At 49.6% G+C, this 279,347-nt stretch overlaps 4 protein-coding genes across 9 annotated transcripts; all 4 read left to right on the top strand.

Moving 5' to 3' along the window:
- The first annotated feature begins 5,626 nt into the window (after window positions 1–5,626).
- On the top strand, window positions 5,627–15,608 carry APOD (apolipoprotein D). The gene is made up of 5 exons (XM_067542833.1): window positions 5,627–5,708; window positions 7,812–7,965; window positions 8,585–8,706; window positions 12,618–12,706; window positions 15,145–15,608. The coding sequence occupies exons 2-5, from the start codon at window positions 7,843–7,845 to the stop codon at window positions 15,378–15,380; spliced, it is 570 nt and encodes a 189-aa protein (XP_067398934.1). The 5' UTR covers window positions 5,627–5,708; window positions 7,812–7,842; the 3' UTR covers window positions 15,381–15,608.
- Window positions 15,609–28,732: 13,124 nt separating this feature from the next.
- Window positions 28,733–55,750, top strand: PPP1R2 (protein phosphatase 1 regulatory inhibitor subunit 2). 3 transcript variants are annotated; one of them, XR_010918751.1, is made up of 7 exons: window positions 28,733–29,060; window positions 38,922–39,029; window positions 39,580–39,660; window positions 40,011–40,114; window positions 42,233–42,418; window positions 43,804–44,019; window positions 54,218–55,750. XR_010918751.1 is itself a non-coding variant. In XM_067542832.1 (6 exons), the coding sequence occupies exons 1-6, from the start codon at window positions 28,771–28,773 to the stop codon at window positions 54,283–54,285; spliced, it is 837 nt and encodes a 278-aa protein (XP_067398933.1). In that variant the 5' UTR covers window positions 28,733–28,770; the 3' UTR covers window positions 54,286–55,750. The 3 variants fall into 3 exon arrangements, 1 of the variants encoding a protein (XP_067398933.1); XR_010918752.1 differs by lacking the exon at window positions 54,218–55,750 and adding an exon at window positions 45,011–46,394; XM_067542832.1 differs by lacking the exon at window positions 43,804–44,019.
- Window positions 55,751–69,535: 13,785 nt separating this feature from the next.
- ACAP2 (ArfGAP with coiled-coil, ankyrin repeat and PH domains 2) lies at window positions 69,536–171,396 on the top strand. Its single transcript, XM_067542830.1, has 23 exons — window positions 69,536–69,623; window positions 82,268–82,325; window positions 85,825–85,944; window positions 87,542–87,595; window positions 94,562–94,620; window positions 96,371–96,554; window positions 98,853–98,897; window positions 104,048–104,143; window positions 111,072–111,146; window positions 123,191–123,303; window positions 137,044–137,095; window positions 145,644–145,744; window positions 146,960–147,065; window positions 150,838–151,046; window positions 151,269–151,338; window positions 152,565–152,659; window positions 154,278–154,462; window positions 155,282–155,374; window positions 157,802–157,986; window positions 158,285–158,394; window positions 160,837–160,947; window positions 161,212–161,273; window positions 166,557–171,396. Exons 1-23 carry the CDS (start codon window positions 69,571–69,573, stop codon window positions 166,658–166,660), a joined length of 2,340 nt encoding a protein of 779 aa, XP_067398931.1. The 5' UTR covers window positions 69,536–69,570; the 3' UTR covers window positions 166,661–171,396.
- Window positions 171,397–171,701: 305 nt separating this feature from the next.
- XXYLT1 (xyloside xylosyltransferase 1) lies at window positions 171,702–240,058 on the top strand. 4 transcript variants are annotated; one of them, XM_067542828.1, is made up of 4 exons: window positions 171,702–171,781; window positions 191,638–191,785; window positions 209,624–209,756; window positions 238,593–240,058. In XM_067542828.1, exons 2-4 carry the CDS (start codon window positions 191,695–191,697, stop codon window positions 238,987–238,989), a joined length of 621 nt encoding a protein of 206 aa, XP_067398929.1. In that variant the 5' UTR covers window positions 171,702–171,781; window positions 191,638–191,694; the 3' UTR covers window positions 238,990–240,058. The 4 variants fall into 4 exon arrangements, with proteins under 4 accessions (XP_067398929.1, XP_067398928.1, XP_067398927.1 ...); XM_067542827.1 differs by lacking the exons at window positions 171,702–171,781; window positions 238,593–240,058 and adding exons at window positions 172,050–172,623; window positions 224,453–224,798; XM_067542826.1 differs by lacking the exon at window positions 171,702–171,781 and adding an exon at window positions 172,068–172,623.
- The last annotated feature ends 39,289 nt before the right edge of the window (window positions 240,059–279,347 follow it).

The following is a 279,347-nucleotide window of genomic DNA, read 5'->3' as shown; positions in this document are numbered from 1 at the left end:
AGCTGCGCTCCCACACTCGGGGTGGCTCCCCTACTCCCTGTTTTAGCTCCTGTGTGTTTCCGTGGCATATGGGGGGAGGTGGATCCGCTTGCCGTGGGGTTAGCGTGCCACAGAAAGGCATAATGTAAGCAGTGTCCCATACTACGGGACACAGCACAGGAGACGTGGGACTAAATCAGTCCCATCATCCTGCCCATGGGCCAGCGTTTAGAAGGGGGGCGCACCCTGAACGACAGATGGAGCAATGTGTGCAACGCGGGCTCAGCAGCTCTGGAAGCAGGGACCCAGCACGTGCCTGGGGAGGGAGGGCAGCGAAGGAAAGATCCGTGCAGGGGCAGGTGGGAGCGGGCAGGCCAGACAAGGGCGAGGCTGGGGGCTGAGCCTAGCACTGTGTGTCTTCCCCCCCCACCCCCACCCCACACACACACACACACACACAGGGAGCAGCCCAGGAAAGACCTGGGGGTTGGCATTGCTGGGAGGGCAGGCAGCGGGCAGCTCAGACGCTGAAATCTTGGCCCCGTGGCGCTAGTGAACAGCAGCGAGCTGGGTCAGCGACGTCGCTGTTGCTCGGGTGCCCAGCTGGGAGGTGCTGAGCCCGGCTGGTGACCCTTTGCGGTAGGTGCGGCACAGCCCCAGGGGCAGGGAATAGGGAGTGCGACAGCCCCAGGGGAGCCCATGGCAAGAAGTCTGACTGACAGGATCCCACCAGGGCCGCACCTGCTGTCTGGATGCCAGGCTGCCGCCACGGGCAGGGCAGAGCAGGGCAGGGCAGTCCTGGAGGGCAGGTAAGACGCAGTTTGTGGTGCACGTCTCCGGGACGGCACAGAGAGAAGGCCAAGAAGCAGCCTGTCAGGGAGAGCAGGGGTGAGACCGGAGACACCTCACACTGCGTGTACCACGCAGCATGCGTCAGCTGCCAGCGGGGCAGCTCCCCTCGGTCAGAGGCAGGCGCTCGAGTGCACACGTCTGGCCGGTCCCAGGAACGCCCGACCCTGGCTGTGCTGGGCCCCTCGGCCGATGCTCCAGGCACTGTGCCAGGCATGCCTGTGGTAGCGTCATGGGCACAAAGCCGGCTCGGCGCTGCCCAGCGTGTGGCAAAGGCAGCTCCAGCAGCACAGGGCAGCAGGCGGGACCCAGGGCTGCAGCAGAGCGACTGGCTGGGCTGCCTAACGAGCGCAGCTGGCCCGGAGCACGGCCTGATTGGGTGGAGGCAGCAGCAGACTGGCTCTTGAGCCCAGCAGCCACAGCTGCAGTTCATAGGCTGCTCAGTGTCTGCCTGCGGCTGGAATGGCGGCTGTGCCTGCTCATGGCCAGCCCAGCCCAGCCCAGCCGAGCCTCGGGCCAGGTAACCAACTCCTACCTCTTTGCGCTGACCCTTGGTGCTGGCTCTGCTCCAGTGAGCGCTGAAGCCGGCTGCTCTGAGCACGGGTCGGGAGGGCCATGGCCTGGTCGCTGACGAGGCTGCTCCACATTCCACGGCGCAGGCACGCCCCAGAGCCCTGGGGGGCAGGTTTGTATAGAGACAAGACTCACAGTCAAAGGAAACAAACCTACAAACCAGCCCAGGGCACACGAGGCTCTCCCCAGTGCCGGGCCTCAGTTACCAGCAGCTGAGCACACGTGCAGGCCAAGGGGTCACAGGTGATGCCCACGGTCAGGCTCCCGCCTCTCCACTGAGGCACCTGCATAGATGCAGCTTGACTGCCAGAGATGCTGTGCAGCCGTGAGCCCGGGGGAGCCAGCGGGGGCTGCAGGGCCTCTGCAGCGCTGGCACGGGCTGTGCCTGGAGCTGGACATGGGAACGTGCTTTCCAGTGGCTGGGGTGCCTGCTCAGGTGGCGGAGAGCCATCACCGCAGGGCAGGCGCCCCAACCCCCGGCATGCGAGCACGGGCGGAAGCAGCATGGGGCATGCTGGGTGCCATAGACGGCATCTCGCTGCCCGTAGCCAGGCACTGCCATAGCCCAGGCCCAGCCGGGGGCCATGGGGGAGAAGGATGGCCGTGACTAGGGTGGACGGTCCTGATATTTGGGGCTCTTCCTTATACAGCTGCTTATAAAGGTGCTTCTTACTGCCCACCCCTCCGGTCCCGATTTTTCACACCTGCTCTCTGGTCACCCTGGGTGTGCCCGCCCCGGCTGTTTTCTCTGCAGCGCACAGGCGGCAGGCTGAGGGGTGAGCTGCTGCCCTGCGTGCTGGTTTTGCAGCGCAGCCCTGCAACATGCAGGTGGCTGCAGTGGCAGAACTTGGGTTTGCCACCTGTGTGCGGGAAGGGAACCGGGCGTGAGCGCAGGCAGGACTAAGGGACGAGGTGTACAGGAGTAGCGTGAGTGGGTGGCTGAGTAAGTGGGGTGTGGTGGGTGGCTAGGGCGCACTGGGCACGTTTTAGGTGCTGTCCACGGGCATCCTCTGCAGATGGGCGGCCTGATGTCTGTCTGCTAGTCTGGCCAGTGTTGGGCAGGTAGTGTCAGCGTCTGCCGCCAGGAGCTGTGGAGCAAGGCATGGCTAGCAGGGGCTGGGTATGCGTGCGGTCAGTGCTTGCAGACCAGAGCCTGGCTGTGGGTCTCACTGGTTTTCCTAGGCTGGGGATGGGTGGCTGTCTGCCAGCGGGCTGTGCTGTGCTCCCTAGTCACCTGTGCCTCACAGGCAGGCTGCGGCTAGGGTCCCCCTGACCTGACCTGGTGCCCCTTTGCATGTCAGTGTGAGGCCTGCCACCACACATGGCCTGCGGGGCTAGCGCGGAAGGCCCGTCTCTGCCATTGCACGCTTCGACACATGGTGGGCCTCCCAGAGCAGTGCGACCAGCCCTCCTGGGCGTGCTGGGGTCTGTGGGTGTTCAACGTTTTCAGACAGGTCATTGGTGTGCCCCGTGTATCTGGCCCCAGGTGGCTGGGTCAGGGGAAGGGGATTCCCCGCGTCCCCCCCTGCACATGCAGCAGGTGGGGGTATTCCCCCGTTCCTTTCTCCACGTGCGGCAGGGCCCGGGGGGATTCCCTTGTCATAGTCGCTGTAGTGTCGGTCAGTGATGCCTGCATAGTGAACGGCTGCGGTGCTCATGGTAACTTGGGGCCCGTGGGGACGTGGTGGATGGAGGGCAGCTGTGTGAGGGACGGGCTGGCCTCAGTGGGGCTGCTCAGCTGGGACCCGCTCTCGCGCTCGGGGCCCAGGCTGCGTGTGCTGTCACTCGGGGGGGGTGGGAAGCGCCCCCAGACCTGGAAAGCTGCGGTTCCTCTGTGTGCGTGCTGGGCCAGGCGGTTATCCTGCCAGGGCGCTTGCTTCCCTCTTGGGCGGTGGGTCGTGTTGTCCCCGAGCTCGCTGCCCCCTCCGGCTTCTCGTGCTGATTAGGAGTTAAGGGACACAGACCCCTGGCCCTAGGTTGTTCTCCGCGAATAAGGTGAGCGCGGCGGGAGCGCACACGTCTCTGCTAGACACAAGCTGCCCGTGCCCACGTGCGGGGCTGCGGAACGGTGCGTTGGTGGGTGAGGGAATCGCTTTTCTTGGAGGCACGTCTCTGCAGGCCCGTCCCTCTTCCCTTTGTCTGCTGCACTGTGCACCTGGCCAGGTGGGCAGAGGAGCCTTCGCAGGCTGGGCAGCGGCTGCTTGGTACAGCTCTTCTGAGTCCCCGTCACCCTCCCCACACCCAATCTCTCTCTCTCTCTCTCTCTCACACACACACACACACACACACACACACACACACACACACACACACACACACACACACACACACACACACACACACACACACACACACACACACACCCTCCCCTCTCCTCCCCCCCGTGGGACAGACGGTTCCCAGCACCCTGACGGCGGGAGGGCGTGTTCTAGAACAAGCTGCATTAGCCCAGCCAGCGTCTGGCTCCTGGCTGAGGCGGGAGCTGTGCGGAGCTAGAGGTCGATGTCACTCTGGGGCGGGGAGGGAAGGACCAGGCACTGCTGCAGCTGGACGACTCGTCACGCGAGGCTGGCTCTCTTCTGGGGCATGTGCCCAGATGCAGGGAAACTGGAGCGTGTTGACCCCCTCGCTGTCCTGAAGGCAACACGTGGCTCCCCAGAGCCTAGCCTGCCAGCTGCGGGTCCAGGGTGGCTTTGGCCTGGTAACAGTTTGGTTGCACCTCGACTCCAGGCCCCCTTTGGTAGGTGAGGAGGCTTTTCCGGCTGAGGCCGTTCTGGTGTGTTGCCGGGGCAGGCTTTGTCTGGCCCTGGGGATTCCAAGGCAGTTTTGTTTCTGCTGCCCTCATTCACTTTCTCTAGCTGGTCACCGGGCGAGGGATCGATGCTGGGCTACTTCTCACCTTGGCGTGGGAATCTGGCAGGAAGGCGCAGGCGGACACAGGAGCACGCTGTCCCCGATGGAGAACGCCATGCGGAGACGTATCCGCTCCTGCGCTGTGCCCTGTAGAACGCGGGATGCAGACCACTAGCCCTACAGACACGTGCACAGAGAGCAGGGCCTGGGCGGGGCTGGGTAATGGGACGTGGGCACACGCTTTCCAGGCCTGTGGTGAGCGTTAAACAGCCTGTAGCTACTTTCCCTGCCGCCCTGGCATGTGGCCTGCTGCTGGGCGACCGCACACTGCTCTGGCTGATGCCCCCACTCAGTCAATAGCCATGCCCCTGTTCCACGTGCTCCTCGGCCGCGCACGGGGACCGTGCTGTTTGTGCACAGAGGGGCAAGTCACCCCCATGCCGACGCCCAGCAGGAGGCCTAGACACCACTTATTTCTTGGGCTGAAGCAGGACTTAAGGGATGTCCAGGGCTTGTGGGGCGTAGGTCTTGCTTAAGCCACCTGTTGTCTCTCTGCAGACGGGAGAAATTCACCCCCTGGGAACCTGGCTTCAGTGGTGAGAGCCGCGATCTAAATGCCGCAGACAGATAGAGGGGAGCACAGTGGGGGCCTTTTGGGAGAACGGTGCCATGTTCATCCCTTTCCCTGCCGCTTTGTACGAGGCAACGGAGGCGACGATAGGGTCCTGGTTCCCTTTGACTCTCCGACACGCTCTCCCCTCAGCAGCGCGTAGTGCAGTCTGGAGCAGCTGTCCATGACCTGGTTTCATTTATAATGATCCTGGATCAGGAGCCCATGGTGCTAGGCGCTGTACAAACAGGACAAGACAGTCCCTGCCCCAAAGAGCTGACAGACGAAGTATAAGACATGAGACAATAGATGGAGAGAGACAGACAAGAGGAGCACAAGGACAGCATGAGACAATGATTGGACAGGCAGAGGTCTCAGCACATCAGCAGCCAGTTACTCCAGCACTAACCCAGAGCAACTCCGCTGGCTTCCCTGGAGTAACTGAGCTCCCGAGCAGGCCCCAGATCGCAAGTCCCCAGCTGGACAGGGGCAGCTCCACCACCGAGACGGACATTTCAACAGACCCTTTTAACTGGCTGTTTCAATGGCACTGACAGGCCCTTCCTGTGCAGGCAGGAGCAAGTGCTCTGCACAGAGACACATGGCCCCATTGTTTGCCTCAGGGAGCAGTGAAAAGACAAAGTCTCTCTGGTTTTGCAGTGGGTGCAGATTTAAGCCATCTGATCTGCGTGTCAGGGATCAGGCGTGGCTTGCGCGAGCGTTAAATAACGATGACCCCAGCATGATTATAAAATAAGGGAAGGCAGCTCCCTAAATAGTTGTTCCTCATAAGCCAGAGCCTCTATCAACACGGCGAGCGCTTTGCTTCTCCCTGTCAGCAAAGGTACGTCGCCAGTTAACTATTGAAGGTGTATTGAAATATCAAACAGGAGCTGCTTTCTTGTTCCCTGTGCTTCTCGTCTTCCTTGTTGGAGGGGCGAGATCAGGCTTTCCTCACCAACGTGGGGAAACGCCAGTGCTGGGCTTGGGCTGCTTCTAAGTGAAGGGAGGCTGAAAAGCCCCATGAAGGTGGGGATCTGTCTTCGTGCTCCTTTCTGTGCTTCAAAAACGCTTTGGTTAGATTCCCTTTTTAATGTACCTTTTGGAACAGGGATGGGCCAGCCAGGAGAGGTTAAGGGGCTGCCAGCCTGTCAGCAGTGGTTACGGATCTAGAGTTAAAGATTTCCCTCTGTAATGGTGCCAGTGAGATGCACACCCTCTAATGCCTGGTAGAGGATGCTCATCTGTTAAAGGGATGAAAGAGAGACAGCAGAGCTCCTTGGGTGCCTGTCCCGCAGGGGAAGAGCTTGAGCCGATGGGATGTGAACCGCCAGGAAATGTGGCGTGTTCGAGGACTAGTGCTGTCCAGCGAGATCCCTTTCCGTGAGCCCAGTCAGCACGTCTCTGCAGAGAGTATTGAACCAAATACCTCATGGGGACTGGGGAGACCTTTCTTCTTCCTCTGAACTTCCTGGGTGTCTCAGCCAGAACCTGTGTGACTTTTCGACCAACTTCTCCACCCCTGCCCCTTCAGCACACTGCCAGCACTACAGAAGGGCTGCTTTCACCATGGAGCCCACCCACTGCTCTGTCTCTTTCACCGGCTCCCGTCTGCTTGCGTCTGTCCCTGCCCCAGCGAGCAAAGCCCCCTCGCTCTTTACAGACCTATTCTCAGCACAAGGCCATTCCTTACAGCCTCTTGAAGTCATTCGCTGACACTCTCTGTGGTCAGGCTGCATTGGGGTCAGTATTTTACACAAAATGTTGATGCAGTTTCCTCTTGGATCAGTGCACTAGCTATAAAGCCCAGGCCTCTGAGGTGCTGTGTGTCCTCAGCTGTCCTGAATCTCACTGCATCTCAGAACATAAGAACGGCCATACTGGGTCAGACCAATGGTCCCTCTAGCCCAGTGTCCTGCCTTCTGACAGGGGCCAATGCCAGGTGTTTCAGAGGGAATGAACAGAACAGGTAATCATGCAGTGACCCATCCCGTCACCCATTCCCAGCCTCTGGCAAACAGCAATCCCTGCCTATCCTGCTAATAGCCATTGATGGACCTGTCCTCCGAGCACTTATCTAGCTCTTTTTTGAACCCCATTATAGTCTTGGCCTTCACAGCATCATCTGGCAAGGAGTTCCACAGGGTGACTGTGCCTTGTGTGAAGAAATACTTCCTTTTGTTCGTTTTAAACCTGCTGTCTATTAATTTCATTTGGTGACCCCTAGTTCTTGTGTTGTGAGAAATAAATAACACTTCCTGATTTACTTTCTCCACGAGTCATGATTTTATAGACCACTATCATGTCCCCTCTGTCATCTCTTTTCCAAGTTGAAAAGTCCCAGTCTTAGTAATCTCTCCTCATATGGAAGCTGTTCCATAACCCTAGTAATTTTAGTTGCCCTTTTCTGTACCTTTTCCAGTTCCAATATAGCTTTTTTGAGATGGGGCAACCAGACGGGTAGGCAGTATTCAAAATGTGGACATACCGTGGCTTTATACAGAGGCAATATGATATTTTCTGTCTTATGATCTATCCCTTTCCTAATGATTCTCAACATTCGGTTAGCTTTTGTGACTGCTGCTGACCATTGAGTGTATGTTGCAGAGAACTGTCCGCAGTGACTCCATGATCTCAGGTTTGTGTAATGCCTTGTTTCCAGGTGCTGTTGCACTCCTCACCATATGCAAACAGAGGCGTGGCAGTTTGCTTCACCAGGAAGCATTGGGTATAGTCTAGGCCATACCACAGGTAGACATTGGGCTATTGGCTGTTTTAGGACAGCCTTTTCTGTGTAGCGATGGTGGTTTCCATCCTTCCACTCCTTTTCTTCTTACTGTGTTTCCAAACTCCCCCGATCGCTGAAGCTCTGTTTCTAGTCATGTTACCTCATGCACAGATTTGCCCCTCGGAGGACCCAGGTGTTCTATATTTTATTTCTTTTCAGGTCCGGTTCCCATTTGTATCCACACACGACCATGCCAGGGACTTTGGCACTGCTTTCGCTTCTGTTCAGTCTCCTCCGCATCACTGAGGGGCAAACCTTTCACTGGGGGCAATGCCCGGACATACCAGTCCAGGAGAACTTCGATGTTACCAAGGTGTGACAAAATCTTCTCAAATCAGGCTGTTTTGAAGCAACTGAGGCAAAGCTGGTGTGTAAAGAAGAGCAAGCCGGACAGGCTGCTGCTCAGTGGAGCAGATTTTGTGGGGCTGTAACTCCTGCTCCATGTCTTATGCAGGGGAGTCTAATAGCGATTTACCTCGCTCTGTAACAGCACTTGTTGTCAGTAAACTCAACGTGCTTTACAAAGGAGGTAAGTGCCATTCTCCCCATTGGATAGCTGGGGAAACAGAGGCACAAAGATGCCCTGACTTGCCCAGGGTCCCACAGCAGGCCAGCGGTAGAGTTGGAAACGGAACCCAAGTGTCCTGAACCCCAGTCCAGTGCCCGTCCACTAGGCCACACTGCTCCAGCCTCGTCTAGCTGTGTAGCCTGGCGTTCTGGAGGGACACGTGCCTTTAATTCAGAGGGCGCCAGGTCAGTCTCGTCTGTGGAACACGCTGGCTTTTATCACAGAAAGGTTGAAAAGTGTTTTCTGAACTGAGCAGAATAAGGACAATGTCAATGAGTGAACTACGCTGTCCTGCAGCACTTGGATCACAGCCAGTGAATCCTTGGGATACTAACAAGCCTTGTTCTGGGTTTTCTTTTTTCAGTATGTTGGAAAATGGTACGAGATCGAAAAGCTGCCCGCGAGATTTGAGAAAGGAAACTGCAATCAGGCCAATTACTCACTGAAGGAAACCGGGAAGATCAAAGTGCTGAACCAAGAGCTCCTGTAAGCCCCTTTTTCTGGCCTGTGTCTTTGCTGTCGCAGGATCCCAGTCAGGCTTGAATTTTCTTGCCGCAGAGCAGAGCAGAGCAGAGAGAATCTCTCAACTTGTACTAACTGGCTGGTGCTGTCTTTCTCCATAGCCGCCACCGCCTCTCATGTCCAGAGGGCATCATGCAAGGCAGTGGGAAACTCGCTCCGTGGTTTCAGTGACCCAGTTGGCAGGGGACGTTAGAGATCTATTGTCCGAGTTCATGCTAGCCCAGCTGCACTTTATCCCTCTCCTCGTGCCTTAGCCTGGGTCTCTGGATTCTGCGCTGTGTTTCCTTTGAGCACCAGCGTGTCTTGGCACATGGCAGGCCTGACCAACTAGCAAGACAATAGCCTAGTGCACACAGTGACACGTGAACTATAACGTGCTGACGATTGCTCCCTGACAGACCTTCAGTCTTGTTGACTTAAACCTGATGGGACCTGGCTGGGTTTGGAAAACCAGATCCATTCCATGTAATGTGGGGGTCCTACAGGCAGGGTGAGCTGGTCACAGGGTGACATTCATCCCTGGGCAGAGGCAGCCTTACACCACTTAGTGCTTAACAGGTACCTGAGCCTTGCGCTGGCCCTTGCTCAGGGGTGACCATCACCAAAAAATCAATTCAGGGGCTGCAAACTCCATCAAAGTGTATTCGCCATTTGTAATGAAGCAAGGATCTGCAAGTCTGTTTTGCAGTATTCCCTTAGCTGGTAGTAGTTGCTCTGCAATGTGTGCCAGAAATTGCTCCCCACTTCAGTCAGTGAGCATTGTAAGTGCACTGATTGTTTGCTGGGTTCGATTTGTGATTGGCAAGCCCGCAGAGCTCTTCTCAATTTTGCAGAGATTGGTCTGGGTATTTTTTCTCTAGTGCTGCTGTCACATAGTCTCAGCTTTCATAGGATGCTGCTGTGAGTGAATGACTGAAACACTGTTCTTTGCACACCCTGGCATGATGTGCTGGCTTTGTTCTACTGCAGGATAACAGAATTGCAGTCCATTCTTTGTGCTTGGCAGATGAGCGGTGCTTGTTTTCCTCTGTAACTGCTTAGCACTGTCTCCACTCCTCCTTTGCCAGAGACAAACAACAGGGTAATTCACTGGCTCCATACTGAACCCCAAAAGACGGGGAGAGGTTGAGATGTGACTGACGGTCTGGGTAATGACTTCACCCTGTGTAGGAAGCTGGGAGCTCCAGAATAACTAACTCTAACTGGGCTAGGTAAAGACCTCCAGCCCTCCTGTGCAGAGAGCCCTAAATGCAAGGCAGACTGCAGGGGCTGCCATGCGAAGGAGCCCGGGAGGTGTTTCGCTGTTTGCACAGACCCGCACATTCTCAGTGCTCATGCACACTTCAGCCCCTTCCAATCCACCTGCTATCTGGTGGGCAAGGCAGCAACAATTACAGGTCATAGTCCGTGTCATGCTTCTAGCATGTTGTATGTTCAAAGCCCTGCACTGACACGAACAAACCCATCCTCGCTATGGCCCAAGGGAGCAGGTGGGCAAATATTCTAATTCTCTCCTTTTTACAGATGGGGGAAACTGAGGCAAAGACAGAGGTAAAATGACTTGCCCAAGGCCATAGGGAGTCAATGGCAGAACTGGGATTAGAGTTTAGGCTTTCTGGTCTCCTAATTGCATGCTCACTTCTCCAGACCCCATGACCGCCCCCTCCCCACCCCCAAAAGGGGCCATTCTTGTTATTGGGTTTTTGCTGTTGTGAGTGGAGGTGTTGGGGCAATTGTTCAGTCTTTCATTAAACAAATCTCACTTCATCAAACTGACACATGTAATTGGCTTGGGGAATAACACACTTTAATCTCAGTAGGAGATGGGCAATTGGATGGGCATGGACATGTTATACCATTTCTGGAAGTTGAGCATGTTCTGTGGGTGTCTGAGGAGGGATGTCAGGATTTCTCAAGGTCTCAATATGCAGTAGGGGAGGTCTAGGTTGGATATTAGGAAAACGTTTTTCACTAGGAGGGTGGTGAAGCACTGGAATGGGTTACCTGGGGAGGTGATGGAATCTCTGTCCATAGAAGTTTTTAAGATGCGGCTTGACAAAGCCCTGGCTGGGATGATTTAGCTGAGGTTAGTCCTGCTTTGAGCAGGGGTTGGACTAGATACCTCCTGAGGTCCCTCCCAACCCTCATTTTCTATGAGTCTATGATTTCCTACCCTTACATAGCAGAGGCCTGATCCCCACTGCCTGGCACTGTGTGGGTGTGGCAGCTTCCATCGACCTAACTCTGTAACTGTCTACACAACAGCCTTGCTTCCACCAGCGTAACTCATCCACAACACTGACCTAGTAACTCCACCTCCGCGGGAGGCGTAGTTAGGGCGAGGCAGTGTCTGTGCTTCCATCAGACTGGTCCAGCTGTCAGCCCGTGACAGCTGGAGCCCTGCCACCACCCAAGGCTGATAGTGCCCCACAATGCCCCACACAGACAGTTAAATTGGTGCACGCGCTCCTGGTGAGAACATGTACCACCAACAGACAGGGCTAGTGCGGATGTGCAAAACCGATTTAATTACTGAGGTGGTTGTATGTCAGCGTAACTTAATGCTGTAGTGTAGACTCCCCTTTCAATTACAACTGATCTTATGCCCTGCCTGTCCATTCCTTGGTGTTACTCCATATTCAGATCGGTGTGACTGAGAGGAGAGTCAGTGCCAGTGCCCTCGCGTTGCTCTTTCACCCATGTAATGTGAGTGTAAGTGTTATTAGATCTGAACGCTCCAGTCACGTAGCTTTTTAAACCCCTTTTACACAGGTGTAAGTTCTACCCAACGTGTAAGAAAGTAGAGAATTGGTCCACTGGTGGTGGAGAATCAGGCACCTGGGGGCTATTTTATGATGAGTTAACTTTGTAAGGAAACCAGGACAGGGAAAGCTGAAGCAACGTGGAAAGAACAATGACAATTTCTGACATCTCCTTCCTCTTGTTGTTATTATTATTATGACTTGATTCTAGTAGACCAGAGCCCTGCTGTGCTAGGCACCATCGAATCATAGAGAAAAAGGCAGTCCCTGCCCCGAGGAGTTCACACAGCCTTTATCCTCATCACTGTAGTATCTGACAGCTTTCCAGCCTTATATTAAGCGACATGACTAACAGCCATCACCTTTGTTTGTTTTTCTTCTTCCGCTCCCAAATGAAAGTTTGGGGATTGTTTTTCTTTCTTTTCTTTATAGATTAATGTGTTGGAGACACACTATGCTGGGTGTGTGTGTGAGGGCGAATGTGTTGGAGGCGCACTGAGCCGGGAGGGGGGGGAAGGGGTTGTGTTGGAGGCACACCGTGCCTTGGGTTATATTTGCAAACCACACATTCACATCCTGCTGGCACAAGCTGGTTCAGTGCAGCAACGTACAAAGCTGCAAATCATCCGAGAGGCAGTTGGTTGTTCTGGGCTAAGTGGACCCTTGCTCTCTTAGCGTATGAGCAGCGTGCCTCAGCTGGCATGTGACCAGCATCCACCACTGAATTTGGTCTGCCGGCTGGATCATTAGCTTCCCCGGCCCAGGCCGGTGCTGACGGGGAGTGCGACGTGAACCCAATCCAGGCCTCCCACCTCTGCTCTGGTCCATCGTGGCCAGCCCTATGTTCCTGTAGCACCATCTAGAATGCTCCGCGTGGCATAGCATCTAGAGCGAGCTGTTACTGGAAGTGGACACATGCTGTCTGAAAGGCGTCTGGGGAACCTGCTGTTAACTGGAAGGCACATTAGGTGGGGTTTTACTGTGGATTTCTGTAGATTACTATGGCACTCTATGTAGATTACCACCTCAGGAGAGAGAGTAACTGGAAAGAACTGTTTCAATGTGATTACAAACGTGTGTACTTAATTTCCAAACATCTTGTTCTCCCCTTAGCGCTGACGGCACAATTCATCAAATCCAGGGGGAGGCTGTCCAGGCAGACAAGGACAAGCCAGCCAAGCTGGGGATCAACTTTTGCTGGTGTAAGTGTGTTATTTAAAGGCTCATCCTGGAAGATGTTTAAAGATATTCCCTGCACTGGGCCAAATCCTGCTCCTAGGTTCTTGCTATTGACTTCAGTAGCACCATGAATTCTGCACAAAACTGGGGGCTGATTCTGCTGCACACTGATATAAATCAGTGGAGTCACACAGGTCCAAAACTGGTTTTTAAGTGAGACGCGAGCCAGGCCCAGTGATAAGGCCCCCAGATGAGACAAGGGTCCAGATAAACGTTTCTATGGCCACTGGCGAGCTGGTCAATGAGTATTTATTTTAATTTAATTATGTGGCTTTTTTCTTTTTTTCACTTGCTATCATGCAATCAGGGACCTTACCGTTGCTGTTACATGCCCATTTCTCCTTATTCACAGCAATGTTTTGGAAAGTATTTCCTTTGTCCACCTTTATTCTCCTTCCTCACACTTTCCGCTGGCTTGTTAGAGGGTTGATGGCTGTTCTGATATCGTCTGTGTGCGGGGAGGGGGGAGGGAGACGATTCTTATTCACAAAAAGTATTCCAGGGAAGGCCTACTTCTGCGCTGCCTTGCACCATGTCATGCACAAACTGTGGAAGTGAGAAATGCTGCCATTCTGCTTGGTACAAGGCACTGGGTCAAGGGATGAGCCCGGAAACTCATACTCACATGGGTACGTCCCGCTGGACCAAGTTCCACTCTGTCAGACTGATGTCAACTTGGATTAACTCTAACTCCATTTGAGTCAACTATCTACATTTACACCAGTCTCACAGAGAGCAGAATTGGGCCTGTGGGCCAGATCCTCAGTGAATAAATGGTGCTTCTGTAGTCTCCTAGAGGGGAGGTAAATCAGTTTACTGACCAGTTCTGTGCTACAGAATTCCTCGATCTGACTTAAAATAGTTGCACAGGCCATGAATCCCTATCCTTGCAGGAAACTATAGCTGAACTTGCTGTAGGAACCCTCTAAATACTAAAAGTGGGGATTATAATAGGATTCACTTTCTTTCTCTTCTAAGGAATCCAGGACCAGTCTTTACGCACACACACCCTGTTAACAATGTCAAATTCCTTTTTATGAATAACCCTTCAAAGATAAGCCATTCCAGCACAGCAGTTACAAGGCATCCGAGCTAGACTAACATTACTAACTAAAGACCAGTTATTTTCTTTTTAAATGAGGAATATATAACATGGGGCCTAACTCCCAAAACATATATACTTAGTAATAACTTACCAAATACATACGGGGATTGGGACTCTTGACACTTGGAAATCTCCTTTCCCCTGGACTCACCCTGGCATTATACAGTACTCACAACTGGATCAGACATTCAGCTGTGCACGATAGCCAGCTGTTGTTGGGCACATACGCGACATACGAAAACCTGACCACGACTGTAGCTGTTAGGCTCAGACAGTGTCTGTCACACACCTCATGAGGGCATTTGGCATCCAGTCTGCGATTGCTCGGTGACGGTGTTGTCCCAGGCTCAAACCCACTGACCTCTGTAAGTTGCAGGGAACTGTCATTTTGAGATCCACCCCAGAGATCAGTTTGGGTTACCCCTGGAAGCTCTGTCTTCTCCCTGCAGGGCAGGTCTGGATCTTACTGGTGCTCATGGCTGCCAGTTTTGTACCCTGACACAACTCACTGGTCAGGTGCTTCCCGCCCCATCTAAGGGGTATGTGTGTGCAAGCAGGCGTGCCCGCCCATAATGAACGTTTCCACAGCAGCTACAGAACAGCTACTGAGCATGTAGCTGCACTCCCTCTAGCATGCTGACATGCAATATTCCTTGGCAGTCACTCAAGGCTCTGTACTGCCACCTGGTCTGGGAATGTTTCCATATCCACTGGGAGCAAGGAGAGACAGCAGCTGGAACTACAGCAATAAGTGTCCCTAGCTGAACACCAGGAAAAAGAAAAAGAAAAGGGAGTTACGCTACCTGGATTTTATACTTGCTGCGGGTCTGACCCAATGCAAGGTCAGGCACCAGGTGTGAGGCTGATGTCTAGGCTTACCACCTTGAACAGTACCCTGGCCCTGGTGTCTGTTCTCAGGCACTGATGCACACCTCTCCCATGTGCACCAAGCTCCACTTCGTCACAACAAGCACCTGCCAGGTTGTGTGTTGGTTTTTCTTTTTAACTGTGGATTAACTGCTGATACTATGCTGTGTTACACATCCAGCATAACTACTAATGAGGTCTTTAGTTCAAAACTCTATTGGCATTCTTGAATCTACCTGGTGTAACAGGGAAGTTCTACATCATAACGTCCTGCACTTTCATAGGTCACACAGCAAGTTAGCAGCAAAACTGGGGAAGGAAACCAGGAGTCCTGACATCCAGTCCCTGCTCTAACTGCCTACCATACACTTAGGACAGTCAAATGTTGGTTAATCGTATTTTCTAATGATGCCCCTCCTGTTTTTCTAGTCATGCCCACCAGCCCTTATTGGGTACTTTCCACTGACTATGTGAACTACTCCTTGGTGTATTCCTGCACTACTTTTATCCGGCTCTTCCATGTTGAGTTTGCCTGGATTCTCTCAAGAACTCCCCAGCTGAACCCAGAAATTGTGGAACAGCTGAAGAACCTTCTCTGGTCCTACAAGATTAACACTGAGAAAATGATGCCTACTGATCAAATTAATTGTCCTCCCAAGATGTAGATCCCACTGTTTCGGAGAACAAGTCCAGGCTAGTTATGAACTCTGTCGCTTTCTTAGCGCTGATTAAAACATTTTAATTTAGAATAACAAACCTTTTGCTAATGATAGTTTGTAAATCCTGACAGTAATTTCTACATCTGATAGCAGCTAAGTATTATTGTTAATCTGTAAGTGTAATGTCTTGCATGTATTTTGAAAAGTCTGAGTAAACTATACCATAGCTCTTTCCATCTTTAGTGTTATTTCAGAGTAAAATACACGTTGGCTTAAAGTTAACAACTGGATGAAGAAGAGAAATCTTTTAAGTGCAGCTTCTGAAGTTCTGCTGTTGCTGCTATGAGTTTTCAAGAATGGATGCAGGAGGATGTATACTGTAGTGTACAAATATCCCCTGAGGAAAACTTTTCTCATGGCATCTGGTAGGCTTGTTTCTTCATATTTGTCTTGATGTCTGGTAGGCCTGTTATCAGCACACCTTCACTATTGTCTCTCTAACAGTATCCTATTGACATAAGAGGGAGTTCTATAGGAAAGCAAGAATTTGGGAGCCAAGATTCTCTACAGAGAGAATTTTGTCCATCGTTTACAGGGGCAGGTCTATGGTGAGAGGTTCTTTTATATATAACTATGTGAGAAGCAGTTTCTTAAGGGGAGAAAGGAGCAGCATCTATCCTGTTCTAACTTAAACTGCTCTCGGCTTCTGAGATGATCTGTAAACAAGCAGGCAGAGAAAGAACATCTTCCTTCAGCTAAAGACTAAGCAAGTGAGAGGCACATGCAGCTCTAACCCTCCATTCTAAGTGTATTGCACTTCAAGGCATTTCATCAGAGCCCTGTCAACAGAAGACTTAGGTTCACATCCTGCATGTTGCTTCTGTAATCATTTGGCTCTAGCTGGGACATCTCATATTCAGTGATAGATGCTCAGGAGTCATAGTTATGACTTTGTATACCTAGTGATGATACAGCTCATTAACAATGAAATCAAAATCCCTGCATCTGAGTTTTTGTCCATTACAGCTGCACAGACTTTTCCTTCAGACATGGGGAATTACGAGGACCTTGTGGGTGCATATTCCCATGTCTGCCTCATCCCATACTGTCACAGCGCTGACCAGTGTGAGCCTATTCCAGCACTTCCTCTGTGCTCGGCCATTGTTAGCTCTACATCCTCGTCTCTTCTTTGGATGCAAAAGGTGTTCCAGTGATTTCCAAGAGAGCTGGCAGATTTACCAGTGTGGAGACTCCTTTCTGTTTGCCCATAAAAAAGAAACAAAGCCACTATTGATGTTCAGTCCACAATGCCATATCCTAGAAGGCCTTTTGTTATCATGAGGCATCTTCTGTCTGATGATGTATGGGGAGTGGTGCTTGGAAAAGGCTGGGACTCTTCCAACGTGTTTGGCTCAGATTCACTCTCCAAGTGCTGCCTCCACAGCACCTGCGTCCGTTAATAACTGCAATGATATATATAGTGTTTCCTCTATAGATACACTTTATGAAAGTTGGATAACCCTAATTATCCCCACTGATGTTATTTTATTCAGATGAGGTAATTGAGGCTAAATGACTTGACCAAGGTCATTCTATGACTTAACGGTGATAGCAGGAATAGGTCCCACATTTCCTTGCTGCCAGTTCTGTCCTCAATCCGCTAGAAAACAGCTAGCTTGTATGCCAAGAGTCTTATTCTGATCCCGTGTTAAAATTTGTGTGATCAGTCACCATCCCCTTTGGTCCCCACACACAGTTAGATAATGGCCAGAACCTTCGCTAGCTGTCCCAGGATGCTGCCTTCCGGAAGGAGCTACCTTTCTGCAAGATGTATGTGATACGAGCTCTGCCACTATGGCCTGTCCTGTCTGATGAACCGCTGCCGTGAATGGGATTTCTCAGGAAACAGTCACAATAAACATTTGTTCAACCAACAATAGGTGCAGTGATAAGATGGTGCGGCTCATGCTGAGAGCAGCCTGCAGGTTATGAATGGGAGACATTGTCTGAGGGCAGGACCCTGTAATGGTCCAAGCTGTGTGCTGGGTCAGTGCTGCTCAGACCAAGTAAAGCTGCCTTTGAACATACCTGCAACTGGTTTAATTACCTGGGCCCCAGATACAGCACTCCCATTGGGGAACACAGAGCCAGAATGCGGCTCCCTGGTGAACAGGGGGGAAGCATAGGCAACCTGCTTCCCCAGGCAATGCAGCTTCCCACCCCTGTACATCCATGGAAAGGCCAAGGACAATCAGGCTGTGAGCGGAAAGTACCATCCTGTGCCACTGTGTCTATTTCTGGTCTGTCCCCTCCCTTCACTCCTACCTACTCCTTTGTCTGTGCCTATAAAGAGCTTCCTGCCAAACCCTCTGCCTAGAACAGCCTCCCAGCTGCTGTTTACCAAGGTACCTCCTTAAGCAAAAACTCTGCCAACTCACCCACCCTGTAAAGTGCACCGACCACAATTAATGCACCCAGCTCTGTACTGGACTCATTCAGAGCTTCGAGCTATAAGCTCTGTGTGGTAGGGATACTGTTTACACCAGACAAGTCTTGCGTACACACTCACAGCACATGCATGCTTACAACCCAGCATGTGTACGTGCAAAGAATTGCCTCTGTGACAAGAGGGAGAAAAGCCCATCGGCTTATCTGAATTGTGGGGAGGCTGAAGTGTTGAGGAAAATTTTATACAGGCCAAATTAGGCTCCAGAAATCTTGTCTATTAAATTTAAGCACCAGCTAGTGCCCTGGAAGAAGCCCTGTGACAGCCTTCATCTTTGTTAAAGGCAGCAGCAGCAGCAGACATTTGCCATCTAGGCCCTGCTGCACACAGAGGCTAATATACAGCTGCTTATGTGATATTGATGGACTATCTTGGTTGCCAGGTCGAGAAACAAATGAGCGTGCCCAAGCATGCAAGGTGCTCTGTATCATCCACTCAGGGTATTCAGCACTTTGCATCACTATGTCTACAGCAAGTTCTGAGTGGACGGCAGCCAGGCAGGCCCCTTGGTGAGGATTCCATGTAGCAGGCAGGGGCACTGAGGGAGCAGTAGGAGCAGCAGCTTCAGGAACCTGACACAGGGAAAAGGCCAAGAAAACATTATTGTCAAAAGCAAAACTAAATTTAAGCAACAATTTCTCAAGACAGTTGTGTGCTTGAACTGACATAGGCTGGCAGCCGACATAATCTTTGTAGCGATCCCATTTCCTGGCAGTGCTAGCTTAACTCATTATCTCAAGAATTCCAACAAACCCAGGTATTTGTTTTGGTAGGGCTGGCAGCTGGCCCTCTCTTTGTTCTTGTTATCTTGGCAATGAGCTACAACTGGGTAAGATGGTACACACTAATTACGCACGGCTCCCTGACTAGAGTACGTGGCAAAGCGTACCCTGGCACTGAGGTGTCCTAGTAACACTGCAGGAATCAGCAGGGCATAAATACTTTGCTCTCCAGAGGGAGGGATCTTGTAGTGATCAGAGATCCCTGCCATGTTTAATCTGTTATCACAGGAAAGCTTTAAATCCTAGTGCCACAGCTGGCCTTAATACAAAGTCTAGAGGCATATTCAACTGTATTTACAAACTGTAAATACAGGGCGACTATTCAGGAAAAGGATGCCCAGTCTGTGGTGTCAGAAGAGCTGGTTCTGTTCCATACCATGGGCACGTCATTTAACCTTTCAGTGCCTCACTTCCCCGTCAGCACAAGAGAGATGATAGTATCCACCCACTGCACAGGAGAGTTGTGAGACCACAGCCATGGCTGTTCACTGATGTTTGCAGTCTCAGATGGAAGATGCTCTAGAACTGTCACTCAGTAACATACATTAAATAAGGAAACACGTTCTTTGAGAAGGCAAGAGGGAGAACATGGGCTGGGGGCAGGCGCGGTGGTGGCAAGCACTATATAAGCTTCCTCTAGCAAGGCGCTGTGGCCTTCCTCGGAGCCTGGGCGGGAGGAAGGGTTGTGATGCCCCTGCTGGACGGATCTGGGCACTGCAGCCCATCTAGGCCCGGGAGCAGAGGGGCGGGGCCAGCACAGGCAGGGGAAGTACAAAAGGCCGGCCCAGCAGCTCAAATGGGGGGAAGGTGTTTGCTGCTGCTGCTTTCCTGAGGTGCTGGTTGGAGCCTGACCTAGGCCCTCTGGCTGGGCAGAGCAAACTCTGCAGTGACTGGCGCTTCCAGGGCCTGCCAGGCCATAGTGATTGGGAAGAGCTACCTGAGACTACTGACTGGGAGGGACCCCCTGAGGCCAGCTCTGACCTAGAGGAGCTGCCTGTTGCCGGGGCCCTGCCAGAGGACCCACCAGGACCGTGTGACCTGGAGGAGCTGCTATCTGCCTATAGCCCTGAGGAGTTCCCGGACCTGCTGATGATGAGGGACTAGTGGGCCCCTCCCCTAGCTATCTACCCCAGTGACTTGGAGGAAGACCCCTGGCTCCAGGTGCCTGGGTTCAGGGTGGGAGGAAGTAGCCCAGGGGCAGCTGACTCGTTTGGCTGAGTCTGTGGTTGCACCAGTGTCAGCGTGTTGTGGCTAGAGCCCCGCTGACCCAATGGTAGAGCCCCTTGCCACTGACAGGGCCCTGGGCTGGGATGCAGTGGAGTTGGGTGGGCCTGCGTCCCCCTCCCGCCTTCCCTAACCACTCTGGGAGTGCTTGTCTCCTCTGGGCCTGCAGCCACAGAGGCTACTGAGCCTCGGGACTACAGACTGCTTACCTGGCTCTGCCCTGCCTGGGGGCCAGGGGCTACAGACTCACAACTCGCTAGCTTCTTGCTTTGTCTTCGAACAAAGCCCTGTGGCCTTCCTTGGAGCCTGGGCCTGAGGAAGGGTTGCGATGCCCCTGCTGGGCCAAGTTGCCATCCTTCATGGCCCAATACAGCTCTGACCAAAGCCCCTTAGCCTTCTCAGCCACCATCCTGGCTGTGCCTGGGCCATTCCAGAGGGAGCAGACAACCCTACCTACTGGGCTGTCTCGTATGGGACTGGCTAGCAGCGAGTAGAGCGAGGGCACCCAGCTCATTTTACATTAAGCAAGTTTGAGAACAGATTAGGAGGAACAAAAGGCTGTATCCCAAGCACTCACCCAGCAGCATGATTTATAAACACAGAACTGAAGGTAAGGAGGAGAGGGACTTACACACAACTTCACTCATTGCAAGTCTGTATAAGACTGGCCAATCTGGGACAGATTAATGATGCATCTAGCCCAGCAATCTGTCTTCCAACAACGACCAGTGCCTGATGCTTCAGAGGGAATGAAAATAGGGCAGTTTATCAAGTGATCCAGCCCGTCATCCGGTCCCAGCTTCTGGCATTCACAGCTTTAGGGACCCCCAGAGCATGGGACTGCACCCCTGACCTTCTTGGCTAATATCCATTGATGAATCTATCATGCATTAACTTATCTAATTCTTGTTTGAACCCAGTTATACTTTGTCTTTCACAACATCTCTTGGCAATGAGTTCCACAGGTTGAATGTGTGAAGAAGTACTTCCTTATGTATGTTTGCTGCCTATTAATTTCATTGGATGACTCCTGGTTCTTACTTTACATGCAGGGGTAAATAAGACTTCCTTATTCACTTTCTCTGTACCATTCATGATTTTATAGACCTCTATCATATTCCCCCCTTAGTTCTCTCTTTTCTAAGATGAACAGTCCCAGTCTTCTTAATCTCTGCTCATATGGAAGCTGTTCTATCCCACTAATCATTTTTGTTGCCCTGCTCTGTATTTTTTCCAATTCCAATATATCCTTTGGAGACGGGGTGATCAGATCTGTATGCAGTATTCAAGGTGTGGGTGAACTATGAACTTAGACAGTGGCATTATATTTTCTGTTTTTATTAGCTATTCCTTTCCTAATAGTTACTAGCCTGCTGGCCACTTTTGTGACTGCCATGGCACATTGAGCAGATGTTTTCACAGAACTATCCACAATGATTCCAAGACCTCTTTCTTGCGTGGTAACAGCTAATTAGACCTCATTGTTTTGGCTGTATAGGTAGGATTGTTTTCCCATGTGCATTTCTTTGCATTTATCAACATTAAATGTCATCTGCCATTTTGTTACCCACTCACCCAATTTGATGAAATCCCTTTGTAACTAGTTGCAGTTAGCTTTGGATTTAACTATCCTAAATAATTTAGTATCATCTGAAAACTTTGCCACCTCGCTGATTACCACTTTTCCCCGATCACTTATGAGTATGTTGAACAATACTGGTCCCAGTACAGATCCTTGAGGATCCCCACTTCTCTCTATTGTGAAAAATGACAGTTTATTCCCACCCTTTGTTTCCTATCTTTTAACCAGTTACTGATCCAGGAGAAGACCTTCCCTCTTATCTCATGACTGCTTACTAGCCTTTGGTGAGGAACCTTGTCAAAGGCTTTCAGGCAGTCCAACATTATATTGACTGAATCACCCTTGTCTGCGTTTGTTGACCCTCTGAAAAAATCCTAAGAGATTGGTGAGGCATGATTTCCCTTTACAAAAACTTTGACTCCTCCCCAACAAATCATTTTCACCTGTCTGATAATTCTGTGCGTTATCATTTTAGCCAATTTACCTGGTATGAAGTTAGGCTTACTGATCTGTAATTGCCTGAGTCACCTCCGGAGCCTCTTTTTAAAAAAAAAAAAAAAAAAAAAAAAAAAAAAAAAAGGCATTACATTAACTGGCCACTAGTCCTCCGGTACAGAGGCTGGTTTAAGTTATAGATTATGTAATAGTTAGCTGTTCTGCAGTTTCATATTTGAGTTCCTTCAGAACTCTTGGGTGAACACCAGCTGATCCTGGTGACTTTTTACTGTTTAATTTATCAACTGTTCCAAAACTGCCTCAGTCTGGGACAGTTCCTCAGATTTCTCATCTAAAAAGAATGGCTCAGGTATGTGATTCGCTCTCATATCCTTTGTAGTGACACCCAATGCAAAGAATTCATTTAGCATGTCTCTGCAATAGCCTTGTCTTCCTTGAGTGCTCCTTTAGCACCTTAATTGTTCAATGTAAGTGCAGGCAGTACAAAGAAGCCTTCACAGTAACTTCCTGACTGAGGCAGCTGCCTCTAAATCCTTTGTGTCAAATATCCAGAGCAAGGAAATAATAATAATAACTAGTGAAGCAGTAGACAAGGGTAGTGGATCGGTTGCTCAGCACTACTCTGTGCAATGTCAGTAGTAGTCATGTCGATTTGTATGAAGAGCTGTCCCTGATCCTCTAGCAAGGACTCAGGAAAACCAAAAAGGGGGCTGTTTCTGGGTTGGTGTTAGAGAGACAAATTCTAGTATGGAATCTGAGGTCCATATAAGAGACAGAGCCAAGGGAGCACCTATAGGAGACTGAACTGCTTCTGATCTAGAGGAGAAGATGGTTGAACAAGAGCTACACAGACTGAAGTCTGCTCCCACTGGAATTGTGGGAAGAATAGAAAAAATACTGCAGGTGCAATCGGAACCAGAGACCAGGTGAACTTTATAATCTACATCCCAATGGCTAATAGAGACAGATTTATTATTAAAGTAAGTAGCTGGTTTTGGAGCTAGAGCACTGAATCCTCATGCAGGGATGTTAATGTCAGCATTCTTGTCTAATCAGAGTGGCCTGATAAGCAGAGTGAAAGCTGTGATGAAGCCATGAGGGTGATGGGATGAAAAGTCTCTGCACAGTAGCTTGCAACCCTCTCTGGTCACAGGAAAATGTACACTGAAAAATGAATGTAAGAAATGACTGGTATGGTCCATGTGCAGTCACAGCTCATTGGCTCTCATTTCTCCACGGACTGTGAGAGATGGAGAATGTTCTGGGAAGCGGGTCATGAAAGGTTCCTAAAACAGACTTACAAAATACAACTTGCCGGCTCCCCTGAATTAGTGCTTTTTTTTTTTTTTTTTTTATTCTTTTAACCAGTGCATAAATAGCAGCAGCAGCAGCGTTTTCTTCCCCTAGTTCTCATGACAATTTTGCAAGGTTGTCCTGGGAAGTACAGAGGCCGTGGTCACAAGTAGCATGTGCCATTGTGCTCAAAACAGTCTGTGTGGTGGTGTTACCTCCCCACCTTCCCCTAACACTTTGTTTATTTTATCTTGTTGTGTCACATCTCTAAATTGTGAGCTCTTGCAACAGGGCTTGCCTTTTTGATCCCTGTTTACACAGTGGCTAACACAATGGGGTCCTGATTGTTTACATCACCGTATGAGCCTAAGGCTTCAATGTGTAATAAGTAATAACTAGTGAAGCAGTAGACAAGGGTAGTGGATTGGTTGCTCAGCACTACTCTGTGCAATGTCAGTAGTAGTCATGTCGATTTGGTGCAACATATGCAGAAAAGCTTGAATCAGGGAATCTGTGTTGTCAAGCTGTTTGGAGTGGTTCATGACTGCATGCCAACCTCGGGACAGAGAACTGGTTGTATGTTCTATAATTAGATTTCACCAACTCAGTAGCAAATGTGAACTCCTGAGGCACTATAACAGTCTGTCTATGGAATCAAAGACAGACTTGGGCACTCCAGTCTGTCTTGGCACCCAGGCAAGCTAGACTCAGTGATAGCTGGTTGCTGTACATCAAAGATCTCAAAAGATTCACATTGCTTCTAGTTCTAAGAGACTAGTCACTTACCCCAGGTAATTTATACCTCAGAGCTCACACCAAAAAAACCACTTATGGCCAGTCCTATAGTAAAGGAAGAATTTATTAACTAGGAAAAAAAGAAATGAGTTATTGGTTCAAGCAGGCAACGTATATTCAAAATTGAGTGAGAGTCAATGGTTCCAAAAGGTGACAAAGTTGTAGTAACATGTCAGCATGAATGTCTTTTAGGGCTAACCCAGGTTGACCTTGGAGATCTCTACTTTTGTTTCCTACCTCCAGCCCTGTGAGAGTCCAAACAGCAAAAGAGATGGAAATTTTTCATTTCGTTATCTTTATTTCTTCCAGAATTCAAGTTGATGGGACAAGCTTTCTTGCATGTAGGACCTTCCTGGGTGAGAGAAGGCCAGTAATTAAGTCTTTGTATCATGATGTTCTATAATGGCCCATTTTGTGTTTGATAGACCTTCTTGAGGGGTAGGGGAACCAAGTTCAGAGCAGGCATTTTTACAATTATAAAGCAACACTTACATATTACCTTACAAGTAAGATAAATATGTGCAGCAACTTACGAACATTTTAGAGAGACTACTAAATACATCCTTAAAAGTCTAATATCCCTATCTTGAACAATGCTAACATACAGGTGAGAGTCTGCTTTCCAGCTATGAATTTGTCAGTGCTCAGCTGAAACCTGCAGCCTTGGCAAGAGCTGGCATCTGGTCTACCAGCATCACAAGTGTATTTTGTTCAACTTCATGTAGCTCACCAATTGCCATGGACTCTCACCACCTTCCAGTGGTGTATTAAGTGTTGTATCTGTCACATGTGGTTCTCTCTCCCCCTCTGCCTGGGGGGTTATTGCATGTGGATTTTGATGTATTTATTTGACAAATGTTTGTTGTTTCTCTGAGGTGCTACACGCTGCTGGTCTTAGTGATGGCAGGTTGGAGAAGTGTGCCTTGCATGTCGAATAGAAAGTGATGAGATTTGAGGAAGTGCTTAGATCCTTGGAGTTTGTCCTACAGGCTGGGTAGTGCCTCAGAAAGCTGTTTTCTGCACAACCAAATAGTACCCTTGTCATAGACTACTCTACAGGATCTAAGCATTTCCTCAAATCTCATCACTTTGTTTGACGGGCGAGGCACCCTTCTCTGTCTATTTATAAACCACTTTAGAACTAAAGTATAGTGCTGAGTACTTCCAGATCATTAAAATCAGTGATGAAACTGCTACTTCTTTTTAACACTGGAGAGAAGAAACCGGAACTATGAGAATGCAGGCATGCCTAGAAGGCACCAGTCCCTGCCCTGATGCCAGGAAAACTATTGACCAGCCTACCGACAGGAGAAAAGTAGAAAAATCCATCCAAACAATGGTCCATATATTTGTCACCTCTTACCTAGATTGCTGTAGCTCACTGTATTTGAAGTTGAATGTGAAGATAATGTGCAGGCTCCAAGTAGTACAGAATGTGTCTGCCTGCCTTCTGGACTACTCAGGCTGCTGTGAGCACAGCAGGTCTGTGCTCTCTCTGACTCCCAGTCAGCATCCACTGCCAGTTTAAGGCCTTGTTTCTCATTTGTGAAGCAATTAATGGATTTAGGCCCCAGATTCTCAGAGACCAAATTTTGATCTATCAACCACCGTCACAGCTGGGATTTAGGAATCTTTTGCCATTACATTGACTTCTTTAGGAAATGTTCCAAAGACATCCTCCTTTGAAAATCTTTTCACTATACATGTCATTCACAGTTTTAACACCCTTTTTAGTCCCAAAACCCAATCAACTCCCACCCCGCACTGCCCAAAAAGGAAAATAGAACAAAATCTTACCCCATCAGAGTTTTGACCCCATAAAGGGAGACAGGCCAGACTCCATGAGGGTCTTCACTGTTCTACTGATATTATGTGACAGGCACTCAGATCTTAGTGATGGATGGCAGTATAAATCTCTAAAATAGATATATGGGGAAATAGAGGTAGAGCTCCACTGGCTTTACTGTATGTCTGAGCAAAGGCCATGGAGCCTCTTCTAGCAACAGTGCTGAATTTGAACTTCACTGGATACAATGAGCCACAACATCCTTATTAAGTTTCTGACTTTACTGAGCTTCCAACAATTCTCTTTGGGTTTTCCCTCCTACATAGAATCATAGAAATGTAGGGCTAGAAGAGACTTCAAAAAGTCATCAAGGCCAGCCTCCTAAACTAAACCTAGACCATGTCTGACAGTTGTTTCTCCAGCCTGTTCTTAGAAACCTCCAATGACGGGGATTCCACAATTTCCTTTGGAAGTCTCTGCCAGAACTTAGCTAGCCTTATAGTTGGAAAGTTTTTCCTAATATTTAACTTCAGTCTCCCTTGCTACAGGTTAATCCCATTACTACTTCTACCTTCAGAAGATATGGAGAACAATCGATAACCGTCCTCTTTATAACTACCCTTAACATATTTGAAGACAGCTACCAGGTACTGCCTCAGTGTGCTTTTCTCTAAGCTAAACATGCCCTGTTCTTTTTTACCTTTCCTCATAGGTCACGTGTTCTAGCCTTTCTATCACTTTTGTTGCTCTCCCCTACCCTCTTTCCAGTTTCTCCACATATTTCTTAAAGGGTTGTGCCCAGAACTGGGCACAGGCCTCACCTGTCCTGAGTACAGCAGGACAACTACCTCCCATGTCTTACATACAATGCTCCTGTTACACTTCATTTCTGTGACAAACAAGCTCAACTGCCAAGCAATATCGCCCTCTACGGTGTCACAGTAACACAGCAAGCCAGCCTGAGCCCAGCCACTCCTTGTAATCATTCAAGCCTTCTTCAGATGGGGTGAGATTCTGCCCTGTGCAGGCCAGAACACGGCCGTGGCCGTGAGGCCACCTCACTCCCACACAGTGCTGCGTTGAGACGTCCCTTCGCTGTAAGAAGTCCCACTGCTTACAGTGTCTAGATAATGACCGTGGCCGTGCTCCCTGCGGGCAGTACTGCTCAGGGTGAGTGAGGGTAGCAGGATCTAGGAAAGCCTGGTAAGCTACAGCAATACCAAGTGATAGCCTGCCGCTTCCCTGCAGCCCTGCACTAGACAGACGCTGAAGGTGCTGGCCGGGCACAGCAGCCTGCTTGCTGGGAGGCCGGCGTAGGACAGACAGCTGCTGACGTGGCTCAGGGTCTTGGCAGCGTTAACCCTGCCTGTTTTCTCCTTTCAGGGGGTTTATTTTATTTTTTCCCATGCCAACATTAGTCGGGAGGGGGTGGCACTGCTCCATGTAGGGGCTCCGTGCTGAAGGCTGCCTGCGCCTGGGGATGCCCCACTCCTACCACCCACTCACACGTGCTTCTCACACGTTTGTTAACATAGGGCCCGGGCACCATGTCTGAATCCCTGCCTCGTACTGCCCATGCCCCTCACCCTTCCACACCCTTCACTTCCCCACCCTCGCCTCCCGCCCTGACACCAAATGGCGGGAGCTGCTGCCACCCGTGGAGGGCAGGGACCCCCGGTGGGCCAGCCTGTATTCCACCTTGACCCCACGGCCCACCGGGGACATCAATTGGCAGCTCCTGCACGGACCCGTGAGCACGGGCGTGTACTTGGCGCGGTTCACCCCCCGCCCCGACACCTGCCTCTTCTGTGGCACGAGGGAGACCCTGGTGCATGCATACCTGGAGTGCGCCAGGCTGTAGCCCCTCTTCCGGCTCCTCCAGAACCTCCTGCTGAGGTTCTGGCTGCACTTCTCCCCGCACCTGTTTGTTTATGCACACCCCGTCCGTGGCCCCACAATGTCGCGGGACCTTCTCGTCAACCTCCTCTTGGCCCTGGCCAATGTCACCATCTATAATACCAGAGAGGGGAGGTTGGCTGGGGAGCCTATTTCCGTTCCCTTCTTTGTTCACGTCTCCGGGCAGAGTTCTCCTGGGCAGCGTCCACCAGCTCCGTCGACACCTTCCGGGAGCGGTGGGCGCTGTCCGGGGCTCTCTGCTCGGTGTCCCCTTCCGGTTCCCTTCATTTACACCTCTGACCCTCACGCCCCGTCCTGTTTTTACATTTGTTGTCCCAAGCAATTAGTTACATTCTAGGTCTAGTGGCTCCTCCCCTTAGGCTGGGGGAGGGGCCTTGAGCGGTGGGTGGGCTGCCACCCACCCACCTCCTGGTTTGTAAATAGGACTGCCCGTGCCCCCCTGCCCAGCACCTGTTCCCTTCCCCCGCTCCCCGTGTCCTGCCTTCGTGGCGCGGGCACGGCTGGCAGCGGGGCGGGGACGCACCCGCAGACAAGGGCCAGGCCGCCAGCCCCGCGCTCCGCAGCAGCCCGCGAGCGTCCGCTGTTGTCTTGACAACGCCCGTTGCAGGCGGTGCGGGCGGTTACACCACGTGCCTGGGGGGGCGGGGCACCCTGGGGGAAAGCGCGAAGGGGCCGCTACGGGAGGGCCGCGGCCTAGCGAACCGCCGGCCGGCCCCGCATCGACCTTCCTTCATCTGCCCCTTCGAATCCCCATGGAAACAAGCCCCGCCCACTCCCTGACGCACTCACTCACCCATGCGGGGGCAGTGGCTTGTCCCGGCTGCGGGGCCGCGCCCCGCCCTCCGAGGCGCGCCCCCGGTGGATGCGATGGGGGTGGCAGCTCACGGCAGCGACCCGGCCCGTCCGGTGTCGCAGGGACGCCGCCCAAGGCCTGTGGTGGTGACGCGCGCGCAGGCTGGGGGCGGAGCCGGAACGCACATAGCTCCGCCCCCCGCCTTTTGTGCGGCGCGGATCACGTGGTCGTTACTGCGTAGCGGGTCCCAGCCCCCTGGCGCATGCGCAGTGGTAGCTGCGCGGGTACTGCTACTGTGGCCTTCCCGCGCGCGGGCCGTGCCCGTGACGAAGCGAAGCGGCGCGAGGCCCCTGGAGCTGCCCCCCCTCCGCGCGTGAGCGGCCCGGCCATGGCGGCCCCGGCCCCTTCCACGTCGAGCGCAGCGGGGCGCGGGCCTGTCAAAGGCATCCTGAAGAAGCGGAGCTCCGCCGGCAGCGGCCCCCAGGGCAGCGCGCCGCCCCCGCCGCCGCCCCCGCGCTGCCCCAGCCCCGGGCCCGCCGAGGACGAGCAGGGGTGAGCCGCGGGCGGGGGGCAGGTTTCCGTTTCCCGTCAGAGCCGCAGGGCAGGGATCCGAGCGCTGGCGGCCCTTCGCTCCCCGCAGGGAGCAGCCGTGGGGCGCGCCGGAGCCTGCCACCCTCCTCAGGCAGGGAGCGCGCCCATAGCGCAGAACTCCCCCTCAGGGAGCAGCCGATGGTGAGCGCTAGACCCTCCCCCCCTTTACAGCAGGGAGCAGCCGTGGGGCGCGCCGGAGCCTCCCCTCAGCCTCCCTAGGCCGGGAGTGTCCCTCCCCCCCGCCGCAGCGACCAGCCGGTGGCGTCTCCTCTCCCGCCCTCAGTAGACAGGGAGCACGCGCCCTCCGCCCATAGCAGGGAACCCCCCTCGGGGAGCAGTGCTCCCTCCCTCCCTCCCTCCCTCACTCTCTATAGCAGGGAGTAGCTATGGGCCGTGCTGGAGCTTTCCTCCCACCCGCCACAGACAGAGACCGTGCCCCCCCACAGCAGAGAGCAGCCGTGGGGAGTGCTAGAGCCTTCCCACTACCCCCGCACCCCTCAGCAGGAAGCCCTCCCCTCGGCGGTCAGCTGATGGGGAGTGTTGGATCCCCCCTCCTTCTGAGACAGGGAGCAGCTCTTGAGCCCCCCCATAGCAGGGAGCAGCCCGTGGGGGGCGCTGGAGACTCTCCATCCTCCCGGGAGCTGCAGATTTGGGGCAACCCCCTGTTGGGGTGGTCGGAGCATGACTGGCGCTGCAGGCCGAGCAGCCCGTTCTCTGAGTGGGCTTGGGGAGGGGTGTCTATGCCTGACACTTAGCCTGTGTTGTTTGGGCACTGATGAGTGGGTGTTTTGGCTGGCGCTGTCCAGTGTGAGCTCACCTCCAGTCAGCCCCCTTTCCTCCCCCATCCAGGTGACATTAAAGGATTGGTTGGGTTTTATGCCCCCTGTTGATGAAAAGGCAAAATCAAACCACATAAATAGTTAAACTTAAGGAGTCTTGCTTCAGGTCGTGTTAGTAGCACAGGCAAGAAATTCACTTTAAATGCATGGTGTTTATTCTGAAAGTGTGCCTTTAAAACAAACCTTATACTTCATTTCACAATGTTTCCAAAAAGTAAAGGTGGTATATATACTGAAGACTTGCCAGGAGCCTCTAGAGCCCTGTGAACACTTTACAGATCAAGGTGGCTTATAGTTCATTGAGTGCCAGGGGCATGCATGGTACTGTACATACATAAACAGGCTCTGTGATCCAAGCAAGTCACAGTCTTAATCATATATACACAGTACTGTACAGCATGATAGATTGGTGGGTACAAACCTAAAGCAATGTATAGGTGTTTTGTGACTATGTAGCAGATGACATTCTATGGCTTAACACTGATACATCTGCAGTTATTCTAGATGTCATCACCACTAGAGTACTTTATGTCCACTGTGTGTTCTGTTCTACGTAGGTTTTTGTACAGTGCTCATCACCTTAGTATCTGAGTATCTTCTAGTAGTGCAGTAAGATACATGTCTATATATATATATATATGTTATGTGGTGTTTGTTCTCTCATCCTCTTTCCAGTGGGAGAAGCGTGTGGAGTGTCTTGTTTTCATAATATTTTAAAAAATATACCTGTTCCTGTATATTTATATTAGAGAAGGCAAGGTCAAAGAAATGTCCCTTGCAGTTGGGGTGGAAAGTGATGAGGTTTGTGTTAGTCCTTAGTTCCTGGAGTAGTTTATTCCACAGTATTGGATCACCTGTGGGGAAGAGAGTTACACTGTGCCAGAGGAGAGAAGTTGTTGGCCATGGCCTTTGTCCCAAACCTTTAAATGGTCTTTTAAGTATGCTGGGCCCAAGCCATGGAATGCTTTGATGGTAAGGAGTGAGATCTTGAACTTGATTCAAAATTCAGTGAGAAACCAGTGAAGAGAGCAGGTGGCAGGTATGATGTGCTCATGGTAGTCTGTGTTGCTGAGGAGATGCGCTGCAACTTTTTGTAGTAGTTGGAATTTCCTAAGTGCAGAAGGTTTTGTGTCAAGATATATCCATTCCATTGCTGTAGTCTAGCCAAGAAGTGATAAAGACATGAATAACTTAGGCTAGGTCTTCGTCTGCCAGGATGGGATGGAAAGCATTGGTCCCAGATGTTAGAAAGCCTTACTTAAGGACATTGCAATGTGAGAGCTAAGTGTCAGTGAGGAATCCAAGAGCAGTCCTAGACTATGGGCTGAATTGACCACATGGGAGTGGGACCGTCAGTTAGCCGTGTCTGCACTATGGCTGCAAACTCCTCAAAATACTTTCTTCTGCCCACCAGCATTACTTCTGTTTTGCTCAGGTTCTGCTTCAGCCAGCTGATCTCATCCAAGCATTATGCCATCTTGGTAGTTGTGTATTTAGTGAAGAAAAGGTAGAGCTGTGTGTCATCTGCATATTGCTGGCACTTGAGTCCATGTTGTCTGCCCAGTTTATTTAGTGGTTTCATATAGATGCTGAAAAGGACTGGAGAGAGAATTGATCCTTGTGGAACCCCATGAGTGAAGGGTCTACTTGTTGGCCGCATTCCTCTAGGAAAAACTTGGCACATCACCTTGAGCTCCTGTCACCTGTGTCAGGTGAGACTGTTCCCCACAGTGAACCCACATGATGGCAGCTCTGTCTGTAAGGCATTATACGTGGACTTGTAAGTGTCCCTTAGGTGCCACTAGCAGTAAAAGTCTGGGGTTTCCCAGCCCTTCTCATTGTTTTGCAGCAGTAGTTTGGGGGGAAAACAAAACTATTTTCCAGACCGTATGGGTTGTATTGCTTTCCAGTACTCCGAATGGTAACACTCTTAAGTCCACTCAGACCCTTCACACATGTAACTTCATGGCTTTGGACACCTGTTAAATTTTTTTTTATCCAATTAGTGTCGTCTCCCTTGTACCAAATTAACTTCTTTGTGATGATAAAAGGGCAACTTTTCTTGCTTTATACCATTTATGGCTACTTTTACTTTGTATAGCATGTGTCCTCCATATACTGCATGCCATTGCTTTTATTTTTTACTTTGCATGATAAGAACATTTGAACAGCCGTAGTGGGTCAGACCAATGGTCTGTCTAGCCCAGGGTCCTGTCTTCTGGCAGTGGCCAATGCAAGACACTTCAAAGGGAATGAGCAGAACAGGTAATCATCCAGTAATCCATCCCATTGACCATTCCCAACTTCTGGCTAACAGCAATCCATTCCCATCTGGCTCATAGCCATTGATGGATGTATCCTCCATTAACTTAGCGAGTTCTTTTTTGAACCTCGTTATAGTCTTGGCCTTCACACATCCTCTGGCAAGGAGTTTCACGGGTTCACTATGTGATGCCTGAAGAAATACTTCCTTTTGTTCATTTTAAACCTGCTGCCTAAGTCCAATTCTTATTAAGCGCTCCTCATATGGAAGCTTTTCCATACCCCTTAACATTTTAGTTACTCTTTTCTGTATCTTTTCTCATTCCAATACAGTAGAACCTCAGAGTTACAAACACCAGAGTTACGAGCTGACCACACAGCTCATTTGGAATTGGCAATATGTAATCAAGCAGCAGCTGAGACAAAAACAAAAAAAAAGCAAATACAATATAGTACTGTGTTAAATATAAATGACTAAAAAATAAAGGGAAAATAGTATTTTTCTTCTGCACAGTAAAGTTTCAAAGCTGTATTAAATCAATGTTTGGTCATAAGCATTTGAAAGAACAACCATAACGTTTTGTTCAGAGTTACAAATATTTCAGAATTACAAATAACCTCCATTCCTGAGGTGATTGTAACTCTGAGGTTCTACTGTATATCTGTTTTGAGATGAGGTGACCAGATCTGCACACAGCATTCAAGATGTGGGCATACTATGGATTTATATCTTATTATCTATCCCTTTCCTAATGATTCCCAACATTTGGTTAGCTTTTTTGACTGCTGCTGGACATTGAGTGGATGTTTTCAGAGAACTATTCACAATGACTCCACGATCTCTTTCTTGAGTGGTAACAGCTAATATGCCCCATCATTTTACATGTATGCTTACAAATTATGTTTTCCAATGTGCATTACTTTGCATTTATCGACATTGGATTTCATCTGCCATTTTGTCACTCAGTCACCCAGTTTTGTGAGATCACTTTGTCACTCTTCGCAGTCTGCTTTGGACTTAAGATATATTGGAATTGGAAAACGAACAGAAAATGGTAACTAAAACGAGTAGGGGTATGGAAAAGCTTCCATATGAGGAGAGATAAATAAGACTGGGACTTTGCAGCTTGGAAATGAGACGACTAATGGGGGATATGATAGAGGTCTTGAAAATCATGACTGGTGTGGAGAAAGTAAATAAGGAAGTGTTGTTTACTCCTCAACACACAAACTAGGGGGTCATCAAATGAAATTAATAAGCAGCAGGTTTAAAATGAACAAAAGAAAGTATTTCTTCACACAATGCACAGTCAATTGATGGAGCTCCTTGCCAGGGGATGTTGTGAAGGCCAAGACTATAACAGGGTTCAAAAAAGAACTAGATAAGTTCATGGAGGATAGGTCCATCAATGACTATGAGCCAGATGGGCAGGGATTACTGTTTGCCAGTGGGCCTGTTTTTTTCATTCCCTCTGAAGCACCTGGCTTTGGCCACTGTCAGAAGACAGGATACTGGGCTAGATGGACCATTGGTCTGACCCAGTATGCCTGTTTTTATGAAACGTTATTAGTGTTGTCACATACATGATTGGTCATGAAACCACTCTTATGATTCTAGTCCCTGAAGCTAGGGATAGTAATGGATGCTGCGGTAAAGGATAATCATTCAAAGAGAATCTTTTTCCTAGTGCTGTCACAACTTTGGTTGCTGTAACAATTTAACTAGATTTTACGTACCTAGAAAAGATTGAATTGAAAATCTATTGCTGCGAGGTTTTGGATATCTTAGGCTTCCCATCGCTGAACAAAGGTGTTTTTAGTGGGGTTCCAGAGGGATTTGTTCTTGGCACAGTGCTATTCAATATCTATCAATCTGGAAAAAATACAAAACATTGGTGGTAAAGTTTACAGATGAGTAAGGTTAAGATTTTGTCATGGTTGTTTTTAGTAAATGTCACGGACAGGTCATGGGCAAGACACAAAAATTCATGGAAGCCATGTCCTGTCCGTGATTTTTACTAAAAATAACAAGATGGCAGTTGGGAGCTGCCCAGGGGGAGGAAGAGGCGCAGTGGCTGGGAGCTGGTGGGGTCCAGGCTGGAGTCCCCCACGGCAGCTGGGAGATGCAGGGACCCCTGCCATCAGCTGCTGCGCCTCATGGAGACTCCGGATCTCAGAGTCGCCATGGGCAGCGGAGGGACCCCGGGGCTCTGACGTCTCCCCACTGCCCGTGGCTTGGAACTGCAGGACTCCTGGGATCTGGGATCCCCACACGGTGGCTTGGGCTGGGAGTTCCCCCACTGCTCCTCACGGCTGGGGCCATAGGTGTTCCCTTGCTAACTGCAGCTCCAGGGACCCCAGCCATCAGCTGCTGTGCGTGGTAGGGACCCTGGAGCTCAGAGCTGCTTTGAGCAGCGGAAGGACCCCGGAGCTCTGAGGTCCCCCCACTGCCCATAGCTTGGAACTGTGGGGCTGCCACGTGCACCAGCTTGGGGCTTTAGGCTCTGGGGTTCCCTCGCCAGTAGCAGTGGCTCCGAGCAGTGGGATTTCCCTGCCGTAGCTGGCGGCAGCTTCAAGCCACAGTGCAGGGTCACTGCCGCTGCCTGGGGGCTCTCTGCTGGGGATCCCTGCAACTGGTGAGAGCTGCCACCCCCTCAGACCTCTGTAGACCCCAGAATCTGACAGCTTGCAGCCTATGGTCATGGGGTGGAAGCTGAAAAGACTACGTTCAGTATGTCCCAGAGAGTGCAGAGATTTTGTCCTGCTCATTATGATCTTTCCTCTACGCCCAGAACGTTCTCAAGAGTTCACTCAGTGATGGTTGCTCATCTTTGCAGAAAAGGCATTCTGATGTCACCGTACTTAGATGATTGGCAGATCAAGAGAAGCTCCTACAATGACACCTTGGTGGTCACACAGAGGGCCATAGAACTATTTCTCAGACTAGATCTACAATTAAACATCCAGCAGTCCACCTTAACCTCAGTGCAAAATTTGGAATTCATGGGGGCTTACTTCAATGTGGTAGCAGCCAAAGCATACCTCCTATCACACAGGTTCATAATCTTAGCCAATTTAGTCACTATAGTCCAGACCAGCCCTCAGACATTGGCCAGAAATTGTCTTTAGCTGTTGGGACCTATGGCAGGTGGTACTTCTTCAAGTGCCATCACTCTGAGTGCTCCACTTCAGGTGTCAGTGTGTCCCAATGTCCTTCAGAGATTTTTTAGCAGTAGATTCCATCCATGTTGCATATGCACAGTGGTTGTCTTGTGGTGCTGTTGATGCCAAAACTGCCACATGCATGACCTAACCGTCTCAATTCCTTTGCAACCATCCCCAGCCTGAGACGGAGCTCCACAGCACTCTCACAGACCTAGAAAACCAAAATAGTTTTAGATAGTGTTAGAGTAGTAATAATTTAGTCAAAATAAGTTAGTTTTAGTGTAACTCAGTTAGTTAAAAATAATTATTTTCATTTCCTTTCTCAAGTAGTTTTTCATACTCAAGTGAGAAAGTACCCAAAAATTCCTGGTTCCCCAGGCTTTGAGATGTGCCTCCTGTAGAGATACAATACCCGTCTCCGACGGTCACTCTGTCTGTGTTAGGTGCCTCGGAGAAGGGCACATACCACAGAAGTGCACTCAACTGCACAAACTTAAAGGCCAGAGCTAGGCTAGATAGAGACCTCCACCTTCCATAGAGGATACTGCTCGGTAGTCACCTGGAGTGGAGTACCCATAGGGACACTACTTGAAGAAGAAAAGGTAAAGTAAAAATTATAACTAATAAACAAAGAGTGCTTATTTTTCTAACAAGAGAATAGTCATCTGAATAAATTCCAGAGAGGTAGCCGTGTTAATCTGTTTTTAGCAAAACAGCGAGAGTTCTGTGGCACCTTAAAGACTAACAAATTTATTTGGGCATAAGCTTTCGTGGGCAGAAACCCACTTCATCCAATGAAATTTGTTAGTCTTTAAGGTGCCGCAGAATTCTCACTGTTCTTCATCTGAATAAATGTATGTTAAGTGATATACATTTGCTTATGTAAATAATTATAGATATAGCATAGCCTACTGGTTAGCAAAAAGTACCAAATTTAGTAAATTTTGTTTGCAAATCAACATGATTTAATGGCAGTATCAACCAATAAAAATGAACTTTTCTTTAGGAAAATAACTGAAGGACAAAATGCAAGGTTTTTTGCTAGCTGCTTTGACTTAATATGATTAAAATCAGTCCACCATCTGTTTGTGTATGAAGCACATAATCCTACTGTCTTTTTAGAGTAGCCACAGATGTTAAGCAGATATTTACAGATGTTTCGCTTGAGTTGTAGAATCCCTTGGTACTCTTGAGTACCAATGTTCCTGCCCCACAATGTTTGCTTTATTATTCTGTCATGCCAAACAAATGTTTCTGGATGATATTTGTGTGTAGTGTTTTGATAATCTGAATCTGCTTGCAAGGGGTCAAGATTGCTGCACAGTATGTTGGACAGTATGGTTCAAATGGCTTGACTTTTATTTAAAGTTGAGTGTTTGTTTTATTGGTCTGTGTCTGAATATGCTTGAGTGAGCGGTTCTTTGGATCTGTAAGCATTTCTAGACTATAGCCTTGTGGTATGTGACACTGTCTGAGTATAAGGCCTTGTCTACACTAAAAAAATAAGTCGACATATGTTATGTTGACTTACAGCCACTGCTATAATTACAGCAATGACTGATGTCCACACTGTTCTCCTTGGGTCGGTGGAGTGCATCCTCCCTAGAAGCACTTCTGACCTAAGGGGCAGTGTGGGGAAGGGGGCTGCCTGCCAGGAGCCCACAGGCTCCCGGGCTCCCTGTGGGCTTGCCCCCCCAGTCCAGTCGGGAGCCCTGGGCAGTCGCATGGGATTTCTCCCCTCCCTGGTCCCAGAGGGGAGCTTGGGAAAGAGGCAGCCATGCAATTTCATGGCTCAGCCACTGCCAGAGCAGGGGGTAGATGGAGAAACTCCCCAACTTCTGGCCCTGGCTCCCAGCAGGACTGGGACCTGGCAGCCCTGGCTTATCAGCTGGGTGTGGGGTGAGAAGCCCAGGCTGCTGCAAGCTGGGGCGACTAGTTCCTGGTCCTGGTTGGGAGCAGGGCCAGAAGTCAGGGAGCTTCTCCACTTGCTCACCAAGGGGGCAATGTCAGTTACATGGCTGAGCTGTGAAATTGACATAGCTGCCTGTTCCAGCATGGACTGGGAACCAGTCCCTGGGGCTTTTGCAGCAGACCACGGCTTGCTGGGTTCCAGCTGGGAGCTGGGCTCCCGCTTCCTGAGTCCTGCTCGCATCCCGGCTCGCAGCCAGGAACCAGGCTCCAGCTGCCCACGGCTTGCCTGGTCCTGGCTTGTAGCCAGGAGCTGGGAACCAGCTGCCCCAGGCTTGCAGCAGCCAGAGCTTCTTGCCCTGCTCCCTCCCAGCTGGGAGCAGGAATGGGAACTAGCCGCCCCTGCTTTCTTGTCGATTTGGTGAAATGGACAAGAATGACAGCCCCCTCCACTGCCATAAGGGGACGCAGTGTCTACATTGACACTGCGGCGTCCTACCTATGCAGACTAAAGTCCTACACCTCTTGTCAAGGTGGTTTTATTTTGTCGAAAAAATGGCTGTTTTATCGGTGGGGTGGGGTGGGATGTGTGTGATTGCAATGTGTACACCAGCACTGTTTTGTTGACAAAAGCTGACTTAGTGTAGACCAGGCCTGTCATGCATGGAAGTTTACAGACAGAACTATACTAGTGTAACTCCACATGTGGACACTCATTTCAGAATAAAAGTGTTCACTCAGGGAATTATACTAGTTTAACTATAGTGGTAAAATTATACTGGTTCTGCCAGTAACTTTCCATATGTAGATAAGCCCAAAGAGAGTGACCTGTACCTGAGGTTTCTCATTGGGGTTAGGCAAGATGAGCCTTGCGGTCCATTTTAGCCCTATGGTTCTAAGATTTTATTTAGTGTAATAGTCCTTACTGTGAACAGAGATGATAGGGAAAACATTCATGTGTACCCCATGACAGTGTAAAAATAGCACATGATAATGAAGACTTAAGTTGCCTAAATACTCCTGGAAGGCAGAAGACTCAGTAATTTAGACTCTTGTGTCTCCATGTTTCATAACTTGCTCAGTCAAAGTCTCTCCATTTAGCAAATACTTAATAGCAGAGTGCTATAGAGAGGGCTTGTATTACGAGGACATCTGTTTAGCAAAGATATTGAAAACCGCTCACTTACTAGAACAATATGAAATTCTCATTTATAACCTGTGCTTGTCTCAGTGCACAAGTATTATTTGTTTTTTCCTTGCTCGTTAATTCAAGGAATCTCCCAGACACAGTGTGAATTAGCAAGGTTGGTATACTTCAAGTTGGAGAAAATGAAAATGTGCTTCTGTAGAATGAAACTAATTTCCCATGCCATTTAAACCAAGCTGGTCAAATTACTGAAACACTCATTCAAAAGTCAGCTAAATCTTTGGGCCATTCTAAAGTAAAGCATGTGCATCCTTGCCTGGATCCTGTGTTTGTCCTTTCCTTTTTATGCTGACTGTGACTGTAGCACTGTCCTTCCCACTTGAGCCTCAGGTACTGGTCACTCTCTTTGGGCTTGTCTACAGATGGAAATTTACTGGCAGAACCAATATAATTATACCCCATAGTTAAACTGGTTAAACTTTCTTTGTTTACTCATTTCAGTAAAAAGTCCCAGAAGTGGGATGAAATGAACATCCTAGCTACATACCATCCAGCAGGCAAGGACTACGGTTTAATGAAAATCGATGAACCAAGCACTCCCTACCATAGGTAAATTCACTTAAACTTCCATTCCTTAATAACTTGAGTGTGACTAAGTACTTGGCTACACGTAAGTGGTTTAGTAGCATACTTAAGTTTGTAAATGATTCTGTACCTGCTAGAACTATAGCTGACTGCATAACAGGCTTCATGGAGTCCATCTGAATTTTAAGTAATGGGTTAATGATATATTGGATGCGATAACAGTAACTTAGGGTACATTTGGATGTTACATGTTAAACAAAGGCTTATATTGTATATTTTGTAGCATTTTTCAACATAAACTGATTTTGAAAAGCTTTGAATGTTTTAAGCTTTACAAATTTGTGGAATTCTGTCTGTAGATGCAGGGTCTTGCAATTAATAGACTTAGTATTTGTGTAACAGAAAACAAACTGTTTGCATCAAAATATTTAAACCAGAAAAAGAAAAACCTGGAATTGAGTATTAATGGAATAGTTGAACGAAATAAGTAAAGTTGGCTAATGTCTGCACTGCTGATCAAAATGTTTAGCAGAGATCATTTAGAATTAATTCTCTTGCATGTTTGTCTTTCTAGTATGGTAGGAGAGGATGATGAAGATGCAGTGAGTGATTCAGAATCAAATGAACCTCTAACAGCAGAAGTGTTAGCTAAAAAGTAAGTGGTACTGGTTGTAGAATGTTGACAAAGGTTGAAGATGGTCTGTCTTTAGAGTAATTTATTGGTTTCGGGTAGATGTTACTGTTTTTAGTAAGAGCCAGATATTGCCATGACTACTCATACTGAGTAGTAGCTTCCTATGCAAGTAGCACCATTGAAAACAAAACTTCTTGCAGAGTAAGAAAGAACTCAACATGAGATACTAGCCCTAAATGATGGACAAAAGTATTTTTAATTGTATATACACCAGGAGGGTTTTTTTGTGTGTACCTACAGGCTGAGTACTTAATTGTTGTGAGATGTTGATACTCTGCTTGAGTGCTTCTTCATGGGCATTTTTTTGTTAGGTTAGCAGTGGCAGCTGAAGGTACAGGACCCAAGATTCTAGCTCCAGAAGAAGAGTGCAGTGAGGAGGAGGAGGAAGATGAAGAGTTAACGCCCGAAGAACGAGGTAGATCTTATTTTTCTGTTTAATTCTATGTTAAATAGTTTTAGTTTCTTTCAGTAAGAAATGTTTGAGGAGGATGAAATGTACCATCCAGCAGAAAGATGATGTGATCTGAAAATGAAGAAACAGCCTCTCCAGAGGTGACTCAGATTCCTTATTCACTTGGATACTTCCGAGTTTGGTGAGATTAAATTACAGCTACTATACTAGTCTGGAAGCAAGTTCATAAAGATCAGGCTCACTTGTCTCTGAAGAGCCTCTGTTGTAGGACGAGGATATGGGAGTAGTTTCCACAAATGCTAGCATATTGAGCCAGAGATGGTTCTATTTTGGAAGGTTCCCCCTTAATCTGAATACCTTTCAGTTGGATTTAATTACTGATAACTGTCTATTGGTGTCAGTATAGCACTTTTACCTCTTAATGGGCAGGAAAAGCAACTACACTTTCCAGCCAGTGTAATTCCATGAATCAGCTGGAAGAGGGAGCTAGCAAGCTATCCCTAGAGCAGCGGTTCTCAACCGGTGGTACGCGTACCACTGGTGGTACGCGGAAGACGGCTCGGTGGTATGCGAGGCGTTCCCTGCCGCCGATTACGCCACTAAATCCCCCCCTCGCCGCTGCCGTGGAAGCTCGGTGCCGCCGAATCCTTCCCCCGCCACTGCCGAATCCTTCCCCCTGCCACCGCCGAGAAACCCTGACGCCGCCGAATCCCCCCACCTGCCGCCGCCGAGAAAGCTCACTGCCGCCGAAAGTCCCACCCACCCTGCCGCCGAAAACGGTCAAACGGCGGCAGGGTTTCGGCGGAGGGCATTGATCCCTCCACGCATCCTGCCGCCGCCGAAAGTGTTCTTCCCGCTTATTTACCGAGTTCCACTCGGGCCAGGTACAGTCAGGTTAAGCGGTACTTGACCTGACTGTACCTGACCTGAGTAGTACTTGGGGGGGAAAAAAAGGTTGAGAACCGCTGCCCTAGAGATTCCTGAACAGGTTGTCTCACTATAGCTTCAGAGCACACACTACTCTGAATTACTTGGATTGTAACATTTTAACAGAGTAGTCAAGCAGTGAAACAGCTTGGGTTTCAGATCCAGGTGTTTGGTCTTGACTGCAGAGAGAGATTGCTGCTTCTCATTTTTTTTGGTCCCACTTTTCCACTTCCAGATTGTGAACTTTCAGTTTCACTTCTGACAAGGATGTTGAAGCTGTTTCTGGGGCTGCCAAGAAGCAAAGATTAATATGATTGTGATGAATTGCCATACCGTAACAAGACCCTTCTTTTGTAGGGAAAAACTCTGCCACATGTTCAGGGGCTGGGTATTAGGGAAGGGTGGAAGGAGATTTTCTTCTGCTTTTGGTAAATATGCCTCTTGGAAATTAACTGGCAAGCAAGTCAAGCCAGCTCTAGGGCTTGATCTGCTGGCCCTTGCGGCAATTTGTTCAAGTTGTTCATAGGACTAAGGAGAGAGCGAGTCATGCATCACTTACTAGGGGCAGGTATGCCTTTGCGTTCCCTGAATGAAGAGTGCCCATAAATTGTTGTTTGGTCCAGATTTAGTCACTCACATTTGGTAAGTAGCAGTCAGTCTTTTAAGACCCCTCAAATCCATTCAGATTTCTTTCTTTTGGGAAGAGGCTGATTGAGACATTTCAGGGTTTTTTTTCTTAGTATCACCTCCACCAAACATAAGTGCTTACAGATCTAATTCTTAAATTGTTATTCTTCCCATATTTCCTGGGGCTGTATCTCTTAATCTTCCACTGAAGAGAGATGATCCCCTAGTAAAGGCACGTAAGGAGTACATTGTGCCCCACTTCACCGAGGTGACCTATTTTCACTTGGCAAAATTTTTATGGCCACCTTGTTAATTCTTAGTCTGACTAGTAATGAAGAGCACTAACCTGTATTTTGCTAGCATAGAGTTCTTCTATAGAGTATTTTAAATTAATTACTTAAAACATTCTAAATTCAAAACATATAATAACTTAAATTACATAAAGATTACATACACTCAGGGAGGGGTATCTCCTACCTGGCGAGCAGTGATACGTTGGAATGTTTCCAGAGAACTAGTGTAAGAATATATCTGTGTTGAACTTGATTTTTCCCACTTTTTCTACAGAAAAAAGGAAGCAGTTTGAAATGAAGAGAAAAATGCACTACAATGAAGGCCGAAATATCAAATTGGCTAGGCAGCTAATTGCAAAAGAACTACATGGTGAGGAGGATGATGAGGATGATGATGAAGACCAGGAGATGCACGATGCTGTAGATGTAGAAAACATGAGCACAGAAACACCTGAACCTGGTGAGCAGCTAATTGTCAAAAGGCATGTTTAAGCCTGGTGGTTCTTTTGAACTGCCAGAGGTGCTGAAATGTCTTCCACTCCTTTCATAGCCACAAAGTCTGAGCGTATCCCCTTGACATCTAGGTTCTTAGCTTAGAAATACTCAAAATTGGTATTGTTGCTGTCCCATACCCAGGAGTTCTCCTTCATGGTGACACAATGGACAAATAAGCCCTTGTGTTTCAAACACTTCAGAAGTTCTCTACAGCCAGTCCTACTTCCACTGAGCAAGCTGACCCTTGTTGCAGCAGCTGCCAGAGCTTTACTGAGGTGGGAACAGGATCTGTACTAACAACTACAGTAAACTCTGGGCATGTAGGAGTGTCTCCTTTCTGCCTGCTTGCCCTTCTGCTGCCATACCACCTTGTGGCCTGGAACCATACTTCATAAGTGCTAATCCAGTGTTAGAGTAGAGCAGAGCATGTCTCTACCATTCTAGTTAAAAACTTCCGCCTAAGTTACTACAACTTTGCAACTAAGCAGTTACGACTTTGGTTTGTGGTTTCCTGTTTTATAAAACGACTTTTCTTTATCTGCACTGAGAAGCCCAGCCTCCCTGCCATCTCACCTGCTGGAAGAGTGCTGGGATTTCTAGCCCAGTGCTGTTTATGGAATCTGTTTCAGGGGTTCATTCTTTGTATCAGCCTGTGGCTAGCAATTTTTTATAAATATGAAGTTTTATCCCACCTCTATCAGTTAGGAGAGAGAGAGAGCACGCTTTCTCTTTCCATTTCTAAGCTTCTTGTCTGCACTAATATACACCTCTGCTCCTTCCCCCCAGACTTTTTGGGGCATCCTCCCCATTAAGAACTGTAGTGCCTACTTCTGCTGCAGCTCAGCTCTTTGAAACAGCTGTGGGCATCATGAAATTGATATGTTTTTTTATTTTTTATTTTATTGGTGCTCACAAGACTGTAGTAGCCATGACTTTCAAGTCTTAACCTTGCTAAGCTGCTGCTTGGCAAAACTGTGAGTAGCAGAGGCACTAGAGCTGTCTGCAGACTCAGGAAGATGCTGCATTGGTTTACATCTAGTTCATATTTGGAAGGTTTTCTTCACAACAGTATAAACTACAGTCTCTTGTAAAATGAGAAATTCCACAGATATGGTCTAGGCCCCTCCCCTCCCCAGGAAAGGTGACTGGGCAACTGCTACTTTCAATTCTTGGCTATAAATCTCAAATTTGGGTGCCAATATGTAGTACTGGGGGGACTGTAAAGCTCACAGTAACTGCTCCTGGGGAGTGTTCTTACAACGTTCTCAGACCCACTGATTGTTTAGTTTTCTGTGGTAATGCATAAGCCTAAGCCATATAATGGCTATTTACTAGAGCTTCACTCTCCAGGGGAAAGGAGGACTCCAATAGGCATCTTTGTGACCTTTCTCCGTGGCATGAAGCTGCCATCTTCTTTCTGCTCCCTGTTATAAAGGAGGGAGGCAGCTCCGCTCCCCAGCTGCGCACTCCAGGGGAAAGAAGGGCACACCTTTGCAGCATCTTTCCATCTCTGCTGTTTGACGTCACTCCACCCTGCTTCATAGTACGACTTCTGAGCTGCACCTGGTAATTATCAGTTCTTGACTGACTGCTCATGCCCAATTGACTGTATACATTTCTAACACTTTATTTACCAGTTTTCTATTCCAGTATCTCTCCTAACTCGTTCAGCTTGAGTTTTCCTTACATAATGGATTCTTTTTCATGAACTTGTTGTTAACTTTCTGCAATTCTTAGTTTATTCTTTCATTTATATCACTTTGCCTAATCAGTGAAATAGTTCTTCACCTTTTAATCTCTGCGTAATAGGCTGAATATCTGATTCACTTTTACTCGGTTTGTCTAATTATTTTTCTCTTGAAAATCCAATAACTTCATTTTTATCTTCGCTGGTGGATTGAAAGCTCTCCCTTGGGTAACTGATTATATGTATAGGTTTTTGGAGCAGGAATGATAAAAGGGGAATGAACTTTAAGCAAACCTGTGTCAATAAACGTCTTGTCCCTGTCTTAAATTCCTACCAACTTTCTGAAAATTGTCTGCAATAAGGCAAATATTAGAACTGATAGCCCTCAATTAGGCTTTCAGATTCAATTGGTCCACAGGCTGGCAACAACTCTTGGTTCTTCTTCAAGTGATTGTGCATGTATACATTGTACTGCAGGTAAACACTCAATGCACTTGAGTTTGAGATTTTGCCAGCAGTACCACAAAGTGGCGCACGTACCCGGACTCTCCTCCTGTGTTGAGATGAGGACATAAAAGGGGCATTGTTACCACTTCTCTCTGTTCCTTCTTACCGCCTGTGGTGAGAGTTGGAGCTCTCTGTAGCTATTTAGCTTTGGTTCACCAGCCTCTATACAGAGTTCTTCTCGCTGTACATCATTCCAGTTAATTTTAGCATAGCATAGTATAGTTTAAGATAGTTAGATAGTATGTTGTTTCAAGAACTGATGGATTTAACATGGAAAAAAATCCCCAGGGTTTAAACAATGTGCCACTTGCAGGGCTATGATCCCTCTTACTGGTTGGCACAAAATCTGCTTACTTTGTCTAGGTGGGGGCATGTGAGGGACACATTCAATTTTTATCTCCTTCTGTACAACAAAGAAACAGTGGTCCTCTTTGGGACTGGACCCTGACCACAAGAGGACAGCCTCTTCATCCACAAAAAGTGCCCCTTTGGATGTCCCCGGTTTGAGACCAAAATTCAGAGAGAAACTCCACTCCTCATCATCCCCAGTGGCTTCCTTGAAGTGCTCTAAGCTTCCATTATCTGAGTCTCACAAACGGTCGAAGTCCCACTCTTTGTCTCACAGTAAATCCTCTGAGTCGAGGTCCAGTTGCAGGAACCATTGCTTGCCAGGACCATTAAGATCGGTGCCTTCAGTAGTGTTGATGACTCTGGCACTGTCAGATCAGGTAGCTGAAAAGTTACTCTTTGGTTCAGTCAACTCCACTGGCCTTCCTTGCAGTGATGGCCCTCTTGTGTTTGCAGGCACCAGACTTCTCCCTTGTTACAAAGCATCTGTCACCAATGGTATCAATGTCCGTACAGTCATGTTTACCAGCATGGTTCCATCTCTTTCACTGGCTTCTTCATTTTGGATATTGATGGCTCCCCCAGCACTGCTGGCACCAACCTACCTGTCTACGTTTCAGATGCCTCGCCCACATCTGTGAGCTCCCTCTGATACCTCCTCTGTGTCAATGCCATTGGGGCAGCACCAGATTTCTTCAGCACCAAGACCTCCACAAACACCACCTGGGACTGCTCTTCTGTTTACTGAGGAGAGTTACGTCTCCTCTTTGGACTCAGGCCACAAGAAACCAATGCCCCCTCTGAGGTCTTCAAGGTCACATTGCAGATCTTGCTTCAGGGATACCAAATCTAAAAGTTATGGTTGGCTGTCTTACAAGGAGGCCCTGTTGTGGCACCCACCACATTGGGCAGTATGAAGGGTGGAATACCCCCAAGGGAATAGCCTGACTGGGCATCTTGAACTACTCCAGTAGGGTCTAAATCTTCAATGGAGTCTAGAAGGAGGTTGCCTTCATGCATACCAGGGACCTCTAAGGAAGCCCCTTCTACTATCCCTTGGCCTCCTCCCTTGCTGGAGCCTACAAAAGACAGGGCAATACTGGAGGAACCTCCTAGATGTTTTCTCCCTCCTCCCCCACCAAATATTTCATCTTCTCCAGATGAGGCTGTCACCCAGGAGTGAACATCTCCTTCTCTTCTGGAGGGTTTTAAAGTGTTCCAGGCCAAATCTCTGGCAGTGCAGACGGAGCTTGCACAAGTGCCTAAATATCTTACAGAACTCTGCCCCAATAAGGGTCACCCTTTCCACTAATGAAGACTTGCTGGAACTGGGCAATACCTTTCGGCAAATATCAGCCTGTCTCCCACCTACTACCAAACAGGTGGGCAGATGCTATAACATTCCTCAGCAAAACTTCAGTTATTTCTTTACCCATCTGATTCCTGACTCTCTTATGGTTATGGCTGCTAATGAGCAATCAAGGCTGCCTCACCCCTGGGCCACTCTGAAGACAAGGATTTTAAAAGGCTGGACTTATGTGACAGGAAGACCTGCACTACAGCCAGTCTTCAGAAGAGTGTCAAATTACCAGGCTCTGTTGTCTAAATACACCTTTGCTAATTGGTGATCAATCTCCACATTTGCAGACAAATTGTCTGAGGAAAACAGAAGACAGTTCTTGGCCATAGTTCTGAAGGACACATGGCGACGTGACATGGCCATCGACACTGCTGACAATGCCCCGTGCTCCATGGCTACAGCCGACTTAATTGAGGCTCCTATTGGCCCAGCCTCTTGCATCCTGAGGGATCTGCAAAATGCGATTGAAGATTTACCCTTCAAGGGATCCAAATTGTTTTCCCAGGAAACAGGAGACTCCATGTGCACCTTAAAAGATTCCTATGCCACCATCTGTTTACTGGGGGTTTACGCCACAGTAACAAAGAGAAAACAATTTAAACCTCAGTCATACTACAGAGCCTTGTATCAGCAAAGGTCTCAGGACACCTTCAAAAGAAAGGCCTAAACCTCCTAGATGTTGCTAGATAGCATCATCCACAATGAACCCTTCTTATCAGACTACTTCAGCTTTGAAGCACCTGTTTTAACTATTCAGTCAAGGACAACACACTGACCATATCTCATCTCCCTCCCTATAGAAAGTGCCCAGCACTGTAAAGGAGGGACATGTCATCCAATTCAGCTCCTTCCCTGTCTCTTACCATGGACTGATCTCATAAGACTGTATTGCTTCAAGAAGTACAATCTCTTTTAGAATTGGGAGTATTAGGAGTACCCTACTAACACAGAGGGAAAGGTTTCTATTCCCAGTACTTCCTGATTTCCTGGTCTTCATCCAATTCTAGATCTACAAAAAAGGAACCAGTTCATTAAGGTAATCAAGTTCAGGATGATCTCTCTTGCTTCCATTATCCCTTCTTTAGAGGTTAGAAGTAGGTATGCTGCGCTTGATTTGTAGGAAGCTTACTTTTATGTGACAATACAACCTGACCACAAGAGGTATCTTTGCTTCATAGTAAGCAACAGCCATGACCAGCACAAAGGGCTTCTCTTCAGGTTATCATTGGCCCCAAGGATGTTCACAAGTATATGATGGTAGTAGTGGCGCATCTGTGCTGTCTAGGTATCCAGATGATTGGCTGGTTTGCGGAAGATCAAGCACTCATGTCCAAAACAGCATCCTTGTCATGAGACAATTCTTTTCTCGTGTAGGCTGGAAACTGAATGTAGACAAATCAACATTACAATCAACACAATGACTATAAGATCAGTCCTTGACACTCCAGTCTCCATGTATAGACAAGTTTCAGTACATAGTGTCTGTCTGGAAGCCTTAAACCCAACCCCTGGATAACAGCTCATGTTTGCCTACAACTGCTGGGGCACATGGCCTTGTGCACATATGTGACTCTGCATGCAGGATTTCACTTCCTGTGTCTGTAAGGCAGGTCAACTCGGCATGCTGATTTGTGTGATTCATGAGTGCGTAGCCCTGGACTGATGGTTGGACCCTCAATGTCTGCAAAATGGTTCTTTTTATGACACTGAAAGAGACTATGACCTTCGTAATAGATGCATCCACGGTAGGATCCACAGTAGGATGAGGGGTCCACCTCAGTCATTTCCAGGCATAAACTCTTTGATCACCTCAGGTGACTTGCTCCATGTAAATGTGTTGGAGCTCCGAGCTGTTGGTTGAGCCTGTGACATTTATGTCCACCATCTCATGGACAACACCACTACCATGTTTTATCTGAAGAAACAGGGAGGTGCAAGGTTGTCTCAGCTGTGCCAAGAAGCAATCCACCTGTGGAATTTCTGCACAAGAAACAGTCTCATTAAAAGCCAGTCAGCTTCAAGGGTTGAGGAACGCTAATGAAGATTCCTCAGCAGGGGCAACATGAGTGGTCAGTAAGGGATATTCTCTTCCAGATCTTCCAGCAGTGGGCGTACCCAGTAATAGACTTATTTGTGACCAATCTCACCAACAAATGCAGCATATTTTGCTCCAGGGTGGCTGCAGTCCCGGTTCCATGACAGATGCCTTTCTTCTCTTCTGGTCCAGTCTTTGTTCTGTGCATTCCCTCCACCTCTTCTCATTCCGAGAGGACTCAGGAAACAGAAAAGAGATAAGACAACATTAATCCTTGTGGCACCAGCTTGGGCAAGACTGTATTGTTTCATGGATCTACGTCAACTCTCCATCTGGCCCCAGTAACTTTACCCCTGTTTCAAAACTAGGTTAGGTCTCTGCATCCCAGTGTCTGATCTCTCCACCTTACCACACTCATGATCACTACTTGAATACTCATGAAAGATTATGCTCCTAAGAGGTCCAAGCCCTCTTGGTGAGCAGCAGGAAGGACTCTCTTAGAACCACATATGTTGCATAATGGAAGAGGTTTTTGGTCTGGGCAGAATCTCACCAGTTATTGCCTCATTTTACTAAGATTATACATACTAGATTACCTCTTGTTTCAGAAATCATCTGGCCTTTCAGTTAGTTAGACGCCAAGTGGATGCTTCCTTATCTCGGCAGTACACCGTCCAGTGGATGGCTTTTCTGTCTTTTCCCACCCTTTGGATTCCAGATTTCTAAAGGACCTAGCCAACATCTACCCTTCTGTGTTTGATCTGCTACCTTCATGGAATCGCACTCTAGTCCTATCCAGATTAATGGGTTCCCCTTTCCACATCTTCCATTTGGCAACAACTTCTTAATCACTATCATATTTCAACACAGCATTTTTGTTTGCAGTCAAATCTGCAAGGAGAATTTCAAGCTCTCCTAGGTGACCTTCCTTTTATGCGAGAAATTTTCTCTTAGGCCACACCCTAAATTTATTCCAATACTGACTTTCCTCCTTAATCAAAGCATCCATTTTCCAGTATTTTACTTCAAACCCCACTCATCCAAAGCTGAAAACAGACTACGCCTTGGATGTTTGCAGAGCTGTAGCGTTGCACAAATTAGTTCAGCTTCTTCCCCAGACTTCATGCCCTGTGCTGAGAGAGTTAAAGGTCACTAGTTACACTGTAACACATTTCCCATTGGATTTTGGACTGCATTAAACTTTATTGTGAGCTTGCTAAACTCTCTTCTTCATCAGGGATAACAACCCACTCTGCAAGGGCTCAGTCCATTTCGTCAGCCTTCCTGAGCAACATTCCTGTAGCGGACATCTGCAAGGCAGCAATGTGGTCATCTGTATGTACCTTCTCGAGACACTATGCTATTACTCCATGAGTTGATGCCCACTTCAGCAAGTCAGAGTTACTGTCTCTTTTCATATACTCCACAGTTGTGCTCCCTGTGAAGTAACTGCTGGTGAGTCACCTGCAGTGGAATATTATAATCCTCACTTGGGGGTTGGTTGGGAAGCGAGGCCTAGTGGTCACAGCCATATCCTGTCACCAGCAAAGGAGCGTTAGTTGGGGAACCCGGGCCCTCCCACACCACTGGGCTCCAGTCCAGGGCCCTTTGGAACTACCATTGGTCTGGCAACCAAGGCTGCTTAAGGCTGCCCTCCCTCGGCCACGTCCTGTCTCCCCCCTGTTCAGTCCAAGGCTTTCCCCTACTGGGGGAGTCCAAACCGAGACAATAAAAGGAATTACCAGTGCCCAGGGTTCACATGCGAGGGAGAGGTGGAGGCTTCCCTCTAATTGTTTCTGGAGTGGGTCCTCCCTTCCCTCAAGGAGGGCCCTTTGGGGCAGTATGTTAGAGACTTCAGCCTTCCCTCTGCTCTGCGGTGATGAAGTTGTGGCCTTCAGGTCTCCTGTCTCCCAGCTCTGCTCCCAAATGAGCTGTTTCCCTGTCTTTTCATTCCTTTTCCAGATAGAGCATTTGCTGCAGGTGTGGCAGAGTGGGCCTGATTTGGGCCCAAAATAATCCCTTACCTGCTCATTGCCCAGTGTGGGATTTGTACACCGCATCCCAAATATATACGTGCCTACTGGAGATGGTATCCCTAGAGATCATCCTGTATGGCCTTAAACGTTGTGTTTGCTTGCGTCATAGTACAAAATCTGGGACAAATTTCAAACCCCAGGGCTCAAATAGCTGCTGTCCTTGCATTTTTACCACCTTCTTTGTTAATCTCCTTGCTTTAGACAACTGGTCATTATTTATTAGACTGCATCTTTCTGGATCTTGATCACATTGCTATTGATCTTATTCCTGAGGCTGCCTCTTTGGAGATATAAGTGTTTCAAAACTCTTCTGGATCAGGTTGAAGCTGTTTGGAAAGCATGCCTACATTGATGTCTTTTCTAAAAGATCTTCTCTAGTTGTTCGGCTCCATAGCATACAAGTATTAGGCTTACGTAGCAAGAAAGGCTAACTTCTTCCTTTGTTGGATTTATGGGTGAAATTCTGTGGCCTGTTATGTAAAAGGTAAGACTAAGTTTCATAGTGATTCCTTGTGAGTCTGTGTAATAACTCTACACCCAAAGGTTCTGATAAGGCACCTTCTGTTTTCGCTAGTAAGGAAACTGATCTATCCTGGACTTTTTCCTGTGTTGGCTTTTAATCAAATTTCTGCTGAGCCCTTGACTTTGACTTAATTCACATGATACCAGTGAGAGTCTGATGAAGTTTCTCATTCATGTCATATCTCTGAGATGGCATGCAGATCTAGCAGAGTCTCCTAATTTTCCTCGTCTCCCATGGTCTGTAAGTCTGGGGCATGTCTTACTCTAGTGGGGGAATGATTTGACTGCCTCAAGTCTCTATCTTAGGAAGTTGATACAGTTCTCTTTGGATGCAAAGGTCTAGCCTTTTCACCTGAGCTTTTGTGAAAAGACTGAGTAAAAAGGGCATCTTCAGCATTTCCTCTTAGCTTTAGGACTCCAGGTGGTGGCAGAGTCTATTGGCAAAGTAGTACTTCTTACCTTGTGCCATTATGTTCATGTCTGTCCTTTCATCTTTTGTAATCACTCCCATCGTGTGCACTCTTCCTTCCCTTGTGGATACTCCTGCCCTTGTTTTATCCTGGGAATAATCACTACCAGTCTAGGGTCCTTTTTCTGCATTGTCAAAGCCAAGGAAGGCTTGTTGCCAGGACTGGTTAGTAAAGAGATCTTGGTCTTACTCAACCTCCAGGTTGCTGCTAACTGAAGAGTGACCCTTGTTAATTACAGGTTGAGTGAGATCTCATGCACTGTTTGAGAGAGATGATGGTAGTCAGTCCATGTCAGTAACAACCAGACCACCTAATGTACATTTGTGCCTTCCCCTTTCATCTTTGAATGTTGTGCATTTGTGGGGCAAACTGTTGATGACAAGTTATTCCTTTCTGGCATCGTGACCATGCCTTACTCCAGGTATTCTGGTTATCCTTATGCTTTTTTTTTTAATGCAAAGCAAGGTATTAGTAGTTGTGTGGACTTGCCTCAGTATTATATAGTTTATTATTTCAGTTCCTTCTGAATTGCCGTGTTTACTCTCTATTTATGATGTCTGTTTGCTGGTTAGAGTCCTTAGACAAAGTAAGTTCCCTGGCTGTCAGTAAACTTGTACCTGTTTCCTGAGGAATGCCCTTTTCATAAGAACTCCCTTTAGAATCCTTTATAAGAGAGAATTTCTACCTCATGGACTGTTTGCCCAACAGATGGATGTAGAGATGGCAACTTTAATGCTTATTGGGTTCTGATCAGGACACTGCTTCTGGAGATGTCTTTTATCCCTTGGTGGAGCTCTAATAGCTCCTTCTGAGAGAAATGTTAAGTAAGTATAGGAACCAGTTGGGGCATCTTCTTTTGTAATTCTTATCCAAAATGGGTCTTATCCTTCCCCATGAACTATCAGTAAAGGATGTTTCAGGGAGACCAGTTTTCCAACTAGAATGGGGAATATTGATTAATCCTAACTACTGAATTAATTTTTTTTCATGGTAACTTTCTCCTTGTTAGTATCATCAGAGAGGATATAAAACATACAGTATCGCCTTTGTCTATTTCACTTTATTTTGTTAAGATTTTTTTACTGCATCCATCTTCTACTGTATCTGTGTCCTTAAAAAATGGAGATCGTCTGAACCTGGCCTACTGTGGTCTAATCAGCCTGGTAAATTTAGCTGCTAAGCTTTTATGTGCCTAACTTTTGTTGGTTAAATTGGCTCTCCTCATAGGAGGCATTGTCACTTCTTTGCGAAGTGCGAAAAACAGTGTGGGTTTTTTTATTTTATTTTACTCTGATGTGTCTGCAGTAGACCACTGTAGTGTTAAGCACAGGAAACTTTATTTTATAGATCTAAAATCTGCACAGGACTGAGTCATGAGCTATTGTACGGAATGCATGAGGCTGTGGAAAATTTAATCTAGTGATGGTAGTCAGAGATTTGCCCTGTAGCAGTGTTTTTCAGATTAGATTTGGCTGCATTGGCAGCTTGACTAATCCATTTTCCTGTAGCAAGGGGGTCAGGAATCGGAACCTATCAGCTCCGCAAAAGAATATCACTCCCCCATTTGATGGCTCTAAAGTCTTTATCCTTGTATCGCAGACTCCTTTTGACATTTGGAGGCTGTTAACACTTTCCCAGTACCTTTTAAATTGGGATCTTCAAATCATTTATCAAAGATAAAAGTCCTTAATCTTGGTTCTAAGATTTCTTGTTTATTCTAGCCCCTAGACACTGTTAATCTTGAAGCAATTAATAGTTACTTAGGACTCCGTTCTGCCAAGATGGTAAGTGGGAAGCATTGTTTTTCGGGGCTTTTTAAAGCCCTCGGGACTTTGCAAGATGATGTTAAAGTTACTTATAGGATTGGAATAAGATCATTCTTCGCTGTATTATGTGTGTTTAATGCAAAAGTTTCTTCTATAATATTGTGTAGAACTGAAATTTGTGTCTGATTCAGAATTCCTTTAAAGAACGTTTTTGAAGTCATGGGTGATGTGCTAGCTTCTTTAATTCATATAGCATGGTGAGGCTGAAATAGCAATTGGGGGCATGTGTTAATAGTAACTATACTTATGCAATCTTTTATTATAGTACAGTGTTGCTTTATTGCAAAACGCTGTGTAGTAGGTCTGCCAGGATTAACGATGGAGCTGAAAAGTGATGAGTCTGCCCTTGTTTCAGGGATTTTGTCTCTTGGCCGCTGCGAATGAGCAGCTTCTCCGAAATTGCGTAGGGCACATCAGGTTCCCATGTGGTGCAGCAAGGATCCTGCTTGCTCACGTGCTGCCGTATATGTGCTGTCAGGTGCTGGTTTTTCAGCATTTTAGCATGAAAATAAAGTGAACTACTTGGGGGGGTTTGGTAGAGGCTGAGTTCTCAGAATAAAAATGCAGGTCGCGGAGGATCTGTCTACACTGCAATGTAAGGCCAGGGTTAGTGGGACTTGAGTTACCAGACCCTGGGTTTGTTAACCTGGCACTTGAGCCTCTCTACTCATTTGCTGCATCTATACTGCAAAGCAGTAGGGCTTGAACCCTGGTCCTGGCATGGCTCGGGCTCAAACCCTCCACCCATCTACAATTTGTGTATAGACAGAAGGGGGGTTAGGCTTGCGCCTCAGTTCAAACCTTGGGTTTAGTCTGCAGGATAGACATACCCTGAGTCAAGTGTGCTTTCAGGGTTGCCGAATGTTACCTCTGCTCTTTGGGGCAACAAAGCAAGGCCTCTGGAGTGCCTGTGGTTCAGACCGTGACTATTTAAATCTCTTTCAAAATCTCTCTCCTTTTTTCTCTTACACAGCACATGCTACTAGTGACCAGCTGGAGAATAGAGTGCACAGCATAGAAGAGATCTGTCCAGAACTGTAACTGCTTGTCAAAGATGCAAATGTATACAGTGCTTCATGGTTTTGTGACTGACTCTTTAAGTATTGAAAGGCATATCAGTTATAGTGTTGTATTGCCAAGAACGTTAATAATTGTAGAGACTCATATATTAGGCAGAAAAGCTGCCTAACTGGTTATTCTTGTGCCTACTATTTCATGGAGAGTACTGCTTCATAATCCATCAAACCAGAAAGGCATTACCTGTATATATGAGACACTAATTAACTTGCATAACACATTGTCACTCTACATGCTTTAAAACATACAAAAAATCAGTATCTTTGGTTTTGCTGATTATTTATTTGACACTGTTCTAGAGGTGGTCTCTCTAGTAATAGAAGGGTTTTGGAATTCAAGAGCCAATCAGTACAGTAAGTAACAGGTTGATACGTACTATCAGGTGAATTTAGCAGCTGAAAAAGGGATTATTTTAGTAGTGTACATTTTTTGTAGAATTTTTCTGATCTGTTGATCTAGATTTCAGTATGTCATGGCTCCTATTTTCCCAATCTTTATAAGAGAAGAACGGCATTATTTTTGTGGTTTAAAAAGAAATCTGTTTGGAATTGGTTACTAATTCCTGATTAAGACAGCATTAAAACAACTGGTGAGATATTTGTACACTAGAGATGTGCAGACCTTCACTTTGCATCTAATTGTGATAATCTCTTCCTTGGGGATGGATTGGTTTTGGAACTTTCCTTATTTATCTATTCAGATCTCAAAAGTTCTCTCTGGTATTTTTCCACTCGAGGCCCCCCACACATCACTCTCCACTGATTCTGTTAAGATCTGCCTTACACTCCTTTGCACCTTCTTAATTGCAGTGATATGTATTCATGCTGCTAGCAGCTAAGGATAAGTAGTTGCCTGAGCAAATCTACTTCAGTATTGTGGAGACGGAATGGCATAGCTTCATATTGTGTCAGCCTTCCACTCCACCGCGGTAACTGCTGATGACCTAATTCCCTCTCGGGACTTGTAATCCATATATTGAAAACCACTGGTTTAGAAGTTTCCTGATCCAATGTAACTTGAAGCAGCTGCTTTTGTAAAATGAAGGCTATTTGGAAGAGTAACGGGAGAGTGCCAGACAGTGTATAATTTACGTTTTGTTAACTGTGTGGTTCTATTGCGCTGATGGAGAGAGTACTGAACCTCCAGCTTACTGTAAACAATAACATTCTACTCAAAAGATCTTGACTATGGTGTGAAAGTACTAGTATTCAGAGTAGTACTCGGTTTTATTACACAAACAAAGTACACTTAAAGCTGTGGGTTAGTTATGGAATATTTTGTATTCAATTATGTCTGTATTTCTCTTAAATTTGAACTAAATTTGATACGTTGCACAAGTCCATAATTATACGGACCTATTTTAAAATGACTTCCTGTCCCTGTATTTGTGAAGTCTGAATAAAAGAATGAAAAAGTTATTTTACAATTATTTTGAACTCTCGTGTGTGAGCTTCTCTGAAACGCCAGAATGATGCCATACTTGCCACTGGAAAAATATAATCACGTTGAACGTTTCAGTAGATGGAATTTTTGCCAAAAGTGTGTATGAGCTACACCAAATGTGCATGTGGATTCCTAAGTCTCCTGGTTAATGTCCTATTTTGTAGATTGCTTGTGGTATTTAATGCTTCTGAGTCCCAGCTCCTGGATTTGTGTAATTAGGTGAGAATCTCAGCTTTCATTATTTAAAAAAAAAAAAAAAAAAAAAGTCTAGCCCTCATGGTTGTGGAGAGAGAATTTGAAAATGTGAGCCCTAAAGGCTCAAACATCAAAAGGCAAACAAAAACCTCAAGATTTTGGTGGAGGCCTGATTTGATTTCTGGCTAACATTGTCTTTTCCGTTAATTGAAACTAAGGAGAGATTGTGTGATGCATCTGTTTTTGCTTGATTATATGAAAAATAGTTTTTATTTGCTGCTGTTTTTCCAGTCAGTCACTCTTTAAAAAAAGATCATAACTGCAAGAATATTGATTGAAACTGGATTCTGGTCACTTTTGGCCAAATCCTGAGAGATGCAGGGGCTCCCATGAGAGGTGAGTTGATTAGTGGGAGCTGACATCCATTGACTTGATTAATTACCAGTGTTGAAGGGCACATATCGCTCTGGAGGATTAGACACTCTCCAGTTCTCCTGACAGGTGAGAATTGTTAGCATCTGTTTGTGTAAGAAAGCAGTAGCTGCTTGACACCTGTGTCCGTGCAGGATGACATTCTATTCCTTCTCCTCTCATCTCCTACTCCCACTACCAAAACAAGAGCTGGCATGTGTCAGTTGGAGTTCTTTGCTTTGCTTGTCTTCCTAAATGTTCTTGTTCATATCCAATTTAAATTGTTAGATTTAGAGGGACACGCTCCGGATGGGTTGACATGACTTATGAACGAGCTGTCCAATTACAAGAAAGGAGTTAAACATCTGTTGAACTGTGTTGATCAAGTCCATCACAGTGAAGCTACAGTTTCAAAGTTGCATGTGCTGTCTATCACTCAGTGTCAAACACGGAAGTTTCCACAGAATAGATTGGGCCAAAGAGTGTGTAGTTTTACCCACGTTTGCCACTTTCTCTTTTGCCCTCTCCAGCCCTTCCCTTCTTGCTTTTCCAGAATCTTATTTACAGCCAATGTCCCAAGAAGTTGGTTAGCTGCTGTTAGCATCTTCAATACTACCTGGGAAGGATTTTATTTAAATAAACATATTGTTTGCTTTTCAGTAAATAAAGGTAAACCTTAAAAAGAATCTGTGTTACCTGACAAGGCATACAACACCAGGGTAGGGTGGAGGGGCTATCCTGAATTCCTTGTGCACCCCTAGTTTCCATTAACTTTGAGCACTCTTGTTTTGAGTACACAGGCCCTGTGATGACTAGGGACTCTTTAAAAACGATCTATGCATGATCTCCCTGATACCTCAGTTGAAGAGAAATTAAGTACAACTGAAATGCAGATGTATCTTTCTTTTAAGTGGGTTTTTATTGGTAAGGAAAATATTATATGGAGGATTATCTTTAACACTTGCCATCACTATAAAAATATGATGGTGTGTATATTTTCTGTTTTACTGCTGGTGGTTGGTTCATTTCATTTGCTTTGGGCACAATTTAAGAACATAAGAATGGCCAGACTGGGTCAGATCAATGGTCCATCTAGCCCAGTATCCTGTCTTCCAACAGTGGCCAATGCCAGGTGCTTCAGAGGGAATGAAAAAAACAGGTAATCATCAAGTGATCCATCCCGTCGGCCATTCCCAGCCTCTGGCAAATGGCAATCCTTGTCTATCCTGCTAATAGCCATTGATGGACCTATCCTCCATGAACTTATCTAGTTCTTTTTTGAACCTCGATATAGTCTTGGCCTTCACAACATCCTCTGGCAAGGAGTTCCACCGGTGTTCTGTGAAGAAATACTACCTTTTGTTTGTTTTAAACCTGCCGTTTATTAATTTCATTTGGTGAATCCCCTAGTTTTTGTTATGAGAAGGAGTAAATAACACTTCCCTATTTACTTTCTCCACACCAGTCATGATTTTATAGATCTCTATCATATCCCCCCTTAGTCGTCTCTTTTCCAAGCCGAAAAGATCCAGTCTTACTAATCTTTCCTCATATGGAAGCTTTTCCATAACCCTAATCATTTTAGTTACATTGGGATTGGAAAAGGTACAGAAAATGGTATCTGTTTTGAAATGGTGCAACCAGATTTGCACACAGATGCACCTTAAAGTTGTTTCGATCTGGAAACTGGAATTTCTTGGCTTTATCTACACCACCGTCTCAAGACATTTTAAAGGCTAAAATTAGGTAAATTTGTTTAAAAACTTGTTTTTACAGTTGTGATATATCAAGGGCAGAGGGTGGCAGGAGAGTACACGAAGGGAGGTATATCAGTGCCAGAATGATCAGGGCTTTATTCCCTGCAGCCTAACCAGGGGCAACTGGGGCCAATTAAGGATCTGCCAGGTGCTCCATAAAAGGGCTGCGCCCCAAACACACAGGGCACAAGCTGGAGGGAGCAGAGGAGTTGTGCTGTGTGGAGCGTAGCAAAGCGAAGTAGCGGACCAGAGCAGCAAAGTGTGGAGGAACCCCAAAGGAGGTACTGAGCCCAGCAAGGGGCAACACGGACACAGGGCCTGAGAGGCCAGCAGGACTGAGAGGGGAAAGTAGCCCAGGGGAAGAGGCTGTGGCTCCCAAAATACAGAGCCAGTAGTCTGCAGCTGCTGTTTATAGGGCCCCTGGCTGGGACCGGGAGGAGTGGGTGGGCCCGGGTCCCTTCCCCAGGGAAGACGGGGTGACGGGCACCTTCCTGGCCCCCAACGGGAGCGAAGCACGAGATCCACTAGAGGGAAGCCGGCCATCAGCCACACAGTGCAGTATATATAGTTTTGAAAAAGACTGTACAAGGTACCTGCCCTTTGCTGTAAATGTGGTCTACTGTGGTCTTCTGAACAATAATGACCTTTTGAGGGGTGGGGAAAAGGAAGAGAGGGGAAGGTGTCCTTGGCTTGTCTAGGAGGAAGAAAATAGTGAGATTGCTTGTGGGTTTTAATATCCTGGTCGCTGTCAGATGCTGAGTACGGCAATGCGCTATATAAAAGCGTAGACAGAATGTTACCACTGCTTGCTTAGAAATTTGGGAATTGAGCTCCTAAGAACCTGTCCTGCAAAACTTGGCATGTTAAGTTCTTTCTACATTTATTTCTCAAACCTTTTGTTTGTACAATGAAGACAAGATGTCAGTTGCTGGGAAAATAATAGTTTGTGTAAATAAACTTTATACTAGATTGTCATTTGCAAATAACATCACTTAAATTGTTCATGAAGAACATTCTTTTGGCTTTAATCGGCAGATGGAATTGTTTATTGGAAACGGAATTTCTTTTCATAGCCCGGTTATCTTGTGTTAAACTCTTGAGTTGTACACACCCTCTTCCTCAAAATGTTTTTGTTCCTTTAACCTGTTTTTATAGTTTCGTAGTAATTTCTCAAATTTAGTGTCTTTTCCCACTTTGCAACCAGTCTTAAATATGAGATGCAAAATAAATTAAAGCCATCACTGCTCCTTTATATCTCTTCCAACATTAGGAATATCAGATTCTGACTTCTGGGTTTTTTTAAAAAAGGAAATGGATAGTTTTTATCAGATCTGGATATCACAATTGGATCCTGAAACTGATGCTGGAGCTCCCCCAGCTCCACAAATGAGTGGGGGGGATATTGAGTCCTATCTGCTGCTTGTGTCATTTTAAAAAAATAACCCCTCTAGTAACATGGTATCTCCCTGAGTTACACCAAACCAGTGGAGATACGGTCTGCATGCTAGCTTCTCTGCCATCCCAACAATATGATAGCTTATATGTGTACATCTCCACCTACCTGACTGCTTAACTATGGCCATACTGATGCAGGCTGGGGGTCAGCCTGGTTATCCTGTAGCATTACAGCTTTTGCTGCCAGCATGGAGGATTGTGGGCATCCAACTACCACGCTGGATTGTTTCCTTAGGCTAATCCCTCATCCTTGGTGCTTGTGGGGTAAACTGTGGTGTGGTACTCTGCCCCATGGGAGCGGGGGTTCGTACAGGTCAGCCCACCCTGTCACAAGGCCTGGCCCTTTAAGATTTTGAAAAGTCTGATTCGTGTCTGTATGTGCGCACGTTTGCACACACGCGTGACCTAGGAGATACTGTGAGGAAGCCGTCCTGGGAATAAGTGGTGCTTGGGAGGAAATCTTGTCACTATCCTTAAAGAATTGGAGCCATGGGCCTGGCAGAGTGGGTGGGGCAAGGCTCCCCTCTCACCCGATCAGTGGGGGATGAGCTGCCTCCTCTTTCACAGCGGGGCAGATGCCAGCAGAAGGCTTGCCTGCCGCCCGGGGACTCCTGCTTACGACTGACCAGGCTGAAGTAGAACCCCAGTTCCAGGACCAGGGCTGGGGGTCTCCCAAGCATGGTGAGAGCTGACCAGGACTCTTGTATGGACTGAGGATCTGGTGAACTGGGGCAGCTAATAAAGCGAGTTACACTTCATAAGTCAGACCCCACTAAGGGTGTGTGTGTTTAGAACCAATTTAGTCTGGGTCACTGCCTGGAAAACCTTTGGGGGTGGAAAGCACAGTGCACCTGAGGCGCCACAAGGGGGCGTCACAGAACTTAAGGACCAAAGGAACCTTCAGATGCTCTCAGCTGACCCCCTGTGCATCCCAGGCCATTACACTTCACCCAGATGCGGTTATGTTGAACCCAATCATTGGGTTAGCTAAAGCATATCTTCCAGAAAGGCATCTAGTCCTGATCGGAAGACTGCTAAAGATGGAGAATCCACCACTTCTCATGGGAATTTGTTCCAATGCTGAGTCACCCTCTCTGTTAAAAATGTGTGCCTTATTTCTAATTTGAATTTGTCTGGTTTTGGCTGGAGCTTCCAGCCACTGGTTCTTGTTACGACTTTCTGTGCTAGATTAAAGAACTTCTAATGCTCAGTATTTTCCCCATGAACAGATGGAAGTATTTCATTGGAAGGCATTTTCTCCAGCCCTTGAATAATTTTTGGGGCTCTTTTCTAATTTTTCAACATCCTTTCTAAAATATAGACACCAGAGCTACATGCAGCAAAGATCACCGCCCTACTTCTACTCACTACCCTCCTGTTTGTCCATGTCCAAGAATTGCATGAATCCTTTTTGCCACAGCATCGTGCTGGGAGCTCCTGTTCAGTTGCTTCTTCCTGACTTCTTTCCAGACTCTCTGCTTTCCAGGGAACAGGCCTTTATTCTCCCTGGATGAGTTGCATTTCTTCTGAGATGTGTAACTTTTCATTTTTTGCTATACTGAATATCATTTTGTTTGAATGGGCTCCGCTTACCGATTGATCCAGATCTTCCTCATTATTTACCACTTTGCCAATCTTTGTCATCTGCAAATTTTATCAGCAGTGATAATGTCAGGCCTCTTACCAATCCCAGTAAAACTTCCCTAGAAATACCCCATTAGATGTATCCCTATTGGCAAATACTTTTTGACACCCATCAGCCAGTTCTTAATCCTTCTAACGTGTCCTTTATGTACATTGTATAGTGGCAAATTTTTAATCAGAAGTTGTACAGTACGTTGTACAGTTGTACAGTGTCAGTCATCTTTTATTCTGGGTATCCACCTGCTTTCAGTTGGGGACTGGGAATGCTGCACTAATGCTTTCAACAGCCAGACTATCTCAAGAACAGCTAGTGGAGGGAGAACACCCCCTTTGAGCTGGGTTGCTCCTGGTTGGCTGGCCCCATAGCCAAGAGGCAAAATGGAGTTCTCTTTCTACAGGAAGCAACTGAGGAGCTGCTGTTTCTGCAATGGAAGTCAGTGCCTTGCAGCCAAATCCCTTCCCAGAACATTTTGCCCAGTGTTTGTCATGTCTGAGGGGTCCCAGTCACACGCAGGTCACGCAGAGCCTGCAGTTGATTGCTGTAGCATGTCAGTCTGGTTTTGGCCCCATAATGCCTCTTACTGTCCCAGCACCTGCTGCTGGTCTGGTCTGGTCTCAAGCATAATTAGGCAGGCTGTTTGTTTGCCAATCTCTGCCTCTGTTCTTCTGTCTGAGGGGGCCTGCATAGCTTCTGAATTGCACAGGCCCACAGAAATTGCAATATTGGATCAGATCCATGGTCCATCTAGTCCAGTAAAAGAACAACAGTATATGTGTGGGGTAATCTCCCCATGAAGATCTCATCCTTATCCCTAATAGAGATTTGTTTAAAACCTGAAACGTGAGGCCTTACAGTCTTTCCAAAACTTTTTAGCATTTTCTATATAACTGGACAATCAGATATTCTTGTCCATATAAATGTCCAATCACTTTCTGGATCTTACTAAATTCTTGGCTTCAGTGACATGCAGCAATCAATTCCACAATTTAATTATGTGTTGTGTGAAAAAGCATTTCCTTTTAGCATATTTTGAATTTGCCACCTTACAGTGGATGTAAGCTTACTACTATGATAAGAAGCAGGGAAAACCATTCACTTGGCTTTTAACTTTTTCAGGTAATCAATCTCAGCCTCTTCAAATGAGTTATTCCTATGCCCCTACTCTATCTTCTTGTCCTTCTCTGACCCCCCTCTAACTCTGCAATATTCTTTTTGAGCTGTGGTAACTGCACACCGTATCCAAATGAGGCTACACCGTGGATTTATATATTGGTATTCCTGTATCATCCTCCATCCCATTCCTTACTTACCTTGACATCATCTTTGCTTGTCTGGGTGTAGCTGCATGCTGTAATTCCAAACTCTGAGTTGTTCAGTAACTACTCTTGAAGGGACAGTTTGTCCTTGCGACTCCCACTCTTCTCCCTGTGTCCTGCTCTGCTGTCTCTTTGCTTGGCATTCCCTCCCTGTCCCCTGGGCAAGTATGTACCCTGCCTGTGTCAGCTTCTTTCAATGTACCCTCATTTCATCAAGTCTCCAACATTCCTTAGCCAAAGAAGTGCTACTACTTAATTAGTCAAATATGCTGTTGCAGAGCCTTATTGATTGCATCTCCTGGCCACCTACTGTGTTTGCTGCTAGTATGTATCTCGTTTAACTATAGTCATAGTTCATATAAAACTGTGAGACAAATGCTGAACCATCGCAAGGCTGCTGGTTAGTGATGGAAGGCAGACTATAATATCACTTTTCTCTGCAGGCTTAGGTCCCTGACTTCATACATGGTTCTGCATTCATCAAGTTAACCTGAAGAAGGTAATAATGTTTGTACCCCTTCTGCCCCATTTTCAGTAGGATATGTCAAGGCTTGTCTTCCTGTATAATTTCTTGCTAACGGTGTCCCTTGGAGGAGCAGAGAACTGGAGCCAGACTCTTCACAGCCCTTCACGGAAGGGGAAGGAGGCTGAAGCTTCATCCAAGGAATTTTTCCAAGTATTTCTCAGACATTTGAGTTGAATACTGCAGGTGTTAAAAACGATATTTAAAATGTTAAATACAATCCCACACCAGTAAATACTTCCTCTTTTATGTTTCACTTCCATTGTATCGGTGAAGCTATGAATGTTACGAGTTCTCTAGTCATCTGTAAAGTCTTCCTGGAAAAAGTGGCAAAAGATCATTTCTAATATAAAAACCTACTTCTGTGTAGAAAAAACCAAAACACCCGCATGCACATTTCAAATTACTTTCATAAATCATTAAGAAACAACCTTCCCTTTCTTCCAGCTTTTCCTTTACAGGTTCCCTTTTAACTTCTCATAATAAAAGCTGCCTCCACTACTCATTACTGAAGTCGAGCAGCATATACCAAAGTAGCACACACACATCCTGCTGCATTAAACATTGCCTGCAGCCATAACTCTGTGTGGATCCCACTGTAGGCGCCGCATATGCATGAGCTTGGAAGTTTTTGAATAGCAGCGTCTGGGGCTGGGCAGGCACCTTGGGCTGCCTTCCCCTCCTGTGCCAAGCATAAAGGGTGGAGTGGTCATGGCCTCCCTCAGTGCATGGTATTGCCCAGGGCAGCGAGATGAACCCTGCAGAATGGCCAGCTTGCTAATGTGTAATGAATGTCAAACTCAGCCTTTTCGTGAGGAAATCCCTCTTCATTCTCGTAATTAACTTTTCACTGTACATTGCAAGAAAGAAAAGTAAAGGAGGAGGAAGACACCACTGTATACCTCCTGTACGGGAGGTGGGAAGCACTTTAAGGCAGCTAGCGGCATAGCAGACTCTAAAGCCACATGGTTTAAACCCTGCCCATCATGCAATGGTCTGGTGCCCTTAATCGATGGGCATAGAGGTGTTTCTTCTGCTTCAGGGAAGGACACATCCCTACAAGTGTTTGGATCTGTCGTTCCTTCTCTTCCTGCAACTCAAAATCAATGCCCTTAATCGATGGGCATAGCACGTGTCTTTCAAAATCAAGAGACATCAGGCTCAAGTGACATGTCAGAGGAATCAATGAAAGTTATGTCTGAGCCTGGAGAAAAGACATCCTGCAAGCCAGAGCTGCGGCAGCTATCAATGCCAATAACCAGCCACCATAATCCTGGTTTCAGTTAGGTAGAAAACGAAAATGGTTCCAGTACTCCCCCCAGCACCACTGGCAGATGGCTTCATTGGCACCAACTGCAGGTCAAAGAGATCTGGCATCCATGCCATCCACTTCAAATGCCAAGCAACATGCCAGCACTGAGTGCGAGTGCAAGGGCAGCTCAGCACACCGCGGGCTTGTCCCATGAAGGACTCAGAGCAACCCTGCAAAGGCAAGTGTTGACATTGGGGGATGGGAGTAAGGCCCTGGTGAAGAAGGTTTGAGAGACCGCAATACTGGCACCAACGTCCATGCAGACACCTGCCCTGGTACTGACCAACAAGCCCTTCCCCATCAAGATACGCCTTCAAAGAACTGTCTTTGCCCCTTGTTTTGGCAATGGAATTGAGGGTGGTGCACGTGTACTGGACCTTCACCCAATGGCAGCACTGTTACCAGAAATGTACTACTGGCTGTCTCTGAGCAGGAATCCCTCTGCTATTAGACTGGAATGGTACCCTAGGGGGAGCTCTGGAAGTGTCCTGTACTTCCAGGCCAACCAGCGTCTCTGCTGGTATTGACCCATCCGCTGCCTGACTTGCTTTGGCCAACAGGCCCAGGAGCAGGGCCCTGTTGCACGTTTCAGAAAAGAAAAAGAGGACTTCGCTGCTGTCAGCATCAATAGCTAGGGCCCCCGCTCCCCAACTGGAACAAGAGGGACCCTCTTGTGATAGAGCAGAGGCAGCTCAGGAAACACTCCAATTACCCTCCTCACCTCTTCTATGGATGAGGCAGGCACGTTGGTTCAGACAGTGGATATTGATGACTTTAGAGCCTGCCAAGACCTGCTACTGAGGACAGCTGAAACCTTGGACGCTGAGACACTGGTGATCCAAGAGAATACACACACAAGCTGTTTGATATCCTCAGGAGTGACCAGAATTGCCCTAGCAATCGATGAGGGAATACCGGCAAAGGGCCTGTGGTACACACCAGCCTCAGTTCTCTCTTTGAAGGAAGTAGAAAAGTGCAATCAATTCCCACCAAAGGGCTTTGAACATGATGTGCATCTGACACAGGTGGGATCTGTGGTCCTGAAAGACCAGGTCCACGAAGGGGATTTGAGTATCCGAGTCCCAAGAAATGGGACCTTTTTAGACAAAAGACATACTCATCAGCTTGCCTTCAGTTCCGCATCATGACCCACCAGACCTTGTTCACAAAATACAGGTTTCTGAGGTGAGAGGTGAACCTCTTCATACTTAGTCACCTGCAAGGAGGACACTGAGATGCCACCAAAGAGGATAGCAAAAAAAGCACTACAGGCAGTGGTGGATGAGTCTGATACAGTCCTCTGAGCCACGACCATAGCAGTCACCATGCGCTGGGCCTCCTGGCTAGAGGGGTCTGGGATTCTGAAAATACAGGCAACAGTTGAGGACCTACCCTTGAGGGCATAAATGGCTTCAATGGCCAGATGGACAAGGCCTTCCTTTGCCTCAGGGATTTGAGGGCAACACTGAGATCTTTAGGGCAGTGTCTCTCAACCTGTCTAGGCTACTGTGCCCCTTTCAGGATTTGTCTCCCCAGCACCATGTTACAAGTCATGGTTGCCATTACTGTGACATCAGCCCAGAAAGTGGGCCTGTTAGAAGAGGGGGCACTCCTCCTCCTCTTCATCATGTACCAGGCTCCTCCTAGAGGCAGCGGGTGTCAGGCCCCGGCCATGGGTGGCCTGTGTGCACAGGTCAGCTACTAAGTGGCAATCAAAAGAGGAGTAGCACGGTTGGGGGCGAGCTGGGTCAGGATAGCAGGGAGTCAGGATCAAGCACCGACGTATAGACGACAGCAAGCCCATAGCAGAACTGGGGACAGACCAGAGTCAGAAGCCGGAGTCTGGAATAGATGCGAGCATGCAGTCTGCATTGCTGCTCAGGCAGCTCCTTATGATGGCTTCCTAGTTTATATACCCGTGTAAGCCAATCAGTGGGCGGTGGGGGGCTGCCACTCAGGCCCTGGTGTGGGGACTTCCTGCAGAGCCTCGCTTCACAGGGTCCTCCAGTGGAAAGCCAGCCGAAGCCTCCACTGGCGATGGAGTTCTAAGCTACCACAGGCTTTGAGTTGCAGGGGAACTGAGGGTGGGTTCTGGCCTTGCATGGGGTGTTCGGAGGCACATGCACAGCCCACAGAACCACGGCTAGGAGGCGTGTGGCTACCTACAGTGGGATCCATCTTGACACCATCATCTCAAAGAACCACAGGTATTATAGAGTAAGTAACTGCTGCTTTCTCATAAATGAAGATGGTTTTAAAATGCCTGCTTGTTAGATATAGCTATCCCTAGCAATGGGGGGAGGAGAGGGCCTTCGAAATCTCTAAATAGAACGCTTGCCCTCACTAATATAAACAGTGTGAACCAAAGTAATGGCAGGCAGCTGGGTGTTCAGCTCATCAGACTGCAGCATTTCTTTTTTCTGTATTTTTAGTAGTCAGCTGGTATTTTTTGATGAAACATGTAAATCTCTTCTGATTATGCCTTGGAGTTACTGTAGCTAATTAAGGCATCTCTGGATAGGGGTTATATTTTTTTTAAAAAGCCTGTTAGTTTCTGCTGTTGACAAAATTAGTTTGCTGTTCTAATTGAAAAGGATATTTTAAAGAAAGTCATAAGGCTTTTACAACTGCTTGATTAGCAGAATAATGGAAACCCTAGGGCCTACTACCCACTCTGCCCTCCAGAATGCATTATCAACAGATGTCTAACTGCCCTCCGTTGTCAGACCGAGATCTCATCCAGAATGAAAGCTTCCCTGCTTTCTCTGTCCTGTCAAATAGCTCTGATTTGGATTACTTTCCTTTGCATGTATTAGCTTGTTTTTTCTCCAGACTGAATCTCCTCCTTCTGAATAAGGTTAGAGGGAAAATAAAAATAGCTACTAAAAAAAAGAAATTGATAGCTGTAACTATCAGAAGGAAGAATTGTGCATAATGAAACAAGAGGGAGGCCCAGCAGAGTTAAAGACAATGATGAATTTTCAGAGTAATAGAAACAAGAGGACTCCTAACACTGGTATGGACTAGATGGAAATGGTAGAATTTCCAGGAATGGGGGAAGGCAGAAGTGTTAATTTCTGTTCTGTATTTGGGGAACACAGTCACTGGATTAAAAGCTGTCTAATGGATAAGTCTCAAAGTGTAATTGTAAATGGTGAATCAGCAGCCAGCGAGCGTTAGTGGGATCCTACAGGGATGGGATCTGGGCCCTCTGCTGTTCAATATTTTCATGAATGACCTGGAAGAAAACACAATCGTCACTGATAAAGTTCGCAGCTCCACCAGGCGTGGGGCAGTGATAAACAATGCAGCGGAGAGCTGACAGCTGCAGAGCGATCTGGATGCTGTGGTCAGCGCGGTGGAAGAAGGAACGTGTGTTAATGTACCTGGATGTCAATGTCTGTACCTAGGAACAAACACCCCGGCACACTGCCGTGAGAGGGGACCCCGTGCTGGGAGGTGGGGACCGGGGAAAGGACGGGGGATGGCGGCGGGTAACCCGCTGAGCCTGCGCGGCGTGTGTGACACTGTCACCGAGCGGGCTCACGCGATCCCAGCGTGCGTGTGAACAAAGGCGCAGGGAGCTCGTGCTGTCTGTCTGTCTGTGGGACTGTCTGTCGGTCTGTCTGACTGACTGTGAGGGGGACTACTTGTGTGTGGACTACCTGTCTGTCTGTGGGACTGTGTGTGACTGTCTGTGGGACTACCGGTCTGTCTGTCTGTGGGACTATCTGTCTGTCTGTCTGACTGGGTGGGGGACTACCTGTCTGTCTGTCTGACTGTGTGGGGGACTGTGTGTGACTGTCTGTGGGACTACCTGTTTGTCTGTCTGTCGGACTGTGTGTGGGACTACCTGTCTGTCTGTCTGAGGGACTACCTTTCTGTCTGTGGGACTGTGTGTGGGACTATCTGTCTGTCTGTCTGTCGGACCGGCCGAACGGCTCCGGCTCCGCTCCCCGCAACGCCGGCAGCGTGTGGATAACCGGGATAACCGGGAGAGGCGCAGCGAGGAGCCCCCGGGGCTGACGAAGGGTTGGGAAACCTGCCCGGCCGTGCGGCGCTCACCGTGTGTGATGTGACACGGGACCGGCACCGGCACCGGGACGGGCAGAGCGGACCGCAGTCCGTCAGCGCCGGCACCGGCACCGGCAGCTGGGGAGGGATCAGCGGATCGTCCACCCAGCAGCGGCCCGGCTTCCCCGCAGGGCTGGGGTGTAAAGCGAACCCGGCCCGGCCCCCACGCCAGGGGCAGCGCTCAGACGGCCCGGCCCCGCCCCGCCCGCAGCTGCCCTGAGGCCCGCAGCCCGGCCGGGCGGGTGCCCGCGTGACAAGGGCCCTGGCCTCACGCGAGGCGTGTCCGGCCCGGCCGCTCGCCCCTCAGGCCAGGCCGAGACGTTGACGCGCGCGGCCTTTGGCCCCGCCCATGAATCGGCCAGGGCGGGGCCCGGGGCGGGGCTGGCTGGTTGGCAGGGAGTCGCCCCGCCCCCACCCGGTGCCCGGAGCGGACCGACGGGAAGATCAGCCGCGCCCCGCCCCCCGTGACTCACCGCGCCCCTGACGAGCAGTCCCGCCCACTCCTGCCTCTCGTCCGTCCCTTCTCGGTGGTTACAGAGCCCCACCTGCGGCTTCCCCTCGGTGATTGGTCTGACTGGCTGTCAGTCAACAGTGCCCGCGGGGAGGAAGCGGGAGAAGCCGTCACGTTTTAGCTTTCCCTGTCTCCATTGGCTTGCTTGACTGAAATTCACATAGAAAGGGCGGCGTGAGGAAGTAGCTCCCTGTCGCGTTCTGTGATTGGCTATCTCTTCATGCGTGTCACTGCTGTAGGGCGGGCCTAGAAGGATCTCCGCATGCTGCGTTTAGTGATTGGCCAGGCCTGCTTACATCCTGATGTGATTGGATAATGTATCTGTCACTGACGCTGGCAGGCCGCGCAGCAAGAAGCCCCGCCTATGCCACCCCAGAGTTGGCCACGCCTCCTGCGCAGCCCGCTTTCCGATTGGGTGGCTAGGCTGCCAGTCCCTGCAAGCGGACCGACGGCGGGGCGTCGAGCGATCGGTGCCGTCCCACAGCCGCGGGCGCGTAGCAGCAACGGCGGCCGCCACAGGCTCAGCGCCGCCGCCAGCAGCCCCGCCCCCGTCCTGCACCTCTAGCCCCGCCCGCCCGCCCGGGGAGCTGCCCGCCGCGGCCCCGCCATGAAGATGGCCGTGGACTTCGAGGAGTGCCTGAAGGACTCGCCCCGCTTCAGGTGGGGGCCGGGCCGGGCCGGGCCGGGGGGAGCCGCGGGCGGGGCCTGGCTGCGCGGAGCCCCGGGGCCAGCGGTGCTGTGCGGCCTCTCCCGAGTGCGTGGGGGGGGGGGCCCGCTGCCCGAGCTCGCCGGGCGCCGTTGGGGGCTGGCCCCGAGCCCCGTGCGGCGCTGCCCGTGCTGGGCTCCCGGCGCCCGGCCCCGCGGGGATGGGCTTGGCGCGCGGTCCGGAGCCAGCCTGGCTCGGTGGCGGGGCCGCGCGCGCGTCATCAGCTGGGCGGTGCGGTGCGGTGCGGTGCGCGGGCCCCGCCGGGTCAGCTGCCCCCGGGCCTTGCTGCGGGCTGGCGGCGGAGCGCTGCGCTGCCGGTGCCCCTGCCCCACGCCGCCCCTCCGCTCCCCCTTGCCCGCTCGGCGGGCCGGGCAGCGCACGGCACCGCGGGGAGACGAGGCGAGGCGGCCCGGCCTGTGGTCCGCGCTCCTGCGGGAGAGGCCGGGCGGTCAGTGGCTGTTAGCCACGCGGGGGTGCCAGACCCCGCTGGGACGTGCCCCTAGCCCCTGGGCGGCAGGGAGGGTCACGCCGTGGTTGCCTGCTCCGCTCCGCTCCTGCCCTCTGGCGCCCCTGGCATCGGCCGCTGCGGGCAGCCGGGGTCCCGGGCTGGACGGAGAGTTGGTCTGGCTGTCCTTGTGAGCTGTGCACATCTTGTAAAGCAGGAACTCTTGTACCCAGCTTTCAAAAGCATCCTTGCTTATCTTCGCCTCTCTACATACAGTTCGTGCGGTGGAGGGAGCGGCTGTGTCTGTGTCTGTGAGAACAGACTGCCTTCTCCTCCTGGGTTTGGGATTGTTAATGAAACTGTTATGCTCGAGGGAATTGCAAAGTGCAGTGAGGGATCCTTGAGGTTTGCAAAGTGCTTTGAGAGCCTAAATATGAGTGAGGCGGTGCTGTGGAATTGGAAAGTGTCGTCATGTGGAGAGAAATTGCCTTTGTAAACTTGTTTTACCCTATCATTTCTGCAGAAGTCAAGTGCTGCGAGGAGATAAGTGTAGGGTTTTAGTTTCTTTCTACTCCCTTCTTAAAACACAAGTCTAAAGCCAAACAAGGAAATGGATACCCAGCTCTTTCCGTATGTGTAAATAACTTACACCAAATGAAGAAGTTGCAGTAGGGAGGGGCCGTGGAAAGGGCTTGTCTTGTGGAAATTGGGACAAGAAGCTTTATAGATAGCAAAGACTTCTTGGAGAAAAGTATTGGTTTATTTTTTAAGGTCAAGTATTATTAAGATTGTGGCTGTGTACTCTGCAAAATAAATAACCCCTTCAGGTCAAGGGTTGATTTAACAGATTTTTATGTTGATGTGACTCGTTTTCTTCTTTTTATAACTGGGGGATATCTTCCTGTCTAATATGTGAAACCAATACAGTGCAACAGAACCAAAGACCTCTCTTAGTTTGAATTTTAAAAAGAAGCAGCAAATTAAAAATATGAGGAAATTATATCTGCTGTGAGTGTCTGTTGCAGATCTTAGTAAACAATCCGATGACAAATGTGTCTGGTTATGTGGTTTTATGTAACTGTAGCAGCCCTTCAGAAAATTTGAATAAAATGAACTTGTTGCAATATCTAAAATGCAATGGCAAGAAGTGTCCAGTTCCATCACTGCTGTTGTGGACTCTAGTTTTTGGCCGTTTTGAATCTAATACTATGGGGACTGTCTAGTTCCTGAACTCCGAACTGCAATACAGATGTTGGGGGTAAGCAAGAGAAATTGGACAATTAAAATTGTAGCTAGCTAATATTCTTAACTAAAGATAACTTAACTTCAGTGTTCTTATAGATTGAATTCACCTAGAATATTACTTAAGCACTGTTCAAGAGCTTTTGTAAATGTTTCTCATATTACAAATTTTACAAATTCAGACTCCAGAAAGGAAAGTAGGACTGGAAAAATCTACAAATACTGGAGGAGAGGAGTCGTGAAACTGGCAAAAATTGTGAAGTTTCATGGTGCTGCTTAAAGAACCAATAAATAGCTGCAGAAGAATGTAGTGTTAACAGCAGAGGAAAACCTAAAATTGGGATTGGGGGGCTAGATTAACAGAAACTCCCTGCAGCCTCCTGAAAGCAGATAGTAGATGGGTCTGGGAAGTAGGGCAGACAAGGAAAGCTTTCTCTTCTCTTTTGAAGTTTGAGTAGATTTTAAATTAATTGGGTACTCACTAGCCAGTCTGATGAAAAAGGTGGAGCTACTTGTTAGGGTGGAAGGACAGCAGGCTGATAAGAATCCCAGCTGTCGGTGGCTGGGTACTTGAGTGTCTTAGAAAGGCATTGCTCAGGGATCTTACCACTGCTTGTAACTTTATCTGAAGTGGTGTTAGTAACACAGGTAAGTTAAGATTTATCTTAAGTGTTCCCTTTAAACACAGAGGTGAGCAGATGCTTGATTTAGTAATGGTCACATGCAGAATGTCTGCTCTAGGTAGGCACCAGTTAGAATGTACAGTTGATTAATTCTTTTAAAAATATCCACCAGCAACAAAAATCAGTTCTGCTAAAAACTACTGCATTTATTTGCTAGCCAGTTATCTCTCTCATTTTTTAAAAACTTGTTTTGGCTTATTGTTGCTATCTAGTAATCCACAGTTTTCCTAATTATTTTCGTGAGCATTTATAAAGGTACATTAAATATTTGTAAAATATTATTTTAATGGAAACAGAGAAACCAATTTGTCTGAAAAGGAAGATTAGAAAAAAAGAAAAACCAAATCTGTAATACTAGTTTTTCCTCCCCAATATTGATTTTTAGTTCTGGATTTATCAAATGTGCCTGTCACACAGTGTGCTCTTAAAGAAAATTGTGAATTTTTTGTACTACTGTCAAAGTAAAAAGATGTCAACCCGAAAATATATCCCTATCTATTTCCTGAAAACACCTGTCTAAATGATGATGGTGATTTGCAGTTCTGAGAATGAAAAGTGTGTGATTTCCAAAGCACTTAGCAAAGGTGAGTAAATATTATTATACAGGTGAGATGATTGGGGTGCAGAGAGATGATATAACTTGACCAGAATCACATGATGGTCACTGGTAGTTAGGAACAGAACCCAGACCTTTTCCTTCCCAGCCTGCGCTAACTGCACTAGACCTTGCAAGTCCATAGGCTCTGTCTACCCTCATGATGGAATGAGGCAATTCCAGAGTTGAAGGCCCTCCACTGATGATGCCCTGTGTCCGGTTCCCCTGTGTTCAGGTTCTGGGACTGTGAGCTAATGTGACACACAGGTTGTGAGGCAGTGTTTCCAGTGGTTAAGAACAAACTGCACTGTGGTTTATAAATCAAAATCAACTGCTTGAATGACCCCAAGAAGCAAATAGGAGCCAGTGCATTCCTGAAGAACTGGTCTTATGTGCTGTCTGTGGTTCTCCATTAAATATTGGCCCAAGTTCAAAATCCTGATTCTAATCTTCAGACCTCTCCAGGGGCTGGGATCAAGCTGTCTGAGGTACCATCAACTTGCTATCACCAAACCTTCCATGACAACTGCATTTCTCAGGAACAACATAGCTGTCTACAACAAGAATAAGACTGATGAGAGCTGGAGATAAAGCTTGTTTAGTGGTTGGTCCCCCCTCAGTTGTAGAACTCCCTTGAACATATCCGGATGTTTATATATCTCCATTTATACCATCCTTGCTCTCCCTGAGCAATTAAATAAACCCCAATAACTCCAATTATCCCTCAGTGTCATCCACTATTCCCCCATTTTAATGTGCGTGCTTCGTTGAGTAAGTGTTGCCTTTTCTCACATGTTCTTTGTCTCTTAATGATCCTTACTTGATGTGTCATGTTAAATAATGACTGTACGCATTTTGGGGTAAAGATGTACCTTTACTTTTCTCTGTGAGGACCTGAACAACAATACCATATTTAAAGACTAGAAAAGATATCAAGCATGAACATAATTCAGAAGCTTCCTTCAGTAGCATTTGCAGTAACTTTCTGCGTCAATGATTTTGGTGCTCATGCCATTCTCGTTCTGCTTGGTTCATAGGCAGCATGTAATTGAATCAGTTGCAGAAGGCTGCTTGAACTTTGCATTTAATGAGTGCAAGCGACTTATTGGCTTTTCAGGTTCCAGGCTCCTTGGGATAGGAACTGCATCTTTGTGTGTGTCACTACAATGGCCAGCACAGTGGGGACCTGATTCTGGTTGAGGCCTCTGGTGCTACTGTACCATACCACAAATGATAATACATTGTAATAATAATGTTCTCACTTGCTTTATCTCTGTTTTCAGTGTTTTACATTTGTTTTAAAACCTAGATTTACCTTTAAATCTGTCCTTTTCTATGTGGGGTGCTAAAGTGCTAGGTCATAGAGTCTGTTGTCACTGTGCCTCAGTGGGTCACAGCCAGATTCAGGACACACTGCCGAGAAATAGGGCAGACTCCCCCCAAACTGGGGATTATTCTAGGTTAGGTTAGATTATGCCAAGCCTATAGCAAAAGTAGACTTCTCTCTCACCACACTGGTTAACAAGAAGTTAAAAATGTAGTCTCCTTAGGAATTCCAGCCTTTATTTCACCAACCAGACATTGGACTTAATGATGAGTGGTTACTGAAAACCAATTTAATCAAACAAAGGGTTTTTCTGATCCCCCGAGATCAGCCAGGTCAATATATAACTCTGATCTTATCCAGTAATCATGCTGTTGCCAATCCTTCAGTAATGAAAATCTAAAGGTTTATTAATAAAAGAAAAGAAGAAGAGAGTTAATACATCATGTACATACAAATGATTTTCCAATGTTCATAGACCAGTATCAAAGCAATGATGGAATAAAGTGCTGTCTTATAAAGTCTCTCTCGTAACTTCCAAAAGATTGGAAGATCCTCTGTCCATAGTTCAAATGCTCCTTTTAGTTATAAATCCACAGTCCAGAGACTGACTCAGGGAAGGAAAGAGGCAACATGGAGATGTTTAAAGGGTTTTATACCCTTTGCCATGTGCCTAGAAATTTTCTGTTTCAAACAAAGCTCCCAGCGGCCCAGCCTCTGTTTGTGGAAAGTTATTGGCACAAGATGGAGTCCAGGGTCACATGAGCATGTCACATGTGGTTTGCTGACTCACAGAGGCAACCATTGGCCATATCTGTGGTAAGGCATCCATAGGAAGACTTACTGGGAGGGAAGAATTTCTTCTATGGCCCATTGTGAGCGTTAAATGTCCTTAATGGGTAATCAAGCTTGAAAAGTCCCTTCACAATGTGCTGGCTAGCCTAGATGTAAACTAGCTTGTGGGTGTTACCCCAGGAACAAACACAATGTATAAGATACAAGTCAGTGGCCAGCATTCATAACTTCAGATACAAATATGACACATACATGTAAACATGATAGTCATACTTGGCAAATCATAACTTTTCCATTGATACCTTACATGACATACTTCGTACAAGATTTGTTGCAATTGTAGAACAGTGGTAGCAACAATGACACAAATGGTTTCTTTCAATCCTACAGCATCATACCTGTGTTTTAGTACACAGAGACATGAAGGGGAGAGGAACGTCTGTCTGACCTCATGGTTTTGAGGGACTTAGTCTCTTTGTTGCTGGGTAGCTGCGTCTGTTTTGTCCCGCTTCGCTAGCAGTGGCTGTCAGCGTATGCTGTGCTGTCTGTATAAGTAGTGAAGGATGCGTGTCCTCTGGTTTTTCAGATTTGGGGAGCAGCCAGAGTTTAGTTGGTTGGGAACACATTGTTCAGTTAAGCTTGTAAAGAATCAAAATCAGGATGTCAAAAAATGCAATTATATCCATCAGATATTTGGATGAGTAGAGGAACAATGTTGCTGTTTTAGTTTTGGAGCACCACTGCAGTCTACAAGATGTCAATTATTACATTTCAAATATGAATCTTTTTTTTTTAAGACACATTCTCCCAGCTGTATTTTAATGGTTGTTTCTTGGAAGAGTGATTGCATTTTTTAAAATTGAGATTTAGAAAAGCAATGGACACCCGAAAGTCAGTTGTAGCAATTATTTAAATATCATATAAAAGAATGGAGGGGAAGCATAGTGTTAATCTCCTAAACGATTCAGTATCCTCTGCAATTTGAGTGTATCTGAGCATCTATGTGCACGGTTCTCTTTGCATCTAGATGAGAATATTCACCTCTCTCTGAAGTTTGACTATCCCATTCTTTTCTCCAAAAATATGGAAGTTCTCTTTCTGTCGTTTGTCAGAGTTTGATGTGGTGTACTTGCTTTCAGGGAAATTAACTCATTTTGCTTGTATGCAGCAGAAGATAATTACATTCATCTTCATCACTGTGTTTACTTTAATCTTCTGTGATGTGCTAAAATGTAGCAGTGTACTCTATTCCAATAGAGACATGGGGACTAATTAGCCCTATTTTATGGGGTTGAGATAAGACGTGGTACAATGTAAGGATACTAAGATTTTTTTTTTCCTGTCCTCTAAATTTAGTTTGCATTTATTTCTGTCTTAATTGGAGCATGAAATGGTCATCTCTCCTTTTCTCATTGCAGGACTAGGTTACTGCCTTTCTCTTTTAATAGGCTGGCTTGAAAAGACACTGTCCCATTTATGCAGTCTTGCTTCTTATTCTATATATTTTTGGGCAAATTTTCTGGGGACTTCAAAAAATTTTCTCTCAGTGCTGTGAAACCAAAGTGTAGTTGATAAGCTCCTCTGACCAAAATAACAGGAAGCACATCTGTCAATTTGAAATCCAGTTAATATACGAGAGTGAGCTATTTAACTTTTTATTTTAAATATATCCTGTGTCAAGATTATGTGCTGCAGTGAGTTTTTTTTTGTGTTGTAGTTCATTGTGATTCATTACGTGAATTGTACAGGTGCCATTAAAGTGTACAGTTAAATCCCTTGTATGCGTTCTTAGTGTGTAATATAAAATTCTTATGTAGAGTTGTTGTCCTATAATCATTGTTTTCAGTGTTTAATGACGAAAAAGCACTATTATTACAGCAGCAATCACTTTGTTTCTAAGTGTTGCTATCACTAAAACAGAGGTTTTTTTAAATACTAACTCTTGAGTATTTATGGTGATTAAATTTACTTTACAGTATTTGTGCTATTCCACATAGTCCCTAGTTAACAATTTTAATTTTAAGGCTTTGTCTATGCCATACAGTTTTGTTGATAAAACATTGCAGGTGTACACACTACAATGCTCCTTCCGCTGACAAAACTCACCTGCTTTGTCAACAAAATAAAACCACCTCGGCAACAGGCATAGGGCTTTTTGTGGCACAGGTGGATCAACAAAGTAATCAAGTGCACTGTTTACACTGACATGTTGCTGTAAATGGCCTCCAGGAGGTCCCACGATGCCTATCGTGACTGCTCTGGTCAGCAGTTTGAACTCCTCTGCCCTACACCCAGGTACCCAGCCATCCACCCTTCCCCATTTAAAGGCTGAGGAATTTTTTTAATTCCACTTCATGTTCGCTCAGTGTGGAGAGCTCACATCGCATCTTCCCAGCTGACCATGTAGTAGTGATACCTTTTGAAAACGTTGAAATTCATTACAAATTGGGTAATGTTACAGAATTTGAGGAATCCCCTGCATTTCAAGTTTGTATTTGCAATTTCAGTATACCCGTAAAGAATATTTGATTCTGCGACCTGTCTTGTTTTGAGGTAAATGTTTCAGATTTGTGTGACCCACCGTATTTATTGCAGAGGAGTGGAAAGTAGGATGGGGAACGCTTTGGGGTCATGCCATCTTGCAGTGTAAATTTAGCCCTGGACTTCTTGGTTTGGATACAAAGTGGAGAACAGCATTTTGTCAAGTGACCTTTTAAAAAAAAAGGACCATTTTGTCCACAGTAGCATGTACACTGATTTGAAGCTACTAACTAAAATGATCAATTGCTCTTACCAGGGCCACTTAAAACCCAAATCTACTTGGGACTGTCCTGGTAGTAAGAGAACTATGTTAGCCTGTATTGTTCAGATTTCCTAATTCCTGTAAATGTTACAGTGAGGGGGGAAAGTAGTGGGGGGAGAATGGGCAAAAGGGAGTTCACCACAGTACATTTACTTGTTGGCTGTCCCTCATTAAATGTCTTTTCTTTCAAGGCTGAATTGCTATTTCTTGGCAGTAGAGCACGGCATTGGAGCTTTATTTACTTTGTTGCTCTACAGCCAGGGTTTGAGGTTGAATGCTGCATCTACACTGTAGTGAATGAAAAAGTGATTTCACTGTAAAATTAAAGAATTATTTGAAGAAATCTGGAATTCACAACTGGTAATCTGTAACTAATTCTGCATCTCCATTTCGTGCTATTGAACTGTGTGGATTCAGTCTGACGGACACACAGCTGCTAGTCTGAGTCATGCGTCAGGGGCACCTGCAGGAGACTTGACTCTTTCCAGATTTTGAAGATGTCACTTTCCTAACACTGTGTTACAGTGCAGCTTGGCTTGATAAAATGTCGAACAATGAAACCCTATTGTCCCCATCTCACACATAGAAAATGTACAGGCTGGCGGCTAGGGGCATATCTACAGATGGCACTTAATTTTGTACTCTGGGTTACTGGCCTCCTGCCAGTGAAACTATAGTTTTCTGAGTCTTTCAGTTAATTAAAATAAAATTGAAGAAATGATGGTAGTATTTGGCTAGCTCCTCTCTCCTTGTGTATTGTGGTTCTCTCTCTTCTTTTTAAGGCAATTATTACTTTTGAAATTTGAGGTTCATTGTTCCTGTAAAAGTATTACTCAGTGTAGACCTTGAGTATCACCTCGAGGCCTCAACCAGGTGGCATCTGTTGTGCTAGACACTGTACAAACATGCAGTGGCTGACAGCTCCAGCCCCCCAAACCTTATAATCTAAAAGATTATAACATAACATTACATTTGGATGAGAAAAGGAGGGTGGAGTAACAAAATAATATTGCTTTATTGTAGACTAGCTGCGTAGGCAATTGACAGCAAGTCTATAGTAGTAGTCACAACTCGCCACCTGCATAGAAAATGTAAGTTGTCACACAGAAAATGGAAAAAAAGTGTGTGTGTGTGTGTGTGTGTGTGTGTGTGTGTGTGTGTGTGTGTGTGTACATTTAATACATTTGTTTGTTGGAATACCAGTGTTTGTACTCAAATGAGAATCTTCTATTTACTATGTCTGGCTTGGGTTAGGTTAGAAGGGAGGTCTATGCAGCACTATATTTAACTTCATGCCTAATTCTTTTAGTTTAATGTATCTACTTCTTAAATGAAACCATAGCGATCATGGTGGGTTTTCTTTGGCTTAGACCTGAAGCGGGGAAACACCCCGTTTTCTGTTGGAATGGCCAGTTAGACATCACCTGGAGCATCGTCGGCTTAGAAGTAGTGATCATCGCTCTCCTTCTTATTGTAGAAGTAAAACAGCAAATGGTTAAGTATATGTCTACTTGGTCTCTGACCTAGTGTGTGTAGAATTATGGGCAGCCTATAGCAGCCTTCTCCAGACTAAATTTATTCCCTAGTACAGGTATCCTGTGCTCCATGGCCTTAGAATGATTTCTTTCTTTTCTGAAATAGGAATTCTGTTGTCAACTTCCAGGTAGGGTTCTTGTACTCGTTGACTCCCCTGGTACCCTAATATGTAGGCAGGTCCTTCCTGTGTCAGCCAGGCAGAAGAACCAAGGTCCACACAAACTGAAGAAACATGTTAGAGGGAGGCTAGCCTTCCTGCATCAACTACTGGGTGAGGTAACTAGGGTCACTTTCATTTCGTTCTAAGAAAAAAGATGATTAAGCCAGACCTTGAGTTTTTTCCCATCATCTCTACTGCTTCTGTCCCAGGCTGTTCAGGGAGATTGACTCTAGCACATGCTACAGCGCTCAATGGGTGGCAGCAGAGGAGAGAAATACGTTCTTGAGTCTGCATTAGGGAGTGGAGGAGAAGGGGGTCACTAACTTGCACAAGCCATCCTGCTCCCTTCAGCGGTGGTTCTGGTTTTATGTTTTGCCAGCTTGGGTTTGAACAGCTCAGGAGGTCACAAATGATTCATGTAGCATGAGTGAGAAGCAAGTGAGTAGAGTGGTTCCCTTAGTTTTATGGTTTGTCTACACTGTGGGCTCTGTAGTGATGGATGCAGCGGGTTGTGTAGACCTGCTCAGTTGATGGGAGATACGTTGACTAGAGAGCCTCATTAGTCCACCTCCCTGAAAGGAGTAAGCGCCATGAGGATGCCGCAGTACGACAACGTAAGTACATCGATACGTAATGTAGCTTGCATATCTCCTGTCGACCGCCGCTGCCGGTGTAGACCAGTCCTTAGTGGCAGAGCAATCTGTCAGAGATTACAGTGTCTCAAAGCCCTAGCCCCACTTCCTGCTTCTTTTTGGAAACTCACTCACTAACAGATACACATTCCTGGTACTTGTCACATTTGGCACCCAGCTTTTGGTCTTGTTTTATGATGACTTCCCATATTATAATTACAGATTTGCTTTTGGCTAAGTATGGGGATTTGGGCTGAATTACCACAAGTTTTTTAACGAGGTTCAAATGATCCCTGACCCTTAGGTCTTAGAGTGGAGAAAGTGTGCCTCCTTTTTATTGCATTGCCTCCCTTTGGACAACTAAAACAAGAGAAAACAGGTTTGAGTTAGTGTAACAGTCTGCGATGAGTGGTTCTTAGTGTGTTCTCTAATATGGCAATAATTCATTCTTTTCAAATAGCTTGAAAATTCATTGATATGCTACTGCTGCTACACTCCTTGTGCAGGAAGACAGACTTTTTTATTATCTTTCCTAGTGTTAACGCATTACAGGCCTGATCTTGCAGGCATATATGCATGAAAGTAATTTTACTCAGTTGAGTAACGTTAGGAGTGCGTTTTCAGGATGGCACCCTTGCCTGGCAAATGTACTGAAGAATTAATTCATTCTTGTTTTTAAATTGGCTCTCTAAATATCCAAATACCCCTTCCTTCCTTCCTTCCTTGACCCCCTAATCCCACCTCTCTTTTGAAAAACAATTACCTACTGTAGAGACCAGATTGAAGTGAGTCACGTATGAGCAGGTGGTGAAAGGGAGGGATTGATGACTTGTCAGACCTGAAATCCTGCACATTTTGATGCTGCAGGACACTTAGATTTAGAGAGATTATTGCCGTAGGTGAACCACATCTTGTGATGTGTTGAGAGCCTCCCATTGAAGCCACTGAAAACTGAGGGCAATCAGCAGCACCTTGCAGGACTTGGCTCCTAAAAGCCTGATCCAAAACTCTTAGCTCTATATTTCTTGGACTGTGTGAACTGGAGCAAGAGATACCAAAATTTGTAAGGGAAATGGAAAATTCCAGTGTATTAAAACAGAGCAAAAGGCTGGATCTTTAGGTGTTACATGAAATCATAGGCTATTGTGTAAATTACAATGAAGAGGTGGTGAAGCCGGGATGATGGATTGTTGTGTAACTTGAGAGCCATACTGCCATAACACAAGCCCTGGGGTGTGACTTTGTCTTCGATGAATAACTGAATCAAAGCATTTTACTTTATTGCCTAGTATCACAGCAGAAAATGGTGCAATGTAGATTTAGCATTCCGAGAAGAGCAAGGTTGAGAGAACCACATGGTGCAACAAACGTAAGCCGAAATCCAAGCCCCAAGATAGCAGAAATGCAACAAAACAAGCCCAATTTGGCGACCTGAACAAAGATGGCCTATTTACATTTCCAATTCCAGTTGGAGCCAGTCCACAAGCCGAAAGTAGTTGGAAGCGACAAATCCAAAAACAAGTGGACGCAGAAAGCGACAAGTCTAAAACAAGTGGCCGTGGGATGCTAAGAGAAGCCCAGAACCCGCAACCCACAACTTGGGTGGGCAGAAAGAGGTCCACTTGTAAAAGAAGTCCAATTTCACTTATGATAAGCGGACTTGGCTGCTGGCTTTATGTCAGAGACAGTAAATGAGCAGATTTTTATGATGCAACATTTATTGCTAGGAATGGAAGGATTCAAAATGCCAAGCATTAGGCTGAGCTAATGTAATATGGTCATAACCTTTTTGCAGACCTCGCTTAATCTATGAAACAGTTCTCAGTGCTGTATATTTCAAGTACCAGTGTGCTTCTTTTCTTTGTGAGGTTTAAAATTTAATTTAGAAAGCACACTGGTACCTGAGGTGCACAATACAGACAGCCCCTGCCCTCAAAGAATTTAAGCTCCAATGTGTCGCACAGTTCCTCTCTTCCTTTGGTGCTATCACCCTCAAATGTTTATAGGCAACTGTCATGTGTTCCCTTAGTCTGTGCTTAGCCACACTTACACACGTAATATTTCCTCCTAAATCGGTTCCGCTGGCCCTTCTTTCCCAACCATCCAATTGGTCACCGTTTTTGTGGCAATATGGTGCCCAGAACTGAATGTGATATTTTGTTTCAACAGGCAATGGATTGATCATGTCGCCTCCTCTGTGCTCCATTATAACCCCTGCTACTCTAAACTGTACTCTTAAGCACTAACATCTGTATGAAACTGGACTGTGAAAGTTCTTAATGTTAGCAATTTGTGCTAAATCAAGAGAACTTCTAAAACAAAGGATGAAATATATTTTCTGTGTAAAGTTTTACTTTCCAATATATTGTTTTTAACCTTGCAGGGCTGCTTTAGAAGAAGTGGAAGGAGATGTGGCAGAATTAGAACTGAAACTTGATAAGGTAAGCTGCTTAAGTTGATTAAGTACACTTTGAAAACCTAAAAGAAGAAAATTTATATTAATAGGATCAAATAAACCTGTTATTCCGCTTCTGCTTCTCTGTGCAACTGTTGTACTGCTGATGTTTTGTTGCAATTCATGATATGTTAGGATGTACCTGATGCATAAAGTAGGTCATGGAAAATGAACAATTCTGCTTCTGAATGTATTAGGCAGCAGTCAAGGGGTTAAGTACTAAACCAAACTTGGGATAGTAGTCTCAGCTAGAGATAAGCAAAAATGTAAATTTTACATGTAATAAATGGTTGCAGAAGCAATAGAACTAAAGTTAAAAGTATCTGTGAGATTGCTGCTTTCTCTATTTAATAGACAAAAGGTGGGGTGTTGCTAAAAAGAAAAGGAACTTTCCACATGGTCACGTAGCACTATTGTATCTTTTCTGTTGTCTTGAAGTGCAAGTTACCCCTTTGAATTCCAGTGCTTGTCTCCTTCACTAAGCATTTTGCAATTACAAATATTTTTAAAATAAATTGACTCCTCCTTGCCATCACATCACCTTTAAGTGATTCTGCTTTGACTTAGCTCTGGTCCACAGTCACCTGGCGATTCGGTGGCAGTTGATGGGAGTTACACAAACTATGCAGAGTAGCTTACGTAACTCACGTCGACTGCTGTGCTTCCCTTATGCGTGCTGTCTACACTGTGCTGCGCTACTTGATGGGGTGGTTTTACTCAGTCGACTTTCTGATCAATTGAGCAAGTCTACAATGACCGCTCAATTGATCCGGAAAATCGATCTGGCGGCGGCAGTATAGTCATGGCCTTAGTTTTCATGTTATTTTAACGTGAACCTTGCAAACAATTACATTTTTCTTTGTATTATTTTAGTCTGTAACTTTTTAAATCAGGCTCCCAGTACTTCCCCTTTTCACCTGTCCAGGATGTCACCATTCACTGCTTCTCTTGACCTTCCAGTCCTTTCATACAATTTATAAAAGTATAAGAAGAAATTCTTTCCTCTTGCATGCATGCTGGATAATATGCTCCTCTGTAAATCCATTTCATATTGCTTCCTTCAGGTTTGTTACAAATCTGCGGTTCACACGTAGCTGTACATTAGAACCAACTGGCTCTAATAGTATTGCAAAAGTATAGTTTTCTTTAGTTAACCTTACCTGGAACTGTACACATTCCAGCTGCCATCAGGTCAAAGACAGAGCAAAAACCAAGGTGATGGGGAAACAACAGCTAGGCATGAGCTGCAAAGTTTTTGAGTTACTGGGGTGGGAGAAAACTTGTCTTTGAGGAAGAAAAAATAACATGTCAATTGTTTTACAACTGTGTCTTATGGCTAGTACAGCCCCATCTCTTCCTCAAGTCTCCCAGCATCCAAGTGTTTGAGAGAATGTTGATTTGTCTGAAAATCATGAGCATCTAAAGACAAACTTTCAGAACTGCATTGTTCCCATTGAAGTCAATGGAAGTCTTACACCTAAGTCACAACTTCAGCTGGTCAGAAACGTTTATTTTTTTCCTGTGGAAAGAAAATTTTCCATTTAAAAGCGTGATTATTTTTAAGCAAAAAAATAAAAAAACAAGAAATTTTGTCCAAAAAGCAAAAATTTCTGGTCAAACTTATGGTTTAAATCAGAAAATTTCAATTAAGAAATGTTGCCATGGTGTCTCATGGGAGCTGTAATTTGGGTGTCTCGTACCTTTGTTGTCCTTTATGGGTCACTCTTCCTGGTCGGACTTTGTCTCCCTTCTTACTGAGCTACTGCATGCATTGTGGGAATCCCAGGCCATGGAACAGCTGGGAGAAACGTTCTGGCTGGGGAACCTGGCCCGTAGAGGAGAATGTGGCATGAGACGTCTAAACTCTAACACTCTGGAAGCACCATGGCAGCATTTTCAAATAAAAAATTTTCAGCTTTCATCTGAAAGTTTTTGGGTGTTCAGTTTTATGATTGAATAATCAACATTCTCAGCAGAAAGCAGACACTTCCCATGAAAAATATTTTCTGATTGGAAAGCGAATTTCCTGTTGAACATCAGTTGCAGTGACGTTATTTCAACAAGTCTTACTTTATCACACTTTGAAAACTGTCCCCTTAAGTTCACATTAAAGCTATTCATGAAAGAGCAAGTCAGCTGAGATAAAATACTGAATAAACCTATCTGGATAAAGAAAACTGTTAAGGATGAAATAGTGTAATAGGAATGAAATGCTTTTGCCAACCCATAATTGATGAGAACATAATACCAAACTGCCATTTTAAAAATATAGTAGTCTCAATATTGTATATTGATAACAAATTGAAATAAAGTACACCATCACCTATTAAATAAGGTACAAACACCTCAGTTTTAAAACTGCCAACATGAAAGCATTGAAATAAATGGCTTAAATAAAAAATGTTAGTTATTTTTTGTCAGGAGATGTTAAGTCAATTTCCTTTTAAACCCATGGTATAGGGATGCATTAAGAGCTCATGTGCAAGAGCGAATGCATTTTTGTATGAGCAAATCTGGAAATATTCCTGGAATAATGAGCTCACATTTTTTACTATCTCTGCTTTCTACAATTAGAAATTGTAGAAGATAATAATGGTTGGATATGGATTAATAATATGGTAGACTTTTGGTTGCACAGAGTTCTTTTTATGGTTAAGGTACAACATGTCAAGGTACATTACAGAGTAATGAGTAAGATACCGATATTTCATTGACTGTAAGCAAACGGAGCAGCCATTTTTCACAAAGCACTAGCTTACATTCCACCTTGAAAATCAGAATGTTTCATTTAGAGAGGGTACATGAATCAAGACCCTGGGGTTGTCATCATTATCTTTCAGAAGTTAGGATGTTTTTTTTTAATTTAGAGAACCAGAAACAGCAGGGCAGTTCAGGACTTTATCGCTAGGACAATATTGGTAATGACCCAGCAATAAAAATAGAATATGACTTAATCCAAACTCCTTTGTGAGGAAGTGAAAGTGTTACCACCAAACCATACTGATGGTGATGACTTGGAGTTGTCTTCTGTTTTTGAAGTGTGCGTCAGGCCTCGGTTACCTGTGAAGGGATTTGTGCTCACTTATGGAAAGGAACACAACTCTCTCAATGTCACAAGCATGCTGAACAGTCTCTTGGAAACTGATGAGATCAGTCTATGACAGCTGGCAGTGAAGTGTTTTGTACAGGTTAGAGCAAAATTAAGCAGGAATTTCTGAGGACCGTAAGTCAAATCGCAGGTTTCTCAAGTATTAGTTTTAGTTCAGGCACTTTTCTATGCCTGGACTAAATCTGCTATAACAACTTCGCTTGTCTAATGGATCAAAATAACAATTACCGCACCTGTGAGCGATGATCGCTTGCTGTGTACCTACAAAGGTTATCTAAGCGTTCTTTTTCACAGTAAATTAACTTCGAAATTCTGAGGAACAAAGTAATTTACACTTTTTTTTATTTACCATGATATATATTTTTTTCCCTTTTAGCTGGTAAAGCTTTGCATTGCAATGATTGATACTGGCAAAGCTTTCTGTGCTGCCAACAAGCAGTTCCTGAACGGAATTCGAGACCTTGCCCAGTATTCCAGTAAGGATATACTAGTTGAGGTAAGTGTTTGAGGGGAAGCATATAATGATTAAGTGGGAGCAAGTATTGGAGAAATCTTTCATTTACAGTATTATTCATTCTTGCTATTTCTATACAAGTTTACTTACTATTCATGGGTACACCCATCTAGATGAAGAGACTTCACTCTGGGCCCTGGCACACTGCTACTGTTAATCTCCCATTCAGGTTTGGGTTGTGACCTGCACTGGAGGCTGGGTTGTGCCACACCTCTACCAAATATTCCAGGACAGGGTTCTCAACTTGGGGGGCTCTGAACAGGTGTGATGGGGTCACAATCACTATGCCCCTTCCTGTGTAGCATAATAGGTGGGTTACTGGTATGGAAAAGCTTGAGAACCATTGGTCTAGGTTTGACTACAATAAACCACAAAATAGGCAGCATGAATTTAGATCATAGGTCAGAGGTAAAGAACTTTTTGTAAATAAAATACTTTTCTGGCCTACTTTTTCACTGCATTGGGCCCATTTCAGTAGAGACATAACCTCAAATTCAAATGTTATCTGGTACAGATAAGTGCTTTAGTCTGGTAAACTGGTACCATAGTCATAGAAAATGTACAAATTTTATTCTGTGGCATTTTGCATAACAGCCTTTCCTTTTTGTGTGATTTTTGTTTTCTTCCTCCACCCCTTAATTTTTGACTTGCTATTTCAACTAACGGCTTGACTGCACATACAGCACTGCAGTAGTGCAGCTGTGCCACTGTAGCACTTTTGTGAAGATGCTACTGTGCCATGGGAGAGCTTCTCCCGTTGGCGCCGTTAATTCACTGCTGTGAGAGGCAGGAGCTGTGTCGATGGGAGCAGCTCTCCCACTGACACAAAGCTGTCTACACGGGGGTTAGGTCAATACAACTGTCGTGCAGAGGGTGTGGATTTTTCACACTCCTGAGCAACATAGTTATACTGATGTAAGTTGGTAGTGTAAACCTGACCTCAGTATTTTTCACTGAAAACTTGTGAAGTTGTGACTCTCTTTGGATGTTTTCAATATGAAGTTCACATCTCACTGAAAAATAGTCTAATTTTTTGTTTGAAAATGATTTTGCTGAAAAATGCACATAGAATAGCAAAGTTTCCTGTGGAAAATCTAATCCATTTTTAGTTAATAATGAAATTTGGAAAGGTTTAAAATCCAAGAAGCTTTTTGTTGTTGGCTGACCTCTTGATACAATTAATTGCCTGAAAAGGTCGAGGACCACTGCTTTGTAATGCTTTTCATGGAGACGTTGTAAAGGGTACGGACATTGACCTGAGATGTTGCTCTGTGAGCTATGCTGATTTGCAGCAGCTGGGGAATCATTCTTTTTTGTTTGACAACAGTAATAATTTTTTTTGTCTATTTTAGTAGTAGATTATTATAAGAAGAAATGTATATTATTGCCAACAGAAGATCATAATTAAACTAAACTAATTAAAATAAGTCTATAGGAAGATGTTTCTAGGCTGTCTCATAAGAATATACTCCTGCTGTTCTCAGTATAATAGAAAATCTATAGCCTTTTGAAGGTTAACTGTTTTGTGCTCCATAGCTGATGGGATTTAGCTTTATCTACTTGTTTTCTTTCCTTACAGACCAGCTTGACAAAGTTTTCTGGCAGCCTACAGGAAATGATCAATTATCACACAGTAAGTGTTGGTAATTGGAACATGATTGTGACCAGTTCACCTAAACAAACAGATGATGCTGGATGTTGTTATATTATAACATTTATGGCCCTTGATTCTGAATGCATTTGAAATGTGTATGTCTTCATTGTACAGATATTAGTGGAACTCAACTCTGCACCCTTTGATGCAGATCTGGAAACTGTGGGTTACTCCTCCTTTCTTAGCAGGCTGTGGGCAGCAGAACCAATTCGTAGCCAGAGTTCTTTGACAGAGTGAGTCGTGCTTCCCCTCTCCACTGTTCACTCAATTTTTCTGCCACACCGGAGCTGAGATACAGCAGATGCAGATACAGCTGATGCAGCATGTCTGTTCTTTGTGTAACTTCCTTTTTTGCAGCTGTGATAGGCCTCAATATTGCTGAAGTCTCATGGACCCCCTGTAATCCCCCCCCTCCCCTCCCCAGGTTGGGAAACTGTTGATTTAGTCAAACAAGGGACATATTTGTTCTACAAGAAACCATTTTCTGTAACTTCAAACCATATCCATATGTGAGATACTTTTCTTTTTTCTTCCTTAAAGTGCATGAGTCTGTCCCTCTGCCCTTTACACATCTGGTTGTCAGATTGCTCAACTCTGTGTGATGATATTGCTCTCTACAGTCTGTAGCCTACAGAGACTGTAGGCCCTAATACTTCCATACAAGAGCGAGTGTTTCACAGATAGGGATGTGACTGAAAAATGGAACCGTCTTACTTAACACAGTCCTCTCTGTCTTTTATAGAATCATAGAAGATTAGGGTTGGCAGGGACCACAGGAGGTCATCTAGTCCAACCCCCTGCTCAAAGCAGGACCAACCCCCAATCATCCCAGCCAGGGCTTTGTCAAGCCAGGTCTTAAAAACCTCTAAAGAAGGATGGAGATTCCACCACCTCCCTAGGTAACCCATTCCAGTGCTTCAACACCCTCCTAGTGAAAAAGTTTTCCTAATATCCAACTTAGACCTCCCCTATTGACAATTTGTCAATGTCTTTTATGTAAAGTAAGTTCTAAATACAGAATCTTTTACTAGTGGTAGATTAAGAGGTGCAAAACACAGCTTGGGTTTGTGCTGTGAATAGTGAGAAAAGTCTTTGACTTAACTACTGATTAGATTTGCTCTGACAGGTGAATTTGAGGTATGCTAAAATACTGCATCTGGACAGCTGGTGCATATGGATACTTCATACAAAAGCTTCCAGTTCCATATGCGGGGCCTGTTCAGGAAGGATGGGCTCCACCTCAACCTAAATGAAACCAGATTGCTGGTACGTAAAATTTAAAAAGAATGTAGAGGAATTTTTAAACTTAAGGGAGGAAGGCAGCCGCCAGGTGTAGAGGAGCACTTGCGTCTGCTGTATCTGCATTGGCTGTATCTCAGATCTGGTGTGGCAGAAAAATTGAGTGAACTGTGGAGAGGGGAAGCAGGACTCAGTCTTGCAAAGAACTCTGGCTACGAATTGGTTCTGCTGCCCACAGCCTGCTAAGAAAGGAGGAGTAAGCCACAGTTTCCAGATCTGCATCAAAGGGTGCAGAGTTGAGTTTGGATAGACACATGCCTTAGGGGAGGATTTATTAAAGGGGATCCTCTATATGCTAGTAGAGAGGAGAGGATAGAAGTCGATAAAGTACAGGTAGGAACTGAAGAGAAACAGTCAAACAAAACAAGAGTCTCAGACCATGTTTACGTTAGTGAGCTTACACTGGCACATGTGTGCCGATGCAGCCACGCCTCTGTAAGATCACTTCTGTAACCTCTCCATGCCTACAGCTGAGAACTGTCCCATCGACATAATAGTCACTTCAGTGAGTGGTGGTAGCGATGTCACAGGAGAAGGTCTCCTACCAACATAGCGCTGTGCACACTGTCACTTATTCTGGCAGAGTTTATGTCGCTCAGGGGAGTGGTTTATTTCACACCACTGAGCGACATAAGTTTTGCTGGCAAAAGTAGTGTAGACATGGCCCCATTCGATTACATCATGTGAAGACAGACAACTAGTGTGGCTCTTCCAAGTCTGATCAGTAGCTATTGAATGCCCCCCAGAGTTCCACTTAAGCTGTGGATCCTCTGAATTGTTTAATCCCTTCAGTGACACGTGGTAGTTAAAGCAAGGAAATGCACAAGGTTTGCACAGTGGTCTAAAATCATATCTGAGAGTATGCAAGGGTTATAAAACATTAGATAAAACAAACAAAAACCTTGCGCATTCTCCCCTCTGAGTCTGTTAACCCCTTCTGAGAGTCCTTAGGCAGTCTGTGCTTGAGGTTGGTAGCCTCTTCTCCCTTCTTTCTCACTGGGGAATCTTACTTTGTTGGTTCCTCACTTTGAATTGAATCAGAACGTGTAGAGTGACTTACAGAAGTTTAGCCAAAGTGCTTGGATTCCCTTTCCTGGGTAGGTGAAAGCATAATGCATATGTAGCAAAGGTAGAGAAGCTGTGTTCTGATTTTTTGCCACTTTGGTGGAATGAGGAGTACAGACCTATTGGCTCTTGTTAAGAATTCTTTTTGTCTTGATCCTATAACATGCTGTTTCTTCAAGTAGTATTGCTTCAGTTCAGAGGGGCATACGTCCCACGTGCCTTCAATTGGAGGATTTGCTAGCAGTGTCTGTTTGGCTTGCGTGTGCGCTGTGCACTCCTTGTGCCCCACACTGAGGCTATGTAGAGCTGCACAGTCAAACTGCCTTCAGTTCCTTCTCAGCCACCTTGGCCATAGCGCTAGCGTGGCTGCCTGGATTGTGTACAATTTTATTGTTAGTTTACTGTAGGATAATTGTTAGTTTACTTCTGATTTTTTTCCTTTTTCCTACCTTTCGGGAGGCTTGCTTTCCTCAGGAGGGCATGCCTGGCTCTCTGGGCTTCAAATGCTGCTTCACTTTCTTGGTGGCCATCCTGGTTAGCAGTGGCCACTCCAAATGCATTCCCTGCCTGGGAGCATCTTGCATCTCAACAAAGTAGAGCTTCTGTTTAGCCCTTAAATCCAGGGCAAGGAAGAACTGAAAGATCAAGCTGAGGCTTCTTATGATGGAGAACTCCCTTCTTCCTGCTTCAGAGTCAGGTCAGGAGAACCCCCTGGTCCATCAGTCTTCAAGCAGATCTAGCGCCTCACTGACCTTGGCTCAGCACTCCCACAGAAAATGGGAAGGCTTCCAAAGGTCCTGGGAAGAAGAGCTCTATAGGCTCCTAAAAGGCCTCGATTCCCCATTGGGTTGATGGTCTCAAATTGTCAACTTCTCTGCCTGGTATCATTCAGGCTACAGGTTCCTCTATTACTGGCGGAGCTGGGAAACCCCGTAGCTAAGACCAAACACAGCTCTGAGCAAGCTTTGTTACTGTCTGAGCCTATCAGAGACATTTCTCCAGAAGGGCTCCATTTGACACAATCCTCCCTCTGTTACTCTTGATGGGTCCCTCAGTATCATGTAAATAGAAGTGTCTGCCTTCATTGGTGCCCTTGATGGAGTGATCCAAACCTTCAGTTCTGTCCACATTGAGAGGGACCATCACTTTGGTACCAATGGTCCATTTGGTACCTCAAGAATTTAGGTACTCGAAGGACTTGATTGTATTAGAAGAACCAGTCACTGATGGTGAAATTGGTTGCATATTTGAACCAGATGGATTTGTGGTTCTCTTCCTCTGGAAGTGGTGTTTCTTTCTAGGGGGTTTGGTGGGTCTCTGGAACCCAGAAGATTGTACCAACAGGATCTCTGGGCAGATGGTTTTGTGATAGGACAGGATCACTTCCAATATAGGGTGCTTTGCTTTGGACTCTTTCAGCTTTGGGCGTTCTTAAAAGTTATAGTGGTGGTGGCCTCTTACCTTCGTTAAGAGGCAATTGTAGTATTCTCTTACCTCAACAATTAGCTGCTCAAGGGTCAGTCTTACGAAAAAGTGCTGTCAACCACCCAGAAGGCCTTATCTTTGTTTCTACAGTTAGGCCTCCAGCTCAGTGTTAAGAAATCCACTCCATACAGAAAATACATGTGATGGGGGCATCCTTGGATTGGCTGACTGCTAGGGCCTATCTACCCAGAGAAAGATTTGTTATCCTATCATACCTCATCAGAATCATTCAAGTGAGCCCTCAAACCTCAGTGAGGAACTATCTTCAGTGACTGGGTCATGTGGAGGCTTGCACTTTCATCACAGGTCGTGGAATGTTATGGCTTTGCTGTCCTCACGTGTGGTTCAGAACAGTTATCTCACCAAACACACAATTTAGACAAACAAGTTTCTGTTTCCTGCCAAGTGAAAGATTCCCTAGACTGGTGAAAAGATCACCATAATGTCAGCACAAGTATTCTATTTCTTCCGCTGTCGCTGAAAGTTATTGTAATGATGGATGCATCACTTCTGGGATGGGGATGGCGGGAGGCACATCTCGATGCTCATACGATCCAGGACAGGTGTTTGCCTGAAGAGGCCAGTCTGCACATCATCCTATTGGAACTCTAGGGGTAGTTAGAAATGTCTGTCTCCATTTTTTGCCTCTTATCAGAGGTAAGTCTATCAAGATCACAACAAAGTAGCCTGCATATTTTATCTCAACCAGGAAGATGGAGCAAAATACCCCTCTGTGAGTCGAAGCAATAAGATTACGCAATTGGTGTGGTCCATCACATTCACATTTTGGTAATGTATCTTCCGGAAGTGCATAACACCATGGCCGATGCCCTCAGCAGACATTTCTCCCAAGACTATAAATGGGAATTGGTTCACAAATCCTAGATATATTTCAAACGTGGGGATGCACCACATGTGTATGATATACAAATATATATAAACATAATATATTTCAAATGTGGAGATAGACCTCTTCACCACTGTCACAAACAGGAAGTGTCCTCTGTTCTGATCGAGAGGGTCTAGACCTCCATTCCCTGTGGGTTGCCTTTTTCCCATCTTGGACAAAGGGCCTGTATTACACATTTCCCCCGAACACCTCTAATTCCAAGGGTGATGAACAAGATCAGACAGGACAAAGCCAGTGTTATCCTAGTAGTCCCAACCTGCCCGAGACAAGCAGGGTACCTTTACCCTTACCTGTTTCAATAGTGTTGGGGTCCAATGATCAAACTTCCATGTGCTGTCTCATCTCACAAGATGTCAGCTGGGTGCTTCATCTCAACCTGCAAGTGTTCCACCTCAAGATGTGGCTTGTGGGAGTAGAATCTACCTGTCCTGTGAAAGTACAGCAGGAAAGAATCTACGTGTAATACCTGCCTCAGAAGTGGAAAAAATGTAGCTATTGGTGAGAACATCAGTGACTCCAATCTGAATCTTCTTCAGTTTTGTTTCTCTTGGATCATTTGCTGCAGCTGAAGAAAACAGGTTTATCAAATAGCTTGATCAAAGCTCATTTGGCTGCAGTAACAGCCTTCCCTTCTCCAGTGGAAGGGTTCTCTGTTTTCTCACCCTGCAGTGATTAGGTTCATTAAAGGATGGGAAACCTCTTCTTTCAAGTAAAGATTCCCACTCCAGTTTTGGGTCTTAATCTATTTCTCAGAGGTCTCACAAGACCCCCATTTGAACGTATGGCGACTTGCTTTTTACTGAATTTGTCTGTGAAGATGGCCTTTTAAATAGTCATTATAGCAGCTCAAAAGAGTTGATGAAATCAGAGCCTTGATGATGGATCCTCTCTTTATGCTATTCTTCAGGGACAAAGTTTTCCTACATCCACATCTTAAATTTCTACCCAAAAAAGTCATTCAAATTTCATCTGAACCAGGCTATTGATTTACCATTTCTTTCCCCTCTCCCCCACATAGTTCAGGACAGAAGGGTTCTTTCCATAGCTTAAATGTCAGAAGAGCGTTGGCCTTCTGTCTAGACAGGACCCCAAACCATGTTGGAAGTCTCCTAGACCATTTGTCACCATTGCGGACAGATCTTAGGGATCCACTATTTCTACCCAGAGACTATGGATTGAATTTCAGGGTGTATTATCGCTTGCTATGACACTGTCAATGGCCAGCTTCCTGCTAGGGTATTGGCCCATTCCACAAAGTCACTCACCATCTATGGCCCTACTTAAAGATGTTTCAGTACCTGAGATCTGCAGACCCATGGTCTTCAGTACATACTTTCTTCAAATGCTATGCCTTGGTCCATGCTGCTAGATCTGATGCAGCAGTTGGTAGTGCAGTTCTGTCCTCAGTATGGGACTGTATTCCAAAGCTCCCTCCTCCTGGGGTTACTGCTCAGAAGTCACCTGAAGTAGAGGATAGGGACACTATTTGAAGAAGAGGAGATTATTTATCCTGTGCAGCAACTGTGGTTCTTCGAGATGCGTCCCCCTATGGGTTCTCCACCACTTGCCCTCTTTCCCCCTGCTTCTAAGTTTCCTTGGTGGACTTTGTGATAGAGGAGGAACGGAGGGAGGTTCGCCTGCTGAGGGCGTGAGGGATGTGTAAGAAGCATGCGTGAGTTGAACCGACACTGCTAGTGAAAATCTCTGATCAAAGATGCATGGGGAACATGAGCACCGGAAGTGGAGCACCCAGAGAGGGACACATCCCAAAGAACTATAGGAACTGCACAGGGTGTAATGTCTTTCCCCAGCTTTATGCTTTAAACTTTCTCATACACACATCATTGTGAAGAAGTACAAGAACAGCAGCTAGTGTTGGATACTGGAGTAGCTGCAGATTTCATTTTATCTTGCTGCATAGTGGTATTCTGCTAAGACTTTTTAGGTGAATGTTTTTTAATTTTGAAATTATTCTAATTGTTTTAAAAGAAATTGAAGTATGAGAAATGCAGTTTAAATGCAAAATCTACTGTTACGCCTGTAGACTTCAAAGAGATGGCACAAGGGAGAGCCATGGCTTAGGCAGAATTAAAGGGTTTAGAGGGTTTTTTGGTCTAAAATAAAAGGACTCCAACACTTCCAAATCCTTTATTGAACTATGTTTTCATGTTCTTTTTCTCTTTCAGACCCTATTTGACCAAACTCAAAGATCAATTAAAGCACAACTTCAGATATTTGTTAAAGAGTAAGTTAATTTTCACTTCAGAGAAATTCACCTTAAATTGCAAGGAAAAATATCTCCACTAAGACCAATTAGGAGGTGAAATCAGCTTCTGAGAGAGGTAGAGGTTCTATTATCTTTGGAAATCGTTAAGCCACAGGTTGACATTAGTCTTGCCAAAAATAACCCAACAGCCCAACAGGAGTTGGATTAGGGTGGAGATACTTTCAATCATTTGATTATTTTTTTTTTTAAGTCATTGATTTAAATCACGTTGAGTGTTTGTCAAACTAATCTGAAAATTTGTTCTGTTGCAACTTTAGCATACCATTTATAATGAACTTAATTATAGATGCTTTTGTCTAATGTCACTACTGTGACGGTATCTTATTTTAATTTTACAAAACTACGGTAGGCAAAAAACAGAATACTGAAAATAAAGGCCCTTATCCTGCAAACACTTAACCAGATTTGTAACTTTACTCACGTGAGTACACCCAGTGACTTCAGTGGAACTATCAATATGTTTAAAGTTTAAGCATGAGCATAAGTGTTTGCTGCATCAGGAGCTTTTGTATTGGAAAAACTTCTCTTAGGCCCTGATCCTGCAAACTGTTAAGCAGCTATTTAACTCTGTGCACTGGGAGTAGCTTCAGAGACATCAGTGAGACTCTGCTCACAGGGCATAAAATTAAGCGTGTGCATACGTCTTTGAAGGGTTGGGGCCTTAGTGTCATGAAGGTTTTTTCACTTTAAAACGATAATGCTTCAGAATTAACAACAAAGACGTTCAACACATTAAATGTTCAACTCATTAAAAAAAAGTTACGGTGAACATTTTGTACACACAGTGCAACGTTTACAAAAACAGGAGCCTAACGTTAGGATCTTCAGCTCTTATTTAGGCACCTCATGTTGGGATGTTGAAATGTCTGAGCCGCTTAGGAGCACAAATCCCATTGACTTCAGACTGCAAACCATAATGGGAAAGTATAGCCTGGTTGAAGCATTTCAGCTTTCTTGACTTGTGTAAGTTCAGTATATCAGAAGATAATGCTGGTTGCAAACATAGTATGGATATTTCCTTACCAATTTTGTGTTTGAGTTTGTGGTGGTATCACAATAGAGATGTTAAGAGATCATGGATTTTACTGTGAAACTCAACAGAGAAAAACTATGTAATATTTGAAATTCTACTAACAATTAGGAAACAATTTAAATAAAACACAAAGCAACCACTTTACTTCCTTCTTAAAGAAATAAGCAGCATGTAAAAAAATCAAACAAAACCCCCATCTTTTAATTTTAAATTAGATATTTTTAAATCATGATTTTTATCCACCCTGAGTTGGATTAAATGATTTGGACCTCTTCCAAGCCTAACTGTTGTATGATTCTCAAGATACTAAGAATTATAGTGAAGACTCTCATCAAGATATTTAATAGTCATTCATATTTGGACATTTAGAATTCTCTGAAGCTTTAAATAATTTAAAATTATTCCAGATTAAAATGTTACTAAGCCTTTTCCCAGTGCTCACAAGGTGTATACTTCTAAATTTCACTGCCTTGCCTGTTCAGAAGAACAGAGCAGCTAGGAAAGTCACACTTCCATCATATTAAGTGTGTAAAAGTGAAACTGAAAAGATCAAATATGATACGTGTAAATGGAACCGTGTTAGAAAAGATTTAAAATTTATTGTATTTTTAAATATTTCATGAGCAACAAAATGAGCATTCAAGGATATTGCAACCCATCTCCCCTTTTGTTTAGAGATATTAGAAAATTTAAAGAAGCAAAGAAACAATATGAAAAAGTCAGTGAAGAAAAAGAAAATGCACTAGCGAAAAACGCACAGGTTCAAAGAAACAAACAGCATGAAGTAGAGGAGGCCACCAACCTTCTCACGGCCACACGAAAGTGCTTCCGGCACATAGCTCTGGATTATGTTCTTCAGGTAAGTGTCACCATCCGGGTATTTTTTTTCAAGAACGGTATGTACTGGGGTTTGGTTATGGAGCCATGTTGTTATTTTAGAAATCCTTGTTGCATGTTGTTAGTTACGTGGGTCTATGGGCATCACAAGCATATAAATAATGTATTTGTGTCCTGGAATTATTTTGTTTGTTGTGATTGTTCAGATTACATTTTGAATAGGTAGGTCTGTGTGCTTTTGCTGGTTAGTTCTTTGCAATGTTATGCTATTGTTATAGTGGCATTTAATGATTACTTTCATTCTAAGTATTCATTTAAAAACAAACTAGGGTTAACTGGATTAATAACCTGTTGAATGGGAAGTAATATTGTATATGTTGACTTTGCTATATTCATTGCACACATTAGAAATCTAAAGTTTAGCATCAATCTGGCAATTGCAAACTATCTGAATAATTCCAGTGTGGAATTCTGGTTTCTGTTACAGCTCTTTCTCCACGCTTGAGTCAAAGAAAGCGTAATAGTCTCATAGCATTAAATGCAAACAAATGCAGAGCAGCTCTTTTAAAATGCTGTTGTTTTAATGTCATAAATCCTAATCTGTGGATATGGTATTAAACGAATGGCCTGGCTGTTTGAAGCCTAGTTTGCTAAGCAATTATTTCAGTCACATACACTGTATTATATATAAAGTCATACTAGTTCTGTAATGATCCATGGATGGGTACAGACTCTGTGGTTATCAGCAGGGATTGAATCCGAAGCCTTCAGTATTGAGGATTAGATTCATTCCTGTTCAGAGGTTCTGCACAAGATCTGTGATCTGTGAATCACTTTATATTACTATTGAGACTGCACCTATGGGCTAGACACTGTATAGATGTAATAAAAACATTTCCTGTCCTGAAGAATTTACAGTCTAAGACTGGAAAAATGACAGGTTGATTCAATAAATAAGAAGCGTAACATAACAAAGAACAGCACGAGCAGTAGCCACAGCATTCCAGCTGCCTAATTATTGTCAGGTTTTTTGTTGGCATTATGGCAGAGGAGAGTTTTCAGAAGATACTTAAGTGAACGTAAGTGATTCGTGGTGGTCAAGGCCGGGTGTGTTTTGTTCCTACCACGTAAGCTAAAGGAGTAACAGCTAGCGGTCAGTAGCAAACTCTTCCTGCTCTGTGGCTGGCTTAGGAGACATGATCACGTGTACTGAGCTGGTTTTGCACATTCTGTACTGGAATTCATGTGCCTTTTGGAGTTCATCTGTTCTCGGGTACATGATAGTCCGCTTAATAAAACTGCATTTGTAGTGAAGATGAAAACTCCCAAAATAACGATGCAAATAATTCCAGTTATAGATGGACCTTCTACTTACAATGAAGCTTTTCTTCTGGGAAAAAAATGACTTCACTATGAAAGGACCTATTGGAGTTTCTTTGTGGTTATATTTACTTGGATTTAATTTGTATTTCAATATTTCTCTGAGTTCCTTTATATTTTTTTATCCAGAAAAGTCTTTTAAAAGTCTATTTGTTGCAGAAGGCTTTCCAAAGCATAGCTTTAAAGTACCATCTGTTTTTGCTTACAGTTTCTGTAAAGTTATTTTAGTTGTTAGCATTAAACAGACATGCCAAGAAAGTGAATTCCACAGTAATGTGTGTCTCAGTTAAGTGAGGGATTTTTGAGAAAAATCTTTGTTTTGGAAGGCAATTAAATCCATTGAGCAGAAGGCAAAAAGAGAGGAATAGGTACATGTGAAAAATCAGATATTGCACATAAACTAAGAAAAGGGTCATGAATGGTACTTCCTTGGTTAACCAATGAACACAAGTGGTTAGTGATTTCAGCTAACTGAAGAGCATACTAGAGGTGGAGAAGATCAAGTGGAATGAGCCCCAGAGAATTCTTGCAGAGGCATTTAGACTGAGCTGTAAGAGGTGGGGACCAGTCTGCTTTCTTGACTGTAAAGTGTCTGACACGTTTTGGCACTACATGAATAGATTTTACGAACATAACCAATGAGGTTTTAAAAATACTTTTTCAACTAACATTAAAACTGTGTGAGCATCTTTTGGGAATTCTAGCATTGTAAGTTTTTTCTCTAACTTATGGTTGCGGTAAATACAATTAGTTGCAGTTTTCTCTGTAACATTTTAAAAAATTGTTATGAAGAGTCAGATGTTTAATTCTGTTTCCCCCCATATGTTAAGGTTACTTTATTTATAAACAGTTGGACATAACCTGGATTACTGCAGTTTGTTTCTGAGAGACACATTTGCATGGGATTGGTGAATGAAGCAAGATGTTTGTTTTTTCGTAGATTAATGTTCTTCAATCTAAGAGGAGATCAGAGATCTTAAAATCGGTAAGACCTTTAAATGTTGTGTGTCAAAGTGTCTGGTTAAATCTGAAATATAAAAAGCAAACATTTGAGACTGCGAGTTGTTACCCTTTGATCAGTGCCTGTGTAAGGCGTCAGGCCATCCCTCCCTGTCTGTTTGGGAGGGAGGCCCCGGCCCCTAGCTCCTGCAGACTACAAATGGGGAATTCTGCAGGTTACAGGGTCGGTGCCGTCTCTGGCACTAGGCCGGGTGGTCAAGCAGTATGTAGCCCAAGCCCTCAGATAGGGCGGGGCCAGTAAGCAGTCTTTAGCCCTAGGCCGGGCAGACAAGCAGTGCATAGCCCTGGCCCTTCAGGCAGGGTGGGACAGGCCAATAGTCTAGGCCTCTGAGGCTTTACAGGCTGAGATGAGGCAGCCACCCTGGGGGTGGTGTGGAAAGGAGAGAGGGGGATGCAGGCCCCCCTGACTCCACTGTGTCCCAGCCCAGGTCCCTGTCGGTGGCAGAGTGCTTTGTCACTGGGTCAGCGGGGCTCCAGCCGTAACTCGCTGACGCAGCTGCAGGACACAACGCAACCGGACAGTCGTCCAGCTCCCCTGTGCTCCTTCCTTCCCCTGGACTACCTGTGCCTCAGCGGTGCTTTGAGTTTCCTTGGGGTACATAGCCAGGGATAGCGCCTGCAGGCCCTCAGTGTCGGAGGCAACAGGCAGCTCCTCCCAGTCGCAGGCGAGTGGCTTCGGTAGCTCCTCTGGGGTCCAGGCAGTGGGCAGTTCCCCCCAGGGCAGTAGTCCGGCTGGGGAGGTAGCACCAGAGGAGAGACTTCCTTCCCTTCCGGCAGCTCCCCGCTAACTGGCTCAGCTTTTATACATCTTGTCCCGCCCCTCATCTTCTGGTGGGGCGGGCAGGGTTATTTCGGTTCTGCCCGTTAGAGGTCAGGCTGTCCCTCCCGGTCTGTCTCCAAGGGAGGCCACGCCCCCTCGCTGCAGCTGTGTGCAAAATGAATTTGTCTCTGTGCATTTCCATGTCACCAAACTGCCCCCACAACTGGTTTGCTTGCTGGTTCAACAAGTGAGGCCAAGCCTGACTGGATATGCAGTCTGCACTCTTGGAGTCTGCCTATGCAGCACTCAGAGGTGTGATTGCAGCTCATGTAGGCAGACGCGTGCTTACTGTAACGTGGCTAGTGCAGCTAAAAATAGCAGTGCTGATGCGGTGGCATGAGCTTCAGTGCCGATTGTACAAATCTGCCCAGAACCCTGGGCATGCCCTTGGTGTGCTAGCCTGCACCAATATCCACGCCAGCACACCTTCCCTGCTGGTCTTAGCCCTGCTGACTAGGTTAGAGCTTGTCCAGGCATGCCTTCCTGAGCTGGAATCGTAGTGTTCATTGCAGGGTAGACGTATCCTGAATCATAGAATATTAGAGTTGGAAGGGACCTCAGGAGGTATCTAGTCCAACCCCCTGCTCAAAGCAGAACTAACCTCAGCTAAATCATCCCAGGCAGGGTTTTGTCAAGCCGCAGCTTAAAAACCTCTAAAGATGGAGATTCCACCACCTCCCTAGGTAACCCATTCCAGTGCTTCACCACCCTCCTAGTGAAAAACTTTTTCCTAATGTCCAACCTAGACCTCCCCAACTGCAACTTGAGACCATTGCTCCTTGTTCTGTCATCTACCGCCACCAAGAACAACCTAGTTCCATCCTCCCTGGAACCCCCCCTGTCAGGTAGTTAAAGGCTACTATCAAATCTCCCCTCATTCTTCTCTTTTGCAGATTAAACAAGCCTAGTTCCCTCAGCCTCTCGTCATAAGTCTTGTGCTCCTGCCCCCTCATCATTTTTGTTGCCCTCCGCTGGACTCTCTCCAACTTGTCTACATCCTTTTTGTAGTGGGGGGCCCAAAAGGACACAATACTCCAAATGCGGCCTCACCAATGACGAATAGAGGGGAATAATCACTTCCCGTGACCTGCTGGCAATGCCCCTCCTAATGCAGCCCAATATGCCATTAGCCTTCTTGGCAACCAAGGCACACTGCTGACTCATATCCAGCTTCTTATCCACTGTAACTCCCAGGTCCTTTTCTGCTGAACTGCTGCCCAGTTCGTCGGTCCCCAGTCTGTAACTGTGCATGGGATTCTTCCTTCCTAAGTGCAGGACTCTGCACTTGTCCTTGTTGGACCTCATTAGATTTCTTTTGGCCCAATCCTCCAGTTTGTTTAGGTCACTCTGTATCCTATCCCTACCTTCCAGGGTATCTACCACTCCCCCCAGCTTAGTGTCGTCCGCGAACATGCTGAGGGTGCAATCCACCCCATCCTCCAGATCATTAATGACGATGTTGAACAAAACCAGCCACAGGACTGACCCCTGGGACACTCTGCTTGTGACCGGCTGCCAGCTAGATATGGAGCCATTGATCACTACTCGTTGAGCCCAATGATCTAGCCAGTTCTCTATCCATTTTATAGTCCATTCATCCAACCCATACTTCTTTAACTTGCTGATAAGAATACTGTGAGAGACAGTATCAAAAGCTTTGCTAAAGTCAAGGTATATCACATCCACCGCCTTCCCTACATCCACAGAGCCAATCACCTCATCATAGAAAGCAATCAGGTTGGTCAGGCATGACTTTCCTTTGGTGAATCCGTGTTGACTGTTCCTGATCACTTTCCTCTCTTCCAAGTGCCTTAAAATGGATTCCTTAAGGACCTGCTCCATGATTTTTCCAGGGATTGAGGTGAGGCTGACCGGTCTGTAGTTCCCTGGATCCTCTTTCCTCCCTTTTTTGAAGATGGGCACTAGATTTGCTTTTTTCCAGTCCTCAGGGACCTCCCCCTGTTGCCACGAGCTTTCAAAGATAATAGCCAATGGCTCTGAAATCACCTCAGCCAACTCCCTCAGCACCCTCGGGTGCATTGCATCTGGCCCCATGGACTTGTGAATGTCCAATCCTTCTAAATAGTCTTGGACCTGTTCCTTCAGCACTGTGGGATGTTCGCCTCCTTCCCATTCTGTGCCACCCAGTGCAGCAGTCTGGGAGCTGATCTTGTCTGTGAAGACAGAGGCAAAAAAGGCATTGAGTACCTCAGCTTTCTCCACATCCTCTGTCACTGGGTTGCCTCCCCCATTCCGTAAGGGGCCCCCATTTTCCCTAATCTTCCTTTTTTGGTAACATACCTGTAGAAACTCTTCTTGTTCCCTTTCATGTCCCTTGCTAGCGGCAACTCCAATTGTGCTTTGGCCTTCCTGATTTCATTCCTGCATGTTCGAACAGTGTTTATATAATCCGCCCTAGTCATCTGACCAAGCTTCCACTTATTGTAAGTTTCTTTTTTGTGTTTAAGTTCACCAAAGACTTCTTTGTTAAGCCAAGCTGGACGCCTACTATATTTGCTATTCTTCCTGCACATCGGGATGGTTTGTTCCTGTGCCCTCAATAAGGTTCCTTTAAAATACAGCCAGTTCTCTTGGACTCCTTTCCCCCTCATATTAGCCTCCCAGGGGATTCTGCACATCAGTTCCCTGAGGGAGTCAAAGTCCGCTTTTCTGAAGTCCATGGTCCGTATCCTGCTGTTCTCCTTTCCTCCTTTTGTCAGGATCCTGAACTCGACCATCTCATGGTAGATATGTAACTGCAGACAGTATCCTTGGCTTTGTCCCTTTCACGTTCCCTTTTCCATGAGACTGTAGAATTCACTAACTGTGAGGGGTCTGGTCAGTATTGCAAACCATTCTCTTCACTCGGTGCTGTTGGGAATGCTGGCTGTCTTCCCCACTTCTTTCTTACGATGTATGAAAACTGCTCCATGGTTCCTTCCCTTGCCTGTTTTTAATTAATCTTCTTGGAGGTCCCAGGGAAGCAGATTGTGAGGCTGTTTCAGCTGTAATTGTACCTTCCAGCTGGTTTCTTAGGTTTTTGTGCTGCATTGTTTTAACAGAAGTTTTAAACACTCTGACTAAAACATGCCCTCACCTATCAATCACAGGATAATTTTATTAGCCCGTTTATAAAAGATGTGACTTGGGGTAATTCTTTTCTGTCTTGACCCTTATATGTTGTGACAAAGCTCTTCCTCTCCCTCCTTGGGTCCAGCGCTTCCTTCTAGCGGTAGGTCAGGGAACTACTTCACCCCTTAGTGTTCTTCTACCCTCTAGCGGTGGGTGAGGGTAATACAGCCTCTCTAAGATGTCCGCTCCCTACTGGCTCCTGGTCCTCTCTCTCGTTCTCACAGGCTCTTGCCTCTTTGCTGGGGCTCTTTCCCCTCCAGTGAATGGCTGGTATGAAGTGGGGGGTGGCCGGGCCCACCCTCGACTCCGGGCCCCAACCCAGGGACCCTACAAGTAGCAGCGTCGTGCTGTGACTTCAGGAAAGCTGCTAGCTTCCCTGGGTTACTGCCCCGTGCCCCTTGACTTAATGTCTGGATCCTGCTTGGACAGGGGCCCTTCCTGGACTCCTTGCCAGGGGATGCTCTTGACCTCTGACAGCCCCACTGGGCGTGGTAGTGCCGAACCAAATGTCCAGTTGGATCTTCCCCTTCTGGCAAGGTCTTTTCCCTTAGGCCTCCATGCCTGGGAAAGGTCCTTTGACCTCTTTGGGCAGGATTTTTCGCTCCCCCTGTCTTTGTACCTGCAGGGTTCTCTTCTGCCAGCATTCTGCTCCTTCTCCTAAACCCTCCTGATTTCTGACAGTGTCTTGCCTGCTCACACACACTGGTAGCTCACCTCACTCTCACAACTCCAGCCACACCCTTTCTCTGGAGGGGAAGCTTTTAACAAGTCCTGGGTGGGGCCTTGATTGACTCCAGGTGTGTTAATTAACCAGGAGTAACCCCTGCTCAGCTACCAGGGGAAAGGGACTTGCTGAGCCTGGGGCTGATATATTGGCCTTCTAGGATGCTCCGGTAGCCATCTAGTCTGACCATGTCATAAGTCATTTAGACTTATGAAAAGTGGCCGCACAACGGTTGTAGAATAATACCGAGTCAAAATGGTATTATTTTACATCCACTTTGCAGTTGTGTGTATTTCCACAAGATGCAGGGCAGTGGAGAATGAAGTCCTACACTTAAAGCTTGTTTGCAAGATTCATTCAATGTGAGTTATGTATGTGAGATCTGGTAATACTCTGTTTAAAACTTCTCTCTAAAGTATACGTCTATTCTCTATTCTAGATGCTGTCCTTCATGTATGCACATCTGACCTTCTTTCATCAAGGCTATGAACTATTTAGTGAGCTTAAGCCATACATGATTGACCTCGGAGCACAGGTAATGTTACAATACAACTCCTGAATTAAAATGCACATTCTCATGTGTATTTGGGAAACCCGTTGGGGAGAACACTGTATGTACCACAGCTACTGTACATTATTCAATAGAAATGAAAACTTTGGGGGATAGGCATGATGAAGGCCATTGCCAGTGTAAAAATTATACATTTAAAATGTGTTACTAATTAAATGAAAAAAGTTAATACAACATTAATGCTGCAAATAAAAATTACATTTTGTATTTCCTTACATTTTTCAAATTTCCTAGTGCAAAATTAATTTATTCATGTTCCACATATGTACCTTTCTTTGAGAGAGTCAGCAAACATGTGGACAAGGGTGATCCAGTGGATATAGTGTATTTAGATTTTCAGAAAGCCTTTGACAAGTTCCCTCACCAAAGGCTCTTAAGCAGTGTAAACTGTCTTAGGATAAGAGGGAAGGTCCTCTTCTGGATCTTTCTGGTTAAAAGATAGGAAACAAAGGGTAGGAATAAATGGTCAGTGTTCAGAATGGAGAGGGGTAAATAGTGGTGTCCACCAAGGGTCTGTACCAGGACCAGAACTGTTTAACATATTCATAAATGATCTGGAAAAAGGGGTAAACAGTGAGGTGGCAAAATTTGCTGGCATATGAAATTACTCAAGATAATTAAGTCCAAAGCACACTGCAAATAGTTTTAAAGGGATCTCACTAAACTGGGTGACTGGGCAACAGAATGGCAGATGAAATTCAGTGTTGATAAATGCAAAGTAATGCACATTAGAAAACCTAAATCGTAAGTATACATATTAAACGATGGGGTTTAAATTAGCTGTTGCTACAAGAAAGAGATCTTGGTGTCATCGTGGGATAGTGCTCTGAAAACATCCACTCTATGTGCAACGGCAGTCAAAAAAGCTACCAGAATGTTGGGTGTCATAAGGAAAGGGATAGATAATAAGATGGAAAATATATTGCCTCTATATAAATCCATGGTACACCCACATTTTGAATTCTGTGTGCAGATCTGGTTGCCCCCTCTCAAAAAAGAGATTTTGGAATTGGAAAAGGTACAGAAAAGGGCAACTAAAATGATGAGGGACATGTAACAGCTTCCATATGAGGGGAGATTAATAAGACTGGGAAATTTCAGCTTGGAAAAGAGACAACTAAGGGGGAATATGGTAGAGGTCTATGAATCATGACTAGTGTGGAGAAAGTAAATCAGGAAGTGTATTTACTCCTCCTCATAACACAAGAACTAGGGGTCACCAAATGAAAATGATAAGCAGCAGGTTTAAAATGAACAAAAGGAAGTATTTCTTCACACAGCGCACAGTCAACCTGTGGAACTCATTGCTGGAGGATGTTGTGAAGACCAGTACTATAACACAGTTCAAAAAAGAACTAGATAAGTTCATGGAAGATTGGTCCATCAATGGTTATTAGCCAGGATGGGGAGGGATGTAAAAACATGCTGTGAAGTGTCCCTAGCCTGTTTGTCAGAAGCTTGCCAGAAGAAATGGATGATGGGATGGATCACTTGATGATTACCTGTTCTTCTTTGAGTAGTGTCCCTGGGGGTGCTCTGCATTAGGTATCAGCGTGTCCTCATGATCAGGGATATTTACAGTAGTACTCATCAGGGTCGTGCGTGTGCAACTCCCATTTCGCAGCGCCGTTGGTGCCTGTTTGGCACGAGCGTGACCTGACCCCCTAAGTTCTTTCTCAACTGTCTGTGGTTCCAGACGGAGCTCAACAGTTCTTATCAAACTTATCTTCTTTCTACTTTTACTTGTTAGAAAACCTGTTAGTTTAGTCAGTAATTCCTTTTAGCTAGTTAGTACATACTCGTCTTACCTCTAACAAAAAATGTTTTTCTTCCTTCCTCTTCTTTCTGCCCATATAAGAAATAGATTCAGCTACTTTCTTTTCTTTCGAAATATCTGCCAACATGCCTGATTCACCACTTTTTAAAAAATGCATATCGTACAGAGAAGCCATGCCAGCTTCAGACAGACACTCAGAATGTGTCCGTTATCTGGGCGCGAGCCATATTCCTCAAACATGCACGCATTGCAGCAAACACAAAGGCAGAACCAGGAGAGAGAGAGGTCTCAGACTTAAGCTAATCTTGATGGAAAAGTTTTTGAGACCCTCTTCTGACCCAGGACCGGACAATCCTCTGGCAGATCAATCAGAAAGACCCTCAAAAAAGAGAGTATCAGCTTCACCTAGGAGGTAACCACTGAAGAAGAGAACCTCATCCCAAGGGGTAATAACCCCAAAGCCAAGTACCTATGAGGCTTCAGGCTCCTCGGTTATGGAACGGGCCATAGAACCTAAGGGCTCTCAAAGCCCTGGTTCGGAGTCAAGATGCAAAACTATGCAGACCTCCTCTGATATGGCACCGTCCAGAGCAACAGTACAGACATCACAGGCTAAACAGCCAGGAGCGAGAGATCCTCGGTGCTGACTATGGCACTGCATAATGCAAAGGTACTGATGACTAGCCTTAGACCAACTACGGCAACCCGTAGAAACACGGCACCAACGATGTACACAGCATCGCTGAACACGGATACACACCGCCAATGATGCTGGCTCCGCCAGCGGATACAGCACCATCGAAGGCACTGACCACGATCACGGCACGAGCCATCCACATCAGCTCCAATGCTAAAGAGCAAAGAGAGAACAAAACATCTCCAGCAACCAAAGGACACTGTCGTCATCACCTCAATCACTTTCTCTAGAGGCAGACACTTCGCACTTCCCCAGGGCACTTCGCACATGATGAGTCTCTTTTGCCAGTCGCCTTTTCTACCTGTGACAGCGGGAGTGACGAAGGTGAATTCTCTTCAAAACACCTCCTCCACAGGATCAACTTTGGAAGGTCCCAGATGTACACCATGATCTGGACAACATGTGTACCCATGGTACGGACCATCATGGTACGGACCACCCTTGCCTTATCATAGGTGGTGGCCAGGTTGGGATGCCTGGGCGAATTACAATAGGGCTTTTAGCAGACCACCCAGCCCTAGTACACACAGATCTAAATGTAATGTTACATTGGTTGCTGAACCAGTGCCAGAGACTGGAGATGAGGGTGTGGAATAGGGCATGACACCTCCTGCACAGGATTCCTCCTCCTCTCCAGACAAGGCAATAATGCCCACTCTGCTTACCAGTGCAGATGACTTCAAACAGTTTCATGAGCTGTTTAAAAGGCTGGCAGAAGTTCTAGAAATCCCTTTGGAAGAAGTCATAGAATCACAACTGTGACAAAGCTCTTCCTCTACCTCGGCGGGTCCAGCTCTTCCTTCGAGTGGTAGGTCAAGGAATTGTTTCATCCTTTAGTGTTTCCTCCACCCTGTAGGCGTGGGTGAGGGTAATGCAGCTGCTCTAAATGGCTGCTCCCTGCTAGCTCCCGGTCCTGTCTCTGGTTCCCTTAGGCCCCTGCCTCTTCGGTGGGGTTCTTGCCCCTCCAAAAAATAGCTGGTGGCGGATTAGGGGGGCCCTGGTCCCACCCTTGACTTCGGCCTCAACCCAGGGACCTTACAAGCAGCAGCCTCACACTGGCTTCAGGAAAGCTGCTAGCTTCCCTGGGTACTTCCCTGTGCCCCTTGCCTTAATGTCCATACCCTGCTCAGGCAGGAGCCCTCACTGGACTCCTTGCCAGGGAAGATTCTTGACCTCTGACAGCCCCACAGGCATGGGAGTGCCCAAACCAAATGTCTAGTTCAATATTTTCTCTTCTGGCAGGGACTCTTCCCTTAGGCCTCCAGGCCTGGGAAAGGTCCTTTGCCCTTTTCGGGGTGGCTTTTCCCCTCCTTCGTCTTTGTACCTGCAGAGTCCTCTCCTGCCAGCGTTCTGCTCCTTCTCCTCAACCCTCTTGGCTCTTGACAGCATCTTGCCTGCTCAAACACACTCTAGTAGCTCGCCTCACTCTCACAACTCCAGCCACACCCTTTCTCTGGAGTGGAGGCTTTTTACAAGTCCTGGGCAGGACCTTGATTAGCTCCAGGTGTATTAATTAACAGGGAGTAACCCCTGCTCAGCTACCAGGGAGAAAGGACTTACTGATCCTGGGGCTGACATATCGGCCTTCTAGCACTCTCCAGTAACCATCCGGTCTGACCCTGTCACACAACATAAACTACTGCGGATTCTCCCCACCACCACATCATCAAAAATAGCACTGCCAGTTAACGATGCACTACTAGAACCTGCCAACAACATCTGGCAAACACCGCCCACTATACTATCTACCCACGAGAGAGCAGATTATAAAAAAATTATGTACTGGTCAAGGGGATGGAATTTTTATTGTGATACTCTGCCCCCACTCTCTGGTCATCAATGCTGCAAACCAAAGAGCCAGGCAAACCACATACAAGTCCACACCTCATGACAAAGGTTGGAAGAGGCTAGACTGAGTAGGGATGAAAGTATATTCCTCAGTGACGCTTCAGTTAAGAGTAGCCAATTATACAGCTGTTATCAAATTATGACTACAGTAACTACACAAAAATGATGGAATTTATTAGTGACATACCAGACAACAAAAAAGAAAAATTTGGAGCAATCATAAAGGAAGGACAGCTCATTGCAAAAACAGCTCTGCAAGCGTCCCTCGATGTAGCGGACACAGCCGCCAGAATGACAGCGACAGTGGTTGTTTTGTGCAGGGCATCTTGGCTCCACTCTGCAGGCCTCCCTCGACAGTTGCAGGCAAAGATAGAAGATCTTCCAGTTCATAAATCCAAACTCTTCCCAGAAAAAACGGATGAGGTGCTTCACACGATGAAGGACTCATGAGCAACTTTACGCACACTCGGCATCTATCTATACATCTGCGATGAAAGAAAACAATTCAGGTACCAACTGTGATCCGTCCGTGCCTAGGGTAGCCACCTGAAAATGCCAGGGGCCCTTTACTGCATTCCAGTCTCTGGCTCCCAGTCGACCCCTAGGTCCAGTAAACAGACCAGTTGTTTAAAACTCTATGCTCTTCAACAGAAAGGTTTCTCCTGACCCCAAAGGGTCAGCCACAGCACCAGATCAATATAAGATTGGATCTTACCCAAAATACCATGCTGCCAGCCAACCCTTTAGTAAATAAAACTAAAGGTTTATTATAAAAGGAAAGAAACAAACTATAAGAAATGTTAAAGGATTAAAGCAATCCAATACATACAAATGATTTGAAAGTCCATATATATCAGGTTTCTAGTAGAATTGTGGAGTTTGCAGGCTTGTATATTCCCTCTGGTGTACATCCTGTACCTGGATGGGTCTCTGTCCTTTGTTTCACAGCTTCAGTTCAGTTTAATTCAGTTGTAGAGGAGTTGATCCAGAGGTAGGCTGGAGATTAAAGACAAAGACTGAAAGACAAAATGGTTCTCTGACAGCTGCCTTTTATGTCCTTTGGTCTTTGCCATGCTGCTTGTGGAATTTCGCAGGAACAAGATGGAGTCCAGAGTCACATGAGTAAGTCCTGGTGACTCATCAGGTATATCCTTGGCTTTCCCCCTGGGCCCATTGTACCTGTGAATTTCCTTAATGGGCCATTAAGCCGGCTAGTGCTGCAGCCGTCCTGTCTGGGGTGTCGCCCAGACACAACAATTTGAAATACAGATATATCAAACATATCCATAACTTCCATTACATATATGACACACTGACCTAAACTGCAAACAACCTCAAAACCATGAGTGGGCGTTGAACAATATAGTTCTGAAAAACATTTTCTGGCAATGGGGTCAACCAGTGATCAATCTCCTCACGAACACGAAAATTCACAAATCTCCTCACGAACACGAAAATTCACAAATGCTGCCCGGCCGCCGCCGCCGCCCCCCCCCCCCCCCCCCCCCCGTTCTGCTCAAGAGTGGGAATAGGAAAGGTCTCGATGGGGGATGCATTTCTTATCAATTGGAGCGAACACTTCCTGTACGGCCTGGTGCAAAGGTAGACACATCTGTACCCATTCTGACCATACTGGAATACATCCTAGAATTAAAGAAATCAGGACTGTCAATTAGCTCACTAAAAGTCCATCTAGCATCCATTATGGTTTTTCATGACAAAATCGATAAAGTAGTGTTCATTCACTCAACAGTGGAAAGATTTATGTTAGGAACACAAAAAGTATACTCCAATATATGCACCCCCACAACACCCTGGGATCTGAACCATTCTGGGCAAAAGCACTGTCATCAGTAACAGTATTATCATAGTTTTACTGACACTTTCTTATTGCAGACTCAGCAAGGCAGGTTTAAATAGTCATATTTTAAATTTCAAGACATTCTGCGTATGTTTATTTCTTTTTTTAAAAAAAATCTACTGTGTGCTGCATTTTCTTCAATAATCACTTTTTAAAAATGATCTTGGAAACTGCAAACAACCTCAATAGCTATGGACCCTGGCCTCATTTAATGCTGTTTCAGGGAGCACATGGGAGCTGTGGACACAATAGCTCAGCTGGGAACCTCACCACCTTCTCTTTGGGGGGGGGGAAATCACCAGCCTCCCCTTCTGTCTAGCTCTGTCTGCTAATGCCACTCAGTGCTGCTGAACGGGCCAGTCAGCCAGCAAGAGCAGCTAAAGCATGAGTCATTCCTTTCTTCAGAGGCTGAACATGTCATCAATGCAGTGCACCAGTCGCATATCTCTGGCACCTTTTCCTTAGAGCCTAAAGGAAATGTACACCTATCAAAGAGGTTTTGTGTCAGGAAAATGTGTCCTGTTAATTCAGAATGGTAGTAAAATGCTTTAAACAGCACTTCAGTTGATAGTAAAGGTAAAGCTCTGTGATCAAGGAAGTGACTTTCCTGTGTAAATAAGACAAAAGTCATGCAATGTCTAGACATAATGTATTTTTTCTAATGTGCATTATAAAGTCTAAAGAGCCAAATTTCTTTTTCTCTTTACAGCTGGAACGGTTGGGTATAGATGCTGCAAAGGAGAAGAGAGATATGGAGCAAAAGCACTCCACTATTCAACAAAAGGTACTTGAAGGAATGTGAAAAGGAAAGAAACTGCACACACATTTATACATCTGTTTGGTATGGCTCAGCAAGAGAGCAGCACTGCAATAGAACGGCTAGTGATAGTGTCCTTGGAGTGCAGTGGAATAGAATCACAGGTCATTACATGGAGAGATGGTTTGCAGATGTTCAAATTGTATTACCAAACAAGGTCACAATATTTAAGCGCTAGCTAAAATATCAATTTCACTGTTCAACTGAATGAATTTATTTAAGTGCTGAGAAATTTAACTCATTTATTAGAAACCTGACTCTGAATATGGTATCTTAGAGTCTTCATTGCCATAAAATTAACCTCTTGCTTGTTATAATTATTGTTGTGCAATATATATCTATAGAAAGGGCATTCCCCATCTGGCCTTATAGAGGTATGTTCTGTTTGTTTACTTCCTGAATTGAGGGCAAATATGAGTACAGTGTTTTGGGGTTGAGAATACCTGCCATCCTTGCAGACAAACAGTTAAAGAAAACCTATGGGGAAGCTTGGCTTATAGTTCTTATTTAAATGTATATGAATGTGAAAGCTAAACAGTAACTGGCAAATTTGGATCTGTATTAACTCGTGCTATTGCATGTTGGGAAAACTGCAGTCATTTCATGTGGAACAAAACATCTTCAATGGCATGGATAGTTCTGAAGAGCTGGATCAATATTCATTTTGCTATTGTAATACTAGAATTTAATGAAAAGGAAATTCAGTAGCAAAATCAAGTTGGGAATAGGATGGAAGTTCTATTTTGGGGAAAGCTTATAGCAGGAAAGTAATAGGCTCTTAAAAGACAGCCACACTAGAGACAGGATTAAGACCAGTCTTGGATTACATACCATCAATTGACCACTGAAGGAATAAGTTACATGACTTATTACCATGAGCTATAATAATTGCTGTAGGCCTATTGTCCTTACGTGTTTTGTTTTTTCCTTAAATGCTGCATAAGGCTGCGTTACAGGTAAACTGTTTCTAGTTAGCTGAGTGGTTCTTATGGAGCTTTTATAAAGAGATCCAGTACTTACGGAAACCTGATCAGTTAGAACTTCAAAAACAATGACTGGATCTTACTTCTTCTAGCTGTTCAACTACTGTACTTGAGTTGGGTTAGCAAACGGTGTGAAAATAATTTAATTCATCAAGTCATCTGTAATTATTTTAGTTTCTTAATAATGTTACAGCCTGCACTGGCTCCCAGTGCATGTCCAGATACCGTCCATGGTGGCGGTTTTGCTTTAAAAAGCTCTATGGTTTAGCTCATGTTTCTGTTGGACATATGCTCCTTATCTCATCAGTCAAGGTCACCCACCCTCAGTGCTATGATGATAGTTTCTAGATTCATAATTCTGGGGCTTGAGGGAAGACAGTTTTTGATGAAAAAGCCCTTATCTTGAACTGCAGCTGCTAAAATTGCTTCCCTTGTCTCTCATTTAGATCATACCTTTCCCTTCTGCAAATCCTTCCACTTGCCGATGTACCGGATTTAAGCTTCTTTCCTTGCAGGGTCTTCACAACCCTTATCTGGCCTAAAGCCTAGATCTTGTTTCTTATATCATCTCATTGTCTGGCACTCTAGGATGCCGGCCTTGTTGTCCTATTTCTTTCCTTCTTCCATGCTGTCCCATATGCATGAGCGCTCACAATGTTAGCAAACCAAGCACTTCCCTCCTCCCACCACTATTCACATCCCTCCTAAAGGTTTGCTTATTCCTTCAATAAAAAGTGTGTGTGCGCACATATAATTCAGAGTTTTACCTTGATACCTTATCTCGGTTTTCCAGTCTCTCTCTGTGTATTGCGTAGCTGGTAAGCTCTTCAGGGAAAGGACTCTGTGTGTGTGTGGGTGGGGGGAGAGGCGGGAACCAGAGTAATTAAATAACCCATTTCTCCTCTGGCTCAACAAAGACTTGGTTTGTTGATCTTCAGTGTGCTGAAAGGTATCTTTTAATTCTGGCTTTTCCTGAGAGGTTGGTATAAAAGTGGTGGGACTGGGTTTGATTTGCTGGGTAATTTGATTTTTTCCTTAGGTAAGAGGGTCTCCATTTTTTATGGTTTAATGTATGTGCCTGCAGTGTGTGCATGAACCTAGCAAGGATGATGGAAACAATCCATATGTGCAAAAATACAGTAAATGAACTTTTCTTTCCTATGAGCGGGTACATGGTGGTTGGTGGAATAAGATAACAACCTTATTAACTATAATGTTACAGATGGAAAAACAAGTATTTAGCTGCCAAAAGGGGAGAGGCAGCATTCAGTCTAATGTGAGACTGCCAGAGCTCTTGTTTTCTTAGAAGTCTGATGCAGCCATGTGTTGCAGCAATAACTTGTTGAGTTATTAAATAACTCAACAATCACTTAGTTAATCCCTTTCTGTCAAGGCCATAATGATGTTAGGTTTTGTAACACAGCTTATGTAACGCTGTGAACACAGGCAATAATATGGTAAATATGTTTATACTATATTCAAAGTATGTTGTTCATTGTATTCAAACACTATCCTTTCATGTAAAAAGTAACCTCCAGAGTAATGCTTGGGAGGCAGCTGGAGTGAGGGGAGATAGATGGGAAAAGAATCATAGCATAGTCCCATCCAGCCAAGTTGAGTCAGATGTTGCCCTGTCTTTAAATCAGGAGTGGATTATGGAGCACACATTCTGGCCCTCTGCTATTAAAGGGAGAATGAGCTGTCTCAACTATCTAAAGCAGAACTACTGTTGGAAAATTAAGAGTTACTTCCTAGCACTAAAATAGGGATGAGCCAACCTCGTGTGGCCCCAGCTTCTGATAACTTCTCAAACTATTTTGGGTTTTGCTAAAATATCTCAAGTTTGTCAGTTTCCCCCTGTATTTTGAAACCATGTTGGTTTGGTTTTTTTCCTATGGTGATTGTTTCAAACCCAGTGAAAACATCTTTCTGGGGTGCCGTCACTGTGTGAAGGGAATAGAAGAGCCCATCTCAAAAGCTAGGTTTGCACAATTTTTACCCTAAATACTGTGTATACTGAATGCTGTATTTATTTTTCATTAAGATTTTTCTCTACCCTCATCTCTGCTTTTTTCACACGCCCTGTATTTGATGTTCATTCCACCCACCCCATTTTCCATCTAGTTACTTTTACTGGGTTTTTTCTCTGCTCCTTTTTTCACAGTTTCACTTAAGCAAAGTACAGACCCAGCGTTTGAACATTGAGTGTGTTCAAAGTCAGGCAAAAAGAGTTTACCCATCCTTTCCATAAACTCGAATGAAGATCTTATAACCAGTCACTAATTTTGGATATTGCAAGATGGATCTAGAACTGCAGTTGCTGAAGAATAGGATTATTTACAATGGTCACAAGAAAATTATCTGAAAATGAAAGTGGAAAAAATACATGTTGCATAGCAAGTTATGAAAAAAAATCCAGTATGTCTAAAATATTGATGTTTTTTAAGAATTTCTGGGGAAATATGGCTATTGTAACACTGTCAAATGTAGTAAGATATACTGTGGCCTACTAAATTAGTGTTGGTTGCCCACATTAAAGTTGCATTCGGAGTAACTTTACTAAGGAGATCTCTGTCTTTCAAAAATACAAAAAATGTTGAAGAGCATACTACTCATTTCAATTGTCTGTCTGGCTCACTTCCTCGACATACTCCTCTCCCAGTAACTGGCAAATCTTGAGACATGAATACCTAAATAAAAAATATAGTTTGAATTAAAAAGAAATATAATGCTATAGCACTTCAGTGCAATGTTCACAGTGCTAGTTGAAAGTTTTGTCTATGCTGGTTAGCTGAAACAGACATTTCTGTTGAAATGACACTTAATTTGCAAAAAGGTTAACAGTCTTTAGGAAATATGTATATGCTTGAGGAATATAAAATTCTAGATCATGTGAAATGATTGGGTTTATTTCCTATACAGTTCTCTGTAAGCAGCTGGATGTATTTTTTCCCCTCTGATTATTTTTGTGATTCATTAAACTTTTTTTCCATATGCCAAGATAAAAATACATTACAGTAACATGACCACTTTGCCCCTCTTGTTTATATTGTGAAATACAAAGATGCTAAAGACCATGTTCTGTTTGTCGGTTTCTTTTTCAACAGCTATTCTGTTGCTGTTATAGCAAATTTGCCCCCCCCACCAAAACTCCACCAGTGGAATACTATGGATAGAACATTTGGAGGCTTTTAATTGTTGTTTTTGGCTTTCTCTTACAGTTTGAGGTTTGACTCATATGTAAATGACCTGCTGTACAAAAGTACAAACATTACAAATACTTACTTAGTCAGTTGTGTGCTGTGTGTAGATGGGAAAGTATGAAGCTATTGTCTGCACCTACCCTGAAGTCTTAATGTACCATGTAAGATAGCAAGTCAGTTCAGCTAAGATCAGCAATATTGTCCATGCCTCAGGGGGAAGTCATGGTTTCGATCAGCTTGAATTGAATCAAGAACAGCATAATGAGAGAACACTTGGATCAATTATGTTCACACAAGACTACAAAGGAAGCTTAAACCAATGGATCACATTTCTTTTAAAATGACAGTTGCAATATCAGAACCTAGAGGAAAATGTGATTGCATGGCACTCTAGATTGGGCAGAAAGAATCTGGAGAATATATCCTTTTTCCTCAGACAAGCAATCATTAGGACAGTGAGATGCACATCTTTAGCAGGTTCCATTATGTCTGGGAATTGGTAAGTTTGAGAGAAAAATTAAAACATTTATTAAATTAATTAAATTTTATCAGAAAAATGTTAGCTAAGCACATTTTAGCTCTTTTGAAAAGGGCACAGAATGGAAAAAAAAATCCTGAAAATATTTTGTAGAACACTTACCTATAAAAGCGTCTGTGTATGTAATGTGCTCATTATCACATTCTACTAAAATGATACTGTAATATTTATACTGTGTGCATTTTTATATGAAATCTTTATAATATTTAGCATCTTCTGAATTGGAGACCAGGCGTCAAAGTATTAAGACTTATGATATGAAATGTTGAGGAATAAAGAAAAGTATGTGTGTCTGAATTTTGGGTTATAAACTGCTTTGTTTTTATGGTTGTTGTTTTTAATATATAAGCCCTTACAATCGATGGTGACTGCTAAAATTCAAACAATAGTTGTTACTTTTACAGTGAGTGCCTGCTATCAGATTCTGGATTACTAGCCAGGTTTAATGTTCTGATCATGATATAGTTTATATATATATATATATAATATATTAAAATAAATTATGAATAACTGAGAATATTCTGTGTTTAAGTTATTTGGCCATTTTATTGAATAACATGCGGTCCTGGGCCCATGCACATGCAGTCTTTATGACCTGCATCCATTCAGAAAAGGACTATACTAGTAGTTGCCCTGGTTGGCTGATCCTCTGCTAGGTCATCACACTTTCTTCCATTTATGGGGACAGAACTGTGGTCCTTTTGGGGTCTTTTTAGATTCCTATTAATGAGGTCTGAGGCTCTTCGGTGGGTGCAGATTATGCAGTCTCTGCCACCTCCTCTTTTCCTTCTACCCTAGGCTTGGTCTCGATACAGTTGGTATCCATTGAACTATTTCAGTTAAGGGTGTGGTGGTTTTTTGTGTTTTAAAACCAAGATAGTTAAATCAGTACAACCCCTCTTGTGGACACAGTATAAAGTTGCCTTATAAGTGTGTAGCTTATTCTTCTTTATTTCTATGAATAAGCTATGTTTCAACAAGTACCTTTGTACCAGAGTAACTGTCTCCATACGAGGAGGTTGTATTGCCGTAACTGCACTCATCTCTGATATAGCTGAAGGCAGCACAGAAAGTGGTAGATGAGCCCCGTGCGGCAAAGCTCAAATCAGAGAGTTAAATGGAGTCCCTCATTAACTGCAAATAACTGCTGCTAAAAACGAGTATGGTCTGACCGCTTTGCTCTCTGTGAGACGTTTCTGTGCAAGTTTGTCATTGTCACCTACCCTCAGCAATGAACTTCCCCTTAAAGTGACCAAAGAATGGTTGACTTTAGGGCTTGTCTACACAGCCCTGCTGTGTAGGGTAGAGTCACACCCCAACTTGCCATGAACTAGAAGTTCTAGCAGAAAAGTTCTGTTAATTTTTGACTTACAAAGTGAATTAAAATCTTGCTGAATTAAGGTCGCTTTATGTCTGAATAAGCTTGACCACACAGTGCTTTCATGCAGTTTAAACCACTTTGAAAGTGAATTCAGTTTAACTTTCCGGAGTTTGCTATGTAGCCAAGCTCTAAATTGATTTCTTGTGCCTTGGACCATGGCTCACAGTTCCGCTGTGTTTGAACATATATGATGCCACTCTGTGCGTGTAGATCCCTGGCATCCTTCATCCCATTACACACAATGAAGATCTAGACGCTTGGTATCCACCCAAGGAACAGGTGTGTGTACCCCCAGGAATACGAAAGCCAGCAAACAACTGCTATGCATACTGCTTACAGATCAGCACCTCCTTCATAGATGTGAATCTGTTAGTCTCCCTGAAGAATGTCATAACTGACCCTGTCCTGAAAAAAGCCATCATTCGATGCAGAAAGTCTTTCTGTTGTCCTGTCTCTAGCATCATGTTCTTCGGAAAAATCATTGAGAAAATAGTGACATCCAGGGTCCAGCCAAGTATGATCTCTGCAACCGGCCTGGATGCTTTGCAGTCAGGCTCCAGACAAGGACACCGCATACAGTCAACATTAATGGCATTAAGACAGCCTTCTTATGGCAATGGGTGGAGACTACGTCTCAGCGTTTCTACACTTAACCTTTCCTCTCCCTTCTGACACAGCTGCCCTGTTTAGATGATACGGCAGGAGAAGATGGTGCAGCTATACAATGGCGTCAATTGTTCCTTTTCCGCCTGATGCAGAGAGAATGGACAATTGCTTCTCTTCCTTTCCAACACTCCATCAACCGCACCTAGGGATCTATCTTAGTCTCCCTCATCAATATCTAGGCAGGACCATTTAGAGGGTGGTGAGGCAGCAGATTTCCTGTTGCCAATAATAAATTGATGACACTCAGCAATCTCTCTCCTTTTCCAAAAAGACAACCAACATCTGCACAAGGATGCTGCAGTGTCTGCAGGTGATGAACTCCTGGATGAAGAGCAGCTAGCTCATGTCAGTGCAAGCAAGACTGACGGGCTAATGGTCAGAAGAGGGATAAAAGTTTTGAAGAAGTGGCCATTGTCTTCCCTTTCAACTGAAGGTGCTTTTTTGTGTCACTTGAGACATTTTTTGGGATACGTGCTTATTATTCCAAATTCCAGGGGATGTGTCTTTATTGACAGCAGTGCCCATGTTTTTCTTCTGTGGTCCCTACGAGTTATTTATTTTGTGCTCTGGATGTTCAACTTCCACGAGCTTTGTGTTTTTGGCAAGGTTGAGGAAGAGAAATCCTATCAGACTTGTTAGCCAGGTATTGTCCTTCTTTTCTCACTGTTCTTGCTACTGTGTTTTCTCTCTCATGTTTATTGAAGAATCTCTATTGATATGAGTTCAGTCGTGATTCCAAAGAGCAGCTTGGGCTGTGAATTTAACAGCCATCTGATGTATGTGGAGGCTTACTATCTAGTCATTTTATGGGGAATAGTGTTCAGATCCCTTAGACATCTTTGAAAATCTTACCCTATTAATAAAACATTTGATGTAAAACTCAGAACATACACAATACAATTCAGATGTACTCAAAGCAGAGGGATAATAAAAGAAATAGCTTAAGATCTTGGGTGGTGACTCTGCAAAACACAGATGTATAGTGGTGAGCATGTTGTTGCTATGTAATAAATAAATAATGTTCTAATAAAGACACGGTGATTACCACAGTTTCTGATTGATTGTAACTTTCTGAAAATACACTTTTAGTTAGGTATTATGTCACTCTTTTGTATCTGGACAGTTGGATGTTCTGCTCTTAATGAAATTACAGAAGTTTTTATATTTCTTCTTTGGTTGATTGCATGTGCATTCCACTGCAGATGAGTGTGCGTCCCAAGCGCAGACGACAGAAATTTTTCCCTTGCTGGTACCCATCAGGGTGGCTTGGGCATCCTCTGGTGCCATACTCTCCTAGCACCAGTATAAAGGGGCCAGCTGACCCCACACTCCTTTAGTTCTTTCTTACCACCTGTGATGTTCGCTGGAACTGTTCTTGCTTTGGCAAACTTTCTCAGGGGGTCTTCCTTTTCCTATAACTGTATATAGTTTGGCTAGTTGTAAATAGTCAGTTTTTAGTCAATTAGTGTAGTTTGCGCATCTCAGTGAGTTAGTGGAGTTCCACCCATACCTGGTGCTGAGGGATGGCTCGGTCACCAGGTTTCAAGCCCTGCGCCTCCTGCAACAAGGCGATGCCCATGGGAAGACCCGCATTCTAGCTGCCTGGAGTGCCTGGGGGAGGCTCACGGTGGGGACTCCTGCCAGCTCTGCAGGGACTTTAAACCCCTCACGAAGAAGGACCGAGATGTCAGGCTGAAGTTTTTACTTATGGAGGCATTACTGAGATTTTCCTTCAAGCTGAGCTGGTTAGACTCAGCACTGAGCACCTTGGCATCGGTGAGGAATGCTCCTCTGACGGTGTGGGAGTCCCGACACCGTTCACCATCCCCAGTGCCTAGGAAAAGGCACAAAAAGAAGCCGGCCAAGAGGGGACGTTCACTGACACCCAAGATGGTCAGGCATGGGGATCAGAGTAGAGTGCCACCTCAGCCAAGTCACTCCTCTCCCTCGGCATCTCAGCAGTTGGCACCGTTGAATCTGATACCGGATGAGTCGTCTACTTCAGAGAGACGCGTGGTACCAGCACTGTTGCAGTGCCATCTACGCTGGATGCATTTGCCACTGCCAAAGACTTGCTATCGCTGTTGGTACCGGTATCTCTGGCAGTGCAGGAGCTGGCAGTACCGGTGCTGGCTGGCAGGAGGGAACCTGTTGCTCCCAGTTACCGTTTGGCACCAGGTTCCATGATACTGTGTAAGGGGAAACCGACCCCTCGTCACAGACCTCCCCCATCTTGGCACCGGTCTCTGGCACTGGTGGGAACCACATCTCATCATCTTCGAAGTCGGAGGTTGGGTTGTACTCCACTCATTCAGGGAGTCACCCCTGTTACTCCAAGACACTCTTACCCTGCCATAGACCAAGGCACAGGGGTGCCATCAAATGTTTGGCCTAGAGGTCACTGGGGACCTATGCCAATGTAGAGCTTACCTCCCAGAAGGTCAGTTTCAAATGATCATGTCCCTGATTTTACCTCAAAGGGCCACCTGATTACAACAGCCCAGAATTGCCTGAGGCTTTTGGGTCACATGGCCTCACGTACGTATGTGGTGCAATGTGCAAGACTACACCTCAGATCTCTCCAGATGTGGCTGGCCTTGGGGTACTCACCAAACCACCACCATCTGGACTCTGGACTCATGGTACCTTCTCAGGTCCTCGCCTCCCTCGACTGATGGCTGGATCCACTTACGGTACTATTTGTGCGGGTGTCCCCTTTTCATGGTCCCAGCTGTCCATGTCCCTGGTCTCAGACACATCCATGCTAGGGTGAGGCGCTCAGTTGGGACCCTTTTGGACTGAAGACCTTTGATCTCTGGAAGAGCTCTCACTCCACATCAATGTCAAGAGAACTCAGGGCAGATTGCCTGGCCTGTCAGGTGTTCCTGCTACACGTTATGGGCAAGAACATCTCGGAAGACATGTCAGACATGTCTTACGGACAACACTACAGCAATGTTTTATCTTAACAGGCAGGGAGGGGCTCACCCTCTCCCCTGTGTCGGGAAGCAAATTCAGCTATGGGAGTTTTGTATAGCACACTCAATTCACCTTGAGGCCTCTCAGCTTCTGCGAGCGAGAATGAGCTGGCACATTGCCTCAGCAGGTCTTTCTCCAGTCACCACGAATGGTCCCTTTGCCTGGATATCGCAAGGACGTTTTTCAGCAGTGCGGGACTCCCCATATAGAACTTTTTACAATCTGGCACAACAGGAAGTGTCACCAGTTCTGCTCCCTGCGAGGTCACAGCTTGGGATCTCTCTCAGACACCTTCCTACTACCGTGGATAGGTCATCTGAACTACACTCCCCCCCTTTCCCACTCATGCACAAGGTTCTACTGAAGATCAAGTGGGACCGGCACCGGGTCATTCTAATAGCCCCAGCATGGTCCCATCAGTGTTGGTTTGCCACTCTGCTTCTCTGTGGTGGCTCTGATCCTGCTTCCTCTACACCCAGACCTAATCTCTCAGGACCACGGTTGGCTGCTCCACCTGAACCTCAGTTCCCTACTCCCGATGGCCTGGAAGCTCCATGGCTAAATCCTGGAGAGCAGACTTGCTCAGAGCAGGTTCATCAGGTTCTAATAGGTAGTAGAAAGCCGTCCACCAGAGCTGTTTCTCAAAGTGGAAGTGTTTTTCCGTCTGGGCTTCCCAGTGCAAGTCTTGCCCACACACTCGTCATTACAGGGAATAGTCGAGTACTTATTACACCTGAAGCAGCAAGGCTTAGCTATCTCCTCAGTTAAGGTTCACCTTGCAGCAATATTGGCTGATATGGAGGTAACTGGTCCTTTTTTATGAGATGTCTGTTTCCTCAAGGGCTTAGAAAGATTATACCCCCAAGTACGATATCCCGTTCCTCCCTGGGACCTGAACCTGGTCTTATTGAAACTTATGGGACCTCTGTTTGAGCCATTGGCAGTATGCCCCTTGTTATCTCTCTCCTGGAAAATGGCTTTCTTAGTGGCCGTTGCATTGGCCAGAAAGGTCTCAGAGATCCACGCCCTCACTTCAGAACCTCCATACACAGTCTTCTTAAGGATATAGTGTAGTTACGTCCTCACCTCGTTTCCTCCCAAAGGTGGTTTCACAGTTTCTTAGCAATCAGACAGTCTTCCTACCTGTTTTCAGCATCTTCACTCTTTTTGGACATTAGATGAACCCTAGTGTCGATAGAAAGGACCAAACCATTCTGCAAATCCACCCAACTGTTCATAGTGGTAGCTGACAGGATGAAGGGTCTCCCTATCTCTGCTCAGAGAATTTTGGCCTGGATCACATCATGCATTTGCACATGTTACAGTCAGGCGGGTGTTCCACCACCCGCCATCCTGACTGCTTGCTCCACGAGGGTGCGAGCATCATCAGCTGCATTCCTAGCACAGATCCCTGCTCAGGACATTTGCAGAGCAGCGACTTGGTCATCAGTACATATATTCTCTGCTCATTACACCATCAGTCGAGCTGTTTTGCAGGCAGCATGTCCATGAACTCTGATACCACCCAATGCAACGTTTGGGAGTTGCCTACAGAGGAGTGTGCATGTGCAGTCACTCAAAGCATTAAAAACAATTGCTAACCTCCCGTAACTGTTCTTTGCACATGTCCATTCTACCGTAGGTGTGTGCACACGCCGAGCACAGCTGCTGGAAATTTTTACCTAAGTGGCACTCATGGGGGACACTTGAGTGTCCTCTGGTGCGTGTGCTCATAGCACCAGCAGTATACAAGGCCCAGCCGACCTCATGTCCCCTCAGTTCCTTCTTTCCAGCCAGCTCCGATATAGAGGGGTAGGAGGGCGGGTTGTAGAATGGACATGTGCAACACATCTCGAAGAACAACAGTTACGGAAGGTTAGTAATTGTTTTTTCAGTTCAGTTCATGATTTTCAGTTTCTTGGCTTTTCAACTTTTTGCCCACTGCTGATGTGCAGCTTATTGAGCTATAGAATGCCTCTTTTTCACAAGTGTCTGTAAATATGGCTGGTAAAACTCCCTATGTCTCATTAATTATATAATGCAATTATGACAATTACAGGTTTTATGAAATAAATTGACTCTAGTGTCCTAAAACCTTCCCTGAAAATTCACCTTCTTCATGTAGTAGTGTGTGGGCCTAATAGTTGCAGAATAATTAGTAGGTATTGCAACCACGATGCCATTACCAAGTGATCTTCATAGTTTGAAATTAATATATTGAGCTGCATTTGAAACTTAAATGTGTCTTTTTTAAATACCAGGATTTCTCCAGTGATGATACTAAGCTAGACTACAATGTCGACGCAGCCAATGGCATTGGTATGGAAGGATATCTCTTTAAGCGAGCCAGCAATGCCTTCAAGACTTGGAACAGGTAATGCTTCAAAACCTCACCTTGTTATGGTTTATAACCATACTGGTTATTGGACTAAAATCTGGGCTGATTTATAACCCTTGAAAACCCCTTGATTCCACCGAGTTGCCCAAGGCATTAATTGGCACACGATTTGGCCTGTTATATTTACTGCAATGACTGTACACAATTCAAAGAAATTTCTTGGTTTTCTTCCTTGCTTGTTTGCAAGTACAGGGCCTGATCTCTGCAAGCTCACTTCTCAAAGCTTCTGTTGAAATCCGTAGACGCTTTGTGCACAGATGGCTTGCTGGATTGGGCCCATGGATTGTGACTTCACTTGGACTTTGCCTTACTTTTTGGGTGGAGCCATATAACTCGTGATGTACAATATTGTTATCTATAAATGTAAACTCTGGGGAAATAAAAATGTATAAAGATCTGTGGTTAAATGAAAATATACAGGTAATGGGGGAAAAAATAGGGAGGGACTCTAATGGCCATGTCTACCTGGGGACACTTGAAACCTAAGGCGAATCAACTAAAGATGTGAAGTCAGTGCACATAAGTTAAAGTGTGTTATCCTCCCTCCCCCATGCAGACTCTGTGAATGTGTACAACCAAAATTTGGTTCGCCCTTTTGCCATGGTTGTAATAAAGACCCAACTGTATGGACAAGTAACAAGAGGAAGCTGGACAGAAGTTGTATGATGTGGGATTGGCTGACAAATATGGTCTTTGCATCATGGTTTCATAGCTATTGATACAAGCTACACATGAGTTGTGTCTGAATAATGATGTAATTTCAGTCTGTTAAAGATTTTAAAATGCTAATATAAAATACACATATCGAAACCACATTAGTAATTGCAGGAGGACATGCTATGAAATCCCGTCAGCACAGATCTGCGGAGTTGACCTTACGCTGTCAAAACAAACCTAAACAATGGCAACTGCAAAAATACTACCTTGTTAGAGAGAGCTGAAATAAACAGTGCTGCAGTAAGCCTGAAATTCTTGGTTTTACTGGGTAACAAAATCTTGGATTTGTTCATATTTTCTTACTTTTAATCATGCTGTAAGTATACAGTAAACCTAATGCAGGAATTACTTCATCTTATATACTGCTGATAAATTACCTCACCATATGTGAAAGCCTAAGTTGAATGTCACACAGTCACTCTGGAAATGAGGAAAATCAGGTGTGACGGACTGTAGAAGACATCAAAACATTTAGTATTTGAGTCAGAATAGGACACTTACAAATATAGCACAAAACTTTCTTATATAATCTAATAGATATATAATCATTTATTACCAAAAATATGGCACTAAGATATTATTAAAAATAATTCTTTATGGACAGTACAGATAAATCATGGATCTACTTTGACGAGTGTCCAAACCAGCTCCATTTTCTCCTTTCTTAAATAAGGAAATGGGAATGTTAGACTAGATGATCACAGTGGTCCCTTCTGGCCTTGGAATCTATGAATCTTGGGAAAAGAAGGTTCTTGTTTCAGTCATCCATTCTAAGGCCAGAAGGTCTGACCTCCTGGATAACACAGGCCATAGAACTTTCCCAAAGTACTTCCTAGAGCAAATCTGTTAGAAAAACATCCATCTTGATGTAAGATTTGTCAGTGATGGAGAATCCGCTCCAGCCCTTGGTAAATTGTTCAAGTAGTTAATTAATCTCACAGTTAAAAATGTATATCTTATTTCCTGTCTGAATCTGTCTAGCTTCAGCTTCCCGTTTTCTCTGCTAGATTGAAGAGCCCATTATTAAACATTTGTTCCCTATGTAGGCACTTTATAGACTATAATTGAGTCATCCCTTGACCACCTCTTTCTTAGCCTCTAGAAGCTCAGTCTATTTAGTCTGTCACTAGAAGGCATATTTTCTGATTCTTTAATCATTCTTATGGCTCTTCTTTGAACCCTCCAATTTATCAACGTCCCTGTTGAATTGTGGACTCCAGAACTAGACACTGTATTCAGCAGGGGTCACATCAGTGACAGCTATGGAGGTCAAATAACCTCTCTGCTTGTACTCAAGATTTCGTGGTTTATATATCCAAGGGTTTAATTAGCCTTTTTGGCCACATGTTTGGACTGAGAACAAATGTTCTGTTTGATTATCCACCATTACTCCCAAATTTTTTTCGGAGTCACTGCTTCACAAGATAGAATCCCCCATCCTGTAAGTGTGACCTACTTTCTTTGTTCCTAGATGCATCTATTTACACGTAGCCATGTTAAAATGCATATTGTTTGCTTGCCCCCACCTTATAAAATGATCCAGATAGCGTGGATCAGTGACCACTCCCCCATTTTTGAGTCATCCGCAACCTTTATCAGTGCTGATTTTGTTTTCTTCCAGGTCATTAATAATAAAAATGTTAAATAACATACGACCAGTATCAAATCCCTGTGGAGGAGTTCACTAGAAACACATCCGTTTCATGAAGATTCCATGTTTATAACTACATTTTGGGACCTAACAGTTAGCCAATTTTAAATCCATTTAATGTCTGCATTTTAATTTTGTCTTCTAGTTTTTTTAATCAAAATGCTGTGGAATACCAAGTTAAATGCCCCCCAGAAGTCTAAGTATTTACTTCAACATTATTACCTTTAACAACCAAACTTGTAATCTCATTAAAAAAAAAAATCAGGTTAGTGTGACATGATCTATTTTTTTGAAAAGCCATGTTGATTGGCATTAATTCTATTACCCCACTTTAATTCCTTATTAATCGATTCCTGGATCAGCCACTCTGTTATTTTGCCTGGGATCGATGTCCGAGGGACAGGCTTGTTATTACTTCAGTCATTCTGTTTACCCCATTTTAAATATTGGCACAACATTAGTTCTTCTGCGAGTGCTTGTTCACATCCATTCCATTGTAGGTGTGTGCGTGCCCTCGTGCACAGTTACCGGAACTTTGTTCCCTTTAGCAGTACCCGTAGGGCCAGCTTCGGCACCCCCTGGAGCCCCGCGCACATGACATGGTATCTGAGGCGTTGCCAGCCCTACGCCCCCTCAGTTCCTTCTTTCAGCCTGTGATGGTTGCTGGAACTGCCTTGACTTGCAATCGCAAGTGCTCAGTCCCTTTTGTTCTAACCTTAATTGTTTGGTTTTTTAACTTAGGTAGATTAGGCCTTAAGTGTTGTTAATAGCGGTAGGGACTTTTCTGAGAGCGGGGCATGTCCTGGTCACCGGACTTCAAACCATGTGCCTCCTGCGGGAAGGCCTTTCTGCTGAGCGACCCCATAATAGTTGCCTAAAGTGCCTGGGGGAAGCTCATTGCAAGGACAAGTGTAAGATTTGTAAGGCTTTCAGACCTCAGACCCAGAAAGACGGAGAGATCTGCTTGAAAGCCTTACTAATAATGGAGGCGGCACTCCGACCGGCCTCCGAACCAACCCACTCTGCTTCAGTACTGAGTGTGGTATCAGTACAGAGCGCGCTGTAGGCACCAGTTCCGCCTCAGCACCGGCCTTCTTCCTCTCGTGAAAACAACGTACGGAGCGGGGTTGCTCCCCTGCACCGAAGAAAGCGGGGTTGAGCATGGTGCTGCACCCCAGCCAGACTGTGGAGGCTCGCTCGTCACTGCCAGAGCCCATGTCTCCAACTACAGAGTGGGAGCATTCTAGGCGGCACGGACCTTGTTGGCCTGGCCCACACCCCCGCCCTGGCCTCTGCAAAGAGAGAAGGGTCCGATGTTTCAGGGGAAGCCCACATTGGAACCCCTTGGTTGGTTCAGATGATCCCTGGAGCGATCTCAGACAACCTGGTCACCCCGGGTGGGGGAGGGGGAGGTCAACTTGGCGTTGCTCCATGTCATGGTCGCCGGAGCACCCCACATCGGCGGTGCACAGAGCGAGGTCACCCTCTCAGCACTGGTCATGATCCCCGGCACTAGGTGAAGTTTGCGCCAGGAGGCAGCACCCATTGGGGTCACCTGCAGGTGGCCGCTCCCCAGAGGAAAGTCGGCACCGCTCCCGCTCCCCGGAGTTCACCCTCACCGCTGCAGCGCAGAACCTGGTCACTGGCGGCTGACGCGGCACCAAGAGGGAAGCAGCGCCATGTCATCCATGCCCAAGCAATGCTCTGGGAGTTCCAGCTCGCAGTTAGAGCATGGTTCCCCGCATCGGCACTGGGTATCATCGTCATCGTAATCAATGACACCGAGAAGCTGTTCTCCTGAGCACCACAGCACCCACAGATCAGGTCACTGCTCCCTCACTACTCAGCACCGTACAGCGGGAACCTCTGAGGCAGCCCCACCGTGGTCGTCTGACAGTGAGTCAGGGTCCTCTCGAGAGGACAACCACCGGGTGAGTCGCCGCCACCAACAAAAGGTGCTGGACCACCCTTCGGTTCAGGCAGCCCCGGGATGGCCTCCACAATGGCTGTATTGGGGACGCTGGGAATTTCCAGGTCCTCAGTCTGGGGTACAGTCCGCACCGCCGGCTGCAGACAAGGGCCATTGTTCGGTTTCCGATGACAAGTCGGAACCCCAGGAACAGACCTTTGTTCGGGCCCCTCGGCAGGGATGCCACCACCTGCGTCTCTCCAGTCGTCATTCTCTTCCCTGGATGAGGCGGTTGACCAGGGACACTCGGCACCCCTGGATGATTTCAGGGCGCATCAGGAACTCCTGAAAAGGGTGGCTTCCATCTTGGGATTGGAGGTGGAGGAGCTGAAGGAGGCATCAGACAGCCTCTTTAAGGTTCTGGAAGCGGCTGCCCCAGCCTAGGTTGCCCTTGCTGTGCATGAGTGGATATTGAAAATAGTAAAGGCCTGTGGCAGACCCCCTTCATCAGTGGCCCCAACCTTTAAGATGCTGAGAAAAAAATGCTACATCCCAGCACCCTAGATAGGTAGATGCAGCCAACCAGGGGGACAGGTGGGGACAGCCCGGCTCCACGCCGAAAAACTAGGATAACAAGAAGCTGGACCTGTTCAGGAGAGAGACTTATTCAACAGCAAGCCTGCAGTTTCGAAATGCCAATCAGCAGGCTCTCCTGGGCAAGTACAATTTCAATCTCTGGGACTTGCTAACGTGCTTTGCGGATGCTTTGCCCCAGGACTAGGTGCTAGACTATAGTACCATCCTGGAGGAGGGTATCACGGTGGCAAGAGCGGCGTTACAGGCGTCTTTGGATGCGGCAGACTTGGTAGGTAGAGCCATGGCCTCTGCCATCTACATGCGCAGGTGCTCGTGGCTGCAATCCTCGGGGCTGTCCCAGGAGGTCCAATAGTCCATCCAAGACCTTGCCTTCGACGGGTCGGACTTGTTTTCAGACCAGAGATGGATGCAACGTTGCATGGCCTGAAAGACTCAAGGGCCACGCTCCGCTTCTTGAGTCTTTATACGCCCCAGAACTCTAGATGCCAGTTCCGTCCTCAGGGCCAGCAACAGCAGAGGTACCAGCCACAGCGGTTCATGTCCTACAGACAGAGGGACAGAAATAGGGGATCTTGGAGACATTGGCCAATGCCAGGGTCCTCCTCAGCCCCCCAGCAAGAGTTGTCTAGGCAATCTGGCAATCAAAGGAGACAGTTTTGAAGGTGCACCCGAGGGTGGCATACCAGTCATTCCCTGGATCCCTCCTGTGCCTTCTTGAACCGCCCAGCTCCCTTCCTGTGCAAATGGGCCAAAGTCAGTTTGGACCGCTGGGTCTTTGACATAGTTTCGGCAGGATATGCCAATCCAGTTTGCTTCTACCCCTCCTAACAACCCTCCCTCCCCGTCCCTCTGCAGGGACCCCCTCACGAGAAACTCCTCATTCAAGAGGTAGACACGCTTCTGAGCCTGGGGACTGTCGAGAGGGTTCCACCGGACATGAGGGGAAAAGGATTTTACCCAAGGTACTTCCTCATCCCCAAAGTGAAAGGGGGTCTAAGGCCTATTCTGTTGTCGTCACAACAAATTTCTCAAGAAGTTGAAATTTTGCATCCTCTCCCTTGCCTCCATCATCCCCTCCCTGGATCCAGGAGACTGGTACGCTGCCCTCGACCTAACGGACGCATTCTTCCACATTTCTATCTTCCCCAGCCACAGGTGTTTCCTCCATTTCGTGGTAGCTGGTTCCCACTACCAGTTTGCAGCACTGTCCTTTGGCCTTTCCTTGGCCTTGAGGGGCTTACGAAATGTATGGCGGTGGTGGCAGAGCACCTGAGGCTCAAAAGGGTCCAAATTTTCCCTTACCTGGATGACCGGCTAATCAGGCAGGCTAATCAGGGCAGGTCCAGGTCCAGAGCAGTGTAGATTTGACACGCACCACCTGCTGCCGTCTGGGCCTGCTAATAAATGAGCAGAAGTCCACATCAACCCTGGTGCAGCGAATAGAGTTCATTGGGGCGGTCCTGGATGCTTCCCAAGCCAGAGTTTTCCTACCCCAGCCATGCTTCAAGGCGATGCCGGCCATTGTTGGGCAGCTGCACCTCTTCCCGACTACAACAGCTTGGCACTGTCTGCAGCTGCTAGGCCACATGGCGGCCTGCACTTAGATGGTGAGGCTGGCTCACCTAAGACTCAGGCCACTTCAGTTGTGGCTGGTCTGGGTTTATGCCCCAAGCAGACATTCCCTGGACCGGGTGGTCACAGTTCCCCCTCACATCCTGGCCACATAGTCTGGTAGCAGAGCCCCTGGGCAGAGTTGAGGGAAGTACCATTCGAAGAGTTAGTCTCCTCGGTTACCCTGGTAGCGGATGCCTTGGATTTAGGGTGGGCGGCCCATATCAGCTCCAAACTCGGCACACAAGGGGTCTGGTTGAGGGAGGAGAGGTGCATGCATATCAACATGAGGGAGTCACGGACTATTTGACTAGCGTGCAGAGCGTTCCTCCTCTTTATTGTGGGCAAGGTGATGCAGCACTGACAGACAATACAGTGGCCATGCATTACATCAACAGGCGGGGGGAGCCCGTTCCTCAGCCCTCTGCAAGGAAGCCATTTGTCTGTGGGACCTGGCAGTGAGGCACAATTTTCACATAATAGCCTCTCACCTACCGGAGTGAGGAACGATGAGGCAGACCGCCTCGGCAGGTCATTCTTACCCCGCCACGACTGGTTGCTGCATCCAGAGGTGGTCTCTATGATTTTCCAATGGTGCGGTTATCCCCAGGTGGACCTGTTCGTGTCAACAAGGAACAAGAAATGTCTGCAGTTCTGCTCCCTTCGCGGTCTGGAGACTGGGTCGCTCTCCGATGCCTTCCTACTGCAGTGGTCTTTTGGAACTTCCCCAGTGCTCCAAGACTTCTTGAAAATCAATATTAATGGTCCAGCAAGCACCTCAGCCAGCTTTTTTAAAACGCTTGGATGCAAGTTATGTGGTTTTCCTGATTTTAAAAATGTCTAACTTTACTAGCTGCTGTTTAACATGCTCTTGAGATACTAGTGGAATGGAAAATGTTATCATACAATATGATTGTCATCTTTTTTTCCCAAATACAGAACAGAAATATTTATTGAAAATGTCTGCCTTTTGTGCATTATTGATAATTGTACCATTTCCACCTAGTAATGGACCAGTAACCTTCTTAGGATTCTTTTTGTTCTTAATATTTACTTTATCATCTCCTTATTGTCCTTCGTTTTATTGGCCATGGATTTCTTATTGTGTCCCTTGCTTCCCTTTTCAATTTTCTACAATTCCTAACTTCTGATTTGTATTCATTGCTATCAACTTCCCCTTTCTTTAATTTCTCCTATTTATATTTTTCTTATTTCACTTTTATTTACAAGTCCTTTTCTTACTTAAGAATTTATTTCAGTGACATCACACTTTATCACAATGATATACATTCTGTCAGGGAAAAAAGGGACAATTTTTTCTCTTGCGCTTCTAGTTTCTGGTGTGTGGTTACTTTACTTCCCACACTGGCCAGCTTGTCTCCATGTATTGTGCCATTTCCTGGGCAAAAGATTTGCTTTTCGTTTGTGTTCATGTGCCTAGGATTCCTGAGCTAGTCGAGAGTCAGATGCTACGATCCAGAGTACTCCTGTTGGCTGTACGATAACATTACTGCCAGGACTCAGACTGGTTTTCAGTGTGGTGTTTTTGTTCAGGCTAGTATTAATACTGCAGTGCAATTCTTTGATTTTTTTTTTTTTTTTGGACCGTAAAAGCAGAGAGTTTAGTGTTAATTTAATTTAGAAAGGTCTGTCTGGTATTATGTTAGTAATACCAGTAAGTGTTGAAGACGTTAGAAATTTCTGTGGATTCTGATGGCTGATGCTCATAGTTCAGATTTAAAGTTTACAATGTCTTGGAGGAAAACTGCATTAGAATATTTCTAGTCATTTGATCACATATAACACATGACTATCGTGCTATTTATTTCTTTAAAATGTCCCTGTATATTAAAGTGTAAAATGAAGCAGGAAGCATTTGGAAAGTCTGATGACTTTATATATCTGAAATTCAGAGCTGCAGCCCGACACTCAGGGAAGTGCAGGAAATTTCCATACCATTTTTTTTTTTTTGTTAAGTTATTTGGGCACACACATATGAAGTGAAAAAAACTCAGGAGAAAAATAATTTGCCTAGAAAGGATTGTTGAAATGTACTTTTCTGAGTCTCTTTCTACAGTGCTAATCTTCTTTCTTTCTAAATGCAGGCTGCACTTCTAGTTGGAATTTTTAAAAAAAGGATAATTGCCAGTTCTACTCAGTTCAGATCAATTAGGACTTTGACATCTTTTCAGTATTTTAAAATACTTCTTTGTAACTTTTAGTTTCTAAAAATACATAGTAGTAAAGATCCTGACATTTTTTCAAAAAACATTTTACTCTAAACTTTCCAAGATGATGTATGTAAGATTGTCTTTTTAAACCTGACACTTTGTTTCCTTAACTAGCAAATGGATGCTGCCCTAATTAAATAAATGTATATTACCTTTGCTGAGGACACCATATGGAAATGTAAGAAAAAATAACAACCTTGGGGACTCTTTGGGGAAATTATCTGCTTATAGGCAACCCCCTCTTCCCAATAAAATAGTTATTTAATCTTCACTGGTCTTGAAAATGTAATGATGATTGCTCATATTCGAGTATGACTATGACTGGAAATCAGTTTCCACATGTAGGGTTCAGGAGATGTGCTACATTCCCTCCTACTGTCGGCCGAGATGACACGATGATATTCTGTGACCTTCATAGAAGAGTCCCAGGCTCGCCTGCCATGGGTTGTATCCTCCCACGTCATTAATCCCAGACCGGCAGACTGTATGTGCCGCTTGAGGCTATCTTTGTAGCAGAGTTTGGGCTAGCCAACTTTCCTACTGCCTTTTTCAAGTTCCCTGTACAGAACTCTCTTAGGCAGTCGATTGTTATCCAGACATATAATGTGGCCAGCCCAGTTCATTTGCCTCGGTGCTAGCATGACTGCCAGCCGTAGTACTTCATTATGGGTGATTTTGTCAGGCCATTTGGTTCCCATTATGCTGCGGAGGTGGTGTTGCAGACAGTTCAGTTTTTGCATATGATCATGGTAAAGGGGGCAGATTTCTCAACAATATCTTCTTGAAGATAAGGAAGCAGAACAGCTCTGTAACCGTGACGTTCTGTGACCTCCGGTCTTGTTCATCGTCTCTTTTGTAGATGACCAAAAGCTGAGGCAGCTGGAAGTTCTTTGTCAGTGCAGGTGTCTGGTGCTAGCTAGCTGTCAGAAGGACCTGTCGCTGCTCAATTGGCAGCCATTCTGTTTTATTTCTTGCGGTGATGGACGGGATAGGTTTCGACCAGGAGACGGTTGGTACAGGATTTCTGTTTTCTTTATATTAATACAGAGGCCAAACAGGAATACAGCATGGGTAAAGTGAAAATGTAAAGACAAGCGAATACTGTTGTAAGTTTTCATGTGGTGTGGAGCAGATCAGTGCAGGGCTAGCTGACAAGTACTGATGATCGTGCATGTCTTAGTGTATAAAACGCATAAATAAGACTCACTGGAAACTGTACACAATGTGACATTGTTGCCTTTGTAACTTTATTTTATTGATCAAGACAAAACAATTCTGTGATATCCTCTTAACGTTATCATTTGTCATGTTCCTCCGTTTATTTACATTTTGTGTAATTGTATGTTCTGCAAGTGTGTGTTTGGGGCGAGGGGGGTGGTATCCAGTGCTAGCATTATTATTAAATCTTGTATGCCACTTACTGTGAATATATCATCATATATGTGGCAATAGACTTCAGTCATGATGGGAGTTAAAACGTAATACCTTTATAATGGGAAGCTTGCAAAGGGGTATGCAGATTATTGCTGAAGTAAGTGTTCTAGGCACCTGTGTAGAGATACACACATGTAATTTACAAGGCTCTCCTCAGTGGTTCATGAAGTGAAACCACTTCCAGTTCTTAGTGTGATGCAATCTATGGAAAATTACTTGGGATCCTGGAAACTCAATAGCTTACAAAAATTCCTTTGCTCTTTATCAGTGGTGCAAATGCGAGTGAAAACAAACCCCTTAGGAAATAATACTATATATATTCTGAGCAGTTTGTCAGATTGGGCACTTTAAGCCTTATCCTTTAATTCTGCTGTGTTTTCATATCATGCTAATTCTTCACTTATTTTGCTCATTTTGCATTTTCATTCCTTTTCCTCCTTTCCCTTATGTTTTAATCCTACCCCATTTTTTCACATGACAGGAAAAAGCCAGATCACATCAGGTACCAATCAGCTTTTTATACCTTCCCAATATTCTTTGGCACGTAAAAGCTCATCATTAACCCTGCATTTCATTTTGATTACTTGCAATGGATATAAAGTGTCTCAGTCTAAGAAAACAGAAGAGTTTTGCATGAAATGATAGCATACCTGTTGCTCAACACCTTTAAAGTTGCTAAGAAGGATTTATCTATTTATAGTCACAGCGGAGTTTAAAAAACCCCCATGAACTTAGTCTCCATTGTCAGACTTTTCCAGAATATAAGTTAAAAGTGCTGTGGCTGCCTTGCTCTCATTTAATTCAGTGGGCATTTTGCTACTGACTTCAGTGCTTCTCTCTGTTTAATTCTCTGGATGTAGATGATTCAGACTCCTGCCTGGCTGTCAGACATGACTCCCTCTTGAAAATGAAGAAACGCTGATTTAAGTTTTATGTAGACACTAAAATCACTTTTTAAGTTTTCTTTTCTCATTGCTCTTATGTGTTTACTCTCTTGTACTACTTAGAAGTTTGAAAATACTCTTTACTGATTTTTGTTCTTTTCTGATGGGCAAATCTTAATTTTATTTTTCCTTTTGGATAACGTTGAAGTGAAATTAGCTATTTTGTTTAACAGCAGCTTTGAATGCTATAGAAGCATTTAATGTCAAAATATCTGCTGCGTGGACCAGCCCAGTTTTAGTTATGTGCTGCTGCAGTGTCAGCAGGAGCAAAGCTAATTTTGTAGACCCCACAAAATGTCCCTTCCCCCCTTTTTCTGGTAATAGAATGGTGTATTTAAACCAAATTCTTGATGGTACTCAGCACTTACAACACATCTACTCTCCAGAACATTTACAGACAGTCTCTCGGACACAATAGGCAAGTTGTATCCCAGTAAGGCAGGAAAGGAGGCAGAAGGTGCCAAGCCCCAGGAACTTTTGGTTCGGAGTTTTGTCTTCTCACTTGGTTAGAAAACAGAGAATTTCCCTAATCAGATTTGAGCCATTTTCAGATAGGCCAAAAAATCTTGATGGTTTTTACTGATGAAAACAAAGTGGTGCTACTAGTGACCTCAATGCACTGTAAGCTGTAGCTGTCACCTTTCAAGAAATGCTATAATACTGATACATTCACACACAGATTTGCCATGGATCTGTGGCTAAAGTAAAATCATAAGTTATTGAGTATTTTTAGCTATAGCATATATATAATGTGTACCAAATAAAGGGTTAAACTTTCAGTGAATTCCCCCCCCCCCCCCCTCTAAGTTTAAATGAATAGGCTTCTTTAAACTGATTTATTTTGTAAACTTTTGTAAATAGAGCAGATTGAAAAGATCTTAGAAAATACTTCAGAAGTGTCATAAACATACTATACAATTATATTGTCACATGGGTGACGTATTGGAGTTTATTCACTGTAGAGATTCAATAAATTTTCAGTGTACAAGTAGAGCATGTTGGATTCATACAGCTCACCACACTTACTTAATGGTGATTACTAGAGATTTTCTCCATTGCATGTTATCTCTTGTGGCTGGGCTGCACTTCCCTTTGCCATGTAGGTGTTGCTTTTCATGTATCTAACTGACTGTATGTACAAAGCAAAGAATAAGCCTGAGTTTATCTTCCTTTCCAGTCTGCTTTGTAGCTGAATTATCCATGTCTTTACTTAGAAATAATCTGCACCATGGTTGGGTTACATGCTTGATTAATATATTCCTTTTAGACGGTAAAGGTGATACCTTTTAAATTTCAGTGACAGAAATATACTGTAATTAATAACTTGGAAAATGGTGGATTCCTTTCCATATTTGATATAAGTATATCAATCACATTTAGAATTAACCTTTATAATTTTATAAATGGAGACCTTGCTTTTAGAAACTAAATATATTCTTACAACATTTGGAAATATAATTGTTAAAAGGTAGAATCTCATCTGTCTACAAGCTAAGTACTAACTATTTTACAATAAAATGTCCTGGCATGAGTCTATTTTTAATACCTTTTCCCTTTGTTCTCCTTTAAGTATTTTTATGCTTCCTTTCATGAATGGCTTGTGGCCGTTGAATAAATAGGGCGTTTTGTTCCTATTTCTAGTGAAGTACAGTTCTGTATTAAACAATGTAATGGATAATGTGATTAAATGTTTTGATGGGTACATTACATAACATTCCTCCTCTTAATAGGCAGCACAAAGTAAGTGACATGCTGTGTGAGCATGTGTTGGTGATAAAGATATATGTAAGATATATAAAACAGGCTTGTATTAAAATACATCTTGATCATACAAGTATGCCCACCTTTGACTATAGTACTGAATTAGTTTTGGTTTTTAGTTTTTTCTATAACCTTTAGCCAGTTACTAGTTCTAGCCAGCTAATGAGTTATTTTCTAAAACCTCTTTTTAAAAGTATTTGATGAGTGAGGGATCCATAGACTCTAAGACCAGAGGTGACCACAGTGATCACCTAGTCTAACCTCCTGCATAACACTTCTCCGAAATGATTCCGTTTGAACTAAAGCAGATCTTTTAAAGAAATGTTGATTCTTGGTTTTAAAATTGCCAGTAATGGAAATCCCACCACAGTTCTCTTGGTGCATTGTTCCAATACTTAATTACCCTCAACGTTAAAAATTCACACCTTATTTTCAGTCTGAATTGTGTAGTCTCTCAACTTCCAGCCACTCCATAGTTTAAGTATTATAGGTAAACAAATTAAAATGTGGTTAAATAACAATTTTAAACATTAAGCTTGCCATAAAAATATAGAAGTGATCATACATTGGAATGTAAATGTTTTGGAATGTATAGCTAACTAACATAGTGATAATATGAATGCACCTGTTTAAGATGTAATTTATGTGAACCTTGCTTTATTATTTGTTTTGTCTTTGCTTTTCCTTTTGTCATTATTTTGATGAAAGCATATCCTTGTGCATACTTGTCAGGACTTACTGAGACATAACTTTTGTGAACGCTTTTATTCAGTGCATCTCCATAAATGATATGTTCATCTATTACAATCAATAAGCACTGTGAAATCAGTTTAATGTTTGGATGTTTTTTTATTTATATAGACGCTGGTTTTCAATACAGAATAATCAGCTTGTTTACCAGAAAAAATTTAAGGTAGGTACTATACTTCCAATAACCAAGAATGTCATTAATGGGAATTAGGGTGGTTTGTTAATTAGAACAGAGGGATGAGTTGAGAGAGGCAGCAACTCACTTGCAAGATGACCTCAAGCAAGCCACTTAATTTCCCTGCTTCAGTTTTCCCACCTATAAAATGGGGGCAATATCAGCGTTGCAGATCTTTGAGCTCTTGAATGATAGGTGATTTGTAAGTGTGCACTGAGCTCCAGATAGTGATTCCGTAGTTAGGGCGGCATTCTAAAATGAGCATAAACTCATGGGTTTCTCTGAAAGTAGGTGGCAGATTGCTGTGAAATTTCATACAGGATCAGTTTTTATGCCCTTTGGATTTTCTGTACAGTTTTTGTCTCACTGTCATTCAGAAATTTGTAATAAGTCTTTTAATTTGGGGTTTAGTTTAAATTTGTCACTAGCAGTTTTGCTTTTCATTGTTGGCTGATACTGCTTCTAAAAACATTGTCTGTGTTTGTAGAACTTTGCAGAGATGTGGCTCCTGGGCAAATCTGGTGTAATGGATAGTCCTTTGTTGTTTTTTTAAGTAATATTCATTGTATAACTGAACATTTGTATGTGCGCACACCCCTAATTGGGGCCAGGAACATGCAAGCCTGGTTGGTTTATTGGAAGGTGCAGGTAGGCAGGTCGAAATAAAAATTTCTCTGTCAAAAACTACACTTTGGTCAGATTTTATCCCGACAAGAGAAGGTAGATGAGGGCTCATGTGCAGCTGCTGAGAGACAAAGTATCCTATGCTGCTCCATCAGTAGCTACATTTCTATCCCTACAGGTCTGCCCCCTGCCCACTTTTCCAACTCCTACCCCAATTTAAAAAAAGTCTAGGACCCTAATATATGAGAAACTCCATTGTGAAGCACTTAGGGTTGCTTGACAAAACCCAAAAAATCAAGCATACGAAAAGTTAAGCTGCTTAGTATACATATCCTCTTCTCTTCTACCCACAAACAAACCTTCTATTATCACAGCTACCAAATACCACAGATCACACAGAGCATCCGTAAATCTTCCTCCTCTGCAGCCCAGTGAGGCCAGCCTTCCTCATCCCCTTCAGCAAAAATATGCCTATAGCAAACTACCTACTCCCAACACAACTAATTTCTACACCAAAAACCCACAGTTACTAGTGTTGGGGAAGAGGAGTGGAATAAAGGATCGTGTACAGATGGGCAAAAGTGGAGCAGAGTACAAGTTAAGAGGTCCATCTAATCCAGTGGCCAGCACCTACGTGTGGTGCGTGGTCTGTGGTGCATGGTAGCTCTGGTGATGGTATGATATGTGCTTACTGGAGGCAGGGGAGAAGGAATGTACTGATTAGGTGGCTTCATTTTTATTTCCTTTTTCTTTTGGGGGGTTTGTCAGGTATGGGAGTGTGTGGCAATACTAACAGTTTCATGACCATTTTTTTGTGTAGTAGTATTACTATTATTTTGCCACTATCACACTATAAAACACTTAACAAATATTCTTCTTTTAGTGATGTCCATGTGGGTGCTCCACATTAGGTGTTGTCAGGTCCCGCACCCTTGATTGGAGATCTTCTCATCAGTATTCGCTCGGGCCATGTGTGCGCAGCTGTCAACTCGCAGCACTATTGGCGCATCTTCTAGCACATGGGATCCGAGTCCCTCCGTTCTTTCTCAACCGTCCATGGTCTGAGACGGAGCACTTGTTAGCAATCAAACTTTACTCATCCTTAGAAAATGTAGAGTTAGTTATTAGCTTAGTTTAGTCATAGTTAAGTCTGTTTTAGTCAGTTAGTATCGGTTTTAAAAAAAAAAATGTCAAATGTATTTTATTTTTCTTTTCTCCAAGTAGCGGAGATTGTAGGAATAAGAGATGTCAGGTTCCCCTGGTTTTGAGATGTATCTCCTGTAAGGAGGTGATGCCAATGTCGGATGGACACTCACTCTATGTAGTGCTTGGGTGAAAGCCATGTACCTCAAAAGTGCACCCCTTGAAAAAACTTCAAAGCAAGGGCCAGAAGGGACAGAGACCTGAGATTGAAGTTAATCTTGATGGAAAAATCCCTCAGACTCTTGTCTGACCCGGGACAGGACAAGCCTGACACAGAACGCTCACCGAGAAAGAAGGCTTCATCTCCTACCTTTAGTCCTGTGACAAAGTAAAAGCATTCTCCTAGGAAGCTTTCCCTTTAAACAAAGTACCAAAGAGGCAAAGGGATCCTCAGGTACAATATGACCAGTGCCTTCTAAGGACTCTAAACATCCTGGTCAGGAGTCGAGTGACTTTAAAAAGCTGTCCTCCTCCGTCACGTCACTTTATAAAAATACGGTGCAGAAACAGGCTGAACAACCGTCATCGGTCACTACAGCACAGGCATGCCCAGTGGCACCACAGAAGAGTACGGTGCTGAGAGAAATTATGGCGCCCACGCTGGCACCAAGACTGACCACGGTACCGACCATAGAGAATATGCCGATTATGGCAGCGGTGGCCACCAACGCACCGACAGCGGCACCGACCCCTAGTGATGCACCGACAGCTTCTCACACTGCACCGGTCTCGGCACCGACTACTATAGTGGAGTCGATTGAGACCACAGCACTGACCTTGGCACCATCGGGCAAAAGAAGGTGCGAACAGCGCAATGTTCAACTGGTTCACACCTCGTCCTTAAGATCCGACGGCACCGCTGGCTCTCCCATACAGTTTGCACATGATGAGGCATTCTCAATGATACACTCCTTCAGCGCTGATGATAGCGCCGCAGAGGAAGCTCAGTTCTCATCTGAGCACTCCTCCCCCACCAGACCTTCAGTAGAGCCCAGTCATTATGCCCATTATAGAGGACACAAGCCATATTCATAGGCCCACCATGGTTTGCACAGTTGGGATGCATGTTCCTTCCACTCTAGACCATATCAAAGACCTACCAGCTCCCATGTGAGCACAACAAAATCTGTGGGGCCATCAACCTCAGGTTCAGTAGCTGAGGAGAGTAGAGAAACTGAAGTGGAGACCTTCCCCTCCCACAAATGAGTCATCGTCTTCACCTGATGAAGCAATCATTCCATCTGCACTTGCTGTTGTAGACGATTCCAAAAAATTTAATGACCTCTTCAAGAGGGTCGCTCAGGATTTAGAGATCCCTCTGGAGGAAGTGACAGTCACACCATAAGTTGCTAACGATCTTACACACAGCAACCTCCTCAAAAATTGCCCTCCCGATGGATGAGGCTTTGATGGAGCCAGCTAGTACTATATGAATGACACCAGCAACCATCCCTCCAACCAACTAGAGGAATGATAGAAAATATTATATTCCAGCCAAGAGGATGGAATTCCTATTTACCTATCCACCCCTGAATTCACTAGTTGTAGATGCAGCCAACCAGAAAGGGAAGAAGACTAATTATAAATCCATGCCACACAACAAGGACTGGAAACGACTTGATTTATTGGGCAGGAAAGTATATTTGTCCTCCACTTTATTAATGAGGGTCTCTAAATACACAGCATTATTGTTGAACTACGATCACAATATCTATGAAAAGTTATCCCAACTCATCAGTGACGTCCCAGAATCCGAGAAACTAATAAAAGAAACTCATTAACGAGGGGCAACTTGCAGCTTTAACATCTCTGCAGGTGGCCCTAAATGTGGCTGATACCGCAGCTAGGACAACGGCCATGCCCTTGTCATGCATAGAGTTTCCTGGCTTCACTGTGCAGGTCTTCCTAGGGAACTGCAAACTAAAATAAAGGACCTCCCTTTCGATAAAACACAGCTGTTTGCCAAAAAGACCAATTAAGTTCTGCACTCTATGAAAGACTCCAAGGCAACCCTCAGGACACTAGGCATCTATACACCTGGAATGAGAAGGAAAAACAGGGTTACTTACCAGTAACTGTTCTTCGAGATGTGTTGCTCATATCCATTCCAATATAGGTGAGTGCGCGCCACGGTGCACTGGTCCCCGGAACTTTTTTCCCCTTAGCAAGCCCCATAGGGCCGGCTCAGGTGCCACCTGGAGTACCGCGCTCGTGCCGTGGTATATGAGGTGCTGCCGGCCCTGCGGGCCCTCAGTTCCTTCTTTCTGCCAACTCCAACAATGGGGACGGAGGGCGGGTGTGGAATGAATATGAGCAAAACATCTCAAAGAACAACAGTTACTGGTAAGTAACCCTGTTTTCTCTCTTCGAGTGATTGCTCATATCCATTCCAATATAGGTGATTAAATAGCCATACCTTGGAGGTGGGTAGGAGTCATTGGCGAGCTGCTCTCATCAGCACGGCTCTGCCGAAGCCTGCGTCCTCTCTCGCCTGCTGCACGATGGCGCAGTGGGATGTGAAGGTGTGGACCGACGACCAGGTCACTGCCTTGCAGATGTCCTGCAGGGGCACTCTCTCCAGGAAGGCCGCCGACGAGGCCTGGGCTCTGGTTGAGTGCGCTGTCACAGCTCCTGGAAGCGGCACCTTCGCCCGCTCATAACAGGTCCTGATGCAGGCGGTGATCCAGGCGGAGATGCGCTGGGTGGAGACAGGTGAGCCCTTCATCCAGTCTGCCACTGCCACGAACAGCTACGTTGATTTCCGGAACGGCCTCGTCCGCTCGATGTAGTAGGCCAGGGCTCGTCTGACGTCCAGCGAGTGCCATCTCCGCTCCTCCTCCGACCCATGTGGTTTGGGAAAGAACACGGGGAGGAAGATATCCTGGTTATAATGAAACTGAGACACCATCTTAGGCAGGAAGGCCGGGTGGGGTCTCAGTCACACCTTGTCTTTATAAAAGACGGTGTAGGGGGGCTCCAAGGTCAAAGCCCTTATCTCGGAGATCCTCCTAGCTGATGTAATGGCCACCAGGAAGGCTACCTTCCAAGAGAGGATGAGCAGCGAGCACGTAGCCATGGGCTTGAAGGGGAAGTCCCGTCAGAGCGGCGAGGACCAGGTTCAAATCCCAGGGAGGCACCGGGTCACGGACCTGCGGATACAGCCTCTCCACCCTTTTAAGGAACCTGACTGACATTGGGTGTGAGAATAGTGACCTCCCTTCCTTCGGCTGGTGGAAGGCCAAGATGGCCGCCAGGTGCACCTTCAGGGAGGCCAGAGCTAGACTCTGCAGCTTCAGATGGAGCAGGTACTCTAAATTGCCTGTATGGGCGAACAGCTCAGTGGGATACCCCAGGATTCCGCCCAACAGGTAAAGCGCTTCCACTTGGCCCGGTACACCACCTGAGTGGAAGATTTTCTGCTGCCCAGCAGAACCTGTTGGACCTGCGCCGTGCAGGCTCTCTCTCCCTACATCAGCCAGAGAGTCTCCAGGCTGTCAGGTGGAGGGAGTCCAGGTCCGGGTGCAGCAGGCGACCCTGGTCCTGGGAGAGCAGGTCGTAACGCCTCGGGAGCGGCATCGGCGTGGCGATGGACAGGTCCAGCAACATGCTGAACCAGTGCTGTCTCGGCCAGGCTGGGGCTATCAGAATGATGTCCTTTTTGTCCCTCTTGATCTTCAAGAGGACCTTGGGGAGCAGCAGAATGGGAGGAAACGCATACATGAAGGACCCTGTCCAATCTATAAGGAACGCGTCGGAGATGGAGCTCGGCTCGCGACCCCGGAGTGAGCAGAACCTCGAACACTTCCTGTTCCAGGACGACACGAACAGGTCCAGTTGGGGAACACCCCACTTGTGGAAAATGAAAGTCACCATCTCCGGGTGCAGTGACCAGTCGTGGCAGGGTAGAAATGACCTGCTGAGGCAGTCTGCCTCGTCGTTCCTGACCCCCGGGAGGTGAGAGGCAGATACGTGGAAGTCATGCGTCACCCCAAAGTCAAATGGCGTCCTGGCAAAGGGCCGAAGAGCGCCCCCCTCCGCCCTGCCGCCTGTTCATGTAAAACATGACTGCTGTGTTGTCCGTGAGGACCTGCATCATCCTGCCCCTCAGGAATCTGAGGAACACCTTGTAGGCCAGGCGGACTGCCCTGAGCTCCGGACATTGATGTGCAGATACCTCTCCTGTGCTGACCAGAGCCCCTGGGTGCTGAGGTCGCTGCTGATGTGGGTCCCCCCAGCCCACATCCGAGGCATCCGTGATAGGAGTTATTGATGGTGCCAAGTCTCTGAAGGGAACACCCCCCAGAACCTCCCCTGGGTCCCTCCACCAATCCAGGGAGGTCAGTAACTGTGTGGGAATTGTGACCACTCTGTTCAGCGAGTGCCTGGCTGGTGCATACACCGAGGCCAGCCACGCCTGGAGAGGCCTGAGTTTGAGGCGAGCCAGCCTCACCACGTACGTACAGGCTGCCATGTGTTCCAAGAGCTGAAGGCAATGCCTGGCCGTCGTCGTGGGGGACCTGTGGAGATTGTCTATTATGGCAGCCATTGCCTCGAAGCGAGGCTGTGGGAGGAAGGCTCTGGCCTGGGTGGCATCCAGGGTGGCCCCTATGAAATCTATGTGCTGCACCAGGGTGAGAGTGGACTTCTGCTCGTTGACGAGCAGCCCCAATCTGGTGCATGTCGCACAGGTGAGCGCCAGGCTGGTTCTCACGTGGGCCCTGGACTTGCCCCGAATCAGCCAGTCGTCCAGGTAGGGGAAGATCTGAACCCCTCTGCGGCGCAGGTATGCTGCCACCACCGCCGTGCATTTTGTGAACACCCTGGGTGCGAACGAGAGGTCGAAGGGTAGGGCCGAGAACTGGTAGTGGGCAGCCAGCTACCACAAACCGGAGGAACAGTCTGTGACCAGGAAGGATAGTAATATGAAAATAAGCATCCTTTAAGTCGAGGGCAGCGTACCAGTCCCCTGGATCCAGAGCAGGAATGATGAAGGCTAGGGGAATCTTAGGTGTCTGATGAATTTGTTCAGATGGCGGAGGACTAATATGGGCCTCAGGCCCCCCTTTGCCTTGGGAATGAGGAAATATCGTGAGTAGAACTTCTTTCCCCTTTCCTGTGGAGGAACCTCTTCCATAGCTCTGAGGAGGAGGAGAGAGTTCACCTCCTGTACGAGGAGTTGCTCATGAGAGGGGTCCCTGAAGAGGGATGGGGTAGGGGGAGAGTCCGGGGCGAAGGCCGTGAGTTGCAGGGTGTAGCCCCTGCGGACTACACCGAGGACCCAGAGGTCTGAGGTGATGTTTTGCCACTCGGTGTAGTACTGCCTGAGTCTGTGGGTGAACGGTGGGGTCAGATCCAGTGGAACGGTGGAAGTGCCACCCTCGGGCGCACCATCAGAATTGCCGCTTGTTGTTATGCCCCTTGGCTGGGCCTTGTTGTATATCTGTCCTGACCCCTCCTGGGTTGAGCAGGTCTGGGAGGCGGCCTAGGGGCAGGCTGGGGCTGGCGTTGGGCTTGAGGCCGAGACTGACGCTTCGAGGCCTGTGGGGTGTAGAGCCCTAATGATCTTAATGAATTTTGCCTGAGACTGTTCTACCCCATCTGGTCATCAATAACAGACAAATGGGTTTTGGAAATATTCTGATTTGGATATACCATCCCATTCCTATCCATTCCCTCCACCCATTACCCTTCCCCGTCCCTTTTCAGGGACCCAGCTCACGTGTCAGTATAGCTATAAGAAATAGATCATCTTCTTCAAATAGGGGCAATAGAACATGTACCGCCTCAGCATGTAGAGAGGGGATTCTGTTCCCATTATTTTGTGGTACAGAAAAAGAGTTTGGGATGGAGACCCATATTAGACCTCAGGGCATTGAACAAATTTGTGAGACAGCAAAAATTCAAAGTGGTCACCCTAATGATAATACAGGCACTACACACAGGGGACTGGTTCTCTGCCCTCGACCTCCAGGATGTGTATTTTCATATTACTATCCACGTGGCGCACAGCCGCTTCCTAAGGTTCATGGTCTAAGGGAACCACTACCAATACAGAGTTTTACCATTTGGCCTGTCTGCAGCACCAAGCGTGTTTTCCAAATGCTTGTTGTTGTGGTGGCCCAGTTAAGGACGCAGGGAGTCTCCATCTTCCCCTATTTGGATAAATGCCTCCAAGCCAAACACGCTGCCGATCAAACTGCTGTCCCTTTAATTTTTGTTTTTTTACAGTGTGGCCTGCCAAGTGAACAGTTGTCTTAAATGGCCCTTGTGGCCAGATAACTTTAACTTTAACTGCTTTAACAAAAGCCCCTTAAACTAGCAAATGGACGAAATTTTTAAAGCAGCCTCAACCTAACCTCTGATTTTAATCTTGCAGTGAAACATGGGCCTATTTAATTGTGACCTCTTTCTGTCTGATTTGCAAGCTAATCTTCTCTTCTCAGAAAAACCAGTGGTACACAGTTGAGTCACTGCTGTTTACATTTCAGCTGACAATCACCTAATCAATTTTATAGGAGAAGGGGGCTTTTTCCAAAGTGTGTATGAAATTTTCATACATATTAATGTTTAACTCCTATATGGATATCACATGCAATCTGTTTTGATGAAATGGAAAGAACTGGAAAGCGGTTCAGACTAGCAGTGGCTTCAGCATGTTTCTCCCCTCTCCATAAACTTGACTGGTTTTGTTCCTTTTACCTCTTTCTAGGATAACCCCACAGTAGTTGTTGAAGACTTACGGCTTTGCACCGTGAAGCATTGTGAAGACATAGAAAGACGTTTCTGCTTTGAGGTGGTCTCTCCAACAAAGTAAGGGGTAATTTTTTTAATGTTCATATATAACAGTTTTACATCTCAGTTTGACTTAACACAAGGAGGCCATGTTTTTGGGAGTGGTCACAATGGGAAAAGAATCTGAACAACTTTCTGTTCTCTAAATTCTGGGACGCTGGAGCATGTGATGTTCTGGGCAGCAGTAGTGACTATTCAGTCTGCTTTTTGAACTTGTAATAAATGTGCATCCTTCTGCTCTGCATAGCCCAGCTGGTAGGCAGACTGCTGCTGTATGCATGAATTGCAGGCAGTACTGTCAGACTGCTCTCAGTAGTACACAAAATGGTTCCCAATTACTTCAGACAATTTCTAAAGTCAGGAATAAAACACAACATAGATTAAATAGTTGCTTCTGCAATGGTAATTACACTTCAGGTCCCATTGAATGAAAGGAAAATATTGAATTTTTTTAAAAGTCAAAACTATCTCAAGCAGCACCATGTATATAAAATACTTGCAGGTGTGCTTAGAAAGGAAAGGCAGCTCTGCGTGTGCAAGAAATGGACATGCATGTCAGATTAGTGTCCTGTGGAATAAGCCTGCTGCTCTTGGTGGTGTGGGGAGGATGGGGTTCTGACTGTGTCCACTTGATGTCTTATACCTGCTTGTTCTCTTCTCATCTTGTCATTTGTCTGTTTCCTGCTCTTTCTCACCCTACCCTGTGGCCCAGTTCCACCTTCATTTGGCTTCTGCCTGTCTACACTTGCTCAGCCCTTCAGTTTTATACTTGGTGACCTGTTTTCCTTGAACATTAGTGTGGGCTGCAATTTTCTCCTCTTTAAATCCCGGAAGTCTGATTCCTTTGAATTCAGTCCCATATGTTAGGCAGCAGAATTCGATGCCTTTTCTAGGACAGATGGCAGGGTGCATGGAGGTGAGGAAACTTCAGGATTACCAACCACACAGAAATTGAATAGCAAATTAAACCATCCATTGGGTTTCCTAGGAGTCCATCATTCAGATCTGAGCTATCTTTGAGGCAGGGAGTGTCTTCATTCAATGTTTATAAAGGGCCAAGCACTGTCAGCTGTAAACAATAATAGTAACTATGCGGTGTAGCTTTTCTAGAATGATGCGCTGAAGTTGCTAACTCTAAACTTGCTTAAGAGTCCGGCTTTTAATGAGAGTCTGTCCTTTAAACTATCTGGTCAGTTTGCTTGAATCTCAAAGTCTGTGTCTCATTTCTCGTAGAAGCTGCATGCTCCAGGCTGACTCTGAAAAGCTGCGGCAGGCATGGATTAAGGCTGTTCAGACCAGTATTGCTACAGCGTATAGAGAGAAAGGGGATGAATCTGAGGCAAGTACATTTTACCTTTCAGGATCCAGTAATACAGTAATCCATTTCTGATTCTTTTTTCTTCAAGTAAGAGCTGCAGAGGAAATTTAATTACTTTTGTGAGGTCTCCTCTGATCTGTGTCTACTGAATGAACTCCCATCTAGCAAAGGTTATTTTGATGGTTGCTTTGAGTGATTCTCTGCACAGATGTCACTGCTGAGGGCATGCACACCATGCGCACAGATTGGGTTATTTTGGATAGCAGTGTCTGTTGAGGGCTCCTACGACACAGGTGTGGCTCTGCTGCCACCGTAGATGAGAGAGTAAGGGGCAGGGTGACCTCAACCACCTTTCAGAGCACCAGCATGTGTCCCGGCACCCAGGGGTAAATTATACCAACAACAACAGAGACCTTGGTCCTTATTCAGATACCAGTTCTACCGACAATTCCAGCAACAGCTCTGAGAACCACTGACAAAATGTCAGTGGCTCCACCAGCAATGCTCATCAGTCTCATCCTTGATGTCCCTGCAGTAGGGGCAAACGCCAAGGAAGCCGTTTTAATGGGAACTTAGCTGGTCACCTGTGGATCCATCCCTTTGGTTTCTGTTTGGCATCCTCCTTTATTGTTTCAAAGACGTCTGAGTGAAGGTGACCTTGGACTGGTGGGTCACAGAGGTTGTGAACAAGGGTTCTTCAAGTGCTTGCTTTTGTGGATTCCTGATTAGGTGTGTGTGCACCACGTGCAGCGGTGCCGGAAGTTTTTCCCCTAGTGGTACCCATAGGGCTGCTCTAGCGCCCTCTGCAGTGGTGTGTGAATATGCCCGTATATAGGAACCATTCTTTCGATTTCCTTCGAGTGCTTGCTCATATCTGTTCCCAATTAGATGAATTACCAGCTGTATCCCTGGAAGTGGGTAGGAGTTTTCAGACATGCCCTCTGCAACACTGCCCTGCCGACCTGGCGACGTCCTGGGCTTGCTGCGTGATGTCATAATAGGACTTAAAGGTCCTGAGGACCACGTAGCGGCTCTACAGATGTCTTGTATGGGGACGTGTGCCAGGAAGGATGTGTGCCTACTGACTTCCAGGCAGACCATAGACTCAACCTCGTTAAGGGCATACTTCCCTATGGATAGATTCCAGGCCACAAGCAGCCTGATAAGACAAGTCACCCACGGACCTCTAACTACAGTCAAGATCTCTCTTTTCATATTAGCCCACATGGCCTTCTGTACTTAGGTAATACCATTTGCCAGGCTTCACCTCCATATCCACAGGCCTGGCTTTGGTCTGTTTGCTTGCCAGACAGAGAGCATTCATACGAAAGTGACAGTTTGTGCCAATGTAGGGCTTCCCTCACCTGGTGGATGAACCCAGAGCAAGCATGCATCGGGGTCCCTTCCTTCCTCTCATACCTGACACTACTGTTATCACAGACACATCCCTCATAGCCTGGAGAGTCCACATGGGCTACCACACAACACAAGGTACGTGGACAGTCTGGAATTAAGATGGGCCTGCAATACATTCCTCTCACTTATATGGATCATGTCAGACAATATGACAACAGTCGTCTCTATAAACAAACAGGGAAGAGTGAAATCTTATCTTTTCTGCATAGAGGGAGTCCAATTAAAAAAGTGGTGGTGTATCCGGAGCCGCATCACTCTTGGCGATGTACCTCCTAGGTGCATAAAACTCATCAGCAGACAATCTCAGCAGACTCTTCTCCAACAGCCAGGAGAGGAAGATACAAAACTCAGTGCTAAGCAAAAATCTTCATTCAGTGGGGAACTCCATCTTGGGACCTAATCACCTCTGTTGAATAAGAAGTTCAACATATACACTCTAGAGCAGCACTGGGTCGGGACTCCAAGAGCGATGTGCTTCTACGATCCTGGACAGACCACCTGAGTTATGCTTTTCTCCCTATTTTGCTGCTGCTGTAGGTTCTGTGGAAGATTCATCATGATGAAGGGCAAATCATTTTTATTGGATCCAACTAGTCCAGGCAGTTCTGATGTCCAAACCTCCTGTGAATGTCTACCCAACCTTCCATCACCATCTGACTCTTCCTGGATCTGCTATCTCCAGAGAATGGCAGAACCAGATATCCCAACCTGTACTATTTCCACCTGACGGCCTAATATCTGGAAGGGGATCAGATCCAGAGTGTTCGTGTTCGGTGGCTGTTCATCAAACTATTCTTCATCACAGCCGACAAGACTCCATCAGAAAATGCTATCTAGCTAAATGGAGGCACTTCTCTACTTGGGCACGACAAAATCATTTATCTCCAGAGCCAGCGGGTATTCCTCACGCTTGAGAAGTTGGGTCTTCCTGTTAGTGTGCTGCGGGTCCACCTGGCAGCAATCAGTGCCTTGCACCTTCAGGTAGAGAGCTGTTCTATTTTGATTTGTCCCATAATAACCAGATTCCTCACTAGGGTCTCTCAAGGACCTTCCCACCAGTAGTGAAGCCAACACCTCAATGGTACCTCAGTCTTGTTCTCTCAATGCTTACCAGCCGCCTTTGCACTGCGGGCCATGCACTCGATGTCCCACCTATTTATAAAGGTCACCTTCCTTGTTACCATTACATCAGTCTGGAGCGTGAGTGAGGGACGTCATGGCTGACCTGCCATGTGTTACTTTTCATAAAGAAAAGGTATCCCTTTGCCTCCTCCCAAAATTCATCCCTAAGGGAATTTCCGGGTTCCACATAAATCCATCAGTTAAGTTACTGCTATTCTTTCCAAAGGCTGATAACTCCAGTGAGGCGAGGAGGCTTCACTCTCACAACATCAGATGAGCTTTGGCGTTCTGCCTGCAAAGAATGAAACCAATTAGAAAAACACCTTGACTCTTTGTTGCTATAACAAACTGAGCACAGGGACAAGTGATACCTGCTCGGAGACTCTTGAAGTGGATTTCTGGCTGTATTCTCCTTTCCTGTCAGTTAGCGCATCTCTCTCCCCTGGACAGGGTCAGGGCACATTCCACTCAAGCACAAGTAACCTCAGAAGTATCTCTTCAGGAAGTACCTGTGTTGGACATTTGTAAGATGGCAACTGGGGTTCTATGCACACTTACATGAAGCATTACGCTTTAGTCCAAGCCTCTTCTGCAGAGGCAGCTTTTGGAACATCTGTTACAGACATCTGTACCACCTGCATCCTTGTGCCCCCCTCCTATTTGACTACTGCTTACCAGTCACCCATGTGTGGAATATACAAAGATCAGCACTCGAAGAAAGGAAGGTTGGTTACTTTTAACTGGAGGTTCTTTGAGACATGCAATCCCTATCTGTATTGGGATACACCACCTGCTCTCTTGCCCCTCTGCTTTGGATCAGGTTCACAGTAGTGGAGGAATTGGAGAGGCAGGTTGTCCATGCCTCCTCTTTTATACCCTCGGTGCTGAGCGCAAGGAGCCCCAGGGCACAGGTGCAAACCAACAGACGCTAGATTTTCTGATCTCAGGCCCCTGGTGCATGTGCACATTGCATGTGGAATACAGATGGGACCATGTGTCTTGAAGAACCTCCAGTTACAGGTAAGTAACTTCCATTTTTTTTATAGCTGTGATTGAAATGTCCAGCATAACTGACTATTGCTGTGTTCAGGCCCCAGGTTTCTCCTGGGAAGTTAAGGATGTTTTTGTAGTTACACATCTTTCCTTTCAGTTGTTTAGCAGTAAAATGGTTATTGAAAAATGTGGAGGCAACCTTGCTATGGCCCCGGAGGAAAACTGCTGTGCCTCTAGTTCTTCATTTTTTGCCTTCTTCTAGAAACTAGAGAAGAAATCAACCCCTTCTACAACAAGCCTTGAATCTGGCAGTGAGTCAAAAGAGAAGCTGTTAAAAGGAGAAAGTGCTCTACAGCGGGTTCAGTGTATTGCTGGAAACGTTGCCTGCTGTGATTGTGGCCTGGCAGATCCTCGCTGGGCCAGTATCAACCTAGGAATCACACTGTGTATTGAGTGTTCTGGGATACACAGGTAGGTGAGCCCTTCACACCTGCTTCATTTTATGCAGCATGGCCAAGGCATGACTTCATTACCAGGTGTTTAATCTTGTCAGAGGAGAGACCCCTGCATGCAGACAGAAGTAAGATAACAGCTTGATCTGCAAGAGGCAATAGTAAGCCTGCCTAACATAAGACACTATATTAGCATACAGTAGTGATGTATTAATGTGAGGTTGTTTTTTTTTCTGTTTAGGAGTCTAGGAGTCCACTTTTCAAAAGTTAGATCCTTAACACTAGACACGTGGGAGCCTGAACTTCTAAAGGTATGGTCATCCTGAGAAAAGAGTTTTTAAATGATAGTGATCGTTTCGTTTGTGGCAGGAATTGAATTGTTTGTCTAATTGTTGGTCCAGCGCTAGTGCTTGGAGAAACGTCCTGTCACTGAACAATTCGTGGTGGACCAAGTTGCCTGAGGAAGTGGAAAAGGATTCTCGTATTTTTTTTATTCACAGCATTTTCACCCTGATTTAAGCACATAACTAGTGAAGTGTGAGTTACAAACTAAAGTTCAATACCATTTGAAAAAGGGATTCCAAGTCCTTGGTTGGGATAGAATATTGATGTTTTTAAGCAATTGTAGTAAATGTCCTTAGATTTCGTGTGTGTGCGTGTGTGTGCGTGTGTGTGTACATACTAATCAGAATGGTGTTGTTACTAAGATCCAATGTCATGTGACATGAATAGAAAAAATGCTGTATACATTTGGATACCTGGTCCAAAGCATTTGTTTCTAGCTGTGATGGTTCACAGTATTGGGCCTTACTACTTTTCTATTCCTAAAGAACGACCCTGTAAAAATGGCAGCAGGATGAGGGGGTGGATTTCATTGTGTTTGTGTCTCAAAGATTTCCACTTCAGATGTGTTCATTTTACAATTAAAAACTTCTAAATGCCAGGTTTGCCATCTCCAGCTGGGATCTCAGAGTCGAGCTGCGGTCTTTCCTTCTGGCACACCACCGCCAATAATACAGTTCTGAAAGTGAGATTCTACAGTGCAGCCCCGTCCCATCAATGGTTTTGTACAGGTGTGAGTGATTGGACCTGATTCTGTGGATGCATGAGGGGGCCTAGAACTCGCAGAACTAATAGGAGTAAAATTCAGGAAAGGTATTTTTGTTAATCAAGTATGCAGGTCTGGCTGAATGAATGAAAGGAGAAGAACTGTTGAGCAAGAAGGTTTTGACATCACTTTCAGAACAGACGCGCCCATTAGAACTGTTGCTGATCCTGCGGTAGAGCAGTGCTTTCTGGAACTTGCCATTGAGCAGTCCAAACGATGTGTTCATCATCTCATTTGGATGTCTGTTCCCTCTTCATCGCTGCTCTTATTTCAGCTTCATCAAGCTAACATGCCCTTACAAGTTTGTCAACAAAGAAATAACTGCAAATTCTTTAGAGGCACGAACACGGTGGTGGTGGTGGTGAGATATAAATATCCTCATATAGATAATGCCTTGTATAGCAGTGCTTATATTTTCTTGTCTTGTAGCTCATGTGTGAACTGGGCAATGATGTCATCAATAGAATATATGAAGCAAAAGTTGAAAGAATGGGAGTTAAGAAGCCACAACCTGGAAGCCAGAGGTAATGATTTAGTTTGGTTTTACTTATCTTCCTTTAACTAGTGCTATAAATGTTCTCCATTTAAACACCCCGCATTGTCACTTAGTCCAAATAACTGAATTTTGCCTCGGACTTTCTGATTTGTTCCTGTTTCGCACCATTGCTCCGTAAGGTTAAACATCGAATGACTTTCAGCTTCTCTTTCATCACGATTACTGCAATCACCTGGGGAGCAACCGATTTCTCTGTTCTGCCAGTCAGCAGCTCCGTATTTAATGGGGCTAGGCAGTGAAAGTCTGCTTTTCACTGTACTAGAATCATAGAAGATGAGGGTTGGAAGGGACCTCAGGAGGTCATCTGGTCCAACCACCTGCTCAAAGCAGGACCAACCTCAAATAAATCCAGCCAGGGCTTTGTCAAGCCGGGCCTTAAAACCTCTAAGGATGGAGATTCCACCATCTCCCTAGGTAACCCATTCCAGGGCTTCACCATCCTTCTGATTAAAAAGCTTTTCCTAATATCCAACCTAGATCTCCCCCACTGCAACTTGAGACCATTGCTCCTTGTTCTGTCATCTGCCACCATTGAGAACAGCCTAGCTCCACCCTCCCTGGAACTCACCTTCAGGTAGTTAAAGGCTGCTATCAAATCCCCCCTCACACTTCTCTTCTGCAGACTAAACAAGCCCAGTTCCCTCAGCCTGTCCTCGTAAGTCTTGTGCTCCAGCCCCCTAATCACACAAGGTGTGAGGCAGGCAGGCTCACACCTGAAAGGTGGCTGAAAAAGTAAAATGACCGGTTTGTCTCTTCCACACATGCTGTGTGTACCTGGTGATGATACCCTGAGGTTAGGGAGGAGAACATTTCAGTGTGTGTTATGCTGGATAACAGTGTGTGTTGTTCTGTGGTGAAGCACTGGAATGGGTTACCTAGGGTAGTGGTGGAATCTCCATCTTTAGAGGTTTTTAAGACCTGGCTTGATAAAGCCCTGGCTGGGATTGTTTAGTTGGGATTGGTCCTGCTTTGAGCAGTGGGTTGGACTAGATGACCTCCTGAGGTCCCTTCCAAACCTCATCTTCTATGATTTTATGCAGCAACTGCCTACCTTGCACCTAGCATCATTCATCACTCTTGTGTCCGGTCCTGATGATTCTTAACTGTCACAGACATAAAATGCATATTTACATAAAAACCTAAATGGACAATATTCTATTAGGTTGCTGTTACATACCTAAGGGTATAGTACAGAGGTGTTTCTAAAGCATCATGCACTATCATTACAATATAACCTATTGGAAATATTGAACTCTGTTTTCTTTAAAACCTTTTGTTCATTCATTCAGCATTCTCAAAAATTCTTCTCTTGGGCCGAAACACAAGCAGGCTTACTTCCAAAGTGAACTTTAAATCCGTTCAAGAATTTTGCATTTCAGAGAGCTGGAAAATATTGTCTTCAGTTTTCTTTTTAAAAAAAAAACAAAAAAAAAACAAACAGAAAAAAAACCCAACAACCTATTTTATATGCAAATATCTCAAAGGCTGAATTGCATTATTTTGATAATTGCTTTAGTATGAATGTGTGCACCATTTATGACGATCAGTACAGTTAATATAACATCACTGATTTTTGTATATGCCAGGCAGGAGAAAGAGGCATATATCAGAGCAAAATATGTTGAAAGAAAATTTGTGGAGAGACAGCCTGCCTCAGAATCTCCTCCCGAGCATGGAACAAAAGTTCTGCCTCAAAGTCAGGAGGAAAAGAGGCCCAGCAGCCCTGAAAAATCCCCTTTGGCAGGTGAACAAATCACAGCTTCTCCCAAAGGTATTTATACCCCTCTGTCCTTGTATCTATTAGCATGTTCTTTTTAAACGTCTTACAAGTATTTTTTCTCACTAAAGAGAAACCAGAACTGTGTGTTTCAATTGTTCAAAGTCTATTTCACAAACACAGAGGAAAACCAATATTTTTAACGTGACTTGCCCTGGAATGTGTATGATTTTAAATGAGAGGAGAATCTTAAACTCCGAAATGTACTAACCACAGTCTTTCCTCCCTATTTTTATCCTCCTAAACTTTCCCGGTAACTTTTTCCTGCCCTTTCCCTTCCTCGCTGCCTGCTTTGTGCTTTGCTAACTTGCATGTCCCCAGCGGTTGCTGTAAATAGCGACGAGGCGAGGCGGGAATCTCTGTTCTGTCCTGATGAGCTAGATTCACTCTTCTCCTACTTTGATACCTCTTCAAAACTGCGTAGTAGTAAGTACTACTCTCATGGCGGGTTCAGCATCTGCCTAGTGGTCCATTGTGTGGTGTGGCCATCTCTCTACCTGTAGTCCATTGTCTCCAAGCTATTGCATTGCTTCATATTTCCATGGAATAATTTAAGCTTTTGACTTATCCTGACCTCTTCCCTTTTATAAAATGGTTGTGGCTTGAACCTGCTGTAAGTGTCTGGATCAAAAGTACAGTTTCAGATTACTTCTCTGAATACATTAGAAATATTGAATAGTTGCTGTTGTTCACTTAAAAATAGTGGGTAATGAATTCAGGACTAAGTGGAAGAGCTTGCGTTATTTTCACGTTGTCTGTGCAAGGTGGGTATGTTGGTAGCATGAGCTCTAATCATTTTTTCCCTAAAACCAGTAAGAAGCAACGACAGTGGGATCCAGCGCAGTGCTGATGACAGTAGAGAACACCTTGCCGCCACCATCTCAACAAACAGTTTGTATGAGCCAGGTCAGTTTGGTTTTGCACTTAAAGATGAAGCTTAAGTGATTTCCTTTTCTGATTAAAAACATGCTAGCAAAAAGCACACTGCAACTTGCTGGTCCCAGTAAATCCTGGTGTACTAATAAGATTTCCTCTTTCTATTTCTCCTGTTCTAACTGTCGTTTTAATACAGCTAATAATTCCTGTGAACGAACAGGAATATTGTCTTCACCCATTTTCCTTATCTGCCATCCTTTCTCCTTCTCAAATGTGGTAGCAGTAAGATAGCTGAATCCTTCAAAAGCCGACTGGAAGATGTTTTTCTGCCTTAGATAATACCAGACTGGAATTTCTTTTTATAGCATTAGAGCAATGATGTTTTAACTGTCCTGTGAAGGAAGACTTCTGGCATTAAAGACTTACTCCTCTAGTCAACCTCCGTTAATAAAAATTGCAAATAGATGTCAGAGGAACATGTAAATGGGTTGAATATATATTGCATCCTTGTAGATTGAATTCTGACTTATTCAAAAACAATGGGAATTATGTTCTCCTGGGGACTGAATGAAGGTATATTTTTGGTTTGAGTTGAAAGCATAGCAATTAAACACTCAGAGTTGGGAGTTGCTTTAAAAGTTGAGCTTATTTCCCCAAGATACCTTCATTAGCCCAACTAGTAAAAGGTAAAGTATTTTCAGCATTGTCATAGGGCAGCCTGTGCCTGAAGCTTTCTCCTGCAGCAGGCTCCAGCATGACAGGCACACCTGCCTGATTCCCCCTCCAGACTCTGTAGAGAGTTTTCTGAGGGCGAACAGCCCTTGTGGGGTTCATTTATTGCAGAAGTCCCACACCTAAATCATAACAAAACATGTCCCATACTCCAGACTTTCCCCAGCATAGTCCAAGCAGTACATGCAGCATACAGCCCCAGTGTCTTTCACCGTGCCCCAATTCTTCTGTGAGTTCTTGCTCATGTTGATTCCATGGTAGGCGTGTGTGCGCCTCTGTGCATGGTTACCGGAACTTTTTTCCCTTCAGCAGTACCCGTAGAGCTGGCTCTGGCGCCTCCTGGAGTCCCCCGTGTATGGCGCGGTATATGAGGTGCTGCCAGCCTTACGCCCCCTCAGTTCCTTTTTTCTGCCCTTGATGGTTGCTGGAACTGCTCTGCTTGTATCGCAAGTGCTTTGCAGACCCCTCAGTAATCTGTGAATTGTTCATTGTTTTGGTTCATAGTTAGTAGTTAGCAGGAAGTAGTTGTTCTTTTTCCAGTGATTGCTCATGTCCATTACACTATGGGTGGGCGAAGAGGGGGAGCGACAAGAGCTTTTTAGCTGTCCTTTCCCTGCCGTCCTTGTTGGCAGTATAGATCAGCCTTTTACTCACTGGTCTGCTCTGGGCATGGTTTTGGGGAACGTCTACAGTCTGTGCTGTGCAGGAGGTCAGACTAAATGATCACAGTGTTCCCTTCTGGCCTTGGCATCTAGGCGCACTTCCCTTGGGTCAAGCTGGTGGATCTGTGGCCGCATGGCTAGGGCACCGATGTGGTTGCACCAAGGCATCTGGAATCTCCTGCATCTAATCTGCTGGGGGTTTGTTTGTTTGTGTTTGTTTTTTAATTTGGTGCGAATGTCCTTATTCAAGCTATGCTGAAGAGCTGTCAGATCATTCTTACTTTTATTCCCAAGTAGACTCACATCTCGAAAGCTGTGTTAAGGCACATTCAGTCAGAGGGTGACTCTGGAACAGTTGCCAGTCTTAGATGAGCCCCTGTGCTGTGGAGTTGCAGGCAGACACATGCAGTTCTCTACATGTGTTTACAAAGCATTGTAGCATGGACTCACTATTATGGTACAGATCCTGGTTTGGGTTATCTGCTCAACAGCCGTTTCCTGGGCTGAGAACCCAAACTCTCTGCTTTCATGCCCCCTCCCCTCCCCTTTCTTTCTTTGGTATATTCAGAGCAATCTTGCCTCTCTATTTAAAACTGTGCATTACTGCTTGCTTATACGTTGTATTGACACAGGTGGTTACTTTGACACCTACTTCCACTAGGTTATCTGTATATTACTAGGTAAGACTCTTTTGTATGGATGCAGCATCCCTGGACCTCTTCAGTTTTCTTTACAAGTTGTACCTTGGGAGAAAAGAGAATTTCGTGGCTGTAATTCTTGTTATCTGAAGTTAGATACAATAGTTAGATTAATGAGTGGTGTTCCACTGGTTATTAATAGTTGTGAATGGAACCAGGGAGTGACTTTTACTGGCGGATGCAACACAGCTGGGGGCATCTGTCCCCCCAATGGCAAGATTGTTCAGTGGCTCAGAACACTGTGTCCTGCCAAGTCTGACCCGCCATGTGCCAGAGGCACAAATTTGCCATGAAGATTGATGTATCAGTGTATTCAGGACCCTCTGAGAGCAAGAATTACAGGTAATTAATCTTCTCTCTTTCAGAAGGAGAAAAGAGAGATTCTTCTGTGTTTCATGATTCTAAACAGCTTCTTCCAGGACTGCAGCTTTATCAAGCTGCTTATGAGAAGAACCTTCCTGATATGGCAGAGGCATTGGCCCATGGAGCTGAAGTAAACTGGGTCAATACAGAAAACAAAGCAACACCACTGATTCAAGCAGTCTTAGGGGTATGTGACTTACTCCATCTTGATTTATGGGGGGAAACAGCAGGAATATCTCTAGATAGGTGATGACAACTAATTACTTACCTTGCTATCTAATAATGGTGTTTGATTTGTGGTATGAAAGTTATCTTCCTTTCTTATAAAGTTGTCTTTGAACATTTCTCTGTCATTGACCTGGTTGGGACCATATATACAACTAGTACTTAAATGTGATATTTGAGGCAGATCCTCTGGTAAGCAGGATTTGGCCTTGGGTCTAAAGATTTAAGCATTGAATTGGTTCTTTGTCTTTATTCCTTAGGGTTCATTGGTTACTTGTGAGTTCTTACTGCAGAATGGTGCCAATGTAAACCATAGAGATGTGAAAGGAAGAGGACCACTGCACCATGCCACAGTCTTGGGACACACTGGGTAACACACTGTTACAGTACTTGTTGAACAACCATTCTTCCCTATATTAGTTGATTTGAAATTATACTACTTACGTTTCCAGCATTTCCTGCGTGTAACGGCGTGGCACCCACCTCTCACGAGTACCCCTTACTGGTTTGGTCTGCAGTCTTTAAAGACTGTCTGCAGTCTTTAAACAGTCCAGACCGTGGTATCAGGCCATACCCCCAGGGCTTCCTCCCTGGAGGCAATGGTTTTGCCCTCTTTGGACCCTTCTGGACCCAGCTGTCCAGCTGGGCCACTAAGTAGTTCAGATCTCCTTCTAGGGGTTTATTGCTGTCCAATTGTAGGCCACTTCCACAGTGGCCTGTGGGGGCGGGGGGCAGCTGGGCCCATCCACTATGCCTAGTTCCAGCCCCAGGACCCTACGAATAGCAGCCATGTGCTGTCGAGTCCCTTAAACGAAACTGCTTTCAGTTCCTTGGGTCACTTCCCTGTGGCCTCAGCCTTCACTGATGCATCACCCTTGCCTCAAGGCTCTTGTAGGTTCAGGCCGAGCAGCCAGCTAGGAGCTCGTTCTTGCTCCCCTGGTCCCTACCAGCACTGAGCTGTTCATGGTGCTGCAGTCCCCTTTGGCCAGACAGGAGCATCATCTGCTGTCCTCCTCTGGCTCCAGAAAGGAACTGACTGTCTTGATATTGCAGTTCCTCTTTATATGGCTCTCCTGGATCCTGATTGGCTGCTCCCTGTAGCCTCTGTGATTGGCTGCTTCCCCTGCAGCCACTCTGGGCTGCTTGGAGGACTCCTCTAGTGTTCCTTTCCTGGGACAGGTCTGGCAGGACCTTGAGGCTCCAGCAGGGGGCCTTTGGGCTAGCACATCCTATCACACTGGCATTTTAATATACATTGAATAAGTAATAGTTATTCTTAAGGACATTCTGACACAGCCTCTTTTCAAACTAGCATTTTCATTCATTAACAAGCAGAGTATCGTACTGTAAACGGCTAGACTGAAAAGCCCAATGCCTTTATGTGATAATATGTATTAAATGATATTTTGAAATAGATCCCATCACATTCTTCTATTACTGCTAACTCCTGAGGGGCACTGCACTTCTTATGAAAGTGACAAATGGATAGAACTGGTATAGAGAGGGCCAGAACTTCTCTCCTCTCCTCTTTACTAGGATGTAGAGCAGTGGTTCTGAAGCTATTTACCATTGTGGGCCGCATATGCAGCTCTATTTGTGTTATGCAGGCCACATCCACACAATATCTATACCACCCTGCCTGCTGTGGTTGCCCGGCCGTGCACATCTCTCCACTTCTGCTCCCAGATGGGCAGGGCAGGGGTGATCCCACCCACTGAGCCATGGGGGCTCTTGCTGGGAAGCTGCCCACAGGACAAATTTCCACCCCACACCAGCTCTCCCCCCAGAGATGGGACTTTTACAGGGGAGCTTCCTGCTCTGGCTGTGCGCTCCAGGTCCGGCCAAGGCCAGCAGGGGACGGGCAGGTGGGCGCTGTCTGCTGCAGGCGCACTGCAGTCTGGAGATGCTCATCCGCCCCAGAGGTGACATGCTGTATGTATAGCTCTCCGTCATAGCTCCCCTTAATCTTCTCTTTTCCAAACTGAGCAGTCCCAGTGACAGGGTGTGGAGAAAGTGAATAAGGAAATATTACCCCTTCTCAGAACACACAAATCAGTGGTCACCCAATGAATTTAATAGCAGCAGGTTTAAAACAAACCAAGAAATATTTTGCACAACACACAGTCAATCTGTGGAACTCATTGTCGGGATGGTGTGAAGGATAACGGGGTTCAGATAAGTTCACGAAGGAGAAGTTAATCAATGGCTATTAGCTTAGATGGTCAGGGACGCAGTCCCATACAATAGATGTCCCTAAACCTCTGACTGCCAGAAGCTGGGACTGGACGGCAGGCTTGGCTCACTTGTGAATTGCCCTGCTCTGTTCATTCCCTCTGAAGCACCTGGCATTGGCCACTGTCAGCAGACAGGAGACTGGGCTAGATGGACCGTTGGTCTGACCCAGTATGGCCATTCTTACGAGGTCTCGTCTTTGGTCCTACTGAGTGTGATATCAAAAGGGAGGAGGGACCCATTGAACAGTCTCCATCCCCTCAAAATGATCTGCAAGATGTACCTGTGAATTTTATCAAGAATTATTCCACAGCTCCAGTTTAGTTTTGACTAAATTTTGACTAAGTTAAGAAACGACATTCTGCACTATTGTAACTGTGCATCATTTCAGATTAATTGCGCTGATGGATTTCAGCTGTGTTGCTAGGGTTTGTGTAGAACGCACTTGGAAAGGATTTGAGACGTTCAGATTATTTTAACTGGTTTAAACCAAAGTGTGCTGGATCCAGCCTATTTGTCTGTAAAAATGTTTGTTTTTTTTTCTGGTGGAAATTCTGCAATAATGCCATTTCTTTAATAGGCAAGTGTGTTTATTCCTAAAACGAGGAGCAAATCAGCACGCCACTGATGAAGAAGGGAAAGACCCTTTGAGTATCGCTGTAGACGCTGCAAATGCGGACATAGTAACACTGTAAGTGTGTTTTGATTAGGTTACATTTTAGATTTTTCCCCTGTATTGCTATACCGAGTCCTTTAAACCTATGAGAAATGCTTGGGTGGACTTACACCAGACTGAACAAACTCAAGACAATCCAGAGAGAGGGCACAGTGTTCACTGAATGAACTGAAATAAGCCCTGTACATCTTTGTCTGATGAAGCTCAGTAATGCGTTAGTTTTGTACTATGTTTTTTCACGGTAGTCAAAATGACATTCTTGTCTTTTCCAAACCGTAGGTTACGTTTGGCGAGAATGAATGAAGAAATGCGTGAATCAGAAGGACTTTATGGACAACCAGGTCAATACTCCACTAATAGCCAAACTGAGATGCAGTATAAGAAATGTATTCAGGAATTTATTAGTTTACAGTTAGATGATTCATAATTTATGAGCAAAAGAAAATTCAAGTAGCTTCGTACCATAGTGTTTTCCTCAGCAACATACACATGTAGGAAGTGTTATTGAAGTTGACAGTTGTATACTCTAACCAGTTAAGTATTCACAGGCTGCGGAGGAAGAGTGTTTGAAATTCACAGTTGTGGTACATGTTAGTACCACTTTAGGCACCCCTTTGTGCTGCTGGCCCTCCACACCATCTACTGTGCAGCCTTCTAGTAACCTTCTGTTGAAAGCCAGGCAATGTTCAGCTGCTGCCTTCTTTCTGGATTGTTCAGCAGAAGTCAAGGAATTAATTTTGTGTCTGTCTTCTCCATTGTGACCCCATTTCCTGAGGCCTAGACAAAACATTCATACAAAGTCACTATGGGCCGAAACACAAAAATGAGGGCTTCTTTTGCACAAATAATTTTTAAAATGTTTACGTTGTACAGGCGTTAGACCAAACTTTCCTTTTTAAAAACACATTTTTGTACTAGAGAACTAAACCAGTTAATTAGAAAAAATCGGTAGGCGTTTGGTCCAATTGGTATTAAAAAGCAAAAAATCCCACTTGGCATGTACAAATAACTCCTGGGCAAAGAGTACCATTTACACCCAAATATCTAAACTTGTATTGATAGAAACCACTTTTATTAGAGAGGACTTATTTGAACTAATGCTAGTGGAAAGCAGTAATAAAAATGAAGTTGGTTGGTACTAGTTATCGTTAAGTCTGACTTAAAACGGGCACCAGTCAGGGAATTTAGTTAAAGCAAAACCACCCTGCTTCAAGAGCTTGATCCTGTAAAGTGCTAATGGTTCCGGTGCTGATCCAGCAAAGCACTTAAGCTTGTGCCATTGGCTTCAAAGGGATGGCTTGTGCATAAATGCCAGCAGATCGAACCATATACCAATATCCCATAAATATGCATAATAATCCAGCATCCCGAAAGCTAGGTTTCTTTAAGGATGGATTTTCAACCGTAACTTTGAGTTTTCTTGGAGTTTTGGGTTAAGTTACCATTAAAGGTTTTGACGCTAAACTTGGAAGAAACCACCAGTCAAAATATGATGCAGGCTATTCCACTGAGTAAAGGAAAGTCCCTCACCTTTTTGATTGGCCAATATTCAGCCAGTGACATTAACTGCTAAGATGATGTATGCTGTTTCATTAACAGGCTACAGGCAACCTAACTGTTTAGTTCTCAATTTCATTTTCATTTTAAAGCTTTTTAAAAAAAAAAAAAAAAAGGAAGAAATGACCATCTAATTTCAAAGGGTGGAATGCATTTGCTGTGAGACAAATGCTTGAATTTGGTAGCTCCGGAATAAAATCTTGTATAAGCAGTTTGGATAAATTAACTGGCGTGCCACCGATGCAGAAGTATTAGAAATCGAAATTGGTATTTGTATAGTTTATAGAAAAGTGAGTTTTTACTGAACATTCCAGGGCTTGCATTCAGAACAAATACAAACAAACATTATTTACATGAGATGCATTGAATGTCTAACCTTTAACGAGAGGTGCCTGAAAATGGGAAATGTTTTCCCTAGCTTTGTGTTTAAAGGATTTTTAGGCAACAAATTTTCAACCAGCAGGTAAACTCAGCAAAGTTAGAGAAGTTTTTTCATCAAAAAACAATTTGATGATTACCTATTATTTGTGTTTATGGTAGCAAATAGAAGCCCCAGCTAAGACTGGGGACCCCCTTGTGCTGGGCAGTGTACAAACAGCGAGAAACAGCCCCTGCCCAGTCTAAATAAGCAAGACTGACAAAGGGAAAATAGAAGTGCAGAGGGGGGAAGTGGCCTGCCCGAAGCTCTGCAGAGCCAGGGGTAGAACTCGGGTCTCCCGACTTGTGATCCAGTATCTGAGTCCCCAGATCATGCTGCCTCCCTGGGCATTTTGTGACCAGCTGTACTTGATTGACTCAAAACATTTACAAATTATAACTAATGATTTGAATGTTGTAACTGTTAATATATGTTAGCCTGTCAAATTGTCATGTGAATTTACCAGCCTGAGCACAGATGTTCCCCCTCCCTTTACTGTGATGATGAAGGCAACAACTTTCCAAGACAGATGGATCTTAAAAGGTCCTTGCCACCCTGATTCTAACACTCCTCTTCAAAGGTGGTTCTGAAAAAGGTGGTGCTATAATACTAGATACTTTAATAATTTTTCTGTGATTGGGAGTTGGATGAGGGTAAGTGTGATGTAAGAGAGTCCTGTCATAAGCATGGAGTGAAGTGGATACTTCTGTATTTTAAAATATGTCTGCACTGCATTCGGAGGCAGTTGCAGCTCAGGTAGGCATATCTGCACTGGCTTTAACAAGATAATGTGGATAAAAATAGTAGTGAAGACGCAGTGGCACTGGCTTCAGCATGGACTGTGCAAACCTGCCTGGAACCCTGGGTTTGTACCTGTGCTGCTGGACTGCACCAAAGATCCCTGTTGCCAAGTTTTCTCTGCTACTTTAGCTTCACTAGCTAGATTAAAGCCACTGCACGTATGCCTGTCTGAGCTGCGTTACATCTCTGATTGCAGCATACGCTTACCCACCGTATGAAGTAGGCGAAACCAATGAGTGTAGCTAAGTAGCATCAACACTTCTGGTGTAAAAAACATGATTGGTTTGAAACTGTTGATGGAACGTATACATCACTTTGCATGGTGCAACGGGTCTTCCAAAAAGTACGTTATATAATGGGTATTAGCTGATTTAAACAGCTCGTTCTATAAAATATGCATTGCTGGTGATAGAAGCCATATACTCCATGGTACCGTTCCTTGCATAATACTTGAGAATGCTTACCTTCTGGTGCTACAGCAAGTCTGTTAACTAGATGTCTGCTACCCTTTTTCCTGTTTTTTCTTAAATGTTCAATGTGTGCCTTTTAATTTATTTTGCTGTTGAATGGTTAAGCTGTGATATAGTATTTTTGTATTAAAAATCTGCACTTTAGCTACACATGGCTTGCAAAGGGGATTTCCAGAATTCAATTTTAAACAGCATTTTAAAATAATATTTACAAGGTTTACAGTATTAAATATTTTAATGCAGCGTACAAACTTAAAGGACACTTTATTTTATTCATCTATTTTTGTATTGATATTTTATTATCATCCAAAATAGCCAAAAATATATCTTGCAAAAACAATTTTTCTTTAGCGGGTACTTCAAAAAACCAAATATGTTAACTCAGCTGCTGCACTAGTTCATCCACGGAATCAATTTCCTTTTATTTCTACTGTGTTGTTAATTTAATCTCGTGCATTAGACGTGATTAACTCTGATTTGTCTCTCTTAGTGTATATTCTCTTGATGAATGATCATGGCTCCAGTTTTATTGTATGCTCGCCTCTCAGTGGAAGCAGTGATCAGAAGCTGTAATGAGCAAACACATGCTGTGTTCTTTTTAGATCTAGAAATGTGCTTGGAGCTAAACCTGAACACTGAAAGGGAATTTCAATAGAAAGGAAGTTCTCTTTTAAAAATGAGCTAGTGATTGTACTTATATTTTTAGAGTTGGGGAAGAATTCTGCCTGGTTACATTTTTATGTAAGCCCTGCCACTCTTTCAATTTTGTTTTGGCCAACTGTCATTTCTGAGGATCTATTTTCAAATAACACAATGCTACCACACACACACAGGAGTGACACCATCTGGCCCTGGAAATACACACACAAAATGATGGAAAGACATAATGGCAATATAACCTTGCACTCCCTACCCATTAAAGGCGCTATAAAGTCATTTAAAACTATGCCCTGTGGAAATGGATAAAAGGGAGAATATCTGCGTCCCTTTGCCAGCCAGACAAAGGCTGGTCTACACTACAGAGTTGTGTTGACAAAAGTTAGCTCCTGTTGACCAAAACAGTGGAGGTGTACACACTAAAATGCTGTTCCCACTGATGTAAATCCCTTGCTATGCCGACATAATGAAACCGGCTCAGCCAGAAGTACAGGGCTGGGCGATGCAGTGTCAGTGCAGACACTGCACTCCTTACATGGCTGTTGGCTGTCATTCTTGTCAGTTTTGAGCTGTGAAATTGACAAGAAAGCTGGGCAGCTGGAGTCCCACCGATCCCCGCTCCTGTGGAGAGCTGAGCAGTGGGAGTGGAGCAAGAAGCCTTGGGTGGCCTCTCCCGGCAGTGAACGGGCAATGGGGGCAGCCTGCTGGGATCCAGCCGGTAAGGTAGCTGCCGGTGTGTTGACCCACACTGCCCCGCTTAGGTCTGTGGACGTGCCCCTGGTGAGCAGTAATTAATGCAGTGGCTGTAACCTAGGTCTAACGTAGGTCGACTTGACTTTGTAGTGTAGACAAGGCCAAAGGGATGGGAGGTATCTGTTGCACACCACTGTAGTTGGTGGGAGAGATCAACTTTTGGTTCCCCTCTTCTCTTATGATGTGCAACATACAATGGAGCTGTCAGAGCGGGAACAGTAGTGTTGGCGTCCTGCATGCTCCTCCCCTGACTGGGAAGGCATAGGTTTGGATGGCTGCATGTTCCCTGCTTCTGCAGAGCATTCCACCATGTGCTTAAGTTCCATTGAAATCAATGGCTGAAAATTGCTTAGCTGCTAGTGTAGACAGGGCAGGAAAAAGAGACTTGGAACAAACCTCCTTTCCATGTTCCACCATCTGTGCCATCAGCCACATCATTTTCAGTACCCATTGACGGGGGCTGGGATGACACTGATGAATGTGCTCTGCTCTTATGCTGTTGCTTGCTAATAATTGTTGTATTATGGGCTAGCTGGTTATGACATTTTTTTAGTTCCTTATTTCTGCCATAGATCTACTTTCAAGAGATCCTCTGACTGTTTCCTTTTTAAAAGTTATTTTATTCTTTATATTAATAAACATATTTTTCTTTTACATTGCTTTAAAATGCTGGCATTTCTCCTTTCTAACTTTGAACTTTCCTCTGTGTGGCTGTCTTTGAGGCACTATTTTCAGGTATAGTTTGGCTTTGTTTAATTTGCTTTTACATAATGTGCATGTAGTTAGCCAGTCTCTGTCAGCGTTCATGTCACTAATCCATTTTATACCATATACGAACAATCAGTTATACCAACATATCAATGTTACACGGTAGTTGCTAGGACATTTGTGAGATGGGGCATGGTCTTAGCCAGTGTGATAAACGTTTTTAAAATGTTTCCCTAATTTATTTTTCTTCTTCTACCCAGGAGATGAAACTTATCAGGACATTTTTCGTGACTTTTCCCAAATGGCATCCAATAATCCAGAGAAGCTAAACCGTTTCCAGCAATCAGATTCACAAAAGTCTTGAGTGTCTATGAAGGAAAAGAACTAAACCTGGTCCTTCTGTAATGCTTATAGAGCAACTGTCTTTTTTTTTTTTTTTTTTAAACTGCTTTCGTTATATGCTTCTTGTTACATGTTCAAGTGGTCTGGGTAGAGTGACCACTCTAGTGTAGCCTGAGACTGGGTTGGGAATGTAAAGAATTGCTGCATGTGCTTCACTATGTATACCTCAGCAGCTGGAGAAAGGGATACTGCCTCTGGTTGGAGAGTGTTTTGTTTTGTGATGTGGAAGCAAGATCTTGGATGAGTCACACTCAGGGCTGGCAGAGGCTGGGACCATTGCAGAACTCATAACCTGTAGGTGGTGTGGGATGATCAGATCAGCATTGCTTATGAGCAGTCCTTTGCAGCATGACAGTCCCATGTCTCCAATTCCGCCTAGCTATAACTCTACAGCTCTTGTCTCTTGAAGGCAAGGACCAGCTTGCCCTTCCCCTCTCCAGTCTGTTTGGATGGGAAAGTTGCCTGACCTTCCCTCTGTACATCTGCCCGTGACACACACGAGCCTCCGCCACAATGATGTGCTACTAATAACAGGAAGTGACACTGTTGCAGGCTTTTTTCCACAGCTGACTCCTACCCAGTGCAGGTCATTAGGCCTGCTGCCCGTCACTATAGGTCTGTGTTGTGGAGCACCAAATGTCCGAAGAGCAGCTACTTTCCTTTTTACATTAAGACTTGCTGTGAATGAAGTTGCTTATTTAATTGATTCTCTGTGGAACCTTCCCTTGGGAGTAAATTTGATCTCCTAATGCCATGAGTTGCTTTTAATGCATTAAATTGACTGACATCAAAATGCATCTCAAAAGCTGGAATTAGGGAGTAGAAAATAAGTAGTGAGCAAAGAACATTAACCTAGGACAGTCATCCTTGAAAGTTGCCTCTCCCTCCAAGCTGTTGCCAGTATTGTTCCCAATAAAGAGATATTAAAACACACACAAGTGCTGCAGCCAGCCCAAACCCCGGCCAATCAATTCTTTTTGCCAAAGTATTCCCTACTGTAGTCTTTGTACATATTCCCACTAAAGTAGGGCATGTAGTAGAAAACATGGAAGTTTTACTATACCACTGCTGCAAAGAAATAAATGAATATAATCTGCAGTGGTCAACAGGAACTTCTCAGTGGGTTTCACACTGCATTCTGTCAATGTGCACATACGTATTTATAGTATATCGATAGATTATACCCACCTGAATCCCAAAAGTGTCACAGACTTACTTATTGATCCTCCATTTGCTGGCACTTTGAACAGTGTAAGAAGGATTTTGAGGTAGTTCTTCCAAACTACCGCTAATTTCCTGTAATCTGTTCTGAATAGTTGAGGCAATGTGCTCTGCTGCTGCTAAAACTTGCTTTGGAAATACATGAGATTTTTAAAAATTAGCTTATTACAATGCAAATACAGAAGGGGTTTTCTAAATGTATGTGATAAAATTAAGCTTTTCCTGGCATGTTAAATTTGACAGCTATTTTAAATATTTATCCCTGTGCATTAAATATCTAATCAAAAATAAAATATGTGGAAGATCTTTGATACCGGAATAAGATCTTCACACTATAGAAAGTATCCAATAGATTATTATGGTAAAATAGGTGAATTTTACAGCATAATCATTGGTTCATTTGTAGCCTAATTACTTTAAGCAAAGTAAACTGTCCATTTTTAACTGCATTTATTCTGGACAGTAATAAGTTTAAGGATACTGCTTACAAATGAGTTTCATACGCTTTATTTCACAGGAACAGCTTCCCGTGGAATGATTGCATGCTTCCTGGTCTGTCGAATTAAACAGTATTCTACCTTGAGTAAATGAGTAGAGCTTAGAACGAGTATAAGCTTTCCCACCTACAGCTGGGGTGCTGTGTAAGATACACCAAGTACAGTATACATTTCAGATACCTGGTTTGTGTCCAGGGAATGCCTTCTCCTGTTGGGTTACAAGTCATGTTTGGTGTACAGCAAAGCTGTCTAAAGCATCAGGGCACAATCATGGTCTTCATTCCATGCTACTGAAAGACATTGGAAATCTGTCCTCTGCGATATCCCATGCCATGCCTCCATCGCTGTGACCACTGGCAGCATTTCCTTCCCAGTCACTCAGGGCTGCTGCTTAAGCTGGCAGAAGGGTTCCTTGTAAAGGGCAGCTCTCTTCCTTTGTGGCTGTGTGGAGCGTTTGCTGTGTTCCCAGCTCTCGCCAGTCACAGCAGTGAATGACTTAGCTTTTGATACTGTGTTTATGCTAAATTATAGTATCTGCTTTGATGGTTGGTTGGTAATGTCCATGATCTGTAGATTGTGTCAGTGTGCTCAGAGTTTGTAAAAAGCTGGGAAGTGGTTTTAGCCGTCCAGGCTATGCGGTTTTGTTCCTTGGCCTGTTAGGTACGCTGAGATGTGCAGTGCAATGTGCATTCACCAGAAGAGCATTTCTGTGATCAGTGTATCTGCAGTGTCATGGTGGCACAATGGCAAAAATGGACATGCCATTAAGCATTCTGGCAATATAATTAAGGGTTCAGTCCTACCAGATATTGAGTGCCTCCAGCTGCCAGGGTGCTCTGTATCATACAAGATCAAGTCTTTAGGTAGCAGGACAGAGTACAATTGACCCCCTGGCTTTAGAGATGGTGCTTGATGGGCAAATCTACAACTCATGTGCTGCTGTTTTGCTGAGTAGTATTAGGAAATTCCCGCTCACGCTATGGGGTGAATCTGAATATAACTTGAATAGTATGCAGTAAAACTCTGTTATGCTCTAATATCTGCTAAACCATGTGCAAAATAATGGGAAAGTTTAGTTCCAGTTCATGCTTCCATATACGTATGGAATACAACTGGCCTTAATTTGTGGAAAAGACAGCAGCATTATTTCTTAATACAGTTCAAAATAAAATTATCATTATAAAATAATGTGAATTCCTAGTATTAGCTAATTCACTGAGGGCTTTTATTATCCTTATTCTACCCAGGGCTAGGCCGTATGTGCAGAAGGATGTTTGGAATGAGTAGATATGGAAAAGTACAACATACCTTTTAGCGCACTTCGTTTTGAGAGAGATAATTTCCTTACGTTACCTACTGGTTAAAACAGTGGCTGTAATGTTTCATTACAATCTATACTTGTTTTTAAGACTTCCTGTTTTCTGTTACTGTTGGTACAATGCTTATATATTCAGGTATTTCTGTGCTCCGCTGAATTTTATGCTATTTGACATATTGAAATCATCATTCTTTTCCTTAACTTTGAGTGACCCTACTAGACAGTAGAAGTTTTGCTTTGCTTTCACTCATGTTGCAGTTGGAACACGCACTGCAGTTCATGAATACATTGTAGAATTTCGTTTCCTCATCTGTATGATTAGGACCTAATCTCAACCTCATTGAAATCAATGGGAGCCTTTAGATTCTGCTCTGAATAATCTGTAATGTTCAGGGTATGTTGAGAGATACTGTTATCTTTCACTTTTAAGGGAGTCATTTGCAGTTACTTTATAGGTAGACAGGGCCGACATGTAACCAATCCTCCCCCCCCAAGTGCTGTTGGTTTACCAGTAAATTCTCCATATCAAATGGAGTCTTTCTCTCGCACTGAATCATGGCTTGTACTCTCAGCATGTTTGAAGAATTAGAAATCCCTTTGGTCTATAGCAGCTATTTTTAAGCATGGTGGAAGGGATACATGAGAACTAGAAAAAGCAGAACATGCGCTATAATGTTCTCTGTGTGTATAGACAGCTGCCGGGATCCTGAAACAGAAATCACCTTTTCTAAAAACCATGCATGTGAAGGATGTATTTTACTAGTAAAAACTCTGAATGGCACAGTGAACATAAAAGAACATTTCACAGCATTCCAAATCGTGTACAACTGCCTTGAGTCTAAGGCATGAATATTTTTACATCATCAAAGGGATTAGAACTGATGATTACACTGGAAGCATTTTAAAAGCCAATTGTGAAAACATCCACTATCCATGCACTCACAGATAGGTAAAGAATATTTTTCCCAGTGACCTCCAATGCCATGATTGATAGTCCTTTGCACAAAGTTTCTACCTGACACCCACGTTTTGGTGTAGGTACCTGTTTGTACAAGTGCGCCCCTTTAAAACAGAACAACCAACTATGTAAGGATATGAGGGGGAAGAAGATGAATGTACTTTTTATTTTCATTTCCTCCCACCCCATTTTTTCTTTACCTTGCTATGTACTGTATTTCTTCTCTCTCCTCCCATGGAAGGAGATGGTAAGGGAGGAAAATTCCCACTTAATTTTTATCTGAAAATCAGGATTTTTTCCATGTTATGATAGTAATTACTGAGGAAACAAACCCTGTTTTCTCAAGCTGGATGGTTAGTCTGTGTGAAGTGATTAAAATGACTTTATGTACCTAGAGATGAGTACTAGATAATGTTTTTAAACATTCCAGGAGTAAATGCTTATAATCACTAGTGATTTGTTTTGTTTCCTAAATGCAGAATTATAAAGAATGTATAACAAGCCTGACTTTGCATTTAATAAGTCTATAGGCTTTATAGCAACCACTTGAATGTAGTTTTATTGTAGTTCCCTTGTAAAGGGAGAAGAATACATTATCTGCATAGTTACTCTACCATGTACATGTGTAAGAACTGTAAATACTGTACTTGAATAAAGACTTTGTATGCTGCACACTCAGGGTGGTGTGTGTGTGCGTGTGCGTGTGCCGCAGGCTGGGGCCTAGCACCCCATACAGCTAGAAACCCGGAGCCTTTCCTTGGTGGTGAACTACACCGGCCTTGCCCTGCTGCAGGTACCAGGGCAGGGCAGGGCTGTGCTGGAGGAAGGCCGCCCGTCCCCGCCGCAGCAGGGAGCTTCGCCCCACCGCTGAGCTGAGCAACTCTGCAGAGTGAAATTCACAGTCTGCGCCGGCTCCAGGCCGGCCCGGGCAGTTTGTCACTGTAACGAGCAGGGTCCGGCGGGGGCTTGTGCCGGATGCAGGCGGGGAACCAGTGCAGCCAGTCGGCAACACAACCTACTGGGACCGCCCCTGCCAGACCCGGGGGGCCGCCTCTGCCTCCCCCCAGCCGGTCTGACAGCGGCACGGGGGTAGGTGCCTGCCGCGCCGCGCGGGACCCTCCCACCGCCTCCCGCACCGCGAGCCGGGCCCTGCCCTGCCCGGCCGGGCCGCACCGCTCCCGCACCGCCCGCGCCCCGCACACGTTCGCCCCAGGCCGGCGCCCATCCCCGCGGAGCCAGGGCGGGACACGGGGCACCCGGCGCCCTGCTGCGGGCCGGCCCCGCGCGTCCCCGGGTGCAGCCGCCCGAGAGCGGAGCCGGGCCGGGCCCGCTGGGAGCCCGCTCAGCGCCTCAGCAGCCGGCCCGGCGGACAGGCTGCAGCCGGGCCGGCGCTGCCCCCACGTGGCGGACGGGAGGCGGAGCCTGGCGGGCGAGCGGGAGAGAGACGCCGGCTCGGCCCGGCTCGGCCCGGCCCCGCCGCCATGGCCCGCCTGGGCGCCGCGCGCCCCCCGCCCTGCGCGCTGCTGCTGGCCGCCGGCCTGGCGCTGGTCTGCGCCTTCTACTACCTGGGCTCGGGCCGCGAGACCTTCTCCAGCGCCACGCGCCGCCTCCGGGCCACGCGGGCCCCCCCCGGGCCCGGGCCCGGCCCGCAGAGCCCCAGCGCCCGCCCGCCGCCGGCCCAGCCCGAGCCCGGTCCCGAGCCCGGTCCCGGCCCCGCCGCCGACTTCCACCTGCTGCTGATGTTCACGCGCGCGGCGGGCAGCCCGGCGCTGCAGGCCCGGGCCCGGCTGGCCATCGGCTCCCTGCTGCGCCACGCGCGCTTCGCGCCGGGCCAGGCGCTGCGCCTGCACTTCGTCAGCGAGCCGCGCAGCCGGGAGATCGCGCAGGGCCTGCTGCGCCCGCTGCTGCCGGGCCTCGCCTTCCGCTGCCAGGTAGGCCGGGCCGGGCGGGGCCGGGCCGGGCCAGGCCAGCCCTTCCCTCCCCTTCCCTCCCCTCCCCGGGCTTGGCCGCAGCGCCCCCCGCCCCGGCCCGGCCCCGGCCCCGGCCCCCGCTGGCGCGAAGCTGCCTTGGTGGGTCCCAGGACACAGGGACCGTCCTCAGCCCTGAGCGCGGTTGAGAGCGGCCGGCAGCTCCGGACAGGGGGTTTGACAGCGGCCTTGAACTACCTGAAAGGGGGTTCCAGGGAGGATGGGGCTAGGCTGTTCTCGGTGGTAGTAAATGACAGAACAAGGAGCAATGGTCTCACGTTGCAGTGGGGGAGGTCTAGGTTGGACATTAGGAAAAAGTTTTTCCCTAGGCGGGTGATGCAGCTCTGGAATGGGTTACCTAGGGAGGTGGGGGAGTCTCCATCCTTAGCTGTGGCGGCTGGCCCTGTGTGCGCTGGTGAGCCGGCACGCAGCCCCCGATGTGCCCGTGGTGCACCTGGTGTCCACACTCAGATGTGCTCCCAGCAGCCCATGGCATCGTGGACCGGACTGGCTTTGAGCAGGCCTGGTCGCCGGGCAGTCTGCCTGTTCCCGTGCCGGTGAGGACCGGCTGCGGTGACACGTCCCCAGCTGTGCCAGTGTACCGCTCCCTCCCCTTCCCCACACGCCGGGCACTGGGCCCCGGGGCTCTGCTTCCCGGCCTGCCCGCACCAGCAGCGCTGCGCACATCCCCTCCTGAGAGCTGTCCCATTCCTCTGCGGCGGATTTGCTGCTCGTCGCTTGGTTTCCTTGTGGTTTTGCAGCTGCAGGCGGGGCCGGCTCTGGCCTGCCGCAGTGGGGCACCGCACAGACAGGCGGATGCAGAAGAGGGAAGCCGGGGGACTCGATGTAGCAATGCACAGATGTGAACCAGGGCCTCAGGTCTCGAACTCAGGGTCCGTCACTGCAGCTGCTGGCCCAGGTCTCAGATGGTTCGGTTCCTCCAGCCTCCCGTGGTGCCTGGGCCCACAGCAGAGCTCGGCCCCCTGAAAATCACTGCCAGGCGGGGGCGGCCATCTGGCTGGGAAGAGCGTGTGGTTGCTGTGTCAGGCACCCACAGGCCTGGCAGTCAGGCTCACACAGGCTGCTGGAGCTTTCTGTCCACACTCGCAGTGGAAATGGTGCGTCCTCCATCCACTGATGTCTTCAGACCTAGACTGGAGCCTTTCTGGAGGGCGATGCTTTAGCCAAACACAAATTACTGAGCTCAGTCCCGGCGTAACTGGGTGAAATGTAATGGCCTGTGCTATACAGGAGGTCAGACGAGGTGATCTGTAGCTCCATCCTGGCCTTAAACTCTCTGAACTGGAACGTGGCTAGATTTTTGAGAATACAAACTGGGGAATAATTACAGCGCTTCTCTGAACGGCAGATTGGGCTGCGTTAGTAGGAGCATCGCCAGCAGATCGCGGGAAGTGATTATTCCCCTCTATTCAGTGCTGGTGAGGCTGCATTTGGAGTATTGTGTCCAGTTTTGGGCCCACCACTACAGGAAGGATGTGGAGAAGTTAGAGAGAGTCCAGCGGAGGGCAACGAAAATGATTAGGGGGCTGGAGCACAGGACTTATGAGGAGAGGCTGAGGGAACTGGGCTTGTTTAGTCTGCAGAAGAGAAGAATGAGGGGGGATTTGATAGCAGCCTTTAACTACCTGAAAGGGGGTTCCAGGGAGGATGGGGCTAGGCTGTTCTCAGTGGTGGCAGATGACAGAACAAGGAGCAATGATCTCAAGTTGCAGTGGGGGAGGTCTAGGTTGGACATTAGGAAAACGTTTTTCTCTAGGAGGGTGGTGAAGCACTGGAATGGGTTACCTAGGGAGGTGGTGGAATCCGCAGCCTTTATAGATTTTTAAGCTGAGGCTTGACACAGCCCTGGCTGGGATGATTTAGTTGAGGTTGGTCCTGCTTTGAGCAGGGGTTGGACTAGATACCTCCTTTCCAACCCTAATCTTCTATGGTTTGTCACAGGCAGAAGGACAAACGTAAATGCTCAGAGGTTCCAGGAAGCTGAAGTTGCAGGAGAGAGACTTTCTCGCTGTCAGTCAGTTTCACTGGCATGTGTAAAAACGTATGTGAACAGTAGGAAGTGCGTCTCTTTCTAATGAGCTTGGAATGGCGCTGGTTAGAAGTCATTCATTGCTCTGATGTTCTGAAAGCAGGAGCCTCTTTGTTGAAGCTTTTGGCTAAATAATTCATAGCTGAGTAACCTGCGATCAAAGAATGCATGTAGAAAACGACTCGGGTTTATTAAAAACCATTGTCTGTCTGGTTGGTTGATGGCCCTGGGAACTGTAGATACTTATCCCTCCTAGTGCAAGAGCGAGAGACTGCCTGCGAGGTGCCTGCCGGAGACGTGTGACCCTGGAGGATGAGGGCGCTGGGCTGGCAGTCGCAGAGGCTGTGAGTACAGCTCCGGGCCCAGTGTCCGGGGCCTGCGTTGGTGGGTGTCAGACATACAGGGGATGGGAGGTGTTCCCCTGAACCGACGCCGGGGAAGGAGCCGTCTTTGCTGACTGGCAGCAGGTGGCACTAGTGTACCGCAGCCGGGCAGGGACCGGAGGAGTTCGTTGTGAAATACCTTGGGAATGGCTGGGTAGAAGGACCTGACCGGGACCAGACCCAGCCCCAGCCCCTCCCTCCAGCACCACGGCTGTGCTCGAATTCTGGAGACGATGCTGGGTTTTGATGGCTTGTTCATGCTGAAAGTTCCTGGGGCGATGCTTCCTGCCTGCCAGGCACTGACGCCCTCCGTGCTGCTGGCTCTGCCCTGCACCGAGGATGCTGGAGCCGGGGCCGCTTTCTTCACAGCTCAGCGCATCCGTTCGGGAGCTGCCCCTCCGTGGCTGTGCAGCTCCCCCAGGCCTGCCCCGGCAAGGGACTGCGCCTGGCCAGGCTGCCCCTCACGGGGCCAGGTACGTGATGGCTGGGCCCGGCTCCACTGCAGTGTCTCGAGGCTGCAGTCGGGCTGGGCGTCTGTGCTGCGTGTGCGTGTGTCTGCCACCCAGGGATCGGCCAGTGCCTGCCCCAGGCCCCTGCTTGGTGCCCCCCTGCTGGTGGCTGACACCTGCTTCGTGGTGCAGACTGGAGCTGACTGGCCCCAGAAGTCAGGCTCTTGGTGCATCTGCAAACGCAGGGAACCACAGGTACAAGAGGCTCTCGTTTTGCATCCTGAGCCTCTCCCTGGCTCTGCTGTCTGCCAGGGCGGGGGGAGGCTGGGCAGCGCAGACAGCCTTTGCTGAGAGCTAGGATTGTACTTGGCATGTCATGAGCTGGGACCTGTGGATGTTCCCACGCTGGTGGGAGCGGTGGTGCCTTCCCCCCTTTCCTCCTCTTCCCCCGTCACCCTCCTCCGCCCTCTGCAGGCTGCACCCCGCACGCAGGTGTGGGCCCGGCAGGGAGGGCAGAGGTTGCATGGGCCAGTGGAGGCAGACCTACCCTCACGGTGCGTTTCCAACAGCAGTGGGGAGGTGACAGTGCCGGTGGCACAGATGGCTGGCGCCAAATGGCCACCTCCTGGAAGATCAGAGCCATGACAGCTGGAAAGGGGCTCCCAGAGCGTTGGATCTCTCCCTGCCCCCCGGGGCTGGAGCGGCACATGCTACGCCCAGGCCCCTGGCCTCCATGCAGGGTATGTGGAGCCCCGGGGAGAGAGCGTTCTGCTGAAATGACCATATCGCCCTGCATCTCGCTGGCCCCTGTGACCAGCTGCCTCCCAGGCGGTTTGGAGGATGTGCTGATTATGCACCGCCGCCGGTCGGAGGTGGTTCCTGCCGGCCCAGCCGGTGCGATTTCCCGTAACTCGGTGAGTGAGGGTCCCACCCTGGAGGCCGGGATGGAAAGCAGCGCTCAGCAGCATCCAGAGGAGGGCGCTGTTCACGCAGGAGGCAGGGCCTGGCAAGGACCCTACCAGCTCCCTCTGAGCACCCCAGAGCGGTGAGCAGCTCCGTGGGTGGAAGGGATTCCTCTCTCCTCGCCGTCCCAGCGCCATCCCGGCCTGCTTCCTCTGGCTTTGCCACCCAGCTGCAGCACTGACTGCCTGAGCTAAACGCTGAGTAAATCCCTCCTGGGCTGCTGGCTGGGGCGTGGGAGCAGCACCGGCTCCCCTGGTCTGCGAGAGCCTCCTGAATCTGGGAGTCCAGAGGCAGTATGAAACCCGCGTCTCCGTGCGCGGCCAGCGTGCTGCCAGCGTGTGTTACGCGGACAGTGCCTGCGCGCGGGAGCACGTTAGCTCTGCCCACACAACCGCCCGCACGTTTACATAATGGGCTGCTCGATGCTGACCAATGAACCATCACAGTGACTACCTGGTAACTAACTACCTGTGCTTCCTCCTCCTGCTGGGAGATGGTGCTCCTGTCTGATCTCACCGGCCAGCCCCAGGCAGTGCTTTACCTCTGTACAGCGTGTCCGGATGTGGAATTACAATGAAATGTCCGTGTGCTCTGCGGCTCCAGTCCGCGGCTCCATGGGACAGCTCCTGAGAGTCAGGGCTTCAGGCTCTGACCCAGACTGGTTTCATTCACCTCTGTGTTACGTTAGTTGTATTCGCCAGCCATCGGTTGGCCGGGTCTGTTCGTTCAGCAGGTGCCTTCCCCACCTGAGACTGTGATGGCGGACCCCCTGTGCTGTGGGTCTGCTCCTGGGAGTGCTGCCTTCTGAAGGTTAGCAGAGATTTATTTACAAGGGGAAAGCTGATGGGAAAGCTGCAAAGCAGTGCTTGTCCTTGTCTCCACCTGGCAGTGCGGTGCAGAGGGGCAGACGTGCGCGTGTGCTGGACTTCACAATTACCGACTGAACCATTCGCCCATCCTGTAATCAGAGGTACCCGTTTGCTAAGTGCCAGAGCTATTTTTGCTTTAAAACAGGGCTTGCTCTCCCAGCCTGTCACAAGGAGGCATCGTTGTGATCTGACGTTTGCCAGCTGTGCCGCTTGCTGGCTTTGTAGCCTTGAGCAGATCACTTTCCCTCTCTGTGCCTTGCTTCTCCCGTCTCTAACGTGGATGATAACCCCTCCCGGCTCGCCTTCGTGCTGTGCTTTGAGAGCCTCCACGGAGGACTGTACAAGAGCGGATTATTTTGTGGTTTGACCCAGCAGTGAAGCTGTGCGGAGCTGCCTGTAGACCGTGGAGCTGCAATGCTGTGCTAATGCCAGTGCTGGGAAGCTGATTGGCAGAGGGAGTGGGGGAAGGCAGGGATAAAGTAGAACTGGAACCCGGTGTTTAGTGAGTGTGCACAGAAAGGGTCTCTTCTCGGTGCGGGGCGTGTGTTTATTAAAAGCTGTTTGCGCAGAAACCCACAGACACGCTTTCCTTGAGTCCTAAATGAACCGAGTCAGATTTTGCACTGGAGGTTTACTGAACGCGGCAGCACAAATAAATAATGACATACAGAATGACAGCAGATGAGCTCGCTGCCCCAAAATCTGTGCTGGGGAGAAGGAAAAGGGCCCGTGAAATATCCGAGTGTAGCTTCTCCGGAGAAGACGGGGCCGCCCTGTTTGAGGTTTGTGGGCAGGGCGTGCCGGTGGTAGTGAAAAGGACACGCTGAGTCCTGTTAGTTCCCAGCTGGTTTTCGGCGGTTCTCTTTCTGGCGGCTGGAGTCCAGAGTCTGTTTTCCAGTAGCTTTGCCATTGCTCTTTGGCTTGTGTGTTTCCAAAGCGGCTGGAATCCACGTGGCGGCTTTTCTTCAGCCCTGTCCCCTGTGTATGCGCAGGCTGATCTCAGCGCTGAGCGGGAGACCCCAGCAGAGGGGTGAGGTGCTGGTCCCACTGGGTCGGCTCGGAATGGACGCCCTGGCGTGAGGTGTGGAAGCACTGCAGTGATCAGAGGAGACAAAACCCGGGATCTGATTCCTGGCCCATGGCAAGTGTAGCCAGGCTGGCAGCAGTCAGGCCTGCCTGCGGCTGGGAGCACATCTGCCCTTTGAGCCCGGCAGGAGACTCCCCTCTGCCTGGACCCGACAGGAGCTGAGCTTGCTGCGAGGACAGGCTGGCTCGTGATTCCTGAGCAATGGCATCCTGCCACATCCTGAGGGCCAGCTGCAGCTGGGGCCCTGCTGTGCACGGTGCTGTACATACACAGTGAGGCATCCCCTGCGCTGAGGTCGGGGAAGGGAGAGCTGCCCTCATGGGTAGCCTGCCCACACTCAGCCAGCCCAGCATCCGGCTTCGCTCAGGTTTCCTGGCGCTGCCATAACCTGTGTGTACGCGGGGAATCCCTGGGTCCCTGGGACCTGGCAGGCCTGGTTTGTCACAGTGCCCAAACCATACAGAGCTTGGTGGTGTCCAGGGTGAGGGAGCTGCCGTGGAGGACCCTGTCTGACCGTGGCACGGCCCCCTGATCCAGGAGCTGCACGCAGACCCGGCCAGTGAGATTGCACCTGACCATCTGCCCCGTCATTAGAATGGAGGCCTAGAAATTGCACAGGGAGGAGACTGATGAGGCCCCCCCACCTGGCGGACGGGGGATACCTGCCCTTTTGGATTCTGCTGGTCATTCCCATTAAACCACCCAAGCCAGGGGCTCGCACCGTTTCTCTAGGGAGACGTTACCGGCCCAGCGGAGTTCGCTGTCGGGGAGATGCCCAGAGTTCAGCACCTGTTGGCGATGGCACCCGGCAGTGGGGTAGACCCGAGACAGAGGCAGGGTCCCAGAGCTGCCTGGCGGGCGGAGGGGAAATGTCACGTGCAGCATGGGTTGCTGGCCTGGATGAGTTTGGCCTGGGCTCTCCTTCCTGCAGATTCATCCAGTCACTCCTTGTCATCCTCACCCCCACACAGTTCCTCTGCCGCCCTGGGCCCGACTCCCTTCCCCTGCTGGGGGCTGCTGGGATGGTGGTGTTACTCCTGACTTTAAGCTCTCAGCGTTCATTCCCTTCAAACACTTGTGGGGAGTTTTCCTGCCTCCCTCCGCCACACGGCCTTGCCATTTCGTGCTAGGCTCCGTCCCGCTCCCACTGCGTCTGCGGCAACGTCCTACTGTCCCCCGTGGGCAGGCTTCATCGAAGGGGGGCCAGAAAGAGGGGGGAGCCGTTCTAGTCAGCTAGTCTGACCGGAGAATAGTGCCGCCGCCGAACTTCTGGCTGCGCTGGAGCAGAGGGGTTAGAAGAGACGCCCTGTCTGGCGTTGGTTAGGCTCACTATAAAATAACGCTGCCCATGTTGAACTCTGAGGGGCACAGCCACGCGTGGGGCAGCTCCCTCGAGCCTGAGAGCGTCTGGTGCTGGACGGGGCGTTTCTGCTGCGTGTCTGGCGGGCTCACAAGCATCCTCTCGCGGCCAGGGCTGTGGCGTTTGGTTCCTAGGATGACCTTGCTCTGAACTCACTCGGGTCCCTGAAAAGGGCAGCCTGGGCATCTCCCAGGATTTCCCCGGGTGCCTGAGGCTGTTGCCTCGTTCGCTCTAGAAGGAGAGTGAATGAGTCGTTGTGGGGCGAGCGGCTGATGTGCTGCAAAATACATAATCCCCGTGCACACGGCCCAGACGGCCTAGTGCGACGTGAGCCGGCAGCCACGGAACCTCCCTCGGCGTCCGAGCCGTCAGCGATTCCCCCATGCCCTGAGGAGGGGGACTGGAGGGAAGGGTTTGTCGGTGTCTCTGACGTAGAGACGCTGTGGAGAGGAGTCCGGGGAGGGTTGTCATGGAGCTGATGTGGTCTCCCTTATGGTGCTCATTGCACCGTCCCTTGCCCGTCGCTCCCCATCCATCGAGGCCGCTCTTCGCACGAGGGAAACATGGCGGCGCGTTTGTGTTTCTGTGGCGCTTGTCCCCGCAGCCCCTGAACGTCCTTACCCGCCGATGGGCGTCCTGCACAGGACACGCTCCGTGGATGGATCCTGCCGGAGGTGCAGGTTTCTTGGGAGCTGCCCGCCGGAGTACGAGGGGAGCCGCAGACACAGTAGCAGGCCACTCTGCTGGTGCCAGCCCGAGGCGAGCCTCTGCGTCCTCGCGTTGGTTCTGTGCCCAGAGCCACTTGCAACCCAGTTTTATTTCTCCTGCTCTGTTTCTGGCCAGGCTCTGCTGCTTGTTTCCTTGTCTCTGGATGCAGCACCGAGAGCTCCTGCGTGGAGCAGAATTCCCTTTTCCACTCAGGCCCTGTGCACCTGGCTGCAGGCCGTTTATGGGGGGCTGCAGAGGGTGATTTGTCAGCATGGCAGCGCGGTGGAAACGCTGCCAGTGGCTGTTATTAGTGATGAGGAAGTGGCAGTGAAGGAGCAGAGGACCTTGGGCACATGGTGTGTCACAGACAGCAGCTGCTTCCCCTTCTGAGGCCAGGAGCGGAGCCCTGAGCCTGGGGGCACAGTGAGACAGCTGGGCAGGCGGGGCCCAGGGGCTGATGCTGATCTCGGGGAGCTGGGTTGGTTGGACTGGGTCAGGCAGGACCGAGTTGTGATTACTGCCCGATGGGCTGAGCATGATGCTCACCCTGTTTTGTTAGCGCGTCTCCCCCTCCCCAGCCCGACTCACTCTTTCCTCGCTGTGTCTCAGCACAAGGACTGTAAGTGCTTGGGCTGGCGTTCACTGGGGGGGGGGTCTGCACAGCAGGGCGGGGCGCTGAGCGGGGGGGCCGCGAGCTGCTGCCGGATAATGGATGTTTAAGACTAGGGTGCTGGCGACCTGTGAACATCCACCTGACAGTGCCCTTTGCCAGCCACCAGCACGCAGCAGCCCTTCCCTGGGCAGGGCTGTAACCGCAGGCTCAGAGCCGCCCGCACGGCCTGGGGAGCAGGGGGCTGAGCCCCAGCACCTCTGGCCTTGCTGCATCAGTTAGGAGTGTAAAAAGGGTTCTCTTGACCCGGCCCCTCTCTCGTTACCAGCTCAGCTCTGCCGCGCAGAGCAGGGTTACCATAGGAGCGCCCCGTTCCGAGCTGGTGCACAGACCAGGAGATCTCTCCTTGCCCCAGCCCGCCAGCCGTAGCACGGTCTGGGAAGTTTATTGTGCATGGTACGTTGCAGACCTTCTCCAGCCTTGGGCTGGTGGGAGTCTGTGCTCTGACGCCCTCCCCGTCTCCGAGACAGCCCAGTGCCCTCTGCAGCCCTGCACTCGCCCCTGATTTCCCAGTCCCTCCCTTTAACGGCACTAGGTGAATCAATTATTCCTTCCGGCCCCATAGCATCCCAGCCCCTCCCCCTGGGAACGTGACTGCCTGACCCACTTCTCACAGGCTGTATGATACCAGCTGTGAGTCACTGGCCTGGTCTGTGGAGCACTGGGGCCTGCAGAGTGGCTGTGTCCCTTGAGAAGCCTGTGGCAGGTGAGTGGCTGCCTCCCAGCTCCCCGCAGACAGCGGCGCGAGCCGGCTGCCTTTAGCTGTCTCTGCTGTCCCGAGTGCAATCTAGCGCAGCAGCGTAGTCGTGTTGCTGGTGCCACTGAGAAAACGAGAGACCCGTGTGTGGCTGGGGGCGTGGAATCCAGCAACACAGTGGGGCTTCCGCCCCACATCCCCGAGTGCTGCACACCAGCCAGCCCTTGCACTGACGTCTTGCCCTGACACGTCTCGCGCTGGTGTGATGATGCCCTGGTGCTGTGTTGCCAGTGCTAGTGGAGCACGCTGTGTCTGCGCGGGGACGAGAACACCCCGGGAGAATGCCGGCGTCTGGCGGGGAGGTACCCTGCAGGGATTACAGCTCCGTTGGCACCCTGGGCAGGTCAATGGCACCGCTGCCCTGAGTCAGTCGCTGTGTTTTCCCACAGTGCCTCTGAAGAATTCACGCAGCCGGGTGATTCTCAGCCCGCTCAGGACACCTGGTGTGTGCGGAGCCCAGTCACAGCGTCTGAGCCTCTCCAGGAGCTGCTGACCTCGCTGCAGGATCCTGGGAGTGAGGCGTTGAGCTGAGGCTCAGGGGCTGCGCTTTGGCCCTGCGTGATCAGGAGCAATCTGCTGATGCTTGCAGGTCTCCGGCGCCTTGTGTTTCCGGAGGCAGAGTCGCTCCATCCTTGTCTTTACAGCTCAGGAACGTTTTGCATGAAAACTGCATTCTTGGTGTGGAGGATCCGCTCCCTGCAGTCACATGGGCCTTTCTCTGATGTGCTGCTGCAGCCAGGCAAATCTGGGCCCCTTCCACATGCCAGGGGTTGGGTAGATCCAGGGACCTGGTTCTCCTTGTGTCTTCGCTGATGTAAATACACAGTGACTCCACAGCGCTGCAGGAGCCTCAGACCTCACGTTCCTGACAGCACGCCACTGCTCAGCCCAGGCTGGTGGGACCTGGGAGCCTCTCTTCACCTGCGAGAGCAGAGGGGTAGCTCACTGCTGCTCTTCCTACTGGCATTTCAGGGCCACACGTCTTGCTCTGACCATTTGGAGGCATAGCCGTGTGGTTGTGGGGTGACAAGCTGCACCCCCCCAGCGAGAGCACCAGGTGGAATGTGCTGGGGTTCCCTCCCAGGGCTCTCTGGAGCACAGGTCAGCCCTGTCCTTGGAAATGGTGCCAGGCATGCTGCTGGGACGCTAGCATCCCTCGTCCTGGACCCTGTGCAGAGGGAAAGAGCTCCTTGCGTGCGTACCCTGGGCACGTTCCCTGCTGCTGTGCTTTCCCGATAGCAAGCAGCATTGGCATCCCTGCACAGCGCTCCCGCCTTCGCCCTGCTCCAGCGCGGCTGGGAAAACAAGCCCTGCAGAGCAGCGTGGTTGGCTGCTTTGAGATGAATGTGAGTGAAATGCCAGAGTCCTCTATAAAAACACAACCAGAGTCCGGCTGCACTTGAAAGACTAAAATTAAATTTCTGCAGGCGTCAGCGTTCGTGGGCTGCAGCCCACCTCGTCAGGTGCAAGAAAAAAACTCTCTCTGCATCTTGATATTACAGGGGTCGGGAGCGAGCTCCATCTTACAGCGGCCTAGCATTTATCCACTCAGAAAGATAGTCTCCTGAGAATGCAATTACTGCTTAAATGATGGAACTAGTGTTTAAGTGCTCTCTGCAACAGAGCCTCGGAAGGATTTTCATGCTCATCATGTCACCCAAAAGACAAACACTGCGGCTAATAATAGACTTTCCTCCCAGATGCATTTACTGTCTTTTGTGCATCTCTCCTGCTTCCCTCCCTAGAACGCTGGATCGAGCTCCTCTGAACAGTGAAACCATTGACTTTTAGATGCACCTTCCTCTGCGCTCGCACAGGCAGGTGTCCTGATGCCATGACGCTGGGCACTTCATAAGGGCACATTAAATACAGTACTTGATCTCTCCCCTTCCACAGCAGGGTCTTGGGCGTGCCTTCCACATGGCCAAGGGGAATGCTCGGATGGACGCCTGCGTTCCTTCGCCTCTTCTCGAGGCTGCAGAGCCGGTGGAATCGTTTCTGTCCTTCCCCACACGTGCGTGTTGTGTCGCTCCAGTGCTTGCCCCGACAATGCCGTTGTTAGCACAACGGGGCGGCTGGTTCAGGGATCAGCTGTGATGCGAGGAGCTGTCCCAGTCACCAGTTCCACCCAGCGCAGTGAAGTAGCTGTTCATACCATGGTGCCATCCAGAGGTGCGGCTGCCGCTGGGACCCTGCTGTGCTGGGCGCTGGGAACCTCACAGTCTGTGAGAGCGAGGAACGTGTGACAGATGGAGACAGATGCATCCATTAGCTGAAGGGAACCAAACCCTCAAGGGGCAGCGGAAGGCAGCGGGAGGGGGCTGGATGCCTTCTCCCCCACTCCTCCTATCTTACGCTCCCCAGGAGCAGGGGGCGTGGGTGAGATGCTCCCCTCCCCACGGGCTGGGGGACAGCAGGCCTGTGAGGCTAAGGGCAAGTGGGCGGGCTGGTGTGTCTGTGTGGGGAGGCCAAGGGCCCAGCAGTGGCCCTGTTTCTGTGTTCGCTTCCCTTGTACCTGTTGGCATAGAGCAGCTTTTAGCTGTGTTCCCCCCCCACCTGCAGAGTGTTTCAATGAAGGAGGCCTCCTCCCCCTTCCCGTGGGCAACAGGCCTGGTTCCCCTCTTGTGCCAGTCACTGCTGATGGGCAGCAGCGTAAGGGAGATCGGCCCCCTGGGTTCGCAGCTGGCACCTGGCAGCCTGGGTGCCGGAGCCTAGAGGCCTCTCTGGATCTTGGCTGCCAGAGAGCCTGGTGCTGTCAAGGGAAGGCGCTGCCAGCCGCACAGCGCCCCGGACTCAGAGATAGAAGGCCAGTGACTGAATGTGCCACCAGCACCATTTCGTGCAGCACCTGGCGTATTTCGTGGCAGTCTCCTATCCCAATGATCAATGATTTCTTGAGGGCTCTGGGAAGAGGGTGGCTGCAGGTGGACCAGCTGCTGAGGATCAGCCTCTCGCCCGCCTGTGAGATTGGCAGGATATTTTGTCATTGCGAGCGAGGCGGGACCTGAGACACAGAGCTTGCACACGCAGAGCGCTCCTCCACCCTCTCAGCAACTGCGTCTCCCCAGGGCCAGGACACAAGCCCTTCCAGCCCCCTAGCTGTCACTTCAGTCCCCTTAGTCGCTTGTTTTGCTCTGGGTCCATAACAATGCAGAGATTCAGTAATCTGCCTTTTCTACTTGTTCCCGGGGGCCAGGTGACAGGTACTTGTCAGAAATCAGCCTCAGCCCTGGGGCTGCATCGGGGGCTGTGTCGTGCTCTGCGGGTGAGTTTGAAGGGAAGGACACCTTGTTGTTCAGCTGCAGGACTTAGCGCCAGAGATCTGGGCTCTCTTCCGAGCTCTGCCGGGCTCGCTGTGCAACCTTGGCAACCCACGTTCACGCTCCGGGTCTGAGCCGCCCCCCCCCCCACCCCACCCCGTGAAATGGAGCAGTTAGTGCAGGCGGTGCGAGGCTGAACTCGTCAGCGTGTATAAAGCTTCGGTTGGAAAAAGGGAGAGAAGTTCAGAGAGTTAGAAAAACAGAAGTGCAGTGTTTGATTAATGCCCCCTGCTGCACTGGAAATAGCGTTTGGTTTTCCAGCAGGTAAAAGGATTTGTTTCCCTGCAGTGAATGTGATGTGCTGAGTGATGACAATTGCCTGCCCTTATGTTGTGTTCTCACCCGTAGATTTCAAAGGTTGCGTAAACTCTTGTTTCTATGTTACAGCTGGAGAAACCGAGGCACAGCATGGGGCAGGTAATGCAGGGAGTCTTTGGCAGGGCCAGGAATAGAACCCAGATCCTGGGGCTCACAGTCCTCTGCCCTAGCTGCTTGGCATAGCTGCCTCTCTGTCAGCTCTCCATTTTACTACAGTGTAGTCAGGAGCCGTGCATGCCGCCTCCACACCAGCGTGAGGTGCCCTGCGCTGGAAGGCGATGGGGTAGGTCATTCAGTCGCTGGCCTTCCTGCTGAGACGGCTAGAAAGGGGAACCCTCAGTGCCACGTGGGGTGTTGCTTTTGTGAACCCGAGAACTAGACTGAGGCTCTGCATAGGCCCTGAACAGCTGTGAGATGGTGCGGTCTTCGGCGTCTGCCCTCAGCACAGCAGTCGACAGATGAAAGCCCCGGTAGCCCATGGACAGGCAGTCCTTCAGATCGTGTGGTCCCCCCCCGGCATGGGACACAGCGGCATTAACGCCCCTGCTTTCATTTGTCCACTTACTGCTTTTCCCCCTCCGTTTACCAGTCGTGCCGGAGCGCAGACCGTGATACCCCAGCAGATCTCTGCAGAACTCAGGGGAGTGTGTATCTTCTGCTGTAAGGCCAGCAACAGGAGTGAAATTCATCCCCTTCTAAACATATGGGAGTTTCACCCACGCAGGAGTCCTGAATTTGCCCATTGTTTGTATAGGTCCTAGAAAGATGGCTCTCTTCATTGTTTGTTTCTGGATGATAGTAGCAGCCTTTTGTTCAAGGCTAGTGTGTCAAACCCAGGGCTCCCCTGTAAGGCAGAAAGCAGTGACACTCCGGGTGGGTCATTGAGCTGAACGAGCTCCCTGCTGCGGCCTGAACTCCTGTAATCTGGAGCCGCGGACAAGGCGGATTTACCGCCCTGCACGGCAGAATGCTCTCACGTCACCTCCCTGCACCTGCAGTTCAAGGATGGGGAGGCTTTATGCTTTTCAGAGCGTGACCTAATTAGTTAAAGTGTTTAATTCACTTAGGTGCTTGTCATTGCTAATAATCTTGTTAACAGCAGGCGCAAGGGAACACGGTTAATGAACTGCCACCCCCGATCTGCTGTTAGCTTCGTGCGCAGTCGTTTTCATCAACGCATTGCTGATGAGCTTTCTGTGCCTCCCTTTCTGTGCAGAGAAAGTAGGGACTGACAGGCCTTTAACGAGACCGATTGCGAATTAGGGGGACCCCACAGAGCCCCGGGATGATTCCCCATCAAGCATTCTCTGGCGCTTTGTCCAGCCCCATTAAATCACTCTTTATTCCACCCCAGGCCTTGGGAGACGGCTGGTCTAGTAGCTTTCGCATGCCTCTTGGGTGCAATTAGGGAGCAAGGGAAGCAGACAGCCCGAGCCTTTCTTGGTCCGCCTTGCCTGTGCAGGCTGTAAACACTTGAGCGGGGACTGTCTCTTACTCTGTTTGTACAGCGCCAGGCACAGGGGGGTTCCAGTCTCTAAAAAACACAGTACTTCACAGGCTAGATAGTAGGCAGAGCCGGCCGTGCTGGTGCTGCACTTAGACTCTTGCAGCAGCTGCTTTTCACTCCTGGGTTGCTGGCGCTCAGATACAAGGGACAAGGCAGTAGCCCCACAAGTCAGTGGGGGCTGCCGCTGACTGCATTGAGACCTGGACGTGCTGTAAATGCAGATGGTTCCGTTGGGGGAGTCTCTGCTGCTCGCCTGGTGGGTTCTGTGCCACCCAGGGTCCGGTGGTGGCATCGCACAGGAAAGGGCTGGTAGCACGGAGACCTCACAGAGAAGGTCTGGCAGATGCTTTCAGGGCTTCCCCCCTTGCTGCAGAAGGAGGGTCTCCTCAGCCTGTGTTGGTGCCAGGCAGCGGCCCCATGCAGCACAGACCTTCCTGCGCACCGTTGCTCTTTCCAAAGGGACTGGCCCAAGTGCTGGGTCTTTAATTCGTCTGCCCACAGATTCACTGGGTGAAATATCCACTGGAACATGCCTGGCTGTATTTGGGGTGGGGTGCGATTCAAAGCATGCCATAAATGGGCCTCCCATAAATGTAGTCAAGGCGGCTGCAGCTAATTTTCTGCTTGGGGAGAAATGCTTTCTCCCGACCCCCGGGTGTTGGGCTGACGGGCCTGGTGCTGAGAGCTGCCATGGTGGGGTCTGAGCTCCCCTTTCCCTCTCCTCTCTGAGCGTTTGGAGGAACCGGAGCCCTCCTCCCCAGGAAGGTCTGGCTGTCTGCAATGCGCTGTCTCTGCATCCGTGCGATATGCCAGCTGCAACCTCCTCAGGCAGTGACAGGCCTGGAGGAGCAATGCCTTTCGTTTCCAAGCTCCATGCCTCTCTGAACAGCAGCGCTGGGGCATCACAGCCCGATGCTGTGCCAGCTCCCGGGGACGGGTGTTCGCTGTCTAGTGCAGACGGCCACGCGGCTCTTCCTGCTGGTCCCCTCATCCACAAGGCTTGTTACCCTGTCAAAGAAAGCTGCCAGGTTGGATTCACATGATTTATTCTTGACAAATCCTTGCTGTTACTTATCACCTTATTATCTTCTAGGTGTTTGCAAACTGATCACTTCATTATTTGCTCCATTATCTTTCTGAGCACTGAAGCTAAGCTGTGTGGTCAGTCGTTCCCCAGGTTGTCCGTGTTCGCCTTTTTTAGAGATTGGCACTATATTTGTCCTCTTCCAGTCCTCTGGAATTTTTTCTGTCTTCCATGAATTTTTTAAGGTAATTGTTAATGGCTAAGATATCTCCTCAGTCAGCTACTTGAGTATTCTGGGGTGCATTTCATCAGGCACTGGTGTCTTGAAGATATCTAACTTGTCTAAACAACGAGAGTTCTGTGGCACTTTAAAGACTAAGTAATTCTTAACGTGTCTTTCCCTGTTTCAGCCTCTGATCCTACCTCATTTCTCACTGGCATTCACTGTCAGATGTCTGATTGCTCTAAGCTATGTGGTGAAAACCAAAACAAAAAAAAGTCATGTAACACTTTTTTGAGTTGAATAAAACCCGATTCAGTACCTCGGGAGTTAGCGTGTCTGACTGGGATCCCTCTCCAGCGATTACCTGTCATTTGACATCTCTTCCCCAGCTGGTTTGGAGATTGAGGGGCAGCTTCACACTTGTCCCTTCCTGCCCCTCCACTCCCCTGTTTTCCCTCAAGGTCATAACAAATGTGTTTCATGCTCGGGCAGCCCAGCAACAATTTCAGCTTGTCATAAAGAGACAAGAGGATTTTCAGTCCTCAAACTACTCAGAAATGATGGTGGCTGCTATAAAGCAAGTGGCACCTTCTTGTGGACCTAAACAGACCTACGCCTCTGTTCGCCAAGAGCGTGTGTAGACAGAGGGACCAGAGCACTCTCGTCTCAAGGACTGTGACCTGTGGCCGGCAGCTGCTGTTCACCATGAGCCATTTTCCTAATGCAGACAGTGTCTGAACGTCTTGGCTTGTGTCTGACAAGTCTTGAAGAGGGGAATTCTGCCAGGATCCCTGCCCTGGAGAACTCGAGGATAAATCTTTATCCTATGAACAGACTCACTTCTTCTGTCTTTAGGCAGCAGTGCTGCCTGACTCTGATTTGACGTCATTCCCTGTTCATTGGCCACGTCCACAGTCAAGGTAAACGTTCTACGTCCAGGTAAAACGAGACGCCATCCAAGGGCAGGTCCATCTGCAGGGCTAGACATGGCTGCTCGGCCCTGACAGCACTTCTCATCTGATGTGTCGTGCAGAGCAATGGACGATGGGATTGGCAGTTATTGTGTATCCTGGGCATCAGGGACTCCTTCCTCTGACGGATGAATTACCTCTTGGTTTGGTGGAGTTAGTAAAACCCGTCGCAGCCTGTTTCAGGCCTGGCCTTGGCGTCTCGGTTAGCATGTGCAGCGCTGCACGTGGCGATGTTTTAGTCGGGCAGTGCTGCATGGGACACGTATGGAAGAGGAGCAGTGGCGGCATTGGACAGATTCTGCTCCAGGAGTATAACAGATCCTGTGTCCTCTCCGGATCACACGTGTCAGGCTGCATTTAACGCTCCCGGCGAGCCAGTGTCGTGGCAGAACATTTCCAGTTTCCCTTTTCATACAGAATACAGTGTGACCGGGATTTTCCAGCCTCAGATATCCCACACTCTTGTCTTATCAGCAACAGGGTCATTTTCCTAATGACTATTAATTACCCTGAAAATTCCCCTGCTTATCTTGCATGACTCAGGTCCCATGGCATGGCATTTAGATAATGAACATTGGACTGTGCAGAAGTTACCGTTTGCCAGCGTAGATCACATCTCAGAATAAACTAGGGCAGTGGTTCCCAGCCCAGGGGCCAAAAGTGGCCTGCGGGGTCTTTCAGAGTGGCCCGCTGCTCCCCTCCCGCTGCCTGCACAGGGAGCCACTGCCTAAGGAGCCAGGCGAGGGCGTTGCTGCAGGGCTACAAGACCGGTGCAGGCTCCTTGCTGCAGCCCAGGGGATGGGAGATCAGCGCTGCCCTCCCCCAGCTGTAGCAGGGAGCACGGCAAAGCGCTCCGCCTGGGTCCCTGGGCACTGGGGTCCCTGCTGCACCCAGGGGGACGGGAGATCAGCGAGGAGGGAGGCAGCCTCCTTGTCGAACTCCTTCTGTCCGGCTGCAGTGGGGGGGAGGGGGCTGCTGGCGGAGCAGCCAGGACCCACCATGTTTGAGGAGGGGCAGGACTCTCAAAATCAGTGCCTTCCGGTGCAGGCCACCCAGCGTGACTTAGCTGCCAGGCCGTGTGCTTCAGTGTGCAGTGACAGCCATGCGTCTACACGAGTGCTTGGTCGGTGAGCGTGTGACGGGCTGTGAGCGATTTGTAGGTGTAAACAGTGAATGTAAAAATGAGGCCAGTCACATCCAAATGTTTCCTTTAAGCATGCCGTGATTTGCAGTCCTTGGTTCTAGATCAGTGCCTGTTCTGTGAGCTGATAGACCGACTGGGACCCTCGGGGTTGTAAAAATGACATTTGTGGCCCTCCAGCCAGCAAGGTTGGGCAGCCCCGATGTAGGGACGTGTGCAATGTCAGTCGCTAACTGCTGCCGCGGTCCCTCTGGGAACGCTTGCTCCTCTGGGAACAGCCACTTTGTTCCCCCGTTGGTTTCGTTGCCACGCTCTCTGCGGGCAGTCCTGCCTGGGGGGCTCATGGGTTTGTTTTCCTGTAGCTCCTGAGAATAACCAGATGTTTTGTGTTTGCGTCTCTTTGACTCTGTCCGGTGTGAACAGCAGGAGGGTTTATAAACGCGTTTTCTGGAAAGATCTTTCAGCAGGATGCCACAGAGCATCTCGGGCGCTCCACGTGTTCAGGGCCGCAGCGCTGTCAGCGCTCTTTACTGTGACGTGCCCGGTGCTCACCTGGCAGGGATGTCTGTGCGGGCTCGCACTCTCTGTGCATGGCCAGCCCCCGGAAATCAGCCCTTGTGTGAAGTGGTGTGTTCCATCCAGCACTAGCCCCGCCCGGCGCACACCATGGCAGCGAACAGACAGGGGCACATGGGACCCGCGAATGAGCAGTTATTTTTATTTCTTTCAATGCACGGGGCAGCGGCTGCCCGCACTCGTGCTTGGATTTCGTTAGCGTGCTGTGGCCCATCCTTCCCTGCTCCTGATCCTGTGCTGAAATGTGGAGGCTGCGCTTGTGGTCAAGGCCCCGGGCTGTGGCTCAGGGGATCCGGGTTCAGCTCCTGGCCCTGCCCCAGGTTCCCTCTGTGGCCATGGGCAAGTCACTTAATCTCTTTGTGCCTCAATTTCCCCATCTGAACAATGGAGTTAAAATAGTCCCCGTCCCTGTCTCATCTATGTAAGTTCTATGTAATCTATGTAAACTCCTTGGGTCAGGGTCTGTCCCTTGCTGTGTGTGGTGCCCAGCATGCTGGGATCCAGCAAAATAATAATTGTTAAGTGCCAGTGAATGTACCCAGCACATGGGGTATCGTCGTCTGAGCAAAATGAGCCTCATGGTGCCTTTGTGTCTCTCCCAGGTGATATTCCATGACGTGAACGAACTGACCGAAAAGCTGTTCCCAATAGTGGAGGCCATGCAGAAACACTTCAGTGCGGGGCTGGGGGCTTACTACAGCGACTCCATCTTCTTCCTGTCGGAGGCCATGCATCTCATCATGCCCAAAGGTGAGCGTGCCGCACTGCATTGGCAACAGCCGTAGAATAAGACACACAAACATCGCCCGTGGTAAGTGAAATGCAGAGCCTGTTGTGACGGGAAGAGCGAGGTTTGGCGGCGATGAGACGTGAGCCGTTGCCCGCCGAATGCAGAGCGAGAGGGCGTTCTGTGTAGCTCGATCCAGCTCTGCCTGGCTGACACACACACTGCGGTATCAGCTGGTGGTTTCCTCCTACCTGTGCCCCCAAAACTGGCGCTGGGAGGTGCGACGCTGTAGCTGCTATTCCAGGTGGTGTTCGCACAGCGTCAGGGCTAGTCTGCAGTGGGGCTGAGCCCTGCATCGGACACTGAATGAGGCGTCTCCTCCCGTGCTCCATAATGTGCTTACACCTTTCCCAAGGGAGGTAGCTGCCTGTACTGGGATCAGAGCCCGATTTCTGCTCACTGTTTGCGAGAAATGATGGTGTGTTACAAGGAGCCTGGCCAAATGGTGCTGGCGAAGGCCACGTGTCGCTCTTTGGGCTGAGCCGTCCCCAAACCCCTGGGCAGGAGAGCGTGGTGAGTTGGTGAACCTGCGTTTAAAGACAGACCTTTCCTTCCGTCGTGGTGGGCCCAAAGAAGCCCTGCTGTGGAGCTCTCTGGGCCGTGCGGGTCTGCAGCTGTGAGCGCCCGAAGCTCAGGTGGAGGGGGCTCTGCTGGTGACAGGCTCTCGGTGGTGTGAGTGGAGCAGAGGCTGGGGTGCGTGTGTGTGGCTGGGTGCTGGTGGTTTCCAGGTCAGTCAGTGTGTCGGAAGGCTGCTGTGTGATGTCTGAGTTTCCTTAGTGCACCTGGAGCCCAGCTGAAAGGAACTGAAGTAAAGCAGACAAGCATCCCCGCGCCGCAAAGAAGTTCAGAGCGGGAGGCTGCCCTGGCGCAGGCCCTGGCCCTGGCCCTGTCTCTGCTGCCGACAATATCTGAAACTCTCCAGCTGTGTTAGCTTCATGCTTTTCCATCCCCCACCTGGGCTGGCGAGCGGAGGGAGACGCAGCACGTTTGCAGTAGCTGGCGGCCCCTGGCTGGCTGGCGGCATGTGAGCCACGCCGGGGGGAGAGCTGCGTATTGATTAGCGCATTCCTTTCCCAGCAGCTTTGTAAAGCTCTCTTGATGGATGGTCATTGATTTCCTCTTTATCTGTCTTTATTGTGCCCTCGCTCACTGCGTTATTGTGGGACCAGGGAGCAGCAATAAATCTACAGGAAAACACAGCAGCCCTGGCAGTTAGCTGCAGCCTCTTCCTTCCTCAGGGGTGGTTCTCCTGGGACCCAGCTTCTCCGTGGGCTCAGCCTGTCCCTCACTGTGCCCTGCTCTGCTCTCCCGTCGGGCGAGGACTCGTTTCTCACAGCAGAGCTCAGAACTGGGGGAGAGGCTGAGTTGCTGACGCATTAACGGGTGTTTGTGTCAGGACTGGATGGTCACAGACCGCGTGGGTGTTGTGTGGTGTGTGGGTGTTGTGGGCCCTTCCTCCACAGCATTTTGCATCCCAGATTCATCCAGGCACCGGTGTCTGAGTCGCCCCCACCCTTGGTGCCTGGCTGAGCCGGGCCATGGGCTGCCGTGTGCTGTGGGCGGGCAGTGCGCTGCAGTGCTTAGAACAGGGCTGGGAATCGAGATTGGCGTCGCTGATGGGAAAGGCCCGTCAGGATGGCTGGCTCTTGAGCTTTGTCCTGGCTAGAGCAAGTGTTCCCAGGAACGTGGCAATTCTTTCTGATATGTCAGGGCTGAGATGTCCCAAGCTGTCCAAGGGATTTGGACACTCTGTTCTCCTGGGATCCAAATCACCTGGCAGTAGCTGCTTGAGTGCATCCCCTGGGTCCTTGGTCAGGTTGTACAGCAGGCGCTTTTGTTGTTGGAGCTAGCTAGATCACAGCTGGCCTAGGGATGTCTACGTGTGCTCCAGGCATGCCTGGGATCGCAGTGTAGACGTACACATAATGATTGACATATGCCAGGGTCGCTAGGGGCGTTATGGAACACCCCGAGGGAAGCTCCTGTTGGAGAAGAGCTGGTTTGGGCCATGATGCCCCGGTGTAGCTGAGTTAACGCAATGTGGGGTGACTTGCCTGAGCCCAGAGTGTATCTTGCAGCTGCGGCAGCTCTCCAGGCAGCGTTTACTTTCCAGACCAGACGGAAATGGAGCCGAGGCTGACATCCTTCCTTTGTTCCTGGGCAGCCCTTTCAAACCCAGCCTTCTGCAGGAGGGTCTTGGCGTCATGCAGCAGGGCGGGTGACCCGAGACCGTACTGTGAAGGTCTGAACTCAGTGACACCAGGGAGCGTGCAGAATGGTTGGGGGAGAGATGCCCTGAAGAAAGAGGCTGTCTTGGGTTATTTCTTGGTGGGCTTTCTATTCTGTTCTGTTCGTTGGCCGATCATACAGCGAAAGTGGATCTCTAACGACCAGGGTTGTTAGAGCGTCTGGATTGGCCTGGGCAGGCAGCCAGCATAGGGCAGAGCAGGAAAGTGTGCGGGGCTGAGCTCGGGATCTGTCTCGTTAACTGATACTCCAAAACCATTTTCAATTTCCAAAACAGCAAAGACCTGCTTTTCCACAGCCCAGCCGCTGCTCTCGTCTTTCTTCCCCACCCGGCTTTGTCCTCGTCCATCTGTGAAGCCCGTGCTCCCATCTGCCCCCGGGAAGCCTCGCTTTGGCTTGGAAGGCTGCAATCCCAAACCCAGAGCTGGTTCTCCCCGCAGCCTTTGAGCATTTGTTGAAATTCGTGGCTCACGACAGCGTGGGGGCAGCCCATCACATGGTAGCTGATTTCATACCCTCCTGAAGCTGAATTGGGTGCAAACCCCCTTGCTGCCTCCTGACACGTACCGGAGCAATCGCAGGACGCAGTGACAGCGTGCTGGACGGAGTGCTTGGCTCTCCTGGTGGTGGTGCCTATAGGCAGGGCAATGTGCTCTCGTTATGGACCACTGACGGCTGGAGGCCCTTTGGAATGGCCTTTGAATTGCTGCAGCTAGTTGCCTCCAGTGCAATAGGGCACTGTGGTGATGGATCCCGCGTGTTAATTCTCGTCACTCTCAAAGCGTCTCCTTCCTTTGGCTGGCATCACTGGCTTCCTCTGAAGCTGGCATTGCCCTGCAAGGATGGACGGAGCTGTGGGAGCCGGCTGGCCTCCACCCAGCCTGAGCTCTGCCTGCGTTGTGCAGCACTGGCTCAGTCTGCTGAGACGTGAGTGGAATGCACAGGGCAATGGCTTCGTGGCCAGACGTGTCAGTCACTCGTCTCGTTTCTGGAGCCTGTCTCCTTCCTGTGGGCACCTGGGGCAGCTCACAATAGATTTGTCGCCTGCCATTAACAAAAGAGAAGGAAAAGCTCAGACTGGGGAAGGTCAGTCACTTCCTTGGAAACCTTGATCTGAGAGGCTGTTACACATGCAGGTTCTGTCAGTGCTGTGAGCGTGGTTTGAGCTGCTGGCTCCAGGGCAAGGTTTGGGATTCTTGTACATGTCCCTGTTGCTCTGAGTTAGCCCCAGAAGGAGGGAGTGGTCAGGTGCTGCTGGCGTGGTCAGAGGAGTGTAGGGACAGACTGCATGTCAAGCACCGAACGGCCCAGCAGTCCAGCCAGCCAGGGTAGGAATGAATGGTCAGTTTTCGGAATGGAGAGAGGTAAGCAGTGGTGTCCCTGGCGGTTCTGTACGGGGACCAGCGCTGTTCAGCATATTCAGAAATGATCTGGAAAAAGGGGCAAACAGTGAGATGACAAAATTTGCAGATGACACAAAACTACTCAAGGTAGTTAAGTCCACAGCAGACTGTGAAGAGTTACAAAGGGATCTCACAAAACGGGGTGACTGGGCAACAAAAAGGCAGATGAAACTTAATGCTGATAAATGCAAAGTAATGCACATTGGAGAACAGAATCCCAACCACACATGTAAAATGCTGGGCTCTCCATTAGCTGTTACCTCTCAAGAGACTGCGGAGTCATTGTGGACAGTTCTCAGAAACATCCATTCAGTGTGCTGCAGCAGTCAGAAAAGCATCTTAGGAACCATTAGGAAAGGGATAGATAATAAGACAGAAAATATCATAATGCCTCTAAATCTATGGTACTCCCACGCCTTGAATACTGCGTGCAGATCTGGTGCACCTTCTCAGAAAAGAGATATTAGAATTGGAAAAGTACAGAGAAAGGCAACAAAAATGAGGAGGGGTATGGAACAGCTTCTGTATAGGGAGGGATTTAAAAGATTGGCATTTTTCAGCTTGGAAAAGAGACGACAGAGAGGGGATAGGACAGAGGTTTATAAAATCATGAGTGGTGCGGAGAAAGTGAATCGGGAAGTGTTGTTTACTCCTTCTTGTAACACAGGAACCAGGTGCCACCCAATTAAGTTAATAGGCAGCGGGTTTAAAACAGACCAATAAAAGTACGTTTACACACACTGACAGTCAGCCTGTGGGACCTGTTCCCAGAGTGTGTTGTGAAGGCCAAGACGATAACTGGGTTCAAAAAAGAGCTAGCTAAGGTCATGGAGGACAGGCCCATCAATGCCTATTAGACAAGAGGGTCAGGGAGACAACCCCATGCTCTGGGTGTCCCTAGTCCCCGACTGCCAGAAGCTGGTGGTGGTGATGGAGTGGATCACTCGATAACTGCCCTGTTCTGTTCATTCCCTCTGACGCACCTGGCCTTGGCCACGGTCAGAAGACAGGATGCTGGGCTAGATGGGCCATTGGTCTGACCCAGTCTGGCTGTTCTGATGTTTCCAAGGAGAGTGACTTGCTTTCATGTTGGCATCGTTGTAGTGAACTGGCTATCGAGCATGCGCCCACTACTCTGCCCTGGGCAGAATAAGAACTGCCAGCCGTGTGTCGTGGGCCCTATATTGCAGAGTGCTAAGGGAGAGTGTGCGTGAGTTCAAATCTCGGGGTGCTTCAGCTGCAGGAGGGTCTGGGATCTGTTGCGTTGTGACGAGCAGCATGGAAGGCCCAGCCGGCAGTGGCCTTGTTCTTTCTGCTGGAGCCTCCGACACAGGAGCCCCTTTCTCCTTTTTGTTGCTCTCTGCTTTAATGAAGGGAGTGGGCGTTCCCCACCCGGCCTTCGCTGCTGGGTCTATGCACCAGGGAGGAGCAGAGAGCAGGTGTTGGTGCTGGCTCTCACCAGAGTGGAGCCAGGCTGGGTGTGAATGGGGTTGTACCCCCGGTCCAGGCAAAGGAACACAGCAGGTGTTAGCCCCGTGGTGGTTAAGAATTTGAACAATAAAAGCCCGTGAATGGCAGTGGCAGATACCACAGTGACAAGGGTGGGATAAAGACCTATGCAGGACAGCAAAGCAAATAACACTCAGAAGGTAAATAGGACAGGCCGAAAAACAGCTGCACCTTGGTACTCAGAGCCTGTGGGAAAACAGTCAAAATGTAAAAATGCAGGTTAGTAAGAGAGGGCGAGGGAGAACAGTAAGAGACTCTTGTTACTGAGCAGATGCAGGGCTCTGCCTTTAAAGACACCTTCCGTTTCCCCAGGGCTCTGGCGACCTTTCTCTGGTCGATATGGAAATGTCAGCTATACATGGGGGGAACCTCCATGTAACTTGGTCACACGGTTTCCAGGAATGAGGTGGGCCATAGGAGCACGTTGTGAAGCAACATGCTTAGATCTGTGGTTTACTGTAGTTCTTGAGGCTGATGCTGATCAGACGGTCTGTCATGAACAGAACAGGGAGCGTACAGGCTGAGTCTCTTTGCATTGATGCACAAGGATTTCTACAAAGAAGGCAGCAAAGCCCACCGTAAGCTGTGATCAGTTATCCAGCAGAGAGAGGGAATGATTCTGGGCAGGCTGGGCAGTGAGTAGGATTCAGGGGCTCTCTTGTGTACCGGAGGAGCCATAGCTTATCTTTTGACGTAGCTGAATCACTACCTGTGCAGTGAGCTGATTTCAGCTGTGTCCCCAAACAGCGGGTTTATCACGGGGGGGAAGGCACTGGGCTCTGGTGGGTTTGGCCCAGCTTTGAAACGTCTTCTTGTTCATTTGGTTATGATGTGTCTGCGACATTCAGAGTCGGGAGTTGTCAGAAAAGGAATGAAGGGAGATCTCTTAGGGTCTGTGATTGACTGACTGTAAACACCTGGAGGTGGGGCTGGCAGGTTTTAGGGAATGTCACTGAGCGTCTGTAGAGGAGAAAGGCGGCAGGAAGCCCCGACGTGAACTCCCCCGAGCCACTGCAGCAGCATTTCAGAATGGAAATATCGAGTGGAGCCGCATGGCCTGGTGATCAGGCATTTCCAAGTGCAACAGACAAGGTGCTGTAAGATTTCTGAAGAAGCTGGAGCTGTTAACAAAACTGGAGGAAAATAATTGCTCCAGCAGGGAATAAACTTCTCCTCTACTCACACCAGCTCTTTAAAAAGAATCTAGAATGAGGAAAGAGAAGCCTTTTCCCTTCCAGTGCTGGCAGCCCAGTGGGACACAGACCGATCTTTTCCTCGCAGTGAAACTGCCATCTAGAAGGAAGGCTGGAGTTTCTAATTAACACTCTGGGTAGGAAAACCCAGTCACTCCTATCAGGGCAGTGGATTGTCAGGCTTTCTCCCTGCCAGTGAATTTCTAACACCTGCAGCGCACACACACGGAGGGTATGGCAGATCACGGACCGCAGGGGTTGCTTTGCCCACACATCTGCAAGCTTACACACGTACCCGGGGCAGTCCCCCAGCAGCCTTGCACTGGGCCATAATATGGTGCTTTCAGAGGCAGCCAGACTGGACAAAGACCAGCAGGAGCAGGCATGTGGAAAACAGCCGCCATCTCCCCGGAGCGACCTGCCGTGTTTTGCAGCCGCAGTGCGCCAGGGCAAAGCTCCTGCAGAGCAGTCGTCCTGGCAGGGGAGAGGGGGAGAAAATCTAGGTGCTGCTGTTGATTGGAGCCGGGCCTGAAGCAAGAGGCCAGATGGCCCCTTCCCACCCCGCAGTGCTTTGAATCTGAATCGGAGCTGGAGCTCAGGCCCACCCGTGCTACTGCTGCTTTTTCCCTGGCTGCCTGGCCACGGTATCAAGGGCTGGTCGAAAATTTTCCATCAACGGTTTTCAACAGAACCAACCACCACGTTTCACACACGGGGCGTGCTTTCCACAGAACCTGTCCGGGTTTGTCCCTCAAAAACCAAACACCCAAAATGTGTTGGGCTGAAAACCAAAATATTTTGAGTCTGAAATGCTGCCCGTGCTGCCTCATGGGAGTTGTGGTTTGGGTACCTCAAGCCCCTTTCTCCTCCATGGACTGGGCTCCCCCGCTGGACTACATCTCCCATGATGCACTGCAGCCATGTGACCTGGAGCGGCGGCACATCATGGGAGATGTAGTTTGAGCGGCACTGACTCTCCGGGCACCTGAGCTGCAGCTCCCATGAGGCAGCATTTCTACATTTCGGCCACAGGGTTTTGTTGTCGTGGGGCGAATCCCTCGTTTCCTGCCAGCCACTCTGCAGGTGATTGTGCTGCAGTCCTGCCTTCCTTTAAAACACAAACTGATTTACTGATGGCCAGGAACGCCGGGGAGAGCGTTCAGAGAGAGCAGAGTTTGTGTGCGCACACCCCGGGTGCAGCAGGCAGGCCAAGAGCTATGGGGAAAGCTCTGCTGCCCCAGTCGGTGCTGAACCTGCTTCTTTGGGGGAGAGCAGAGGCCTTCGGTGGCCAGAGGGGTCCGCCTGGCGCCTTTCAGGAGCTTCTCGTTCTGTCTCACTCACTCTGGCGAAGGAGCAGACTCCCCGGGGCGTGTCGCACGCTCCAGCAGGGCCGCGGGGACAGGGATGCTGCTGTTGCTGTTTGAGTTTAATGGGAGAGGCGTGTTCAGGACAGTCCCCTGGGACAGAATCATCGTCCCAGTCAGTCTTGTCCCACGGCCCTCGGGGTAGTGTCAGGTGTTGTTATTTCCACGAGCTGCCCCTTGCTAGAGCGCTGACGGTGGTTATTTTGCATGTCCTAGATCTGTCAAAGCAAGCCAGGCATGTGCTGTTATTTCACCTACTGCGGAACGACAGGGTCTTGGCATCTGCCCTGCCAGTGTCGTCACACAGATACACGGCCTGGGGGAGCAGGGGAGGCTTTCTTCTAGCGTCTGTAGCAATGAGTCTTAACTGTCATCGTGAGAAGTGGGAGGGTTGGAGGGGAGTTGAACAGCAACCAGTGCCAGCCAATGGCTTTGAGGCTCACGGGTTCTCTCCGTGCCCACGGCCACTCTTCCTTTGTTTAAAAGATCTTGACAGCGGAAAGGCAACTTGGGAACGCATTGTGTGGTGCGTGCTTTGGTATTTAAATCACCACATCAGCAGCGAGGTGCAATGTGGCTGGCTTTGGAGGGCCAGCTGCTCTGTGCTGTCTCACCAGCAACCTTCCAAGGGGTTGAGAGTTTAGAAAGAGATGACAGAAGGGTGGTGTTTGTCTGCGGTCCCATTGTCCCTCCCTGCCTGCCCTCGGGAGTTAGTTGAGGCACCTTTGGTAGACGGGTGAAAGAGGAGAACAACTCCAATGAAGTTCGGAATCAAATGAAAACGCCTCTGCTGGAAACCGCCCAAGCAGTGCTTCCAAAAAGTCATTGTCAGGCCGCACCACAGGTACCCAAGCAGAGGTTTGGGATCCTATGTACCCAACCAAGGAGGTTGGTCTAAAGAAATCGGAAGAAGACTGGGGATGGCTCGCTCAGCAATGGCCTCCCTTGAGACAACACGAAAAAACACGAAATCTCGAAATGAACAAGGCGCGGCTTGTGAAAAGCCCAACTTTGATTTATGGATGTGAAATTAATGCTGCCGACAAGAAGCCCTGGGGGAAGCCCCAGGACAAACTGCAGGAGAACAGCCGGGAACTCGGGGGTTAAGGAGCAAAGGAAGCCGTTGAGACAGGGCTGACAAAGGAGCAGCAGGTGTTTGTGTAACTAAGCTGTGCGGATCCACGTTGGGTTTACTCTGGGTCTGGGCATCTGAGGAGCTTCAGTGCTGACTCGCATGGCCTGGCTGGGGCCTGCTGCTGCCCGCAGACTTCGAGGGGCCTGTGCAAGTTACCTGCCCCTGCCAGTACGTCTCCCCCTCACTGAACGCCTGCCCCGCCCCGTCTCACATCCCCCGTCAGGCACTGGGGCACTCACTTGGTCACGTTGGTGATGCTTTTTCCTAGGCATCCCTGCCTCCCGGTCCCTTGAGGTCGGCGGACCCGGGCTTCGTGCCCCGCTGGCTGGAGCAGTGCGGAGATGCTGCGTGTGCGTCTGAGCGCCGTGCAGGTTCAAGTCCCAGACCCCCTTGCTGGAATGCAGGGTGCCCCGTGGCGCACAGGCGGTTTATAGCCAGGGGCTCTGGTCCTGCGCGGGGGAGCAGAGCACCCGCTGCTCCCGCTGACTGCCCTGGGAGAGGAGAGCACTGGGCACCTCTCAGACAGCTCGTGCATAGCCACAGAGACAGGCCAGGCTGGGGCTTGGCCAAGTGTGGGGTGTTCAGTGCTGGGGTTAGGTGGAAATAAGGGACCGTCCTCCAAGTTCAAAGCCAGGTGGGAGATTGTCCCAGGCTGAGAGGATGGGCTGTGCTGTGTGGAGCCCTGCCTGGGGCCTGTCGCTAACGGCCAGTGCCAGCTGTGGGCTGGAAGTGCACGCTCAGCATGCTGGGAGCCTGCCCTCCGCCCCCATCATCAGAGTAATTTCCAGGAAGCAAAAACCATTCAAGGAGCCAGGAGTCCAACGCGAAACCGTGGAGCAGAGAGCAGGCTGCCCCACGGTGCATGTCTCTGCCCCACGGTGCGTGTCTCTGCCCCACGTGCGGGCTGCCTGGACTTTGGGCTGACCTGCGCCCGGGAACCACTTGGCTCAGGGGCCCCGTCATCTCACCCCTGGTTTGGCTGGCTGCACGCACTCCTCCACACGGCCACTTTACCCTGGAGCAGTGGGAAATGGCTTGTTTCATCGGCTTATTTAACACCACTGCCTGAGACACGCTCTCCTCCCCGAGAAGTGCCGCCGGCCGTGCCCTGCTTGCTGGCCGAGCGTGCGTACTGCCCGTAGGTGGTGCTCTCTCTCCGCCGGTGCGTGGCTTGGCTTGACACCCTGTCCGCACAGATGGGAGTGACGGTTGCTGTGCGGCCCGCGTGGCTGTCGTCCTCACCCCTCCCCACGTGCATTTCCTCCCCGGAACGCCAGGGAGATCTGGTTTCTTTCAAAGTCAGCGTAGAACCAATTGCACAATCTTGTTCAGCTAATGGTAAAGCTGTTTAAACCTCGTTCAAACCCGGGCGTTTGACCTGGCTCCCGCTCTGGGATCCCCCTGCTCCCCCTGGGCTGTGCGCTGTGGCGCTGCACCCCCCGCCCTCCCCTTCCTCACTGGGTGCTAGGAGGGCAGCTCCTGGCCCTGTATTTATCAGTCCTTGTCGGTTCGATTGATTGGAATAACGGCACGTGGCAGCTTCTTTTTCCCCTCCTGGGCAAGAAATTCAGAGGGGCTGGGGTCTCCGCTCCCTGGCCGGCATCCTCTGGGGTTCTTGGCCATCGCCTTGCCCACGAGGCAGCCCTTGCTCACGTACAGGCTGCAGGACTGAGCCCACGCCAGGCTGCTCAGCTGCTCTCTGGCTTCATGGCGAGCGCCCATCTGGGTGTGAAGATGCTCCCTGAGCTGAAGGAACTGCCCCAGCTCTGCAAACACCCAGCGCTCAGCAGGGCTGCGGCTGGGAGCTCGGTCCCCAGCCCGTCACCTGTGTGCCCCTGTGCTGGCAGTCCAGGCTGCAGACGCACGTGCTGGCGGCTGGGCAGCCGTTCACACCCTCCAGCCCCTTGGCCAGAGCTGCTTCCCCGGGCACAGGGGCATGGATGCAGACAGACAAACGTCATTTCTGGGCTGTGCTGGCGGCTCTCCGGAGCGGAGGTGACTTGGCGTGGCCATTCCGCCCGGAGCAGGGCAGTGCTGGCTGTGGAGCGAGCCGGGACCTCCAATCCTGCTCTGAGACACCGCGCAAATCACTTCCCCTCGACTGGGCCGTTTCCTCGGCGCACCTGGGGGACGATGACCTTCCCTGTGTCCCAGGGGCTGCGAGCCGCCGTGTAACCTCTGGAAACTGCTGCACAGCGTCTCGAGGCAATATTCTGCTGCCTGGTCCTTTGTCTAAACGTTATGAGCCAATTGCCTCCCCCTGCTCAGCGCAGACACCCCCCCCCCAGGTCTGCTCCCTGGGTCTGTCCGTTAATAAAGGCTCCCTGTGCTCCCCCAACAGCTGCAGCAGGATGCATCTGGCACTCCTCTCTTCCCGGGTAGGCAACGTCCAGGTTGTGTTTATGGCAGCCCTCCTCTTTGGCCAGCGTTGCCCTGCCGTGTGCGTTGTCCAGGCCCTGCACAGCCAGTCCAGGGAACACAGCACGCGCCGGGCGGTGCGTAGGGGCGAGCAATGAAATCAGCCATGCCTGGGACCGTGTCTGCTGACTCTCTGAACCCCGGAGCTGCCCAGCAGCTCGGGGAGGCAGCGATTTATTGGGAGGAAAGACCCTGGCACTGAAAGCGATGGGCGGTTTTGTGGGCTTCATGCCAAGCAGTTCTGTAACCCCGGGGAGTTCCAGGTCGCCGCGCTCAGAGCTGCGGGCTCGGTTGGCCTGAAACGGGGCGCTGGGGCCCCACGCGCAGCCCTGTGGAAAAGCTGGTCTGCTCCCGAGGCCAGAGGCAGAACACGAGTGGCTGAACTTGCAGGAGCAGCATGGGGGTGTCCCTTCCTGCTGGCTGCTGATCTGCTCTGTGCCACCGACTAACCCGACTCCCTTGGTGTTTGGCGAGGGGGGGGGGCTGGGCCAGGGCCTGGGTGTTATCTGCAGCCGCTCGCAGCTTGCGTCTGCACTGGGCCACAGCCGTGCGCTGCTCCCCGTGGGTCCCCGTGCAGAGACTTGCAGGTTGTGAACGGTGGGTGCTTTGTTTCCCCCCAGCGCTGGCGTTTGTAAGGGGGGCGCGGGAGCACGGAGGGCGGGCGGGGCGGGGGCTGGCAGTCATGGAGGAAGGGTAGAAGGGGATCCTGTAATGGAGCCCTGGAAGGTGACAGGACTGGAATAAAACCAGGCTTCCCGCGTCTATGGTGCATGTGGAGCTCTGGCTTGGAATATTCTCCCGTGACCCCCAACCAGAAAACTGGGCTGGGGGCAGCGTCCTCCCAGCACAGGGAGAAATAATGGGGGGGAGAGACCCTGGGGCTGGATTACACCTGGGATTCATTTGGCCCATGGAGTTGACGTTGGTAAGAAACCACCTGCGTAGGGGCTGCTCCGTCTGCAGGAGCGGGTGTGTCTGTCCCAGCAGGTCTGCAATTCGCCTGGGGGTGCCGGGCACGAGGACCTGTCACATTCGCTGTGGTGAGTTGAAGCTAAAGGTAAGTGCGAGGGGCAGCCTCTCCCAGCCTGGCTTGCCCTGTGGGGGCATGGTATTGTGTCCTCCTGGGTGTGAGTATTGCAGGGTGTGCTTGTGCCCTGCCCCTGGGGTGTGTGGCAGCTGTGCCGTGTCCAGCCCTGCTCCCGCTGAGCTGCACGGCTGTTGGACTGGGCTCTGACTCCGGTTCTCCTCTCTCGCTGCAGCCCCACTTTCCCTCCCCCTGCAGCTAATCTCCCGGGTCCTGCTTGCTCCTCCTCTCTTCGGGGAGGTTTGAAGCGGGGCCGGGGAACATTCAGAGTCTTTCCAGGCTCCATCTCAGGCCATTGGGGCTGTTCTGACACCGGCCACGCTCGCAGGGGGCCCGCTCGGCTTGAGTTCATCAACCAGCGGGGACAGACTTCTGTCTTCCAGCCCAGCGCTCGCTCCAGACGTGCCCACGTCACCCGCTGCTCGGGGGACCCTGACCTAGGAGCCAACAGGCTGGGCTGGCGCCAGGGTGTGACATTGGGCCAAGTAATGCCCCGGTGGCGCCGTCTCCCTCCTGCAACCCGTGGAAACGTTGCATGGAAATTAGCTGTGGCATAAGGCTGGTGATTGGCTGAGGTACCTCTGATGCGATTGCTCTCGCTAAATACCAGGCAGGGGGAGGAGTTATTTAAGTTCAGCGCCAGTGTGGACACAAGAACTGATGGCTATAAACTGGCATTCAGGAAGTTCAGACTTGAAATTAGACTCAGGTTTCTAACCAGCAGGGAAGTGAAGTTCTGGAGCAGCTTCCCAAGGGGAGCAGTGGGGGCGAGAAACCGAGCTGGCTTCAAGACTGAGCTTGATAAATGTGTGGAGGGGATGGGCTGATGGGACAGCCTCGTTCGGCAGCTGACTGATCTGTGACCACTGGGGGTAGAGATGCCAATGGCCTGTGATGGGACGTTAGATGGGTGGGTTCTGAGTTACTACGGAGAATTCTTTCTGGGTGTCTGGCTGGTGAGTCTTGCCCACATGCTCAGGGTTTAGCTGGTCGCTGTATGTGGGGTCTGGATGGAATTTCCCCCCAGGGCAGATTGGCAAAGGCTGTGGGGTTTTTCGCCTTCCTCCGCAGCATGGGGCACGGCTCACTTGCTGGTGGATTCTCTGTACCTTAAAGTCTTTAAACCATGATTTGAGGACTTCAGTAACTCAGTCCTGGGTCAGGGGTTTATTACAGGAGTGGGTGGGCGAGGTTCTGTGGCCTGCGTTGTGCAGGTCAGACTAAAAGATCAGATTGGTCCCACCTGACCGTAGAGTCTGTGTCCATGATATCACACTGGTCTAGGCCTCTTGCTATGGCGTCGCCTCATGCCATGCTGTAGCTGCAGCTGGTTGAAATGGCCAGGGCCGTAAAAGTGGGCTGGTAAGAGCCCCTGAGAGCCAGAGATGAATGAACGTGGTGCGTGCAGCTGTTTCCAGCCCTTCATACTGACCCGACTGACAATCTAGGCTGCAGTGTGACCCCAGCTGTGAGATCCCCGTGTGCCTCCGTGCGGTTTTAACACTGGCGGTGCTGAAATGAGAGAACAGCCCCACTCAACCACCCGCAGCTGGCCCATGTCGGCTCACTGGGGCAGGAGCCCAGACATAGCCCGTGTGTAAATTCAGTGTAAACGTACCCGGAGAGACCGCGGTCAGTGGGCCCAGCACACACTTGCTGCCTACGGTGTGCAGCACCCCCGTGCGGAAGGAGAATGCGATGCAGGAAAAGGATGGCCCTGATCCAGCCCCTTGTGGCTCCCTTTGCGAGCGAGGGGCCTGCGTAACACGCCCGTTGACAGACACAGCCCGTGTCAGACCCTGGCATAGAGGTCAGTAACACCTGGCCCTTGTCCTGAGTTTAGCTCACAGAGTGACTGGCTCTCCTGGAACTCAGCTCTGGCAAAGAAATGAATCTCGTGCCGTTGCCACTTCCTCCTGTGCTGCTTCCCTCCCTCGCTCTGGGGCTGGGTCACCCGTTTTAAAGCCACTCTCCCCCGCCGGGGCCGTGGCAGGCTGAGAGCTGTGGGCTGGGAGGAGAAGGGAGGAGAAGCTCCCAACGCTGGTTCGAGGGTAACGCGCCGTTGTCCAGCCCATGATGTCACTTGGCTGCTGCCGGGGCCCTGTGCACCACCTAGAGGCAGGTCCCGCGGCGCCTGAGCCCGAACTGGCGCCTCTTGCCGCTACGGCGCTGTAGTTGAAGCTGGCAGCCTCGCAGCCTCTGCTGTAAACTGTCCTTGCTAATGGAGATCTCTGCTGGGAGCTGTTTACTGCTCTTTGCACAGCGCCCGAGAGCCCCAGGAGCGAGGGGAGCAGGGGTAACAGGCAGTTACATGTTCAGTGGCAAAGTTAAAAACAACCCGAGAAAACGTCCCAAGGGTTCCACGCTCGGCCCTGCCTGCTGCCAGCCCCGTCCTTGCGCTGGGACGTGCCCCGTGTGAGACCGGGCCTTGCAGCTGGAGACACCTGATCCCGCTAGCCCCTCTTCGTAGAAAGGGGAAACTCACTGTAAAGGGACGAAGTGCCACGATAAATCAGAAACGTTGGAGCCCGGCGTGCTGCCGTTGCAAACAGCGAGCGCACAGGAAATCCTCCGAGCTGCTAATCTAGCTGGGCACACAGCAGCTGGCGAAGCCGTGGTGATTTTTGCTGGTACTACTTTTCTGCCTAGTACTAAATGCTTTTAATGGTTTTACTCTCTGCATGGCTGAGTTGAGGATGGCTCTTTTCCTCTGGAGGTGTGTCTGCCAGTGCAGAGGGGCGAGAGGAAACGGGCGTCCCTCTCTGAGCTCAGCTTCCTTCTGAGCAGGATTAATGGCCTCAGGGCTGAGCGCCATCAAGTGACCTGCTGGGTGGCTGGTTTAACTGAAACCAGAGGCGCTGACTCAGGGCTGCTTTATATATTGTTCTAGCTTTTTAATCAAAATCTTTGCAGCACCAGTCTGGTGCCTTACAGAAATCTAGGTATATTATGTAAACATTGTTACGTTTATCAACCAAACCTGTAATCTCATCAAAAAGATATAAACTTAATTGGGCAGGACCCGTTTTCCGTAAACCCATGTTGATTTGCATTACTGACATTAGCTACTTTAATTCTTTATTAATCGATAGAGCCCTGCGAAGCTGCGCTATCCGCTTTATATCCGTGGACCATGTTTGCCGATCGCGGATGGATGTGGATCCAAATTGTATATCTAGAGCCCTGCAAATCTGTGAATATCTGCTTTATATCTGCGGACTGGATGCTGATACAAATTTTGTATCCATGCAGGGCTCTATTAATCGAGCCCACATCAACCACTACATTATCTTACCTGGGACAATGTCAGGCTGACAGACCTGTAATTACACAGGTCATCCCAATTACCCTTTTTAAATATTGGTACAACATTAGCTTTCTTCCTGTCTTCTGGAGATTTCCCAGTTCTGCAAGACTAGTTCTCAACCAGGGGTACGTGTAGGCATGATAGGCAGAGGTTTTCCAGGGAGTACATTATCTCAGCTAGATATTTGTTTAGTTTTACAACAGGCTACATAAAAGCACTAGCAAAATCAGTACAAACTAAAATTTTATATGGACAATGACTCATTTATACTTCTCTATAAACTATACACTGAAATGTAAGTACAATATTTGTATTAAAATTGACTTATTTTATAATTATGTGGTAAAAATGAGAAAATAAGCTACTTTTCAGTAACAGTGTGCTGTGAAACTTTGGCATTTTTATGTCTGATTTTATAAGCAAGTTATTTTAAAGTTAGGTGAAACTTGGGCGTATGCAAAAGGGGTACAGTAGTCTGGAAAGGTTGAGAGTCACTGCTCCAAGACTTACTGAAAATCAGCATTAGCAGTCCAGCAAGCTCCTCAGACAGCTCTATTAAAATTCTTGGATGCAAGTTATCTGGACCTGCTGATTTTAAAATGTCTGACTTTAATTGCTTCTGCGTAACATCCTCCAGACACACTCATGGAAAGGAAAGAGTGGTGTCACCACTCTTATGAGATTGCATAAATCTGCTTTTTCTCTAAATACAGAATAGAAATAGTTATTGCACACTCCTGCCTTTTCTGCATTACTGTTGATAGTTCTACTGTTTCCATATAATAATGGACCAATACCATTGTCAGGATTCTTTCTGTTCCTAGTATATTTTAAAAATGTATTGTTCTTAACTCTGCTGGCCATAGACTTCTTCTTATGTCCTTTTCCTTCCCTTATCAATTTTCTACAGTTCCTAACTTCTGATTTATATTCATTACTATCAGCTTTCCTTTCTTCCATTTATTGTGTGTATGTGTGTTTGTGTATTATTTTTCATAGCTGCATTCACTTCTCTTCTAAACCAAGTTGGTTTTTTTTAACCAGCGTGGCCTTTTTCTTCAATTGTAAGATTGTGGCTTTTGGGACATCTAGTAAGGTGTTCTTAAACAATTCCCATTTATCATTGACATTTTTCTGATTAAATTCCTCCTCCTAGGTGATTTGGCTCATAATTGTCTTCAGCTTTGTGAAATTGGCCCCATTAAAACACCAAATATATATAACTGGTCTGGACTTCATTCTGCTCGGATGTTATATATGTGATCAAGTCATGATGACTCATACCTTTACCATTAACTTTTAGATCTGTGATCTGTTAGGACAAGGACTAATAAAGAATCCCCCATGTAGGCTGCAACATTTTAGGAATTAGGAAATTGTCATCTATAATGTTTAGAATAGCAAGGATTTTTTTAGTTCTGGCAGCATGAGATCTCCAGCATATGTCGCTCAAACTGACCTCCCCCATGATCCCGCAGCTTTTTTTCCTACACATTTATAATAAGGTGCGTAAGGAGCCAGTCATCCTGTTCTCTAGTGTGATTTGGGGGTCTGTAGCAGACACCAATACCTCATCTTCTTCATCCCACCAGGTTTCAGTAATGCCAACTAGATTGCATTTATGCTCATAAAAGCGATTCCGATTCCTCTTGGCTGTCACCCAGGCTGTAACCCTAGCTCTGGTGTACGTGCAGTTTAAGAATTTCTTCTCTTCATGTCCTTTGGTTCCTTGATTAATTTTGTTCTCGACATCTTGATTTCGTGCTAACTGGAAGGCTCATGATTTCCCTCCTTTTACCCTCCCCTTGTGCTATTAGTTTAACCCCTCCTGACTCCTGTAGATTGGTCCCCCCTCTGCTGTGGTGGATTAAATCAGCATAGCTTAGGGTATGTCTGTACTGACGGCGGCAAAATCACCGCTGCCGCCAGATCGAATCCAACCCCTCAAGTGGCATAGTGCAGTGCAGACAGCGTGCAGAAGGGAAGCACAACAGTCGGCGGGAGTTACGCAAGGTACTCTGCATAGCTTGTGTAACTCCGGTCGACTGCCGCCGAACCGCCAGGTCAGTGTAGACCAGGGCTGAGTTGACGTCACCATTGATTCACAGCTGTATTGCTAATCTTTCCTCTCTCTCTCCTAGAGATAGAACGGCTGATCCAGGTGGACTTGGACCTGAAGTACAAGACCAACATCCGAGAGCTGTTTGAGGAGTTTGACAATTTCCCGCCAGGAGCTGTCATTGGGATAGCCAGAGAAATGCAGCCCGTCTACAGGTAGGGCAGCATGCCTGGCACTCAGCAGAAGTGGCTGTCCTGGTTTTTGCTGACATGGAAACTTACTCTGCAAAGTGAAGTATAGAGATAACGTGACTCCTGCTTGCTGGGGCGGTGTGTGTGGGTGGGTGGGTGGGTGTGGTTGTAGGTGTGGGTGGGTGGGGTTAGAGTCTGCAGGGTCTGTGTGAAGAGAAACGTGCAGGAGCTGATGTTTGCCTAAACCTTAACACCATCCGTCACTTTCAAAAGAGAGGCCAAAACTTTCCAAACTGAGTTCCTGAGGTTTCACGCCTAAATCCATGCGTCGGCTCCCAGGGGTGGCTGGTTCCTAGACACACTGCTGCCAGGCGAGTCCATGGGACTTGTGGGATGGATATAGGAGCCTAACTCCAGGCATCGAAGTCCAGAAATGTTGGTCACCAAGATTTAGTTTGGTCAGTCGTAGCAGTGACATTTCCCTTCGTCCAGGCTGCTGTGGGGCCATGCGTTTCCGGCCGACAGCTAGTCTGATTACTGAGCCAAACCAAGTCCTAATCACAGTCGCGAGGTCATCAGTAGGTTCTGAGCAGCGGAGCCACGCTCCTGGCCTGTCTGCTCACCTCTGGGGCTGGAGGCTTGGGCTCATGGTGATGTTAGGTGTAAATGGGTTGCATTCTGTCCTGCCCAACGCACGTCCAGTCTGCACCGAATTAAGACCACGTCCAGTGCTAACGTGACCCCAGCCAGGGAATCACTGACCCCGGCCTACAAGAGGAAGAAATAGACACGGCGAGCACCTCCATATTAGGGGCCATGCTTGCTCCTTGCACTTGATTGGTTCTTTCATGTCACTGCAGGCACACAGCAGAAGGGGATAGAAGGAAGGTCCCAGCTGGGTGCTGAGTGCGTGTGTTGGGTATCTGTTGACTTGCATGTTATGGAGATGTGGATTCCCACCTGGACTGGAGGCTTGCTGCTATTGCGGGGCTGTTTTCAGTTGCAGTGGGTGATATTTTTACTGCAGAATGTCTGGTGCTCCAAGACCCATTTATACAAAGCTGGAGGCTGTACTCTGATAAAACTGTCAATAATCCCGTTTTGCATGCTCGCCCCAGGTGGAGAACCCAGGAGTTCGAGCCACAGCCTGCTCCAGCAGTGCTGAAAAGGTTTCCAGACACAGTCACAAGGTCTGGCAGTGGGCAAATGAGCAGCGTTTCCAGCGTCTTTACGTTGGTTTCTCGGAGCCCCTTTTGCCAAATGGAAGTCACGTGAGCAAGGGGGAGCGTCACCATGGTGACGTGGAGGAGCCCCCAGCTAACCCCATGCACACGGCTGTCGTGTGCACAGAGAAGATGACAAAAGAGAATAGGGAGGGAAACCATCCCCCCTTCTCTCTATCCCTGAGACACAGCACCTCGGATCCCAGAGTAGGTCACGCTGCTGAGATACCCAGACTGGAAGTGCTGGCTGTAATGAGTGCGCGCAGGGAAAGAGAAAACATTCAAAGCTCTCCTTTTCCCGTTTGAAATGTTAGCGATGGGCGTTAATCACTCACTCTTCTGAAGAGTTTGGCCATGATTCATGCACAGCTGGCTGGCCGGCACGGTGAGCTCCGTCCTGGGTGCGTGGATTGCTCTGTTCCCAGCGCAGTTCTGCACAGCAGGCTGGCGATGGCAGACGGTTACGATGTGTTCTTTAGAAGTGTAACTACAAAGGGCAGTCTGGATTGTCCTTAACACTGGACAGGAAAGACCCGGATGCTCTCCTGCTCTGAGTCTCTGCAGTGGGTGGGAGGCTGGTTTCCTGGTTCTCAGGACGTAGCCGTGCCACCCCCAGTCTTGGGGCTGCTCTCACCTGTGCCGCCGGGCACCAGTCCCGAGGGACCATCCGCCATGGGGGGATAGCTGGAGTGCAGCGCTCGCTGGCCACGCTCCCTCCCCTGCCCCAAGCCTGGGCTGGCAGAAGGGGTGAGCTAGCTTTGCTGTCCAGGCCTAGCCGTGGTTGGAACCATGGGTAACCATGTTTTTACTGTGCAGGAGGCCTACGCAACACCCGCGTCCCACTAACGGCCCACTTGCAGCCTCATGGATGTGCGCCAAAAGCCGTGGGAGAGGGAGCTGCGTGCATCCTGCCTGGCAAATCACCAGCCAGCTGTCCTCTGAGTTCCTGGTGTAGAGCTGGGTTCCCAGGGAAAAGGCCCAGGCCAGGAATAACCCGACTTGACTTTCAGGACACGGGCTGCGTTTACTGGGCTGGCAGTTGGAAAATATTCTGTCTCGTAATGAGAGCAGATTTGATCAGAGTGAGGGAGAATAAATGTGGAAGCACAGTATCGTTTCTGCTCTGACCCTGCACCCGTCTAGAGAGTCCCCACTGTGGGATCGGGGCACACGATGGCCTCTCTGTCCATGGTTCGTGGTGCCACTGGGACCTGGTGGGAGACGTGTTCTGTCAACATGTATCCCTGAAATGAAGAGGGCTGTGGTTGCTGGCCCTGCAGTGCTGGGGTGCGGCTCAGATGGAGGAATGGCCATGGGACGTGACGCTCCGTTGTCAGCTCTGGGTCACTCGCCTGGAGCCGGCGCAGGGGCTCACTGCTGGGCTGCTTCCTGAGCCGAGCGAGCAGTTCTGCGTGTTGCAGAAATCGCCTGAGCCTCCGGGCTGGATGCAGGCCTAGCTGGGTGGGGGTGGGATGCAGGAGGCTAGACTGGATGATCCAGTGGCCCCTTCTGGGTAAGAATGTCTGAGCATGGCACTCCTCTCCCCTGTGTCTGGGGTTTTAGCAGACAGGGCTGGCCTTACAGGGACCTAGGCACTGCTCCCCTCACCCCTCAGGGGACCCCTCCAGCTCAGCGGTGTGGGCAGGTGGCCGTGCTGCTGTACCTGTTCTGTGCACGTGTGGAGGATATCAGTGCCCAGATATCCGCTCCACCTGCATACCATGTTGTTGTATTAAAACACACTGCAGAGACTAGCTACAGGTCATACGACGACCTTGCCCAGTCAGATTTCATCGTTAATGTCAGCCTGAGGTTACTGTGTGTTAGCAGCGTTTACTCCAGGAGTCCATGTGCATGGAATAAAATGGGACTTTGCTTCCCGGTGATGACTGAGGGAGAATGGCCCCGTTTCACTCCGGGTGCTAGGACTGGAGCAGCTGTTCTGTGCAGCTCTGCTAACCCACTCTGCAAGTGACGCTGTAAAGGCAAGGTTGTGATTCCCGGGCCAAGCTCACCAGACGATTGGCCATCCCTGGGAGGGCTGAACAGGGGCGGTGTGCTTTCCAGCAGAGGAGAGCCCCTGGCATTGTAGTAGGCTGTGTGGTGGTGCCTAGGGAATATTCATGCCCCGAATAGACCCCGCGTGTGTGTTGGGCTCGTGTTGCTGACGGCAGTGACAGGCGGGCCAAGGGCAGCAGCTCTGGGGGTAGTTTATTTTGCTGTTTTGTGGTTTCAGGTCAGGTTTTGCTTTTGGCAGATCCTCCAGGGTTTGGTTTTGATTCGGTTGTTAAAAGCAAAGCTCCTATCCTTAAACTTTCCAGGGTATGGACGCTCTGTGGTAGCCAGAGTGCCCACTCCTGCAGAACCCCTCCCGCGGGGGTGTAGCAGAGGGGCACTTGCCAAACCCCAAGGGGTGGGAAGGAAACAACAAGGAGGAAGCAGGGTCCCCCACAGGCCTTTTGCCAGCACAGCTTCAAGCACTGCAAGCAGCACCTCCAACCCAGCTGTGCCACAGGGCACATGGAAAGAAGCTGGTGGCCATTCTGATGCCTTGTCTGTCTGTATAAGCAATGCACCATTTTTCTCTTGCTTAGAATGTGCAGCTAAGGCATCAGGTGCTGAGCTCTTATTCTCCAGGCGCTAAGCTCTTATTCTCGTACTGTTTGTGTTTCTGTTGGCAAGTCCTTTTACCCAAAGGGGTGTCATCGAGAGTCTGGAGTTTCCCTTACCCATGTATTTTTCAGATTTCCTTTGTCCCTATTCTCTCCAACCATCCGGAGTCAAATCTGCTCTGCCCTGTCGCCTGTGATCACGCATTCACACCAGGTCTGTTGGGCCAGGGTTTTGTTACTTATAATTTGTTAAAAGTCAGTGGTAGCTTAGTGCAAGTGATAATGACATGATGACATTTATAATGTGCAAACAGAATAAAGTCCAGACCAGTGATATAAATACTTGATGCTTTAATAGGACCAGTTTCACAAAGCTGAAAACAGATATGAACAAAATCAACTGGGAGAGGAGGAAGAATTTAATCAGAAAAATGTGAATGATAGCTGGAAATAATTTAAAAACACCTTACTAGATACCCAAAAAGCCACACTTGAGGAAGAAGGCTATGCTGGTTAAGAAACTGGCCTGGTTTAGAGGGGGAGTAAAGGCAACTATAAAAATTTTTTTTTTAAATAATGTACAACAAATGGAAGAAAGGAAGTTGATATTACTAAATATAAATCAGAAGTTAGGAATTGCAGAAAATTGATAAGGGAAGCAAAGGGACACAAGACGTCTATGGCCAGCAGAGTTAAGAACAATAAGAAGGAGTTTTTAAAATATATTAGAAACAAAAAGAATCCTGACAATAGTATTGGTCATTACTAGATGGAAATTGTAGAATTTTCAATAATAAAGTAGAAAAGGCAGAAATGTTCAATACATATTTCTGTGCTGCATTTAGGAGGAAAAACAGATGATGCAGTCTCATCATATGGTGATGACATTCTTTCCATTCCAGCAGTATCTCTGGAGGATGTTAAACAGAAGCTATAGTTAGACATTTTAAAATCGCCAGATCCAGGTGGCTTGTATCCAAGGGTTTTAAAAGAGCTGGCTGAAGACCTCACTAGACCATTAATGTTGATTTTCAAAGAGCTCAATCTATTTAGCCTAAGAAAGAGAAGGTTAAAGGGTGACTTGATGAAAGTCACCTACATGGGAAACAAATATTTAATAATAAACTCTTCAGTCTTGCGGAGAAAGGCTTAACACAATCCAGTGGCTGGAATTTGAAGCTAGAGATTTCAGACTGGAAATAAAGTGCAGTTTTTTCAACAGTAATTAATCATTGGAGCAATTTACCAGGGGTCGTGGCAGATTCTCCGTCACCGACAATTTTTAGATGGAGTGGATGTTTTTCTAAAAGCTCTGCTTGAGGAATTATGTTGAGGACGTTCTCTGGCCTGTGCCATGCAGGAGGTCAGACGAGGTGAGCACAAAGTTCCCTCTGACCTTGGAATCTCTGAATCCACACACAGCCCCGGTCAGAGCAGATGTGGAGTGTTTATCGCGTCCCCTGCATGCCTCCCAGGCCCCACTCACGCCGTCCATCTGCATTTTTGTTCTCTTTTTTTTAGGCTGTAGTTTTCTAACCATAGAACGCTTTCAGTGCACAGCGAGGATTCAGAGCACTGCGCTGCTGGCAGCATCAGTACAAATGCTCACCGGAAATGTAACAGTAAGAGAGAAGCAAGTAGGAAACGGCCCAGAGCCTGCGCTCATATCCTGCAGCGTTAGGGGAAAAAACCTCCAAACAGCAAAACAGGATGGTGCTGGAGTGTCTGCATTCAGTGACTCATGCTGAAACAATGCCTGGGTGAGGTTTATTTTGGACCAGAGCATGCAAGTCTCTCAGCCTCTCAAAGAGTGAGTGGCTGGGGTTCACTGGTGTGTTGGCTGGGGATGGCACGACTCCTGAGCGGTACCAGCTCATGCCACTGTGCTGCAGCTTGTCACTCGCAGGCGATGGGCTGTGTTTAGCTTTACCCTTTGGATCCCAGCTTCGTGGCCCAGCCCCAGCCTCGCAAGTTTTGCTTTGGAGTTGCATTGAGCAGCACAGCAGTAACCAGCTATTAATCAGCGGGCATCTGGACGCTGCCCTCTGTGAAGAGGGAGAAGGTGTGGGGCGCCGGCCTGGGTCCCTTCTATGGCAAGATATGGAATACCATTAAAATATCAAGCTGGGTGTGTCCCACCCATTTCCTGTGCTGTGCTTCCCCTTTTCTGCCAGCTGCGGCGTATCGCCCCCTGTTCTCTTCATGGCTCAGACATGTTGTACTTCCTGCTCCACACGGTCCAGGGGAGGGAAGGGCCTGATCCTGCCAGGGGCTGAGCACCCTCAGCTGCCCTTGAGTCCAGTGCGAGTTGAGGGCACTCAGTCTGCAGAGAACTTGTGCCCGTGGGTTCGTAACAGCAGCATTGCCTGCCCTTGATCCCCCGTGGGACATGGAATATCCGGGGCTGTGTCTCTGCAGGTTGGCACGGGGACCAGCTACCTCATCACATGTTCTCTGCACGCAATGGGACTACCAGTGCAGCTGTGTGTTAGCAGAGGGGTTTCTAGCGGATGGCTTCAAATCAGCCCCAAGATTTATATTCGCAGGTGGGTTCCGAGCAAGAAGGCATTTAGTTACAAAGCTCAGAGCTCCTTCCTCCCGGCGCTGCAGCTCCCCAAGCGTGCTGTTTGGTGCCGTGGTGCGCACCAACGGCACAGGGCTGGTGGTGATGCTCTTCATAGATAGCCATCCTGCTTCGGGGCCGCAGCCAGGTTGTCCCGTCACTGCTGGGCAGGCTTCGTGCGCCCTGCTCTGGGAGGTTCACCGGATCATCAGCGAAGGTGTGTTGGGGGCCTGGGTCAGTGCGGGGTGACCTGCGGACAGGTCAGTGCAGGTCTCGGCGCAGCTTCCTGGGGGAGCCCTAATTAAATACCAAGCATGGGACCCAATCTCTAAAAGCAGGGAATTGGCTGATACTCACCAGTCCCTGGGAAAAGGCCCCCCCGGTGGAGGGATGAGAACGGAGCAGGGGATGGGGTGGGCCGCCAGGCCCTGCAGAGACCTGTCATGGTTGCTTAACTCCCCCCAGCCCCAGCTAACCCCTGTGGACAGTGAGCTGGGGGTTGTCATTTGCTGACTGGTGGCCTCAGCCCAGATCCTAGAGCACAGGCCCCCCGACGCGTTCACCCGCCTAGGCCCAGGAGTGAGTGGGTCATAGAGACTGGACTCCTTTCTCGGCCCCAGCCACGTCCGCGCTGGGGGCTTGACCTGGCACCAGCCATCAGTGGCCAGCCTCTAGGGTGGCTGCCCCGGTGCCGAGAGGCAGCGCCGCTCTTGCACCTGAGTGGGACAGGCCAGGGTGCAGCCCTGAGATGCCCCCTGCAGAGCCTGGCTTACCGCACCTCTGGTCTGTGCCGGGCTCTGAGCCTGACCAGCTCCCCCAGCGGCTGGAATTGGAGCCAGTCCCAGTGTACGCCAGGGGTTTGCTCTCGTCTGTAGTGAGGCCATCAGCCTCGGGAACCGGCCACCTGGATCTGTTGCTGGATAAACAGCCCCAGCCCTGCACAGCTCCCCTTCTCGGGGTCAGGTGAGCCCCACTCGCAAGCCAAAGGGGGAAGATCACCTCCTTTAACAGTGGCAGCGACTGGAGCAGACAGAATCCGCACCGGGCTGCGAGGGGAGAACACGGACTTGTTTCTAAATGTGCTCTGACGTGCTCCGGTTCCAGAGAGCAGAGCTGAAAATAGAGTCTCCTCCTCGCTCCTGGTGACAGATCTGCAGCTCCAATCCCTGCGGTAAGTGGCTGGGACATGCCGCTGTTCACAGCTGTGCTCCACACAGGGTAGCTGAATGGGACAGGGATGAGCAGCTCCTCCCCTCGGGGTAAGTCGTGTGCGGCCTCCGGATTCTGCCCTCAGCACTTAGCACTAGTGCAAAACCCACACGCCATGCACTGCACCCCGAGACAGCCCTCGTGGGAAAGCTGCGGCCGGCAGCAGCCCCGGGGCCAGTAGCCCTCAAAGCACTGCGGCCGTCAGGAGGAAAATGAAGACTTGCCGGAGGGCTGAGCTCACCATGTCCCGTCGAAGAGCCTGCCTGCTCTCGGTCTGGGGAAAGGCTGGCGGCTGGGAGCGGCTCCCGGGAGAGGACGCTGGCGGCTCTTCAGCCAGCAGGGGACTGGGAAGGATTTGGCAGGCAGGCGGTGGCAACCAAGAGCCTTTGTCAGCGCCAGGCCCGCACAGCGCAGAGCCTGGGGTGCTGGCCCCAAACTCAGCCTGTCACTCGCGGGCTTCAGTCAGATTTGGGGCGGGGAGCAGGGGCTGCGAACGGGGACAGCTGGTGGCTCCGATCTGCCTCCGAGCGCACAGTCTGCCAGGCCCAGGGAGCGTGTCAGCCGTGCCACTTGCCAGTGCAAAGGGCGATGCTAATGTCCCTCCTCAGCCCTTGTCAGTGGGGCATCTGCTGAGTGAAAGCAGAGCAAGGATGCCCGGCTGCGTCCCCCCTGCACGCCTGTCTGCACTGTTCTCTCCAGCCACTTCCCTCCGGCCGCAAGCGGGGCCCGCTCCTGCGCACGCTGGAAAGGGCCTCGTCTCCAGGACTTTGGAATCGGTCAGGTCCGGGCTCGGCTCTGGGATCCGCCCCCTTCATGGGTCTCAGCGCTCGGGCTACAGCCCAGGCTTAAACCGCTACAGAGCAGCGTCTCAGCCCCGCGCGCCTGAGAGCCAGCTGCAGGTCGCACGTCCGTGTAGACGCATCCTCTGGAGGAGCTGAATCTGGGGAGGGCGCAAAGTGCCGCCTCCGAGCCTCCTGACCTCTCCCTGCTCCTCAGAAGAGTGACGTTGTATGTGGCATTTACCCAAAACGTCCCCCCGTCTCCTGCTGAGCCCGTGTTTTACCTCTATCAAAACCCCTTGCAAGGCAGCAGCAGCCTGGGGGGATCAGTTCAGACCTGCCAGCCTTGGAGAGAGGCCTGCCTGTCCAGCCGGGCCAGGCGCAGGGGAGAAGGGTGCTCCTGGTGTGAGCTGGTGCTGGAGAGCAGCTCTGTTAGGTTAGTCTGAGACACGTCAAAACTCGCCTGGGCACTGAGCAGAGACGCCCCCAGCCCTGAGCCCGGCAGGCTGTAGGATCATGCAGGCGGATGTGGCCCACCCGTCACCCTCGCTGGCTTTTTAAAATGGCCACAGGCTGCTGCCAAATTCCCAGGGTTGCAATGGATGCGGGCGGCACTTGTCAAGCAGAGGAGATCTAAGGGTTTAAGAGCTGTGTGCGCAGGCCAGTGAGCAGCGCGGGGGCGTGGCAGGCTTTGGCTGGTGTCACGCAGGCTGGCGCAGGAAGGTCTCTCTGGAGGGTAAATCTCGGGGGCCCTGCTCAGTTTTTACTCTCTCGACTCGCCCCGTTCACAGGCGATTCCCCGGGTGTCGGTGGTGAAACCGGAGTGCAGGTAGCTCAGGAACTGGAGTTGCACAGCGGTCGCTGTGCCTGCCACGGGCAAGCACCAGCCGTGGGCCCTCTGGCTCTGCAAGGGAACCACTGGGGGACCAGGGCCCTGTGGATCCTCTGGCATGGCCTCAGAGCCAGTTCCAGTGTGCTGGGGCTGGGGCAAGCCCAGGGCTCTGGCAGTGCCGGTTTGGCAGGATAGTAGCCGTCTGTTCCTTCCTGCGGGGAGAGTCCATGGGGTTAGTCAGTGCTGTGCGTCCCGCTGGGAGAACAGAACCTCCCCCTGGCAGGCACTGGCCACTGCGACCCTCTGCTGGGGAATACGACGCGTCTGGTTCCTGTGGCCTGGCCGAGGCCACGCAACCATTGTTCTCATTCCTCCCTCCTCCTGGCAGCCGTCCCTGCTGCTGGCGCTGCCAGGAACACCTGGTGATCCGTGGCAGGCTTGCACGAGTGCCCAGCAAGCCTCAGCTAAGCCTGCAGGGCAGCCGCTGCCCCGCTGGACAGTCGGCCACTGTAAGGCTGTCCATTCATGTGCAGCAAGTGCTCCGTGTGCGTGAGGGGAAGAAAGGGGTCTAGGAACCCTTGGGCAACCTCTCCCTGGAAGGAGCAGCCGGCATTGCAGGACAGCCAGTGTCTGTAGAATCTGGCAGCAGACGCAGTGAGCAGCAGGAGCTGTACCGGGAGCTTGTGCTCAAAATACCCTGCTAAGACAGCCCTGTTCTGTAACCCACAGCGGTACGTATCCCCTGCGTACAGAGCATGCATGCACACACACACAGTGTGTGGGGGGTGTTTGCATGGGGGCATTGCAGACCAGCCCCAGAGCTGCTGTCCGTGGAGCAGTGCTGACGTAGCATTGCTGAGCAACTGGCCTGGGAGTCTAAAACTGACTTTATTTTTTCTTAGCTTTGGCAAAATCATATTCAGCCGTTCCTGAGATCCCCAGTGGGACACACGTGATGCTCTTCACCAGCGACGATGCTCTTCAGATAGTTTGTGTGGGGCGCCAGTGCTTGGATAAACCAAGCTTCAGACTGGCCATGGATGGACGAAGGCTGTGGTTCTGCAAACAGACCCTTCGCCTGGCTGAGGTCGGGACTTGGCATCGCGATCAGTCCTGGCTGGATTGCACAAGTTCCCAACACCCAGTCGTACCCAAGGAGCAGAGGCCATGATCGAGAATACGGGCATGAAGGTCCCCGCTGTTCTCATACATTCGGGGCAGCTGCATCTCCTCTGTCTCTGGTACATCCGCCCACTCTGGAGATGGTCGTTATCTGGGTGGTCTTTGACATTTTCTGCATTTAATATGTTTGGTGCTTTTCACTCTTCTGTGTACTTAGCTGCAGAGAGGAGAGGCTCTCCTGTTGCCTTGCCGTGTTCCTGTCCGTCTGTCTCGGTGTTTATACCACACTCGTGACGATAGTGCTTGAGTGCAGGGGGTAAAGCTCCTGCCTGGAGGGGGAAGGAATCTCTGGGTGGAAATCAGCCTTCCCCAGAGAGCCCAGCGATCACCGTTATATGCTCCTCCCGCCTGGCTGGCCAGCTCTGAGCTGGGCCTGCTGGGCGGCTTTCAGACTTTGAAAAGGACTAAGTGGAACCGTACGATGACTCGTGCCTGGAAAGACGCTTTGGATGTAGTCAGCTCTGGACTGCACTGTGGCCTGTGGAGCGCGCGGCTGAGGCTCGCTGTCCTGTGATCTTGCTGAGGGGAAGGTATGTGCCCTGAGGGCAGGCTGCTGTCACTAAAAGTACAGACAGTCCCTGTTCTAAGTTGGAAGCTTTTCCCACCCACTGCACTTCCCTGTGGGAGTTCAGCCCGCTCTTGTGAAAGTCAGAGCCTTCATCTTCGTGCAGACAAGAACTGATGCAGCCCAACCGAGGGATCAGTCCCATGCAAAGGAAATACCCAGCCTTGAAGACTCTGCAATGGAATCAACATGCCTTTTGCACTCAGCGCCGAGGGAGTCTTTGATCTGACGAGGCCATGGAGCCAGTAGGAAATCATAGGACCCTTTGCAAAAGCTGCCCGGAATTATTCACATTTGCCTTTGCAAAGGGGGCATGTTGCTCCCTCTTCTGCAGGGACCTGCAGCTGTCTGCACCTCCGCTGTGCTCCTGACTCTAGCCTGGAGGCCTAGGGGGTGGGTGTAGATTCCTCAGCAATTCCTGCTGAGCCTTGACGCAGGAGCCTGGAGTGCCCCCCGCGGCCCCGCTGGCTACGTGGGGAGCTTGTCTCAGCCGGCCCTGTGCTCCCAGTCCCCTCAGCTGCCAGGCAGACCCAGCATGTGCTGCGGCGTGTCCTGCAGCAGAGCGTGGGCAGGCCGCCAGCTCAGCAGGACTTCAGACCCGGCTGGTCTCCCACACACCCGCCCTTGACCACTCAACCTCCCCTCCCTCCCTCGCTTTCCCCTTGCTCGCTGCCCTGCCTGCACCGGGGCCCGGGGCCTTCTGGCCCCAGCTGCGCTGTGCGCTGTGCGTGTCGCTCTCCTGCCAGTCGTACACCGGTGACCGAGCCCAGCGGAGGGTCCGGGACGCGTCTGCTCGATGACGGAGATGCTTCAGTTTAATTGTCCCGTTCCCAGACTGGGCGTAGGGGGCCTGGCGGCCTCTCCTCCTCCAGGAGACCCGAGCAGGCATGCCATGCCAGAGGCTTGCGGCACAGCTGCTGTGCAGAGCAGGGGCTGTGGAGGAGATGCGCCCGGAGCCGTTTCAGGCTGGCGTCTCGGGCCCACGTGCTCAGAGTGGCAGGACTTGGAGCATCCCAGCTGGCTAAACCCTGGTGCACTGGGGTCAGTGACGCACCCCCGTGGCCAGGCCTGGCCCTGGCTCCATCACCGGGTGCTCACTTCTCTGGGAGTCTGGGAAGGTTTCCCGGGGCAGGGACTGTTCGTTGCCTCCCCCAGGAGGAGATGCTCATCACTGAACGCTCGGACATCGCACACCAGGCAGCTGCCTGCCGTGTCCTTGCCCCAGGCACTGGGCCCAGACACCGAGCGTGCCCGTGAGTGTGAGCAACTTGGAAAGCCCAGTCAGGGTCAGCACGTGGCTGCTGCGAGCACCTGGCCTGGAGAGCAGTGAGCCGGCCTCGCTTCTCTGGGCAGCCCCCTGGAGATGGCATCAGAGACGCCCGGCCTCGCTGAGCAGCTGCCAGCAGGGATCTGCTGTTCCAGCAGCAAAGGGTTTGTTCCAGCCGCTGTCCGAGCAGGACTCTCCCTTCGCTAGAGGAACAAACAGCCCGGGAGCTGCCGGTGTCCTGGGCAGTGTGTGTCAGCGCACAAGTTGTGACCCACGACGGCTGCGCTGCCAGGCACATCGGGGACGTGGTGGGTGACTTCATCTGTCAGCAAAGCAGCGCAGCCAGCCCGGCACCCTAAGGAGACGTGGTCCAGCAGCCTCACCGTGAGACCTGCCTGGAGCCTGGAGCCAAAAGAAGAAGCTACAGACAAAGTACAGATTTATCAGACCTGCGTATTTCCCGCCCTCTTACACGGGTCCGGAGCAAGGACGCGGCTTCAACAAGGCCTCGGAGGCTGGAGGCGTTTCACATGCGCTGCCAGAGGTGTCTCCTGGGTATATGGCGACTTCAGCAGTGATCGGGCTGTAGCACTGAGAACTGGCCGTCATGCACCACCCCCGGCTGGCCCTTTTTGGTCATGTTGCTCACCTCACGCTGGGCCCCGAGAACCAGACTTGGGGCCCGGCCACGGACTGGCGAGTAACCTGGCTGTGCCAGGCTCGTGATAACCCCGTGGAGCTCTTATATTGACGAGCTCCCGGAACAAGGCTGTTCAGAGTGGCCACGGCCCGTGGCTGTCCGAGCGTGGCGTCGCTGCTCGCCGTCCCGGCACACCGCCTTGCTGGGCAGCCCCCTCCGGCCCCTCTCCACACCACGCTGGTCCCCGTGGGGGCTCTCTGGCTGAGCAGCTGTTCAGCTTTCCTGCAGGATGCTGGGCAGTGGCCACAGGCCGCTGTCGATGGATGCCCGGCTGGTGACAGGTTCTGGCTGGAAGGGGGGCACATGTGAGATCAGACTCGCTGCAGCCTGCCTTTGAAGACTCGACCTTTGTCTGCCACTCACAATGGCACCGACACAGACTTGCTCTGAGGCAGGAGCCTGTAAGGCAGGGCAGGGCCCTCCGTCTGGTTACAGACAAACCTTGCCCTGCATCACTGCAGGGTCTCACGCCTTCTGCTGCCCCCTTGTCCTCTCTCAGCAGGCCCCACGTTGCAGATGCACCCTCCCCTGGGGGAGGGCTAGGCCCAGTTCTCTCGGTAGCCCTTGAATGCGCTTTGCCCGCTGCAGCTGGGCCAGGCCAGAGGAGCCAGGGCCAGGCTGGGCTGGGGGCTGTGAGCTGTGAGTGGGAAGGTGGTCCAGGGCTGGGCAGGACGAAGGTGCTCTGCTTGTCTTTGCTGTGGTGCTGGCCCGTGAGCTATCCCAGGGCGGAAATCGGGTCTGGGCAGCTGCGGAGATGTTCCCAGCTGTGCCATCCGCAGACGGCTGCGCCTGTCGCCTGGCCCTGGACACAGCACCCGGACAGCTGCATGGAGCATCCCCCAGGGTGACTTCCTATGGCTCGAGGTGAAATCATCGCACAGGCAATACCAGCGCAGCCTTCCCATGGGTGTGTTCTGTCCTGCCTGGGCTGGGGGCCATTTGCTCCCCTAGCCAGCCCAGTCTGACACGACCAGCAAGGTGCTGGGTGATCCTGTGGGGCGCTTTGTGCTGGACGCCGCCACCGGGAGCTGGTTTTTGGCCACCCACACTTCTCCAGGGGGCCGCTGGCATAGGGAGGCATCCTCTTGCCATGGCTGTTGGTGCTGCCCTTGTCTGGAGAAGCCTTCGGGGGAGATGGATTTATAAGCGGCAATACGAAATTTGTCTTATGGTCTGTCCCTTTCCTAATGGTTCCCACACTCTGGTAGCTTTTGTGACTGCTGCTGCACCTCGAGTGGGTGTTCAGAGAACTGTCCGCAGCGACTCCGAGGTCTTTTTCTTGAGCGCTAACAGCTAATTGAGACCCCAGCATTTCACATGTGCGGTTGGGATTGTGTTTTCCAGTGTGCATTACTTTGCATTCACCAACACTGAGTTTCACCTGCCTTTTTGTTGCCAGTCACCCAGATTTGTGAGACCCCTTTGTAACTCCTCGTGGCCCCAGGGCTATGGAGAACAGGCTCCTGCCAGCTCTGGTCTGGGGTGAGGGAGGGGGAGAGGTAAAATGAAGCTCCTGCCGGGGCTGGCGGGGAGGGAAGAGCAAGCCCCTGGCAGGGCAGAGAAAGAAGAGCGAGCTTCTCCTCCCAGGGCCGGGGGCACAGATCAGAATTTTTGCACACGCCCCCGGGCATGGTCCTTTTCTCTGCAAGTAAACATCAACTTTCACCATTGGGAAACTGCTGCTGAGCTGATGCACGATGGCTGTGGAGGACACGCAGCAGAACAGAGTGAATCTGGGCTCTCCTTTCTCCCAGATTTTTCTTTTCTTCGGTCCCATTTCCTCCTCAGCTTCTCTGTGACCTGTGCCGCGGGGCTGCCTGCTGCTGTGGGAACGGGGGCCTGGGCTGCGTGGCGCACGGCGTGTGCGGCACCCAGAACTCCAGGGCGTGAGGCTGGAAGAGTTGGCCTGATGGAGGCGCTGTGCAGTGTGCAGCAGCAAAGTGACCTGCTGCCAGCTGGGAGGGAACAGACAGGCGGAGAGGAACAGAGTGTCTAGACAGTCCTTGCACCCTCGTGCTGCTGGTTACAGGGCAGTCGACACGCACGTCCTCCTTCTTCCTCTCCTGTGATGCCCTGTTGCAGGGATTCTGAGCTGTGCGGTGAATAGCGTTGCGGTTGAGAAGCCGTTCACTCATCCCCGTTAATGTAATAGCGTACGTGGTGCATTGACATCAGGGTGCTCTCTGCGTACCCTTTGTGTGGCAGCAATACAGAGTTACGTGCTGGGAGCGTGAATCCTGGAAAATCAATGCAAAGAAGTTTATAAAAGCCAGAGCACTCAGCCCAGTTGTGATAGGATTGCATTAAGTGCCGCCATGCACTGTCATCGGATTACCAGCGCTTAGAATACTGTGTCCAGTTTTGGGCCCCCCACTACAAAAAAGATGTGGACAATTTGGAGAGAGTGCAGCGGAGGGCAACCAAAATGATTAGGGGGCTGGAGCACAGGACTTATGAGGAGAGGCTGAGGGAACTGGGCTTGTTTAGTCTGCAAAAGAGAAGAGTGAGGGGGGATTTGATAGCGGCTTTTAACTACCTGAAAGGGGGTTCTAGGGAGGATGGGGCTAGGCTGTTCTCGGTGGTGGCAGATGACAGAACAAGGAGCAACGGTCTCAAGTTGCAGGGGGGAGGTCTAGGTTGGACATTAGGAAAAAGTTTTTTACTAGGAGGGTGGTGAAGCATTGGAATGGGTTACCTAGGGAGGTGGTGGAATCTCCATCCTTAGAGGTTTTTAAGCTGCGGCTTGACAAAGCCCTGGTTGGGATGATATAGCTGAGGTTAGTCCTGCTTTGAGCAGGGGGTTGGACTAGATGACCTCCTGAGGTCCCTTCCAACTCTAATATTCTATGATTCTATGATTCTATGACAGACAGGGCCTCTTAGCAGGCCAGTGAAATAGGGGGTTTGGCGCACAGCTCCCCACCCTCTCCCTTATCCCCAGTACTGTGAGAGCGAGAACTCTCACCCTGCTGCTCCAAAAGACACAGGCCCTTATTAACAACGAATCGCTGTCAGCTGTTAGCAGAATAGAGCCTGTGACACACAGATGAGCAGTTCTGACTCCATCCAGCAGAGGGCAGTCATGCCCCTATGCACTGGCCCTTTCCCTATAGCAAAGGTTTTCGGAGTGGGGAGTATATTCGGGGGGGGGGGGCAGGAGAAGCTTTGGGAGGAAAATAACGTACTGGGCACGTTTTACTCTCAGCCACGACTAACTAGCAAAGCCGATTCCTGCAGACATCGCCGTAGAGCTCTGCTTACATCACAGCGAGATTTCTCACAGGTTGGTCAGGGCATAAAGAGCAGATTTCCTGGATGCGTCCTACAGTTGTTACCTCTGCGCTGCTGCTGCTGCTGCTCTGTCTTCAGAGCTGGGCGTCTGCCCAGCAGCCACCGCTCTCTGGCCGCCCACCTCCGACGGCAGCACAGAAGTAAGGGTGGCAGTGTCACACCCCCGACAATAGGCTCGTGATCCCCTTTTGGTCGGATCTCCAGTGCGAGACACGCTGTGTACTTGTCTATGGCGTTACTCTGTGTATGTGAATGGCTCTGTTACAATCAGTGCCTGGCTGCGTTTAGTGTTTAGGGAGAGGTGCATGTTGGTTTTTTAATCGGTAGCGGAGGGAGGGATATTACTATGGACACAGAGGAGGGGTCAGATAAGTGTGAGAACCGCTGCCGTATTTGCGGTACATTAACCCTTTGCTCTCTTGTCATGTTTTTCCCTGGCTCCCGTTGCAACTGAGCGCACACGTCAGGAGGGCAGTAGATAGCCCAAAACACCTACCATGGATTGGCTGAATGCTGACGTCCTCACTGTGGCCAAAGTCTCTTTGGTGCATGGCCATTTCCCTGCACTGCGTGGGTAGTTGCCCCCCCCCCCCCTCCATTTCCTGCCATTGCTTTTCTTGTTGGAGTGATGGGCCCCAGGCACGTCTGTTCTCGTGCATTATCACATTCTGGGTAGAGTGCCCCGGCCAGGGCTGAGCTGCGGTAGCCACATGATGAGCTCAGCCTTTCCTGGCAATGTTTCGGCTCTGGGCCCCACGGAGAGAAGCCCCGGCAGTTCACTGTATCAGGTGCTGACGCCGTGGGAGAATGGGCTGGGATTTCCTGGGTTAGATAAGCCGGGCAGCTGTAGCTGAGACACGGCCGCACAGGCTGCCATTGTGTCTGCGCTTCTCAGCCCCAGAAGGAAAATCAGCCGTTAGCAATAAGAGGCAACTTTTTTAAAAAAGCCGCCTCCTCCTGGTGAAAGAAACGAGGGTCTGTCCCCCTGCAGGGCCGAGCGCAGCCCAATCCCTGAGAGGGGCGAGCGCTTCTCAGGTTGCACACGCCCAGCCCGCCCTGCCCCACCCCACAGCCCTTGGAGCTGGGAGGTTCCAGTCCCTGGGGCTCAGCTCTCCCTGCGTTTGCATCCCAAACTCTCCTTCCCCTGTTCTTGGCTCTGGCAGAGAAGGGGCTAGAGGAACTGATAGAAAGGAGAGATTCTCAGAGGCTTTGGGGCCTGATCCCGCGTGGCACAGAGTCCATCCTGGGAGGAGAGGGAGTGGGGTGGCTGGCACCTTCTGGGTGCAGCCATGAAGAGTTGCCACCTCTAACTCTGTAACCTTGCTCCTGTGGCCCTCCGCCTGGGCCTGCCGTAGTCAGAAGCAACCACGCACTGTCTATGTACAGGGCAGCCCCGCTCCAACACTTTGGATCCTGGAGCCGGCCTGGAAAACACTGGCTTTCGCCCACATTAGTTAACACACGCTCTTCCCAGCCCTGAATTTCCCCCAAATCCTGTGTCCTGAAATGTCCGGCCCGTCCTGGAACAATCAGAGGGATGTTAAGGGGCATTGCCTCTTTAAGGAGCCGTATCCCACAGTTTGCTACTTTAACTGGAGTTACCAAACCGTTCGGTTTAAACACAGCCCTGGGTTGGGTAGATTAAAAATAAAACACGTGTGTTAACAGAAGAGGAGAGGCCGTAAAGTGAGCTCAGTACAAAGATGGAGCTAGGAATGGTACCAGCAAATACAAGGGAAAACACGCGTCCGAAGGTCTAAAACTTCATCTAGCGGGTCTGGTTCAAGGCTTAGACGGCCTTTCTCCCCACCCTCTCCCAGCACGATGGTGACTGAGCCTCTCCGTGGTCAGGATCTCTCCGGGGCCCAAAGAGGGAAGGTGGGTTCTCCCTCCTTTCCTTTATATATAGTCCAGTGAGTCTGGCAGTGGGTCCGCGGCAGACTGCTCCCCAAGGTAAAGTTCATTCTGGAGGTGAGGCAGGCGACGTGGCGTGGGGCGGTGAGGAGGCTCATTCTTCCCCCGGCTGGGTTTGCTGAAATGCAGATTGTTCTGTCCCCTGCGCTCTCCTCCCTGCTGCCGAGAGGCCCTTGTTCACTACTTATATGGAGACGAAGATGCACCCCATTCCTCTGTGTGGGCTAGGCCTGTTTAACCGCGCTGTCTGGTTGGAAGATAACGTCTCACACACACAGGGAAGCGGTAACGTTTCTCACACTGTCGCTGCACACCTTTCACCAGGGCAGTACCCACCAGCGAGTGATACCGCACAAAGCATGTTTTGTGCAGAGATCGTTACCAGGGGGCCGAGGGTGTGAATGCAGCGGGGCTTTCCGTCGCCGTGGATAAGGCCCTTGGCAAGCAAAAGCAACTCACTTTAGGTGACATGTTTTACTGAGTCCTCAGCCCAGCTGGGCCCTTCCGTGTGTCTGAGTGTCCCCTTTCCATGCAGCAGGCGTGATCTCTGCTATGTAAGGCCGACGCTGTGGCAATCCAAGTGCCTTATTCAGAGCTCCTACGCGGGCAGTGCGAAGCCAGCCAAGTGCAACGCAGCAGTGACTGGAAGGCCCATCTCCAGGGCAGCGTCTGCTTGTCCGCTGGGAATGGAGGGAGGAGGGGAAGGTGTTTGTCAGGAGCCGAGGAGGGTGGAAGTGGATGTTGTTAAAGGGGCCATGGCTGCCTGCAGCTGGATAGCAAAGCAGGGCTGAGGAGGTTGCCCCAACCTGCCCACCGGACGGCAGGGAGGTTTGTGGGCCGGCAGCGCCTTCTCTAGGAGGGCAGAGGAGATGATCACAGGGTCCCCGGTCACTGGAGACGGCCCAGAGAGCAGCGTTCACAATGATGAGGGGATGCGCCTCCCACTCTGATCCGCAATGCCTCCCCGCTCTCCGTGGCGCCCCACCACTTCGCCCTTTGTCCTGGCCAGGGGACGTGGACTCCGGGTGTATTTCTCTCTCCCTGTTTTGTTCCTGAGAGTCCTTACAGCCCGTGGTCCTGCTGCCCACACGGATCGCAGGAGCTGAGCCCTACACCCAGCCAGGTGGCAAATGATCCTTGGGCAGGGGAGCTCCACGGGACAGGAGAGCAGCATCCTCCTTCCTCAGCTGCTGTGCCTGCCTCCCAATGGGGAGGGTTTGGCCAGGGGACACCCTTGTCCAGGCCCTGCCCCGCCGCAGCACCCGCCCGCCCCCACAGACAGACCCTGCCCATGGCTGCGCTGTCCCTGTGGGGACGGGGAATCCCCAGAACAGCCCGTCCCGGTGTGTTTAGGGGGTTGGGGGCTCAGGTCTGACTGTTGTTGAATGACAGCTCCGCTTGACCAAGCAGATCACACGAGGGTGTCTTTTCAGCACCTCTGCAACGGCAGCAGCGCTTCGGCTGCACGTACACTGAGTGCAGAGGGAAATGCAGACCCGCCTCTTGTCTGTCCCACAGCAGCTGTGTGAGTACGTTATCCCTTCAGTGCATCCCAGGCCAGGCCAGGCCAGGACAGCTGGGGACCTCAGCGAGCGCTTTGGCGTCCTTACGTCTGTGCCAGTCCGCCTTCTGGCAACTTCTCAGCCTGGGTGGGGAGCTGGGGGTGTGGGACGAGGGCAGGGCTGGGCTAGGGGAACCCTGAGCTGTCTCCTAGAGAACTGGCACTCTCCGCATTCGTGTCGCAGGCGCCGTCTGCAGCGTCTGCCGAGCACAGTTGATCCCTTGTGGCATTCGTCTCGCCGTGAGGCGTAGCCCTTGCCCACCCCCGGGCTGTTCTAGTGACCGGTTCGTGGTTATTACTCCAGTTTTACAGATGGGAAAACCGAAGCGCAGTGAGATGCTGCCCCTCGAGGTTTTACAGCCCCAGGTAGGGGTGCGCCCCTGAGTGAATTAACCTGCCCAGGTCACAGTCACTGGCCAAGCCAGTCTTGGCACTCAGGCATTCGCTGCTCCAGGGCCTGAGTGCAGCCCCGAGGGAGGACACGCCTCCCCCAGAGTGTAACCAGGCCCGCTCCCTGTGTAGAAAACAAAAGGCACCTTTATTCCGAAGGCAGGAACCGTACAGATCACAGATCACTTCCAGAGGGGTAGCTGTGTTAGTCTGTACACAGCCAAAACAACCAGACTGCTGTGGCATTTAAAGACGAACACATTTCTGCCTACAAAAATGAAATGTGTTAGTCTGTAAAGTGCCACAGAACTCTCGTCGTCGTTCCCCTGCAAGGCTCCCTGCAATCTTTGCTGCTTGCCCTCAGGGACCCAGATCCACACTGCTGGAGGCTGCTCGCCCATCACATCGCTGCTTGCTTCCCATTGCGTGCTGCGCAGAACTGGCAGTGCCAGGAACACTTGGCTTCGGAGGACAAGCATCAGCCCATTTGCATCTAAAAAGCAACTAATGGTGGTGTTTAGCTTCTAAAGTGAAAACTAACCCACCTGGCCGTGGGGCATGGCAGGACGCTTGTTCATACAGAGCTCAGAGGCGCTGATAAAGGTACTAGTGCTGATGTGATAGAGTTAGATGTCCGTGAGGCATTTGACTTGGTACTACATAACTCTGATTTTTTTAAAAAATGGTATAAAATTAACATGGCACATATTAATTGGATTTAAAATTGGCTAACTGATAGGTCTCAAAATGTAATTCTCAACTGGGAATCATCGAGTGAGTGTGTTCCAGGGGGGCCATGCCGGGATTGATTCTTGGCCCTGTGTTATATAACATCTTTATCAATGACCTGGAAAAAACAAAATCATCACTGATAAAGTTTGCAGGTGACACACAAATTGAGGAGTGGTAAATAATACAGAGGACAGGTCACTGATACAGAGCGATCTCGCTCACTTGGTTAACTGGGTGCAAATAAACACTGTGTGTTTTCATACAGCTAAATGTAAATGCATACATCTGGGATCCAGGAATGTGGGACTCTGTCCTGGGACACAGGGACTCTGGAACAGTTTTGGAAGGCGGGATAGATAATGAGTTGAACATGAGCTCCCAAAGCAACACCGGCCAAAATAGCTACTGCGATGCTGGGATGCGTAAATGGGAGTAGAGAGGTTATTTTACCTCCATATTTAGCACTGGGGCCACTGCTGCTGGAATCCTGTGTCCAGGTCTGGGGTTCGCAGTTCAAGAATGGTGTTGACAAATTGGGGAGAGTTCAGAGAAGAACCAAAGAACGATGAAAGGGTGCGAAGACATGACTGATGACGATAGACTCCATCTATTTAGCTTAGCAAAGAGAAGGTTGGGGGTGACTTGATGACAGCCCAGAAGTACCTACACGGGGAACAAATATTTGATAAAGGGTTCTTCAGTCCAGCAGAGACAGGTCTAACACGATGCAGTGGCTGGAAAGTGAAGCTAGGCAAATTCAGACTGGACATGAGGTGTACGTTTTGAACGGGGAGGGTGATTAACCATTGGGACAACTTATCTATCAGGGGTTGTGGCGGATTCTCCATCGCTGACAATTGGGTATTTTTCCAGAAGCTCTGCTCCAGGAATGACGTGGGGGACATTCTCTGCCCTGTGCTCTGCGGGAGGTCAGACTAGATGAGCGCACTGGTCCCTTCTGGCCTTGGACTAGATTAATCTGTTAAAGGCACAGCGCGTCCCTATTTGCAGCAAGTAGTGTATCTCTTGTGACCTGAGCGATGATTGTCCCGCGGCCCTTGTCGTCCCTTTCTGGCAAACCCAAGACAGTCGGGGGAGTCCGGGTGCACCGGAGATGCAGATCTGGGCTCTGTTGTTTCCAAGTAAGGAAGGGGGTTGTGTGTGTGGGGGGGTGTGAGCGACGTCTGTAATCACATACAATATACGGAAATATCCATTTTCACCATTGAGAATATTTTTGGTGATTGAACAAGAAGATATTTTAAACCGTATTATTACCGCTCTGCTTTTAAACCGTGCTGTGTGCCGTGTGCAATCAAGATTGCCAGGCAGCGATCGCGTGATTATTTCTGAGGCAGACAGCTGGGCTGGGGGACTGTCATCTGAGTTGGCCTGGCGGCAGCACAAACCATTAAAGGAAACATTAACAGAAACCAGGCCAGTGAATTGTGTGCGCAGCGCTAAGCCAGCAGGGGAATTTTGTATCCAGCCTTCCTGGGTTTTGTGTTTTGAATGCTTGGAAGTGCTGTTCTCCAGATGTTTCCTAGCACATGGAGGCTCTGTTTATAAACAGCGCCTTGGAGCAGAGGCTCTCTGCAAAGGGCTGCAGAGTCGTTAACAACAAGTGAAAACCATGGCCCTGGTTTGTTTGGTGTCAAGCCCCCCGGGCTGCACGCTTGGCCTGGCTTTGTGGGGAGCAGTTTTCCTCTTTTACAAGGGATCATGGAGGCGAATGAAGCTGGGCCATGATCAGGCTTAAAGTTTAGTGAAGGTTTGAACGTCTCCCTCTCCACAGAGCAGCTTCCTGCTGCGTGTCAGCCGGGAGCTAGCCGGGCTGCCGAGGTCTGCCGAGAGCGGGAGCAGGAGCAGTGGCAGGGCAGGACGTCTCCGACAGGACGTGCACGGCTTTGTTAGCGCCACAGCGAGCGCTGGGGAGGCCCACGGACAGCACGCACGGCCCAGCCAGCAGAGTAGTGCACAGTCTCAGCCGTCACTCTCCCCTCACTATCGCTGTACCAAAGTCCACGTCTGTCTGTCTGTCTGTCCTCGGGGGGCCTGGCCAACGGGGGGAGTTTGGGGCAAGAATTTCCAGCTGTCGCTGGTCCCGCCCGCCCGCCCCGCCCCGTGTTGCAGAGTGCTGATGGCTCTGGCACTGTAGCCCTACACACACCCGCGGGGTGGAAAGCCTGAGGCTGCCCCAGCTCCAGGGAGACTCCCTTTGATTTCAGCGCTCTTGGCTCACACCCGGCGGGCAGAGGGGACTTGTCTGCATTCGGCTGAAGGCAGGGTGTGACTCTGAAGCGGAAGAGCTGTTCCGGGTAACACCACGTGTGACAAGGCCTTGGTGTGGCTGAGACGTGGGCGTGTGCTTAGGTGCTAGGGGTTGGCAGCTGCCTGCACATGCCTGGCCCCCCTCGTCTGTCCCCAAGGAGGGGTGTGAACAAATGCCTGCACTAGGTATTAAAGCATCATCGAGCCGGCCATGCCCTGAGCCCCACCTCGCTCCCGTCAGAGCGCCCCCTTCCCGGCTCCTGGCAGGGCCAATGCCCCGAGCTGCACAAAACACCGTTACTGCACCGGGCGCCTTCCCTGCATTCCCCCCTGGCGTTTGCCTGCTGCTCGCCGAGGGCAGCTTGCCTCGGACCGGGAACGCACTTCAGGGCCTGTCTGCGCTGCCTGGGCCAGGCTGTGGGACGCTGGGGTTCCCAGGCCCCCAGAAGTTCTCACTCTTCGTTTAGGTTGGCCTGTGCTTACCCCTGAACACCCGCGTCTCGTGGGCGCGCTGTGATGGGGTTGGGATCAAACTGCAAGCGCCACGGTGTGAAGTCCTGCGGGCAGCAGCCCCTGGGGTCAGCGCACGGGCAGAGCACTGCGGTGTTACCCCCAGGGGAGGAGGACCCGGAGCGGGAGGTGCTGCCCAGCAGGCTGCACTCCAGGACTGGTGGCTGCTGGCCGTTGAAGCAGTCGTCTCGCTAGTGGGCTGCTGCGGGCGCTGCCCTGGGCCCGTAGCTCCTTGGCCTGCGCCGCTCGCTTGCTGGGTACTTCCAGTTCTGCCTGCGTGTGGGGCCATGTTTCCTGCAGCCTGACCACATGGGGGGAGGGTAGTGGCGAGTGCGGTGGGATGGCTGGCCGCACAGTGCACACGCTGCTGCCCTCGGCAGGTCTGGGTTCCCCTCCCTGACGCCCCCAGGCGCCCCGTGCAGAGGAGCCGGGCTTCCGGCAGTCTGCTCCTCCCCCAGCGCGTGCAGGATCGCAGCCTCCTTGGGCGAGGCCTGGGGTCCCTGGCTGAATGCACGGTGGAGCCGCCCACGCTGTGCTCTGTATGTTCCTGACGGTGCCTGGAAAGGCCGCCTCTTGGACCCCTGGGAGTGAGTCAGTGGGGAACTTTCCGCCCAGACGCTGCAGCCCTTTGGGCGGCAGAGGGAGGGGGATTTCTGCTGCAGATTCTCAGAGGCTCATGCGCAAATGGCGGGCGTTGGGAAGTGAGTCGTGTTTTCTGCACCGAGGAGCCGTGGCTACAGCAGTGCAGCTGAATGTACCCCGTGAGAACGGACGGCGGGGAAGGCGGGGATGAGGCTAGGGTGGTCTAAGCGCGGCTGTTTTACCAGTGCTCGTGCACCCTGCTTAGAGGACAGTGATCTGCTGCTTGCGTCTTTCACCCAGCCTGGTTTGCTCTAAAGAAAAGTGAACTCTTCCGCCCCCATGATCTCATCTGCCCACTTCTCAATGGGGCGCTCCCTGCGCCTGGGTCCCCTCTTCCCACGTCTAGACAGGGAGACCTGAACTGCCGCAGTTGACGGAGGCGTGGTCTGGCAGAGCGTTCAGTGACGGCGAGACGACAGACCATGCCAAAGCCTCTGTTGTTGGCTGGATTCAAACAGCCCCTGAAAGGTTAAAAGCTGCCCATGCTAGTCCCAGGTCCCTCCGCTATCTACTCCCTTCCCCAGCTGCTTTAGGGTTTGTTCCCTGTTGAACTCTCCCCTCCCCTCCCCCTGTACTATACATCGCAGGTAACTGTACAAGGGAAAGCAAAGTTTCCGCATCCAGGTTTGGCTCAGGACTGAAACAAAAGCTGTTTATCCACAAGCAGCAGGGGGTGGTTCGTGTCTCATTTCTGCGCCTGCATTTACCTGGGTTGGTGAGTGCACAACACGCCACTGGGGAATGCTGCTGTTCTCAGCCTGATTTAGTCACTTCAAATGAAGACGCGTTTCTCCCTGATCAAGGCCTGGCCTGCGCTTGTGAGAGGCACTGTCGAGGGACGAGCGGTGCGCTGAGCTGCGGCTGTGTCCGTGTTCCTGTTACGGCAGTTATTCCAGGGGTTATAAACCAGCTCTTCGACAGTCTGGGCTGTAACTCGGCTGCCGCAGGCTCTGCATGTTTCTTTACAATAAAAACGTGGAACAGCTGGTCAGTCCTGTCATTTCGGAGGTGCCACCTTCCCTTTCCCCTCTGTGTGTCTGTCTCTGTCCCTTCCTCGGCTCTGCCCACGGGGTCTTTTTTTTTTTTTTTCCTTGTGGTGGAAGATGATTATTTTTTATTCTGATTCTTGAGCACCGAGAAGCGAGGTTGGATGATGTAAGACGTAGAGATGGGCTGGAGCCACACCCCTGATCCGGGTGCCCTGAGCGTTGAGGACGTGGGGCTCTGGAACCAACCTTTGGGCTCGGGTCCATATCTACCAGGGGCTGAACCAGAACCTCAGCTCCGAGCAAGCCCTGCATGTTGTGGATGCTTGATTCTGTCTCTAATTCCATGTGGTTTTGTTATTTTCCTTTAAGTGCTGCATAGACGGGGCCGTGCTGTCGCACAGCTGCTGTTTGCTTGTTTCGTTAGCACTCACAGACAGCCTGCCGTCACCGGGGCCTGCATTGTCCTCCCAGAGACAGTTCTGTTTTAGCCGCAGTGACTGGTTTACCTCTTCCTCGCACTTCGGATTGCATTGCTCATCCCGACTGCCCTGCGAGCCTTCATCAGCGCTTCCATGCTTCATGCTCCGAAATCCCAGGCCAGGGTTGTGGGTAGAGCTGGTCAGAAAGTGGAGTTTTCCTTTCATGGGACGTGCCACGTTTCAGAATCACTTTCACTTCCAAAGCGGAAGGAAAGGCCAAAGTATCGGAAATATTCACACACCAAATTCCCAGCTTGCAAGTTGGAAATGGCTGTGTGGAGCGAGCTGCCATTTCACTTGCCAGGAGACGGCTCGGTGTTTGGAACTGACGTCCGCCTGCCGAGTCTCCTGCTCGGAATCTGAAAAGCCTGGTCCAAATTGGCCTTTTCCGTGAAGCCGCGTTTCCAGCCAGGAGAACGTTGCCTGCGATGAATGTCGGGTCACTCTGGCCTGGGGCGCGGCTCCCCTGCGACACCGCAGCTCTGCTGTGCTGGGCGCCAGGCGGCTCTACGCTGACACCCCTCCTGCACGGGGCGTGGGAGGGATCTGGGGGATGAGGCAGGTGGCACATGGCTGTCGCATTTCCTCAGTCGCAGGCGGAGCAGGGCCTTTGCGTTCCCAAAGCCATTTGAACTGGGGGCTCGGGTGAGAGCCCGGCCGGGAGGGCAGCTGAGCTGTGGTGCAGGCCGTGCCCATGAGATGGTGAAGAGGAAAAGCTAGCAGTTGCTCTGTGTTCAAAATCTCCTGGGCAGCATCTGCCCTGTCTTGCAGGGCTGGGAACCGTCACCTGCCCCTCCAGGCAGGGCCCAGTCCTGCAGCACCCAGGGCCCTGAACGGGCTGCAGGAACCTGCGTGGGGAGGAGAGAGTGGAGACAAGCGGCTCCGTGGCATTGCCAGCTGCTCGACCTGCGTCTGCCTTTGGCTGCTGGTTCAACAGGAAACCAGAGGCCAGTTTGGACCAGGGAGGGTCAGGACCCAGTGGAACAGCTCCCCTGGGGTGCACTCCCCAGCACACGGAGACCGGTGTCTTTCCGAAAGATGCGCTGTATCTCAGCCGTTAGCGGCAGGGCTGGATGCAGGGATCTCTGGGTGGAGCCTCTGGCTCGGGCGGTGCAGGAGGTCAGACTGAACGGGCCCCTCTGGAGCCTGGGGACTCCACTGCGCTGCTTCCCCCAGCCAGGGGTGCTGTGTAAGGCGGCAGAGTGATCAGTGGGTTGGAAGTGGCCTAGCAGAGGAATTCCAACCCGGCAGATTCTGGGGGAGCGCTGCATGGGTAACGGCAACGGGCCAGATTCAGTCCTGGTGTAAGTAGGAACAACCCAGCTGGGAGGCACTCACTTGCCCCAGGGCTGAGCAGGGCCCATGTGTATTATTGGGACTCTCAGCGGTGTCAGAGTCCGTCCGGCTGGTTCTTCACTTGAACCTTTGTGCCCATCGTGGGGGTTGGAAAAGTAACTTGTCAGTGCCATGCCTGTCAGTCCCGCTGTCTGTCTCTGTCCAGCGGGCTGGGGCTGCAGACACTGCCGGGGATGTTTGTCTGAGTGAATAAAATGTTCCCTTTGGAATTGTCTTTATGAAACATGTCTACTGTTCTTAGGGGCAGGGGGGCTATGGGTGGCTTGTTTTAAAAAGCCTGTTTTTACAAAACCCTGAAGATCTGATATGTAAGCCCAGAGATAGACAGGTCACAGCTGGCTGAGTGTGAGTGTCCTGGGGCCAGATGGGTCTGGCTGAGTGTGAGTGTCCTGGGGCCAGATGGGGCCAGATGGAGCCATTAGGTGCTGGCTCTCAGCCCTGTGCTCTGACCACCTCCTAGATGAACAATGGGCCTGATTCTGCCCTGTCTTGCAGCTTGCACAGTCATTTGCACCCGTGCACAAGGGGCTGTCAACGCTCTCGCTCGGACTGGTCCGTGGAGGATTATTGAAGTGGTCCACGTAGGGAGGCGCAGTGTCCGAGCAGCACACAGGCAGGAACTTGTCGCCTTGTAACACACTGCCACATAGTTGCTGGTCTGTGCGCTCGAACCCATCCAGCCACGCTTTGTCCCACAAACCTGTGGTTCCTTTTGGCTGTGATGACAAGTTTGAGGTGATACGGGTGACTGTGCTGAGATAATATACCAAGGCAGTGCCTTAGTCCTGCATAACATCCTGATAAAACATAGCACTAGCCGCAGCTCAGTGCAGCCCGTATTAAGGGATTAAAGACGCGGATGAGCTCTGCATGGGTCGGAGGTTTCTGATATTAGAGGGCTCTGTAACTGATCAGAAAAAGGCTTACTGTGATTCCATGGCAGGAAGTTGAGGCCAGATAAATTCAAACTACAAATAACAAGATGCGCATTTAAAGCCGTGTGAGGGTAATTAACCCGCGGCACAATTGACCAAGCGTGGTGGTGGAGTCTCCGTCATTTGCCGGTTTTATATGAAGACAGGCTGTCTTCCCAAAAGACTTGCTCTAGTTTAGCCAGACATAATGGGCTTGATACAGAAATTACTGGGTGAGGTTTTTCTGACCTGTTATGCAGGAGGTCAGAGTAAATGACCGGGCTGTTATAAAGAGGATGGTGAGCTATGGTTCTCCATGTCCCCTGAGGGCAGGACAAGAAGAATGGGCTTAATCTGCTGCAAGGGTGATTTAGGGTAGATAATAGGGATGCTAACGCTAGGGGTGATTAAGATCTGGACTAGACTTCCAAGGGCAGTTGTGGACTCCCCATCACTGGAGGTTTTTAAGAACAGGCTGGACAAAGCCCTGTCAGGACTGGTCTAGGAGGTGTACAGGGGGCTGGATTGGATGACTTCTTGAGGTTCCTTCCAGCCCTACATTCCCAGAATTGCCACTGGTCTGAAAATCTCAGACTCTCTGTGGCAGGTGTTCGCTCCGGCTTGCGTTCCTTGTGCACCCAGAACACCTGGAGTCCAGAGGAGCGTGGGATTGCAAGGAGCAGGTCCTGGGCATGGAGCTTTATCTCTGTCCTGCAGGTGGTGACGCCGAGGGTGAGCGCGTGTCCCCCGGGCACAGAGTGCGTTATTGTAACTGATGGAGGTAGCATTTCTTGCTAGGCTTCTGCTCAGATCACATCCTGGAGCCATCTGCCCTGTGGTCTGTAACACACCCGTGTTGTGCTTTTTTCCCTTCTCCAGGCACGTGTTCTGGCAGTTCCGCCGAGAGAACCCCCAGACCAAGGTGGGGGAGCCCCCTCCTGACGGCCTGCCCGGCTTTAACAGCGGGGTCATGCTGCTGAACCTGGAAGCCATGCGCCAGTCCCAGCTCTACAACAAGTTGCTGGAGCCCGACGTGGTGCAGCAGCTCACAGAGAAGTACCACTTCAAGGGCCACCTGGGGGACCAGGACTTCTTCACCATGATTGGGATGGAGCACCCCACGCTGTTCCACGTGCTGGACTGCACTTGGAACCGGCAGCTCTGCTCCTGGTGGAGGGACCACGGGTACAGCGACGTGTTCGAGCAGTACTTCAAGTGCGAGGGCCAAGTCAAAATCTACCATGGGAACTGCAACACGCCCATCCCCGAGGACTAGGCCGCCATCACTGCCCGCGCCCCGCTGGGCAGCGCTGCCTTTTCGGTGAAACAGCCGCGGGTGCCTGCTGGGGAAGCAGCTAGCGCAGTGTGTGCACCACACGCCCGCCCCATGCGGCTGTCCGAGGACCTTCCACGGCCTCGAACCTCACGCATCAGGGAGGAAGTGCAGTCTAGTGGTTAGACCAGGACACCTGGGTTCTGCCCTCAGCTCACACACTGACCTGCCATATGAGCTTGGGCAAGGCTTGTCACTCCTCCATGCCAGTTTCCCTTTATGTAAAACGGGGCCAACACTATTTACCCTCCTCGCGCCATGCGCTGAGGCTGAATTAGTTGGCGCTAGAGACCGGGGTGAAAGCCCGTGTATACATGCGAGGTGCGCCGATTCAGTGCAGTGCCGCTCAACGCTGCCTGCCCTCATGTCCTGGGCATGCCGCCCTGCAGGGGAGGGAGAGCGCCTCATTGGGCACTGACAATGTCTAATGATTACACAGCCTGCGTGAGCATTGCATTGTTATTACAGCCTACAAAAGGACCATTTCTCAGTGACCTAGTTCTGTGTCCAATGCAGGCCGTCAGCATCCTTCTAAAGAGGTGACGGCATCTCCAGGCTGGCCTCATTTAAAATAAAAGCCAAGAGAGGTTTTTAAAGACTGATTTGTATGGATGAAATTACAAAGTGCTTTAACACTGGGTTACTCCTGGACCAAAATTGAATTCCAAATGAACGTTAAAGCCGTCCCTGGCTTCTTCCTAGTGATAAACGCTTTACTGCCTCTCTCATCTTAGAAACAAGCAGGGTGTGTGGACAAATAGGGTTGTTTTTAATAGCTTTTCCTTTAACCATTTGTTCTAGAATAAAGCTGCCAATGTAAAAGACACTTTGTCAGTTTTCCACAGGCGTCCTGGGTGAAAAGGTTTTATAAGAATCTGTTTCCTTCTGACTGATAAAGTAGTTGACGTGTGTGTTGGGTAAATGAAAAAAATGGCGTCTTACATAGCATCCCCACTATGTTTAACCACATGAGAGTCAAGTCTCTAATAAAATGTATTCACAGCAGTTATTATCCCTGTGTGTGTGTGTGTGTGTGTGTGTTTGCGTGCGGGTGATTATAAATGACAGAGCTATGAGCCTCGTTAGACCATTGTCCTTTCTTGGGAACAGCGAGATGCTTTTGAACACGTCACGCCTGCGGCAATCAAGCCATCCTGGCGGCGTGCCGTCCGACTGCCTGGTACAGGAACACCAAGCACGCGGGGGCCCGGCCCGTCTCGCCCAGATTTCTCCAGGGGTGCAGCTAACCCAGTGTCCTGTCTCTGCTTCAGCTGAAGGTGCAAGAGACTCCTAGTGGGATCCCCTGCCCCTGCGGAAATCTCTTCCTCGTGGGAGGTGCACAGTGACGGTTTGAGCGGTGCGACACGAAGCTGTAATTGGGAAGTGAGGGTCTTGCTGCCCATAGCTGTGGTGTGAATGTGCGCCTGCTCTTTAGCGGAGTACGTGTTTTACCCTGCCGTTCCCGGAGCGTACAAAGCGCTGCAGAGAAATGGGTCTCAGTCCCTAGTACAGCTGATGTGGTCCTGAACACCTCCCCGTATGCTTGAAAGGGGGGGTGTATCCGCACGTGGCTTTAATCCTGTGGCACCGTTAGCCACTGCCCAAGCTCACTTCCTGCCATGCAGTCAAAGCCTGGCCAGCCCCCCACGAGCTGTCCCAGAGCCAGGCTGCGTGGCACAGCGGGCAGGGGTGCAGATTTCTCTTGGGATCTCAACACCGTCTACGTTCCATGTGCTGCAGCACCGTGACAATTGCACCAGCCCTAGGGCCTGCTGCACGAAGGCCAGGCTGTACTGTCTAGCGCAGGGGGCGGCCACCATCCAAGCAACGCTGCCCCATTTGCTCCTACGTGACACCTGGCTGGCCACAGCGTGGGCGGGTGCCGTGACGCACGGGGCTGAGGCCAGCCGGCAGACGACACGCACAGCACCAGCGCCGGTTCCCCAGGACACGCCGGTGGGGAAGCGTGCACAGCACCAGAGGCCGGCATGCACGGGGATCCTCAGGCCTTTCCCCATGGCGAGCCAGGCACGAATGGGCTCAGGAGACGCTCCAGGCTGATGCGTCACTTTGGCAGGGAAAGGCTGGGGTCGAACAGAGCGCTGGGCTTTGCAACGTTTCTGATGGACACCTGCCCAGGGCCGTCCCATAGCCCGGCGAGCGTGTCCCTTCGCACTGAGTAATGGGGCCAGGCGGGAGGAGGGTGGGGCTGACGGCCAGATGACGGCACGGGGCAGCAGAGACACGTCATGCCTAGGCCTATGCTCCCGGCGAACGTCAGCCTCTCTGCACACATGTTTCTAGGCCCCGTGGGCTGACAAAGCACATGGAACTGTGACCCAGCATGACTCCCGCGAGCCTGCGCCCCAGCGCCGTGGGCCGCTACCACCCCAGTCACCTAGGGTGGGTTACGCCTGAGCCCTGCTACACAGCTGGAGGCGGCTGCTGCTACACACACACACACACACACACACACACACCCCATTGCTGCCATCCCTGCCTGAGTGCCTGGCTTTACTGGTGCTGGAGCCAGCACCGCCCTCCCCCGCCCCCACCTCGTGCTGCCAGGTGCCACTGCGTCCCAGGGGGTTCAGGTGCCAAGGCGAGATGAGGTGAACAGAGGCCTGGTCGCAGGACGGCGCCGTCCCTGTCCCGCACTGTCCGCTCGCCCACGCAGCTCGGCAGATGGCTGGGTGCTGAGGGGCCTGTCCCAGTCACCAAGCACCATGGCAGTGAGCGCCTGCCCTGTGGCGTGCCTGGGCATGTGTCCTGTGGGGCTAGCAGCCACACCTGCAGCGTCGGGTCACAGGGTGCCCGGGGCCTAGGGAGCGAGGGGGGGGGTTAGGCAGAGAGTCCTGGGTCAGCTGGGGGTGAGCACATGGGGACACATGGGGGGGGTGCCATTGCTTGGCCAGAAGAGGGTTAGTGGTGCCTGCACAAGGAGCGGTTTGGGGTGTGCAGGAGAGGAACCCCGCCAGGTGAGGGCCCAGGCCACGGGTTAGGCCGCGCGCCCTGGGCGAGGTCAGGGTGGCGCTGGTGGTGGGGTTAACGTAAGGGGCACCGGAGGCAGGTTTACCTTGAGAGAAGGGGGGCTGAGGGTGGTGCAGGAGGTGGGGGTTCAGGTGAGGGGATGGTTCAGGGAAGGTGGGGTCAGGGTGGCCCAGGAGGCAGGGTTAGAGTGAGGGGAGGCTGTCCCAGGTGGAGGGGGGTCAGAGTGGCATAGTCAACCTGTGGAACTCCTTGCCTGAGGACGTTGTGAAGGCCAAGACTATAACAGGTTCACAAAAGGACTAGCTAAGTTCGTGGAGGCCAGGTCCAGCAATGGCTGCTAGCCAAGATGGGCTGGGAATGGGCGCCAAGGGGTGGCGCACTTGATGCCCTGTTCTGGTCATTCCCTCTGAAGCACCCGCCGCTGTCGGGTGACAGGAGCCTGGGCTGGCTGGACCATTGGTCTGACCCACTCACGGCCCCATCTCTGACTGGGAGCCCAGCCCGCCCCATTTGCTTTATGAGCCAAGGGCAGCGTTTCAAGGCCAATGGCTAAGGCCGCAGGCGCACAAGCCAGCACCACACGGCTGCACTCACTCGCAGAGGCACTGCTGCGAAGGGCTGTTCGGTGCTGGCTGCATTTGCGCCGGGTCCTGCGCGCTGACACACTGGGCCGTGCCAGGGACAAGCCAGCTCAAGTGGTTCAGGTCCAGTGAGCCTGCGTCTACACTGCAAAGTAATAGGCCTGGACAACACCACCCCCCCCCCCCCGGGTCCCAGCGTGACACAGGCTTGGATCCTCCACCCCGTGGGTGCTGGGCCCCTCTGTCCAAGCCCTGGTTAGCGCAGGTTGTATGTAGACAGCCGGGCAGGGGTAGGCGTGCGCCTGAGTGCAAGCCCTGGGTTTACGTGGCAGTGTAGCCGTACCGCTAGGGAGCGGGTAACGGCTGGATACCTCCTCACTCGCAGGCGTGGTCCCTGCCGTACTTCGGAGCCCGGCGCTCAGGACGGGCTGGCTTTGAACAGCTGCGTTCGGCCGCAGATGGGCTGAAGCTGGCAGGAACCCCAGCTGCAAGCGGGCTGTGCTGATATCTGCGCTGCGCGGCCGGGGACGGTCGCCAGGGCTGCGTTCAGCAGCACACGCTCAGGGGAGCCCGCGCCCTTTGCTGCTGCTCATCGCATTGAGCCTGGCCATTCCCAGGAGCCAAGCGCCGCAGCGGGACAAGCCAGCTCCGATCCAGCCGCACTGGCCGGAGAACGGGCAGGTGCCACCAATGGAAAACACCGCATCAAAGCCGAGCGGCTGTGCCACAGGCATGCACGCCCCGTGCCACCAGGCAGCCGTGGGCTGAGAGTCAGCGCCCAGCCCGGTGCGTGCGCCTTACCAAAGGGACTGGTGCGTGGGGGTTTGCACATGGTGCTCTCGGCTGGCCAGGACGAGCTGGTCCCGGCCCTGAAGCCCCTGCAGGCGGTTTGTAAGGTCAGGCCCAGCAGCGCAGCTGTGACACGCCAAGAGCAATGCATCGCCACACCTAACCCACGTTGCTCGTCCGTGAGCTTGCCCCACTGCTCCGGGGAACGCCAGCCAGTCTGTCCCACGCGACATGGACAGTGCCTCACAGGGCAGCACGGCCTCCTGCACCCCGGCGGGTGCCCCAGAAATCCCAGCACCTGGCCTGGCTCCAGCAGCACCCGTCTGAGTGGGGTCACCTGGGGTCTGCCCTGCGCTCACAGCCAGGGTTGGATCACCGGGGTGCCCAGACCGGGCTGAGCACGTCTGTGAGCCGGAGCCGGAGCCGGGCTTGGTTCTTGTGCGCAGAGGCCACCGTGGCATTCCCGCCTTACTCAGCACGTCTGAGCTCAGTTCTAAAGGAGGGGCAGAGCCGCCCGCCGCGGCACGGCTGTCTGTCCGGCTGACTGTCTGTCTTGCCCCACTGGCGCTCTAGGCTGGCAGCTCCGGGGGCGGCAGCGCTGCTGGCCTTACTGGGAGCAGTGGGGCCTGTGGGGAGGATGTTCTTGCTCCCTGCATGCCCAGCTCCCTGCAGGAGAGGGGGGGGGGCCCGGCCCTGGGGAGTCCCAGCGGCACCTGTGGTCGCTGCGTTTTCTGCTGAGCCGGGCCTGGTGCCGCGGTCGGGGCCGGGGGGGCTGGGAACGAACAGCTGTTACTTAATGCCTCTGTGTGCCACCCGCCTGGGCACGGCCCACGGGGGCTGCTGCTGCTTTGTGCTAACGGCTGGTTGTGGTGCTCCTTCGTCAGCTCGCCCACACACACACACACACACGTGCAGACGACCCCCACCCCCCCACCCCAAACACACACACACACACACACACTCATCGCGTTTCGCCAGGACAGGCGCTTTTCAGGAGACCATTCAGGCCACGCCAACATCAGGCAAAGCAGTGCTGGACGAGGTAAGTCCGTCCCGCCCGCCGTCCCGCCCTGCTGGGCGTAGATCCAGCCCAATGTGCGCTGGCTGGTGCGCAGCTGATCTGGGCGGCTGGGCCAGTCATTACACCGCATGCTGCTGGCCGGGACGAATGCCTCTGTGAGAATAAAATCCAAGACTCAGCCGCCTGCTGCGGGACAGGCCAGGCTCCCCTGGGAAATCACCACGCGCAGCCGTGTCTCAAAGGCAGGACGGGCATCAGTGGCGCAGCGTCAGCCGAGCCGTGTTCAGGCGGCTGGGAACAGGGCCCACAACGTGGCAGCAACCGCAGGTTCGGAGGGGCCAGCGTGTGTGTGCCCCACATTGCCATGGGGCTGGACTGGCCCCACAACCCAACAGCCCCTGAATGGCCTTTTTGAAAAGGCGTGTTCCTGGCCGGTGTCAATGTCGTGACGTTTGCAGGGGTCGTGGAAAGCCACGGTCACGTCAGCAGAATGTGGGGCTGTTCTGCTGCAGACGACACGGACCTGTACCGACCCGCGCCTGGCCTGCTGGCTGCGGCTGGCCAAGGAGGATGGTTTGCTCTGGGGCTGCGGCTCCCCTTCCATCACCTCGTCTCACTGCCACCCCCAGAGCCGGCCTGGGCCCTTGGCTCCCACACCTGCTCCCTGCACGCGCAGGCCGCCTCGCACGCTCCTGCTCCTGCGCCTTGCTCGGGCTACGGCCAGGTTCTGCCGGCCCCGCTGTCAGTGCTGGCCCCTGTAATGGCTGGCAGCTGCTCCGCCCCACACGTGCAGGGGCCAGGCCTGTTGGCACACCCTGCCCGCCTCCCCTCCCCATTTCCCACAGACGCTCCCGCCTGCTAAGGCAGGACTGAGGCGGCGTCACCAGGCTGCCAGGTCCGCAGGCCCCTGTGCAAACCCCACAGACACGCGCACGTCAGGTTACACTGAGAGACAGCAGCACTTCCCAGGGAGCATCTCGTCAGGACGCCCAGCTGCTCACTGCCATCCACCAGCTCCCTGCGCAGGGGGCGGGCGGGGCCCAGCCCGAGGCAGCAGGACAGGTGCAGCAGGAGCTGGGAGCGTTGCTCTCAGGCGGTCCAGCTGGGTAATCACACCGCCCCTGCTCCTCTGTGTTCTCCAGCAGTGCAGAGGGGCTGCTCCAGACAGGCAGGCTGGGTGCCCCCAGCCCGGGGCACAGCTGGCTGGCACCGGTCCCTCCGCACGCCAGCCTCCTTTCCATGCCCACGGGTTGCGTTTGCTGGGGCACGTCCCCTAGCAGGAGGTGCTGGATGTGTCTCATTTGTGCCAGCGTCACACAGGCCAGCCAGAGTCGCTTTCCCTTTACGTAAGAAACCAAAATATCTTTATCGCACCAGGCAGGGCTCATCAACCATCCTGGCCGGCTGGAGCCAGCAATGCCCAGGGCCTGCAGGTACAAACCCCCGTCCTATAGCCGTAAGAACAAGGTGGCTCAGCGCCTGGCCTGAGAGCAGGCCCACTGTGCCGAGCCAGGCCGCGCCGCGGCAGGAAGAAGGGGCTCTTGGCCCGCACGTTTGGAAATGCCTGGGTGGCACTGCAGGAAATACGGGCTGGCTGGGCTGTGTCGTTGGTCAGCACCTCCCCTGGGGTTTGCTGTGGAATTAAACAAAATTCTGCCTGCGAGTCAGCGCTGGAGCAATGGCGAGCCCGGTGCTAGCAGCCTTGTGTCACTGGAGGGGTGTGTGTGTGTGTGTGAGCGAGAGAGCTGGGGTGTCTCGGGGCCCGTGGAATTCACTGCAGTGGTGAGATGTATGTTAGCCCCAGCGTCCGGGCCATGTTTGGGTGTAGGGACTGCACACTATCTACCGAGCAATCCTCCTGCACGTCCTTCCTCACTGCCTGTCCTGAACCGGGTGCCGTGTGACTTGGGGAAAGGGGCTAGTTCCATTGCATGGGCTTGTTACAGAAGAAAACCGTCATAGCAAAAATAACGGTTATCAGTATAGACGAGAGCAGGGTCCCAGGCCCTGCACTGCCCCCCACCGCCCCACAAATAGCTCACACGCTAAACAGAGACGCCCAGAGATGATGGGCGCAGAAGGGACCCAGCTCTCAGCAGCGGCGTCAGGGTGGGGTCTGGCATGGGTCTGGCTGGTTCCGTTTCCATTGCTCTCAGGCCCATCGCCCCAGCTGCTTCTCCAGCCGGGCAGCGGGAATGGGCCGCTCCTGTGCAGATGTCTGAGCAGCGGGGTGCGGATGGCTGGCTCGCGCGGGGAGGCAGGAAGGAATTGCAGGCCCGGTTGCAGGCGAAGCAGACAAAGGCGGCAGCCAGGCTGTTGTCTCCGTGGGTGGGGAGATGCGATCACGCAGGGGCAGAGCCGAGCACGCTCTGACAGCATGGCAAAGGAGCTGGCAGCTGATGTAGCGGGGGAGACGGAGCCATGGAGGGGACGATGAGAGGGGGAGACGGAGTCCGAGCATGGTCTCAGAGGCAGCATTTTGCATGGACAGCAGGGGTGATTGGGGGGGGGGGGGGGTGTCAGAGAGGGGGCTGCAGCCATAAGGGGCGGGAGATGATGAGGGGCCAGCTGCGGGGAAGGCCAAGGGGGTGGTGCAGGGGCCTGCAGAAATCCTTGCTCTGACGCTGTGGTCCCCTGCGCAGCGAGCTTGCCCCACACCGGACGCCCTGCAGGAAAGCACCCGCTCGGAGTGCGGCTAGCCCGCTAGCAGGGTGCTGCTCTCCCAGCCCAGCCATTTGTTTTCTGATATCGCCCGTCCGGGTCCGTCTCTGCAGAGCTCAGAGGGGAGACCTGATCCACCAGCAAGCGCTAGTCGTAGCGCGCAGCAGCTGCTCACAGGATGTTCCCAGTTACTCAGCATGTGGCCTTTGGCAAGGCTGGTCCGGGCTGTTTAACGTGACAGATGTTACTGCTGAGCACAGAGGGCTTGTTTGATGTTCCTGAAGAAGAGTCAATTAATCAAGGCGCTCGGTGGCTGCGGGCCTGGCCTTGGAGCCCAGCCAGGCCCCTGAGACACAGGGTCGCGCTTGCAGGGAGCCAGAAATTCTGAGAACCAGCCCAAGTCGCTCCCCCCCTCAGCAGAGGTGAGACACCGCAGGGGCTTTCCCTGGGATTTGGCGGGCGGAGGAAGGCAGCTGATTTTGGTGATCAGGGGAGAAGTTTGCTCACAGAGCAAGCAGCTGAATTGTCACCCACACACGCTAGGACACGCCCCCTTTCCCAGTCCGTAGGGCTCCGGCTGTATTCTACTGTGGGTTCTTTTACCAGTGAGAGAGCCTTGCACACTAACATCCTTAACCTCTATTTACCACCCATTGCAAACATAACACGTGCTAAGCAAGCCGTGCTGTGCTCACCAATCCTGACCAGGCAGGCCGACTGTCCTGTGGCCAGGCAAAGTCAGCCTTGTCTGGGCTTTGGTTCCTGCACCTCACGGGCATGCAGAGGATCCTAGCAGCTCTGATCTTGGGCTGTGTCTTGGGAGTGGATTTTTCTCTTCTTCTTTCCTTCGTATTCCCACTGGTCTCCCTTTTAGACCCCAGTTCTACAGTGAAACTTGAGTCCTGCTTAGCTATACCTGAACCAACCATCTTGCTAAAGTATTATAAAGTAATTCTTTGACCGATCCTAACATATTGCAAAATAATCCTTTCACCAGTTATTCCCGACTACCTTCGCTGAGTTAAATATTGAATGCTTAGTTATGCAACAGACAGAAACACTCGAAGAACCAGCCAGAAACCATTCAGATAAACAGCAGAGCAGTGGGAACCACAAAGACCAAAACAATACGGAGGGGTAGATTTTACAACCACAACTGCTGATCGGTGAGTCCTTGCCAGACAGACTGCTAGCGAGCAAAGCTGTCTTTAACCGTCTAGCTCTGTGTTTTATCCGGTGGTGGCGGGTGCTAGTAGAACAGGTCAATGTTACATTGCTTGATGTCATTTAGATGGGAATGTGACCACATGCGTCTTAGCTCATGGCTGCTGTCTCTCTCAATAGCGCTGCTGCTGCTTAGCCAAAGAATAAGGCCTCAGACACCACAAACCCAGCAGAGATGGACACTGGCCTGTCCTCTCCCCCTGGCCTCGGGGGCCACTCCACAGTGTCCTCTACGGTTCTGGCTGGTTCATTTGTAATGGTCCATGGGCTAAGCAGGCTCACCCCTAGCAGCTGGCCAGAGGGGCCGATGCTCATGCTACATATCACGAGTCTCATGACACTGGGTGGTTTTCTTAACCCCAGGACTCCAGGAGCTGGGGCTTTAAGTGAGTCTCCGCTTTCTTAAAAAACAACGTTTCCAGCCCTTGTGGTTGAGGAGAAAAGCCTGGAAACATGGCCCCAAAAGTGACCCTAAAAGGGCCAGACCAGATGGCAAATTAATAGAACCCGGGCTTGATTACTTTGAAAGATCTCATGTGTTTGGGGCCTGACTCATGATTCCTGAGCGCTCGGGGTCTGGGACATGCACGCCTGCTAATTCCCCTTGGCTGGAGCGATGTGCCCCCCAGACACAGCACAGCAGCCGTACAGCCTGCGGGGCGGGAGGCAGTGTAAACCTGCTAGCGGGTCGCTCACTGTGGGAAGTGGATAGACGTTTGTCAAGGGGCCAGTCCCTAGTGTGATAAATGCGGATGGGAAAAGGTAACCCAGTTCCAACCCTGACTGATTTTAACAAACCGGTGTAAGCACAGGCTAAGTGACACCAGCAAGACTGGATTGGCCCAAACAAAAAGGCTCCTGGCCGTAAATCAGTGTCTGTATCGAGATCATGCCTGGGGAACACGAAGCGTGAGAGACCCCAAATGAACCAGAATCGGTGTGTTGGCAATTAGGCCTAATTAGTGGACAAAACAGTGCGAGGATGGGCTATTCCACCCATCACCCCCTTTCCTTCCCCGCTGTTGTCGATGGAGCGTCCCTCGGTTACCACAGCTGGGGGCTGGCCCGCTGAGGGCTAATCACTCCTGGCTGCACTCGCAGCTGTGACCTTGCCCCCAGAGCTGGGCTATGGTGGCAGGCACGCTCAGTCGTGCCTTGCACTGGAATGGCTAAGTGTAATGAGCACGCCCGTTCTCTCAGGTAACTATTTCCTGAGACGTAAGTGCAATTGCAGCTCATCCTTAGTGGCGCCCACCTTCGAGAGGAGTCAAGGACAGAGTTCCTCCCATCGCCGTGTCCAGCACACGCACCGATGAGCCCTCGGACATTGGCATTTGCCTTCTTTTTGAGAGGAAGCGCATAAGGCAAAGGACTGGTGAAACTTACCGGTCACGTGTTGAGCAGCAGGTGGTGGGAACCAGCGGGTGCAGGAGGTGATTCTCCCGACACCCGGCAGTTCTGATTCATCGTCACCAGCCCATAATCACTTCTAGGAGCGCATGCATCCCCAGAACACTAACGGGGACAGGCTATCCTGTACAGAGGCTGATCCGGAGAAGAGACAGGAAGTGTGAGGGGATTTCCCACACAAGGGCTGCTGGAGTTAGAAGCAATGAGATGGTGGGATCTTTGGCACGACTCCCATGCCCACACGTGTATCTCCTGCAATGCAGTATCGCTAATAGTCGTAATCCTGGTAACAAGACTAGGAGCAGCCAGGTACTGTGAGTGCTGCTTAGCCTGAAGCTCTGCCTGCCTGTCATGAGCCTAGTATTTCCAGATACGTTTAGTTTGCAAACCTAATGCCTCTGCCCAGCACAGGCCATGCAGGTCGGGATTCCAGACGGTGCAGCAGAGCCTGGTACCTGCCTCGATCCCATGTACATAGACAGAGAAACGTAGTGTCCGAAATAAACGTTCACAGCCCCGGCATGGCCTGCTCACCAGTGCTCAGACTGCTGGCCACCTGCTCGTCAGCAAAACATCCCGCAGCTGCTCAGCTGTGTCTCCGCCAGGGCTCAGGCGTTGCTCTGCAAGCTGACCCGCGGGGGACACACGGTAGGGCTCTGATGGCCTCTTTTAAATCCAGCCCTCAAGAGTAATGGGGCTCCCTCAGACACAGAGGTCTCCATACTGTGTGATCCCACGAAAGCTGGCCCACTTTACCCCTTGGTCTGCTGCGGGGACAGCCTGGGCTACGCTGGGCACCACCTTCTAAACCAGCGAAGCTGCTGTGGGACCAGTCTGAGCACCAGTCCGCCGGCTGCACCTGGAGTTGTGATGAAACCTTGCGCTGGGTTGGGGTGACAGGCTGCCCGCCGCCTCGTTATAGCCGTGGTCCAGAGTCCAGACCCACATTCTCCCTGGCTCTATAGCTCGGCCACAGACCTGACCGCTGATCTCCAACAGATGCTGCTTATGGCAAAACCAGAGCATGATACTGACAAAGGGCGGGACAGCTGCTTCCATAACCAATCTGTGTGCCACAGCCAACACCGTCAGGGCTTCCTAGGTCAGCTGCACATGGCTCTGCTCCCACACCACAGCCCCAGCTGTTCCCACACGAACTACTAGAGAGCGCCTGCGAACTGCAGCAACGGCAGGCCCTGTGCCCGCTCTGGCCGCCAGCACACGAGGGCAACTTTGTTCACGCGGACACAGCTTAGTCAGCACTCTGCACGCGTGGTGACTGGACTGTATGCCTCAGCTCGGGGAGCACCTTGTCTGGGCTGATCACTCAGAAATATCAACTCATCATTTATGTGAGACTTCAGCTGCCCACACCGGAGCTGGTCTGGTATCGGACCCAGAGCTGGAACTACACGGACAGGTTCAAATGCAGGGTTTCCATCCAACCCACAAAGATTTGAAGGGGTTCAGATGGAGCCGGTAGGAAAGTGTTTTCCAACCCTGCAAAAATGTTCACAATTAAAAAGAATTCCTGTTCTGCACTGGGATGAATCTGAGCCTTTCCAGAGTTCTCGCGGCGAGCGAGCGAGACACCCCAGGACAGCCAGTAGCCCCGTGGGCCGGGCTCGCATGTGGGCTGTCGGACACCCAGGTTCAGACCTGGAGCCAGCCAGGGAGTGCCCTAACCTACCTGGCTCCTGGCTACTCTGCGTGTCCTGACCAGGAATTCCCGCCTGGAGCCGTGGAGCCGGGTAGCGAAACTGACCCTTTCCCCACAGAAAGTTTTGGTTTTTGTCAAAAACGGCATTTTCCAGCAAAGAGACGTTTTCTCTAATTCAGTGGATGCCCTGGCTAGACAGACAGACAGACAGATGTCAGTATGTATGAAGGCTGTGGGTTTTCCCTCAAGGTCTGGCAATGCAAAGTGCTCTGCTGTCTGGTCAGGGAAGTCAGGGTGGAGGTGGCAGCTCAAAGGCCCTACGGCTCATGCTTGTTTGAACTGCAGCTCCCAGGATAAACGGGGGCGGGGAGGAAGAGGAGAGGGCCAGGAATAATGGGAGCTCTGTGAGAGCGCGAGGAGATAACCCTTACCTTTGCTGTGACTGTGCGTCCCGAGTTCTTCTCACAGGGGTGCAGGGACAAAACTGCCTGGCTGGTGCAATAGAGAAGGGCACGAAGCCACTGGATTGTCGCCTCGGTCACGGAGTGCGTGGCAGTGTGCAGGCCAGAGCGGGCTGGCTGCCTGGGATGCTGCCTGCAGGAGCATGTCGGGGGAACACGTTTCAGACAACAGGGAAGAGAATTCCTGCCCGCTGGTCACCTCCAGGAGAAGCTCAGTAGTGACCTCAGCTACTTCCCGGGGACTCACCACGAGCCTTAACAGGGGAACAGTCCTTATGTCAAGTAGTATGAGTCCCTCAGCTGAAAGGCACCATAGCGGCGCAAAGGGTTTTCACTTATTACTGTGATACAGTAATACGGTGGGAATCAGATTCTCAGCACATCAGCTCTTTGGGACAGGGACTGTCTTGTTCTTTCTGTACAGCGCCTGGCACCGGGGGGTCCTGGTCCATGGCTGGGGCTCCTGGGCCCTACAATAAGACAAATAAAATAACAATAATATTACACTCACAATTGCCACTGATGGCCCAGGCCCGCCATCCTCGTCATCCCAGCACCAGCAGCAGGGCTCGGCCCTCAGGCACGGTCCAGGTGTACGTAGCACATAGGCTCAACAGTTAGAAGCACCTGACACACGAGGAGCTGTTGTGTCCATGATCCATCATGCAGCACTAAGAAATGCTGCTCAGGTCCTTTAACACATAGCATTACTGCCCCAGACCATAAAACCTCTGACTGCTTGAAGCTGAGCCTGGAGCATGAGATAAATTGCCCTCTGCTGTTCATTCCTTCTGAAGTATCTGGCATCTGCCACTGTCACAGGCCAGGACACTGGGCTAGCTGGACCAGTGTGGCCGTCGTTATGGTCTTACTCATCTACTGTGCTCATTGTTCATTATCCAGACACCCATCACGTCTACGGGATTTCTCAGCCATGTGTCTAAACCCTGTGTAGGAGAGAATCCAGAACAGGTGAGAGAAAGGAAAACATTTACTGGTGACGCCACTTGAAGCAGAACCAGTTAGCTGCTTTGTATTTGTCATTCCGAAATATGTTCTTTCATTTTAGTTTTTGCATTTCTTAGTTTCAATTTTTTCTAAAATAACAAACTGGCAGCTTATGGGAAAAGCCCTTCTGGAAAAACCCCTGAGTCACATAAATTACCCTTTATTAGACAGAGCACATGCAACGGCACTGACGCATCTTCACAGCTCAGTGTACGTGATTCCGACTTTTCTCAACTTTACTGGATATTTTCCCTTTCGGTCTGTCTGTCTCCTTTTCACATTCCCTTTGTCGGGCACCTTACTTCCTGGGGCCTGGCGGGGTGGGAATATTTCCTTAATGATAACTGCTGCTGAACAGAAATGGTCACTGATGGCTCGGCACACTCGTGTAAGCTGGGTTGTTTTTCCCATGGCTGCAGTACCTTTATATAAGGGCTTCCTTGCCCAGCGCTCGTCATGGGCGACTCTGGCACTGCGGCCTCAGAAAATACGGTGCCTGCCCAGTCCTGCCCCAGGCCAAGCCCCTCGCAGGCCCAGGTGGTTTGGGCTGCGCAGTAACTGCAGGCCTGGGCCAGTCTGACGCTGTGATCCGGCTCCCGCGCTTAGGTAGAGAGATACTGCACATGTAACGAGCTCATCTGAACACAGGGCAGCAACCTGGACTCAGCCGCAGCGCCCACTCCCAGCGCCGCGTCAGGCCTGCCTCCAAGCCCGCTCCTGCTGCTAACTGGCAGCGAGCCGCTTCTCCCACAGCCTGGCTGCTTGGCGGAGCCACGTTTCTGGGTGGTCCTGGCTGTCCCCAGCGCTGTGGGAGGGTCGGGAGCCAGCGCCCTTTGGAGAACGTGGTGCCAAGCCCATGCCCTGCACCGTGCGCCAATACGCAGCCCTGCACTGGGGCCCTGCACCTGGAGGGGCGAGAGAGCCACCACCAGTAGCCTCAGGGGCTGCGAGCGCCTGAGTCCAGGATGCTCCCCCTCCTCACGGCCCTGCTGGCTCCTGCTCGTGGCCAGCCCTGTCCCCGGAGCCAGGCTCTGCACAGGGCAGTGCGTCGAGCGCAGGGGCTGGGCTCCGGGGGCTCGCAATGTCCAGCTGCTGCTCCGTGGTGCACCAGCGGATCCCTGCCTGTCTGCCCCAGGGACGTGGGGGCCGGGCTGGGCCCTAAAAGCAGCCACTCTTCCAAGGCCAGCCAGCGCAGGACCCTGCAGGCACTATTACGTACCCCCAGGGCCCTGCCTTCCCTGGGAGCAGGCTCTGCCACCCACCTGAGCCCCCGAAGAACAGCTGGGTTAGCTCAGTGCCCGGGGCCAGCCTGGCGGGGCCCCAATCCCAGCCAGCAGTGGAGCGGGCACGGTGCCCTCTCGCCTGCACTGCTGGGTGCCAGGCACGAAAGAGGCTGTGTGGGCAGGTCCAGACACGGCCGTCGGCACAGGGCAAGGGCTTTCTCTGTGCATTAGCACTGGGCCCAGCTGAGCGCCCGGGGCAGCCTGGCTGCAGGTTCCGGCTGCCCCCGTGATGGGGTGTCGTGGGCGCGGCCGGAGCTGGGGTCTGACACAGCCTGCCGGGGACGTCAGTTGGCGGCTCCTTCGTGGAGCCGTGAGCACGGGCGTGTACTTGGTGCGGTTCCCCCCTCACCCCAATACCTGCCCCACTGCGGCGTGAGGGAGACCCTGGCGCACGTGTACCTGGAGTGCGCCAGGCTGCAGCCCCTCTTCCGGCTCCTCCAGAACCTCCTGCTGAGGTGCTGACTGCACTCCTCCCCGCACCTGTTCATCTACGCACACCCCGTCCGAGGCCCCACAAAGTCGCGGGACCTCCTGGTCAGCCTCCTCCTAGCCCTGGCCAAACTGGCCATCTACAAGACCAGGGAGAGGAGGTTGGCGGGGGGAGCGCTCTGCGACTGTGGGGCCTGCTTCCGTTCCCTTGTGCACTCCCGCATCCGGGCGGAGTTCCTCTGGGCAGCGTCCGCTGGCTCCCTCGACACCTTCCGGGAGCAGTGGGCGCTGTCCGGGGTTCTCTGCTCGGTGTCCCCTTCTGGCTCCCTTCGTTTAAACCTGTGACCCCACGTCCCATCCTGGTTTTTCATTAGTTGTCCCTAGTAATCAGTGGCGTTCCAGGCTCGGTGGCTTCTCCCCTTAGGCTGGGGGAGGGGCCTTTAGCAGTGGGCGGGCGGGTGCCTGCCCACATCCTGGTTTGCAAATAAAGGGGAGCCTGTGGGGGCTGGAGTTTAGGGCAAGGGCGTGTCTGGCACTGGGCCCAGCTGCATAACGCAGGGCTGTGTTTGGATCGCAACCCCCCCCAGACTGGCCTGACCAGGGACCCCCTGGAACTCTTGGGGCTGGATCCGGGGTGCGATTCTGACCCGTTGGGGGTTTGGTGCTGCACTGGGAGCTCCCTCCCGCACCCGGGGTCCCTGGCGGGTTTGATGAGGTTTTACTAGTGCTGGGGCAGGGAGGCACTGACCGTGCCCGCTCTCCGGCTCTGGGGCTCCGTTGGCACTCGGGAAATGGTACTCAGCCTGCAGAGCTGGGGCCGCCCTTTGGCCCAGGGCAGTTTCCTTTGGGTTGACTTTTCACCGCCGTCGTGTAGTAAACACAGTGACAAATCTTCTGGAATCGTCCCAGTGTTTCCATCCCAAGCCAACAAACACCCCCGGCAGGCTGTGCATGGACAGGAAACACGCCCGGCCTCCGTGTGCGGCACACGCAGCAGGCAGGGAGAGGGTGTGTTGGCACTGCCGATAGCCAGCTGTGCGGCTCTGCAAACAAGTCCGGCTGTGTTGCCTCAGGCCTGGGTCGTCCCTGCGGGATGCGATTGGCAGGCGCGGGGTCAGCAGGGGACATTCCCCTTTTGAAAAACATTTATGGGTTTGTTTTTAAAGTGAAAAATATTTGTTGCCAGCTGTGGAAGTTATTCTGAGTACAAAATCTGCAAGGGAAGCAGGCTGAGCTGGTACATCCGCAGACTAGCGGGGCCGCATTCTTCCAAGGGCACAGGCCAGCGTTCCCAGGACTCAGCACCCAGCAGCCCCCCGGGGAGGCTTATGGGCACATTTCCAAGAGCAGTCGGTACCCAGCGTGCAAAGCCGCCCCCAGCACTGTGGGCCCGCACCGTGGGGAGGGCAGCCCAGCGTGACTCGCACACGCATCCAACGCTGCAGGGAAGGGTTTTGCTGAGCTACCTGTGAAAATATAAAGATGCGTATTTTAAAAATGGGGCCAGATCCTGAGTTGGTGCAAATCCGCACCATTCACCTGGCTGCAAGGGGACGTGCTGACCTGCACTAGCCGTGCCTGAGGCCCAGGGAGCTGGCGAATGCAACACAGCCAAGAAACGCTGGCAGCTGTGATACGGCGTCCTAGCCCGGGGCACCTGTGAGAGGTACAAACAGGGACTGGGTGCGAACGCGCGGCAGTGTCCCCACACCTTGTTTTGTGTGTGCCCGTGATCCGGACTCGCGCCAGCGTGCACACGCTCCACGACTGGCCCCCAGTTACCACAAGGAGGGCTGTGAGCGATACGCAAACGAGGGCCTCCTCCCACACCTGGCCTTTGCCAGTTTTGTTTCATGGCGGCTACATCCTTGGGCTGCCGCTGCCTGAAGGACGGCCACGCGTGCGGTTTAGGTGCGGAATGGAACTGCCGCCTTCCAGAGGAGGCTGGCCCTGACCCGCACTGGCTAGGGCTGGCCTGGGAAAAGGTCCCTTTGATTAGTGCAACGCCTGCCTCGGTCACACAGGGGGGATGTGGCTGGGGGGAGACGCCAGCCAGAATACAGGATGTTCCTCGAAGGGTGACCCTCCCGCCAAGGAACCTGAGCAGCCTTTCTACAGTCCCACCCTAGTCAGCGGGACACGTAAGCACACGCTTGAAGGTAAATAGTCCATAAAAGTTCTGCTGAATCAGGGGCTCCGCTGCCACTGGCTTTGGTGAAGAAAGCGGGAGCTCAGCATCTTCTAGAATTGGGCCCTGAAATGACGCTGTAATTGTACCCTTGTGAGAGAGAGAAAGTGGACACCAAGGGTGGGGCCCAGCGTATCTCTGGGTGGCACAGTAACTGCAGTAGATACCGTATCAAGAAAAAGGTGAGTTCTGAGTTGCTCCCAATCCCCGGCAGAAACACTGGGCCAAGTTCATCACTGGCGCCAAAGCCAGGGGAGTGAATCTGACCCCATGCATTTGAATATATCCCAACCGTAATGGGGAACTTTCCATGTGCATTTCTGCACAGCCCTGGCCTCCTACGCTCGCGTGGGGGCCTGCGAGAGAGAGTCGCACACGTATCCCGGCCCGGGGGAGGTTATCCTCTACACCGGGGCCCAATGAAACGAGCTCTGCGGCTGACACCACCCCAGTGTAACTCCACTTGTTACTATTAGACTCCAGCACTCAGCATGTGCCATTCGCTCCAGATCCTGCATGTGCAAACACTGAGCTTTCGTCCATGTAAACACAAACTGCTGTAGTATGGAGGTGGTGCAATGTTTTTACAATTTCACTTTAGAAGAGGCAGCTCTTTTGTGTCCCGTCCCCCCCCCTGCAAAACACCAGCTAAACGTTGTGCATTTCCGCCTCCCAGCTCTGACAGGTAGCAGGCTGTGGTTAAACCCCAGAGAGAAGAGCCGTGGCACGTGCAGGAGGACACTCACGTGTGCTCCCTGCTCACGCTCTGGGGCTGGGTGCGGCACGGCAGCTTTGCCGCAGTGGGAGAGGAGAGTCCATGGCGCATCGGTGACTTGCTGGCTGGGCTAAGCCCGCGTCTTGCTGAATGATTTACTTTCCCTCTAAGAAGCTTTCACGTTCACTTGGAACCACAGTTAAGTAACTCGTAAAATCCAATTACTCCCATTTGCTGTAAATTAAAGCACTTTGCTCTTCGCTTCATTTGGGGGCAGATCTCAAGCCCTGTGCGCTTGGATGGGATTAGCACTGTGTCTTCAACAGCCTCCGCACTGGCTCCGTTACGCCGTACAGAGAATTCTTGGGCAGGAATTTAATGCTGTGTCCAATTGGCCCTTTTACTCCCAGTTTCCTTGCTCTGAGTACAGCATGAATGATCCCTGCAGTAGCTCAAGGGTGTCTCAAGCATGCCTAGCAGGGATCCTGGCCAGAGGATGGCAGGGCTTTGGCTTCTCAGCCTATCTGCAGACACCTCTGCCAGCAGTGCCTGTGGTCCCAGGGCAGGGGCTGTGTGATACACTCACCTGCCATGAGCAACTAGGCTGACACCAGCAACTCCTCTTGCAGCCGGCACCAGTGGTCCAGAGCTGCCGCCCAGCCAGGGCAGGAGAGGCTCCGCAGCCATTACCAAGGCCCCGAGCCATCTGCTCTCTGTGTCCCCAGCTGCTGCCTGCAGTGAGGGTGTCGGGTAAAGCCTGGAAAGACTGATGGACAGAAATGGAGCCAGGTGGAGCCCTGGGGTGCGGGCAGCGGGCTAGAGCCTGCAGAGTTACAGAGACTCCAGGGGGGCCACACATCCTCCTGCACCCCAAGGGCAGGGACTGGCTCAGAGCTGGGTTCCTAGCGTCACCCGCATGCCCCGGGATGCGCTGAGCCAGGTTCTCCGCTGAGCCGTCTCTGGGACGTGCAGCCAATTGGAAATACCTGGTTCATGTGTAAACGGAGAATTCTGACTGCTGGCACCTGCCCCCAGCACAGAACGGCTCTGGGCTGGGCTGGGCTGGGCTGGGCCCAGCGCAGGGGGCAGGGAGGGGGGTGAGTGGCCATCTGGGGGCAGGGCAGTGCTGCAGGCTCTGCTCCCGGGGCTGCCTGGCGTCCCTGTGTGGGGAGGTCACCACCGCGTGCGGCGCCCCGGCTCCCCCCCGTGCGCCGGTCACTCGGGCTGCGTGGAGGACGCATGCTGCACCCGTCCCAGCCGTGAGCACCGTTTCTGAGCCCACAGTGCCCTCCCCAGCGGTGCAGATCTGCACGGCTCCCCCGGCAGGCCCAGGCCCCAACGGCATAACCCAGCCCTCGCTGTGGCAACGGCAGCCCGTGCCCTCCGCAGTGGGCAGCCAGGGCCTGGGACGGGCGAGCACGTGGGAAGAGGGAGCTGACGCTGCCCTGCCCCACTGCCTGGCATGAGCATGACCACAGGCCCCTCGCTGAGACACCGCCCGGCCCACCCCACGTGGTCCCGTGTCAGGAGCGCCTGCAGGCTGCTCGCGCGCCGGGATCGGCCCCGGGGCCGGCCACGTGCGGGGCTGTCGGGGCACTCACGGCACGGCACGGCCCGGACCCGTGCAGCAGGCCGTGCTGGTTCCTGCAGCGTGGGGCAGGGGGGTGTTAGATGCAATCGGCACGGGCATGGGCACGGGGAGATGCAAACCCCGGAAAATCCTCATGGAACGACCAGCGAAAACCAGCCAGCACTGGCTGAACTATCCCCTAATAGTCCACCTCTGTTGCTATGGCAACGTGCTAGGCTCTGTTGCTACGGCAACCCAGGCAATTAGGCAGGACACAAAATTCACAACAGGGAGCAGGGCCTTGGCTGTGCCCAGGGTCCTGCACAGGCTCCCAGGAGCAGGTGGGTCGGGCCAGGCCCTCGCTGGCGTTTCCTGGGACGGGAACATCCACGCCAAGCCGCCACACACCCCAACTCAAGACACGTCTCCCCAGCACTTCCTCCTCCTCCATGCCGAGGGGAGCCGCTTTCCGGCTGGCTGAGCAGCCCCCGCAGCAGAGAGGTGGCAGCACCTCAGCGTGGCTCGAGCCCCAGGGCAGGATGGGGACCGAGGGCGCTGAAAGCACCTCACCAGCTCGCTTCAGCTCTAAGTCGTGACGTGGGTCTTTTTCTCCCCGGCCTGGGCATCGCTTTTGCTCCCCGTCTCTGCTCCTGGCCTTCTGGGTGGCTGTTTAATGTGGCCGCCACTTCCCCATTCTTCTCTGAGCGACACGGCTCGCTCGCGCGCGCGCTTTCTGTAGCGCTGTAGGATGTCGGGGGACAGACGCTGTGTGAAAACCAGGGTCGACGTTCCCCTCCGCTCTGCAGACCCAGCTTGCTGGGGCACCACTCCCACTGGGCTGGCGGGGGGCAGCGGGAAGAGGGGCAGGGCGTGCACAGAGCTGTAACCTGAGAGAAACGCACTGGACAGCACACAGCGGGGATGGGGCTCTAATGCTGTCTCTCTCTCTCTTCGGCTGCAGGGCACAAGGAACAAAGTGAGCGAGCCAATTCTCTAACTCCCGGGCTGTCAGCAGAGTTACCATGGCTTACCTCAGGTGCAGCAGAGCTGGGTTAGGCCGACCCGTGCCAGGAGGGGCTGCTCTTCTTCTTCATCTCTGCCAAATGAGCCACTATTTCTGCTTGGGGTAATGGCCTGAGTTCGACTTGGCATCTTCCGTACCTTCCACTTCACACCTGAGTTGTAGCAGCAGCAAGAACAGCACTTTCTAGACGACATTTCCGGGAGACAGAGGCTGTGCTGGACACACCCCAGGCGCCATAACTTTTCGTCACGCTGCAGTGAGGTTGCTGCTGGCATTGAAAGACCAACAGCTCAGCTGGGGGCTGCAGGCACCAACGTGAACTGAGGCTCACTTGCACAGGCAGAGCCCCGGCCAGCATTGACCAGCTGTCTTCTGCACCTTGAAAAGCAATGCAATAACTGCATTAGCACCAGTTTATATCTGGTGCAGCCCTGGCTCTCATCCAAAGGAATCCAACTCTCACTGCTCCAGACTGGCGTGGCTGCTTTTTCATTTTGATTTTGGTGAGCGTCAGCTGAATACAGCACAGGAAAGCAGTCAAGCTGTGCTGCTATCCTAAATCACCAAGATGAAGGCCATAAAGCTTCTGAGCAGCAGCAGAACCCCCGGCTTGAATTACAGCCTGGCTGCTTAGTGTAGGTGTCAGATACGGTTGTTTATGGCAATGGTGAAAAGACAATTTACTGCATAATTTGCAATCACTGATTCTGGGGGAGCCACATTCTGGTAGAAGAATACGGACACCTGGCAGGCAGTCAGAGGAGACAGCTTTATATAAGTGATGACAGTGCAGCAAAACAAGCTACCGGGTATGAACAAATGCAGGAAACTGCACATCTAAGGGGCTACTAAGTCTCCACTATCACTGGTTTGAATCCAGCGTTGGTCCGCAAAGACCCGAAGTCATGGCCAGCTGATAACTGCTCGGGTGCCTGTGTGAATTGAGAGGGTGGGTCTCAGTGCAGTTACTATTGACAATTCTCCAGATCAACCCCACCAGTGGGTATGAACTGATCCTTTGCTGGGAGTCTCAGAGAGACGAAGTCCTGTTGGCCCTGGAGTGTGCCATGCATTCTCCATCCCACCGCTGCATCTCCAGACAAGTGGGCCTCTCAGGTGAGAAAGGTGTGTACAAACGACATGTCTCCTGTGGGTGTGTGGGTGTTTTGGACTCTTCCTGGCCCTACATGTATCACACTGGAGAGGGAAGTGTGATGGTTTATGCTAATATGGTCACTGCTTTTACAAAACTAGGATAAATTTGGTACAAAGGACGCCTTGTGAGGTACCATTTGAAAACTCATAATCTGCTGAACATTATTGTCCTGGTAAAATGTGTGTATTAACATTGTATGTAAAGTTATAAGTTTCTACTGTATAACATTGCTCTGACATATTCCAGCATTAGAAAGGCAGGCCCAAACCGGTTCTTCAGAGACAAAGACACATTGGCACACCCCCTCCTCCCCTGGACAAGTATCAGCCAAGTTAAGTGGGCTATTGCTTACCTGAGCAGCCATTCTCCAGCAACGGGAAAGCGTGAACGAGAAATGACATTCCATCACCGGGATGGTTCAGCCCTCAGATCCACAAAAATACGACTTGTCGCTTGCACCCCAGTGGGGGTAATCCTCAAAGAGGGGAGTGGGATATAAGAATGAGGGACAGTGGCCTCCAATTCACCTCTCCGCCCAGCTCTCTGCTCATGACATCAATGACTCTCAGAGAACTGAACTAAGGAGGAGGACTCCCAGGCTGAAGGCAGACCCAGCCTGTGAAATGTACTACAGCCTGTGATGAGACAAAATCTTTGTTTTAAGTTCACTTAGCTTGTTAAGCTGGGACTCAGCCTGAGTTTTATTCTTGTGTTTTGTTTATAACCAATCCTGACTTGTATGCATCACTTGTAATCACTTACAATCGATCTTTCTGTAGTTAATAATAACTGTTTTATCTTAACCAGGGTGTTTGAATTAGACTGTGTGGGAAACTCCATTTGGGATAAACAAAGCTGATGCATGTATCATTTTCCTTTGATGAAACGGCAGACGTTCAAGGAGCCGTAGTGTGCCCGTTCTGGGGGAACAAGGCTGAGACGAGGAATCGCAGGTGTTGCTCTGTATGTAATTCATGAGTGACTGGTCAGGGTGCTCACGTATTTAGCTGGAGTGAATTTGCATGCTGAAGACTATGAGAACAGGCAGATGTAGCTGTTCTGAGAGCACAGCAGTGTAAAAGGCATCCTAGACTAGAGACTTAAAGGGACACAGCTGTTCAACTGTCCAGATTGTGCCCTGGGTGATGTCACAGAAGGGACCCTGGATTAGTCTTTGGAGAGCTTGTCTACATGGATGCAGAGAAGAACTAAGGCAAGAAGGAAAGGCCCATTTCTCTCAGTAGCAGGGAACTACTGCCACGGAACCTGATACTCCTTTGCATGCCAAGAAAATGGTGTGTCACCGAATTCCACAATTCTGAGAATCAGTCAATACAATTGTGGCTAAAGGAAACACAGGTGACAGTGTAGAGTTTCAAAAGGTCTTTGACAAGGTCCCTCACGAGAGGCTGACTCCTCATGGGATGAGAGGCAAAGTATTATGGATCAAAAACTGCCCAGGAGAAAAAAGCAAAGAGTAGGATTAAACAGTCGATTTGCATCATGGCAAAAGGTTAACGGGGGGGCCTTCAAGTGTCTCTACTAGCACCTGTGTTGTTTAATATATTTATTAATGAGCTGGGACGGGGGTGAGCAGGGAGGTAGCAAAATATGCAGCTGACCCAATGTTGTTTAGGTTAATCAGGACAAGAAAGGAGTGTAAGGAAAGGCAGGTGACGATTGTACGAGATCACAATGGGACATGGTGGATGCTCCGTCCTCTGGAGTCTTTACATGGAGCTTGTCTTTCCAAAAGCTGTGCTCCAGCTCCTCCCGCAGTGATTGGACTAGATGTAGGGATTACTTAGTGAGCTCTGTCACGCTGGCTGCATCAGGGGGGCCCTTGAGGTGTATTCAGGAGCTCCGATTACTCCTTCCTACACCAATCTCGCGTTGGGGGTGTAATGCTGGTTAGATTTGGGGGGGGAGGGGCATTTAACATATGGTTTAACATCAGTATGTCAAAATCATAACAATTCATGTAAGATATGCCATGTCAGGTACTGTTAGGAAGGTTGTAATATGCTAAGCAAGATGATAACACTTCTGTTCATGTGTGAGGTGTGAGATGGAAGTTATAGATATATTTGATGTATCTGTATTTCAAATGGTGCTGGCTGGGTAACGACTCAGACAGGATGGATGCAGAACAATAGCCTGCTTAATGGCCCATTAAGACATTCCCAGGTGCAAGGGGCCCAGGGGGAGAAACCAGAGATGTACCTGATGAGGCACCAGGACTGGCCTATGTGACTCTGGGCTCCATTTTAGTCCCTGTAAAATTCCACAAACAGCATGGCCAAGGCCAGGGGATATATAAGGCAGTGGCCTGGGAAACCATTTTGTCTTTTATCCTGTTCAGCTACAGACACACACCTACCTCTGGATCAATTCATTTGCAACTGAACCGAAGGACTAAGACCCATCCAGGTATTGGATGTATGCCAGAGGAACTGTACAAGCCTGCAACTCCACAATTCTCCCAGAAACTGGATGTATAGGGACTTTCAATCATTTGTATGTATCGGATTTGCTTTGACCCTTTAACATTTCTCTTATGGTTTCTTTCTTTCTTTTTACAATAAACCTTTAGGTTAGTTACTAAAGGATTGGCTGGCAGTGTGGGATTTTAGGTAAGATCCAGACTTATATTGCTCTGGTGCTGTGGCTGACCCCTTGGGATCAGAGGGAACCTTTTCTGGTAAAGAGCATAGAGTTTCAATAACTGGTCTCTTTACTGGACCTAGTGGCTGATTGAGAGCCAGAGGCTGAAATGCAGTAAAAGGGGCTGTGGTATTTGTGTACTGGCTTCTTGATAACCGGTTTGGGGGAATCAGAAGCACAGTTTGAGGCTGGTTGGGAAGTCTGACTTCAGTGTCACCCACCAGCGCTGGAAGAATCTGCTCTCCTTTTGCAGCCTGCCCTGACCTTGGCATTATCAGGTGACTGCCCTGGGCATGGGACGGATCACAAGGTCCTCTGGCCTGTGAGATGCAGCAGCTCAGTCTAGGTGATCACAACAATCCCTTCTGGCCTGACCCTCTGTAAATGGGCGTAATATACAAACTTGGGTGGGAGGGGGATGCAGCAGGAGCAGCAGCTCTCAGCCCTCTTACTTTAACATTCACATTATTTCAGCCACGTGGGGTGTGCTCCATTCCCAGTTACAGAGAATCAGACTAGCAACATCAGCTACTGGCCTGGCATTTCTCTTGACATTTCTTTGCTAATTTACAGGAAATTCCCTTGGCTTCCATAGAACGAGTCTTGTTTTTAACCAGCGTAACTGATTGGAACGGGGCAGCTGGCATCTAAAAGTTACACTAGTTCAGATTCCCCTTACTGCCACTGATGTGTGTGCAACTGACACGTCACCTCGTAGGTTGGGCCCCCGGGGTTTTCCAGCCACTGAGTTTAATTCAAACCACAGGCACCACATCTGACAGCACGAGCCTTGCACTTTAACTTGCACTTCGTGGAGATGCTGACTATGTGCTAACGCACTTGGGAAGCCAGCTTAAAAAGCCGCTCAGTGACGTAAGTGAAAGTTGCTGGGAGGACAACATTATGGCCCACTGAAAGTCACCGATGTGCTTTTGAAGATCTCACCCATTGCCCAGGATAAAATAAACATTACTGTACAAAGGTACCATTTCCCCAGCCAGCACCAATCTAAGGGTGACTCTGCATCTGACCTATTTGCAAAGAGCATTCAGAGTCTTTCTGGATGAATTCCCATCTCGCCAGATTCACGGTTCAGGGCAGCATCCACGTGTGCTGGTACCCCCCTCCCCCACAGCAGACGGCCTGCAGCATTTCCTGCAGCGGGAGCTGGGCTCAGCACCCCAGCTGTGATTTCTCAGCCTCAAGAAAGAGGATCTGGCCTCCCATGTTAAACCATCAAGCCCCGATTCATTTTGCAACTCTAAAGTTCCCTGAGTTGACATTAGGTTCATTATGTGCATTTTAACAGCCCTTTGGTTTTCTCCTTTGTTAATTAATGGCTGCTTGGAAAGCGCCACTCGAGAACTCTGCTGCATGAACCAGCGCAAACACACACGTGATTCCCACCAGCTGCCTGTGAGGGCCAGGAACCTGGCTCTCTGTGACTGCGATTTGAGGCGCTGCCTGCCTGCCTGCCAGCAGGGTTTCCTCCGCCAGCCCACCAGGAAACCCCCCTCCCCATGGCAAAACCAAGTGAGACTCTGGTTGCTGAACTGCCAGCTTGGAATAGTTCCTGAGTGATCGATGAACGACTAATATGAGTCTTTTGTCTCCCCAAACAAGCAATGCACTGGGACAGGAGCAAGTGACCCGGGGTGGGCCATGGCTGGGGGCACAGTCTCAGTGTGGTGGGACCTGCTGACTCAGCCCAAATCCCTCTGGGGCTCCAGGCAGAGTTCCCTGCAAAGGCAGCTCGGTAGCCTTTGAAAGGATGCGTCTGTGCTGGCCAGGGAGGTGGCTGGGAGCCGTTGGGGCAGAGAAAGTCTCTTCCTTTCCCCACCCTGCTGGCCCCATTTGAGGTGGCTAGTGCTGGGGAAGCCTGGAGCGGGTCTCCTGTCTCCTGCCGAGAGTGGAGGATTGTCGCCGTTCCCAGGATTAGTTGTGCTGCCATAGTGCACCCGGCTGAGAGAGATGGGCCATGGGCCCAGCACAATCCGGCTTTTCATGTATGCATGGGGCTGGCCGCATCCTGCTGAGCCTCGCTTGGGAACAGCACGGGCGGCGTGTCGTGGGATGGGGCGCGCAGGCAGCACGGCAGCGGCCCTGATTCCTGGCACTGAAATGCTGCAGAAACACTGCGTTTAAAACCGCAGTTTCTACCCATCATTTATTAATGGCCTGCTGCAATATTCATGCATGCAGCTGGATTCAGACTGACAGCGCAGCGATTAAAGGGCTGCTCTGAAGACGGAAACTCTATTTAACAGGGGTGCCAGCTCGGCTGTGCAGTGTCCTACCAGGTTCTGGGTGCAGGGAACTGGCCCCTCCCCATCACACGGGCCCCTGCCCCTCTGCTTGTGGGTCACAGGCTGCCGCGTGGGCACGACCGCAGGCCCTTGGCTTCTGGTGGATGCCGCTCTCCGGTGGTTCCCCACGTGCTGCATTGCAGGGAGCAGTTTGACAGGAGACCTCCGTCACTGGCACTGGCTAGAAAGGGCCAGGCTCGGCGGGTGCTCCAGCCATGCAAAGCAGCCCCAGATGTCTGCCTGGGTCCGTGGTCCGGGGCCCTGCTGCACAGCTGGGGCGTGAGCCAGGCACTGGTCAGGTGAAGAGCTGAGCTGCACAGGTGCCCCAAGGGGCAGGGAAGGACACGGGCCCTGTGCGGAGGGCCAGGCGGGAGAACCTGGTGCCAAATGGATGCTCCCATCCTCCTCCCATGGGGGAGAAGCAGCCAGAGAGCTGCTGCAGCACTGGACTCCACTCCCACGCAGCCACTCCGTAGCCGATCCTGGGGCTTTGATTCCATCAGAGGCAGAGGAGGCAGAGGAAAAAGCAATATAAAGGCTTTGGCTGCAGGGATGCATTGGTGCATGGTGGGGCTTACCCTGCGTCACCCGAGGGGCTTGCACTGAGGTCACCTAATGGGTGCAGCTGCCCTGGAGCACGTTGCCGTATTGCAGGCAAGGGCTACCTGTGCTCACGCTGGGGACGCCTTTCAAGGATTAGAAACCAGAGAACCTGCCCTATGCAGGCAAACCTCCCTGTGGAATCAGTGGAGCGGGCGAGTGCTGCCGGTGTGAGCAGCCCATTCAGATCAAACAAAACCGACCTGGCTCTTTATCCAAGCTCGACCCAACCCTGCCCTGACCGCCCTCCTCCCGGGCCTGGAGACAGTCGGCTCCATTTCCCTCACCCATTTGCTGTGACCTGTTCTTATCCAGGTCCCAAACCGGACCAGCGCCAGAAGACACATCAAAGCTCTGGGCATTGCTGGTCCCACCAGAAACATCGCCCCAGACATCTGGTTCTTGCGGGACTCCTGCGAACCGCCTGCGCTGCTCCTTGTTTGCGGGGACCAAGCTGAACCCCTGAAATGCTGATGTTTCACCCTGGTTAACCGTCTGGGATATCGGCTAGGGTAAGAATAAGGTCAATTCTACCCCTAGTCACAACTCCACTGAGTTGCGTAACGTTGCACAGGTTGCAATGAGAGCAGAATTTGGCCGTTACCCGTCACTTGCTTACAGAAGGTTTTTCTTACTCAGCGCACTGTTGATACTCAATTCCACTGCTCTGTCTGTCTATCCGCTGAGTGTCTGCCAATCTGTGTCTAGTGTCAGGCCTCCAGTCAGCAAGCAGAGGCGAGAACGTGTGTCTCGAGGTGACCGACCATACTCAGAATAAGAAAGTGTGGGTCATCTTAGTGCACAGTCTGAGCAGCGCTCAGCTGGAAATGTCAGCACCGCTCTTGGACAAATTCTTGCAAGTCACAAATCCATTTGCTGGCATTCGGGTGAGTTTACGAGTGATCACTAACAGAAACAAGGGACGAATTCCTAATGGAGATTACCGCCAACAACAACAAAACAAACACAAAAATATGACCAGACAGGACCCTAGCAATCTATGTGTCTGGGTGAATATCCAAATGGACCTGAATTCATTTGGAAGGAAGATTGCAGGAGATCCTGGATCAACGCTCTTCTAACACGGCAGTCTGTTCTCGCTACCCTTCCCCTTCATCCCGCCAGTCTGTAATCCTGTGGACAAGCAGTGCAGCTGTGAATGGCCAGAGCTGCTCTTCGCAGAACTGCTGTGCTGCTGTTGCTCACGAGCCCATTATCTCAACATCCCGCGATTTCCTCCCTGGCAACCTTTGGCCAATTATTTCATCAGGGCGGGAGCTCACCTCGGAGGAACAAGCAGCACCCACACCTCAACGGGAGCCCATGTGCTCATCGCCAGTGAAGATCTGATCCTGGACTTTCAGGCTGGTTATCCCCAGCGTGGCTGTTTGGGGCTCTCCTGGCTGTTATCTGCATACTCCAGGGCATCCCACTTTTACTCCAATCCGTAGGGGTCACAGCATAACCCAGTTAGGGCACCCCCAGCCTTTTCCAGTTCGCAGGGCTCTGGGGTACAGGCACCTACTCTTACCTAATTCACGCTCTAGGGCGCAGGATCACCCATTCCCAGGCCATAGGGCTCCGGCCATAACCTGGTTAATCGACATTCCCATCCTGTCCCAATTGGTAGGGCTCCAGGCGTAATCTTCTGTGGGCTTGTGGGGGTCTTTGACCAGTGAAGGTGCCTTACACAGCACTATCCTTATCCTCTATTTATTAACAATTACCAGCACACAACAACTCCCAGTAAGGCAGACAAACTTATCCTGGTGGCAAATCAGGATTAACTCATTTGGGGACCCCAGGTTCTGCAGGATTTGGCTGCCAGGGTGTTGAGGTCTGGCCGCTCTGATCCTGGGCTGTGTCCTGGAGTTAGGTTCAAAAGAACTTCCTTTTGGATCCCAGTTTATACAGTTAAAACGTGGCTCTTGTTTAGCTATCCCTTAGCCAATCATTGTAAACTGACATACTACAAACACCAATCCTAGCCCGTTACGAAACAGTTCTTTAACCAGTCATAGCACACCATCTTAGTTGATTTAAATATTGCAAAATGAGTTATGCAACAGACAGACACAATCCAAGAACCAGACAGAACTCAGTCAGATAAACAACAGAGAAGTGGGAGCTATCAGACAAAACAATAAAGCCATGTAGATTTTACAACCACAGCTGTTGATCAGTGATTCCTGGCCAGACAGAAGGCTAGCACGGTTTCCGTTACACACCTGGAGAGCTGTTTCTTTATCTGGTGGTGGTAGGTATTATCAGGCCAGTAGCACCTTCTTAGCCCGACATGACATTGTCTTGATGCCGTTTAGAGCGAATATGAAGGTGTGACTCTCTGCTTCCGAACTCCTGGCTGCTGTGGTCCTAATATGGCTGCTACTGCTTAGCCAACGAAGACGGCTAACAGAACACGGCCTTTCACTGTGACACCTCCCCAGCTGTCCCTGGCTCTTCAAAAACGCTTCCCACAGGCCTGATCCTTCTCCCACTGAAGTCGTTGGGAGTTTTGCCATTGACGTTCCTGGGTGCAGGTGCAGCTGTGAAACAGCAGCCAGCCAGTGCACTAGCAAAGGCACACTGGAGAGCTGAGTAAGAAAGGGAGTCGCAGTGATCAGTGAGAACTACCCAGCAAAGGAAAAAGAAGTGAGTTAGACAAAGTCCATGTGAAGGTCCATGACTCTTGGCTGACTCCCAGCCCCAAATGTGTCAGGCAGGAGCCGCAGCCTTGTGCCAGCATCTGTATTTCCCGGGCTGGACTCAGTAAGGTTCTGATATTGGAACCAGCCTTAAGCTAAATATTTTTGCTGGGCAACGTCCAATTTTGTTTATTACAATGAACCAGGATACCGTACGCCCTTTCCCAGCAGGGCTGTATCTCTGGGAAAGGCTGGCACTGATGCAGGCATCGTGTGCCAGGCACTGTGCTCTTGTCTCTGGAGTGAGATTTGTTCCCGAGGCAGACGGGCCAGTCACAGCTGCTTTGTTCGTCTGCACTTCGTGGGCCAGACTTTAATGTTTGTTGAGGATGGGCTGGACTCCGGGCTTGGGTCGACAGCCGAGCTACACATCTGGCTGATGCCTGAGCCAAGGAGGACCCAGCTTGATGCTCAGATCCCAGGTTGAGGGCTCCTTTCTTCTAGGGCATGTCTGGGGCTGATGTGGGCAGCGTCCCAGCCGAGCTCCGGGAGATGCCGTACCTCAGGCTGGCAGCCTGCCGTTAGCACTGCGAGGCACGCAGGGGGAGCTCAGGCCTCTGCCACCCTTCAGCCCCAGCGCTCCAGGCAGCTGGGCGATCCCTGCCGGTAAGTGAGAGAAGTGACTGCAGGGTCAGAGAGGCGCCGGGCTGACAGCTCTGCAGACTGAAACCCTCCTCTTGGCCACTTGACAGGCCTGGGGGGGAGCAACTGTGCAACCCCCCTGCCGTGCTGGCCCAGCGTGCTTTGGTCCTGGCCAGGAGGGAGCCTCTCTGGGGATGAGGGGTGCAATAGATCGCCCTGGCCCCTCAGTCCTTGGCGTCTGTGCCCATGAGGGATCCTGCCACGGGGAGGGATGTTATGAGGTGGACACCAGTCCATGGGGAATTGGCCTGGGATCGCTGCGCCCCAGTGCAGGCCCCCGGGGGACGACAGCTCCGGCTCTCTGTCAGGCTGCTGGGTGTAGATGAGCCCTGCCGGGCGGGGGTAGACGAGGGGGCTCTGCGGCAGCGCTCACTGATGCTCCGCTCCCGGCCGTTCAGCTGCAGGAGGGAGTTGAAGCTTTCTGAGCTTTCTGTCTCAGTGCTTCTCTCTGCGGCTGCGGGGCGGGCAGGGTGGTGCTGGCTCCGGTCGGTCAGCCAGGCGGGTGCCCAAGCGACACCGGGCAGTGACATGGCTGCCGTGGTGGGTGGGCCGTGCACTGCTAGCCAGGTGGCCGTGAGATTTAATGTTTCAGGTGATGAAAGTGTTCCTACACAGACGTCCTGAGGCTCATCCGTATCACCTCCCGACAGAACACAGGCCAGCAGAGGGGTGCTGCCTGCCTGCCCTAGACACAGGCACGTTAGCATGCACCACAGTCACCTTCCCCACGACGGGCCAGAGCGGCCGGGCATTGCACCCCAAGGGTCCAGGGTCTCAGGCTCCCTCAGGCGTCTGTGGGGCATGACCTCCAACGCTGACAAATGTGCCCCATTGGGAATGCCCTGCCTTTCGTGCCCAGACATCTGGCTCTCAGGACTGCTGTGAGAGCAGCTCACCTGACTGCTTCCTCTGTGATGGCAGCTCGGGAAAGAAGCAGCTTTCGAAGCCCAGTGACTGCCCTGGGCACCCTGCAGGACCCTTCCCCAGTGGTACCGGCGGGAATCTCGGTGCTGATCCAGCCCTGTCCCAGCCTGCCAGGTCTCTGGCTAGGAAGCGCTCAGCCTGTGTCTAGGTAAGCACTGCTGTCTGTGAGGTGAGCTTTGCTGGCTAGCCATGGATTTCCGACCAGGAAGATCAGAAGGTAAAACACAGCTCGGCAGCCTGAAATTAACGAGAGCAGTTTGATCCTCTCACTGTTCAGCTGCTGCAAAGCACAGTGCTCACAGGTTCTGCTTGTGCCATGCCTGGCCTCCCTGGTCTCCAGTGGGGTTTGCTGTCAAAGCAGGTTTTCAGCCTCCCTGCATGTCCAACGCTTCACACCAACACTTGCTGTAAATTTTACCCCCTTAACTCTTTGCAGTTCTTTCCCATGTTCAGCAGATGAAGTGTCAGTATTAACTCGCCAAGGGACCAATCCTAGCAAATGACCCCAGCCAGGCAGGGGACATCATATCTTCCCTCGCTTGGCAGCCATGCAAAATTAGGTGGCAGCTCTGTTTAGGACTCCCAAAGGACACGGTATTTACTTCCAGCCCTCTGCTCTTTGTACTCAGCTTGCGTCTGTCAATACCCTGGGTAAGGCAGAGCAGCACAACGGGCTTGGAGCAGCCATGGATAGTCCCTGGCTTGAAACAAACAGAGTGAAATTATTCATAGGAAGGAGCCCTGCGTCACCTCACAGAAAGCAGCCTGCCCAGTTCACTCATCATGTCCCCATCGGTTCTGATTTGCTCTGCTCAGAGAAGTACAGTTTGGTGCGACGCATGAGAACAGGGAAGGGGTTGTATGCCGCTCTCCTAGAAAACTTGCAGGCCTGGCCCATGGACAAATCTTATTGCTCAGCAGGTTTGGGGCTTTAAACTTGGGAGGGGCACATGGCTGCATTCAGCATGCGCCCTGGAAACTGATTATTGATGTTCTTTCTCTGCATTGCGTTCACACTCTCATCGAGTGATGTCCTGAGCTGCATTGTCACACGGCAGAACAAAGCCCTGCTCTGTACACCCAGTTCGCAGAGAGCTGGGAGTGACTGTTCCTCACACATACAGTGCTTGTCACAGCTTGGCTGGCTGAAATGTCACTTCAGATCAACTCGATTTGAAGCGAGAGCTGCAAGATGGACATCTGAGCGCAGTTTTGTGCCCTGAGACGCAGAGATTTCCAAAGGGAAAGACAGTGGGCAAAGGTTTCAGTAGAGGGGAATAAAGTGAGGCGCTGACAATGAGGCCATTTATTCCAGGGTGCTGAGCACCCAGAGTTCCTACTGATGTCGGCGTGGATTGGTGTCCGTCAAGGGGCAGCCCAGGTGTACGTAGATTGCTAGACGGAGCCAGGCCTAAGGGTTGACTTCTCGGTGTCCTGCTTTGCTACCCCAGTTAAGACAGGGAAGTGGGCAGCCGTTGGTCGGGGGCTTGGTGCAAGCCCACCCTTGCTGCTGACACCCTGCAGGACCGTGCGGTAACTCAGCGACGGCACTGAAGACAGCGACGGGCACCGGGGCACTGCTGGCTAGGACAGTCTGGAATCTTCATCCACGAAGACCCTGGCGGGAGGGAACCGATGTTCTCAGCCGTTTAGTGCCCAGCTCCAAGAGCCTTTTGTTTCAGAGGCTTGGCCCCCCGCCCGCTGGGCTGTCAGCAGAAGTGATGCAGTTGGGGTAAACGTCACTGGCATCCGGAGGCCTCACACCTGGCAGGGTCTGAAATCTCTTTGCAATAGCGACTGTTACGCCACGGTGGAGTCGCTGCATCTTCCTGCCTTTCTGGAGCACGATATTTTTCTGTTTCTAGCATCCCTGGCGATCGCCAGGAGCGAGTGCCTCATCTCGATGTGCGCTCTCCACGTGACCTGTGCTCTCCAATCCCTGCGCTTGCTTGAGCAGGTTGGGCCTGGATTGGATCAAGTGTTACACCCCCCGAGTTTGTTCTGCGCCAGTGACTACGCTAACGGCGTCTCTTTTTCATCGCCTGTCTCCCTCTCTCTCATGTTATGCTCCTTCGTACCCGGGGCCAAGGATTCCCCGACCCTCCAGGTATTCCCAGGGATGCCTCCGTGAGCGAGGGAGTCACGCTCCCCAGGAGTCACTAGATGAGATTGAGGCATTTTGGTTTCCCAGATTCATCAAAACTTCTGCAGAGGAGAGGAATGCAGCAGGGTACACCCGTGATACAAGCCACACGCAGACCAAGCCTCCTTGACCGGGGACCTACTTGTGGGATTCCAGTGCAGGGAGAAAGCCTCATGGGTGATTTGACGGTGGTGGTGGTGGGGAGACAGGCTGCATCCGTTCCAGTAGATCCGTCCCACCACTGCTGTGAGATGGCAGCACCAGCACTGGCACGGGGGTTGGTGCATTCCAGCTTGCCTTTAAGAAGGCATTCTTTGCAGCTTTGCGAACTCTTCCCCACAGCACTTTCCAGAGCTGAGCCCTGTTCCCAAGCACTCTGCTTTGCAACATTTCAGCTGGCTTTATAGCTGCAGTCTTATCACACTTCATGAGCCTAAGTGGCTTAATTACTGACAAAGCTGTTGCCTGCGCCTGCTGCTGTCCTTCTCTATGATCTCACACACGACGATCACATTAACCAGCTACTAATGAGGGAGATACATTTGAAGTGAGTGAAATTATTTATGTTTTTCACAGGCAATGAGTTCCATTGTATCTAAAAAAAACAGGAGAGTCCTGTAGCACTTTAAAGACCAACACATTTAATTTCTGCAGGCAAGCTGTAACCCACTTTGTCGGATGTAAGGAATAGAAATCAGAGAGGAGGTATATATATACATATTCAAGGGTAAGTACCAACAATGGGGAGGGTAGGTGAAAACAAAGTCCATTCAGTTAGAGTAGTTGAGGCCTATTCACAACCCTTGATTAGGAGGTGAGAATGTGTGAACAGTGACAATTACTTCCTGTACTGAGAGAACCATTCCAAGTCTCTATTCAGACCCAGTCTGATTGTGTCAAGTTTGCACATGAGTTCCAGCTCTGCAGTTTCTGGACCCTGCCTCTCTCCTAAACAGCCTGCAAGATAAACAAGAAGCGTTTTTTTTCTCCCTGAAGTCTGAAACCAGTTAGGGCCTATGGGCAAAGACCACACGTGACAACACCCAGCAATCAAGTTAAGGCTCCTCCCACAGCGCAGACCTGCCAAAGCAGATTTCTGAATCTGCCAGCTATTCCCTCAGCCCATCCATGCCAGCCAGCTTTCCCGTCACATTCCTGCTCCGTCATTCGGGGCTTCCCAGTGGAGCCCCGCTCAAAACAAATGGCTAGTTATCCTTCTAACGCCTGCTGTGAAACCAGCGCATGCTCACGAGGAGGGCCAACAGCACTTTCAGCACGGACTCGGAGGGGGAAGTGCTACTGAGTCATGTCTCAGAGCTGGGTATCCAGCGAGGTAATGCAAGAGGTAGGGGGATTTAAGCCCCCTTCCCTGATAAAGGCCTTGAAGAGGGCAATCAAGGGGAGATTTTTAAATATGTTAGGAACAAAACAATCCTAACAACAATATAGGCCCATTATTAGAAGGTGATGATAACTGACAGTTGTTAATGATGCAGAAAAGGCAGAAGCATTCAATAAATATTTGTGTTCTTTGTTTGGAAAGAAGCAGGATGCTGTGCTTGTATCACATGAAATGGGCGATGAAATACTTTCCCATCTATTAGTAACTAAGCAGGATTTTAAACTGCATTTAATTTTTTTAAACTCAGCAGGCCCAGATAATGTGCACCCAAGAGTCCTAGAAGAATTGGCTGAGGCGATCTCTGGCCTGCTGATGTTGTTTTACACTAAATCTTGGCATACTGGGGAAATTTCAGAAGACTGGAAGAGTGTTAATGTGCCAATATTAAAAAAAGGGCAAACAGGATGACCTGGGTAACTATAAATGGATCAGCCTGACATCAATAATGGCAAAGCTGATATGGGATTAATTTGATAAAGAATTAAAGGATGGGAACAAAATTAATGCTAGCCAACGTGGTTTTATGGAAAATAGGTCTTGATGAACAAAGCTGATTTCGTTCTTTGATGAGATTACAAGTCTGGCTGATAACAGTAACTGTGCAGATGTAATATATTTGGCTTTTGTAAGTAATTTTGTTTAGTAACACACAACCTTCAGATTAAAAAATGAGCAGTATAGAATATCAAGAATGCGCATGTGACATGGATTAAGAACCGGCTGCTGACGGCTCGCAGAGAGGAGTTGTCAGCAGGGATTCATCATTAAACTGACGACTTATTTCTGTTGGGGTTCTGCAGGCCTCACTGCTAAGTCTGACGGTCTTCAACGTGTTCGCCCCTGATCTGAATGTAAATATAAACTCACAGCTGATCAAATCTGCTGATGACACAAGGATTGGCAGACTGGTAAATAATGATGAAGACAGGGCAGTCCTACAGAGCGATCACCTGGTAAACTGGGCCCATTCAGCCCAAGGCAAGATCATATATCTAGGATCAAGGAATGCAGGCCACACCTATGGACCAGGGGACTGTGTCCTGGCCAGCAGTGACTCTGAGAAGGGTTTAGGGGTCGTAGCAGGAGCTCCCAGTGCGATGAAAAGGAGCTGATGTGACCCTGGGATGCGTGAACAGGGGAGCAGATTTTAACTTTTTATAAGGAGTGAGTGAGACCGCTGCTGGGATACTGCTTACGATTCTGGCATCCACATTTTAAAAAGGTTATTGAAAAATGAGGGGGAGGGGGGACAGAAGACTGCCAGAACAATTCAAGAGCTGGAAAAATGCCTTAAAGGGCTCAAGCTGTTTAGCTAATCCAAGAGAAGACAGAGAGGTGGCTTGTTTACAGCGTCTAAGGATCTTCATGGGGAGAAAATCCCGGTCCTAAAACGCTCTTTAGTCCAGCAGAAAAAGGCAGAACGAGAACCCATGGCTGGAAGCTGAAGCCAGACAAATTCAAATTAGAAATCAGTGATTATTAATCATTGGAACAAACTCCCAAGGGGAGTGGTGGGTTCTCCATCTCTTGATGTCCTCAGGTCCAGAGTGGAGCCTTTCTGGAAGAGACGCTTTAGCCAAACAAGTTAGGGGCTCGACACAGGGGTAACGGGTGACATTTAATGGCCTGTGAGAGGCGGGAAGTCAGACTAGATGATCTAGTGGTCCCTTCTGCTCTTACACTCTATGAGTCTATGAGAAATCTGGGTAGAAAGCGATCAGATGAGGTTCTGCTTGGAGTAGTACGAGAGGGTCCTTCTGGGTTGACTATGCAAGCCTAGACATTTAACAGTAGGGAGAATCCAGGCAAGCAGCAATGCTGGGAGAGAGATGGGGGCTGAGTGGAGAGCAGTTTGCAATAGCACAGCTGTGCAAAGGAGTGTAAGCAAGGTCGGAGTGACACTCTCCTTGCTCAGCAGCTGACAGGGAGGCATGTTATTTGCATGGGCTTTGTATTTGCATGAGTACAATTAAGTGCTCAGCATGATTTCACTGTATCTGAATAAGCACAACGAGGTGCTGAGCATGATGGGAAATGGCCCGTATGGCTGGTGTTGGGTTACAAACCACTTTTGTGTTAATTGCAGGGGCAATGAAATGTCCTTCGCTGGTTTGAACAAATGGCAGCAGAGCTGTGCTTAGCCTGTTCTGATGAAAACAGAGACCAGCAAGGGGGGCAGATGGATTCTCCAGCATTGTAAGGGCAGCAGGGAGGGGTGAGAAGTCTCCTGCTGAGATTGCACTAGCCCTGGCAAAGGGCTACCCTCAGGCCTGGACTGAGGATCTCCTCCCACTGTTAAATAGCAGAATTAATGGCTCCCCTTGGAGTCTGTGGTTTGTTCAAAGCAGGGACATTGCTCCTGGGGCAGCAGAAGGTTTTCCCATGAGCTGAAATTCACGAAGAGCTGAAGTCACTAAAGGAGCTGGGAAACTTTGACTGACAACCATCAGGGCAGCGCCAGTAGTGGTCGGTGCCAGCCGATGGCGGGAGCCAGCCGTGGGGCGCGGTGGGACCCGGAGGTGGCAGGAGGCGGCAGCGGAGGAGGCCTGGTCCAGCCCACGTCCGGCAGGAGGCTGCAGAAGGGGACTGGCTGAGCCCCAGCCGAGAGGTGGACACTGCAGCTAGGATGGTCCGTGGGCAGGGGAAAGCGAGAAGGGAGACGCGAAGGACACGCCTTGTGTGCTCTGGTTCAGTATTAGTGTGGTAATAAAGTCTCTTTGCACTGTTTTCCCAAGCCAGTGCTGTGTTACTTCCTTCCTTTTATTAAATCACTTTATTTTATTATTCCTTCCTCTCTGCACTCCGACTCTGTGCTTGCGAGAGGGGCAGTATTTCCCTTGGGGGCGCCCCGGGGGCAGTGTGTGATTTCCCAGGTGACTGGGTGGGGGCTGGAGCCGGTTTGGTGTATCACTGACAGGGACCCTAGATATAGAACCTGGCCCTTTGCTGCTGCCGGCTCTGTCTGGCAGAAGGTTACAGGAACAAGAGGAATTACGCAGGAGAATGCCAGCGTGGAAATGCAGGAAGTTAAGAAAGTGCTCTGCAGACATGGCACCCTGGGATCCAGGAAGCTGATCATCTCGCACTGATTTTCAGGTCACAATTGTTCAGGGTTTTTTAAACTTCCAGTTCTGCAAAATTATCCTGGGATCTGCTCGTTAAGATGGGTTCTTGCCTGATCCTGTACCACCGCCAGTAACCCTGACTCAGCTGATGTGCATGACAGGGGGAGTTCAGGTGAAATAGGATGTAGTGACACATTAATACAGATGGGCTGTTCCCACATGCTAGTGTTACAGGTGCTGCAGGATGCTATGTGTGAATCATACTGAAAAATCAATGAGCTATGGAATTGAATCATGCCAGAAGGGCATTCCTGTGCCAGGGAGATGTCTTGTGGCATACAGACCCCGCGCCCTGGGAGCTGCTATGTGGGGTATGGGCTCTGTGTCCCAGGCACTGATTAAACTGGAGAGATTGAGCCCCATAAAAGTCCGAGGTGGGACAGCGCTGTTGGCGTCTGCAGTCCAGCCGTGTTTAAACGGCTCCAGCAATGGGGCTCTCCCCTTCCTGCTGGGTGTCTCGCCCATTTGCCTCTTTTGCCTAATACGGTCACACCAAGGTGCACGTCTCTGGGGGGCTCTCAGTGAACCTGACGGCGATCGGGGTCCCGCTGTGACTGCCCTCAGCCCCAATTCTGTCGTCTCAGGGAAGTCAGCGTGTAGCCAAAGAGAGTTTTTCCATCAACGTCAGTGGGGGCAGAACTGAGCACTTTACAGCCAGACTATGGCACAGTGAGCTTCACTTTCTTACCCAATTCAATGGCAGAGCTAGGAATAGACACCCCCCCCCCTCATCCCCTCAGTCCCAGCTCCCAGCCTCCCAGGCTAATCACACCCCTTCCTGCATGGAAAAGCCTTCTCAGATCGAAGGGACGCAGGCTCGTTTTGTTACTGAGGAGAGCACACTGCCACTCCTGCTGTTTGTCACTGCCACTGAGGCTGAGAACGTAACAAGGTTCAGAAAAGGGCTGGACGTTTACATGGATAAAACGCCTGTCCAGGGCTAGCAGGCTCAATGCCAGCGATTTTGGGACGAGTTAGTAAACGTCCTGCTTCAGGGCTTATTTTGATTTCTGACAGTTAGACGCCAGCATGAGGATGATGGAGCAAAGTATCCCACATCTGTGGCGGTGTGGCTCCTTCCTCTGAAGCATCTGGTTCTGGGCACTGCCAGTGACAGGACACTGGGCTAGCCGGACCTTGCAGCTAATCCAGCCTGGTGAGGCCTGTGCTCCCAAATGCTGTGTAAATACATCCCACAGGTGAACAGCGGAGCAAGAGCAAATGAGAAAATCTGCACATAGATGTTTATAGGAATACGCCAAAAAGCACGCGTGAGCACAGAGCTGCTCCAGAGTCAGTGTTTCATGTCTTCAAGACAGCAGACAGCACACAGAATAGGAAGTACAAAAGGTTAGATCCAAAACACAAACTCATAACAATGAACTATACCAGCATGAATCAGTTACACATAAATCTAAACAGATGTCAGTGAATTCATCCCTCCTGCTGCTGCTCCAGTGTGGCCTTTTCAGGAAAAGCAAGAATTATTTAAGATGAACACCAGATCTGATCTCACCCACCAAGAATAACAAGCAATAGGAGGCATTATCAAATAATAACAGGGTGAAATATACATAATAGAGGGTTGAGCTGAGAGTGCCGAATCACACGCTTGTCAT

Source organism: Emydura macquarii, unplaced genomic scaffold, assembly GCF_026122565.2.
Source record: "Emydura macquarii macquarii isolate MOO-44397 ecotype Brisbane River unplaced genomic scaffold, CSIRO-AGI_Emac_v2 contig_729, whole genome shotgun sequence".
NCBI lineage: Eukaryota > Metazoa > Chordata > Testudines > Chelidae > Emydura > Emydura macquarii.
The sequence above is the reverse complement of the archived record's forward strand: the minus strand, read 5'-3'. Positions and strand labels throughout refer to the sequence as shown.

Coding starts and splice junctions, on each gene's coding strand:
- APOD (XM_067542833.1), top strand. CDS start 7,843: ATGCCAGGGACTTTGGCACTGCTTTCGCTTCTGTTCAGTCTCCTCCGC. Junction 7,966..8,584: donor AGAACTTCGATGTTACCAAG/GTGTGACAAAAT, acceptor TTCTTTTTTCAG/TATGTTGGAAAATGGTACGA. Junction 8,707..12,617: donor GTGCTGAACCAAGAGCTCCT/GTAAGCCCCTTT, acceptor TTCTCCCCTTAG/CGCTGACGGCACAATTCATC.
- PPP1R2 (XM_067542832.1), top strand. CDS start 28,771: ATGCGCAGTGGTAGCTGCGCGGGTACTGCTACTGTGGCCTTCCCGCGC. Junction 29,061..38,921: donor CCCGCCGAGGACGAGCAGGG/GTGAGCCGCGGG, acceptor TACTCATTTCAG/TAAAAAGTCCCAGAAGTGGG. Junction 42,419..54,217: donor CACAGAAACACCTGAACCTG/GTGAGCAGCTAA, acceptor TCTCTTACACAG/CACATGCTACTAGTGACCAG.
- ACAP2 (XM_067542830.1), top strand. CDS start 69,571: ATGAAGATGGCCGTGGACTTCGAGGAGTGCCTGAAGGACTCGCCCCGC. Junction 154,463..155,281: donor AATCACAGCTTCTCCCAAAG/GTATTTATACCC, acceptor CCCTAAAACCAG/TAAGAAGCAACGACAGTGGG. Junction 161,274..166,556: donor AGGACTTTATGGACAACCAG/GTCAATACTCCA, acceptor TCTTCTACCCAG/GAGATGAAACTTATCAGGAC.
- XXYLT1 (XM_067542826.1), top strand. CDS start 172,174: ATGGCCCGCCTGGGCGCCGCGCGCCCCCCGCCCTGCGCGCTGCTGCTG. Junction 172,624..191,637: donor GCCTCGCCTTCCGCTGCCAG/GTAGGCCGGGCC, acceptor TGTCTCTCCCAG/GTGATATTCCATGACGTGAA. Junction 191,786..209,623: donor GCATCTCATCATGCCCAAAG/GTGAGCGTGCCG, acceptor TCTCTCTCCTAG/AGATAGAACGGCTGATCCAG.